We start from the raw sequence: 264128 nt of genomic DNA, 5'->3' as shown, positions 1-264128 counted from the left end.
TAGATTTCCTACTTTACTGTTTTGATCAGGGTCAGCAAACTTTTACTAGGTCAGATGGAAAGTACTTTAGGCTTTGCAGGCCAGATGGTCTCTGTCACAAAGACTCAACTCTGCCATTATAGAGTGAAAGCAGCCACAGACCACATGTACACAAATGGGTGTGGCTATGTTTCAATAAAACTTTATGTGCAGGCACAGGAGGAAGTTCAGATTTGGCTTGAAGTCTGTAGTTTGCCAACGCTTGTCGAGATTTTTGCCAGACTTTGTGTTAATTCTCAGCCCAGTCATGGTCGAGAAGCAGTCACACAGAGCTGCATTCTCATCTTTTCTTCTGCAATGAATGAATGAGGTCAGTGAATGAAGATGGTGTGGCTGATGGTGTGGGGGTGGGGGCAGGCACAGGGAATGGGCCTGCCCCATCATAGGGGTTACCACACAGAGCAATTCCAGTCCTTGGGGTCACTGCGCAATGTCCAGACACGTTTTTGGTTGGGGGAATGCTACTGGCATCTGGTGAATGAAGGTCAGGGATGATGCTCAACATCCGTCAATGTGCAGGATGGGGACTTCCCTGGTGGCGCAGGGGTTAAGACTCCGCACTCCCAATGCAGGGGGCCCAGGTTCGATCCCTGGTTAGGGAACTAGATCCCACATGCATGCTGCAACTAAGAGTTGGCATGCGGCAACTAAGGAGCCCACGTGCCACAACTAAGACCTGGCGCAACCAAATAAATAAAAAATAAAATAAAATAAAATGTGCAGGATGGCTTCCGCTGCCAAAAAATGATCTGGCTCCAAACATCAACAGTGCTGACGTTGAGACACCATAACTTGAACGTAAGCATGGCACTTTAGAAAGCCTGTTTGCTTGAATTCCATGTATGAATTTCTTGCGGAAATGTGATACATGCAGATGAGAAAATACTTGACCAAAGGAACACAAAATGCAACAAGAATCACAAGCAAGCATCCCTCTAACCTCAGGGTCCCCAGTGCCCCCACCCTGGACACAGCTTCTCTCAACACATTTTTGTTTATCTTTCCAGATTTTTAGAAATGTTAACACAAATTGTTCCACACCCTACACGTTATTTTGACCAGTTTTCACTTAAAAAATCATGGCAATCTTTCCATGTGATTCATCTTCACAATGAATAGTTTTTTCTTAAATAGTTTTAAGTTTAGTTCCTAACATGACAGAGTGTATTTTACAAACCATCTGTTCATTCTGCAGCCCTCTGGAGCCCTTGCTTAATTGAAGCATGTGGTATACCACTGCCCATTTTAGACGGTGGGTGGCATAATTTCACAATTGTTAATAGAGGCCAAAAGATGAAGGGAACTACAGGGAAGATGAATAGTCTAAAAGCTGCTGGAGAAAGAAGAAAAAAGAGCAGAGGGAAAAACAAGCATATGGCAGATTATCAGACACTTATATCCTGAATATAGGGCAACAGGAGGGTTTGGCCTAAGTGCTAGAAGTTTGGACTGTCATTGGTGATGAGGAAGGCTGCAGAAGCAGGGTTGTGTATGTGTACATGTGTGTGCTTATCATATTAAAGTGTACCATTCAGTGGTGTATATTTTCCTGGGTCTGTCATAACAAATTAACACAAACTGGGAGGCTTAGAACTATGGAAATTTATTCTAACCATTCTGGTGGCCAGAAAACTAAGATCAAGGTGTGGGCAGGGATAGTTCCTTCTGGAGGCTCTAAGGCAGAATCCTTCCCATGCCTCTCTCCTAGCTTCTGGTGGCTGCTGGCAATCCTTGGCCTTCCTCAGCTTGTAGCTACATGGCTCCAATCTCTGCCTCTGTCATCACATGGCCTTCTTTTCTCTGTGTCTTATGTCTGTTTTCCCTGATCTTTTCTTAGAAGGTTACCTGTTATTGGACTTAGGGCCCACTGCCAATCCAAGATGATCTCACCTTGAGATCCTTGTGTTAATTACATCTGCAAAAATCCTTATTCCAAATTCGATCTCCTTCTGAGGTTCCAGATGGATGTATATCCTGGGGGCCACAGTTTGACCCACTACAAGTTGTTTTTAATATATTCAGAGTTGTGCAACCAATACCTCTATCTAGTTCCAGAATATTTCATCACCCTACAGGAAACCCCACACCAGTTAGCAGTCACTCCCATTCCTCTCTTCCGCCAGCTGCTGGCAACCACTGATCTGCTTTCTGTCTCTATGGATTTACCTATTCTGGACATTTCATGTAAATGAAATCATAAAACACTTGGCCTTTTATGTCTGGCTTCTTCATTCAGCATGTTTTCCAGGTTTATCCATGTTGTAGCATGAATCAGAGTTTCACTTTTTTATGACTGTGTAATATTCCATTGCATAGATGCACTACATTCTGTTCTTCCATTCACCCATTGATGGACATTTGGGTTGTTTCCACCTTTTGGCAATTGTGAATAGTGCTGCTATAAGCATTGGCACTCAAGTATCTATTTGAATCTCTGGGTTCAATTTTTTTAAGGTCCATACCTAGGAGTGAAATGGCTGAATCACATGGTAATTCTATGTTTAACTTTTTGAGGAACCGTCACATTTTCACAGAGGCAGGACCACTGCCCATGCTTCTGACACCGATTAATTAACCAATAGTTAATGATTGGTTAGTTAATCAACAGTTAATAATTCACTAGAAGGACTCACAGAACTCATTGGAAGCTGTTATACTCACGGTTACAGTTTATTACAGTGGTAAGATACAATTAAAACCAACCCAAGGGGGCTTCCCTGGTGACGCAGTGGTTGAGAGCCCGCCTGCCGATGCAGGGGACGCGGGTTCATGCCCTGGTCCGGGAAGATCCCACACGCTGCGGAGCGGCTGGGCCCGTGAGCCATGGCTGCTGAGCCTGCGTGTCCGGAGCCTGTGCTCCGCAACGGGAGAGGCCACAACAGTGAGAGGCCTGCGTACCGCAAAAAAAAAAAAAAAAAAAAAAAAAAAAAACCAACCCAAGAAAGAGATGCATGCGGCAGGGTCCAGGAGGGGTCCAAACATGGGGCTTCCAGTTGCTCTCTCCCTGGAGACTCACAGACAGCAATTCCCCCTCCCAGCCACACTGTGTGACAACATACTCCAATGTTGTTAACTAGGGAATCTCACCCAAGCCTCAGCACTCAAGAGTTTTTGTTGGGGCATGGTCATGTACAGCTACATGGCTGACTTTCAGTCTCCAGTCTCTTCCAAAGGCAGTACTCAGCCCCCCATGGCCCAAAGTCCTCATGCACACAGATACTCCTATCCAGAACTCTCCAGGGGCCCAGAAGTCACCTCCTAAGAGCTGAGAGCAAAGGCCCAATTTCTCTTAGGCAAGGTTAGTTCTTCACCATACACATGTATTGAAGAGTTTCTTCTGCTATTGTTTTCTCTCCTGTCTTCCTGGATTGTGAATAATTACTCTCCCCCCATTGTTTATATTTTTTTTTATTGTGGTAAGAAATACAGAAAATTTACCGTAGTAACCATTTCTAAGCATACAGGTCACTGGTGTTAAGTATATTCACATGGGTGTGCAACCATCAGCACCATCTTGCAAAAGTGAGACTCTGTCCCCATTAAACACTAACTCAGAAACCACCGTACAACCGAGGTCAGAGAACGTGGGATTTGCTAGAATGGCCCTGGCTCATGGAAACGTGGGGGTTGGGAAGAGAAAGGATGAAAGTTGGGGGCGGTGAGGAACCTTGGGTTCTTGGGTGAACGTCAGCTTAGCTGCCATCAGTTAAAGATAAAATTTACCGTTGAAATGTAGAGCTGGATCCAACTCCACTGGTGCTTAGGGAAATGCAAATAAATAAGAAAAATGGTGAAGTCTAACCTCTGGCTATTGTTATGAGCAGTAGCTCTAATGAAAGTAAAGAGAATGTTGGGTCACACCTTCCTGCCAGAACAAGGTCAGATTTCTATAGATCTGAGCTTTGGCCACCAGCCCATGAAGGGAAAAGTTATGTGGGGACAACAGAGTACCTCTTAGGCCTCTGGTCATAATCCACATGACATGCGGGCGGGCGAACCAAGAAACTACTGATAGTGGGATGGGGTGTAGTGTCAAAAAGTTGCTTGTAGACAGGAACTGGTAAATGTCAACGGAGGCATGCTCCATGGGAACCAGGAAGACTGCCAGGGCCCACACGGTGTAGACAGAAGCCCAAGCGTGGGCTGGACCGATCCTCTGTGTCATAGTCCCGAGTGGAGTGTAGATCGCAGCTATGGCAAAACCGCGTAGGCGTCCCCCAAGGATGGCCGCTGGGACTTTGGACTGGATGGGGAATTTCCATTTGAGGGCCAACTCTGAACTTGCTGTGGGTTATTGAACAGAACTGCCCTGTGACTGAAGGACATGAAATCATCCTGAAAGTGAAATACAGTTTACCCTTGAAAAACACGGGGTTAGGGGCTGTGCAGTCAAAAATCTGCGTAGAACTTATAGTCTGTCCTCCGTATCCGCAGTTATAAATCGTGGATTCAACCAACCACGGATCGTGTCGTGCTACAGTATTTACTACTGAAAAAGATCCACGTGTTAAGTGGACCTGCAATTCAAACCCACGGTGTTCAAGGGTCAACTGGACTCATAATGTCTGTGAGGTTCTGAGGCTCAGGACCAGCTCTTTGGAATAAGTTGGGATGACACACGCCTTCCACTGCCCCTTACAGAGAAACCAAGGCTCAACTGCAAAACAGTTTTATTTGTTAAATTATCAAACAAGGTTATCATACAAAACACTAACTATATGGCTAGGCTAAGTGTATAAAGTGCTCAAGTTTCCAGAACATCATATGTGGGTCACTGCAGGTCCACCCCCTCTCCCCACCCCAAACAAGGGGCACAGGACGTGCTTCCTTGTCCATGGTGTGCAGGAAGGTCCCCACTCCAGTTGGGGACACAGCCTGCGTGTGGATTCACGGCTCGTTGTGGCCCGAAAGGAGCAGGCTCCTTAGCTCTCCCTGAGTTTCCCCACCAGTGGCCTCCTCAGGATTGAAATACCACTGGCTGGGGGCCTTGGGGCCCTGGGCCTTTTCCCAGGCCTCCTGGTTGATTAAGGCTGCCTCTTTACTCGCCTCGGCAGAGAGTTCCAGAACCTGGGTAAAGCTCCTGTGGAAACAAGACGATGATGACAGCTTTTCACCCTCTGTGCCCGAGCACCTTCGCAGCTGCCATGTCGTTGGGGGGCAGGTTCAGGGTGACCCTCCTCGGGCTCGTGGGAAAGAAGTGGTGAATAAGTTTTGTCTGAACAGAACTCAAACAGGGAAGCCCTGAGAGCAGGACCGGGCAGGTGTGAAAGAAAAGAGTTGTTTACTTGACAAATATTTAGGGAGTATCAACACCTGACAGGAACCATCCTAAGAGCGGGAGGCAGAGCCATGAACAGGGAACTTCCCCAGCAACCACACAAAATAAACAGCAGTGGGGAAATCAGCACAAAACGAGCATGTTTCCCCATTCACTCCTGTGACCCTGGCCATCTAGAACACTTTGGTGTGTCTGATTTCGTCCCGGGGCACACAGTAGTGAAGGAGATGCCATAGCAGGTGGTGTTTATCATGAGTACCTTTCAAACCTCTCAGGCACCTCGGGAAGTACATTTGGCATCGTAAAGGAGAAGAAAACTAGATTCTTTTTTGGAAGAGGTGGAAGAAAGCCTCATGGTTAGAAATGTCCTGGAGGAGAGAGAGAAGGGGACCAGGTGGCTTTCGGGGGCTGGACATGGGCTGAATGGACCTGGGCACTGGTTACACAAGGGTGCCCGGTAGTGAAAGCTACTGAGCTGTACCGTTGCAATCTGTGGCTTTTCTATATGTACTTATACATCAAAAAGAAGTTCCTGGGAATTCCCTGGCGGTCCAGTGGTTAGGACTCTGTGCTTTCACTGCCGTGGCCTGGGTTTGATCCCTGGCTGGGGAACTAAGACCTCACGAGCCACACAGAGCGTCAAAAAACTATCTGAGGGCCCCTGAACTGCTGTGTTACCCCAAGGAAGTGATCACCCCTTTCTATTTTGGCTGCTCAAGAACGAGCACAGGGGTTTTGGTTGGGTTGAAGGCATCTTGCCCATTCCCCTCTCCCTGCCTCACTGGACCCTCATACCCTCGGCCCCTGCAAACACCAGAGCTGCCCACCCTCTGGAACGCAGCACACCTTCCACAGGGTAGCCGCCAACAGCCCATCTCTGCCTGGCGAGGAGATGAGTGGAGAGGGGCACTATCTTTTTTTAAAAATATTTTCTGTAATACCTTTGGAGCTCCAGATCCTTCTTTTGGGTCATTTCCTTGAGTTCCCTCAGCAGGTCCAAGGCCTTCGCATTTTCTTCTGAGCTGCTGATGCCAAGTTCTCCCAGCAGATGGCATGTGGTCGTCAATTCCCCCTGCAACTTGTCTGGAGGGGAAAAGGGGTTGTCAGCCATGGTTTCAAGGTGCCCCAAGCAATGGATGCACGAGCTGGCTGGCTGTGTTTTTCTCCTTTTGCTGGAATGCTCTCATGTTATGCAGGAATCGTGATGAGCTCGAAGGCCGAAAGGGTCGTGAAGGAAGATATTCGTGCACTGGTACTGCCTCTGTGCCCCTTTGCCTGAGATCACGGGGCTCTGAGATGGCGGGCCATGTGTGTCTGCCATCCAGACAGTCATCGGAACATACCTGGAATGGTGCACTGGTGTCCTCAATGGAAGCAAATCCAAAAGACAGAGAAGATCTGGTCTAGGAGCAACTTAAGAACAAACCCATGGTTCCCACTCCCGGTTCCCAGCACTTCTGCCCCCAACACCCCCCAAGCAGAGAGCCGCCTACAACAGCACTGGGTCCCCCCTGCTCTAACAAAACCAGCATCTCTCCGAGTCCCGCACATGTCTCAACTGTAAATTATAACACTTGGGGAACCTTATAAGTGTTCTTACAAACACATATCTTCTTTGCCAGGGGACTGAACTGTGTCCTCCCAAAAAGACATGTTCAGGTCCTAATCTCAAGTACCTGTGAACGTGACCTAACTGGAAATGAGGTTTTTGTAGATGTAACGGAGTTAGAATGAGGTCATTAGGGAGGGGCCTAATCCAATAACTGGTGTCCTTCTAAGAAAACGGCAGTTTAAACACAGAGGCGCTCAGAAACAAGGCCATGTGAAGACAGAGGCAGCAGCACAACACTGTAAATCAACTATACTGCAACAAAAATTTTAAAAAACAAAAAACAATACCAAAATAAAATAAAGCTTGGTGACTTCCCTGGTGGTCCAGTGGTTAAGAATGCTCCTTCCAATGAAGGGGACGCCAATTCGATCCCTGGATCCCACGTGCCACGGGGCAACTAAGCCCACACGCCGCAGCTACGGAACACACAAGCCACGACTAGAGAGCTACAACTACAGAGCCCACACACTCTGGAGCCTGCATGCCGCAATGAAGAGCCCACGCGCTGCTACGAAAAGATCCTGCGTGCCACAACTAAGACCCGATGCAGCCAAAAATAAACAAATAAATATTTTTTAAAAAGCTTAATTAAAAGAAAAAAAAAAGAGGCAGAGTTTGAAGGAATGCTCCATGAGCCAAGACTGCCAGAACACTAAAAGCCAGGAGAGAGGCATGGGATGCATTCTCCCCTAGAGCCTCCAGAAGAATCCAACCCCAATGACACCTTGATTTCGGACTTCTAGCCCCCTAAACTGGGAGGGAATGAATTTCTGTTGTTTTAAGCCACCTGGTTTGTGGTATTTTGTTACAGAAGCCCTAGGAAACTCAAACAGTCCCCAATCCCAACTCCTGGCAACTATCTAGGGCATTTATCAGAGATGGAGACCAAGAGATATAGACATGCAGTTGGTTGCCATAATTATAAAATTAGAAACCTGGACACAGATGGTGGTTCAACAAGGCTCATTTTTCAAGGTCCCGTTTCATACATATACTATTTCACTTTGGAAAAGGCTTGATTTTACATCAGTAAAATCAAGCTAAACATGTTCAGGTGGCTCATGAGAACTTTGCTTAGAAATAACCAAACTGTACGTCATATGATCCAGCAATCCCAATCCTGGGCATATATCTGGACAAAACTATAATTCAAAAAGATACATGCACCCCTATCTTCATAGCAGCACTATTTACAATAGCCAAGACATGGAAGCAACCTAAATGTCCCTGGACAGATGAATGGATAAAGAAGATGTGGTATGTATATACAATGGAATATTACTCAGCCATAAGAAAGAATGAAATAATGCCATTTGCAGCAACACAGATGGACCTAGAGATTATCATAGTAAGTGCTGGTAAGCCGGACAAAGACAAATATCATATGACATTACTTATATGTGGAATCTAAAATATGACATAAATGAACTTATCTACGAAACAGAAACAGACTCACAGACACAGAGAACAGACCTGTGGTTGCCAAGGGGCAGCAGGAGGGATGGAGTGGGGGGCTGGGGTTAGCAGATGCAAACTAGTATATATAGGATGGATAAACAACAAGGACCTACTATATAACACAGGGAACTATATTCAATATCTTGTGATAAACCATAATGGAAAAGAATACAAAAAGAAGAGAGTGTCTATATGTGTAAAACTAAGTCACTTTGCAGTACAGCAGAAACGACCACAACATTGTATTGATAAACCAACTATACTTCAGAGAAAGAAAGGGAGGAAGGGAGGGTGGGGTGCGGGAGACAGGGAAGGGGGGAGAGGGAGGGAGGGAGGGAGGGAGGGAGGACCAAACTGTAGGGCAGCTGAAAACTTGTTTGGGGAAGATACTTGTTCTAAAGAGAATTTTAGGATGGAGGATGGCACTCTTCACACTTGGCGCCTTCTTCAAGTGAAGTATTAGGTGGCAACGCTATACAGGAAAGGGACCCTCTCAGCTCTGCTTAGAAGGCAGGACAGGGTTGGGGTCGGTGGCCCTGTTGTTCCCCAGCCGCCAAAGCACCTTTGTAGACACTGCAGGCTCCCCAGGATGCCTTTCAGCAGGACGGGAAATCACTGCGGGGGTCCTACAGACCTAGGTTCAAATCCCAACACAGTCCTTACTCAGGGCACGATCCCACACAAACCGCAGGCTTGCTGGCCCCCTGCGTCCTCTGCCATTTGATGGCTACGCGCCATCTACCTGAGAGGAGGCCTATGACCTGACACAAATGGATAAAGGTGCCCAGGACACAGGAGATGCCAGCACACACTGGGAGGTTCATCCCACCCCTTGCCAGGCAGTTGCCCCGTTTCCTACCTAAGAAGCACTGCCTGTCTCCGTCCAGGTGGACCGATCTCACGGGCAGTTCATGCCTCGTGGTGTCCAGGGCCATCGCAAACGTCTTGTATCTCTCCTTAAAGCAGCCGACTATGGCCTCGCAGGGGCTCAGCATCTCGATCTGCAGGCAGAAGGGGAAGGAGCCTGTGGGATGAGGCCCTGCACTCACCTCCCCAGAAGTTTACCAGATGGCACCTGTGAGGTTAAGACACAGCACTGTTCTGCCAGGTCTCCCAGAGAAACTTCCAAGGGTGCAGTGGGCTCTCCCCTCCCTCCCAGGTGCCCCAAAGATGGCCCGGCCAGTAGCAAGGTGGCCTGGGTCTCCTCACCAGGAACGTGTGTCCGCCTTCCAGCTTGTTCCAGGGCTGGACCCTCAACTGGGATCACAGTGAGGAGGGCCCAGAAGGCTGGACCCTCCTGCTTCAGAGCACTGAGCTGACATGCCTGTCCCCCACCAAGGCCATGCCAGGCAACCCCCTTTTCCCTTGTACACACTGTTTGGGGGTTGTAAGGATTCATTTGTTTAACTGTCTTTCCTTTCCCATCTATTGTGAGTTCCACGAGGACAGGGACCCTGTTCTCAGCTCAGGGCCGGGCCGCTGGGCACACTCATGTGTACATGTTGGGTGTTACGGGCTGAATTGTGTCCCCACAAATTCCTCTGTTGACATCCCAACCCCCAGCACCTCAGAATGTGACCTGATTTGGGGACTTTACAGAGGTAATTCAGTTAAGGCGGGGTCATTCAGCTGGGCCTTGATCAGTATGACAGGTGTCCTTACAAAAGGGGGAAATGTGGAGACAGACGCTCAGAGGGAGAGAGCCAGGTGATGAGACACAGGGAGAAGATGCCATCGACAAGCCAAGGAGAGAAGCTGGGACACATCCTTCTCTCGTGGCCCTCGGAAGGAACCAACCCTGCAGACACCTTGATCTCAGACTTACAGCCTCCAGAACTGAGAGAGAATACATGTGAATTGTTTAAGCCGCTGCGCACTCTGTGGTCCTTCGTTATGGCAGCCCCAGGATACGTACTTACTGGGTGAGGAGCCCCATTCCCTGATTGGCCCTTTCTAGGTTCCCACGATTCACTGTGACCTTCCCTGGCGTGGACACTCCCGTCCCAGCACTGACCACACAGCACCCAGCCCAAGTCTGCCACCAGCACCCTGGCCCAACTGGGCAGGTCTGGAGTACGTCTGTGTCACTGGGCACAAGTCTCAGGATACAAGTCACAAGAATACATGCCCATGCGTGTTGAAGGGACAGCGCCCTCTTGCTGGTTGGTTCTGACATTACCGCCTTGTCCTCTGATAAACCATCACGTAGCAACACCCAGTGGTGTCAGAAGCCGGGCACAGAGTCGGAGCCAGGCAAGGAGCGACACTCACAATAAAGGCTCCCTCCAACCACCCCCACCCGCACCCCCGTGGGACAATGCTGCCGGGATGCACCTCTTGGAGGCTGCGGTCACCCCTGACCTGCGCGTCCAGGACATCTGCCAGCTCCCGCTTCCTCTGACAGAGGAGAAATTGGCGCTTCAGCTCGTGGGCTTTTTTCTGGAGCTTCTCCTTCTCTTTGCACATTATTATTAAATTCTTTTCTGCCTTTTCTTCGAATGCAGCAAGACCACTTTCCATCTGGGAAATGCAAAACAAAAGCTCAGGCCAGAGGCGACCTCACCTCCGCGGCTGACGGTGGCCGCCCTTCCACCCACGACACGCGTGCAGGAGGCTCCGTCCTCACCTTCAAGGTCAGCAGAGTCAGAAGTAGTGTTTGGGATTCCATCATTTCCATCGCTTCGGAGAGATCCTTCAGAAGAAAAAGATACTGCTGGTTCCCCGTGAACTGGTATAAAGCCAGCTCTCTTCCCCGGGGAGGGGCAGAATCCTAACCCGTCTGTACTTTTTTTCAATCAGTAATTCAACAGCTCTAGACTGTGTATCGACTCGTTTCTATTTACTCATTTAGTCTTTCGAGTCCTCTGTGAAAAGGAAGGTGGTTTGGTCCCTTCCTGCAAGCTGGGCCGTCAAGCGCGAGCTGAAGGGCACCCACCAACTTGCTGCCTTGCCAGAACCAGGACTTGGGGTTCCCACCTGGGTGAGACCACAGCCTGGCCGCCCTCCCTGCCATGAACAGGGCCTGGCCTAGTGCCTTCCCTAGCGTGGCAGTGGCAAACAAGGCCTCAATCTCATTTTTCACATGATCCTGCATTTGTATCCCCTCCTGTACATGTAGCTGGGGAAACTGAAACTCTGCAAATCCTCTAAGGATGGGTGAGGTTTTTGTTCTAAAAGGCACAGCTGGCTTGTTCATTCTTGGAGCCCCCGGGTTTCGAGGGGCACGTGGCACAGGGCAGGTTTAGCCAACCTGCTATAGTGGCTTCCCTCTCATTTCAGAGACTTACTGGGCTCTTTTTCCTCGAGGCAGAAAATGATGATGACTCAGCTTTCTTTGACATTGTTTTTTCTAACTGTGGAGTCTTTCGGACCACACTTTTGTCTAAGATCAAGAAAAGCGCTTTATCCATAATTTGAAAAGATACATGCACCCCAGTGTTCATAGCAGCACTATTTACAATACCCAAGACATGGAAGCAACCTAAATGTCCATCAACAGATGAACGGATAAAGATGATGTGGTATATATACACAACAGAATATTACTCAGCCATATAAAAGAATGAAATAATGCCATTTGCAGCAACATGGATGGACCTAGAGATTATCATACTAAGTGAAATAAGCGAGACAGAGGAAGACAAATATCATATGATATCACTTATATGTGGAATCTTAAAAAAAATGATACAAATGAACTTATACAAAACAGAAACAGACCTACAGGCATAGAAAACAAACTTATGGTTACCAAAGGGGAGGGGGGGATAAATTAGGAGGTTGGGATTAACATACACACACCACTGTATATAAAATAGATAACCAACAAGGACCTACTATATAGCACAGGGAACTATACTCAATATTTTGTAATAACCTATAAGGGAAAAGAATCTGAAAAAGCATAGATATATATATGTATAACTGAATCAATTTGTTGTACACCTGAAACTAATACAACATTGTAAATCAACTATGCTTCAATAAAAAAAAAAGAAAAGCGTTTTTAAGGTGAGAAGAGCATATTTTGGGAGCCCTCAGACATGCACTGCAACCCTCAGCTGGGGAAAGGACAGGTACAGCCAATGACTTACCATTAATGGCCGAGAGATCCAGGTCAGGAGGCGCAGTGCCGTGCCCTTCCAGCAAGGTAGACTGCAGGTCGCCTTTGCCAATTCCACTGCTGTCTGTGGGCCCAACGAGAATCCCCAGAAGTCAGCACAGTCAGCAAGATACTCTATACTTAAGCCCGGGAGCAGGTAACTTTTCTGTACAATATCACCTGCTTCCAAAAACTCAGTTTCTTATGAGGGAGCAGTAGAGAAGGCTGAAAAACCTTTGGAAATTCCCACCGATCAACCTGAATATATTTTAAAGCAGAACTAGAAAAGAGATGCAGTCTTTATAACTGAAAGATACAAATAAGCCTTTCTACTTAGTTTAAGTACAAGATACTGTGTACAAATGAACTTATTTACAAAACAGAAATAGACCCAGAGACATAGAAAACAAATTTATGGTTACCAAAGGGGAAGGGGGGGATAAATTAGGAATTTGGGGATTAATATATACACAACACTATGTATAAAACAGATAAACAAGGACCTACTGTATAGCATAGGGAACTCTACTCAATGTTTTGTAATAACCCATAAGGGAAAAGAATCTGAAAAATATATATGTGTGTGTGTGTGTGTGTGTATAAAATATATATATATGTATGTATAACTGAACCACTCTGCTGTATAACTGAAACTAACACAACACTGTAAATCAACTATACTTCAATTAAACATAAAAAAATAAAAGATGCTGTGTTCAGGGTATAAGAATCTAATAACACATGATATACTTGTTCTGCCCTCTGCCCTTTATTCTTTTTTTTTTTTTTTTTGCAGTACACGGGCCTCTCACTGCTGTGGCCTCTCCCGCCGCGGAGCACAGGCTCCGGACGCGCAGGCTCAGCGGCCATGGCTCACGGGCCCAGCCACTCCTCGGCATGTGGGATCTTCCCGGACCGGGGCACGAACCCGTGTCCCCTGCATCGGCAGGTGGACTCCCAACCACTGCGCCACCAGGGAAGCCCTCTGCTCTTTTTTCCTTCTCCTGTAGCTTCTGGACTATTTGTCTTCCCTGGGAGTTCCCTTCATCTTTTAGCTTCTATTTAGAAATGTGAAATTATTCCTTATATCATCTAAAATGGGCACTTAGTGTACTGCACGCTTCAATTAAACAAGGTTCTAGAAGGCTGCAGAAAGAGCAAATGGTATGTAAAACACACTGTTCTGTTAGCAAGTAAACAGAAAACTATTTAATGAACAACTATGCAGTTGAGGAAACGAATATGTGGAAATGAAACGAGTGAAGTCACAATACATATAAGTTATGGTACCATTTGTGTTAGAATTTTTTAAAAATTTATGTAGATAAATAAAAATCTATCAAGAGTGGTTGCCTCCTAGGTGAGAAATGGGAACTAGAGGTGGGAGATGATGACTTTTTATTGCGTTTCCACTGGTTTGAATGTTCTGTCATCTCCACGTATAACACTTTCATTAAGAAAAGTAATTGCCTATCAAACCATACAATGGAACTCAAACAAGCAGTCCCTCTAAATTATCATGACTATGTTTAAATTATGGTTTCTCAGCTTTCGAACTACTGACATCAGGGACCAGATCATTCTTTGCTGTGGGGCAGTCCTGTGCACTGTTGGGTGTCAAGCAGCATCCCATACCTCCCCCCTCAATAACCCACAGCTGAGAACCCTGATTTTTATTTTATTATTTTTTATTTATTTTATTTATTTATTTTTGTCTGTGTTGGGTCTTTGTTGCTGCACGTGGGCTTTCTCTAGTTGCGGCAAGTGGGGGCTACTCCTTTGTGGTGCGTGGGCTTCTCACTGCGGTGGCTTCTCTTGCTGCAGAGCATGGGCTCTAGGCACGCGGGGCTCAGTAGTTGCAGCACGCAGGCTCAGTACTTGTGGCTTGCGGGCTCTAGAGAACAGGCTCAGTAGTTGGGGCACACGGGCTTAGTTGCTCTGCGGCATGTGGGCTCTTCTCAGACCAGGGATCGAACCCGTGTCCCCTGCATTGGCAGGCAGATTCTCAACCACTGCGCCACCAGGGAAGTCCTGAGAACCCTGATTTTTAAATGTGGCAGGCCCAGTTTTTGACCCCTCTGGCAATGCCAGCTTTCCCAGCTTCACACATGGCCTTCAACCCAACTGCATGAGAAAAGACTAGAAGCCTGGCTCCAGCTCCATGTGCTTGCTTCTCAATCATGCCTGGGTCAAGGAACAGCACAATTTCTGACAAACATCCAAGCCAATATCAGCAAGCTCTAGCATGCAGGCCAGATCCGGCCCACTTCCTGTGTTTGTAAATAACTGGGACACAGACACGCCCATTTGTGTACACACTGTGGCTGCTTTCACGCTGCGATAAGGCAGAGTTAAGTTTCTATGACAGAGACCGCCTGGCCTGCGGAGCCTAAAATATTAACCACTGGCTCAGAAAAGTTTTGCTGACCCTTGATCCGAACAATAAAGCAGGAAATCTAAGCTGTAAAAGAACATACTTAGTATTCTACTATGGGACTCAAAGTTGTCACCATTTTGAATGAGGGTTTGCAGGCCGAGAAACAATTTTACTTTTTGTGACTTGCTCTTATGCAAAAGAAGAGCTGCCCACCACTGCTGGTGAAGCAGGCACCGGAGGAGTTGGATGAGGTACTACTCTGGAGAGGAGCCTTCCCAGACTTCTAGAATGAGCACACCGACTAGGACTGAAGAGCAAATATACCAACAGCGATGGTCTGAGTGGTAGATCATAAGTGAGTTTCCACCCTTCTGGGCTACATTCTCCAATTTTGTTTAATAACAAACACATATCATGTCTACAACCAGAAAAACTGAAAGTTTTTCATATCACTTTGGTGAAAGCTTCTAGTAGAAGGGGTATGGGGAGACCATTACGAGGAAGACCCAACCCAAGGTAGTGAGAGGCAGGAAAATGAGGTCTCATACCCTCTCTGAAAGTCCTGCTCTCAGAGCTCTGGTGGGGAAACAGTCACATGATCAAGGAACTGGTGCCTCAAGGGAGCACCATGATGGCAATGTGGCTCTCCTCTGGGGTCATATAGAAAGGAAATGACTCCCCCCATTCCCCTGCCATCCCCCTTCAGACCTTCATATGCCCCAAATCTGTCTTTACGCTGAAACTCTCTGCCAAGCTCCTTTTCCTCATACTTTCCAGAAAGGAAAGGGAGTTTTAAACTTGCATACTTAAAAACAAAATTCACCACCACGTTCATCACTTCCTAAGCCTCAGTGCTGTTTCACACCCTCCTTCTACCTTTACGTACCTTTGCTCTTCTGGAGTAGGCTGAGTTTTCTTCCACCTTCAGGCATCTTCCCACTGGCCTTTAATGCATCTGCTGCAGGAGTCTGTTAGGGGAATACATGACATTCAGGGCACAAGACACCTTCCTTCCATGAGAAGGGGCCCCTCTGCAGTTTGCAAGGTCTGCATCTGATCTTACCTTGAGGCAAGGGATAGATTCAAGGAGTTCTGACATTTAATTGCATACATACAGGATGAACTAATTTTGTCAAAAGAATACCCTCAAATGCATAGAACATAGGAAACCACCAAAATGTTTGCTGGTGATGATCTCTGACATGGCAGATTACAGATGACTGATTTTCTGCATAATTTTTAGTACTGGCCAGTTTAGGAAAGAGAACATATTACTTCGGTTGTCAGAAAAAACAAAGCTTTTGGACAGGTATTAATCTTCAAAACTTATTAAAAAAGCAAGCAATGCATGGAGCTGGCAAGCCATTATAACAATATAAAAGCAAAAAGAGGGAATTCCCTGGTGGTCCAGTAGTTAGGACTCGGCACTTTCACTGCCAAGGCCCAGGTTCAATCCCCGGTCAGGGAACTATGATCCCACTACAAGCCACGTGGTGCGGCCAAAAAATAAAGTTAAGAAAAGCAAAAAAAAGACCTTATAAAGAGTGAGAATATTTTGATGTACAGACACCACTCCTATTCAACCTCCCATTGGAAGTCTAGGAATAAGAAATAAAAGGCAAACAGGTTACAAAAGAAGAAATAAAACTCTCTTCTTGCAGACATGACTCTTCACATAGAAAATCTCAAAACATACTACAAAACACTACTAAAACTAACAAGTTTAGCAAGGTTGCAGGATACAGGGTCAATATAAAAAGATATTTCTAGCAATGAACAACTTTGGAAATTGAAATTAAAAGACAGCACCATGGGACTTCCCTGGTGGTCCAGTGGGTAAGACTCTGAGCTCCCAATGCAGGGGACCCAGGTTCGATCCCTGGTCAGGGAACTAGACCTCACACGCGTGCCGCAACTAAGAGTTCGCGTGCCGCACCTAAGAAGTCTGAATGCTACAAGTAAGAAATCTGCACGCCGCAACTAGGAGAGTTGCGGATGAGTCCGCACGCCACAACTAAAGATCCCACGTGCCACACGAAGATCCTGCATGCCGCAACTAGGACCTGGAGCAGCCTAAATAAATAAATATTAAAAAAAAAAAAAGACAGTACCATGTAAAAGTTCTGAGCAAAGAAAAAAAAATTTGTAACTCTGTGTGGTGATGGATGTTAACTAGACTTACTGTGATGATCATTTTGCAATATTTTCAAAGATTGAATCATTAGGTTGTACCTCTAAAACTAATATCGGGACTTCCTTGGAGGTATAGTGGTTAAGAATCTACCTGACAATGCAGGGGACATGGGTTTGATCCCTGGTCTGGGAAGATCCCACATGCCGCAGAGCAACTAAGCCCGTGTGTCACAACTACTGAGCCTGTGCTCTAGAGCCCATGAGCCACAACTACTGAAGCCCGAGTGCCTAGAGCCAGTGCTCGGTAACAAGAGAAGCCACCGCAATAAGAAGCTCAAGCACCACATCGGAGTGTAGCCCACACTCCCCACAACTAGAGACAGCCTGCACACAGCAACGAAGACCCAATGCGGCCAAAAATAAAAAATAAATAAATAAAATTAAAACTAATATAATGTTATTTGTGAATTATTTCTAAACAAACAAATAAAATTTCTTCAAGAAAGAGAGAAAGAAAAGACAAGATAGTACCTTGCATAATAGCACTAAAAAAACACCAAATACTTAGGTGTAAACCTAAGCAAACATGGGGAAGGTCTGTATGCTGGAAATTACAAAAACACTGATGAAAAAAATCTAAGACCAAATAAAGGGAGAGGTATACCATGTTCATGGATTGAAAGACTTGGGTGTTTTGGGGATGTTATTCTCCCTGAACTAATGCATAGATTCAGTACAATTAAAATCCCCGAAGTTTTGGTAGGAAATGGCAAGCTAAGGCTAAAATTCATATGGAAAGGCAAAGGAACTAGAAGACTCAGTTTTGGAAAAGAACAGAGTGGGAAAATTCACACAACCCAATTTTAAGACTTACTATAATACAAAGCTACAGTAACCTGGGCAGTACGGAAATGGACTAAAGATAGACATGTAGAACAACGGAAAAGAATAGAGTCCAGAAATGATGCATACATATATAGTCAATTGCTTTCCAACAGAGGTGATGAGACAATACAACAGGGAAAGGAAAGTCATTTCAACAAATGGTGTTGGAACAAGAGGACATCCATACACTTAAAAATGAACTTTAATTCCATCACAACAGATACAAAAATTAATTCAAAATGGACCACAGACCTAAACTCATATAGAAGAGAACATGGGAGAAAATCGTTATGGTCTTGGGTAAGGCAAAGATTTCTTAGAGAAGACACCAAAAGCACATTTCATAAAAGCAGAAATTGATAAATTGGACCTCATCAAAATCGAGAACTTCTGCTCCTCACCAGACACTTAAGAGAATGGAAAGCCAAGCCACACACTGGGAGAAAATATTTGCAAATCACCATAAAGAGTTGGTATCTAAGATATAGAAAGAGCCCCCAAAACTCAATAATGAGAAAACAAACAACTCCATTTTTTTTAAATGCGCAAAAGATTTGGAAGGACACATCACCAAAGATATAGGACTGGCCAATAAGCACGTGAAAAGATGCTCAATATCATTACTTGTTATGGAAATGCAGTTTAAAACCACAATGAGATACCATTTCATACCCACTAGAATGGTTTCAGTCCTAAAGTACTGACTCTCCTCTGTGGCTCATAGGAATGTAAAAAGGGGCAGCCACTTTGGATAACAGCTGGGCAGTTACTTACAAAGTCAAACAGACATTTACCCTACAATTCCCCTCCTGGGAGAAATGAAAACACATCCATACAGAATTCTGCACAGGAATGTTTAAGGTGGCTTTATTCATAATTGCCAAAATCGGGAAACAAACCAAACGTCCTTTGCCAGGGAATGGCTGTGCACACTGTGGTCCATCCGTACAGTGGAATATTCTTCAGCCATCAGAAGGAACTAGCACTAACTGTAAAAGGCAACGACAGGGAGGGAACTTTATATGAAAGCAACCAGACTGCAAGAGTCTGCATCCTGGGTGGCACCTTTTAAATGAGCCTACTGCAAAGGCAAAGCTACAGGGACAGAAAACAGATCATGGTTGCCTGGGGTGGGGAGGGGCTGGTTCCATGGGAGCACAAGGGGACTTTGCGGGGGTGTGTGACAGAGTGTTCTCTATCTTGACTGTGGTGGGTCTGTGACTGGATGTGTTTGTCAAAACTCAGAGAACTGTACGCTGAAGAGTGACACTTCCTCTATGTAAATTACACCTTAATTTAAAAGATGAAAAAAAAAAAAGAAAACAGAGAAGCTCTTAAAGATCTAAAATACTAGAACATGCAAACACGTTTGCATGTGTTTGCATGGGGGTACTGTAACCAAGTTTGCATGGGGGTGCTGTAACCAAGTTTGCCAGGCAACGTTAAAATTATGAAGTGTGGACTAGTATCCTCTGTTGAAAATCATTTCAATACTATAAACCACGGACTCTGGGTAAGGATGTGTCAATGTAGGTTCATCGATTGTAAATATGCCCCACTCTGGTGCGGGATGTTGACAACAGGGAAGCTACGCATGTGAGTGGGCCGGCGGGGGTGTGTGTGAGAAATCTCTGTACTTTCCACTCAATTTTGCTTTGAACCTAAAACTGCTCTAAAAAAATTAAGTCCATTAAAAAAAAAAATCACTCCAAGAAGCACATCAGTTTGCGTAAAGGTATCCTTTTTCTTCAAGCCAAATCTTAAGCCACATTAACCTGCCATTCACCCTACCAGAGTAAAAGAAAGGCAGCAGAAATTAATATTTAACTAAACTTTATCATAAACAAAGATTTGGAAAATGGAATAACACAACCTTCACCACACTATCCGTACGTACACACTGAAACAAAATGTCATTGGGTAATCTAATGATTATTTTCATTAAACATCACACAAAGCAGGTTTCCAAGTTGTTAAGTGTTTCATGCCATCATTTTCAACGGTTTCATCATTTTTGTGGTGTGGCTAGTTCACTGAACTCTTCCTGTAACACTGGGTGATTCAGCCATGTCTTTTCTCCCTAAAACCCTTTCTCTAAAACCCTACAGGTATTTTTTACAATACGAGCCAAGGCCGGGAAACCACGTGCCAGGCATTAGACAGAATTGTTTCAGGACAGAATCCAGAAAGGAACTACCGGGTTGAGAGACAGGAATAATTTTATGATTCACTAGAGATCATGGCTTTGCAAAAGAGATTCTCAAAGTGATCAGCCACCCATGACAGAGATCCCTGCCTTGGCACGAAGGGCATGACAGCCCCAAAGGCAACTGGACCAAGTCCCCAAAATGCTTCTTTCAGGACCAGGCTGTGCCTGGCCAGCGTGACTTGTCTCAGAATTCCAAGTTCGTCAGAACTCTGTTCAGAACTGTTTCAAACGTACATTGTATGTTACCTTTTTGGTGGTTTTCTTCTCATACTGCAAGTACCGGGACTCAACCACTCTTCCACCTGTGGGGGACACACTGTTGGTTTATAATAAAATTATGACATGGACTGTGAGGACCCACCATGCACCTAGGATGCCCACCCCCCACCCCGAGAGCTGGATGCTATCAGCCCTCCCCGCTCAGCCTCAAGCATGTATGGGACACCTACTGTATGCAAGAACATATATGGAGGGAGTTCCCTGGTGGTGCAGCAGTTAAGAATCCGCCTGCCAATGCAGGGGACACGGGTTCAATCCCTCGTCCGGGAAGATCCCACATGCTGAGGAGCAACTAAGCCCGTGCGACACAATTACTGAGCCTGCGCTCTAGAGCCTACGAGCCACAACTACTGAAGCCCGCGCACCTAGAGCCCGTGCTCCCCAACAAGAGAAGCCACTGCAACGAGAAGCCCATGCACCACAACGAAGAGTAGCCCCCGCTCGCCACAACTAGAGAAAGCCCGCGCGCAGCAACAAAGACCCAGCACAGCCAAAAATAAATTAAAATAAGTAAATAACCCTAAATAACCTTTTTAAAAAGAACATATATGGAACACCTACTGTATACAAGAACATTTATAGGATACCTGCTGTATACAAGCACCAGGGCTAGAAGCGGAGACACAGAGACCCACAGGAGCTATGATCAAGGAAGATCAGGAATATGTGCCAAAGTTCAAAACAGAAAGTGGACTCAGGGGCAGAGCAGGGAAAAGAAGAAAGATCTTCCACAGATGGCCACCTGCTCTCCTCCTCTTCCCTCCCCAACTCACTCCCTGTGGTCATGACCCCAACTGCCCTTCTCCCACCCAAGCCCATCTATGACCCACTCATGGTACTGCCTTTCACATCCCCCACCCCCCTCACCTAGCTCAGGACCGCTCTCCTGAGACACACTAGGCACCGATGCTCTTCTGGGACACGGTTGTGTCCCTTGGTGACAGCCCAGCCCCAGGTGCCCTTCCATCCTGACCCTGGGGCACTGAAGGTGTGTTAAGGAAACACGTGTCCCCCCAACCCCCAGGGGCTCTCGCTGCAGCCCGTGATCATCCACAGTCCTCTGTTCTGATCCCCCACCCCGTCTCCCAGACCCTCCTGCCCACTTCCTACACGGGGCCATCCCTCTGGTCAGCTGGTAACCTGTTTCCTACTTCATTGGGAAGACAAAAGCAGCCCCAGGAGATCCTCCCACCTGGGCATCTAGCTGCCTCCCAACCTCAGGGCCATATCCTGGGCCCCCCATGTGGAGCGACCTCTGTGCTTTGGGGTAAAACCAACCCCCCAACTCTGGGTGCTAGAGCCCAGCCCTCACTCCGTTAGGAAACTGCCCTGGCAACCCCTCTCCCCCTGCCCCACCATGTATCACCCCACTTCCTCCCTCCAATGGTCACACTGCTCATCCCCCCTCCCCTCCCCTCCCCCACTTCTCTGCTCCCCTTTGCCATGCCGGATCCTCTTCTTCTCCTCTCTCCTTCCCTTGAATCCCCCCGCACACCCCTGCCTGGCTCTCACAGTCACCACGGCACCAAAGAAACTCCTTTCACCCAGACCACAGACACCTCCCTGCTCTGATGCCTACCCGCCCCTTCTCAGTCCTCGTTCTGAGCCAGCGGCAGCGCTGCAGACAGCGCTCACTTGCACCCTCCTTTTTTTTTTTTTTAATTTATTTTATTTATTTATTTTTGGCTGCTTTGGGTCTTCGTTGCTGCATGCGGGCTTTCTCTAGTTGCGGCGCGCGGGGGCCACTCCTCGCTGCGGTGCGCGATCTTCTCATTGCAGTGGCTTCTCCTGTTGTGGAGCACAGGATCTAGGTACACGGGCTCAGTAGTTGTGGCTCGTGGGCTCTAGAGCACAGGCTCAGTAGTTGTGGCGCACGGGCTTAGTTGCTCCGTGGCATGTGGGCTCTTCCCGGACCAGGGCTCGAATCCGTGTCGACTGCATTGGCAGGTGGATTCTCAACCACTGCGCCACCAGTGAAGCCCTGCACCCTCCCTCTTGAGACACTCTGTCCTCCAGGCTGACTGGCCCTCTGGCAGCTGCAGCAGGCTGTCTTCCGGGTCCATTAGCTGGTGAAGGGTGAGTGCCGGGCTTCCCTGGTGGCGCAGTGGTTCAGAGCCCCCCTGCTGATGCAGGGGACACGGGTTCGTGCCCCGGTCCGGGAAGGTCCCACATGCCACGGAGCGACTGGGCCCGTGAGCCATGGCCGCTGAGCCTGCGCGTCCGGAGCCTGTGCTCCGCAACGGGAGAGGCCACAACAGTCAAGAGGCCCGCATACCGCAAAAAAAAAAAAAAAAAAAAAAAGGGTGAGTGCCTCCACACACCTTGCAGGTCCCGTGTCACCTGTTACATGTGCCAGCAGGCACATGCCACCCCTGCCATCTTCACAACTCTGCTCGGCCCAGCCCCTCCCTTAGGCGGGAAGCTACCCCCATCCTGCTGTTTTATCCACAGCAACTGTCATTGTCCAATACACCCTGTGTCTCCTTATGTTTCCTGATTCACCGCCTGTGTCCAGGGTGGCAAGCCCCCTGAGGGTAGGGATTCTTGTCTGTTTTGCTTGCTGCCACGTTCCACCACCTCGCAGGGAGGAGGTGCTCAGCAATGTGTCAAATGCATGATGCTGCACTTTTCCTAGGTGCCCCCAGAGCTCAGGGGTCTCCCTTTTTACTAGGGAGAGTGATGTGGTCAGTGTCACCTTCCTTGACAGTTCAGTCCCAAGACTGGGATTTCAACTATATTACCTTCATGCCCGGATTTGCATCTTTCTTTAGATGGGGGTTGCAGGTACAACCACAGTTAACAGGCTGCCTGGAGCTGGACACAGAGGTGTTGGTTGCCCCGGGCGTGCCCCAGGCAGGGATGAGCCGTGCCTGCAGGGCAAGTGGCTCAGGCATTCAGGCAGGAGGCACCTAAGGGTTGAGGCCAGGACCAGGCAGGGTCCAGGGGAGAAAATCAAGCCACACCTAGGGTCTGCCACTGGATATCCAGTGAAGGATTGGGGCGAAGGACACCCCCAGTTCCAAGAGGGGGAGACCATCCTGCATTGGGTCTTTCTAATACCATCAGCAAAGGGTAGGAAGGAGGCTCTGGGTTCCTTGCACAGTTGAAAAGCAGTTTCAAGTTTCTGGAAAACTAGAATGCACCTGTTTGTTTTCAACAGTGGTGGATTTTCCACAGAAGCAATGTTACAATGAAGGATATAATTTGCGTCCAAGAACTAGACCCTGTGTAAATATAACAGATGTTATAGACCAGATCATCCAGAGATGCTGTGATGCTATAACATATAAACCTCCAGTCATCTGGAACTGGAATTCTGCTCCAAGTTCTCTGAGACCTGCACTAGTGCACAGGCATAAAAAAATACTTCATCATTACAGAGGCTTGAGATACAACATGGGAGATCCTTGGGTCTACAGCCCCAAACTGGGCACTGCCAAGAGTCAAGGGGGGCTGTTGACAGTGACCCCGGACCCACAGGTATACTTCGGATGTGTGGGCACCCCCAAGGGTCTGACGCGCTTACTGAGAAGAAACAGGCTTTGATGTTTCCTAACGAATTCAGCTCACACTCTCCCCACCCACACTTCCAAGTGATGAGTCCTGGGTACAACCCGTGATCCCCATGGCTGGAAGGGCCCACTGCCCTAGATGACCCCCACCAGGTCCTGCCACACCCCTGGCTGCAGGGCTGGGTAACCAGACTTGGGGTCCCCAAAGGTGTGACTAGAAGCGGGTAAAGCCCCAGCTCCCCTGCTCTGGCCTGTTTTTCTCTTCTCCAAAAGCACTTACGGGGGGTGGTGGGGGAGAAAAAATCAGTTTTTAATCCAGTGGATTCCATTTCAAAAGGTAGATTCCAATTTTACTCACCTTGTATTCTTCTTCCTCTCATCTTAGCACCGCTAGGAGTACTGGGACCCCCTGCAGAAGGCTTCCTAAAAGAGGGAAACGGGGGTCTTGTTAATGCAGTTGGATAGAAAGCTCAGGGAAGCCAGCCAGGAACCTGGGCTTCCTCGGGACAGCCCAGTCCCAGCACCCACCACCCATGCCCATCTCTGCGAGGTGGGGCCACCTCCATGGCAGGAGGAAAACGGAGCCCCAGCCCCGTCACCTGGGGACAACACCTACGTGAGAAGAGCGAGCATTTTTGCCGAACCTCAACGGTCTCGATCTCATTAATTCGTTGGGCGTTTGTATGTCAGCTGTATACCACTGAGGATACAAGGTGAACAGCAGACAAAGCTCCTTCCCTGAGAGGGATGACCAGCATTTTCCTATCAGGCAAGTGTGAAGAGGGAGCACTCCAGACAGGTAAAGGGGTGGGGATTGGGGGTGAGTGACAAAGAACCATTTGCTCAGGTACATGAGGAAGGATATTCCCAGACAGGGCTCACCAAGACCAAGGGCACAGGCACAGAGGAGAATGATGCGGAAATTGGAACTGATCAGTTCTATGGCTTAGCTGGAGAAGACTGAATTTGAGGAGGGGGTGAGGGATGATACAAACATTCAGTCCCTAACAGCCTGGCAGACAAGAGGCACTTGATAAATATTTGTCAGACAAATAACTCAGGGGTGCTCACTTGAGGGCAATTCTGACCCTTAGGAGACATTTGGTGATGTGTGAAGACACCTGTGATTGTCATCACAGAGGCGGCTGCTATTGGCTCAGTGGGTGGAGACCAGGGATGCTGCTCAACACCCTACAAGGCACAGGACGGCCCCCATTACAGAGATGATCGCACCCCAGATGTCAACACTGTCAAGGTTGGGGGACCCCTGGCATGGGGAAAGAGTGATCAGGAGCGTGGGACGGAAGTCTGCTGCAAAACTCCTGTCAAGAAATAATGAACCCTGGGGCTTCCCTGGTGGTGCAGTGGTTGGGAATCTGCCTGCCAGTGCAAGGGACATGGATGGGTTTGAGCCCTGGTCCGGGAAGATCCCACATGTCGCGGAGCAACAAAGCCCGTGTACCACAACTAACTAAGCCTGCACTCTAGAGCCCACGAGCCACAACTACTGAGCCCGCGCGCCTACAATCCGTGCTCCGCAACAAGAGAAGCCACTGCAATGAGAAGCCCACGCACCGCAACGAAGAGTAGCCCCTGCTCACCGCAACTAGAGAAAGCCCGCGCGCAGCAACGAAGACCCAATGCAGCCATAAATAAATAAATAAATGAATAAATAAATAAATAAATAAATAAATAAATAATAATGACCCTGAATATTATTAAGTCCTAAAAAGGAATGAAGAACTGATAATGCTGAAACGAATTAATCTCAAAAATGTTATCAATGCTGAAACGAATTAATCTCGAAAATGTTATCCTGAGTCAAACTAGCCAGGCACTAAGGCCACGTGGTGTATGATTCCATGGATATGAAATGTCCAGAACAGGCAAATCCACAGACACAGAAAGCAGACTAGTGGTTACCAGGAGCAGACTGAGGAGCATGAAGGATGGGGGGTGACTGCAAATGGACATAGGGTTTCCTTCTGGGCTGATGAAAATGTTCTAGAAGTAGGTAGAGGTGGTGATTGCACAACGCTGTGAATGTCTTAATGCCATCGAATTGCTCGCTTTACAATGGTTCATTTGACGTGATGTGCACTTTGCCTCAATTTAAAAAAAAGAATGAAGCCTGACATGATAGAGGAGAGGGTCCCATGAAGTAGGAATCACTGACTAGTCAGCTGGTGGGTGTGGGAGAGTCGGGGATGCCTCCCAGGTGTCCAGTCTGGGGAGCGGGATGCCAGGCAGGGGTCTGGGAGCTGTAAATCCTGCTGTCGTCACAAGATGGGCTCCACTGGTGACAGCAGTGGTGGTCCCCTTGTTCAGCTCACTGCAGCCACCTTCTGTGTGGTGGGCTCTGGGGACTCCAACGTGAGACCCAGGCCATGTTGGGGGGCACCTCCAAGCCACAGTGGGGAGAGGCGACTTAACAAATGCTGGCTGGGTGCCAGCTGCTGTACTCCTTCATGGAATCCTCCCCACCCTACAAATACCTAACTGTTCGCCTGCTTTATCTTTGTTTTGCAGATAAGGACCCAAGGCTTATACAGCTCACCCCTGGGGAGTCTCGGAGCTGGAAACAGACAGAGCAAAAGCAAGGATTCCCTCTGGGGTCTGAGCCAGGGCTCTGGAGCCAAACCAAATGGACTTAGGCCAAACCTGCAGGGACACGGGGTGGGGGAGGGGTGTCACTACATATATTCCAGCCTCAAGTACTTCCCCTGAACCTCGGAGAGGCTAACGTCAATCTCACAGTTAGGACAAGGGGCTGTGGAGTAAACAAGTGATTTCAGATGGCCCACTAAATTTTAATTCGCACAGGCACAATAAACAGCGGCAGAATGAACAAAGCCCAGGAATCACGCCCAGCACCAGGTCATTGTTCGACGTCTCCCTTGTTCTTGCTGTGTGAGCCTGGGCAAATGACCTTCCCTCCCTAAGCCTCCATCATCTCATTTGTAAATGGGGAGAATAGAAAAAAGCGTGTGGGAGAATGAAAGGAGATACTTCAGTGGTCCAGCAGTTATCCACTACAAAGCGGTAACCGTAATAGCGACGGATCACACTTAGTGGCCAGACACTATTCCAAACGCTCTTAAGCCTCACACTAGGCCTACAAAACTGAACGGCGGCGTCATCAGCCCGGTTTCGCGACGGAGGAAAGCGAGGCACAGAGAGGTTAAGCCACTCGCCTGACATCGCCCCGGATCGAAACGGGTGACCAGGGACCCGAACTCGCCCTGTCTTGAGCCCACGCTCCCGAGCATGCGCAAGGCCGCATCCCACCTCCCAGAACTTGCGCATCCTCGGTGGTTCTTGGAGGAGTCAGGTCCGGACTCACCCCAAGGACCCTCCCTCCCCAACTCTGCTGCCCCTCTGTCCCCAGCCCTCGACCAGGGCCCTCCAGCTGGCACCCATAAATCCAGACCCCCGGCGCCTCGACTCACCCAGCACCACGCCCCGAAGTATCCGCCATTTTCCCGCCTTCAACTCAAAGGCCGGCTCTGCAAGTCGAACCCCCCCCGCCCCCGCCCCGACCAGGCCACATTGCGAAGCTACAGGAGGGGTGGCTGCGGGCCGTGTAGAGCGTGGCTGTAGGCGGAGCGGGCGCCTCCTGCTCGCGCGTCTCTCTGTCCTCCCCTCACACTTGGTTTCGCCCAGCAGCGGCAGGGGGCGGTGACGGGGCCGGGTCGGAAGTGATGGGCGGGGATTCGTGTTTCTCCGCCCCCTTGGCGCTCTGGCGTCACGCCCCCGGACCCGCCCCTCCGGAACCCGGAAGCGGGAGAGCGCGGGGGAGCGGCGGGAGCGGCAGGCGCGGTGGGGCGGAGCGCCCGAAGAGCAGCGGGCTGGCTGCCGGGCGGGGACCCGGGCCGGGACCGGCGGCGCGCGGCGGCCAAGGCCCAGGTGAGTGCCGGGCGGCCGCGGGTCGAGTGTTTGATCTCGAAGCTCGCATCGGCGGGCTGCCTTGTAGAGGGACGGGGCTAAGGGTTAGTCGGGGGGGGCGCGAAAGCAGGGGTCGAGGAGGCGGGAACGAGCTTGGGGGTCGTGGAGAGTTTGCAGGAGACGGAGTGGGAACGGGACGATGAAGGAGAAAGTTGATGTGATGGGCCTGGTGAGGGAGTTTTTGGGCGGGTGTGGAGGCAGATCTTGTGGCTTTGAGCAGCTTCTCTGAAGAGGACGTGGCTTAAGTGGTAGTTGGGGGGTCGCAGGAAACGGGGCTGGGAGGGGGAGAAGCAAGGAGGCGGGGTTGAGAGGCCCAGGCTGGGGGTTGAGAGGAGCAAGGCCGGTGGGGGAACAGCCGGGGTGCGATTGGGGGGAAACGGTGCAGGACGGCCTGGGGGCGTCTGCCTACGGTGAAGAGGTAGAGGAATGGTGCCTGAGGGAGGGCAGCGCCTGGGACTCAGTGGGAGCTCAGTAAATGTGAGGGGCTCTGAACCCACTGGTGCGGTGGCCGGCCGAATTGGTAAGAGGGGAAATGGGGGATGGGAGGGGAGGCAGAAGGGGGATAGAAGCCATGGCAAGAAGTGAGGTCTGGTCCAGGGAGAGCCTGGGGAGGAGGGGAGGAAAGGAAAGGGCTAGAATGGCCCCGTTCAGACATTGGGGTGTAGACTATGGAGATTTGGGGGCCCGTCTTACCCTCTTGATTCATCTTATCCCTGACTTCACCCCCAACTGCTGGGTGACCCAGGCTAGTTTCAGCGCCTTCTGGGCGGTATTCAGGACTTGAAAACCCAACACTGTCCTCCTAAGCGCGGACTGGCTAGTGCCTGGGGGTTCTAGGGAGCAAGGAAGGAGCTCTTGGGCCCCCCCCACCCCAGCTATGGGGCCGGAACTGGGTTTCAGAGGGGGCGGGGGTGGGTGCGCACACAGCCGCATGTGCTAGGCTGTCACCACCTCCTCCGAGTTGCATCCTTGGACTTAAATGGGTAAAACGACATACAGGAAATCTGTCCCCCGGTGGCTGTGAGCTCAGCCTGGGAGAGGCACGGTAGCCGCAGGCAGGCGCCTTGTAGGCCAGGAGTCTTTCAGGGAAAACCTCTGCCACACCTCTTTGTCTGAGATGGGAGCTGGTGGGGACATTGTGCCTTACAGTTGGAGGGTCCCAGCTCCTACCTTCTGAGGTGTGTTCTGGTCTTGGAGTCTCCAAACACTTAAGGCATCCAGGAGCAGTGGGAGGTGACATGGGCAGCTGGAAAGTTGTCTGATGGGCCTGGCTCTGGGGAGGGCCTTGCTCTAAACCGTTTTGATCAGCATTAATTTCTCTTCTTTCCCGACCCTGGGGATCCTTGTCTGGGACCTGCTAGAAGGGCCAGGGAGCCTGGGTTTATAGTGCGTTCAGGACACGAGTCTGGATAGCTTGAATGTAAAGAGGGCCACAGAAAGATAACCACCCCGTTCACTTCCAGAATGTTCTGGCCCTTATGGAAGCTTCCGTAAGCGAGACTCTCAGCCACGCTTGCCCCAGAACACATGATTACAGCCCGCAGTCATGCCTCATGCAGGTTCTGAGTGTGGGCCTGCCCTGGCTGGGACACCCCCCCTCCCCCTTTCCCCCCCCCCCCCACCATGAACTGGACCAGAATCTTCTGGTTCCACAGCCCTGCTGTTGTCTCCTTCCTCCAGGAGCGTGGCCAGGCAGGCTCTCTTGGAGGGTCCTAACCTCCGTCAAGTCTCTTTGTCTGTTTCTTTACTTGCAAAATGAATGGATTGGCCTAATCAGTGTTCTGCAACTTTTGAAACCCAACCTTGGTGTCTCCAGCACACAGCCCTGTCTAGTTTTATGCAGCCCCCAACAGGTGAATCCCCACCGCGGTGATCCCACTTTTGTTGGGCTTTCTGTCCTACAGTTTATATCCGAATATGGTTATCTTACTGCTTCCTTACCTTTCACGTGGGAAATTGCAGTGCCAAATGTGCTTTTGTACATCATACCTGTTCCCAGGGTTTCAGCTGCATCCTTCTGGCTGGAAATCCCTGGGTGAGACCCTCCCTCAGGTCCAGGCCTGTGACTTGGTGAAGCAGGTGGGGACTTGGGAATCTCCCCATTCTGTTTCACTGTAGGATCCATCTTCTATCCCCAACAGAGGCTTGTTAACTTGCCGCTTCCCTTTCCTTGTCTCCCTGAAGTTGTGTGTCTTGGGTGGACCCAGAGTTCAGTGAAGCAAGGGCTGATCATGCAAGGTGCTGTGGGCTGGGTCCCAGGGGCAGAGATGAGCCCTTGTGCCCTGGGGGAGGGACATTCTAGTGGGCCACCCTCCCCAGCAGGAATAATGGAGTTCAGAGTAGTTGGTCAGTGCACCAACAGAGGTGGCACAAGAAGTTGTGGGGAGAGAATCAGGAACGACCAGCAGAAGCTTCAGGGCATGGGGGATTCCAGCAAGTTTCCTCAGGAGAGGTGGCTGGCCCTAAGCCAAGCCTTGAAGGATACAGAGGTGTTAAACCAAGTGGGGAAGAGGGAACCACATAAGCACGTCCATGTGCAGCTCTTTATTGAGCATCTTCTGTGATAGATGCTTTTATACCCAACTCTTTTATTCTGCCAACCAGCAGCAAGGGGATTGCAGTTCCTATTTTCTCGGTATAGAAACTAGGCTCAGGCAGGTGACGACTTCAGAGATGGCTCCCTGTGCTTTCTAGAAGTACGAAGGATCATTAGTAACCTCACTTTGGCGAAGACCAAATTGCTAGAGCAGTTTCTCAACTGCAGCACCATTGACATCTGGGGCCGGGTCATTCTTGCTGTGGGGCCACCCCGTGCATTATAGGATGTCGAGCAGCATCCCTGGCCTTCACACACGAGATGCCAATAGTACACACCCACCCCAAGTTGTGACAACCAAAAATGTCCCCAGACATGGCCGTGTGTCCCCTGGGGGACAGGAGCACTGCTCTTTAGTAAAATCTGGTTCCCGCTCCAGGCCCACCATTGCCTCAGTGGGTCTTTGGTGTTTGTTGGGCTCCCAGCAAATTGCTGCCAAGGGCAGGCGTGGGGAAAAGAGGCCAGCAATTGAATTCTGCCATCCACTCGGTTCTTAATCTGGAGTCCTGATAAAAAGGAGACACCACTGGGAATGGACTGAGGGGGAGTTAGAGAACGTGCCCCGAGAATGTTCAGCAGAGGAGGAAGAGGAGGTGAGCTGGGGCCGTCATCACTCGCTGGCACAGCAGATGCCATTGTCTGTCTCTTCTTTGTCTTCCCACTGACCTGGATTTCTGCAGGAACCGTCCTTGTCTCGGAACAAATTGTTGCTTTTCTTCCGAGATTAGAGGTATCAGATTCTCTTCTCAAAGAGCTACTTTGGAGGTAGCCCCAGATCACTGTGGCTCTTGTAGCCATGTTATCTTCTCCCATTTGCCCTCTTGGCTCCAGACGCCAGTCCGTCCTCAAGCACAGACTAAGTTTTGCTGTTCATGTGTCCTCCTCTGCTTGTTCCCCGGCCATGACATTGCTGCTTTAACTTCAGGGGAGGAAACCGCACATTCTGGGGCCGTCTGACCCCTTCTGGATGCTGCCCTCCCCCCAGTCCCCATCCGCCAGCCCTTTGTGCACCCAGCATCCCCAACCAACTGTGCCAGGCAGCCCCTGCTCGGCCTCCCCGCCGAGCAAGACAGGCCCTTCTCTCTGCCCTCGTCCCGGAGACGGAGGGACAGAACAAAGGGCTCTGTCTGAGCACCGCCGGGTCCCCGACAAGCCAGCGCACTGCCGGCCGAGGTGCAGAGCCCATCACTTCACCTCTTTGCTTTTTTTCATGTTGGCCCAGAAAGGGCCGTGGAGATTAGGCATGTCTCAAAAACTCAGCCGATGAGTTTGGGTTCTAGTCATTTCCTCGTTGAGACTCTGAGCCCGAGTCCCGATGATAAATAAAGTAGTGATTCAAGGGTTCAGCCTGTGGCTTAGTCGGAGCAATGAATAAGCTGTCCTGGTCTGACTCATTCGTTTACATCCCAGCTCTGTCCCGTTTCTTAGGGTTGTGTGTGCGAGAGGGAAGCCAGCTCCGAGCATTTCATGACGGTCACTGCCGCATGTGCAAGTTTCCTGGGACTGCTGTAGCAAAGTACCACAGGCTAGGTGGCTTAAGCAACAGAAATGTATTGTCTCATGGATCTGGGGGCCAGAAGTCCAAATCAGGGTGTGGGCAGGGTTGGTTCCTTCCAAAGGCCACGGGGGAAGGATGCATTCAGGCCTCCCTCCTTGGCTTCTGAACGGCTGTCTTCTCCCTGAGTCTTCACCTCTGTGTGAGTCTACACCTTACTTCTGTGTGAGTCCGTGTCTGATTGTCCCTTTGGATCAGGGCCCACCCTAATGACCTCCTTTTGAATGAATCACCTCTTTAAAGGCCCTGTCTCCAAATACAGTCACATTCTCAGGTCCTGGGAAGTAGGACTTCAACATAATGAATTGGGGGGGGGTAGGGGGCGGGCAGACAATTCAGGCTGTAACACTGGGTAAGAGACAGATTTCGTTTTTATTTAGTGAGGGAATTTTCAATAAATAATGGTACTTATAGAGAATAAGTTCGTTTAGTTTTGTCTCATTCATTTAAATTAACATTTTAGGGTAGATAGGCAGGTTGGCCATGTCACCTTTGGAAGTGCCCTGTTAGGGAATTTTCCAGACCTTGCACAGATCCTTATACTTGGGGTGACAATAGAGAGGCAAGAACAGGACTTGGGAGGAGCAGACCTCATGGGACTTTACAAGGGGTGTGTTTAGAGCCAGGCCTGGGAGGCAGTGTGTGCCCGCCCAGGGGCTGGCCAAGGTTTATAATTGGGGTGTACGGGGGTCCGTGTCCTCAGTATTGCCAGGGTCAAGAGGGGAGTCCAAAAACAACCCATTCATGGAACAAAGTGACTTTGGGACCGGCTGCTGCCACAGGTGATGAGACAAAAGAAGTTTCTGGAAAATCTGAAAGTCATTCCGCAAAAAGCGTCAACAAGCCAGGTGCAGATTTGGCTCTCAGGGATACTGAGGGAGCGGGAATAGCCCTCATCTCTCTGCTCAGAGCACAGATGTCCGGCCAGCAGTCATGTCCACGGAAGTCAGTTTATCAGCCCTGTGAGGGCCGTGAAGTACCCGGCACCAGCGAGCTTGGAACAGGAGCCTGGGCCTGGCTTGAGCTGGCTAACGGAGGAAGAGGAAGGCCCAAGAGCCCTGGCGTGGTCATGTGCCTCCAAGGCCGCTGCTCCTGCTGCTGCTGCTTCCTCTCAAACGAAAGCAGGACCGTGTCAGCATCAGGACCGCCCGGGGCTTTGCCACGATCTTCCTACTCATCTCTCAGAGCCTCTCCATCCCATTCGAGGGTGGACGGAACCTGGTGAGCCCAGAGGAGACTTTGAGATTTTGCTTCTCAGATCCTGGGGGCGCACCTGGGGCTTTCATTTCCTGGCAAGCATGCCAGGGTCCAAGGCCACTGCTTGGGAAGATCACCAAGAGTCCTTGGCTGTCACGCGGAGATGCTGTTTTTCAGAACGCATGACACAAAGAAAGTGTAAGAGTGTAGGCTGACCCTTAGACCCTCAGGGGCTGGTCCCTTTCCTCCTGGTGGTCTCAAGGGAATCTGCCCCCTGGTTTAGCCGGGAGAGGAGAGGATGAAGGTGGGGAAGCTAAGGAACAGGGTATCTGGAGTGGAGAAAGTTACCTGAACGGGGGCAGGTGGCCCTAGGCCCCAACAGCTGGGGCAGTCACCCCACAAGGCCAGCTCCCTCTCTTTTTTTTTTTTTTTGTGCGGTACGTGGGCCTCTCGCTGTTGTGGCCTCTCCCGCTGCGGAGCACAGGCTCCGGACGTGCAGGCTCAGCAGCCATGGCTCACGGGCCCAGCCGCTCCGCGGCATGTGGGATCCTCCCGGACAGGGGCACGAACCCGTGTCCCCTGCATCGGCAGGTGGACTCTCAACCACTGCGCCACCAGGGAAGCCCCCAGCTCCCTCTCTTGACCCCTCCTTCTAAATATTGTGTAGTCAGGTGAACATGGGCTTGGAATCATGCTAACATCTTGTGTGCCTGTGAGGCCCTGGGGAGACCCTGAAGTGTGCAAACATTTTTCTTATTCATTTAAAGCATGCTTTCTCAGCCTTGGCGTTGGTGACGTCTGGGGCTGGATCATGCTCTGTGGTGGGGACCGTCCTGTGCATTGTAGGGTGTTGAGTAGCGTCCCTGGCCTCCACCCACCAGATGCCAGTAGCACCCGCCCCCCAAGTTGTCACAACCAAAACTATCTCCAGGCATTGCCAGGTGTCCCCTAGGAGAAGAGTCACACCCAGCCCCCGGTGACCGGGCTGGCACAGCAGCCTCCAGAGCCCTACCCGGGGATCTGAACTGCCTTTAAAAGCCAAGCGGCGTTCCCTTGTTCTCCAGGAGCTGCTCAGTCTGGTCTCAGGCAGGGCTTTTGTGTGTTGTCACCGCAGCTCTGCCTGTATGAGGTTCTCAAGGTGGCTTTCCACCAGGGCATGATGACAGGTGGACCGTGTCATTGGAGAGAAGGGTCCCAAAGGGTTCTCCTCTGCCCGCCCAGACCCACTTCCCAGGCTACTTTCTATGTCTTTAGGAGCCTACCGGTCAACAGGGAAGGACACGGAGCCCAGCCCCCCACAGGGCCTTGCGGCTCTGCCTTCCCCTTGTAACTGGAACCTACCTGTGTCCCATGGGCCTGACCCAAACCACCATCAGTCCCCCCAACCCACACCTGCAGGAGCCGCCGAATACCTGCCCCCCACCCCGGTCTGCTTGCCACACTAGGCTTGGCTGATCCCTTCCTGATGTCACTCATGTCTCGGTCCTCCCTGTCTCCAACTAGCCAGGGTTCCCCATCAGACTTGCATGAAAATCCGGACTCCTTCCCATGTTCACAAGGCCCTGTGGGATCTGACCTTCCTGACCTCGGCCCTTCCCCCTCCTGCCGGCCACACTGGTCCCCTTGTTCTGAGGCCAGCCCCAGCTGCCCCTGCCCATGGCGCTCACCGCCCTCGCCTGGGCCGCCATCGCCAAGCTCAGCCCATCCATCCCGTCTCACTGCGCAGGCCTCGGCAGCTATCTCCTCTGAGCGCCTCCCTGCCTCCTGGTTAATCCAAAGTGACCACCCTGCTCTGGTCAGTTTCTGTCCCCATGACGGCACTGCTGACGTCCAGGGCCAGATCATTCTCTGCTGTGGGGGCCTGGCCTGCACATTGTAGGGCGTTGAGCAGCATCCCTGGCCTCCACCCACCAGATGCCAGAAGTACCTCCCCTCCCCCCCCCAGTGGTGACAACCAAATATGTCTCCAGCCATTGCCAACTGTCCCATGGGGTAGGGCAGAATTGCCCGCCCCAATTCCCACCCCGTTGAGAGCTGCTGCATGAACACACTGCATTTTTCCTGTCCAAAGCACTATTGCTGTTGGAAATGCCTCTTCTCTGGTGGGTTGATTTGTCAAGTTCCCTGAAGGCCAGACACTGCCACATTCTTACTCTATTTTGCTGCCAGCCTGGCCTGGCCTGGGGTGGGGTGTGGGCAGTGGAGAAACATTTGTTGACTGGACAGACTTTGAAAGAAGACAGCCTCGTTGGGGACATAGCCGCAGACCCGAAGGAGAGGGATCAGCCTCAGGGACAGGCGAATGGACCAGGCTGCCCCAGCACTTGCCTGGAGGAATAGCTTTCTCTAGGATTCAGACCGGTTGGGCCAGACTGGAAGGCCTAGGGGGACGAATTAGGGAAGTAAGGGACAGTCATGAGAGGGTGTTTGGGATGGGCTTCTCCAGGGATATTTAAGTAAGGCAAAAGAGAGGTGGTGGCCATTCCTGACCATAGCCTCAATCAGAGCATCCAGTATCTTCTGCACCAGACCCCTGGATTCGTGTCCTGGGGCTGCCGTAAATTGGTACCACAAACTGAGTAGCTTAAACAATAGAAATTGATTCCGTTGCAGCTCTGGAGGCCAGAAGTCCAAAACCAAGGCATCAGCAGGGCCGTGACTCTCCAGAGACTCCGGGGGGAGACGCTTCCTTGCCCCTTCCAGCTTCTGGGGGCTCCGGACGTCCTGTGGCCTGTGGCCACATCCCCCCCTCACCCAGCCTAAACCCTAAACTGTTCTCCAGCTCTGAGCTGCCAAGACTGAGAAACATACTTCTTTTGTAGCTATTTCTCAGCATGTCCATCTTTCCAATAACTTAATGTGATCATTTCCTTAAAAAATCCCAACAGGCTCAAGGAAACACGTATGGAAAAGTGAAAACACGCTGACTTCTAAATGGTGTTTCCTAACTGATTCTGCTATAACGCCGGCCTTCTCCTTTTAACTTGAGGATGATTTCATCCAATAAACATGTGGCTTCAAATTATGGCCTTATATAAACGAAGCGGCTATGCTACACTTTTTGGAGCCCCCCGTCCTCCTTATTTTCCAGTCAATTCCAAATCATTCGCCAAGCTGATCGACAGACCTCACTTTTTCACGCACGAGACCTTGGCCGGGCCTTGCGCGCGGCTCATTCACATTTGTCCACTCACCCCGAGGGCCGAAATTTGGTTGCCTCCCCTTCTTCCCTGTGCCTCCTTTCTCTGAGAGCATGAGAGAAAGGCCCTGAACTGAGGCTCACATCCCCTCCAAGCGCTGAAAGGACACCAGTATGGCGTTTGCAAAAGCCTTTTTAATTTTTCAACGTTCAGGTTTTTCAGCGGGAATTCATTTTATCGTGCACAAAAGATTGGCCATTAGGGGCTTCCCTGGTGGTGCAGTGGTTGGGAGTCCGCCTGCCGATGCAGGGGCCATGGGTTCGTGCCCCGCTCCGGGAGGATCCCACATGCCGCGGAACGGCTGGGCCCGTGAGACGTGGCCGCTGAGCCTGCGCGTCCGGAGCCTGTGCTCTGCGACGGGAGAGGCCACAGCAGTGAGAGGCATGCATACCGCAAAAAAAAAAAAAAAAAAAAAAAAAGATTGGCCATTAGTAACATTGAGATTCACAGTGATGTGCAGCCACCACCTCTATCTAGTTCCAGAACATTTCCATCACCCCAAAAGGAAACCCTGTCCCCATCAACAGTCTCTCCCATTCCCCCTCCCCCAGCCCCTGGCAACCACTAATCTGCCTTCTGTCTCTGTGGATTTGCTTATTCTGGACGTTTCATGTCAATGGGATCATACTTGGTATCTGGCTTTTTTCACTCAGCATGATGTTTTGGAGGTTCATCCACGTTGTAGGGTGTGTCAGCACTTCATTCCTTTTTATGGCTGAGTAATATACCACTGGGTGGGTGGGCCATATTTTGTTTATCCACTCATCCTTTTTTTTTTGGGCTGCTCCGGGTCTTAGTGGCGGCACTCAGGATCTTTGTTGCCACGTGCAGGATCTTCTTTGCGGCATGTGGGATCTCTTAGTTGCGGCATGGGAACTCTTAGTTGCAGCATGCATGTGGGATCTAGCTCCCTGACCAGGGGTCGAACCCGGGCTCCCTGCATTGGGAGCTTGGAGTCTTAACCACTGGAACAGCAGGGAAGTCCCATATCCACTCATCCTTTGATGGGCATTTCCCTTCCACCTTTTTGGCTCTTTCATACAGGAATTTTATAGTCTGCCAGATTGGTTTCCATTTTGTGATGAGGGCATAGTTCTCCAATGAGTTCCAGGTAGATGGATCCTATCAGTTTAGGGACGGGTATTGCTTCCTGTTCACATTGCATGTGCTTCCGTGAGCATTAGTCAGAAGGCAGAACAGGCATTTTAACTTCGGGGCATTTGAAGAGGCGGTTTGGCTCAAAGACAGACACACGGGTTTTCCGGACCTGCTGCCCCCAACACACGGCCGCAGCACACAATTGCCACTTCGCCGAGCTATCCCCGCTGGGGACCCAGGGCCCCCAGTTCCTCAGTCCCAGACCTGCTTCCTTTCATTCCACATACAGTCTGGGGATTCTTGGGGTGCAGGTTTCACATCCACTTGTGGAAAGGACCTTAAGCCACAACATGACTGGCTTCCAGGTCTCAGGCTCTGTTAAGACTCTGTGAGGAAGGCGTGCTTAGAAGCCAGAGAAAACATCTGCGCTCCTCCAAGAGAGATGTCACTGTTTAAGGACATCTCCTGAAGCTGTGGTAATCACAGTGTGGCACCACGCAGGTATCAACAGCCCAGAGGCAGACCCGCGTGTGTAACATAACTTAATGTATGATTTTTAACGAAGGAGCCTCCCTGGTCTGGGGAGAGACAGATTCTTTAATAAAAAGCATTAATACAATTGCTTCACTCTTTGGAAACCATCTGGATTCTCCTTGCACTTCCCACACTGTACCAGGTTGACTGGTGTCCCCCAAAATTCATGCCACCCGGAACCTCAGAATGTGACCTTGATTAGAAATAAGGTGTCTGCGGATGTAAAGATCTCAAGGTGGCTTCATCCTGAATCCAATAACTGGTGTCTTTATAAGAAGAGGGGAGGACACAGAGACAGAGAAGGCCTCCATGTGATGTTGGGCCAGGAAATCGGAGTGATGCACCTACAAGCCAAGGGTCACCGGAAGCCAGGAGAGTCATGGGGCGGTTTCATCCTCAGAGCCTCCAGAAGGAGCCATCCCTGCCCACACCTTGATTTTGGACTCATCCAGAAATGCAAGACAGTACATTTCTCTTGTTTTAAGCCACCTGGTTTATAGTACTCTGTCACAGCAGCCCTAGGAAACTCTCACACCCTCCAGTATAATTTCCAGATGGATAAAGACTGAAATGTAAAGAGTAAGTCCAGGGAGGGAGAGGAATACAGAGTGTGGTTCCATGTTCATCAGCTCTAGGAGGGGAATGTGCGATAGACATCATGAAAGAAATGACCCACAGATCTGACTGCCTGGGAAATGCAGTATTTGTATCAAAAAACACCATACGCAAAAGTAAATCTGTATGAATTAGATTCATCAGACGTCGCAAAGAGTTAATACCGTTCCTATACAAAGAGCGCCTCCAAATCAATGAGCATGGTAGGCATGGTTCAGTGGGGAAAAAAGGGCAACTGACATGAACAGCTTCCAGAAACAGAAAAATCGTTACTGAATACAGTGAATTCTCAAAAAACCCAGCCTGACAGAGGATTATAAGTGACAAAATGCTCTTTTGTGCCCACTGATGGCCATGGGTTGAGAAAAATATTGATCCTCGGTGCCAGTGAGGATGCTTTGAGGCAGCACTTCTCAGGCTGCTCCAGGCAGACCTCTCACTTGGGTGGGCCTCTCCGGAAGTCACTTTGGCAGAAGGGGTCAGGGGCCTTCACAGTGAGGATGTAGAGCGGATCAGATCAACCCATTGTTTAGGTTCAAGTGGTGCCACCTGTAGAATGAGGAGTCTCTGGGTCTAAGAGGGTACATCTGCATTGGGAACAGAGCTGCCTGGGATCTGGTGGAGGGGCCCGAGGGGCATTCCAACCTGAGGACGAGGACAGGGGACATGGATGGCACTGGAAGGAGGCAGCAGTGTGGGGCCGGCCCCCGTCTGAGATGCAGGGGAGGGAAGGGGAGGGCAGGGTGCCAGGCCCGTGGTGATGGCCTGGTCAGTGTCTCATGGGGCTGCAGCCCAGGCTGGGGGAAGCAGACTTCCCCCTGTGGGTTGAGGGCTTTGGGCAGCTTCTCCGTGACTGGAGGGGGCCTGCAAGCCTGGGCCTGGCTGGGTGGGGAACAGCCAGAGTATGTCCAAGAACTGCTTCCTGCAACAGCCAGTCTACCAGCGGGGGGCTGTGCTATATGGGCCTTGATGGCCAGGGGCTGAGGGCTGGCCAGAGGGGGTCCCCGAGGGGCTCTGTGTTGGGACACCCACACCTAGACCAATGCTTCCAGGCGCTGCCCTGCAGTGGCCCAGAGGATGGAGACAGGGGCCCTCCTGACCTCCTGGTGAGAAGAGAAGGCTGTTCTGGGGATAGCAGACAGGATGTGGTCGGTGGGAGGAGCAGGGAGCAAACCCCCTGGGTGTTTGGGGCTGGAGGTGGGGTGGGTGTCCCTGGGCGCGAGCTTAGCCCCTGATGGGGGAGTGCAACAGAGTGGATGGGCTCCAGGGGCAGGTCCAGGTGACAGCTGGTCCCCACGGCTGCAGAGCAAGTGAGCAGGACCAGGAAAGGCATGATTGGCAGGAGCTTGGTGGCATCTCTGGAGAGGGGAGCAGTGGTTTCTACTGCATGGGGGCAGAGCGGACCGAGGGACGGGTGCGAGCAGGAAGGACCGGCTCCAGGCTGCGTGGAAGCCAGGAGGGAGCTCAACCCTGGGCTGGAGAAGGATTTACTAGTGTCACCGGTTTTCAGGCCCATGAGCTATTTCAGTGGGAGGGTCCTCCCCCGGGAAGGGGGAAAAGGGAGCCGCTCTGAGAGGAGAGTGCAGGCTCCCTGGGGAGCAGGACCAGGTGAGGCTGGCTGGGCGTGGGGAGGGCCCCACAGGCAGGTGCAGGGGTGGAGTTTCCCAGGATGCAGATGTTGGGCCTGGGTGGGCTATGATGGCTGGAGGGGCAGCTGCTGCAGGGTGGGTCAGGTGGGCCCTGAGGGGACTCCTGTGAGGGCCCCCAGCTGGTGTCCACCCTGCCCCACCCCTCCTCTTTGGCCGGCCCATTCCGTGCAGCTCCAGCAGTCAGCAGGCCCCTTGAGTAAGGCTTATCTGTTAGTACTTCCTCCTGGCCTGGGGGTGGGGTGTGCATTGGCTGAACCTGTGACTGCCCCCATGGCCCCCAGTCTCAAGAGTATGGAGTCCCCTGCTCCTCCCACCAAGGGGCCCAGAGCTGTAAAAGTCCCCCGTGGGCTCCAAGGGTGCCTCATGATCAGCAAGCCCTGGAGGATGTGGGGCAGCACACAGCTCAGTGGGCCACACAGCCTGTCCAAGCGTCAACCAGACCCTTGTCAGGGCAGGTGACAGAGGCCCCGCGAGCAAGATCACGTGGTTGGGCCCTGATGGCTTCTCACTCAGCCCAGCTCGGTGTCCCCTGGGAGGAGAAAGCAGGCGCATCCCTGTGACCTTTCTGCCGCCTGCATCCAGGCAGCTTGGGCGTGAGACCATCCAAAGCCCCTGATCCTTGAGCTGGAACGTGCCCCCAGAAGTTGTAGCGCTCGTGAGCCGTGTCTCCACGAGTGCGTGTCACAGAGGTTCAGGCTCTGCCTGAAGCCCTGGGTCTGTGCGTGCGTGTGTGTGTGCATGCACGTGAGTGTGGGTGTGTTCAAAGGAAATTCTGTTCGTGCTTGTGTGTCCACGTTTGTGTGCATGCGTGTGTGAGCACGGTCGTATGAGAGTGTGTATTCAGTCACACGTGTCCGTGTCTGCACGTGTGCTCACATTCGTACATGTATGTTCACAAGCACACACGTGCGTTCATGTGGCCGTGATTAAGGTGCAGATCTACAGTTTGGGCTCCTGCCTCTCTCACCAGGCTTGGAAGCGCATAAACTACCCACCCTCCACAGCCTTGTGGGGCTGCCCAGGAACATCCCGCAGTTAGCTCTCATAGTTTCTGGGGGGACGGTCAGGTGAGCGGCACCACCTGGCACCTCTGAACACAGACAAGTTCATAGATTCCCAGCCGTTTCCTTGCAGTGGCATCCGAGGAACTCGGTGGCTGGGCTCGAGGACTGGGCATTTTGAAAAGAAAGCAAGAGGTTTTTTAAAGTTGTACTCCTGGGGAATTGGGTCCTTTCATAATCCACATGCTTTGTTTTAAACAGCTTTATTGGGTGTAATCAATACACTATAAATAGCACTTATTTGAAGTGTGTGATTGGATGAGTTGTGACACATGCAAGCACCCAGGAGCCCACGACCACCATCAAGATAGTGAGCACATCCATCACCCAAAAAATCTCCCTGACCCCTTTGTCCTCCCGCCCTGTCCCCCTCCTCCAAGCAGCCAGCATCAGTTTTCTGTCTCTAATTAGTTTACACGTTTTAGAAATTTACGTACAGTTGACCCTTGAACAACACAGGGGTTGAGGACGCTGACCTTCATATACACACGCAGTCAAAAATCCATGTATAAGGACTTCCCTGGTGGTCCAGCGGTTAAGACTCCATGCTCCCATTGCAGGGGGCCCAGGATCAATCCCTGGTCAGGGAGCTAGATCCTGCGTGCCAACTAAGAGCCTGCATGCAGCAACTAAAAAAGATCCCACATGCCGCAATTGGGGAAAAAAAAAAAAAAAAAAAGATCGTGTGTGCTGCAGCTAAGACCAGTCGCAGCCAAATAAATAAATATTTAAAAAAAAATTTTTTTTTAAATCCGTGTATAACTTTACAGTTGGCTTTCCATATCTGTGGCTCTCCATCCTGGGGTTCAACCAACCACAGATTATGTAGTACTAAAGTACATATTTAGTGAAAAAAATCTGCATATAAGTCAACCCACGGAGTTCAAACCTATGTTGTTCAAGGGTCACCTGTATGTGGAATCATATAATATGTACTCTTGAAAATTTTATTGAGATGAAATTTGTATAACATTAAATTAACAACTTAAAGTGAACAATTCAATGGTATTTAGCATATTTGTAATGTTTTGCAACCATCACCTCTATCTAGCTCCAGAACTTTTCCATCACCCCAAAAGGAAACCCTGTGTCCATCAGGAGTCTCTCTCCATTCCCCCGCCTCTTCACTTCCCAGACCCTGGGAACCACTGGTCTACTTTCTATTTCTGTGGATTTGCCTGTTCTGGACATTTCATATAAATGGGCTCATACAACATGTGGCCTTTGGTCTCTGTCTTCTTTCATTCAGCATAATGTTTTCAGAGTCCATCCACATTGTAGCATGAATCAGTAACATTCCATTGTGTAGATGGACCACATTCTGTTCATCCATTCATCAGCTGATGGAAATTTGGGTTGTTTCCACCTTTTGGCTATTGTGAATAGGGTTGCTGTGAACGTGTGTGTCCAAGTATCTGTTTGAATCCCTGTCTTTAAGTCTTTTGGGTCCATACCTAGGAGTGGAATTGCTGGGTCTATAGGTACTCTTTTTCATCTTCTGTCTTTCACTCAGCACACAGATTCTGAGATTGTTCCATGTTGTTCCATGCTGTTGTGAGGTTTGGGTTGTGTCCCTTCTCACAGCTGAGTCATGTTCCATCGTATGGCTGGTTTATTCATCCATTCACCGGTTTGTGTACGTTCAGGTTGTTTCTAGTCTGGGACTTTTAAAAACAATGCCATTAAGAACATTCATGTAGGGACTTCCCTGGTGGTGCAGTGGTTAAGAATCCGCCTGCCAATGCAGGGGACGCAGGTTCAAGCCCTGGTCCAGGAAGATCCCAGGTGCCGCAGAGCAACTAAGCCTGTGCACCATAACTGCTGAGCCTGCGCTCTAGAGCCCGTGAGCCACAACTACTGAAGCCCACGCGCCTAGAGCCCATGCTCCACAACAAGAGAAGCCACCACAGTGAGAAGCCCGCGCACCGCAACTAGAGAAAGCCCGCGTGCAGCAACAAAGACCCAACGCAGCCATAAATTAATTAATTTTAGAAAAAAAGAACATTCATGTACAATCTCTGTATGAACATCTGCTTCATTTCTCTTAAGTCCTAGGAGTGGGTCACATGCTAGGCATATAATTATCTTTTAAAGAAACTGCCAGAGTGTTTCCAGAGTAGATGAGCCCCACCGTTTCATAGAATTTTTCTGCAGGATACTGTGGCTTTTTGAATAAAGACACTTACCAGTGTTCACATCCATTTATCTGCTAATTCTACATGAGTGAACTGATCCCAAGGAAATGCTCAGACATGGACACGAAGATGTGCGTCCAAGGACTCAGAAATCATGTTTCAAAGCGTATTTCATGGCACGGAGAAATGTTCATCTGTACCAACATACCACAGTAAGAGCAATTCAGGTTTTATTAAAACATGTAACATCTATTAAACTGGAAGGAAATATACCAAAGTTACTTAATAATTTGGAGGAAAGTTTAGAAAATTAAATACTCCCATCTCCCCCAACCTTCCTACCTGTTGCCACTACCTACCTACCTGTTTGTAGCAGCTTCATAATGTCTGGTTTTGTTCAGCCTCACCCGCCCCCCACCCTCCTAACACTGCTGTGGGACTCAGTTTCCCAGAACCCAGATCATCTCAGCCTCTGAGTCATGCTTCTGTCCAGGGCAGAGATCTGCATACTGTTTCTATAAAAGACTGGAAAATAAGTATGTTCAACTTTCCAGGTCTTAAGGTTACTAATCTGTGTCGTCCCTATTCACTTATGCTGATATAACGAAGGCAGCTGTGGACAATATGTACATGAATGGGCAGAGCTTCGTTGTGAACTCCTCTTCATCCTTCAGAGCCCCTCTTAGATGTTACCATTCCCCTAAAGCCTTCTCTGGCTCTTGGGAACAGTAACTTCTCACACTCATGGTTGATATTCTCTCATATTTGTTTGCATATTAGCTTCTCCCACTGGGCTTTGAGCCAAGGTCTGGTTCATCTTTGTATCTTCAGCCACGCTTGGGTGGCACACAGTGGGCCCCCTCGTGACCCACACTGCCTTTCTGCCTTTTGCTCCAAGACACAAAATGAGCTGTTGCCAGCATTGGCTGCCTTTTCTCTCTTTCCCGAAATGTCTTTAGGAGCAAATGCATTTTGTCCAGGGAACCCTATTACATTAAGTCATCATGTCTCCCCAGTTTCCTCTGCCTGGAATGACTCCTTGGTCTTTCCTTGTTGCTCATGACCTTCACAGTCTTGGGGAGGACTGCCAGGCGTCCCACAGGATGCCCCCAATTTGGGGCTGATGTTCTTGTCATGATTGGAATGGGGTTGTGGGTTCTGGAAGCAAATGCACTCTGAGCAGTTCTCTCGAGCGAGTTTTTGGGGGCCCTCCCTGACTTCATCCTCCTCAGTGGGGTTTCAGGTACCCGGGGGTTTCAAGGTCCCTGAGTTTTGGGGCAGGTTCAGTCTTGCTCATCCCAACCTTCCTCTCGCAACCTTCCTCATGTGTTTTGGGGACATAACCAAGGCCCATGGGGCCGCGTCTTCATCCACTTAGGGATCTGCCAGGGGAGGTTTTGTCAGAGAGGAGAGTCCAGGAAGGGCTGAGCTCTGAGATGGTTGTGGCCATTGGACTTGAGGGTTGAGAGGCTGGTGGGGAGGGACGGGGCCTGGGTTGGAGCAAACTCCAGGGGAAGGGTTTGATCTTGGCAGGAGGGGCCTGGTGATGTCTCTCTGCAGGAGCCACAAACCTTAGGTGAGTGTCACGTTTAAGGACACATAAGGCTCTTCGGCCCTTCTGGCTTTTCAGGAGAGCCCACGAATTCAGGCCATGGGTCTGAGGCTGTCTGTCCAGAGGTGAATGTCAGTGTCCCCCCACCCCGACCTTCGCCCTTCTGATTTTGCCACCCCCCTCCCTTCCAGCTCCAGGAGGCGCGCCCCGAGCCCGGGAGGCATGCTGAGGCCAGGCCGCCGGCAGGATGAGTGTGAAAGAGGCGGGCAGCTCCGGCCACCGGGGGCAGGCGGCCTACCACCTGCACATCTACCCGCAGCTGGCCACCAGCGAGAGCCAGACCCCGTGCCAGGCCTCGTGCCGCGTGACAGCCACCAAGGACAGCACCACGTCCGACGTCATCCAGGACGCCATCACCAGCCTGCAGCTGGACGGCAGCAAGCGCTACGTGCTGGTGGAGGTCAAGGAGACGGGCGGGGAGGAGTGGGTGCTGGATGCCAACGACTCGCCTGTGCACCGTGTGCTGCTGTGGCCACGGCGGGCGCAGGACGAGCACCCCCAGGAGGACGGCTACTACTTCCTGCTGCAGGAGCGCAACGCAGACGGGACCATCAAGTACGTGCACATGCAGCTCGTGTCCCAGGCCACGGCCACCCGGCGCCTGGTGGAGCGTGGCCTCCTGCCCCGGCCACAGGCGGACTTTGATGACCTGTGCAACCTCCCTGAACTGACCGAGGAGAACCTCCTGAAGAACCTCAAACACCGCTTCCTGCAGCAGAAGATCTACACGTACGCCGGGAGCATCCTCGTGGCCGTCAACCCCTTCAAGTTCCTCCCCATCTACAACCCCAAGTACGTGAAGATGTACGAGAACCAGCAGCTGGGCAAGCTGGAGCCGCACGTGTTCGCACTGGCCGACGTCGCCTACTACGCCATGCTCCGGAAGCACGTCAACCAGTGCATCGTCATCTCAGGCGAGAGCGGCTCCGGCAAGACACAGAGCACCAACTTCCTGATCCACTGCCTCACCGCCCTGAGCCAGAAGGGCTACGCCAGCGGCGTCGAGAGGACCATCCTCGGTGCTGGTCCGGTGCTGGAGGTGAGCGGGACCGCTCGGCGGAGGGGCGTTAACACGTGGGTTTGGTTATCGTTCAGATAACGGCCATGGAGGAAACAGTTATACTCACGTTTTCCATAAACAGGAGGCTTGGCATTCCCTGCAGGGCCACACAGGGAGGCAGCAGGAGCCAGGGGAGGGTGTAGGCAGGAGTCTGTTGTGGTTTTCACGGGAAGGGTTCGGTGAGGCAGGGTAAGCAGGCTTAGGGTGGCTAGTTTGAATAGTTTCAGAGTTTGGGAGCATAAAGGCTGCCCTGGTTGTCTGGTACTTGGCCCTGGGGTAATCAGGGCAGGGAGAGAGTAGCCCTGAGTGTGAGAACGTGATAATGGTGGGGGGCGGGTGTAGGCTCTGAAATGGTTGGTTTGTATTTGGAAGACGTGTTTGTAGGAGAGTCCTTTGCTCTCTCTAGGACTTGGCCAGCCCTGGCGGGGGCAGTCCCTCCGGGGTCAGCCAAGCCCCAGGCGTCAAAGCATCAGAATAGAGAAAATAACAAGGCCTGATCAATGCCTTGATGTCTTCTAAATGTACTCCCAATGTCTGGAAGGGCGGCAGTCTGCACTCCGGGTCCCAGAAAGAAAAGGATGGCGTGTCCAAACTGAATAGTTCATGGCGGGGTGTTTCTGGCAGGGAGTGGGACCATGGGGTAGAAGGAAGCCAGCAAGGTGAGTTCAGACCTGGGGGCTGGGGACGGGCTAGAGGAGGGGCTGCTTGGCAGTGCCAAAGAGTCAGTGGGGGAGGAGATGCCCCAGCTTCCTGCACCCTCTCCAGTGTTCCCAATGGCCAGACCCCACAGGAGTCACGGATGTGTCACTGTGGGTGAGCCTTCTGGATATGGGGGCAGTGGAAGTGATCACAGTGATCACTCACTCTCAGGGTCTTAGGACAAGATGCATCCACGTCTCAGAACGTAACTTAACCGTCGTCACCTGGTGAGGGCCAGGGCCGCGTATGGGCCTGGGGTGTGTGCCTCTGGGTTTGGGGTCTAGGGGTCTAAGACTGCTTGCTTTCTTTCTGCTTTTAATAAGATTTTGCAGTGATTAAATGATTTTAAGTATGTAACTTAAATAGTTAAATTTTATTAAATATAATGACATAAATCACTCTATTTCTTTGAGCAGTTTTAGGTTTATAGCAATACTGAACAGACAGTACAGAGAGTTTCTGTATTCTCCTGCCACTTCTGTTCTTCCCCCTGTCATTATTAACATGTTGTATTTGTTAACAATTGGTGAGGGCTTCCCTGGTGGCGCAGTGGTTGAGAGTCCGCCTGCCAATCTCTGAGATCATGAGCAAGAAATTAGCTGGGGCTGTACAGCCTGGCCCCGTGCCAGCACGCACGGCCTATATCTGTCTTCTCCTATACATGTAATGTAAAGATTCATTGTCATTTTTTGTGCAAGCATTTCAAAGACTACCTAGTGATCTGGCCACAGAACGGACGCTTTTCTCTTCAGTGCTGTGTACCCTGCATGCGTTCCGTCCTCTAATCGTCCATTCATTCTGCAACTATTCCGCGTGCAGGCAGCGTTCTTGGCACTGGGCTATGCAGTGGCCAAAATCGACACAGAGGCCTGCCCACAGGGAGCTGCCGCCTGGTGACAAGGAGGCAGGCAGCGAGAGAAACAGCAGCCTCGCGCGTGAGCTAAGAGCCGATAAGAACAGTGGGCGGGCTCGTGGAAGAAGGGGTAAGGGGGCAGGAGGCGAGAAGGTAATGCCGAGCCGGGCCCGGAAGCGAGTGGGGTGAGCGATGCGGTGTCTGGGAAGGGGACACGGCTGGTGCAAAAAGCCGGGAGGCTGGACCGTGCCTGGCGTGTTGAAGAAAGCCAGGGGCCCTGGAGGGCACGGGAAGGAGCCGGAGTGGGGTGAGCAAGGGGCAGAGCAGGAGGCGATGGGGACAGGGAGGTGACAGCAGATCATTCAGGGCCTTGCAGGATCACGGGGTGGGCACTGTGTGATATGGGAGCTACGGAGGGTGTCCCAGGTTCAATCTGGCTCCATCCCAGCTCTGGAACTCAGCTGCCATGAAACCACCAATGGCCCCACTGTCCTCCCAGCAATGGCCGGGGCCCATAACAGGTGCTCTAGGACGGAATAAAACAATGCAGGCACTGAGTGACTTTAGAACTCGGGGACAGGAACAAGAGGACAGACCCAACATTTACCGAGTGGGGCATTTTGCCAAGTGGGCCCTTCACCCCTCACAGAACCAGGCAGGCGGGTGGGTGTGACAAGGTTTGATGCAGATGCCGAGCCCCAAGGTTTCAGTGCGACACAGCGAGGAGGCAGGTTTGGCCCCGCGATGCAGCTTCCTTTTCTAGCTGAGGACCATCCGGGGCACCGGGATGAGGTTCCTGGCGCTGCCCTAACAAAGTACCACAGACTGGGTGGCGTCAAAGAGAGGAATTTACTCTCTCTCACAGTTCTGGAGGCCTGAAGTCTGAAGTCTAGGTGTGGGCAGGGCCACACTCCCTCCGAAGGCTCTAGGGGCAGATGCTTTCTTGCCTCTTCCCACTTCTGGGGGCTCCAGGCAGGCGCTCCTTGGCTTGTGTTGCTCCAATCCCAGCCTCTGTCATCACATTGCCTTCTCTTCCTATAAAGACACCAGTCATCATTGGTTTCAGCGGCCGTCCCAATCCAGGATGACCTCATCCTAACTAATTACGTCAGCAAAGACCCATTTCCATATCAGGCCACGTTCACAGGTTCCAGCGTCAGGACAATATAGATGAGCCTTTTGCCAGGAGGACACAAGTCAGCCGCAGCAGTCCCCCGCCGAGTGACAGCTGGACGTGTCTTGTGCCTTCTTCCCCAAGGGCCGCCACTGGCGATCCTGGGGACCCATCCGTCCTCCTGCTGGCCTCCATGCTCCTCCCCTGCCGTTGCCCCGAAGGATTCTGGCACATTCTACGAGGGCCGTTAGTCATCTCCGTGGTGGGTGTCTGCACCCCGTGAGTCAGATGCCTCTGACCTTGCCCAGCTGCCTCCCTCGAGCCTCAGCAGTGTGAGCCGGCAAGGCCAAATTTCCCCAGGGGTTAGGAGCTGCTGGAGGGCGGTGCCCATGCCAGCTTCCAAAACAGGCTTGAGCCAGATCCACGTCACAGCCATAAATGTTCTTCCTGAGGCGACCATTTGGAAAAGGGAGAAGGTTGTTTTAGTTTAGAGCCAGGCTTTGCAGCCAGAGCACCACTGACGTCTGGGGCCAGGTCAGTCTCTGGGCTGGGGGCCATCATGTATGCTGTGGGATGTTGAGCAGCACCCCTGGCCTCCACCCACCCGATGCCAGTAGCATCCCCTTGCCCCAGTGGCAACAACCGAAAAATGTCCCCAGACATCACCAAGTGTCCCCTGGGAGCAGAATCTCCGCTGGGTGAGAACAGCTGCCTTAGTCACAGCTTGTAATCCCACAAGACCCAGTCACCGTTTCTTTCAAGTGTTGATGGTTTAGAGATTGTCCATAAGTAAGTCCCAACCATTTCGAGCTAACTTGAGAGTTACTTTCTAATAACAGCAATAATTAGCTACCATGCCTTCGGGCCCACTGTGTGTCAGGCTTTGGGTGCCACAGTCTTCATCCATCATCTCTCTGAGGACTCACAACAGCTCTGCTCATTTTAAAGATGAGAAAACAGAGCCCCAGAGAGATGTACGGGTGTGCACATGTCCTGAGGCTGCCATCACAGAGTACTATAAATGGGAGAGGATGGAGGTGGAGGGCTTAAAACAACAGGAATTTATTCTCTCACAGTTCTGGGGGCCAGAGTCTGAAATCAAGCTGTAGGCAGGGCTGGCTCCTTCTGGAGGCTCCGATGGAGAATCCATCCCATGTCTCTCTCCTGGTTTCTGGTGGCTGCCAGCAACCCTTTGGCATTCCTTGGCTTGTGGCCTCATCACTCCAGGCTCTTTCTCTGTGTCCATATGGCCTTTTCCCCATCTGCCTCTGTATCTCGAATCTCCTTTCTCTTACAAGAACACTGTCATTGGATTTAGGGCCTACCCTAAATCCAAGATGATCTCACCTCAAGATCCTTACTTTAATTCCATCTGCAAAGACCCTATTTCCAAAGAAGTTCCCACTCACAGGTTCCAGAGATCAGGACTTGGACATATCTTTTTGAGGGACACAAGCCGACCCAGTACAGTCTGGGTACCCCAGGCCACACTGCAGGCAGCCACAGCCAGACCACCGTCAGAACCCAGCCTGAGCCTGAGCCTAAGTTCACGGTACCCCTCTGCACCTTTGTGAAAGGTTTCCTCTCTCAGCTCGGCTGGGGCCGCAGGAAGCCTATCGGGACTTTTTCTCAGCTCCCTGAAAGGAGAAGTTGAGTTGTTTTGAGGTTTGGGTGTCGCCGGGCGCCCCCCCAGGCAGGGGTTGCAAACTTGCTGTGCAATTCTGACCAGAAAACAGGAAGACGGCACTGTGGAAAGCCGGTTCCAATCAGCTGATCTGGCCGCCCGCTGCAGTTAACTGTTACTGTCACTGTTTCACACGATGTCACTCGGCCAACCTGAACCGCCCCCAGAAACGCGACGTTTGTGCAGGAGTGTTGCCTTAGGTCAGAAATACTGAAGGTCCAGGGCAGTGCAGTCTGGGGTCCGTCACCCAGGCCGGGCGCCCTCGGAGAACCTGGCGACATTGTGATGCAGCTGCCCCGGCATCAGCCACCGGGCTGGCCACAAAGCCCACGCAGGACGTGTCCCCCCTGCCTCAGCATCAGGGCTGAGGGTGGAGGATGCTCAGGCCAGGGTTCTCTTTGTCCTTCCTCAACTGTAACACACGCCACTGACATTTGCCAATGCGCACAGGGTTTTAATTTCGAAAGCAGAAATGAAACGAGGATCCTTGCTGGCTGGGCCATTTTCCCAAGCGGCCAGAGGCCGAGGTTTCGGGACCTCCATGTAGCTACTGTGGCCTGACCCACGCAGAGAGAGAAGGCTGGGAGATGGTGGCACCCCAAGCTGCCTGGCATACCCACAGGAGGCTGGTGACCAGGACAGCAAGGCGTGGGACCGAGGGTGTCCTGGAGCTCTCTGCTGCCCCTGACCCACCTCGGGGGCCCTGAAGGAGCCTGTCCTGGGACTGGGATGTGTGCCGGCCTTGGTCCTGAGCACCAGTCCCCACTGAGGGCCCCACAGACCCAGTGTTACATGACCACAGACTCCCCCAGTCTCCGCCCACCCCTCAGGCCACTGGGTCTGTTCCCACTACCCTCTGTCAGCACTGGCCGGCCTACCTGAGCAGGTCACCCTGAACCAACATGCCATCGTTCACCTTGACCTTTACCCGCAGGGACACCTGCCCAGAACATGTCTTTCCCTCCCACAGGGTGAGGATGGGCCAGTCTCTGCCCATCACTGGGGACACACGGGCAAAGCCACTCAACCGGTGTGACACAAGGTTCCAGAACCAGGGGTGTGCCTGTGCGGTTAGGTTTTCTGTTTAAGAGCTTTGTTGAGGTATAAGTCACCCATTTCGAATGAACAATTCAGTATTTTTTAGCAGATTCACAATGTTGTGCAACCTTCACCTCTATCTAGTACTAGAACATTTCCATCACCCTCAGAAGGAGACCCCATTAGCAGTCACTCCCTGTCGCCCCTCCCCCAGCCCCTGACAACCACTGATCTGCTTTCTGCCTCTGTGGGTTTGCCTGTTCTGGACATTTCATGGGATCACACAAGATGTGGGCTTTTGTGTCTGGCTCCTGGCGCTCAGCTTGGTTTTTTTCCAGGTTTATGCACACTGTAGCGTGTGTCAATGCTTCATTCCTTCTTCTGGCTAATAGTCCACTGTATGGATAAGACCACATTTTTTTTTTTACCTCTCACCAGTTTTCTCAGGATTTCAATCCTTTGTATGGCTGACTCTGCAGTTGAGTTTTCTCCTCAGTCCTGACCCCCTCCCTGCCCCAGCAAGGCCAGCGTCCCCCAATCAGTGTCCCCCTCCATCAACAACGGGAGGGGTGGAGGGTGTGGGGCGGAAGTGGAGGTGATCCCACTGGAGACTTGGGCTGAACTGAGCCGAGCCGGGGAGGAGAGCGGAGCCCTGGCCAGCAGGCTGCTCCGGGTGTGCGGGCTTCCCGGGCGTGCCAAGGGCTGGCTGGGGGCGGGCAGACACACCTGGGTCCGTCCATCTGTGTCCTCCATCTACATGAGGCTGCCACACCTGCGAAGAGGCTGGTGGCCAGAAGGGGGCTGGCGTTCGGGAGCAGTGAGAAGTGAATGTGTGGCACAAGCCACCCGAAGCCTCCGAAAGCAGAGCGGGCTCCCCGAGTCGAGGTATCAGATCAGAGCAGACAGAGTCCAGGGGGGAGGAGGAGGCGGGCTCAGAGCTGCCTGCACAGCGCTGTCGGGATCTGCCCCCCGGACGCTTGCAGGGACTGTGGTCTGGGGTGCTTCATCCCAGGGATGCGCTGACAGCACAAAGACCCCCTTGACCCCAGCCTTGTCAGGCCTTAGAGGTTGTCCAGTCACGCAGGAGCAAGCGGCGAGCTGGGGCACCTCCCGGCCTTGCTCATTAGATATGGGAGGAGGTAAGTTTGCCAGGAGGAGTGAATGTTGAGAAAAGGGCACGGGGCCACGGACAAGCCTCTGGGGACCATTTTGGGGGGCATGGGCCCCGGCAGGGAGGAGGCTCAGGATCAGGTCAGAAGGAGGGAAGTTACTGATGTCGCACCCCTACCCCCACTCCCAACCCACAAAGGGGGCCGGGGCATTCACAGCAAGAGGGTATCTGGGCTGAGAGCCTTTATCTGGGTCTTGTCTGTCTGTCTGTCTCCAGGGTCCTAGGGCCTCAGAGGCCCAGATCGTATCTGCTTTGCGTTTTGGGGTGTTTCTCTGGTCTGTTGATGGGAAAGTCGGGCGTCAGCAGGCAGCTGGGTGGGGAGGCAGCGGGATTTGGCTCGGGAGAGTCTGGGGCAGCAGCATGGGGCGCTCCAGGGAGAGATGTGCCAGCCAGACATCCCCCGACCCCCAGCCAGTGGTCAAGGCTCAGCTGGACCTGGGCTGTCCTCGAGGCTGGGTGGCTGGAAGGTCGGCACTGTGAACATCAGAGTCAACAATCTATGCAGGGGAAGGAGGGGAGTGAGAGCCAGGCCACGGTGGGCTCCCGGGGGAATGAGCATTAGAGGGAGACAGGCAAGGATGGAGGAGAGGATGCCCCGGGGCCTGGAGGCTGATCACTGAGAGCCTTGGAGGGTTGTCCCACCAGGGCAGCTGCAGGGAGGGAGGAATCGAATTTCTGGCTGCTTCTGTGCCCTGAGTGGCTTCCCCAGGATGTTTGGGGAAGTCGTTGGGGGGCCCTGGGTTGGCAGAGCAGCCCGAGGGAGGGCAAGAGCTGAGGCTGGAATCCAGGGTAGGAGGGGGACAGCAGGAGGGCCGATCCCACAGAGGATGACAGGGTGAATGAGGCCTCGCGTGGGGTCAGCTTCAGGCCTTGCAGACAGAAACACAGAGGGGCTAAGGCTGTGCTTCCGCGCTGCTGACACCTGGGCCCAGATCCTTCTCTGGGGTGGGGGCCGTCCCGTGCACTGTGGGGTGTTAAGCAGCATCCCTGGCCTCCACCCACCAGATGCCAGTAGCACCCCCTCTCTCAGTCAGGACAATTATAAATGTCCCCAGACTTCACCAAGTGTCCCCTGAGGGGCAGAATCACCCCAGTTGAAAAGAATTTTTAGGCCGACTGCAGGTGAAGAATGATTTCAGTGTTACAGATGTCCTGTACCCAAATAGGTTCAAATTTGGGGGTTAAAATCGTGCTATTGTACTTACACATCAACCAGCTGTGCTCAGTTCTGTCTCACCAGCTTAACAAGGGGTGGCTGGCGGGTGGGGATGCAGTTTCTGGCTGGCGATCTGCTTCGTTTCCGGGAACGGGTGGCTGGTGCTTTTTCCTGCCCTGTGACCAGCCACAGCCAGGAGAACGGCCACTGCCCACCCACCACCAGAAACCTCACGTCTTTCTCACCAAAAACAAAGCATGTTCGGATGCAAGGGTCAGGTTTTCCATCCAAGTTTGGTCTTCCAAGCGCACTTGGGGCGAAGTCTTCAAGTGTTATTCGAAAAGCTGCTCATCAATACAAAAAAAAAAACAAAAAAAAAACGCAGTCACTCACGTGGTGACCCCCAGAGCTGAGAAGTCACACACTACCTGTGGGTTTTCTTGCAGGCGAACGTCATGAAAGGCGAATGTCATGTGGATTTTGGGTGCAGTCCGTGCTGGTTCCTATGCACTGCAATTTTGTCATCCCCTCCACCCCTGTCCTCCTGCAGGGTGACTTTCTGAACCTCACGCCAGGTGCTGACTGTGGTTCAGCTCTTCTTTAAGTGTCTCCCCGACAGGAAACAAACCAGGGCTGCCATGGTGGTTTTTGCTGCGGGGGAGCAAAGTGCCGCCGCACTTTTGTAAAACTGTGCCATTATTTTGTTATAGCTTTTGGTTGCACCTTGGTGCTTTGCTTTGCTTTGTTCAGATAACGGTTCATATTTTTAGTATCTTTTCTCCTATTTGAAGTATAATTTCTTTTTGCGTGTACCAGGGATTGGCCCACTACAGCCCACAGGTTAAATCTGCTTGTTTCTACACATAAGGTTTTATTAGTACTCAGCCACGCCTGCTCATTTACATATTGTCTGTGGTGGCTCTCAAGGCAGAGTGGGGCAGTTGTGACAGAGACACTGTATGGTCCCCAGAGCCAAAAATATTGAACCCCTGGCACATTACAGGGAAGGTTTGCCGACCCCTTGTACTTTGTGCACATGGAACATGCTAGAACATTCCAGTTACTTTCTCTGTGCACCCTTCTGTCTTCTGCTCTGCTCTCCCTTCCCAAACATAAGGAAACCAGGTTCCCACCCTCGTTGCAGATGACTCCTGTCACCAGCTCAAATTTTCTGCGTTGGTCTGTGCCACATGTGTATTCATATATTCATAAATATACATCTATCTACAGGGGAGTCTGAAAGCGGTCTTGAGGGGTCAGAAAAGAAGGACTTGGATGTAGATGTCCCAGAAGTTCATCTCATAAGTTCACCTTTCAGCTCTCCCTCACCTGCTCGAGCGCTCTGTGTTCCACAGGCAGCTGGGAGCGCTTGTGCAGCCAGGGTGTTTGAGCTCTGGCTGGGGGTAGTGGGAGCTGTGTGTGGGCCCCTCCCGATCTCACATATCCAGGAGGGGCCCTCTGAGGGTTTCCAGCCGCACCCTGGGCCCTAAGACCACCTGCATCCTGCCTGCAGGGCAACACGGTCTGCCGGGGCACAGCAGGACGAGGACACCAAGCAAGACCCCAATGCCTCCCGGACCCACCCTCCCCCCCGCAACCCCTGGACCCTCCCTCCACAAGCTGCCAGGAGAGGCAGCATGAACTCTCTGGGGCTGATGGGGCCAGGCCAGAGGTGCACATTCAGGGCCGCTGCACCCCTGGAGGAAGCCACCATCTGGGGTGCCAGATGTGTGCCCAGGAGGATGCGCTGGAGCTCACGGCAGAGGGATAATTCAGCCAGAGAGATGAGCATTAGGACAAGCTTCTCGTAGCCTGGGGTTGGGGTGGCTATGTTGCCAGCCCTGGTGCTTAGTACGTATTAGCAGGCATGGGTGTTCCCAGCTCACCACAAGGATGTTACAAGATGTGGAAAATGGTGGGAGCCGCTACAAGGAGCCACGTGGATCGGAAGGAGGGAATGGGGGCAGAGTGACAGACAGCCCAGAGACTGCCCAGCTGAGAAGTAGGGCCACACCAGAGCAGGATGGGGGTACAGAAGGGTAAGAGGTTGTCTTTGGGGGTGTGGAGAGGATCAGGGTGCCCTACAGCCATGAGTGCCTAGGCCTTTGATCAAGGGGACCCTGGAAGCGTTAGGGAGGGGACGGCCACCTGGAAGCCGTGGCCCACCGGCATTCTCTGCCCCTCCCGTGCCCTGCAGACCCGCGAGACTGCCTTTCTGGCCTGCTGCCTAAAAGGGCAGAGCCCTAACGCATTGCAGTAATCTAAGGCTATTTTAGACCAAAGTGGAAGTTATATTTTTGGGAACATTGCATCTAAGAGAAGAGTGGAATTGCGGGTGTATTTTAAGCAACCAGAAAGGCTTCCTTGGAATTTGCAAAAAGAGTTGATTAAAAGGCAAAGCATAGCTCCGGGCCCAGGACACCCCTGCCATGGCCACCGCCCTTTCAGAATATTCTGGGCACTTTGCTGCACCAGGGCTGGGTGGTGGGTGGGGATGTCCGTCCATCATCTATCAGGTACATCTGCCTCGCTGTTTGGGGCAGGGATGCAGCCGGGCATCGAGTGACCACAGGGCCTGGCAGCCTGTTTGTTTCCTAGCGATTATCTAGGATGGAGTGGCTTCAGGGCCCTGTCCCCAGCATCACTGGGGAGTTTCCCTCTGGAAGTTTCCTTCTGTGTCATTCAGCCGCTGCTGGCCGCAGCCAGTTCCCGAGGCCAGGCCCAGCAAGACCTCAGTTACCTGAGGCCCAGAAGTGATCTGTCTTTTGGAAAGGCCGGGGGGTCAAGCCCAAGGCTCTCGGTCAACCGCCCAGCCACTGACCAGCCCTGCGACCCCAGCTCATGGCTGTAGACCGGCTCCTCCTGGGTGGAGGGGAAAATGGCCACCTGCTGGCAGTGGTCAGGCGCCCGGACCCAAAGCCTTCCATGATGTGAGCTATCAGGACACGCTAGATGGTATCCTCACCCCTCTAATAGAGAGTAAGTCACAGCAACCTGTGAGTATTTACACACTTCCACTTAGCCCTTCCTGAGGGGCCAGGGATCTCCAGGGCAGCCAATTAAAAAAAAATTTTTTTTTTAATTGAAGTGTAGTTGATTTACAATGCTGTGCCAATCTCTGCTGTACAGCAGCAAAGTGACTCAGTTATACACATACAGACGTTCTTTTTTTTCATATTCTTTTCCATTATGGTTTATCACAGGATACTGAATATAGTTCCCTGTGCTCTACAGTAGGACCTTGTTGTTTATCCATCCTGTATATAATAGTTTACATCTGCTAATCCCAAACTCCCAGCCTTTCCCTCCCCCACCCCCCTCCCCCTTGGCAACCACAAGTCTGTTCTTTATGTCTGTGAGTCTGTTTCTGTTTTGTAGACAGGTTCATTTGTGCTATATTTTAGATTCCACATATAAGTGATATCATATGGTATTTCTCTTTCTGTTTCTGACTTACTTCACTTAGTATGATAATCTCTAGTTGCATCCATGTTGCTGCAAATGGCATTATTTTTTCCTCTTTATGGCTGAGTAGTATTCCATTGTGTATATGTACCACATCTTCTTTATCCATTCATCTGTCAATGGACATTTAGGTTGTTTCCAGGTTTTGGCTATTGTGAATAGTGCTTCTATGGACGTAGGGGTGCGTGTATCTTTTTGAATTACGCTCGGTTCTTAGCCAGTGGTGATTCTGCCATCAGGGGACATTTGGAAACGTCTGGAGATGTTTTTTTGGTTGGCCAAGGATGCTGCTCAACATCCTACGGTGCACAGAACAGCCCCTCTGCAAAGGATGGTACGTCCCCAAATGCCAGTAGTGCTAAGGCCAAGAAACCCGCTCTAGTTTAGGGGCCTTCAGGATGTACAGTTGAAAATCAGGCCTGGGACTCTGGACAGAGTCTGCAGGGAGCTGTGTGGATCCAGGTGCCACTGCAGGGACAGAGCTGCTTATTGGAGGTGTGAATATTGGTGAGATTGTGGGGAGGGGGAGAAAGAAGATTACAAGGACCTGCAGCCCCAGAGGGAACTTCTCCAGTTCTGCCAAAGTGCCTGGACCAGTTCTTTCCCCTCAGCATGTGACTGTGTCCCTCGCCTTGGAATTTACCACCTCCAGATCCTCTGGGCCAAGAGCCACCTCTGCCGGGAAGCCCGACTCAGCAGTACATGTGCTATGTGACCTACAGCAAGTTGACCTCTCTGCTCTGCCTGCTGATCTCTCCTGCCCCAGGGCCTTTACACATGCTGCACCCGCCTGTGTCATCATCTAAAGGCCACCCCGAAGCCTCCTGGGAGAGGCAGAGGAGAGCTCCAGAAGGTCACGAGGCCATCAGAGTCCTAGCACAGAACCAGCACAGTGTGGCTCCCTGCACCACACCCTGAGGCTCTGAGGGGCTCTTTGGTGTTCAGGGCCCATTTGTTTCCTGCAGGAGCTAGTCTAGCTTAGCAGCCCCAGATTTCAGCTATGACAGAGCAGGGAGTAAGTGCGCCCTGGGATGAGGTCCTGGCAATGCTGAGGTTGCGGGGGACACCTCATGGGGATCCAGCCCTCCTGTGCATGGGCAGCCTTCTGCACCCGTTCCAGAGCTGCCCCATAAAGCAGGGAGATGCCAAGGAGAGGCCCCCCGACAAGAGAAGCGAAGGCTGGGGCAGGCCTGTGATGGAAGGTCGGAGGGAAGATCGCATCCACCTGAAAGAGGTGACTGGAAGCATTTTACGCCAGAGCACTGGGGACATCAAAGGGCCTTTGGACCCAGTGACCCTCCTGGACTCAGGTCGGCACCAGCCGTGACTTCCCCAGACCCAAGGAAGATGGAGTAACCCACCAAGGCAGGCCTGGCCATTTCCCCTACTGCCCCTTTTCAAAGAGTGGATACAATGGAGATCACTCAGCCATAAAGAGGAATGAAACACTGACACACGCTACAACGTGGATGAACCTCGAAAATGTTACATGGAGTGAAAGAAGCCAGACACAAAAGCCCACATATTTATGATCCCATCTACATGAAGTGTCCGGAACAGGCAAATCCAAGGAGACAGAAAGCAGATTAGTGGTTGCCAGGGGCTGGAGGAGGGGGGATGGGGAGTGGCTGCTCTGGGGGACAGCGTTTCCTTTTGGGGTGATGAAATGTTCTGGAACTTGATAGAGGTGACAGTTGCACAACATAGCGAACATGTCAAATGCCACTGAATCGTACGTTAAAATGGTGAATTTTATGTTATATGAATTTTAGCACAATTAAAACAGAAATGCAGAGCGGGCTGTACACATCTGGAACGCTCCCCGTCAAGTGCCATGACATCCACCCCTCGGATTCCTTCCCATCTATCTTGCAATGGGCAGACAGGAGCCCAGCCATGCTAGAGCTGGTCCTATCAGCTCTGGCCTCTGGGGTGGCCCCAGGGGTACCTGAGCTCCATCTCCCAGGGCCTCACCCCAGCCCCTGATCCAGCAGCAAGATGTGGGACTGGCTTGAAGTCAGACCTGAGCCCCGTCCCTACGGAACAGGCCCCCTTAGGTGGAATTTCTCAAGCAAGTGTGGGAAGTGCCTCCAGAATGTTCCATCCAGCCACTTGTCTTGAACATCACCAGTTCCACCCATGAATGTTGAAGTGGAACATTCATTATGCTAATTGGCAAAACCCTTCCCCAAGGTTGAGTGACAATAAAATTGGCCAGAGCGGGTTTGCAGTGGCTGCTCCCGTGGAGTGTATCCTGGATCAAGCAGTTTAAGCTTAAGCCCTGACATAGTAGTTTATACCAGGGATCTGCAAACTGTTTCTGTAAAAGGCCACATTAATTAGCATTTCCAGATTTTAGTGCCACGCAGTCTCTGTCACTACTTCGCTCGCAGCTACTCACTCTGCATCGTAGAGCAAAAGCAATACATAAACGGGTGGGGTCGTTTGCCAGTAAAACTTTATTTGCAAAAACAGGCAGTGGGAGAGAAGCATCAAAGATACCCAGATTGAAGGACATTTTACAGTATACTCAACCTGTCCTCCTTAAAACTGTCAAGGTCTCAAAAAACGAGTCCAAGAAACCTGGCGTGAAGCCAGGTTTGTCAAGGAGATGTGAGGACTGAATGTAACGTGGGATCCTGGGACAGAAAAGGGACATTAGGCGGGGAAATGAGGACATCCGAATGAAATGCTAACTTAGTTTAATAATAATATATCAGTCAATATTGGTTCATTTGTTCGTTGTGACAAATGTGCCACCATAATATTAACAGTAGGGGAAACTGAGTGTGGGGTACTTGGGAGTTCTCTGTAATATTCTTAGAAGTTTCCTGTAAATCTAAAACTGTGCTAAAATTAAAAAGTTATTAAAGAAAAGAAAGGTATCAAGCCAGATTTGGCCTGTGGGGCATAGTCTGTGGACCCCCCTGCCAACACAGACACACACACACATACACACACACTTAGACAAAATCCCACCACATCCATGAGATGCAAATCTCAGGTAAGGTCCTGGCAAACTGAACTTTGACCCCACACACCTCTGCCCTCTCCTACTTTTCCATTTCGGTCGGCTGAGCCATCACCACTGGTCTTTGGTGCTTTCCTCTATCGCCTGCATACTCGCTATCACCATATCCTGTTGTCTCTTCCTCTGAAATATTTCCTGCCACTGCCCGGGCTCCAGCTGGTGGCCCCGCTGGTGTGTACAGGTGACAGTGTCCAGCAGCCGGGGTGGTGTCCACGGTACTGGCTTCCCAGCCGGGCCTGCATCAGAACAAAGCACAACCTCTTGTCGGGACTGGGGCCAAGCCACTGAGCCCAGTTTCCCAGATAATCCCTTGGTTCTTGGGGCTATGAGGAATCACAGCTGAGAGGTGGCTCTGGACAATGATTTTTCTTCCTGCGCCTGTTCCTTCATCATCACAGGGGCCTGATTTCTTCTCCCTCTCCCCTCCACCTTACAGTGCCTGGCTGGACAAGGCTACCAAGTGGCAGTCAGGATGTGAATTGGACCCATCTGGGGTTGGGGTACTGGTGGGGAGTGGCTGATCTCGATGAAATCCTGGAATATGAAAGTTTCCTGTCTCTTGGGGCTAAGCGTGAGGAAAGCTGTCTAATTAAACTAAGTATACTGAGCACGAAGCTCTTTGCTCCGTCCCACTCTTGACTATCAAGACCCCTACTCCAGGTGTTCAAGAAGAAGGGAGGGGTGTAAGTAGACATCCTCTTGCTTTATTTCTCCCTAGAGATACTTCATTCTCATAATAAACCCTAGGGCAGTAGTTCTCACCCTTCCAGGAATCAGAATAGCCTCAGGCTCTGGTTTAGGAATTTTGACTCCTTAGCCTTTCCAGAAATTCTGCAAGTCTGGGTTGAGGCCCAAGTCTGTATCTTTAACAAGTCCCCAAAGCTCATACTTGGATTCTCAACCTTTTCTCTCTCTCACCGTAACCTACCAGAGCAGCAAGGTAGTGGTGACTCATGGTGGGGGGTGGGGGAATCTTGACAATTCTGACTCTCCTTCCCCACTGTTGTAAGCAGGGGAGCCCCAGGATGACAGGTTTGCTCACCCCAGGTATGGAGGGTGGGCCCAAGGGGAACCTGGGGCCCCAAGGGGCATCCCTCTCCCCAAGAGTTTGGAGAGAGGCTACAGCACCTGTAGGGAGGGTGGAGACAGCTCTGGAGACCACAGACTGTCCCTCCAGCCCACCCCTGGAAGCTCCACTCTCCTCACATATGCCAATGCTTAGTTTTGCTGCATGGAAAGTATCAGAAGTCCTTGCTGTTCTCATCATCAGCACCATACAGTTTGGGATTTGTGTAGGGAAACAAACATCATCCTAAAGTGAAACCTTCCACAATGAGCCGCCACTTATGGAACAAGCCCTCCAATCACACTCCCCACTTGGCTCAGCCTAAGTATGGCTCCTTCCAGTCCGCCGGGCCTAGTGGGTCCTCTCTCCCAGATGCATCCCACCACACAAATGCAAACCAAATCAGTTGCAAAGTGAGGTTGAAAAACCTTGCAAAATGTGCATGATTTCAGGAAGTCATCAAAAGTGACCTGGAGAATTGCTCTGACTTATAGTTACTCAGCCACACTCACAAGCAGCAGATGGGGAAGAGAGCTAGTGATGGAAGCCTGAATTTCAGAAGGGAACGAGTCCATCGTGTTGCTAAATCTAAACAGGTTCATTCTGCCTAAACAGAGAGAATTTTCAGCTTGGCTCACAAAGCAAAGTTCACCTCCATGCTTTATGAACAAGACACAACTAAACCAAAGTAGTTTAGGAAGCTAAAAGTAAAGAGACAGGCACAGATGTATCAGGCAGATAGAAACAGGATAGAACACAGCTGCAATTGTGACGTGTAAAAAGGAGAGCTCAGGCCTCTGAACATCGCATGATGAAGAAGATTCATCATAATGCCAAAATCCTCAATTTACTCTCAAGGTATAATAGTTGTCAACATCTATGCATCATACAACACAGCAGCTGCTTTTACAAAGCAGAAATTATAAAAGATACTGGGAGAAATAGTTACAAACACATAACATAAGGCTCGTTGAGTGGACAGCAAATAAGCAGGGATGTAAGATGCCCAAACCACACATTTAGGCAGATCTTGTGGCCGTGTTGCAAACCCTTCACTCCAGTACGAGAATAAGTCTTAAGTATTCATGGAATGTTCACAAAACTCATCCCTATATCAGGTCACAGAGAAAGCATCTAGAATTTCCAAAATGGGAAATATTACAGTCAGTGCTCTTAACAATGCAATAAAACTAGAAATGAGGGCTTCCCTGGTGGCGCAGTGATTGAGAGTCCGCCTGCCGATGCAGGGGACACGGGTTTGTGCCCCGGTCCGGGAAGATCCCACATGCCACGGAGCGGCTGGGCCCGTGAGCCATGGCCGCTGAGCCTGCGCATCCAGAGCCTGTACTCCGCAACGGGAGAGGCCCCAACAGTGAGAGGCCGGCGTACCGTAAAAAAAAAACAAAACTAGAAATTAATTTTTTTAAAGCCCTTCCATATGGAAAAAAAAATGTTTTTAAGAAAAACTAGCCTTCTGTTAAGTCTTGGATGAAGGGGAAGTTAAAAACCAAAATTATGGATTTTCTGAAAATCAGTGACCAAAACTGTGTATTATCAGAATCCATGAGATGTGTTTAAAACAGTAATGAGAGGACAATTTGTAGCCGTAAACACTTTATATCCATAAATATGAACAAATGAAAGTAAACAAATTAATTTCCCAACTCTAAAACCTGAGAAAAAGAACCAAGTAAACCCCAAAGAGAATGACTTGGGTATCAAATGGATAAGATGAGCCCTCAGGGATCTTGATGAATCCCTCAAATATTTTTGGTACAGTAAGAACCAAGCAAGACCCTCCCCCATCCAAGCTTAATTTGTTCTTTATTCTTTCTGTGATCTACACGTGGTTTCATTTATAACCTAAACCAAAATTCAGTGAAGTATGAGATACAATAACTTGTTTCATACTTGATTTCTTTTTTCTTTTTTTTCTAAGATTCGATCACCCCACCTCCCTGCCACTCACTCCACGGCACAGTTTACCATGAAACTTCAGCCCCTGGTAGGAATCTGTCCATTTCAAAGGGCCTTGTTCTGGCCCCAGGAGCCCTTGTTTTCAGCGTTTCTGTCCATCTGTGGCCGACAGTCAGTGCCCTTCCAGATAAGAGTAACAGAGCCTGTTACAAACTGGGGGCACGGAGATGGGGTGAGTCTTATGTCCTGTCAACACTCAGCTCTCTACGTGCCTCTATCCACCCGTCTGTCTGTCCATCCAACCTGCCAGGTGTCCCAAGCCCCATGGGCAACAGGAAGAGAACAGAACCCGGGCTAAGGCTGGATGTCAGCCAGGCCCTGGAAAGTTTCCACTTCCTCATCTGTGATTTGGGGAGCCATGAGGTTGGGGGTGATTCCTCCACTTCCTGCCCGGCATCCACAGGCCCACTGAGCCTGCAGCTATCACCTACATGGGCTGGCAGGGGGTCGGGGGTCCCATCTTCCTCCCCACAACCACCGCCTCTCACCACCATCATCGCCACCCGCTTCCCACCGTCATCCTTGTCCTCACCCTCCCTGGATCCATCTCCCTCCATCTGTTCTCTGCACAGCAGCTCTGTGGAAATCACATCAGCCATGCTTCTCCCATCCCCACCTCCCACCCGCTCCACTCCCAGCTCCCAGGGAGCTCTTCTGTCTCTCCACACAGCCCCTCTGAGCCTGTGACTCCACTGGCCCATTCTGCCTTCCATGCTTCCTGGTCCTGCTTCTCTGTGTCCCTACTGTGCTTTGGGGGTAGACCAGTCAGCCCAGGCAACACTCACACCCTGTCCTGCTCACCTTGCATGTCTGAGTGTTGGAGTCTTCTCCCGGCCCCAGCACTGCCCTGGCCCCCTTTGGGAGAAGGGGACGTTTAACCGAGAGCCTCTAGAACTGTCGCTGGCACACCTACCCTGTAAAGGGCCCAAGGGTCAGTATTGTCAGCTCTGCTGGACCAGTCTTCACCACCACAACTCAACTCTGCCATAGTCCAAAAGCAGACACAGACCATCCATAAACAGACATGGCTGTGCACCAACAGAACTTTATTCATGGTGGCTGCAAGTTGAATTTCATATCACTTTCATGTGTTGTGACATATTCTTTTGATTTTTTTTTCAAGCGTATAAAAATGTGACAACCATTCTTAGCTCACAGACCACACAGAAACAGGTGGCTGGCCGTAATTTGCTGACCCCGGTAGAGGTCAATGTCTAAGCCTGCCACCCACCCCGCATTCCCCCCATCCTGGGCATCATGTAGGTGTCCTCCCCATGGCCACGTCCATTCATGTACGGGTTGTCTGTGGCTGCTTCGCGCAGTTGAGTTGTTGCAGCAGAGCCCCAAATATTTATTAGCTGGCCCTTCATGGAACAAGTTGGCCCGCCCCTGGTTCACACAGATGGTCCCGTTTCGTCCTCAACCTGAGAAGACGGGTTTACCCCTTCATTTTACAGGAGAGGAACTTGAAACTCAAGAGCAGTGAACTAATTTGTCCGAATCCCCTGCCGATGCAGAGCTGTTCTCCTGGGATTCTCACCAGAAGTAGCCCTCCACCCCGCACACACCTGGGGGTTATTTTCCTGGCATTTCCACACAGGAAAGCCCCAGCCTGACTGGATGCCCCAGGGATGTTTGCTCAGCAGACACAGCAGAGCAGATCTCCAGGGCGCCTCGGTCCACGGGCCATGGGACGCCTCCCAGCTCTCCTCCTGCAGGTCCGACAGTCACCTGTGTCCCCAAATGGACACGATCTGGGCATGGGCTGAGTGCTGTTTCACGTAGAAAGGTACGCCTGGAACTTGGAGAGCACTTGGGAAAATAAAATAACCCGAGTTCCAGCGGTGGGGCTGCCGTGCCAGGGCTGGTTCCCAGTCACCCTCGGGTGTTGCCTTTCTGCACCCACACCCAGGGCTGGAACAAGAGGGCTCCTGCAGGCCAATGAGCGGGAGACAGTCTCCCTTTCAGCCCCATTTTTAGGCTTCACAGTGGCCTAATATTTGCTAGTGTTCTCTTACCATTCGCAGCCTTTCCTGGCAACAGTGGTCACTCCTCTCTGGCCTTGCCTGGACACAAGAGATTCGGAAGTCCTGTATGGCATGGCTTGTGGTCCCGGGGTGGGGAACAGAGGCTCTGCCCAGATGTGGCATCGCAGGGGGAGGGGTAGTGTCAAGGTCATGAGAGGCAGTGGGCAGCCTCCAGGGTGTCGGGAGGTGGTGACATCTGAGCCATGGCCAAGGTGGACGTGGAGGGGGCGTCCCTGTCGGAGCACCACCAGGGAGGGGGCTCTCTGAGTCTAGAACGGTGTCAGACACAACGGCAGCCAACCAATACATTGTTGTCAAGTGAATGAATGAAACCACATGTACAAAAGCACCACACACTTGGGAAGGGAGGTCCCTGCAGCTAGATCAGGAAAACAGAAGGCCAACCCCACAACCAAGACGAAACCACCGCAGCAAGTGAGGACAGCTGCGGGTGTATCTGAGGGCAAAGGAGTTATCCCAGTTCAGGCCACCTCCGCCTGGCTGGAAGGACCACCACCCTGCAAGGTGAGGCTGAGGGACTTCTCTCCAGGGAAACCCCTACTCTGGGGTCAACTGTCAACACAGGAGATAGCAAGCACGTTTGCCTTGGTGAGCTCATTCAATGGGGCTTTTCAGTTTTGAAACCTGAAAGCAAAACACCGTTTGCCTAATGCAGTCCGTCTCAAGGCTTGTCCGGTTTTCATGTGGGATGCACAAGAGACCAGGTGTGAACTCAAGGCTCGGGAATCCGCCTGCTGGGCTGCCGGGGCAGGCAGACACCCCGAAAAGTCTCAGGCCTGCTCACCTGGCTCCCAGCTCTGAGAACCAGCCTGGACCAGGGACTGAGCGGCTACAGGCATGGTGTGGGTTGGGAGTCGGGGCAGACTTCGGGGAGGTCCGTTGACCTCTGTCCCTCAGTTTCCTCATCGGAAATGGGGAAGGCAGGTCTGTCCCTTAGAGGAATTCGAGCAAAGAAAAGAGTCACAAGCCCGCAGCACTCCTGGCGTGGGACTGGTATACACCACAGGTCATTCTTTGATGTTATATCGCCGTTCTTCCTAAAATATTTATTGCGCATTCCAACAGAGGGAAGAGCCATCCTGTTTAGATAGAAAATGCACTGTCTAGAAATTTCTGGCTATGTAGGCTGCTCAACCCTGGATGTCTTTTTTTTTTTTTTTTTTTTTTTTTTTGCTCTGTTGGTTCTTAGTTGCGGTGCACGGAATCTTTCGTTGTGGTGCACAAGCTCTTCGCTTCATTGAGGTGCATGGACTTCTCTCTAGTTCTGGCGCGCAGGCTTAGTTGCCCCACTGCACATGGGATCTTAGTTCCCCGACCAGGGATTGAACCGGTGTCGCCTGCATTGGAAGATGGATTCTTAACCACTGGACCACCAGGGAAGTCCCCAACCCTGGATGTCTTTGATTTAAAAAAGCTTTTTCAGTCTCCCCAAAGAAGAACCTCAAAGACAGAGGCGGTTAGAAGACAGCCAGACATCCCCTGGCTCTTGGCATCCGGGGGTGGGGGGCACCTGGAGGGGGCACACGATCTGAGGAAGTCGGGGTACAGCTGCTTCGTTCATTTTACCTAGAAACCGTGCTTGGGGGTGGGGTTGAATTAATGGGTCATCTCTTTATGGTTTTTTCCTTTCGTTAGGTAAACTTTTAGCATGGTTCTATCTTTTCTTCCAAGTGTACAGCTTATATTAGAAACATGTCTTTTATATTATAAAAGGGGAAAAAAAGCATTTCAAAGAAAGTAGAGGCCTTTCTCGAATAGCGTTTTGCCAGAGCCGTGGATCGTCTGACGTGATGGGAAGACAGCATGAGCATGTGGCCACGCCTGCCCCAGTGCCAGATCATATCACATCACTGCTGGCCCCCAGGTCCTGCTTCATCTCTTCCGTCCATCCCCAACCCCACATGATCCACCGGGCACACCAGCCACCCTTATGCTTGGAGGCAGTGCACGGCCCCGGGAACAGCTACACAATAGCTCCCCTGGCTTCGGGTGCCAGGCCAGCATTTCCTCCTCCTCTAAGGGACGTATAATAGCACCAACCGGATATTTTTAGATCAGCTTTGAAAAGTCGCAGTGTGTTGAGACCGCATACCAGACGCATGAGGTCACTAGGCCCCGTGCTGGTAATCGCAGAACCAGAGAGATGGTGGGCCCTCACATCCCGAGGACATTCCCTCTTATCCCCAGGACGCCAGGCCTGGTTGTTTCCTTAGAAATCGCCACAGAGACTTGTCCCGAGTTCAGAAGGGACCACTGTGGCTCTTCTGGATGCAAATGTGCATTTCTGGGCTGTCTCTGCGGAGGCCCTGAACACAGGCACTGCAGGGACTTAGGACTTGCCCCTGGAGGGAGCCCACTCGGTGTCGGGCACCCCTCTGCCATCTGTTTGAAGTTAGGACAGGCAGGACTTGGCATGCTCGCTCGTGGGAGCTCATTTTACCACAAAGCAGGTCTGTCCTCAGCTCAGACACCACCCTGCAGGGTCTGGAAGGAAAGGAGGAGACAGATCTGCTGTCTGCTTTTCTCAGAGCTGTGGCTTTACCCGATGGGCTTTACCCCTTTAAAAGCTGAACTTAGAGGGAACAGGAGGTTAAACCTGGAAAGACAGTTTTCTTCGCCAGGGAGCCCATCAACGCCTGCAGTGCACATGGGGACCCTCATGACAGGAGGGAGCCCCAGACAACCCAACCCTGCAAACCCCTTTTACCTCCATCTGTACACAGCAGTGCTTCTCAACTCGGGCAATTCAGCTCTCTCTGGGGATGTTCTGCGTTGTCCCAGATGCTACCGGCATCTGGTGGGTGGAGACCAGGGATGCTGCTCAACACCCTACAGTGCACAGAACAACGGCCCCACCCCAGAAAAGGATCCCACCCCAAGTGTCAGCAGTGCTGAGGTCAGGAGAACAGGGCAGACCGTGGCCTGGCCCCCAGCAACTGGCCTATAGCTCGGTCACACACATCGGGATGCTGTGAAGAAGAGGAGGGGGTGTGGTCTCTGTGGCTGCTGTCTGACTCCAGAAAGCACCTTCTCAAGCTCGGTTCTGCTCTGCCAGGCCAGGTGGAGACCCCCCCCTCAAAGGGCTCCCCCAACCCCACCCTGAAGGTACCCCCTTTGCAATCGGGGCCGGGTTGCCTCTCTGGGGCCGCCGCCTCCTCTGTCACTCCCCTGCTTGGCAACTTGGCGGTTGGTTCAGGTTTTACAGCGAGGCCCGTTTCGGGGGTCTGGAGCCCCAGGGGCAGCCGAGCAGGAAGTCACTCATCCTGTGACCTGATCAGCCAAGAGCGTGACAGGCGCGTGGGCCCAACTGGGGGGCCTCAGCCCTGATCGCAAGCTCTGCTGAATGGAACCATTTTCCGAGGAAGTACCCCAGGCCTTCCAGCAGATGCTTTTTTTATGGGGCTTCTGCCTTCAGGCGGTCGCACCAGAAGCTCTGATCAGTGAGGGACCTGCATCCATCCCCCCTGCAGAATGAGGGTTTCAAGAAAATCCCGGCTCCTCTCGGTGTCTCCCTGTTCCTGGCTCCCCTGAGAGCCTGGCCACCTCTCTTGTACCCTGCCCTTGTCCCCCACCCCACACACACATATCCCATAGCAGACCTTGGCAGTAGCCTTCCCACCTTTTTCCAGCTGCAGCCTTCCTCCCTCCAACCTCCTCTGCCCGGCTCAGCCTCCTCAAACGGGGACAGTGTGAGCCTGACACCTTTTTCGTTTCTGCCAAGCTTCCCTTTTCGCGTGTGACTTCAGGGTGTCACCCCCCTATGCCATCTCTGCCTCTTCCCTTCCTCTGCCTGGCCTCACCACCACCTCTTATACTGGCCTCTCACTCCCCCAAAACAGGGAACCCCACTCCCCAGATACCTTTCCTGCCCTGAGTGCCCCCCAAGGCTCCACTACACCCTCTCCCTGGCTGTTCTCCCTGTCTGGGTACCATGTGGAAAGGAGGTACCCCAGGAACCTTCGTGGTGGACAGAGGGTGTTCTCTGTTGTAATCTGGATGGTGGTCACATGGGAGACCCCATGGGGACTTCACCAAGCCACAGGCTCTGAGCACTATGCAGTGCTCTGAGCACTATACTTTCCTCTACAAACTGGGAATGAAGCCCTGATTCTCACCACAGTGTGGTTGAACCCCGAAAACATCAGGCTGAGGGAAAGAAGCTGGACGCAAAAGGCCACCTAGTGTATGCCCTCACTTATGTGAAATGTCCAGAACAGGCAAATCCAGAGACAGAAAGCAGATTCGTGGTTACCAGGGGCTGGGGGAGGGAAGTGGGGGAGTGACTGCTCATGGGGACAGGTCTCCTTTTGGGGTGATGGAAATATTCTGGAACTAGATAGAGGTGATGGTTGCACAACATTGTGAATGTACTAAATGTCACTGAAGTGTTCACTTTTAAAAACTTAGTTTTATGTTATGCCAGTTTTACCCCAATTTTTTAAAAAAAAAATTTGCAGTGAACCAGCTTGTCATCCCATGGAATTGCAGGACCCCTCCAGCCTGGGACCTGTCCCCACGTCTGCTCCCTCACACTGCAGGTGTCCAGACTGGAGCCCGTATCAACCCGGGGCCTAGCAAACTCCTTCTGGAAGTAAATATTCTGGATAATAAATATTTTCGACTTTGCAGGCCAGATGGTCTCTGTCACAGCTACCCTGCCATCACAGCACAAAAGCAGTTGTGGACAATCAGTAAATGAACGGTCCTGACTGTGTGCCAACACACTTCATTTATGGATGCTGACATGGGAATAGGATTTTTACATGGCAGGGAATATTACTCATCTTGGGGTTTTTTGGTTTTTTTGGGTTTTCGGGGGGGTTTTTTGGAAACCATTTACAAATGTAAAAAGCACTCTTGGCTGACAGGCAATACAAAAACATGCAGTGGACTGGATTTGGCCCACAGGCCGGAGTTTGCTACATGAACAGTTATTACTGAAAAAGAATTCTGACGATTGGCATTTCTAATGTCCAGGACTTAAAACTTGAACACCTCCCACACCCTCAAACACAGAGATAAAGAGTAAGCCCGTGGGATGCGCTGGGGCTACCTACCTTTCTGTTCTCCAGGTCTCACCTGGAGTCTCTGCGTGACTTCCAGGGAGCCCCCAGGCTCCAGGCTGAGGCCTGTAGAAACTTCATCCTCACAACCTGAAAACCTGCTTTTGTTTTCCTCCCAGGCTTTCGGGAATGCTAAAACGGCTCACAACAACAATTCCAGCCGATTTGGGAAATTCATCCAGGTCAACTACCTGGAGAGCGGCATCGTGAGAGGGTGAGTCTGTAGCCACCCGGGCTGTGCACTCAGCCCTCGGTCTGAGGTCCTGAGCTTCCCTGCGGCGGGGTGCCAGGACTGAGCCAGCAGAGAGCTGGGTGCTGAAATCGTGGGCTGGCAGGCATTTGTGAATCGTACAGGGAAGCAAGTGTGATTTTCAGTCGTTGATGTGAAAGTCTGAGCGGTGGGTCGAGGTGGGAGTGTGGGTGGGGGAGGGGCGGCACCTTCGTAACCAACCCTACCTTCCCCAGGACAGCCCCGTGGGCCCAGGCTCCCACGGAGTAAGTATAATGAGCTAGAGGTCCTAGCATGATAGAGTTTGCCAAGAACAGGCAAGGGCACGCCACAGGTGCCCTGGTCTTGATGTTTCTAATTCAGTGGGTCTAAGGATGCCACAGGGAGAGTTGATGTGGACTCTGGCATTTGCCAAATGTGCCCCTTTAGCTAGAAGGAGATGTGATGCTGGGTAGCAAAATGAGGCAGTTGTCCAGGGAAGTACTCAAAGGAGGTGGGTGGGTGAGAGGGAGGGTATGTAGATTGATGGATGGATTCATGGGTGGGTGGGTGGATGGATGGATGGGTGGAAAAATGGATAGATTGATGGATGGATGGGTGGGTAGATTCATGAATGGATGGATGGATGGGTAGATTCATGGGTGGGTGGACGGATGAATAGTTGCATGGATGGATGGATGGACTCATTGGTAGATGGGTAGATTCATGAGAGGATGGTGGGTAGATTGATGGATTTGGATGGACAGATGGATGAGTAGGTGGATGAGTCCATAGGTGGTAACCGGATTGTGAAGTTGACTGCCTGGTGGAAGTTAAAACAGGTCTACATTTTGTGCCAGAAATGTGAGTTCCTTAGGTAAGGGCACAGTTAAATTCAACTAAATGTGTAATGTTGAAATTGTGTTCCAAAAAAAGAAAGAAAGAAAGAAATTGTGTCCATTTGCACTCTGTGCAATGGTTATACTAATGAAAATATCTGGCAGCTTTATGCAATGAGTTAATGTTACAAGGAATTATCTATTTTGTCATAATGTCATTTCAGAATTTAATACTATAGGATTTTTTTTTCTTAAAAAAAATTATATTCTGGGTAGTTTCAAGTAGTTAAAAAAATGTAATTGTGATTTAATACTGCATAGGGTTTTGGATATTTTTCTAACATGCAAAGGTCTTATGAGCCAATAAAACTATTTCACAGTGGGAAAAAAAAAGGCTTTTCGGCACAGTCCATTGCCTGGTGACTCGAAGGAACCCACCCCCTCCGCATTCTGATGTGAGGGTCTGCAGTGGCAGTGGGATTTGCGAAGGCTCCAGGTGATGTTCTGAGCAGCAGGATAAGAAGCCTTAAATGTTAGACGTGGGGAGACCCAAGCAACAGGCCCCTGGAGGCTGTGAGAAGGCACCGGTGTTTCAGGAAGGGAGAGGTCCTCCGGGACTTCAAAGTGTCCAGGTTCTTCTGTACATCTAAACCTGACGATCATTTCAGTTGATGGTGCCTGTTCAAGACGAGGACAGAAATGTTATTTTCCCAAATCCTTCAGCCTCTGGCTTCTTTCCTTTTTCCTACTGCCCAGGCTCTGATGGGCAGTAGTGCAAGAGAGATACTCTCAATAAACGCAGCATCTGCTCTGGCCCCTTATCCCTCAAGGACACTTGGAAGTGGGCCTCAGCCCCCCATGGGCTGTCCAGTGGTCCCTTCCCGACTACTGCTGGGCCCAGCTTGGCATCTGCATGGGCGGAGCCACCCACCTGTTCCCACCTGCCCCGCAGGTTTCAGCCCTTTCTCCACAAAGACCCTCACTCATTTTATTTTATTTTATTCTATTCTAGTCTACTCTAATGTACTCTATGCTGTGCTGCGTGGCTTTCAGGATCTTAGTTCCCCGACCAGGGTTGAACCCGGGCCCTGGCAGTGAAAGCGCTGAGTCCTGACCACTGGACCACCAGGGAGTTCCCCCTCACGCCTTATTTTAAATCTGCTTTTCTCCCATGGGTCCATATTTTGCACAGTTGTATCTGCCACATTGCAGAGCCTCTGACCAGCAGGAAAAGCCCAGCGTATCTTACTGGGTAGAGGACACAGAAACAAACTGTTTCTTTAGTTCCAGTGGCTCCTTGGGAGCAGAGACATCAAAAGGCTGCACATGTTTTCCTAGGTCCCAGGCTGGCTCTGCAGGCCAGAAGCCAGAGCCTTTGCTGCCAGTGGGCAGCGCTCCCCGCCTTCTCCGCCCTGATCGCTCCTTCCTGCGTTCTCCATTTCATGTCCTGTGGCTGCTGGAACAAAGTACCACAGACCGATTCGCTCAAAACAATAGTTTATTCTCTTACAGTTCTGGAGGTCAGAAGTCCAAGATCAAGGTGTGGGCAGGGCCACGCTCCCTCCAGAGGCTCTAGGGGTGGATCCCTCCTGGTCTCTTCCAGCTTCTGGGGGCTCCAGGCATCCTTGGCTTGTGGCCGCATCACCCCAATCTCTGCCTCTGTCTTCACGTGGTCTTCTCCCCTGAGTCTCTCTGTGATCTCCTATTCTGTCTTTTGGGGCACTTGTCCTTGGATTTAGGGCCCATCTGGACCATGAAGGAAGATCTGATCTCCAGATCCTTCACTGAATTATACCTGCAAAGACCTTTTATCACAGTCACAGTCACATGTTCCAGGTAGACATGTCTTCTGGGGGCCACCATTCGATCCAGCACACCAGCAGGGCTGGCCCTCAGCTAAGTGGCCACCCTGTCCCACCTCAGCTCCTGTCAGGCTCAGGGCCACTGTGGCCCTTGGTGGCTGGATCTCATAGACCAGCTTCAGAGTCCTATCTATGACCTCAGATTCAGGAAAGGAAGTCCTGCCTCGGCCCTTGACTGTAGCCTGCCCACACTCCGAGGAGGGAGGTACACTTCCTGTCCAGGGAGCAGCTGCCGCCAGCTCACGAGGAGCAGGCCCAGACCCGGTTCTGCTTTTGGGCAGGTGACACTTCTCGATGCCACTTCCCGCTGAGGCCAAGGGTCAGGGGCAGTCCAAGTCTTCCCCCAGTTCCCCAATTTGCAAGGCCTCGTCTTCCTGTGGTCTCAAGGGCTCAGTGCCAGCGGGATCCCTGGCTCCCTCAAGACCCCCTTAGGGGCCTAGGCTCCCAGAATGATCAGCAAAGGGGAGGGGCTAGGGCCAGTCAAATGACAGCTCGGTGCCCCTGAGAGGTCGCTGTCCTCCCCCATATGCCGACACAGTAGAGGGAATCGGCTACAGACTGAGATGAAAACGCGAGTCTAGGAGCAGACGCAGCCTCCTCCCCCAGGAAAACAAACTGCTGAGAACTACAAGTTACTGGCCAGTGGAAGGAATGGAAGAAAATACGGGTTTGAAAGAAGAGACAGCACAGGCTAAGCCCTTGGAAACCCACCCATGCAGGTTGTGTGTGTGCATGTGTCTGTGCAAGGCTGCAGACAGAAGACTGCCATCCTGTGAGAGAGGCTGGCAGCATCCAGCAGGCCCTGGACCAGGGGCCCGACCCTGCCACCCCTCGGGCACCAGCTTCCTCTTCTGTGTAACAAGATGGTTTCAGATGAGGGTGACCTGCAGACCTGTACAGCTCACACACGTGGTGATAGTAGATCCCATGAGAGACAGGGCCACTGCCAGGCTCAGGTCCCTGCCAGGCCACCTCCCTCCTGTGGGGTCCCAAGCAACATGTGGCCTCTCCCAATTTTTAGCACCTCATCCAATCCATTGGTGGGAGCCACAGTGCCCATCCCTGGGGACATTTAAGTCCAGGTCATTGAATCCCTGCAAAACAGTGCCTAGAACCTCATAGTAGATCTCCAACATGACATCCGATGTCCAACAGACATCTCCAGATGTCTCTGTTAGCATTGAGGATGTGGCCGCAGACATGCCTTATTCCTGCCCCAGAGCCCACATAGCCTCATGGACCCAGGTCCTTCAGATGTCCATCAACTGATAAACAGATAAGCAAAATGTGTTGTGTCTGTACGTGCAGACTATTATTCAGCCATAAAAAAGAATGAAGTTCTGGGCTTCCCTGGTGGCGCAGTGGTTGGGAGTCTCCCTGCCGATGCAGGGGACACAGGTTCGTGCCCCAGTCTGGGAAGATCCCACATGCCGCGGAGCGGCTGGGCCCGTGAGGCATGGCCGCTGAGCCTGCGCGTCCGGAGCCTGTGCTCCACAACGGGAGAGGCCACAACAGTGAGAGGCCTGCGTACCGCAAAAAAAAAAAAAAAAAAAAGAATGAAGTTCTGATACACGCTACAATGTGGCTGAATCTCAGAATCACTGGGTTGAGTAAAAGTAAGCAGATACAATATTCGGTTAACCCTTGAACAATGCAGGGGTTAGTCGAAAATCCAAAGATTACTTAGAGTGGGTCCTCTGTATCTGAGGTTCCTCCAAATCCATGGTTCCTACGTATCTGGTTCCACATCCATGGATTGAACCAACTTCAGATCACGTAGGACTGTAGCATTTACTATTGAAAAAATCCACGTATAAGCAGACCCACAGTTCAAACCTGTATTAGTCAAGGGTCAGCTGTACTGTACATACTAAATGAGTCTTTTTTTTTTTTTTTTTTTTTTGGCTGTGCTTGTTCTTTGTTGCGCACGCAGGCTTCTCTAGTTGTGGTGCACGGGCTCAGTAGTTGTGGTGCGAGGGCTTAGTTGTGGTATGTGGGATCTTAGTTCCCTGACCAGGGATCGAACCTGGGCCCCCTGCATTAGGAGCACGGAGTCCTAATCACTGGACCACCAGGGAAATCCCCTATTTTTTTTTAATTCTAGAAAATCCAAACTAATCTTTAGGGGTTGGTCAGTGGCTGCTTGGGGGTGGGTGGCAGAGAGAAATGACAAAGGGCCCACAGAGACTTCTTAGGGTGATGGATGTGTTCACTATCTTGGTCATGGTGGGGGACTCACAGGGATTTGCATGTGTCACAACTCATCCAGTCACACACTGTAACTCTACTGTGCATCAATTATGCCTAATAAAGCTATTTTTGAAAATTACGTAAAAGGACCCAGTCAAAACTCATCCCGTTGCGTGCTTTGAGTATGTACAGTTTATCGTGTATCAATCATCAATAAAGTTGTTTCAAAAAGAATAGAAAAGTGAATCCATTATCTTGTATTTCAATTTTCAATTAGAGAAACATTTCATGGCTGGGGAGATGGTGGGAGCAGGGTTCGACCTTCCAGTGTTATTAGTGGGCACATGTGTCCAATTGTTTCAATTCCTGCCACCTGTGGGGCATCCTGCATGATGCCAGGTTGGGCTTCCATACAGCTGTCATCCCAAATCTGGTCTGGAGGGCAGAAGTGGCCAGCCCAGGTTCCTTATTTTTATAGATGGTAGTCGTAGGGCGAGGCACATTTATGATGATCGTATTTACCTTTAGAGTAAGATTTTCAACATTTAGGTTGCTTGTTTACCACACTCAAGGTGATTACCTTTAGGTCCATGTGTTTACCATGGGTCCAGGGATGTTAATCTGCAGCTGGCTTTTCCATGGTAACAAATCACTCTTGTTCTTCAAGGAAACAGTATTAACGTGTAACACTTGTCCTTCTTTTTCCTCTTGATGACAGAGCTGTTGTCGAAAAGTACCTGCTTGAAAAGTCTCGCCTGGTCTCTCAAGAGAAGGATGAGAGGTAGGGGGATATTCCCTTGGTGATCCATCACATCTGCCTTCTTCCCTATGAAGGAGAGAAGCAGATGTCCTGAGATGGGGGAAATCTACAGGAGGCCATGGCGGATCTCCTGGGAGCGTGAGCTTTGCCACCTTCTTGTGCCTCCCCGGGGCTTTTACTGGAGTAGGTGCTCAGATGTCTGCCAGAATGTGGTTAGATTAGAAGCATCTCTGATCCACTAGTGAGCAAGACATATGCCCACCGCCTGAGGAATCTACTCGCTGGAGAAGCTCCTGGTTTGATTTTGGGGTTTTTTTTTTTTTTTTTTCTTAAGATATTATAAGAATCGACTTGTTGTCTCAAATTTGTACATAGTTGAGCTGCTGTTTCCTCCCTGGCCTGGTCTCCAAAGCAATATTAGTAGTGGTTTGAAGAGTAGCTGTCACTCGGCCTCCAAAAACAACTTTTTTCTCCTAATTTTGACCTACAGGAACTACCATGTGTTTTATTATTTGTTACTTGGCGTCAGCGAGGAAGAGCGTCAGGAATTTCAGCTCAAGCAACCTGAAGATTATTTCTACCTCAACCAGGTAAACAGCCCCAAGACCCAACCACAAATGCAGCCTCTGTTCCCCACGGGCTCTTTACGCACTGCTGGGAGGTCAGAGGCCTTCCGCCTTGGCCCTCTCTAGCCCCCAAACCGACTCCAAGGAGGCCCAGAGGGGGGGCGGCATAAAGGACCCCATTCATTCCCCACGTCCTGGGCCAGACCCCATCAGTTCCAGCCAAAATCATCCTCGCACACCACCCTCACCAGCCCAGAAGTACCCAGAGCACTGCCGACTTTGTTTTTCAGCATAACTTGAAGATTGAAGATGGGGAGGACCTCAAGCATGACTTTGAAAGACTCAAGCAGGCCATGGAGATGGTGGGCTTCCTCCCTGCCACCAAGAAGCAGTAAGTGGGTGGGCCCAGCCGCCCTGCCATCTCCCACACAGGCACCCCTGGGGCTTACCAGTCACTCTGAGATGTGACCCACCCCCTCGTAGGGGCCTCACTAAGGAGAGTAGCGCAGTGACAGGGGATGCTCGTCATTAGCCATTGAGAGATGCCAATTAAAACCACAGGGCTTTTCAAAGATCATTCATCATTTTAAAATCTTTTTTTTTTTTTTTTTGGCTGCATCACTTGGCTTGTGGGATCTTAGTTCCCCGACCAGAGATCAAATCCGGGCCCTCGGCAGTGAAAGCATGGAGTCCTAACCACTGGACCGCCAGGGAATTCCTCCATCATTTAAAAATCTTAAGCCCCACATTAACAGACTAATTAACAGATTCTGTTAATTAGCAGAAAATACATTATCTCAGTAGATGAAGAAAGAAATCTAGTAAAATAAAATTTGCTCAGGTATATTTACCCAAAAAACAAAAAACCACAGGGCTTTTGCCCAACAGTGTGGGTATACTTCACAGTACGGAGCCGTACACTCAAAAACGGTCAAGAAAGCAAATTTTATATGATGTGTATTTGACCACAATTAAAAATTGTTTTAATTCTTCAAAACCACACAGGGTGTTCTCCACACCTGCCCGGGCGACCAGGATACCCAGAGGGAACATCTCTGCCGAGCATGGTGCTAGGGGGGCACGAATGGGGCCAACTGCTGTGGACAACCATTTGGCAGTTTCTACTACGGATGCGTGTACACAACCAAATGCACACATTTGCTCACCCAGAGACATGCACATGAAGGCACACAGCAGCCTTGTTTATAACAGCCCCCAAACCTGGAAACCCTCCCAAATGCCCACCAACCAGAGATTAAATAAATAAACACATTGTGATATATCCCTGCAGGGGTCAGCAAACTTTCTGGAGAGGGACAGATAGTAAATATTCTCAGCTTCGTGGGCCATGTGGTCTCTGTGGCATGTTCTTCGCATTCTGTTTTCTTTCTTAACGACCCTTTAAAAATTGAAGAACCGTTCCTCCCCACAACCCCACCCAGTGGGATCTTAGTTCCCTGACCAGGGGTTGAACCTGCGCCCTCGGCAGTGAAGGTGCAGACCACCAGGAATTCCCTTAAGAACCGTTCTTAGCTAAGGAGCTGTACAAAAATGGGACCCCAGTTTGCTGACTACCTGGACAACCCCACACACAGCAGTGGTTCTCACTGGGGCCCCAGTTCCGCCCCCAGGGGACACTTGGCCTTGCCTGGAGACATTTTGGAGTGTCCCACTGCAGGGGTGGGAGGGGGGCCGGGTAGGTAGAAGCCAGGTGCCAGCAGTGCGGAGGCTGAGAAGTGCTGGTCGGCAGCATTAAGAAGGGGCAGTGCTATATACACGGTAACACGCCTGGCTCCCCCATCTCACACCTTTTCAGTAAGAGGCCAGATGCAAGTACACATGATTTCACCGAAGTCAGGTTCACAGATGGTGTTAGATGTCAGGACAGTGGTTCCTCTGTGGGGCTGGTTCCAGGGCCTGAAATGTTCTATTCCTTGGTCTGAGTGTCAGTTACAGGTATCTGTACATTTTGTGACTCTTCATCAAAACTCTATACTTGGGGAATTGTGTGCTTGTTTTTTTTTTTTTTTTTTTTTGGTATGCATGTTATGCCTCCATAAAAGGAAAAATTTTAAGCTCCCCCCCAGCACCACTACCACCAAAAAAAAAAAAAAAATAGAGATATGTGCCTCCCAAGTCCTAGTCCACAAAGAGAGTCCCCAGTGGAGGACTGGACATCTTTCGGATTTCATGTGTTCTGACTGGAATTGCTGGTTTTACGAATTCAGCCTCGTTCCCTGGAAACTTGGGCCCAGTTCACTGGAAACTGTTGCTGTCTCATGACTAGGGAAGGTGCCCCGACCTAGGTTCCTTTTCTCCCCCAGGATCTTTTCCATCCTCTCGGCCATCCTGTACCTGGGCAACGTCACTTACAAGAAGAAAGCCACGGGCCGAGACGAAGGCTTGGAGGTTGGGCCCCCTGCGGCGCTGGACACACTGTCACAGCTCCTGAAGGTACTGGCCCCTGTCCTCAGCCACAGCGGCCACTGAGGCCCAGAACTTCCTTCACTGACTGCGCTTCTGTAAACTGGGGCCTGTCTGCCTGCTTCCTCCCACCACCATCTCTGCTGTGTCCCTTCCTCATTTCCTTTTTTTTTTTTTTTTTTAATTGAGGTATAATTAACATACGACATTAGGCTTCCCTGGTGGCGCAGTGGTTGAGAGTCCGCCTGCTGATGCAGGGGATGCGGGTTCGTGCCCCGGTCCGGGAGGATCCCACATGCCGCGGAGCGGCTGGGCCCATGAGCCCTGGCCGCTGAGCCTGCGCATCTGGAGCCTGTGCTCCGCAACGGGAGAGGCCACAACAGTGAGAGGCCCGTGTACCACACACACACACAAAAAAACATGACATTATTTTAGTTTCAGGTATACAACATAATGATTCGGTATCTGTATATGTTGCGAAATGATCACCACAGTAAGTCTAGTTACATTTGTCACCCTAAGTGGCTACAGGGTTTTCTTTTCTCTTGTGATGAGAACTTCTAAGGTCTACTCTCTTAGCAACTTTCAATTATGCAATACGGTAATGTTAGTCACAGTCGCCACGCTCTGCAACTACACTACATCCCCATGACTTATTTTATAACCGGAAGTTTGTGCCTTTGGACCACCTTCACACATTTTGCCCATCCTCCATCTCTGGCGGCCACCATTCTGTTCTCTGTATCTGTGAGCTTGGGGGGGAGTTGGGGGTTGCTTTTCGTTTTTTAAAATTCCATATATAAGTGAGAGATATTTTTCCATTATAGGTTATTAAAAGATATTGAGTATAGTTCCCCTTGCTATACGCTATACAGTTGGTTGTCCATTTTATATATAGTAGTGTGTATACTTTATTTTTTTATATAAATTTATTTTTTTATTATTATTATTTTTTTTTTTTTTTTGGCTGCGTTGGGTCTTCGTTGCTGCCATGGGCTTTTCTCTGGTTGCGGCGAGCGGGGGCTACTCTTCGTTGCGGTGCACGGGCTTCTCATTGCATTGGCTTCTCTTGTTGCGGAGCATGGGCTCTAGGCACGTGGGCTTTAGTAGTGGCTCGTGGGCTCTAGAGTGCAGGCTCAGTAGTTGTGGTGCACGGGCTTAGTTGCTCTGCAGCATGTGGGCTTTTCCCAGACCACGGCTCGAACCTGTGTCCCCTGCATTGGCAGGCGAATTCTTAACCACTGCACCACCAGGGAAGCCCCATAGTGTGTATACTTCAATCCCAAACACCTAATTTATCCCTCGCCCCACCCTTTCCCCTTTGGTAACCATAAGTTTGTTTTCTATGTCTGTGATTCTGTTTCTTTCTTGTAAGTAAGTTTGTATCATTTTTTAAATTATTTAAAAAAATTTTTTTTTTGGTTGCATCGGTTTTTAGTTGTGGCACGTGGGATCTTCATTGCGGCATGCAGGTTCTTCCTTGTGGCGCATGGGCTTCTCTCTAGTTGTGGCATGTGGGTTTTCTCTCTCTAGTTGTGGCGTGCGGGCTCAGTAGTTGTGGCTCATGGGCTTAGTTGCCCCATGGCATGTGGGATCTTAGTTCCCTGACCAGGGATCAAACCTGTGTCTCCTGCATTGGAAGGCAGATTCTTTACCACTGGACCACCAGGGAAGTCCCTGTATCCTTTTTTTTTTAGATTCCACATATAAGCGATATCATATGATATTTATCTTTCTCTGTCTGACTTACTTCACTTAGAATGATAGTCTCTAAGTCCATCCATGTCGCTGCAAATGGCATTATTTCGTTCTTTTTTATGGCTGAGTAATATTCAATTGTATATATGTGCCACGTCTTCTTTATCCATTCATCTGTTGACGGACACTTGGATTGCTTCCATGTCTCGGCTATTGTAAATAGTGCTGCTGTGAACATTGGCGTACAGGTATCTTTTTGACCCTTCCTCATTTCAGAAGGACTCCCTCTGGGGCTATCCCACCTCAACCCCTCACTTGAAAGGCTCTTCAAAATTATCGTTTATATATGTATATAAAACTGAATCACTTTGTTGTACACCTGAAACTAACATAATATTGTAAATCAACTATACTTCAATATTTTTAAGAAATCATCTTTTGATCAGTGAGGTCATCTTGTGATTGGACCATCCCCTCTTCCACTTGTCCTCAACCCCAGGAGCACTGGGCAGTGTCTGGTGTCATTTGGGGGGTACTACTGTCATCTGGTGAATAGAGGCCAGGGGTGCTGTTTAACATAATGGAACGCACAAGACAGTCCCCCTACAGCAAAGAATGACCCAGCCCCAAATACCTGTGGTGCTGAGGCTGTTTTCTAAGCATGCATTCCATCGGTGGCTCTTAAAGTGCACCTGCGTCAGGGAGCCCCAGCTCCTGTTGTGCTCATGAGGATGAATGAGCACGTCTGCTGGGAGACCGGGGCTGCTCTGCTACCCCAAAACTTGACTTCTCATGGATGGGACTCGGCAGTCGGGGAGAGCCAGGCCCCTTGCCCAGCCCCTGCACCCAGGCCAGGAACCCGCTCCAACAGCGAGAGCTTTAACACAGGTCGCCAGGCAGCACCTGGGCCCAAGGCCCTCAGTGACACCCAGGCCTGTGTGACCAAACTGTCAGGGCCATCGAGCAAGCCTGTGGGTGGGGTGATCATTTTGAGACACACCAGGCGTAGCACACACTGTGGATTGGCAGCCCTGAGGGTGGGTTTTGGGCCCACTTCCCGGCCCAGCTGCTGGGTGTCCTTCTCCCTCCCTCCCCACGCCTTGCCTCAGTGACACAAGGATCCAGTCCATGAGCTCTCCAACTTTCCTCCCCTTCTCTCTCTCTCTCTTTTTTTTGTTTTTTTAATTAATTAATTAATTATTTTAATTGAAGCATAGTTGGTTTACAATGCTGTGTTAGTTTCTGGTGTATAGCAAAGTGATTCATATATATATGTGTTTGTGTGTGCATATGAATATATATTTAGATTCTTTCCCATTATAGGTTATTACAAGATACTGAATACAGTTCACTGTGCTATACAGTAGGACCTTGTGGTTTATCCATTTTATATAAAAATAGTAGTGTGTATCTGTTAATCCCAAGCTTCTAATTTATCCCTCCCCCCCACCCCTTGACCCTGAAACAGGTGAAGCGAGAAATCTTAGTGGAAGTTCTGACCAAAAGAAAAACAGTGACCTCCAATGACAAACTCATCCTTCCCTATAGTCTCAGCGAGGTGAGTGCCGCCCTGGGCTTCTGTGAGGTGCCAGGCCCGAAAATATGAGTGCTCAGGGCAGAGGGGGAGTCTTTGAGAGCAGCTGGCATGGGTAGTCTTTTTCCTGCCCCTAAAGTGACAGCGGAGAACCCTGGTGACACTCTGGTTTTCATGTGAGCTCAGGTGTGGCACAAAGCAGCCTATACATCTCGCAGGCCAGAGCCGGGGCCACGTGTGTGGTGTCTATGTCCAGCTGCTCAGCAGGCATGCTGGTTCTCACCAGCAGAGGATAGCCACCTGCGGCCCACAGGCCAAACTCGGCCCACTGCCTGCTTCTGTCAATAAAGCTTTATTTTCATACAGCCACGCCCGTTCATTCACATGCTGCCCTCCTGCTGCAGCAGCAGAGCTGGCCTGCAAAGCTGATCCTATTGACTCACCGGGCCCTTGCCCGAAAAAGCTTGCCGACCCCAGGGCTTGAGCATGACCTTTACAACCGTGTTGTGTGGGTCCCTAAATCTTGATAAGGCACCTCTCCCTGGCCTTTGCCCCAGCCTCGATGTTTTCTCTGTGATGTGTTTTTCTTGTGTTTTTACACCTCTAGACGTATAGCTTGGGAAGCAGCAGGAAAGTACCTAGCCGCGGTGGGGGGTGGATTTTTAGCTGGTGGTGGAAGCTGCTCAGGCATCTGAAGTGGGTACTGCAGACAGCTGGAGCCCCCATGGGCAAAGGCACCCAGCCGTGGTACGTGAAAGGTGCCGCAGGTCACTTGAGCCTGCAGCACGGCTGCTCCCCAGAGGCGCCACGCTGAGCAGAAAAAGAGCAGGTACAGGGCTGCGTCCTACACGGCTCCATTTCCACAAAACCAGAGGGACTCGTTCTAGATCTTGATAGCAGGCCAAGTGAGTCTTGTCACAACTTAGATCTGAGAACATACAAAGAAGGAATTCCTTGTATGTGAATTAGACCCCAACAAGCCTTTTTAAAAAGTGATAAAGACCATAGCTGCTTTTAGGCACCCAGTGGTGGGGCCCATGGTGCTCCCAGAACTGCAAGGGACCTGGCTTTGAACCCAGCCCAGCCTCCTGGTTCGTTCTCCCATGGTGCCCTCCCTGAGCCTGCGTTCCCACCCCAGCAGTCCCCAGGGTGCTCTGAGGCCAGCCGGCCCATGAGAAAGACTTGGCCAAACCGCAGGCTGCCGGGTCAGGGCTTCACGCTTCATGCTTGGGTGGGCCAGGGCATCCAAGCTGACGGGACAGCGTGCAAAGTGAGAAGAGGGCTTGTCAGATGAGTTGGGTGTTTCAAGTCACCACTTCAATCTCCCTGTGCATACAGACCTCAGGGCCTGCCCCGCCAAGGTGTGACACCCCCTCTGTGCCCACAGGCCATCACCGCCCGCGACTCCATGGCTAAGTCACTATACAGCGCCCTGTTCGATTGGATCGTGCTGCGGATCAACCACGCCCTCCTCAACAAGAAGGACATGGAAGAGTCCGTCTCGGTGAGGACCACACACCCTCGGCAGGCAACCCATGACATCAGCTGCAGTCGGTCGGGCACAGGACAGTTCTTCCCAGGGCAGGGCCAGGGAACCAACGGGATGCAATTCTCAGGGCCCAGCACAGAATGAAAACCCAGGACTCCGGGCTTGCACTGCAGGGGGTACCGGTTCAGTCCCTGGTCGAGGAACTAATATCCTGCATGCCATGCAGCGTGGCCCAAAACAAAACAAAAACCAAAAATCAGAAAACCATAGTGCTCCTTGTTTAATATTACAGGCCCTCACCACCAGACAGGTTGCCCCTGAGGGAGGGCCCACCAGTAATAACCATTCTCTCTGTCTCCCCCAGTGCTTGTCCATCGGAGTCCTCGACATCTTTGGGTTTGAAGACTTTGAGAGGAACAGTTTTGAACAGTTCTGCATCAACTACGCCAACGAGCAGCTCCAGTATTACTTCAACCAGCACATTTTCAAACTGGAGCAGGTAAGGAAATACCATCTTATTCACCCATCCCACCCAAGGAGGAACAGAACCGGGATCTCCCTTGGGAACTGGTTTGTCATCAAACCCACCCCAGAATTTTTCTCTGCAAAAAAAGGGAGAGTCTGGGAACATTCCCACCCAGCCCAGGATGAGACAAATGGCAGGGATATTTGGGGCCACAGCTCAATTTTGTACCTTCTCTCTGCTCAGACATGAAAGTCCTTTTGGTGGGAAAGAAACTGAGTTGCCTTGTAAGGATTTGCTTCAGTCAACAATAAAGATATCCTGTCTTACGCGTATTCTCACTGAGAAATAACCAGCCGTCTTTACCCAAGTATCATCCTTCCCATGATTGATTCTGATGGGGAAAGAAAACTGATGGGTTTATAGAGATGTTTAGCTAATTTTACTATTACGTTTTTTGGCTGAAACTCACATTTCTCACTTGAAATATGGCTGGTCCGAATTGAGTTGTGCAGGAAATGCAAAATACATAGCGAATTGCAAAGACATAGCTTGGGGGCAAAAAGGGAATGTAAAATGTCTTGTTGATAATTTTTTATGTCAATTACATGTTGACATACATCATACACCTTGGGTATGTTGGGTTAAATTAAGTATATTGTTAAAGTTAACTTCACCTGTTTCTTTTCACATTTTTAAACATGGCTGTTAGAAATTCGAAATCACATGGGTCTCTCACATTATATGACTATCGGACATTGCAGTTCCAGAGCAGGGGCCGCCCAAAGTTATTGGCACGTGGCCACGCTGATTTGTTGACATAGCATCTGTGGCTGCTTTCACGCTACAACAGCAAAGCTGAGTCATCGTGTAGACACCATCTAACTTATAAAGCCTAACATGTTTACCATCTGGCCCTTTACAAAGAAAGCTTGCTGACCCCTGGGGGGTTTTACGTGTGATTTTCAGCACTTTGCTGTGATACAGTAAATCCTGTACATTACGAATGAGTTCCATTCCGAGGGCGTGTTTGTAAGTACAATTTGTTCGTAAGTCCAACAAAGTTAGCCTAGGTATGCAACTAACACCGTTGGCTATATAGTACTGTACTGTAATAGGTTTATAATACTTTTCACACAAATAATACATAAAAAACAAACAGGGACTTCCCTGGTGGCGCGGCGGTTAAGAATCCACGTGCCACATATATACAATGGAATATTACTCAGCCATAAAAAGAAACGAAACTGAGCTATTTGTAATGAGGTGGATAGACCTAGAGTCTGTCATACAGAGTGAAGTAAGTCAGAAAGAGAAAGACAAATACCGTATGCTAACACATATATATGGAATTAAAAAAAAAAAATGTCATGAAGAACCTAGGGGTAAAACGGGAATAAAGACACAGACCTACTTGAGAATGGACTTGAGGATATGGGGAGGGGGAAGGGTAAGCTGTGACAAAGCGAAAGAGAGGCATGGACATATATACACTACCAAATGTAAGGTAGATAGATAGTGGGAAGCAGCCGCAGAGCACAGGGAGATCAGCTCGGTGCTTTGTGACCGCCTGGAGGGGTGGGATGGGGAGGGTGGGAGGGAGGGAGATGCATGAGGGAAGGGATGTGGGAACAGATGTATATGTATGACTGATTCACTTTGTTATAAAGCAGAAACTAATAAAAAATAAATAAATAAATAAATAAAGATCTATAACCACAAAAAAAAAAAAAAAAGAATCCACGTGCCAATGCAGGGGACACGGGTTCGAGCCCTGGTCTGGGAAGATCCCACATGCCGTGGAGCAACTAAGCCTGTGCGCCACAACTACCAAGCCTGTGCCCTGGAGCCCACGAGCCACAACTACTGAGCCCACGTGCCACAACTACTGAAGCCCGCGCACCTAGAGCCCGTGCTCTGCAATAAGAGAAGCCACCGCAATGAGAAGCCTGCGCACCGCACCGAAGAGTAGCCCCCGCTTATTGCAACTAGAGAAAGCCCATGCACAGCAACGAAGACCCAATGCAGCCAAAAATAAATAAATAAATTTAAAAAAAAAACCACACAAAAAATAAAGAAAACATTTTTAATCTTACAGTACAGTCCCTTGAAAAGTACAGTAGTACAGTACCACAGCTGGCATACAGGCGCTGGCATCGAGTGAACAGGAAAGAAGGGTTACTGACTGGAGGAGGGAGAGGAGGTGGGAGATGGTAGAGCTGAAGGATCGTCAGCAGTAGGAGACGGAGGGCAAGCTGCACAACGACTTGTAGAGGATGCACGCATGTGACAATGTACGCCAAACACGTGAACTAACTTAAGTGATTGGATATGCAAATGCACGTTTGCATCTTTGCAGGTTCGCAACTTGAAGGTTCGTATGTAGGGGACTTACTGTAGATGTTTGAGAATGTGTGTTCCTGTGGCTAACTGTTCATTTATTGAATAATTTTATATTTTTATTGTTATATTCCTATTGGTACATTAATGTGCATTCTATGTTATTTGCACATTTATATTTAAATGTGTACAAGCATGCATAAATAAAATATGTTTTTTATATGACGTGTGCTACGTAAATATTAACATGTCCATGAAATGATGAACTTACCGGATACCCCTCAAACCCTGCAGGAGGAGTACCAGAGCGAAGGGATCTCGTGGCACAACATCGACTACACAGACAATGTTGGCTGCATCCATCTGATCAGCAAGAAGCCCACCGGCCTCTTCTATCTCCTGGATGAAGAGAGCAAGTGAGTGTCCACGGCCCAGTGCGCCTGCAGACCCGGGCACCATTCCAGCTCTGCAGCCCCAGAGCCTTACCCCAAATCCATACCATCCCAAGAACTTCCAAGTTGCTCAGACTCACGCGGCCACAAATCCTGACCTCACGTTTGCAAAATACAGTACCATCCACCACAGAAATATTAACACTCGAGATAGCTATGAACTTGGAAACACACCCTCCTGGGAGTCCTCAGGAAAGTATTGTGGGACCTGAATCTAGAAACTGGGCATGGGCTTGGTGCGTCCTTGCAAAGGGCAGGGCGTGGAATTGGGCCCAGGTGCGAGACTCTCCACCAAGCCTGCTGCCCCTCGTCCACAGGACACGATGAAGGCTGGAGGAGGTATTTTTAAGGTGCTTCATGCTTGGTCACCCAGCCAGAGTTCCTGAAATTGCAGACAGCCTAAACCAACAGAAATGTATTCTCTCACAATTCTGGAGACTAGAAGTCCAAAATCAGTATTGGTGGGCTGAAATCAAAGTGTGGGAAGGGCCATCCTCCCTCCAAAGGCTCTAGGGGAGGATGCTTCTTTGCATCTTCCAGCTTCTGGGATCCAGGTGTTCTTGGCTTGTGGCTGTATCACTCCAATCAATCTCTGCCTCTGTAGTCACATCATCTTCTCTCTTTCTGTCTCATCCCCTCTTAGAAGGACTCCAGTCCTATTAGATTAGTGCCAGCCCTAATGACCTCCCTTTTATTTTTTTTGGCCATACCACCACGCAGCTTGTGGGATCTTAGTTCCCCGACCAGGGGTTGAACCCCGGGCCCTCGGTAGTGAAAGCTCCGAGACCTAACCACTGGACTGCCAGGGAATTTCCCCCTGATGACCTCATCTTAACTTGATTACATCTAAGGTCACATTCACAGGTTCTGGGGGTCCGAATATGGACAGTCTTTTTATCAACCACTTTATCAGGCCCCTTGTTTGCTGCTGAAGTCCCCTCAGGGCTGGTGTGAATCAGGCGTACCTCCTGTCTCAGACCAAGTCCCTTCCAGGACAGGACACATCCATCCTAGGCCGGGATCTGGGGAGAGAATGTTCAGACAAGGGAAGAGGCAGGGTGCTAGGAAGGGCTAAATCATCACTCCCAGGAAACTCCCAGAGCCGAATCTGGGGGAAGCGTGCAAGACAGGGCGGGGCTGAGCAGGGTCGGATTTGTCTTTGTTGAAAATCTTGCTATAAAAAAAAAAAAAAAAGAAAAGAAACTCTTGCTATTTTAGTTCATCATGGAGTTGGGGGAATGGGGGCAAGGCCGGAGAAGGCATTGAATTGAATTTTCTAAAATAGTGTGTTAAAATGTTATTTATTTCCACAACTGAGTGAATGGATTTCTCACGCTCCACACCCTGGCCCTGGCAATGATGTGCCTTGTAGCTACAGAATCTCCTCCTCTGCCCCCTGTTAAGCCATGGAGCCAGGCATTGGGGATTTGGAGGCACGTCTTTCTGCCCGTGTTTTGCGGTGAGGCTGGGCAGAGGCTGGGAATGCCAAAGCTGGCTGTGGCATTTCCTTCCTGGGAGGCCAAAATAGCCAGGTACAACGGCTCCCTTATTCTGCCCCCAGCCCCCCTCCCTGCTTCATCCCGTTCTCCCAGCCCCTCCCTCTAACAGAGGAACACGGGCAAGACCCACTCCCAAGACACAGCACCCAGGTGCAGATGGACCTGAGACCAGAAGTCACCCTGTCCTGGGATTATTCCAGGAGCTGCCCATGGTAGGCCCAGGTCCCAGTCTTGCCTGGACCGCACATTCGCGTGAGCACTGGGCTGCTCTGCCTGTTCCAAGTTTGCTCCGCAGCCCCAAGTGCATCACTTTGCTCGCGGCCTCTTCAAGCCCCGTGGCAGGTTCCCGGCCCTCGGCCCCGTGCTCAGCCTCCAGGAGCCCAAGCACCCGCCCACCTCGTCCACGGAGGGCCCGCGACCTGCAACACAGAGTGGGTGACCGGCCGCAGTTCCTGCAGTTAAAGGTCTTACATCCTCTTCCCAGCTTTCCCCACGCCACGAGCCAGACCCTGCTGGCGAAGTTCAAACAGCAGCATGAGGACAACAGATACTTCCTCGGCACCCCCGTCATGGAGCCGGCCTTCATCATTCAGCACTTTGCAGGGAAAGTGAAATATCAGATCAAGGTACGCAGCCATCCGCTCCCATCATCAGTCAAGTCACGCTCTGCCTGGGTGGCGGGAAGGGGACCGTGTCGGTACCCTGGAGGCCCCTTCCCTCTGGCACTTGCTCTGTCCCTCCTCTTTTTTTTTTCTTTTTAAACTTTTTTTTAAATACATTTATTTATTTATTTTATTTTTGGCTGCATTGGGTCTTCATTGCTGCACACAGGCTCTCTCTAGTTGAGGTGAGCGAGGGCTACTGTTCGTTGCGGTGTGCGGGCTTCTTATTGCGGTGGCTTCTCTTGTTGCGGAGCACGGGCTCTAGGCGCACAGGCTTCAGTAGTTGTGGCTCGCAGGCTCTAGAGCACAGGCTCAGTAGTTGTGGCTCACGGGCTTAGTTGCTCCACGGCATGTGGAGTTTTCCTGGGCCAGGGCTCGAACCCGCGTCCCCTGCATTGGCAGGCGGATTCTTAACCACTGCAGCACCCGGGAAGCTCTGTCCCTCCTCTTTATTGCTTTTGCTGGGCGAGGTTCCAGGGCTTTCGGACCCAGTGTCAAACCCCTGGCTCTACTGTCGAGGGCTCCACGGCAGGAGCCACCTCTCTGTTGTTGAGATGCACTGCCCACTAGCCCTTCCTGTGCTGGCCCCCAGGGCCTCAACCGGCACTGGCAAGGGACCACCCGCCTCCATCATCCCTCCTGCTACCCCCCACCAGGACTTCCGGGAGAAGAACATGGACTACATGCGGCCAGACATAGTGGCCCTCCTGCGGGGCAGCGACAGCTCCTACGTTCGGGAGCTCATCGGCATGGACCCCGTGGCCGTGTTCCGCTGGGCAGTGCTCCGGGCTGCCATCCAGGCCATGGCCGTGCTCCGGGAGGCTGGGCGCCTGCGGGCCGAGAGGGCTGAAAAGGCTGCAGGTAGGAGGGTCCCCATGTCGCTGTTGAGAAGAGGGCGCTCATAGTCCATTGCAAAGTGTAAAATTTCATTTCATTTAGCACATTTCCAAGGTTGTACAACCAGCACTTCTATCTGGCTCCCCAAACTCTTTTTTTTTTTTCTTTTCCATTATAGTTTATTGTAAGATATTGAATATAGTTCCCAGTGCTATACAGTAGGACTTTGTTGTTTATTTTATATATAATAGTTTGTATCTGCTAATCCCAAACTCCTAATTTATCCCTCCCGCCACCCTTTTCCTTTGGTAACCATAGGTTTGTTTTCTATGTCTATGAGTCTGTTTAGTAAATAAGTTCATTTGTACTATTTTTCAGATGAGACATATAAGTGATAGCATATAAAATTTGTCTTTCTCTGTCTGACTCACTTCATTTAGTATGATAATTTCTAGGTCCATCCATGTTCTGCAGATGGCATTGTTTCATTCTTTTTTAGGGCTGAGTAATATTCCATTGTGTAAATATACCACATCTTCTTTATCCATTTATCTGTTGATGGACATTTAGGTTGCTTTCATGCCTTGGCTATTGTAAATTAGCTCCCAAGGTCTTTTATTGTCCCAAATGGAAAGTCTGTAGCGGGGTGTGTAATTTAACCTTATCCGCACAAGGCAGGAAGGTGTGTCACCACTTTTCTGTGAGGATAACCTGAGGCCCAGAAGAGCTAAGTGGCTCCCCCAGCGTCACTCAGCTCCAGATAGCAACCACGGCATGCCGTTTTAGGAAGGGTGTCGATCAAAGGAGGACCAAAAGGTTAAAGCCTTTATGAGAAGTAGGAAATAGATGGTGCTGTTTTGTGGAGAATGGAACATTTCACTGTTCCCCGTTCTGCCCAAATTTGAGTGTCAGGCCCTTTTTTTTTTTTTTTAAACGAGCTCAAGTCAGGATCACCGCCTGCATGGAAAAGTTACAAAGCCCTTCGGCTGCAGGCGACCCCCACCCCGCAAACTTCATCTGCTCTCTGTCCCCAGCAGGTCTGGGCTGCTCCGGTGCCCGAGGTCACCTGGGAGAGCTGCAGAGAGGAGCCAGCACCCCGTCGGAAAAACTGTACCGGTGAGCGAGACCTTGATTTATCCCAAGTGAAGCCAGTAGTCAGCGGCATTGTTTAAAATGGCGCCAGAAACCCGACACTCTGAACGCAGGTCGGGGTTGACCAGAATAAGGAACACAGCAGCCGCTTGAACCAGAAAGACCCAGAAGTAACGGCATCTGGTGGCCGCATTTCTGCGAGGCAGGCCTCGTGCATCATCTGCGTTAAGGGGATGTGGGCGGCTCAGTTTACAAAGGATCTTTTCATGGCCGGTCATGACCGTTGGTGGGTGGGGCCAAAGGGCTGCTGGTCTCACAGAGCAACAAGCTTGATTTAAGAGCACTTCCGCCCTTAGCCTGCCTGGGGTGTCCCGAAAGCCGATCAGCTAAGTTCCTTCACTCTCAGTCAGAAACACAGATACACCGTTGCCTATAAGGTGACACAGGGTGTCTTGTGGCCACCTAGCAATGGCCAAGGGTCCTCCACGTACCCCAGTTGCTACTGAGTGTAAAAGTGAGCAGGCTTGTGCTTCCAGGATTAAAAAAGGCTACACTGGACAGACATCTGAGGCCATGACAAAGCCAGGGGAGGGACCCTTCTGGCAGCCTGAGAGAGGCAGGCTGCATTGAGAAGGGACCACTTGGGCCAGACAAGGCAGGCAGGGTGTGCTAGCCATGGGGGCAGCATGTGCAAACGCCCTGGGGCAGCTGAGTCCCCAACCTCTTTCTCAAGACTCAACACATTCCCCAGGAGCCAATCACTAAATTTCGAAACATGAAAAAGTCATTTTATTTTTGAACACTTTATAATAAAAACCCCTTCAGGAGATTCACAAACGCATATGTGTGGAGGTAGAGCTAGCACCTAGGTAAGTGACCACATGTCGTTTGTCTGAAAGCAGCGTGTCATTTTCCTGCTTTTAAAAAGGTGCATTTTTAAATCAGCTTTTTCACCCAAAAGGAGGCAAGAGAGAAAAAAAAAAAAAAAAAAACACGTCCCAGTAAAGTGGCCCCTGACCCACTTGGTCTCCCCAGGGCCTGGCCCCCGGGCTGTGAATCCTGCCCCAAGAGCGCATTTAGTTTATACAGATTCTCCCTTTCAGCTGCTCAATGCTAGATTTCTCATTTGACGGCTCTGAGGAGTTCGATATTAACGCTTTTGAGGACATCATTGCTTTCTATGAAAGCAAGAAGTAAGTAGAAGCAAGGGCCTTCGAACCCAAGACCAGGGAGGCACACCCAGAGGAGCCGTCATCCGAGGTGCTCAGCGCAGCATCCAGAGCAAGAGAGGGGATCGGCGAGCCGAGGGACACTCTCGCCAGCTTTGGCCATGTCAGGGAGGTGTGGGGCTGAAGCCAAGGGCCTCGTTGTCATCAGGAGCTCTGGCCGCTGCACTGACCGCTCAGGGTGTGGAGGTGAAACGTGACCCCTCTGTTGTCTTTGCTCTGTGCCTCCCTGGAGGGTGAGGGAGCAGAGGTAAGTGTGGCCATTCCGGCCCTGGGCATGGTGCATGGATCACAGACAAGGGGCTGCCGATCGGGGTCTTCCCAGGCCAACTGCTCAGAGCTTAAACATGTATTTAAAATAACTGGAACGAGGAATTTTTACAAAAGAGAGAAAGTCCCAGCTCATCCTGCAGCCATCACTACCTCATTTCTAGAAGTTCTATCCAAAACATTTATCATCTAGACATTTTTCACAAATGTCCATTTTCAGAGCATTCAATTTTTGTCTCTAAGCCATTCTCATTCTCACACCTAAAATGTATGCTCAGCCCTGAACCCACGGCAACTGAACAAAAGAAAGCTAATAAGGTTGAATTTTGGGGGGGTAAGGATCTTCAACTAGGGCTTCTCACCCTTGGCACTCTGCTGGGTCACCCTGTAGTAGGGCCGTCCTGTGCACTGCAAGGAATTGAGAGGCATCCCTGGCCTCCACCCTCCAGATGCCAGTAGCGCCCCCTCCCCGAGTCAGGACAGCCAAGCATGGGGGATGGGGGGCAGGGGGCGGCATCGCCCCAGGTTGATAATCCGTGTGTGAATTCCAGTTTGTTCTTCCCAAGGCATTTCTTGAAGCCCACAAGGAGGCAGCCCACAGAACCATCAAGAGAAACTAATCTGCTGCTTCCCACAGAGACCTCCCCGGTCTTCTCTTTTCAGTAGCCCCTTGATACTTTTTACAGACTCCGAAAGGCTCTTAAATGTGAGGCCTTTTCCAGCGATCCGAGGTGCCATGTTGCAAACTCTGTTCAGCCGGAAGTGGCCCCAGCCCCCTGCCTCCCAGGAGGGCGGAGCCTCCTTGGGGTGGGCTGCTGCTCCCGGCTGAACCCCTCTTCTTGGTGCAGGAGGGAGTGGCAGCAGTGTTCAGGCTTCCCCCAGCTGCATGTTTTGGCTCCAGTGGCCTGCGGACGGTCCCGACCGTGCCAGGGACCCTGAGGTGGCGGGCCCGCTGCTCTAACTTGGTCTTCTCTCTATCACTGCACCCCTCCCCCCCACCCAGCGATTTGCATGACCAAATCATCAAGACCATCAAAGGATTGCCCTGGCAGGGTGACGACCCCCGTAGGCTTCTCCAGTCCCTCAGTCGGCTCCAGAAACCCCGCACCTTCATCCTGTGAGTCCCCCCTGAGGCTGTGGGCACCCCCCGCTCCCCCACAAGTGCAACGACCGCCTCCCCACTCCGGACCCCCGGCCCGGCCCACGTGGGCTTCCTGTAACTCTGAATCAGCCGCTCTAAACGCTGCGCTGTCTTGTGGTTCTGTTCTCACACCAGCCGTCGCTAAGTGGTCCTCGTAATACTCCCTCCCCGGTGTCTGCGCTGTGACCCAAATCCTTGCCAGCTCCCCAGTGCCCAGCACAGCTTCACAGGATGCTCCTCTACGAAGCATCTGATTTTCTGCCCCCAAATGTGCAGAGCAAGGCTTGCTTCCCCTTGCCCCACCGCCACCTTTGCCACCGTGAGCTTATAAAGAAGTCGTCAGAAGCGGGGTGTGCGATTTTGCAGGCCTCCACACATCCCGTGACCCTGCTTTGTGGGCGTGCCACGCATCCCGTGACCCTGCTTTGTGGGCGTGATGTGATAAAAAGGGCTAGAAACCACACAGACTAGGTTTGGACCTCCCACTAACTCACTGCATGACCTGAGTGCTCTGAGCATTTGGCCTCTGTCTGTAAAGCAGGGGTGATGATTTTCATACCCACATACCAGGTGGGCAGCAGCCTCAACCAGTGGGCACAAGCAACCGCTCGGGGCTCAGACCAGCAGAGAGCAAAGCTTGTGCCTGCCGTGGAGCCTGTTTGCAAAGTCATTTTTATTATGCCTTATTCCACCCCACCGGGATTAACATGAAACCTGACACACACAGAACCTCACAGCCGATCATCTTGCAAATCTGTGGGGAACCATTTCCTCAGTGGGTCTTAAAAACAGGCCAAGCTGTAAGTTTTTTAAAAAAATCTTTCTCTCCTCTGCAAGATTCCATAAAGTGTCTAAGAGTGTAGGGGTCATCCCCCCTCCCTTGGCCAAAAGATCAGCTTTCATTTTTAACCTTCTGCCAGTTCGAGTCCAAAGGCTCCCCTACCCAGGCCCCAGCTCAGTTCTTTGCGAGATAGACCCCTGCCCTGCTGCCGGGGCGGGGGCGGAAGGGTCTCTGTGGACCGGCTTGATGTTTGCCAACGTGTAGCAAATAGAGCTGGGACACCTGGTAGGCATCAGAGCCTCGCGGGATCCCCCGAAGCCCCATTTGGGGCATCCCACCATCGTCCTGTGAGATCCCAGCTCCCCCATAGCCGGCCCTGTGCTCTGCCCTGTAGATGACCAGCCGCCCCTTCTGCTCCCAGACGTCCAAGTGGCCCCCAGGCCAGGTGCTCCTGCCACCCCAGGGGCAGCCGCTGGCCCAGTGAGGCCGGTGTGCACAGTCACAGGAGCGACAGGCCCCCACACATGTGCAGGGGAGCCCACCAGGTCCCCGGTGAGGCGGCGGCCTCGTTGCACTTGTGCCTCTGGACTCTCTTCCTCTCTCTGTTCTTACTCCATCTAACCCGCAAGGTGTGGCTTGCTGAACTAACCCAGATCCAGACATCATGTTCCTTCTGTTCACAAAATCATTTTTAATATTTTGACAGGAAAAGTAAAGGTATCAAACAAAAGCAGATCATTCCAAAGGTAAACACGTGCGACACCGTCTGACACTGCCTTGCAAGGGCCTGGCTCAAGTTTTTCTGTAAAACTGGGGCGGGGGGGCGGGAGGTGACTTTTAACTTCTCAAGCTTCTTTGATTCCTTCCCTTTCCTATCACCTCCCCCTTCCCCTCTAGAAAACAGTGTCTCCTGTTGAAATGATACAGAGGTGTCTTTGTTTGGGTTTCCTAGAGGCAGGGCCTGTGATGGGGATCTCTGCACAAGTGGTGTTTAAGGGGGAGCTCCCAGGAGAAACCCGAAGCGGGGGAGGGAGGGGGAAGCAGTCTGGGCAGGGTCAGGACCGAGCCAGGAGGTGGGCTCAGCCTGATCCCCCGGGGAGCCCAGGAGTGTTTACCACAGAGCTTACCTCGCCAAGAGGCAATGGGACCCTTCTGTCATATCCCCACATCAGGGGTCTTTAGCTGCGAGCCACCTCCAGAGGGCAGGATGGCTGCAGCACCTCGTGGGCGTCCAGGGAGAGGAGGCCCTTCAGCCAGGGTGGTCCTGTCAGGAAGGGGGCAGCTGTGCACCGCTGGCAGCCAAGACCCCAGCAGCCGGCCTTGGGTCAAGTGCACCCAGATGCTCTGTCTAGTCTCTACGTACAGCGTGCAGATGGAGAGTATAAAGCAACCCCTCAGTCTGGCCAACAGGTAGGACAGCGCTAGTCCCCCTCGTCAGCGACAGTAAGGGTTGGCCCATGAGGGAGGGCTGGCCGGATGAGCGCACATGGAAACACGGGGTGCTTGGCATTCCTTGAGCTGCGAGGAAGGAAGCCAGCACTCCGTAGCTCTTGGCTTCTGGGCACTCGGGCCACAAGAGGCTGTAATCAGCCCTCCCGGAGGCAGCGCCATCCACAGGACACAGCCCATGTTCAGTCCCCCTGTCACAGCCACCAGGCCCACCTGCCCTCACCCTGTCTCTGACAGCACAGCCCCAAGACTGAGCCTCAGAGCTGCCACCCGGGAGGGGCATTGTTGTGGCTCTGGGGACGTCCGAGAGGCCTCCCAGTGCCCGCTGGGGCTTTGGGAGGGCAGGCCGGACCCTGTGTTTCTATCCTAGAACCTGCTGGACTCCAAATCCCTGAAGCTCATCATCAGTATGACCCTGCACGACCGCACCACCAAGTCCCTGCTGCACCTGCACAAGAAGAAGAAGCCGCCCAGCATCAGTGCCCAGTTCCAGGTAGGTGGCCCAAGGGGGCAGGAGGCGGTGCTGAACTCAGCCTGACACTCACATGGCTGGGTCAAAACAAACCCAACACGGGCAGCCTGCTGTTATCCCGGGGATTCCTGACCTCGTCACAGCTTGACATTTGGGGTTGGGTCATTCTCCGTGGTGGGGGCCGTCCTATGAGTTGTGGGGTGCTGAGCAGCGTCACTAGCCTCCGCCCACCAGATACCAGTAGCGTTGTCCAGTCATGACAACCAAAAAGTCTCCAGATCTTGCCAAATTCCCCTGGGGTAACAGAATCACCCTTGGTTGAGAACCACCAAGTTAAAAGAGTCATGAATCAGCATGTGAGTTGATGTGACCACCAAACTGTGTCCTTAGGTCATGTTTCCCTTTTTTTACCTGGTTGCCAGGAAGCTCAGGGACACTTTCCTTTTTTCAGGGGGGGGTCCAATGGCCACTGGCCCTTTTTTTTTTTTTTTTTGTAATTACCTCATGTAGGAACTCCCACAAATCCTTTTTGGAAGCAGCAGGCTAGAGACTAATACCACTGCATCCATGGTCCCTTCTGAGGCTGACCCGTGTTTTAAAACCCTAGAAAGAGTCTGTCTGGTTCCACCACCTTCCCCCCACTTTTCACCTGAGACAGAAGCAGGATGGCCCTGGGAAGATGGTGGCTCTCAGCCATGGGGACCCCTCAGCTCCCTTGGGGGCTCCCCGGGGTAGCACAGCCTCTGGTCAGAATGTCCCGCTGCAACCTCCCATGTCCCACATCAGCACAGATGCCCCGCCGCCGATACAGGCAGGTGACCTGGCTCCCCTCCCACCAAGGAGTGTGTCCTTGGGGGTCCCAGCTCAGCACCTTCCCCCTCTCTCCCCAGACGTCCCTTAATAAGCTCCTGGAGGCGCTGGGGAAGGCAGAGCCCTTCTTCATCCGCTGCATCCGCTCCAACGCCGAGAAGGTGAGGGGCTCCCATGTCTCGGGGGAGGTCAAAGCCAAGCCGAGGTCTGGTGGCTCGGCAGGGGGTGTTCCTGTTGTGGGGGGGCGGTGCTGGGAGCGGGGAGGGCTGGTCAGGAGAGTCCTCAAGGAAGCAAGTGTCCACACAGGTTTCGGGAACTGTAAAACGTGGGCTGTAGCCGGCTGGGGGTAGAGGGGGTCAGCAGGAGGCAGCAAGGGCAACCTGGTGACCAGCCAAGAATAGAGACGTCCTCTGGAACATGGCGGGGCCCCAGAGAAAGTCTCTTCGAAGAGGGACAGGTCGGGGGTGCTCTTCAGATATATCCCAAAGGCAATCAGTGCAGAGAATGTGCTGGAAGGGAGAGGCTGAAGTCAGGCAACAGGTAGCACAGAGCCTGCCGCTCATCCTGAACTTTCTGGAAAGACAGAGCACCAGTGGGGGCCAACAGTGGCGGGCTCAGCCCTTGCAGCCAGGCTTCCTTCTCCCCAGGGGTCCACCGGCCACTCCATCCCCTCAGGGACTTTGCTGGAGGCCATTGGGGACCTGGGCTCCCTCCCAGGCACAAACCGATCTCTGAGCAAGTGCCTCCTGGCAACTCCGTTCATGCACGCTCTCTGTCTCCACTCTTCCTGTTTCCCTGCCTCTCCCCTGCTCCTGGGACGCTCTGCTAACGTCCAGAGCCCAGCTTGGCCCTGCCAGGTGCCACGGCTTTCCGTCCCCAGGCGAGGACCTGGACTCACCCTGTCTCCCCTCCCTTCCCATTCCTGGTCCCCCAGTGGAATCTCAGAGATTTCTGTCCCCCTTCCCCACCTTCCACCAGCAACAGAATCAGGCCCGTCTTCTCCACCCATTCGGATTTTGCCTCAGCTTTGGGCAACTCGGCAAACACTCCGTCAGCACCTGCTTTGGACATGGGCCATGCCTGCAGATCAGTCTTTGCTGTAGGGGGCGCTATGCTATGCTTTTTAGTGTATTGAGTAGAATCCCTTGTCTCCAAGACTCCGCCACATACCAGAAGCCCCCCCCCAACCCAATCATGACATACCTCCCCTCATGCCCTTCCCTCCCCTCCATCCACTTAAAATAACCCCCACCAGCATGGAGTCCAGGCCCCTGAGCTCTGGGCTGGAAGCTCACTGATCCAGCCTCATTTCAGCCCCTCCTCCCCCTCACCCCCACCCCCAGCAGCAAGCGTCTCCCTGCATCCCTGTCCACCCCTCGGCTTCCCCTTCCTCCTTCGGGCCTTCACCCAGCTGCTCCCTGCCCACCCCCCCTGCCTGTCCTCTACTCGGCCCTCAGGACTCAGCCCAGGGTCCCCTCTCCTGTGACACCTCCCACGGGGGCCCCAGCAGTGTGTTCTGTCTGCCAAATCCCCACTACTCACCCTGATACGTGGCACAGGGTATGAGTTTAACAGATTTGGAAAGGGGCCTTTAGGAAATAACTCTTTGCAGCAAATTATCTTGAGTGAGGCAGTGAGAAGTGGCATCTGTCTCCCGGACAACAGGGAATAGAGCAGATCAGATGGCCAAGTTTTCTAGAAGAGATGAATGGCTTAGGCATCACTGCTGAGTGGCCCCATGTCTTTATTCCAAAAAAAAACATCTGGAGCAAGGAAAAAAAAAAAAACATCCTCCAGGTGCCCGCGCCTGCCAGGTTGGGGACATTCCCAGATCAGCCCCAGCCCACGGGTGTGCCCTGACTGCATCTGTATCTGGAGTCTCGAGGGATGGCAGTCACGTGGGAATAGATAACTCTTCCCAGGGACCCCGTCCCCAGCCACCTGTAGGCATCTGCCCTGATGGCTCAATCCTGTTTCAGAAAGAGCTGTGTTTCGATGATGAGCTGGTGCTGCAGCAGCTGCGCTACACAGGCATGCTGGAGACCGTGCGGATCCGGAGGTCGGGCTACAGCGCCAAGTACACGTTCCAGGTAGGATGCTCTCGTGCACATGCATGGCTGCCTGGGACACTAGCCACCTCCAGAAAGAGCGCTTCTATGGAGCATCAGCCTGGCAGGTTACTTTCCATTAGGGTTTCTCCACGCTGGCTGGCACTGTTGGCATTTGTACCAGATCATTCTTTTCTCATGGTGAGGGACATAGTTCCTTGCAAGAGGTGTGTTAAACCAAGTGGGGAAGAGGGAACTGCACAAGCAGATCCCTGTGCAGCTCGGCCCTTTATTGAGCATCTTCTGTAATACACACTTTTATACCCAGCTGTTTTATTCTGTCAACCAGCAGCAAGGGGGCCCTGGTTCCTATTTTCCCAGTATGGAAACTGAGGCCCAAGGAGGTGATGACTTCAGAGATGACTCCCTGGGCTTTCTAGAAACACAGAAGATCACCAGTAACCTCAAATTGGTGAAGACCAAATTAGAGCAGTTTCTCAACCATGTCACCATTGACACTTGGGGCTGGGTCATTCTCTGTGGTGAGGGCCGCCCTGTGCACCACTGGGTGTTGAGCAGCATCCCTGGCCTCCACCCGCAAGATGCCAGGAACACTATTCCCCTGAGTTCTGACAACCCAAGATGTCTCCATGTATCACTGAATGTCCCCAGGGGTCAACATGGCCCAGGTTGAGAACCCCTGGCTCATGCTGGGAGCTGGCAGCAGCTGTGTGGTGCTCGAGTAAGCACTGGGCCTGAAACCAGAGGTGGCAGCACCTGGTCCCTGTTCAGGCCTTACCCGTATGGCCTCAGGGACATGGCTTCATTGTGGCCTGCCTCCCTTTTTCATCCGCAGAATAGGAATATCGTCTTGCTGATCCTGCATAAATAGGAAAGGCAAATTGAAAAGGGAGAAAATACTGGTGTGTCTCATTAATGGCTTGGCTCTTAAAAATTTGGCGTAATTGTTTACTTAAAAAGGGCATACCTTGGGACTTCCCTGGTGGTGCAGTGGTTAGGATGCCATGCTTCCACTGCAGGGGGCACGGGTTCTATCCCTGGTTGGGGAACTAAGATCCCGCATGCCGTGCAATGAGGCCAGAAAAGCGAGGGCAGTGTGGGGACATGCCTCCAGCTACGGTTCAGCCTTCTAATGAGCCAGACTGTGGGCCCCCCAAGAGCAGCTCCATCTCCTGGCTGCCCCCCAACAATGCCAGCACCCAGCAGGTCCTCAGTGGTCACTCACTGACTGACTGAAAGGTCGGTGCTCTATGTCTACGACAGTCTTTCTTAAGCTTTAGACTGTTTGAGAAAGTCCAAGATTTTAGCTTTGTCAGTACTGTTAACATCAAACCAAGTTTTGCCTTCGGAAACTCAGCTTGACCAGGGAATTGCTGGAGCCCCGTCTTCTTGTCGGGTGGCAGAAACACTCACGCAGATTTTCCTTTCTCGGCCAAAATCACCCAGGATTTCACGGAGCAGTTCCAGGTGCTGTTGCCCAAGAATGCCCAGCCCTGCAGAGAGGTTATCTCTGCCCTGCTGGAGAAGATGGACATAGACAAGAGGAGCTACCAAATCGGCAAGACCAAGGTCAGTGTTTGCACCCCTCAGGGTGGCTGCAAACTGTACCCCACCTTCTGCTACACACAGGGTCCTCCCATGGCCCAAGCCACTCACTGAAAAATAAGGGACTCTGCTGAGGAAGTGCGTTTCTTGGGGCCCAGCACGTTATTTCTTCCTGGAAAGCAGAGGGGCAGACCTAAGGTGTGGGGCTCAGGCATCAGACCATCACACCATAGCACAGGATGTTCAAGAACCAGTCAGTAACCTTTGTAATGTCTGGCAGCTCCCCAACAGGGCTCTACCAGATGTGACAAGTCTCCTCACAGTGCCCCAATGAGTTAATCATATAGAGTTACCATGTGGCCCAGCAATTCCGCCCCTAGGTATCAACCCAAAAGAACTGAAAATAGATGTGCAAACAAATCCTTGTACATGTATGTTCATAGTGGCACTCGTCACTTGCCAAAAGGTAGAAATAATTCACGTATCCATCAACAGATGATAGATAAACAAAACGTGGGCCATTCACTTAGTGGAGTATTATTCAGCCCTGATACATGCTTACGTGGATGAACCTTGAAAACATCATGCTGAGTGAAAGAAGTCAGACGCAAAAGGCCACGGATTGTGTGATCTCATTAATATGAAATGTCCAGAACATGTAAATCCATAGAGACAGAAAGCAGATTAGTGGTTGCCAGGGGCTGGGGGAGGGGGATTAGGAAATGACTGCTAATGGGCATGGAGTTTCCCTTTGGGGTGATGGAAATGTTTCAGAGCTAGATACAGGTGATGGCTGCACAATATTGTGAATGTACTAAATGCCACTGAATTGTTCACTTTAAATGGTTAATTTTATGTTCTGGGAATTCTATCTCAATATTTAAAAAAAAAAAAAAAAAACTCCCCTTGGTCAGGTCAGTCAGCACACCAGCTTGGTCTCACGCACTCCTGGGGTGGGCTGAGCAGACCTGCCGAGTACAGGGGTTCTGGAGGCCATGTTGACCCCTCCTGTGCTCACTCCCTGCTAGGTTTTCCTGAAGGAGACGGAGCGTCAGGCCCTGCAGCAGACACTGCACCGGGAGGTCGTGAGGAAGATCCTGCTCCTGCAGAGCTGGTTCCGGATGGTGCTGGAACGCAGGCACTTCCTACAGATGAGGCGGGCGGCCGTCACCATCCAGGTTCTGAGGGGGCCCATGGGGCCGGGGCCGGAGGTGGCCAGGGTCTCGCCCTCCCAGCCCCTGAATGCCCCCTCCACTCTCAGGCCTGCTGGCGGTCCTACCGCGTCCGCCGGGCACTGGAGAGGACGCAGGCAGCAGTGTACCTCCAGGCCACGTGGAGGGGCTACCGGCAGCGGGCAGCCTACCAACTCCAGAGACAGAGCATCATCCGCCTGCAGAGCCTCTGCCGGGGGCACCTGCAGCGCAGGAGGTGAGCAGAATGGGACCAAGCCCCCCGCCCCCCGCCCAGAACATTCCACTCACCCAAGGGCTGCCTGAGACACCGTCTGGCCAGTGGAGCTGTCTGGACACAGGGAAACTGAGGAGGGGCTGGCAGGCATCTAGCCATCTGGGCACACAGGACCCTAGAGGGACGCTCCAGGGCTGGTAGGTGGCACCTACTGGCAAAACCCCAGGTCACCATTGGCGGTACTCAGTCTCTGCCAGGGACCCCCACACCACCACTGCACCTGCCCACCCCAGGCAGGTTGGCAGAGCACCTGGATTCAGAGCTGGAGGGTTCGGGTCACCAGGACCAGCCATCAGGGGGCTGCCCTCACCCCTGCTCACACACGAAGCCTGGGAATCCACCAGGCCAGGGATCCCAAAGGAATTCAGAGGGTTCTGAACAGATCCCTCCCACAACAGACCTAATAAAGGTTCCCCTGAACCAGCCAGGCAGAGGTGGCCATGACAACAAGAGGCCGCTCCGTGTCTCCCTCTTCCCTGGTTGAGGAGGTTCTGCCTTTCCAGAAACATCTCTGAGGGCCAGGGTCTCACCACATGCCACCTGGCTCCCCACCCCTGCACCTGCAGGTAGAAAAGGGGTCCCCAGTGCCCTGGGTGAATTTGTTCCTGAAAGCACACCCTTCACTTTCCCCCCACCAGCTTCAGCCGGATGGTGGCAGAGAAGCAGAAGGCTGCAGAGAAGGAGAGGGAAGCCCAGCGAGCCGCCAAACAGGAAACTGCAGAGACCGAGCTGGGCTGGGCAGCTGGGCAGGAACCCTCGCAGGGCCCAGAACCATCCAAGGACGGAGAGCAGTTGGAGCTGGAACCCGAGGTGTGGCCCAGTGACGGGTCCCCTGTGGAGAGCTCCCAACCGGAGAAGGCGCCCCCAGCCCAGAAAAATGCAGCGGAAAGTCACGAGAAAGTGCCCAGCAGCCGGGAGAAGCGCGAGTCACGCCGGCAGAGGGGGCTGGAGCACGTGAAGCTCCAGAACAAGCACATCCAGTCCTGTAAGGAAGAGCACGCCCTCAGAGAACCTTCCGGAAGGGCCGTCCCAGAGCCACAAGAGAGCCTCCCAGAAGACAGAAAGGAGAACAGAGAAGATGAAAGCCCTCGGGACGCAAGGATGGACACAGGGATGGCTCCTCCTGAAAAGCAGCCCGAGGAGCCCCCGCAGCCCGCACCGGGCAGCCCGGTCCCAGCTGAAGCCCAGGGCGGAAGCCCCAGGCCCGGCCACGTGGAACGACCCACCAGCCTGGCCCTGGACAGCAGGGTCGGCATGCCGGCCCCCGGTGCCACCCCAGAGACTCCCAAGGACAAGAGCAAGCCAGGGGTTGGCCCGAGGGCCCAGGACAGGCCCGAGAGCCCAGGAGGCTCCACCCAGATTCAGCGGTACAGGGACCCAGATGCCGAGCGGCTGGCCAGCGCCGTGGAGCTGTGGCGGGGCAAGAAGCTGATGACCGCTGGCCCCAGCACCGTGCTGAGCCAGTCCCTGGACCTCAGCGAGCGGCACCGGGCCGAGGGGGTCGCCCTCACACCCACAAAGTAAGCCCTGTACCCTCCTTTCTCCAAGGGCTGGGGTGGGCAGGCAGGGTCGGGGGATACATAGCCAAAGCCTGGAGCAGGACCGGGGCAGCACCATGCATCCCGGAAACGCATGAGGCTCTGTGCCTGAGAGCTGACACCAGGTGGGTGGGAGCCCCAAGGAAGAAGGGCCCAGGGGGCGGGGAAAGGCTCGGGGAAGACGAGGCACCTTCCGGGGACCCTGAAGCCCCTGTCCAAATGAGCCCAGTTCACACAGAAAGCCTCCAGCCTTGTGGAAGGTGGCCCCTTGGGTTGAGGTCCCCCCCCTCCCCAGCCTGCCTGGACCTCAGTTTCCTCATCAACAATGGGAGTGATTACATGCACCCAGAGGCTGAAAGAGCAGCTCTCGACACACTTGGACCCCAGTTGGCTAAATATCGGTGACTCCGAATCACCAGCCCCTCGTCCCAGAGGGCTGCCTGTCCAAAGGAATAAAGAGATGGAGGAAGATGCAGCCCTTTTGCTAGGACAGGCTTTCTCGGCCTTGGCACAGTGGACCCCTGGGGCCATCTCGATCTCTGTGGTGGGGGCCATCCTGGGCACCGTGGGGGGCAGAGCAGCATCCCCGGTTTCCGCCCACCACATGCCAGTAGCACTACCCTCTCCCTCTCAGTCATGGCAACCCCAAATGTCTCCTACTCACCCTTGTCAGTAAATCCATATTTCTGTGATCTTGCAGGGAGAGGCGCATTTCCTTATCCACAAGCGATGTCTCCAGGCTCCTCTCGTCCCCGTCCCAGACCAAGACTCAGGTAAAGCTTTAGGCGGCAGCTCTCACCCCTGAGGGTCCAAGCGCCACCAGAAGGGAACGGTGGATAGAATGCATGGCAGCACCGGGACCCACACCTTCCCTCCGGAGAGGGCGCCTGCCTTTGCTTACCCAGCCCCCCTCCCCTACAGCCTTCTGCAGAAGCCATGGACGGGGAGCCCAGCACGAAGAAGCTGGCCATCCAGAAGAAGAAGTCGGGTGACGCATCCCTGGGGACAGATGCTGGGCTGTCCCCAGGCTCCGTCGATTCTAAGTAAGTGTGGGGTTTGGGGGGTGGGCTCAGGCCACCAGAGGACACCCAGGGTGTCCAGGTCCTCCAGTCCCAGAGCAGTCTGATCTCCTAAGCTGATCACACTTTTCTCACTTTTTTTTTTGGCCGCACGGCTTGAAGGATCTTAGTTCCCTGACCAGGATTGAACCTGGGCCCTGGCAGTGAAAGCACAGAGTCCTAACCACTGAACCACCAGGAAATTCCCAAAAGCCGATTGCACTTATATGAAGCTCTTTTGGGAAGACATTCACTTAGCAGTTCCGTGAGGAGAAACCCATGCGGAGCTCGGGTTGTGGCCACATTGGGGTGAAATGATTCCCATTGAAACCTAGAGCCAGTGTGGGTCACCTCCTCTGAGGCCACAGACAGACAGTGTCCAATCGGCTGTTTATGGAATGAGAACCATCTCCCAGCTTCTCCATCCCCACATCTGGGAACCCCTCCTTGGTCCTTAGATAGCAAAAACTCTGTCCCCAGAAAGCCTCTGTCCCCAGAAAGCCTCTGCCACAGTGCTCTAGGTGGTTCACAGAGCAGAGAAGTTGGGCCCTGGGACAGGGGAGCTTTGACCCAAACTCAGGACGGGAGCCTGAGGATGGTGAGGAATGGGCTGCAGTGGGAGGAGAGAGCCCCCTACTTTCAGGAGACCCCACCACCAAAACAAAGTACCACAAACAGGGTGTCTTCAAACAATAGGAGTTTACTCTCTCATGGTTCTGGAGGCCAGAGTGTGAAATCAAGGCGTGGGCAGGGCCGTGTCTCCCTCCAAAGGATCTCGGGGAGGATCCTTCCTTGCCTCTTCCAGCTTCTGGGGGCTCCAGGCATTCCTTGGCTTATGGCTGCAATACCCACCCTCCAATCTCAGCCTCTGTCTTCACATGACATGCGTCTCTCCCCTGTGTCTTCTCTTTTTCTCTCTCTTATAAAGACACTTGTCATCGGCTTTAGAGCGCATCTGGGTAATCCAGGATGACTCAGAATCTTGAGATCCTTCATTTAGTGTCTTAGTCTATTCGGGCTGCTGTAACAAAACACCACAGACTGACCTGGAGGCTGGAAGTCCAAGATCAAGGTGCCAGCAGATTTGGTATCTGATTCATAGACACCTTCTTCTTGCTGTGTCCTCACATGGCGGAAGTGGTGAGGGAGCTCTCTGGGGTCTCTTATAAGGGCACTAATCCCATTCATGATCGCTCCATCCTCGTGACCTAATCAGCTCCCAAAGGCCCCACCTCCCGATACCATCACACTGAGAGTTAGGCTTCAGCATACAGATATGGGGGGACACATATTCAGTCCATAGCATTTAGTCACATCTGCAAAGACCATTTTCCCAGATAAGATCATGCTTATAGGCCCCGAGGGTTAGCACATGGACATACCTTTTGGCTGGAGCCACCATTCACCCCATCACATGCCCAGTATCCATAGTACATGATTTGCTATTTATTCTTTGAGGTTTTTTTCCCCTAACCTTGTGCCTGTAAAAAAATCTTGGGGGAGGGGACAGGGGGTAATTTTTTTTTAATATGAAAATGGGGTCACGCTGTGACATCTGCTCAGCATCTCGCTCTTTTGCCCGACTCCCCTGTCAGTTCACACAGATCAACCGTATTTTTAGTGGCATCCCCTTCCAATGATAACCAAGAAAAGGGCTATTTCTCATTACAGTAAGTGGACCCTTGCTTTGGCCTCACATCTGCCTTTATTTCCTAAGGCTTAAGTGGAATCCCTTACTTTGTCCTCCAGATCCACGTTTAAGAGACTTTTCCTGCATAAGAACAAGGATAAGAAATACAACCTGGAGGGCACAGAGGAGACAGAGAACACAGTACCCGGGCAAGTCGTACTGGAAGCCACCGCCATGAAGAAGAATCTAGAAGGTTGGTCTCCCGCAGCCTCAGGGACAGACAGCAGAGCCACTGGGGCCCCTGAGGACCGTCCCCAGATGGGGCCTTGAGTCAGCTGTGGGCCAAGCTCCGGTTGAGGGGCTTTGGGACTGGTCCCCATCCCCGGAGGCGCTCTCTGGCCGCGGACCTCAGTGTGTGACAGCACAGGGCCCTGGTTCTCTGTACTTGTGACCATGCCCCAGAGGCCAACCTGAGTCCTCCCCAGGAACCCACTGCCCTTACCAGCCTCTCCTGCCTCCCGCCCCCCTCCCCAGCCCCCTCCAGCCACCAGCACCACCACGCCAGCGGCGAGAAGCATGCCAAGGAGCCAGGAGGCAAAGGGAAGAAGAACCGGAACCTCAAGATTGGCAAAATCACGGTGTCGGAGAAGTGGCGAGAGTCGGTGTTCCGTAAGATTACCAACGCCAACGAGCTCAAGTACCTGGATGAGTTCCTGCTCAACAAGGTGGGCCAGCCGGGGCCCCGGGCCTCCCCAGAGAGCCGTCTCCACCTGGCAGTTTTGCAAACCGTCACACCAAAGCCTTTATCAGGCGGGAATGGAGAGTCCAGGTCCATGGTTCCAACACACAGAAAGTTCTGGAACCCACAGGCTTGTTCCTAAGTTTGGCATCAGCTGCTTTTCTGTAAAACCTGTCAGGGGTTCCCCAGAGATCGCTTGTAGCCTACATTCATCCTGCTTGGTGGGGATGCTTACATTTTGCTACAAAATGTGTGTCTTACTATGGGGGCCGCACAGAATGTGTGGAAGCGAGTCACACCTGAATCACCTGATTCTGGGACCCCCGCCCCTGCCGGAATCATCTAGAGCACACGTGCATGTGCACACATGGGTTGGGCACCCAGCAGAGGCATTCTGTCCTGCAGTTCCTGCCCAGGAAGTTTGAGATCCGCTGTTTAAAGGCACATGGTTTGCTGTCTCAGAGCGCCCCTTGGGGGCGGTGGCCCACTTTCTCACACACGTGAGAAAAAGGAAGCACTAGCATCCAGAATAATCTTCCAGGCAAGGCACCTGGCACACCCGAGTCCTGCCAGGCTGCTCCTAGGTCCTGCAAGCTTTCCTTGTCCTGCCGCTCAGCTGCAGCTGACCGCGAACAAATTATTTTATTTAGAACACACTTTTACAAAATGCATTCAGTTCCAGGCAATGATTGAGCACTTAGCGTGTGAGACAAAGGTGAAGAAATCACAGCCTACACTCAGGGTATTCATGGCCCCAGCTGCAGGCAATCCCACAGCAAACAGTGTGGTGTTTGAGAGCTTCAGAGGGAGACAGCGGGCTGACAGGGACAGTTGAGAGGTGGAGGCATGGTGAAATGACCAGGCCATTTGAGGCAGCCTCCATCCTAGAGCACAGCCGGGCATTGAGCGCCGGGGTGGGGCGGCAGGAAGGGCCCCAGTTAAACCAATGTTTCTCAACCAGGGGTGAGTCTGCCCCCAGGGGACACATGGCAACATCAGCAGATGTTTTTGGTCCTCACAAGCTACCAGCATCTGGTGGGGGAGGCCAGGGGTGCTGCTCAACACCCACAGTGAGTGATCCCCGAGACATCAGGGTTGACGAGAGGGCCGAGATGTTTCCCTGCAAGCCCAGGGGAGCCAGGGAAGGACTTGGGACAGGGCAGAGCTATGGCTGCCCAGATGCCCGGCCTGAGGTAACGTGGGGTCAGCACATCTCTCCCTTCCTCTCCAGATAAATGACCTGCGTTCCCAGAAGACTCCCATCGAGAGCTTATTCATCGAAGCCACCGAGAAGTTCCGCAGCAACCTCAAGACCATGTATTCCGTCCCTGTACGTGGGGCCCCAGCCCCAAGGGGGGCCCCCGCGGCAAACCCCACGCCCTCCCCCGGGCACCCCCGTCTGTCTGTCTCACAGAGGGTCACACCCTGCATTGCCACAGAACGGGAAGATCCATGTCGGCTACAAGGACCTGATGGAGAACTACCAGATCGTCGTGAGCAACCTGGCGGCCGAGCGCGGCGAGAAGGACACCAACCTGGTCCTCAATCTCTTCCAGTCGCTGCTGGACGAGTTCACCCGCGGGCACACCAAGAACGACTTCGAGCCTCCCAAGGTGGGTGCTACCGCTCCAGGCAAGGGAGGGTCCCGGCGCCAGAACGTCGCTGGGGTGGGGGTGTCCCCAGGGGACCCCACACAGAGCTGGCCTTTGTGCTCCCTCACAGCAGAGCAAAGCTCAGAAGAAGAAGCGGAAGCAGGAACGTGCTGTGAGTATGGGTGTTCTCGTGTGCACGCGCACGGGTGTGCGCATGTCTGTGTGTGCGCATGTGCACGTGGGCGGGCGTGTGTTTTCCTACCCGGCCTTGAGGGCCCCCGGTCCTGAGATGCCGCAGGCAGCATCCCCACTGTGCGGCCCCGTGGCGGCCCCGTTGGGGGTCCACCTTCCCACTCGGCCCCACTCCCCCACTGCTCAGGTCCAGCAGCACAACGGGCACGTGTTTGCCAGCTACCAGGTGAGCATCCCCCAGTCCTGTGAACAGTGCCTCTCCTACATCTGGCTCATGGACAAGGCCCTGCTCTGCAGCGGTGAGTGCCCCTCACCCACCGATCGCCCACTGCGCCCCTGGCCGCCCCCCCAGGCCCTCCGACTCCCCACTGTCACGCTGGGGCAGAGGCTGGTCCTCAACTGACCCCCAGGCCCCCCCTCCCAACTCCGCAGCCCCACCTCTGCACGCCTACCTGGGCAGGTCACCCTGGGCCCTATCTCCAGGTCTTTGTTCATGCTGTTCTCGCTGCCTGAAGTGCTGGCCCCGCCCCCATGTGCCAGGCGAGGCCAGTCAGTCCCCACAGGGACCCTGAGAGACAGGTGCAGCCCAGGGTGACCCAGCTGGCCCACAGTCAGGCAGCCAGGAGGTGGCCAAGGCCGGGTGGGAAGCCAGTGAGCCCCCAGGGGCCCAGGCTGGGTCAGGCAGGCCTCTAGCACTGCTGTTTTCCTGCCAGGACCAGTCAGGGTTGGCTTTCTTTTCGGGCCAGGGTAACCTCTCCCCTTGGCCCCTGTGTGAGGAGCAGTCCGCCACTCCGTGTCCATCGTAAATACCCAGGCAATTGTCACTGTCCTGAGACACAGGGACAGGCGGCCACGGGACCCATGGGTCCCCGATGCGCCGTCAGTGACCGCCATCTCCCTCTCCCCCACCATGACCTCCTAGTGTGCAAGATGACCTGCCACAAGAAGTGTGTGCACAAGATTCAGACCTACTGCTCTTACACAAGTGGGAAAAAGGTGAGCCCGCTGGGGCCGGGAACTTTCCAGAACACCTGGGGGAGGCTGTTCTGAGAGATGTGGAGGAGAGGGTGTGCTAGGTGCAAGGCCAAGGCTGGGTGTCAGGTGGGAGCACGGAGCTGGTGGGAGGGGCTGGTCCCGAAGCACAGCGCACCCCGGTCCTGTCAGAGCCCCCAGAGGGCCCCCCAAAGCTGGGGCCAGGCTTGTATGTGCACCCCAGGCCATGGCCCTGCTCTTCCCTCCTCCAGGTGGAAGGAAACCCCTACCCTGCATGAGGGAGGCAGGGTCCTACAGGCTGGCACAAGCCAGGATCAGCTGGGCGGAGGGGACTGTGGCACTTCACACAGGGACACCCTGCCAGCAGCCATCCGGGGACCTCCACAGCCCGGCACCTCTGGCAGCCGTGCAAGAGAGGAGGAGGAGCAGGGGTCGACGGCGGCCACAGAGGAAGCCGGGCTGGCGGGGGGGTGACAAGTAGGACAACCAGCCCAGGCCTGACCCTCACCCCCATCCCCATCATCACAGATCGAGCCAGGCACTGAGCCGGGCCACTTTGGCGTGTGCGTGGACAGCCTGACCAGCGACAAGGTCTCAGTGCCCATCGTGCTGGAGAAGCTTCTGGAACACGTGGAGATGCACGGCTTGTACACCGAGGGCCTCTACCGCAAGTCAGGTGCCGCCAACCGCACTAGGGAGCTCCGGCAGGCGCTGCAGACAGGTGGGTGCTGCGGACAGGTAGGTGTCAAGGGCAGGAGGGCACCGCGTGGGGCTCCAGGCTCAGCCCTCCTGCCTTCTCCGAGCTCACTGGCCACTGCGCCCTCCCCACAGACCCCACGGCAGTCAAGCTGGAGAACTTTCCCATCCACGCCATCACCGGGGTGCTCAAGCAGTGGCTGCGGGAGCTGCCCGAGCCCCTCATGACCTTTGCCCAGTACGGCGACTTCCTCCGCGCCGTCGGTGAGTCCCACCGTGGCGAGAGCCGGCAGGTGGTCGAGGTCGGGGGTCAGAGCCTCGAGCATGTGCTGTGGCCGGTCAGGGAGGATGGACCCCTGTGCCCCCAGCTGAGAAACCGGGCCCCAGACAGTGGGAGGCTCCCCGGTGCTCTGGGGCCTGTCGGGTGAGGGCCGCAGGGAGCTGACCCCCAGGACCCTCCTAGAGCTGCCAGAGAAGCAGGAGCAGCTGGCCGCCATCTATGCCGTCCTGGAGCACCTGCCAGAAGCCAACCACAACTCCTTGGAGAGGCTCATCTTCCACCTGGTCAAGCAAGTGCCTGCCCTCCTGTTGCCCCACTCTCTGGGGGGTGGGGTCCCAGCAAGAGCCCCACCACGGCGTTCCCTGGGCTGGCATTCTCTGGTGGCTCCACACCAGGATGTGAGTCCATACTGGGGGATCCAGAAGGGGGCCCCCGGCTTCTTCGTGGCGCCTCTCCACCCTGCAGGAGCAAGTGTTTCTCACATCCCGGCTGCGGTAGCACTTTCCCGGGATCTGGACTCTGGTCTTGGGGCTCCCTGTGGCCACCCCCTAACTGCCGCTTGCTGCACAGGGTGGCCCTGCTTGAGGATGTGAACCGAATGTCACCCAGCGCACTGGCCATCATCTTTGCGCCCTGCCTCCTGCGCTGCCCCGACAACTCGGACCCGCTGACCAGCATGAAGGATGTCCTCAAAATCACCACGTGAGTACCAGGATAGGCTGGCTGCCACCCCCTAACATGCGCTCAGGGCAGCCGAGCCAGGGATCCCAAAACGAAAGAGGAGAGCCCTCTCCAGAATCCTGGGACTGGCCTGGACTCGGTAGTGTGTAAATGTGCCTGCAGAGGAAAGTCTAGAAGAACATAGCCCGATCACAACGGCCCCGGGAGGTGTCCTGAGCACTGGGGTCCTGGGTAAACTTCGTTTGGTCTCTCCACCCTTCTTTTCTAATGAACACATGTGACTTTTGTACTAAAACCGAACTTCTAACAAAGTCTGCATATGCACTGGCTGCTGTGAGCGGCGAGCAGGGCTCTCCTGACAGACGAGGGACGAGAAGCAGCCTGGCCTCATGGTGACATCGTAGGGCTCACACATGCCCAGACCCAGGTGGAGACCTGGCAGCATCTCCTCAAGCAGCAAGAGCATCACTTCTGAGTTCTCTTGAGGGTGAAAAACCAAAAAAGGGGAGAAATCCCTCGTCCTCTGTCCAGGGTGAGGGGCAGATGGTGAAGCCCCACATTCCCAGCCTCTGGGAGCAGTGAGAGCCTGCAGCAAACAGAAGCGGTTGTCTCAAGTTTCCTTCCTCCCTGCAAACGATCTTCGAAAGTTCTCAGAAAGTGCTTCCAAAAAAAAAAAAAAGTTCTCAGAAAGTGCCTGAAGGGAATTCCCTGGTGGTCCAGCGGTTAGGACTCCGTGCTCCCAATGCAGGGGGCCCAGGTTCAATCCCTGGTCAGGGAACTAGATCCCACATGCATGCCACAACTAAGATCCCACGCGCCGCAACTGAGACCCAATGCAGCCAAGAAAATAAATAAATATTTTTTTAAAAAACACACGAGAAAAAGGAAGCGCCTCAAAAGAACTCAGAAAGGGACTTCCCTGGTGATCCAGTGGTTAAGACTCCACGCATCCACTGCAGGGGGCACGGGTTCGATTCCTGGTTGGGAAATTAAGGTCCCGCATGCCTTGCAGCACAGCCAAAATATAAAAATTAATTAAGAGGGAAAAAAAAAAACTCAGAAGGAGGTCAGCAGACATCCATCACTAAAAGGACATTGTTTAGACTTCGAGTTGTAAAAATAAGAACCTGTCACCCAAGGCGGTTTCAGGAGGCAAAACATAGGAAGGCCTGAGGGCTACTCCTGACAGTGCACACCCCACACCCCGGGCCACACTCAAGAGATCAGTGAACAGCTGCTGGTTGGCAGAGTGGAGGAGAGTCCAGTGTGGCCCTGACACTACCTGGGCAGCGGTATGCTGTTGACGGATTTGCTTCCAGCATGTTCCTTGGGGTTTTTTTTCCTTATGTTGTCATGACAATGGGAAATCTGAGTCATGACTGCCTCTCCATCTAGGCTGAGTCCGTCAGGTCCCACCACACCCTCCCTGCCTCGGTACTGACCACTGAGGCTGGCCCTGACCACTGAGCACATGTGCCTTGGGTCACAGCGCAGTTTTAGAGCCCTTGGGGCCAGCTGCCTGCAGCCCCTGGGACAAATCACCCAACCTCCATGGTACTGTACTTCCTCCTTCAAATGAGGAGGCTTATTAAGACAAGGATTCAGGCTCAGAGAGGTGGGGTGAGCTACACAAGGTCACACAGTGAGTGAACTGGGGCCACGATGGGAGCCACAGCCATGTCCATGGCCCTGCCTGGTCTCTGGGTCTCTGTCTCAGCCACCATGCCCCAGTCTCGGGCCAGCATCTCCCTAGATGCAGGCCCCCATGTTGACCATACCCCCCGAGGCGGTAGCTGAGTCACCTTCTCCACAGGTGCGTGGAGATGCTGATAAAAGAACAGATGAGGAAATACAAAGTGAAGATGGAGGAGATCACCCAGCTGGAGGCTGCCGAGAGCATCGCCTTCCGGAGGCTCTCTCTTCTGCGACAAAACGCTGTGAGCAACGCAGGGTGGGACTTTGGTGGGGGCGGGGCCTTGTGGGAGTGGGGACCGGTGGGCGGGGTTTGGACACTGGGCGGGGTCTCACTTATCCATCCAGCACACTCTCCCAGCATACCCTGGGCCACCGACAGCCTGACCTGGGGCCTCGTGGCAGCATGTTTAGGGGCTGATTCCTCACCTCGGCCAAAAGACCACCATCCTAGCTCAGCCTCAAGGCCAGCTGCCGCTCTCAGCAGTGGGGGTCCTGTCACCTACTTGATGGTGGTCCTGATCATCCTCCAGCCATGTCCCGGGCTGACCTGGGCCCTGCCCACAGGGGAACATTGCCACAGCAGAAGTGGCCTCACAGTGGGGGGTAGAGGGATAAGGGGCCGGTCCCAGGCTCCTGTGGGAGGATCCTGTCCTTGTCCCGACGGTCAGACGTGGCCTTATGCCCATGACTAGCGCCTGTGCCCTGGTCATGGCCCTGTGTGGTCACCCACTCTTCATCTCTCCCCCAGCCCTGGCCTCTCAAACTGGGGTTTTCGTCTCCTTATGAGGGGGTCCTGGTATGTACACGTACGGTGGGTCCTCCTCACATGTCTCCCAGTGCGGTGCATGCTGGGGTTCCTCTCAACCCCTAGGGTCCTCGTAGGATAGACCGAGCGTGTCCTAACCTTCTGGAAGTGCATGCTGGGGGAAACCCATTGCCTGCTGATTGCCTGTGCTGAAGATGACTAATGAGCCACGTGCTGGTCACTCGGTCCCTGCATGATCCCCGGAGAAGCCTCTCTAAGCCTAGCCATCCATGTCAGAACTAACCTCCCCCGGAGCTGCTTGCACCACCCTCTCTTCATCCACAAGCACTGACCCCCACCCACCCAGAGGGGCTGGCCAGACCTGCCGCTTCTCTTTGCAGATCAAGAACCCCAAGACCCGGATGAGCAGCAGCGGTGGCCTGGAGGAGCTGGGGGTGCTGCCAGAGGAGGAAGTGGCCGGCGGTGAAGAGGATCGCGAGAAAGAGATCCTAATTGAGCGGATCCAGTCCATCAAGGAGGAGAAGCAAGTGTCTCTCTGAACCCTTGGCACACTCGGCCGCCCTGTCCAGCCCCCATCCACTGGCCCCCCCACTATAGGGGATCTGGCTGTTAGGAAGCTAATGGGCTAGGCTCAGTCCCGCGGTCCAGTGCCCACCTCACGGGGTGCTGCTGTCCTGAAACACAGCCTAAGCTCGTTAAACCCCTGGCTTGACCACAGGGAATCACGATGGCCCATAGGGAGAGAAGGGAAACAGAGGGGTGATGCCTGAACTTTGTCTTAAAGTTGGCCTTAGCTAGGGCGATCCACCAGTTTGTTGTCCGGTCAAGATGGAAGTATGAACGGAGATGCCGTTTAAAAATTATGCCAGGAGAACAGGTGTAATCCAGGCCCCCTGGGCATCCTAGTCTTAGGAATAGGGTAGGGCACTCCAGGCAGAGGGAACAACATGTGCAAAGGTCCTGAGGCAGGAGCCCCTCACTAGCCGAGTACTAGGCCAGATGCCTGGCTTCCCTCAGCAGCCTGACACCTTCCTCACATGACCTTCACTGAGTCAGGGGCATTTTGGGCCGGGTGTGCTTTTGGGGTTGGGTTTGGGGTGCTGGGAGCAGGGAGTCCCCTCCAGGACCAGGATGACCTACTCTGTCCCCTACTGGCCTGGCACTTTTCCGTGGGGGGGGGGTCTTCCACCATGGAACAGCCTTGGACACTGTGACCCTCTCATCCCCAGGGAGGACATCACGTACCGGCTGCCAGAGCTGGACCCTCGGGGCTCCGATGAAGAGAACCTGGACTCAGAGACATCAGCTAGCACCGAGAGCCTGTTGGAAGAGCGGGCTGGGCGGGGGGCCTCGGAAGGTCAGTATTAAGGTAGCGTCTGCTTTTTTCCTTCCCACGTCCACACCCAGCAGGCCCCCGGGCGAGGGTCCATCTTCCGGCACCGAAGCTGCAGTAACCCTGCCATCTGTCTCTCAAAAGGGCCCCTCGCGCCTGCTCTCCCCTGCCCCAGCGCACCCACCCCGAGCCCCCTCCCCGAGGCGGCCGCCCCTCCTCGACGAAGGCCGTCGTCCTTCATGACGGTTAGAGTGAAGACCCCCCGGCGGACCCCCATCATGCCCACGGCCAACATCAAGCTCCCGCCCGGCCTGCCCTCCTATCTCCCTGGCCGGGCACCAGGTGCCCAGGAAGCTGCCATCCCGGTGAGGCGCCGAGAGCCACCTGCTCGCCGCCCAGACCAGGTACGCTCTGTGTATATCACACCTGGCACTCACCTGCCCACTCAGGGCCCTCAGGAGCCCCTGGACAAGGACGACCGGCCACCCGGGACCAAGCGGAGGTACTCGGACCCCCCAACCTACTGCCTGCCCCCTGCCTCGGGCCAGGCCAATGGCTGAGGGCCCACAGCTGTCAGAGTCTGCATATCCAAGGACGGCCCCATGCCAGAGCTGGGTGCCAGAGCTCCAGAGCCAGCATTCAGCGGTCTGAGAAGGATCCGGAATGAAAAGCTCCAAGAGCGATGTGAGGTGGGCACCGACTCCAAGTGAGTGCAGGCAGGGAGAGGCTGGCTGAGGCCCGGCTGCCCTTGCTGAGCCCCTACATCGCACAGAGTTGCCCGCCCAGAGCACCGAATCATGGTGGGCAGCCTGGCATCTCCCAGCTCCCCTTTTGTACGTTTTTCTGGTCACTGTTTCTTTGGGCGTGGTTTACATAACTTTAAACTGTAACAGCCTTAACAGAAGACCAAATTGTTTTTTTACATGTGTATGTACAAACTTTTATATTAACGCCCTGCATCTCCCTTATAACCTGGACATGAGTCTTCAGAGTAAAGGCCACACCGCCGCAAAGCTTTGGAGGCTCAGACCCACGCTGAGAGACAGCTCAGGGGACAGTCTGAGGGCTAGGACCCTGCACGAGGGGTTTGAACACTTGTGGCCCCTGACTGCCCCAAGTCTGTCTTGGACTCGTATTCTGGCCCGGCAGTGGCCACCTGGCCGACGTGCACTTGAGGGAACAGTGAGCCTTCCGTAGTGATCAAGACTGTTGGCTGGAGCCAGGACACGAGGTGGTAGGCAGCCTCCACTCCAGGCACCACAGACCTCACATCCCAGGGAGACTCGAAGGTGGCCATCACTCCTTGGTCCACTGTGCCCTGGACACAGGAGGCTGGAGGAGGCCACCCTTGGCACTGCCCGCCCCATGTGGCACAACAGGAGCCCGCAACTCAGGACCACTCATGGGTGGGGAGGGCAAGGCCTGGGGTTGTATGTCCCTACAAGTCTACAGTGACAGCCTGGACATCTGGCATCTCCGGAGCGGGGCTCCCCTTTTAGGCTCAGCCCACTCTGCAGACACCCGGACACATGGCCCCAGGTCTGGAACAAGAGGCACCCACAGGCCATGTGAAATTAAAAAAAAAAAGTGCCTGAGAGGTGTCTGCATGCAGTTCCTATTCAGGCCAGCTCCAGGCTGAAAAAGCAGGGTTTGGCGGATGGGGGTCAGCCCTGCGGCCTCAGCCAAGAAGGGTACAGGGCAGGGATTGGGCCCCTTGCCTGGAAGGAGCTGCCTTGCTCCTCCAACCGACTTTGCTGTTTGTTTGCTGGAATTTCACACATACTTTTCACACAAGGGACGTGGGCTTTGCTGGAAGTTCTTTTTATTGATCCAGAAAGCTGGGAAAGCAGGCAGCTCCTGGCAGAGCCACATTCAGTGAGGAGAGCCTGCTGTCCTGGGCGCTGCCTCCTGTCACGCCTAGCCTCTCCCCAGCTGGGGCTTAAATGTCAACTGATGGGGCCATCCGCCGTGGGTGGGGCGTGGGGAGTCAGTCCTGGTGGACCCACTACAACCAGAAGCAACACTACCACCACCACCACCACCACCACCACCAACCACCACAGAAGAGCTCCCAGGTTGCAACCAGATGGGCAGTTGTGGGAACTGGCTGGCAGGTGGGCCCTTTGGGGCAGGGGAGTTGGAGACCATGACAAACCGGAGTTTCAATGGCACATGCAAGGAAGAGTTGGCGGGCTAGTCCAAGGCCACACAGCTGGAGTGGGGCGAGGCTGGGATTCAGACCCTGCCCTGTCTGCCTCTAGAGCCCCCCTTTATCAATACCCTGAGTTTGGTCTCATCCATGGTAATTTACAGGGCACCAGGCCCACCGGTGTGACATGGACAGAGGTGACCTGAAGGATGGGGAGATGGTTAAGGGCTGCATGCCAGGCTTCAGTCCCTGTGAAGCCCCCATCCTCACCCTGTCCAGTCCAGGAGGGGGGGACTCGAACAAGGGGCCTTTGCTTCCTGGGACACAGGACGGGGTTCCGTCCATGGGGGTCTGGGCATTGGGGGTGACCTCTCACTCCCAGGTTTAGCCCATGTCACTGCCACACTGCCAGTTTCCCAAGGGAGGAGACAGGTCCAGAAGAACTTAAGAAACTCGCAGAAGGCCATGGTGGGAGGTGGAGTCAGAGTCAGGGCTGGGACGGGATATCATAGCTGCAAAAGTTTGGAAATCATAGCCCGTAAGTCTCGGATTCCGAAGTCCCAGGTCAGAGCTTCTCCCCTAGGAGAATCTCCCCCAGGCTGCCTGGATGCGGAAGAGCTCAGTGTGGGAAGAACCCAGGAAGGCGTGGGGAGCGGGGGAGGAATTTTGAGCAGGGGGAAAGTAATGAGCATGTCACGCGTTGCACGTGGGCCTGAAACGAAGGACTCGACCCTTTCAGCCCTTCCGGAAGGGTTAAGATGCTCGCGAGGATAAGCAAGCGATTGAGTCCTGAGTAAATACGGACTGGATGGCGCCTCTAATTGAAACAAGACAAGAGTGAGAGCAAACGCCCAAACAAGAACGAGAGAGCCCCAAATAAGAATGAGAGAGCCAACAAGGCACTTCCGCCCGGAAGGAGGCCAACGAAAGGCACTTCCGCCATCTCTTAAGATGGCGCCGGCGGAAGGGGCGGGGAGCTGCTGGGTGGTGATGGCAGCGTCGAGGCTGGAGCTGAACCTGGTGCGGCTGCTGTGCCGCTGCGAGGCGATGGCAGCGGAGAAGCGGGACCCGGACGACTGGCGTCTAGAAAAGGTGAGGGAAGCCCGTGTGTCCGGGTAGAGCCCGAATCCCGGAGGGTGGTCCCCGCAGCCGGAGGCCACCGGGCCCGACTCCCCCACCCCGCCAGCCAATGAGGTCACGCCCCTGCCGATTGGCTCCGCCACGTTCGTTTGCGCTGCTCCCCCGCCTCCTCCCTGGGGCTCAGCTGGTCCCGCCTCCTTGATACTTGGCTCCTCCCGTTCCAGCCCCGCCCCCTACCTGGCCCCGCCCCTTGGTGGCTCTAATCCCTTTGAGCCGGACGGTGGTGGGGGGCACCGGGCTGAAACCCCACTTTTCGTCCCCAGTACGTGGGAGCCCTCGAGGACATGCTGCAGGCCCTGAAGGCACAAGCGAGGTGAGTGCAGGCGGCCACAAGTGTTCAAATCTGGGGCAGGGAGTAGAGTCCGGGATCCCTGGTCTCCAGTCCCTCCCTGCTAAGACCCTTCCCTGAACTGAGGACAGTGGGCAGGTTTCCTTTTTCCTCTTCTCCCCTTCCAGCAAACCGGTCTCCGAGGTGATCAATGAATATTCTCGCAAGGTAGATTTTCTGAAGGGGATGCTGCAGGCAGAGAAGCTGGTGAGTAAGGGGCACCTCTGTCTCCTCAGCCTTCATCATGCTCATCTGGTACCTGCCCCTCTGGTGACCCCTCTGCCCTCTTCTGCAGACCTCCTCCTCAGAGAAGGCACTAGCCAACCAGTTCCTGGCCCCTGGCCGAGTACCAACGACAGCCAGGGAACGGGTACCTGTCACGAAGACAGTACACCTACAGTCACGGGCACGGTACACCAGTGAGATGCGGAGTGAGCTGCTAGGAACGGTAGGGCTCCCTCCGTGGTCCCTGGGAAGCTTTGGTTGGGGACAGGAGTTCAGTGCCTGGGGGTGGCCAGAACAACAAATACTGTCAGGTGCAGGGATCCTAGGGGGCCCACAGACTCTGCCCTGGACCATCAGAGAAAGCTTCCCAACAGAGAGGCACTGCAGCCAGGGCTTTGCTAGATGAATAAGAGTTTTGGTACAAGGCAAAAATGGCACATCTCTGCTTAAGCCCCAGAGTTGGTTAGAGTAAGGTTTGGCCCCTGCCTCACCACACATAGATGAGTTTTTTCATCTGTAAAATAGGATGACAAATGTCTCTATGAGCACTTTATGTGGATCAGCTAAACCCTGCAAAATATGAGCTATTGTTTTCAGTTTAAAGATGAGAAAACTGGGCTCCCCTGGTGGCACAGTGTTTGAGAGTCCGCCTGCCAATGCGGGGGACACGGGTTCGTTCCCCGGTCCGGGAAGATCCCACATGCCGCAGAGCGGCTGGGCCCGTGAGCCATGGCCGCTGAGCCTGCGCGTCCGGAGCCTGTGCTCCGCAACGGGAGAGGCCACAACAGTGAGAGGCCCACGTACCGCAAAAAAAAAAAAAAAAGATGAGAAAACTGAGGCTCAGAGGGTACAGGACTTGTCCAGGGTCCTGACTGAGGGTGGGGAGTTTCTGGGAGCAGAGAGAACAGGTCTGGGGGCATGGCAAGGTGGGTGACTTTGTGCCTCTCCTTTTTTCCCACAGGACGCTAGTGAAGGTGAGTCATCCTGAGCAGAACAGGACTCAAGGCCTGGGACAGACATGTGTCCTTGCTGCCCCACACCTCACGCCTAACCTGGCTCCCACAGGGTCTTCCACAGCCCAGGGAGAGTGTGTCCAGGGGCATTACCGAGTTATGCTTGGAAGCGGTGCCAGGACAGAGGAGGGGCCCCCAGAGGAAACAAAGTCGGACACTCCCAGCCCAAGGGGCCAAGGCTGGCTAGAGGGAAGGACTTGGGACCTGGGGGAGCCCAAATGAGGAAAACTTCCTAGAAGGGAGTACTCTGAAGCCTGATCAGGAGCCCGCCCACTGGGGAGCAGACAAGATGAGAAACGGCATTATGCGTAGCAGACACATCCCGGGCAATGGTCAGGAAGCTGGAAAACAACAAACCAATTCTCTCCTTCTTCCTGCTTGGCCTGTTTTGCTTCCAGAGCCTGAACTGGATGTGAGGAAGAGAATGTGAGTATCTTCAGCCCTTGGGCAGCATTGGGGTCAGGGGGATTGGACAGACCTTGGGCCACTAAAGCGTCACCACGAAGCATCTAAACCACCAATCAGGGAATTTCCTGGTGGTCCAGTGGTTAGGACTCCATGCTCTCACTGCCAAGGGCCCAGGTTCAATCCCTGGTCAGGGAACTAAGATCCCACAAGATGTGCAGCATGGCCAAAAATTAAAATATAAATTTAAAAAATAAACCACCAATCAAAGGCCACTTCTGAGGATGCTCTTCCCAGAAACCAAAGCAAAAAAGGGGAAACAGCCCCAAGCAGGGCAGTGGCTGGAACCACAACCTCTGGGTTCCTTGAGAACATGTTAGTTTCTTCCCTCCTACCCCCACCCCCCCTCCTACCCACCTGTCTACCCATCTCTGGGGTCAGTGGGGTGGCAGGGCCCAGGCCAGGCGATGAGAAGCAGTCAGCAGCCGAGCTAGACCTTGTCCTGCAGCGACACCAGAACCTCCAGGAGAAGCTGGCGGAGGAGATGCTAGGCCTGGCACGGAGCCTCAAGACCCACACACTGGCTGCCCAGAGTGTCATCAAGAAGGACAACCAGGTATGAGGACTCTGGGAACTCTAAAGCCTCTGCCCTGGGGCATCAGAGAAGTCTTCCCAGCAGAAGGTCTCTATGGCTGGGGCTTGACTAGATGAATAGGAGTTTGGCAGAAGGCAAAAAAGGCATTCCCAGCAGAGGAAACAGCACTGGCAAGGGCCAAGAGGTGTAGATTTGCTCCAGCGCAGTAGGAAGAGGCCACACTTGGACCAAGTCCTGTTGACATTCTCCCTACCTCACCCTCAGACCCTGTCACACTCACTCAAGATGGCCGACCAGAACCTGGAGAAGCTGAAGACAGAATCTGAGCGGCTGGAGCAGCACACACAGAAGTCGGTCAACTGGCTGCTCTGGGCCATGCTTATTATCGTCTGCTTCATCTTCATCAGCATGATCCTCTTCATCCGTATCATGCCCAAACTCAAATAAAGACCTGGCCTGGCCCACCTCACCTGTCCTCTCTCTGCCCTCCACCCCTGTCCAGGGGAACCTTTGGGGTGGGTAACGTGATGGGAAGGCCCTTGGTGCCCCTGAGAGCCACAGAGAGCACATGAGCAGGGGAGGAAGGAGGTCAGGCTTGGTGGGGGCGGTGAGGACAGTGACTCAGCAAACCTGCCTCCCGTTCCCCCCTGGTACCTACCTCACACTGGACAAGGCAGGGCCCCTAGAGGCCCCAGGAGCTCCCAATCTGATAGAGTCAGAGTCAAACACATACCTGTGGGGTCAGAGTAAGGTCTGGAGGGTGGGGGAGGAGTGGGGCCATGCGTGGAGGCCAGCTTGGAGGAGGGGTGTCAGTGCTGGGCCTTCCTTGGGATTGAAGGTGATAATTCAGAGACAAGACTTAGCCCACCCACTGCCACAGCCTAAGATCTTAGGACATTGCAGATGCTTCACATAGTCATTCAGCAAACACATGAGAATCAGTGGAGACCCTGCCCTGCCCAGGTCATAGTCTGATCACTTCAGACAAGAACTGGGTGGGCATTAGAGTTGGGACCCTGGAAGGGATTACTGAGCACGAGTCCAGGGGAATTGTGGGTCCTGGGCTCTGCTTACCCCCACTCCAGATGTCAGGGGCAAAGTCTGTCAGGGGGGTGACTGAGGGAGCTTGATAAGGAAGAGTGGACAGGAGGTGTCTGTCCCAAACCATGGGAGCATGAGCACTGTGGGACATGCATGGAGTTGCCCACGTGGACCCCACCCCCACCCCACCCCCAAAACCACCAGGAAGAGCTTTTAAAAACTCTAGTGGCAGTTTTTAAAGCTTTTTTGAAAGCTCTAGTGGCAACTTTTAAAAAATAGATCATAAGAAGGAGGCTCATGCTTGTGACTCAGGGATGGTTCATTATTAGGAAGCATTAGTGGCCACATTAATGCACCAGGAAACAAAAATCATAGGGTGAAATGGTACTTTGTACTGTTCACAGCATCCATTACTCAAAGTCTCTTAATTAAAAATAAGGAATAGATGGATGTTTTTCCTCATTGAACTGAAAAACCTCAAGCCAAAGGCAGTGTTGAGTTTAACGGGCAAATACTCAAAGTTTTGCCATCAAAGTGGAGAAAGTGAGGTGGGGATGGGGGGATGCCCACAGTCCACCCACCCCCTCCCTTGATTTAATATTGTCTGGAGATGCTAGTCAATGAAACTAGACAAGAAAAATGAAATTTTTAAATGAGAAAAGAGGTAAAATTATTTGTAGATGATGCAACTGTCTATATAAAACATCCAAGCAAACTAACAAAAAGCTATTTCAATAAGAGAATTTAGTAAACCAACAAGGGACTTAATGAATATTTAAATTAGTTTACTATATGCAAAAAAAATAGCTGCAAAATATATTGGAAGATCCCATTTATAATAGTAAAAGACACTATGGTTAAATTAACATCCTTGATATACAGAAAGCTCCTAAAAATCAACAAGAAAGAAAAAAAAAGACTTGCAGGAAATAGGAAAAGAAATACAAATGGTTTCTGGATTTTTTCACACACCATATTAGATTTAAAACTTTGAAAGTACACTTACAGGAAACTGTGATACCACTGAGGTTGCAAAGGTTGTGGGAAAACCAGCTGATTAGAGCATCAGTGGCACAAGCTCACTGAGGAAAAACTTGACAGTATTTTTCCAAATTAAAATACACAGGTCCCTTTTGCCCGGGCAATTCTGGGCAATTCCACTTCTAGGAGTTCCACATAATCCTCCACAATCGGCCAAAGAAATGTGCACTTGAATCTTTTTTCTACAGTATTGTCTGTAGTGAGGAAAATGTGTCATTGAATTAGAATCTCTCTGGAAGGAGACACAATTAACTGCTGCCTCTGGGGACAAGGGTGGGTGAGAAATTCACTTTGCCCTACACCTCTTTTCTATCTGAATTTTCTAAACATGCCTCCAATAATTATTTAAAGAAATATTTTCAAAATATAACCGCTGGAAAAAATACATATAACCGTTGAGTAAATAGATAAATACAGGTTCTCCAAAACCACCAGTTTTTCAGACAAATAAACTGAGGGTCGGAAAGGGTGAGTCACCAGCCCCAAACACACAACAGGTAGCGGTCTCTGTTGGACTCGGGTCAAGGGTGCGGTTCCACTTTCAGGTTCGCCAAACCCCGCCCCCTCGCCGCCAGCCCCGCCCTATACCTCCAGGCCCCGCCCCCGACCTGCGGAGCGACCCAGCCAGTTGAGTCCCTCCTGTAGTTAATGCACTACACGGACTCGAGCGCCTCTCTTCGGGAGCGGACCCAGACTCGGAGCCCCATACGCTGGGACAGGTGACCCCGGGAGGGAGTGGTTCGTGCGGCCTGCTGCCGGGCCGGAGATCCTGGGGGTATTCTCGGGGGCGGTGTCCACGGGCTCCACATAACCCTGCGGCAGAGGTTGCGGCCGCGCAGGGGTTAACGCGAGCCAATCCTCGGCTGCGTGGTGACGTAACGGTTCATAGCGCTCTTTCGGGTTACGCACTGGGCGGCGGGGTCTGGGGATCTCTGAAGGCCAATGGCGTGCGTCTATGCAAATGAGGGCGGAGCTGGAGAACGCGCCGCTGGTGGAGAATTGGCCGCTCCGTGAGCAGCTTCCCCGTGAGTCCTCCCACCTTACCCTCCTCCAATCGCATCCTCCTCCTGTGTCCACAGTCCGCCCGCCGACCACCCCCGCCACGCGCGGGCCACGACTCCCCCCGCAGGGCCCGCCCGCCGGTGCGGGGACGCCCGAGCGGCACCACACCGAAGCCGATGCCCACCCGGGAGGCCCCGCAGACCCGCGGCTCCCGGGGGAGCTTGCAAACCCGCCCTCCTGGCCCTGGTCCCCCGGTGAGTCTGAACGGGAGGAATGTCCCCAGGCTGAGCCTAGGCAAAGGATTCATTCCCCCCTGTATAATGGATCCCGGCTGACCCTCGTTAACTCCAAACCATGATTCCTGCGGCATCTGCAGCGACTAGTGCCTGGAGGCCTCGAACCCAGCGCGCCCCGCCCTCTGTGCCAGCCTCAGCCCGGAGCACACGGGACAAGGCCCAAGAAGATTGTATTTGAGGATGAGCTGCCCTCGCGGACCCTCCTGGGCTCCAAGAAATCTGTTAGAGCCGTCGCTGGGGAACATGTGCCTAGGCCCCACCCCGTGCCTGACTATGAGCTGTGAGTGCCCGCCTGTGGTTCCTGACTTCTGGGAACGTGGAAGGAGCACTGAGGCTGGGGCTTTGACAAGTGAATAAGAGTTTACCAAATAGTAAACAGAGGAAAAGGGCATTGGGGGCTAGGAACCCAATATGGACAAAGAAAAATTACACTGATTGGGGAAAAGAGAGGAATTCTTTACACTCATACTCTGACCCCCTGTCAACCTGGTAGTAAGTATCCACCAGTGAGCAACGAGAAGGATCGGAGCCGCTATGCTGCAGTGTTCCAGGACCAGTACCCAGAGTTCTTGGAGCTCCAGCAGGAGGTGGGATCTGCACAGGCAAAGCTCCAGCAGCTGGAGGCCGTGCTGAACTCACTGCCCCCACCCCGAAGCCAGGTTAGCACCCAGGTGGAAACCCCCATCCTACAACCCTTACAGGTAGCCCAGGCCTCCGGAAACCCACTGGGTTCAGATCTCTGGGCCTCTTTCTCCTCCAGGCTGGGCAGGCACCACAGCACATGGGCCAAGATCAGCCCTTGACAAGGTCCGCTTTGTCTGTCTGAGCCTCAGTTTCCCCATCCCTCCTTGGGTCCTGCGCTCCCTGAGCACCCCCTTCCTTCTCCTTTGGCAGAAGGAGGCCCATGTTGCTGCCCGTGTCTGGAGGGAATTTGAGAAGAAGCAGTTGGTGAGTCATGCCTCTTGAATCCTACAGCCTGTCCTTTGTAGCCCCCTACACACACACACACACACACACACACACACACACACACACACACACACACACACACTCTTTCTCTCTCTCTCTCTCTCTCTCTCTCTCTCTCTCACACACACACACACACACACTCTCTCTCTCTCTCTCTCTCTCTCTCTCTCTCTCTCTCTCTCTCTCTTCCAGGAGGCTGGGACACTTGTGCAAGAAAACTGAGGCTCAGAGAGGAAAATGCAAAAGGTCAAGCAGCTTGAGAGCCATAGGCCAGATTGCCACAAGGACTTACCTGGATCTTGCCCTGCTCAGGACCCCAGCTTCCTGGACAAGCAGGCTCGCTGCCACTACCTGAAGGGCAAACTAAGGCACCTCAAGACGCAGATCCGGAAATTCGATGACCAGGGAGACAGCGAGGGCTCTGTGTACTTCTGAGTGTCCTGGCAAACAGGCAGAGGGAAACATTGGAGTCGGGGTGCCACCCTTCCCTTGCTTCTCTTCCTACCTCCTGGCCTTAGCTCTTGCTATTGCCCCGCCTGGGGTAGCCGTCCCTGATTTCAGATGCCTTCGCCCTTGAGGCTGAGATCTGATGGTCCCTCCTCCAGGAAGGCTTCTCAGGACCTCCTCCAGGACCCCCACGGAGATCCCAGATCTCAGCCCATCCCCTGGAAGAGGTCCTGCTCTTCATCCCAGTGGAATAAACACTTATTAAATACCGACTGTGTACAGCTGCTTGAAACTCCTGATTTCACTCGTTGTCACCAAAAAATTGTTCTTCCATTTTCCAGGGGAAAAAAATTAAGGTTCTGAAAAAGGGACTTGTCCAGGATCTCTGGGTGAGCTGTGAACCCTAGTCTGTCTGGGGGGGCACCCCTCTCCTCTAAGAGCCTTCAAGTGGGAAGCAGAGGGGCTGACATCTAGCATCACCTCCTCGGCCAGGAGGGTCCCCTGATGTCCACTGCATGCCAGGCCCTGGGTAGGGGGTATGGGACACAGGTAGCACCAGGCTCTGTGTGGGGCCCTGTGATGGTGGCCCAGCAACTACTTTGAGTCTTGGCCTCCCAGGGGAGCCACAGGGAAAAGGGACAGTCAGGAAGACTGTGGGCAGGGAAGGCAGTGCCAGTCACTGGGTCACAGAGAGGCCTCAGTCCCAGGACTGATCCTCAAGGAACCCATGTCCTCAGGGAAGAGAGCCCAGTGTGACAGAGCAATGACAGAGGGCTGGACCCGGACAGCAGAGTCCTAACAACCAGGGAGGCTCAAGATGTCTTCCTGCCGAAGAGGCCATATGGATAGGGTTTTGTAGGAGAAGTAGGAGTTCAGCAGACAGGCCTGGACAGGCATCCAAGTCTCTGGCCGACTGGAAGCAGGACAGATACCATGGTCTCGGTCAGTCCACAGATGTTCTGTGAATCTGAGAAATGGGGCATTGTGTCCAGCCCAACTGGAATGGACAGACATTCACTTATGCACAGTACAGCTCGGAAAACACCTACCCAGATTAGAAACCAGCCCAGCCACCAGTGGGAGAGCCCAGTAGCCTCTCCATCCCATTCCCACCTCAGTCCCCTCCCGGGGACAGGGCATACCCAAGAGACCCTCGTTCTTTCCTCCCCATCTTCCCAGACCTCCTCCAAGACAGACATGGGGGAGACTGGGGTGCCAGTGGAGAGCATTTTGGGGGACTGGGACTGCCTTAGGGCTGAGCACTCGCCCAGCCTGTAGGGTGAGACCTGAGTTCTTTGCTCACTGTTTTCAAAGGGGCATCTTTGATAAAGGGCTTGTCTTTGCCTGACAAGACCTGTCAGGATCAACAGGTGCCACCCACCACCACGATCTGGGCCCTTTCTAGCCATCCCCTAGAGCCACAATCCTGGCAATACATTCCACAGATGTCTTTCCCACCACAGAGCTGAGCCACAAACTTCCGAGGACAGGGTGGCAAGCTCCCTGGTGCTGCGTCACTCCACATCAACTCAAGTCCACATTTCAAAGTCTGTCCTTAGAGGTCCTCACCTTCCAAGTGTCAATTTCCAAAACAGGAGTTTTTTTAGTTACATGTGAGAAGAAACCAAATTCAAACTGGCTCAGGCACAAAAGGGGAAGTCTGGGCTCATGGAACTTAGAAACACCCGAGGGTTTCAGGTATGGCTTGATGCAGGGGCTCCAAAGGCATCCTGGGAAATTGGTCTTTCTCTTTTGGCTCTGCTTTGCTTTAATGATATCCTCCTAATTCCCAATCCTGCCATTGAATCTCATTGGCCAGCTTTGGGCCACGTGCCCTCCCTAAAGCAGTCGCTGTGGCCAGGGAAATGGAGGGTTCTGTCTGGGCTGAGATCATGTGACAGAACTAGCCCCAGATGTTTCTCCCGAGGATACTGGGGCCCAGATGATTAAGGGCCGACCAAAGAAAACAATAAAGGGAATTCCCTGGCAGTCCAGTGGATAGAACTCGGCACTTTCACTGCCGTGGGTCCGGGGTTCAATACCTGGTCAGGGAACTAAGATCCCGCAAGCCGTGTGGCATGGCCAAGAAAAGAAACAAGTGTTTGGTCTAAGGCTTATGTTAATCTATGAGGCTCACCCTCCTAGGCCAAAATCTGAATTCAAACCTGAGCCACCTGCTAAGCTCAACTCCTACAGACTCATTGGCTGACCTCGGGCCCCCCTTCCTGCACCCAGCTGCAGGTTCCCCACAAAACTGTCCAACAGAAACAGCAAGTAGGGCTGTTGTTAGGTGTTCCAGATGGCTGGGAGTGGGTATCCATGGTAGGATGCCCTCCGTGCCACCCTCCCCTCACAAAGACGACAGAGGCTGTGCAGGTAGGAAACTTATTTATTATTGGCCTTGATTCATCCATCATGTAGTGTCCAACGTGGATTACGTGTCCAGAGGATCCGCCTGCTACATGCTACCCCTGCCAGGGTGCAGCTGCCCCTCCAGTCCAGATGCCAGGACTTTGTCCATCACACCAGAGAAGCCACTGCACCATGAGTTCATGCTTGGGGCACCAAGGGACATGGCTATCCTGGGATTGGACCCTCAGTCTCGCCCCTCATCTTGACCAGGGCTTCTGGGGAAGACTTGGCTGGAGCCTAGACAGTCTCTTTTTGGTTTCATGATCACTTAGAAAACAAAAGACAAACATTTCACAGTCTTTAAAAAACAGGAGTCTGAGGAGGGAAGCCGGGGTCCTCTGCCTGGGGGCCCCCACTGGAGGCTTGAGCATACGTGTCCCTGGAGGTCTGCAGACCCGGCCCTGTCCAGTCACTGGCCCGAGCCGTAGGGCCAGTTGAAAGTACTTCCCGACAGCAGCATGTCTCGGATCAGCGTCTCGATGGGTGTCTTGCCCACCAGGCGCATGAAGAACAGCTGGGAGATGAGGGAGGCGGGGACGGCACGCAGGGCAGGGAGCCGCAGCAGCAGGCGCCCAAAGCGCTGGGGCTGTGATGGGTACTGGGCCCGCACATACTCGGTGAGGGCCACCTGGGCCTTCTCCTGCAGGCTCTCCACATGCGCTGGGTCTGAGAGGCCACAGGCATCTGGGGGACAAGGGAAAGGTCAGAAGAGGAGGTGGCGGGAGGACACAGGACCCCAGGGCTGATGGAGGAGGGGGGGCACCACTCAGGGCTGTTGATACAGAAGGAGGGCACTCAGGAGGTGGGAGATGGGGGTCTAGGGCACAAATGGCAGTGTTGGTCCTCAAGAAATATTAAGGTGGCTTCATCCAAGGACGATGACACAGGGGTGCAGGCAGTGATGTCTCAAGGGTGGAGGGGCCCTGACTAAAGCATTTAGCAGGGAGACAAGTTCTAATCCAGCTCAAGGGGAAGAAGAGGCTGGGGAGGGGACTTGGGGAGGAAAGCAAAGCCTAGAGGGGGTATTCAGACACCCCAGAGGGACCTGCGATGTGAGTGAAGATGACAGCCCATGAATGGGGGCAGAAAAAGTCTCCTGGGGAAATGAGGGGCAAAGCCCTATTTATTGGATGCAAGCCACCTCCCGGAGTAGCCTGTGTCTGGTTCCCGCATCCCTGGCCCCAAGGAGACACCTAGTGGGGCCTCCTTCCAGAGTGCAGAGCCAGCTGCGCCACCACTCCCTGGAATAAAACAGGGCTTTGGCTGCTGGACGGTTACCAAAGACACGTAAGGAAGCGCACAGCTCCGCTCGGAGCCCCGCCCCTCGGTGGGAGGGGCTCCAAGCCACACACCCTACCCTCTTCGGCTCAGCGAGGGGTGGCCCCTGGAGAAGGGTCAGGGGGCAGGTTGGGAGCCCTGGGTCAGAGGTCCAGGGGCCCAGGAATCTGGAAGTGGAGAGCCCAGGGGAACCCAGAACCAGGTGTCAGGGGACCCCTGCCTGGCAGCCCTCCGTAAGTGGTCAGTAACAAGAAGAGAACCCTGATTTGGCAGATGAGGGTCAGAGGGTTTGGGGAGGACAGAGATCAGGGAATGAGGGCCAGAACCAGGTGGGGGGACCTCTCCTCCCGTGTCCCCCCACCTGTCATTCTGCTGTCAGTGCCCACTGAGCACGATGAGTACCTTGATGAGGGGGTGAAGGATGGGGGGGTCTCAGGGAGCCTGGGAATCAGGGAGAGAGGCTGTGGGGCCGTGAGTCACGGGTCCGGACAGGGATCGAAGTTCTTAGGGAGCCCTGGGATCGGGGGTGGGGCCATCAGGGTGTCACACCGCCCGCATCACCTCCTCCACTGTCCCCCATTAACGCTCAAGGCGCTTTCAGGGACGCAAGTCTAGCTAGCTGTGGATCAGGGAGTGGAGGGCTAAGGGGGCCGGGGCCAGGGTCAGGATCTAGGTCGCACCCCTCCCCCCTACCCCTCCCACGGCCTCAGAGCCCCCCATTCCAGGTCATCTCACCAGGCGTGAAGAGCGCGATGGCCTTGAGGCAGCCGTACTCCGCCGAGTCGACCTGCAGGCGGCCCAGCTTGTCCACCTGCTCCTGGAAGGCGCGCACCTGGTCCATGAAGGCCACGGCGCGCTCGGCGGCCATGGGTGCGGCGTGCAGGCCGGCGGCGGCCAGCAGCGGCGCCGTGTGCAGGGGCAGCGCCGCCTGCGCCGCGTTCAGCACGAAGAGCTCGCTCCAGCTGAGGCGCAGCAGCGCCACCTGGTCAGCCACCGGCAGCTCGGGGAAGAAGGGCGCGTGGCGCGCCCACTCCACGGTGCTGAAGAGCAGCCGCGCAGCCAGCTCGCACACGTTGTCGATGCCCAGCACCGCGCCCGCCGCGCCGCCCCCTGCGCCGAACGCGCCCGCTGCGCCCGCGCCGAAGCGCCCAGCCGCCGCAGGGTAGGGCTCGGCGCGCAGCAGCTGCGCGATCAGCTCCGACACCGGCTGCCCCGGGAAGAGGTCTCCGCCGGCCGCCGCCAGCGCAGAGCCCGGGGGGCTGCCCGAGGAGGCTGCCACGGCGCCAGGCAGCGAGTGCGGAATGCGGCCGCGCTGCACCGCTGCGAGGGGGAGATGGAGATGGGGGGGGGCGGGGAGGAGGGGAGATAGCCAGCCCCGCAGGAAATGGGGGAGGGACAGGAGAGGGAGGAGGGGAGAAGGGAAGGGTGGAATCAGGAGATGGGAGAGAGGGAGTGACGAAAATGGGATAGGAAGGGGATTGAGGAACACGGGAAACCAGAGAGCGGTGAGTGGGGTGTGAGGAAAAGGGAGTGGAGAGGGAAGGAAGGAGGGGGAAGGTGGGTACCCGGAGAGAGTGGGCGGGGGCCAAGTAGGGAGGAATAAAGGGAGGAGATAAGGTTATCAAAGGGTCACTCAGCCCCCTCCCCTCCAAGCCCCCCAGCTCAGCCCTTCCCTGGACCCCCAATCCCCACCTCATGGGCACAAAGCTTGTTGGGACAACAGAGGCCAATGTCTTGCATGCCCCACCCTGCTCTGCCCTGTGTCCTCAGCCTGAGTCCATGTCCAGCCACCATCCAACTCCTACTTCCTTCAGAGAAGGGCCCTGACCCTGGGAGGGTGGGAACCTTCCCAGGTGGGAATGGGACCACTGGGTGAGGGCTAATTTAATTCGCACCTAGCCCCCTCTTACTGGACTGTGTGAGCTCTCCTCCGCAGCCAGGGAGACTAAACCTGTCAATCATGTCCTCATCTGTCAATCATAGGGGTCCAAGACCTGAGAACGGGTCCAGGGAGCGATCACCTTCCTTCCTAGGACTTGGGGCACATGGCCAGCCTACCCCTAAAACAAGTGATCAGTATGGGCTGAGCACTGATCTCTCCTATGGAGGTGGGATATTTCCCTACCTCCCAGCCCCACCCTCCAGGTCATGGCCCCCTAGAGCAGGTCTCATATCTCTGGGTCTCTGCAGTGACCTCAGTGCTAAGAGTGGAGTCCTGGCCAGTAGCAAGTGCTCAGTAAACATTTGATTCCATCAGTAGCCTTGCCTATGAGGGGGGAGGACCAATTGCTGGCCTTGGCCAGTGCCCCCAGTGATCGGGTTGGTGAGAAGAGGGAAGCTGAGGTGCAAAGAGGGGAGAGGTGGCTGCATGCCAGCCTGGCCTGTGCCACAGTGGGAGGGGCGGAGGGGTGGAGGGGCTGACTGGGCTGGGTGCCAAGCAGAGACTAATTAATGAGTTTTAATGAGGTGGAATGCCCTGTCTCACCACCTCCATGAACTTCTGGTCAACCCACCATGAAGCAGATGGGGAGGGGGATGCAAGTGGGAGCCAGGGGCTAGCAGAATTGATCAGGGAAATAGGGGCTTGGATTCAAGCCTTGCTCCATGTGATTTCGAAGTCTCAGAATCATCTGTCAAATGGGTGTAGCCAGATGAGGCCCGAGAGTGAATCCCAAGTCAATCCCGGGCCCACTTGGTTCTAAACCCCACCCCCACCATTCTTCCATCATCCAGCCACGTTTCCACCTTAGGGCCTTTTGCACCTGCTGTTCCCGCTTCCTGAGAACCCCTTCCCCAGCTCTTCCTCCTCATTCAGCCAGGACTGTGGGTTCAAATCCCAGCCACAGTTCTATTGCTCTCTGTACTGTCTTCCCATTTATAAAAAATGCAGTTGATAATAAAAATGGTGATGATGATGAGACCAATCACTGAATTTACATGAGAATGTATCTAACTTGCTTAGAATAGCATTTGGCACTTAGTAAGAGCTAAATGGATAGTAACTCAAGCCAAGAAACATTTATTAAGCAACTTATGTGTTTCTGGGCTGGTCTAGGCACTGGGGATATGTCAAAAACCAAGACAGACAAAAGTCTCTGACCTTGAGGGGCAGAACGTCCTGACAGAGGAGCAAGTAAATTATAAAGCAAGACAGATGGCGCGAAATAAAGAGGGGGTGGCGAAGGGTAATCAGGAGGGCTTCTCTGAGGAGGTGTTGTTTGAGCAACTCTTAAAGGAGGCAAGGGAGGAAGCCATGCAGGTGTCTGGGGCAAGCGTTCCAGGCAGAGGGAACAACCTGTGCAAAGGCCCTGAGATAGGGCTATGCTTGGGGCATGACCTGAGATTATTATTTCCACCCCGAGACTTTGGAGATCTGAAGCCCTGATATGATGTATATCAGGAGTTTAGGTCAGATCAACAAGTGGAAGTAAAATCCAGGTTGGCGGCGGGGCGGAGAGACAGTCACCCCCACACTTAAAATGACTAAAGGGAGTGACGAGACGGTCTTAAGAGAAAGAGTCTGAGCAGCTGTCCCAGCTTCTCCCAGAGGCCCAGCAGAGGAGAAACCATCTTTAGAGCAGGAGAGGCTCAGGTTAGATGCAGGGAAGAACTGCTGGCCTGGCTCATGAGAGTCCAGGCAGGGACATGAAGCCCAGCACAGGGGCCATCACTGAAATGGGCCAGATTCTGCTCCCAAGCCCAGACATCCATGTACAAGTCTCTGGGTTCCACTTGAATTCTAAGAGTGCTTGGTGGAGTTCTAGACCCAGCTACCCGGCATGTATCCACCCAAGTCCCCAGGGCAAGGACAAGAGGCTGGGCCTCCCTCTGGCTCCCAGTGCCCCGGGTCAGGCGGAAAGGTAAGCTGCCCTTTGCCTTAGTCAGGTGAGTTCCTGCCTTGGGCAAACACAAGGCAGGGGGTGGAGGGTGGAGGGTGGAGGGAAAGCAAATCAAATTAAAAAAATACATCCTTGTTCAGAAAGCGGTAGCCTGGCTAGAGGGCAGGGGGGTCACCAGGGTATCAGGGCCAGGGAACCTGCCTCTGAGGCCAGGGGGGGCCTGGGGAGGAACTGGGGAGGGTGGGGGGAGAACAATTCTAAAATGGGCCGGAGTCAGGGAGTCCCTTGCATCCCAGTTCTGCAGCAGCCACCAGACAGCCACGGATAATTGGATTCCTCCAGCCCAGGGCCAAACCCAGGCCCAGGGGATCTCAGGATCATTGGTGGTAACGAGGTTAGCAGGCACCAGACCCCGCCCTCCATAGCTCCCAGACCCCAAAAGGAGCAAAGGGCAGGCTGTTTGTTCATCCCCTGCCTGCACCACCCCAGCAGGTACTCACCCTCCTTCCTCATGCCCACCCGGAAACACTTCTTGAGGCGGCAGTACTGGCACTGGTTCCGGTGATGCTGGTCAATCTGGCAGTCACGGTTGGACCTGTGGGCATGCAGAGGTCACCAAGGGGGTTACCGTGACACCCACATCCTGCCCCTGGAGCCACCTTGTGAAACGCCTTTGAAGGCTGCCCCTGAGAACTACCAGCGCCCCCCCAACCTCGGCTGGGCAAGTGGCCCCAAAGTGGCACAGAGGCTAGGCCTGCAAAGAGGAAAGGACAATTCGGGTGAGTGCCACAGATGAAGAGCAGTCTGTGGCAAAGTAGATTAGCACACCAGGGTGGATATGTTGGAACTGGGTTTTTATTTTATTTTTTTTTTTGCGTTATGCGGGCCTCTCACTGTTGTAGCCTCTTCCGTTGCAGAGCACAGTCTCCAGATGCGCAGGCTCAGCGGCCGTGGCTCACAGGCCCAGCCACTCCGCGGCATGCGGGATCCTCCTGGACCAGGGCACGAACCCGTGTCCCCTGCATCGGCAGGCGGACTCTCAACCACTGCGCCACCAGGGAAGCCCTGGAACTGGGTTTTGAAGGATGAACAGAAGTTCCCCAGGGAAACAGAGGCAGTTCCAGGCAGAGTGGGCAACGAGGGCAAAAGGTTGGAAATGCCAAAATATGAAGGCCTAAACAGTTTCACTGTACTTGGTCACTGTCAGGCCAAGGGTCAGGTTCTTTGTCCCAAGGGCAATGTGAGAGCAGAGAAGGAACATGGTCAGGGAGCAAGGCTTTGTGAGTTGACTAAGAGACTAGGAGCCAGGCCAGTCCTCTACGGGGTCACAGGACTGTGGAGCCCCAGCATTACTGCCCTACACAAGGCCGCCACAAACAAACGATGAACGAACAAACGAACGAATGAGTGAATGAACAAATGAACTCCTGTACCCCTTTAAGGTCCCAAACCCCTTCTCTGGAAAGAACGTCCAATTCCTAACTGAGTCCAAGAAGCTTCCTCTGGGTGGCCCTCGGGGATTGTGGTTGCCTCTTCCAGGGATGGGACAGGTGGCCCCGCCCTGTGAGGCAATGAGGTCCCATCCAAGGTCAGTCCCTAGCAGTAAGGTTCAGGCCTTTGTTCTTCAAATGTCCCCAGCACCTTTTCCTCCTGGCCCTTGCCCCTGTGCTCCCTCCCTATCTCTCTCCACCCTGGGCTCAGGGCCTTTTGAGGCCCAGGCCTGGGGCAGACACCCTGGAGTCCCAGCTGGGCACCAAGAGGGTACTAGAGACAGTCACAAAGTAAAACAAACACTTAATGAAGTTAAAAGTCAAACACATCTCAACTGCAGACACCCAGCCCTGATCCTTGGGCTGTGACTTCTCCACTGAGCCTTGGTTTCCTCATCTGAAAATGGGAGGCCAGAGGCCAATTCTATATGAGATGCACTCATTCTGGAGAAACTGGGGGCGTGGGGAGAGGGCGGCAAGACCCAAGCCCCAGCTGCGAGTCCCAGTGGCAGATTTAGGAGAGCTGAGGCTCTGCAGGGCCTCTGTGTCCTGCAGCGCCAGCCTCTGAGCCCAGGCCTCTGTGTCCCACCAGCCTGAGCCCCCAGGAAGAGGCCTTACTAGGGCAAAGGGAGCTCAGGCAGAACCAGAACAAAGCCCAGCAGGCATGCAGTGGGAGGGTCCTGGGCAGCCGGGTGGAAACAGCCAGGCCTGGGGCAGGCAGGCAGGCAGGAGCCTGGCTCAGGGCCCTCAGACCTCAGGGGAGGCCCTGAGCCTTCTGCCTCAACTTCCCCAGTTGTAGAGTCAGGACAGATCTTCTGTCCCTCCAGATGAGGAAACAGTAAGTTCTACCTGTTATCCCACCTAAAGAGCACATGCTTTGCCGAACCCCACAGTCCAATTCAGCCTCCTCCCTGGGCTCTGGCTTCCAGTCCAATTTGATCATAGCCCTCTCTGGCTCACACACCCTTCATGGATCCCCACTGCCCTCAGTCCAGCATTTCAGACCCACTCACCTCTAACTTCTCCTATGCCTGGGTGGTCTCATCTTACATCACTGCTCCCCAAACCTGCCACTGAGCGTTTGCTGTAGCTACACTCTCTACAGGAGTGCCCTTTGCTTCTATCTGCTAAGCCCCTCATGTTTCAAGGCCCACCTCCGGTGGCCTTCCTCTCTGACCCTTAGGCAGAGCCCCTTGTTCCCTCCTGGGACCCCAGACCATCCTTCCCTCTGGCCCAACCCACACCCCACAGGCTGGGGACACCTGTGTCTCCCCCAAACTGGGAGAGGGCTGGGCTTGGAGCTAGGGTCTTTTCTAGGGGGCCGGCATCAAATCACCCAGGCCAGGCCCTGAGGGGACTTTGCTGAATCAATCTGAGGCTCAGAGAGAAGCAGTGACTTCACCAGGTCACACAGCAGAGAACTTCTGAAGAACCTGCTAGCCCCAAACCATGCCCCCTCTCCCCGACCTTGGTGCTCCCTTCTCCCACTCTCAGGGAGCCTCTGGGACCCCAAAACTACCTGAGCCCCTCCTCTGCCCTCCCTAAAGACCTGGCCAGAGAGCAGGCAGTTATTCCAGCAGCAAAAATGAGGCCAAAGTCTGGTGGCCCAGTTAGCACTGGAGGAGAGAGTTAAGCCAGCTCCCCCACACACACAGCCACCCCAGACAGGCTGGACCTGGGGCCAAATTCCTGCTCCAGGTGCCCGGGGCTCCGCCCAGTGGCCTTGCCAACAAGCCCTCCACCAGCAGCTCTCACTGGGGACACCCTGACCCAGACTCAGCTGCCCCTCTCTTCCCAACCCCACAGTTTCCCTTGCTAAGCCCCAAGTGGAGCAGGGTCTCTCCCTGGGTGACCCAGGGCAGGCACCAAGAGCGTTCTGGGCCTCGGTTTTGCCCATCTGGAAAATGGGACTCTCCAAACTGGCTCTACAGAGCCCCAGCATGTTCCTGGAGGATGAAGAGTAGGGGCTTGTCAATGGAGCAAAAGGAGGCTCACCAAAGAGTGGTAGGAAAGGGAGCCCTGGCCTGGACACTCAATGCCAGCGGCTTCTCCCCCCAGACCTAATGCCCCAGAACTAAGGAGAGAAGCTAGCACGGCCACACCCTGTCAGTGGGGACTCCAACCTAGGTCAATCCAGGGCTTCTTGGAAACATTCACGCCCACCCTGTCTCAGAGCGGACCAAAGTTTCAGGGATTTTCCAGGAGCCCAGCTCTGCACCAACTCCTGGCTGGGGGGTGGGGGGGTGGGGCGAGCAGCCAAGATACGGTCAAATCCCACCACCCACCCGGACCTCGAGCAAGAGTGTCCGGTGACCCAAAGCCCAGGGTGAGCCAGGGGTGGGGTGAGGGGTGGGGGGGCGGGGGTTCCCCCGGTGAGCAGCCTCAACCCCACAGCAGGGGCCCCCACGCGAAGAAGGCTGCCCTGTGCCACCCCAGTTTCACTCCCGCCGCAGCCTCGGTGGTCAGGGCGACTTTGGAAGTGATATTTGACCCCAAGGGCGCGCCGTATCGATCCGCGCGGCCGCAGACAATGGCCCCTGGACACTGTGAGCCCCACAGTCCAAGTTCCACGTTTGATTCCCGCGGGGTACCCCACGCGCCGAGATTCCCAAGAGAAGGGATGCCCTGGGGTCAGGGACCCACCCCTGACAGCACCACAACCCCTCCCCGCGCGGAGCTGACCCCTGTCCGGAGAAAAGGAAGGGAGGAAGGGGGAGCAAGTAACTAGGGCGGATGCCGCAAGGGACCACCTGAAAGGGGGAACTGCATCGATACAGCGCCGACAGTATACACAATCCCAGGAATGTAATGGAGAGGGGGAAAAGGATCTGTGCCCCTATCTCAGACGGGAAGTGGAGACCCAGGGAAGGTCAGCGCCAGGCCCAAGGTGACCGAGCAGGTCAGAGGCCCGGCCCACAGCGGGGCCGGGTGCCCGGCGGCGGTGCGCTGATAGGGGGCTCACCGGCAGGTGTAGCTTAGGTTGCGGCGGATGCTCCGCTTGAAGAAGCTCTTGCAGCCCTCGCAGGTGAAGACGCCGTAGTGCTTGCCGCTCGACTTGTCCCCGCACACCACGCAGTCCACCTGCAGCCCCGGCCGCTCCTCGTCGCCTGGCTCAGCGTCGCTGGCGGCGCCGGGGGGTGAGGCCGAGTCTTCCTCCGCCGCGCGCGGGTAGCCGCCCGCCTTATCCACGCCGTTCGTGTCGCCGCCGCCGCCGCCGGGGCCGCCCCAGCCGCCGGTCACCATGGCCATAGCCCCAGGGCAGCGGGGCCGGGGCGCCCCCTCCGCGCTCTTCCCTCGGGGCACCCCTCTCGACCCAGGGGACCCTACCCGGCGTGCATCCGGCCCCGGCGCGCGGGGGGCACCCGGCTGCACCCCCCAAAAAAGTTTTGCAGCAACTTCCTGCGGCCGGTCCGCGCGCCCGGGAGGAACTGGTCGGGCCGGTTCCAGGCCAACTTTCCCACGCGAGCGCGGGGCCAGGCCCGGGGCCGGGGGGGCGCGCTAGAGGTGCTGGCCGGGGGCCCCGGGGACTCGCGCCCCGCCGCCCTGGGGCCCCGGCGGGGGAGCTCGGGCCATGGCCCGGCCCAGGCTGCGCAGGGGGAGCCCTCTGGCCTGGCCGCCGCTCGGCCGAGGGCTGCGGCCAACTTAGCGGGCTGCCATCCGAGTGCGGGAGGCCGGGGGGAAAGTTTGGCCGCAAGTTGCTCGGCCGCCCGCGGCGGGGGGGAGGGGCGGCGGGCGCGCGCCGGGGCCGGTCACCGCGCCCCCTGAGTCCCCCAGGCACCCCGGTGGCCGCTCAGGGCCTGCAGGGCCGCGGGCAGGCGCTTCCCGAGCTGCCGCCCCCGCTGCGGCCGCGCCCGCCCGGCCTGGGCCTGTGCCTGGGCCCGAGCCTCGCTCTCGCCGCCGCCGACCCCGCGCGCCGGCCTCGCGCTGCGGCCGGTTTGACACACAACGTTCCATTCGCGGGGCGGGCGGGGGGTGGGGGCGGGGGCAGGGGCGCGCGCCGCGGGCTGGGGGCGGGCGCTCGTTGCCCCGGCGACGGCCGCCCTTATAAGGACATGGGTGGCCGTGCGCGGCGCCCGGCGCCCAGGCCGGCGGGAGGGGCGAGGGCGGAGCGCGGGGCCGCACGGCCAAAACCTCCTCCCTCTCCTTCCCTCTCCCACTCCACTCCCACCCCCGCCCTCGCCCAGCTCCAGCCTTAACCCCCGCCGGGCCGCGGCGGGAGCCTGGGCCAGTGCTGCCCTCTGCCCTTCCGCAGCCTCGCCAAGATGTCTCTCTAAGGCCCTCCCCTCCACCTCCGGCCTTGGACGTTGTGTAGCTCAGCCGCCCTCGAGGCGCCCCTCGGCACCACCCCCCTGCATTCCCGGCAGAAGCAATAATGGGGGGCAGGTTGCACCCGGGGGGCACGCCCCTGCGCAATACACACACACACACACACACACACACACACACACACACCCTGGGACATTTCTTTGCACAGTTGCATGATGGATTGTGTTTGCTTCCTCTTCCAGAAAGTCTCCGCGTCCGACCCCCACCCCACCCTTTCTCTGCTTGGGCTAACACCTGGTGCTCGGAATCTCCGGGGGGAAGGGATGTTGTGGTCTGCGGCCGGCGGGGGCGCGAGGTCGGGGGCGAGGGTGGGGTGGGGGGTGGCCTTCGCCAGAATTTCAGGCCTCTGTGGGCAGGGCGCCCACCCGCCCAGCGAGGCTGGAGGCGACAGGAATTCCCACCATCCCTGCGGGGCCTGCCCCTTTCCCCTTTAATTTCCTTTTCTTTCTGTGCTTCACAGAAAGGGCTTGGCCGGGGGCCGGCTGGACTACAGATGTCTCTTCCAGGCTCCCCAGAGCCTCCCAGTTGCCGTTCTGCCTCCACGTCACACACACACACACACACACACACACACACACACACACACACACCCAAGACCCCGGGCTGGGGCAGCCAGCATATATTGCATATATTAAGCACTCTTTGTATGCCACCCCAGCCGCCCTGGGCAAAGAAGCCTGGGTCTCTGTTTCTGGGCCTGTTAACATTTAACCAGCTGGAAAAGCCCTTCCTGCAGTGACCTTTCACCTTGGAGTCCTGCAGGTCCAGGCACCCGGCCTTATCTCCTACCCTGTCCTAGGCTGAGCTGGACACCCGGGCACGTGGCAGGGCCTCTGAGGCTGTGGGCAGGAGAGCAGTGCCCTCTGCCCCCACCAGCTCCTACACCCTCGCCTCTCAGGAAGCGTCCTTGGGAAAAGCCATTCCCCTCTCCAGATGACGTCTGAGGGGGCACCCTCCGTGACTAGGGCAGGAGATGCTTGGAGATCATGCAGCACCTAAGACGATACCAAGGTTCTGGACAAGCCAGGAAACAGATGCCCAGCCCTGGGCCTCTGGGCCTTCTGGGGAGGGTCTGGCTGGGTGTGAGGTGAGGGAGGTTTTAACAAGTACAGAAAGCAAGAAGGACTAGGGTTAGACACGAGCAAGGACTTTCCATGGGTCTGACTAGAGTGGAGTTCTCTGCCCTGTAAGCCGCTCTAGGGGAGGGGGGCCTGGATGGTTAGAGAGGACCCTTTGGTTCTGGGGGTGCCGGGGAACGTGGGGGTGCTGGCTGGGTTTTGAGGTGAGGACGGGAGTCCTAGGTCCCTGGTCTGGACTTTCTAGGATCCTTGATGGGGTGGAGGGAGACATGGAGGTGGGTGTCTCAGAGAAGAGATGAGAGAGGGAGACTTGTAAGGGAAAGAAGGCTCAAGGAAAGGAGTCAGAGGCGGGCTGGAGAAGGGAGGAGGCAAGGAACTGGGGTTTGAGGGCCACAAGTCTGGAGGAAGGGGGCTCCGAAGTGGCGGTCTGGGGACCGGTTGGAGACTGCGAGAAGGTCTGCAGCAGATCCCGGGACCTCGGATTGGTCCAACCCTTCGGCGGCCGCCCCGCCCCCACACCCCGGGCCCTCCGGGGGAGGGTCGAAGTCCTGCCCCGCCCCCCTGACCCCTGCCCGCGGCCCCGCGGTGACATTTGACCTTGCAGCGGCCGCGGACCGGGGACAAAGAGGCCTGGGCCCATCTGCCGCGGGGGCATCCGTGGGAACCGCAAGACCCGGCTCCGGGCGGCCTGGGAACCTGCCCCCGCCCCCCAATGGCGACCTCAGCTCCTGCCTCCACCTCCAGCGCGAACTCCTTCCCCACCCTCCAACAGGTGACCTTGTCTCCTCTCGGGTCCCCCCCCTCCATGGGCAACCTGGTGGGACTCGGGGCTAAGGTCACTTAGACTCTTAGGGAGGGAGAGGAACAAGAGGCGGGTAAAGTCGGCTCCTCTCTTCGGCCACTGGAGACCTTGCCTGCCTGAGTTTGCCTGCTTTCTTCAAAGCCCGCCTCGGTCCAGAGAGAGTGCGCGGGGTTCGAAGGTCACCAGCCCCAGCGCTCGCCCGAGGAGTCTGTGGATCCGGAGGACCAGGTTGAGTCCTGGCGGCTTACTAGCGCCGACCTCAGGCCAGCCTTGCCCTCCCAGGGAGAGCCGGTAACGCCGCGCACACACCTGCACAGGTGCTGCCTGGAACCTCGCGCCCCGCCGCCCCCCCCCCCCCCCACCGGGCTAAGAATGAAAATCTTTCTAATCCCCGTCTTGAGTTTCAGCTACCGCCCAGGACGGGCCAGCTGGCGACTAATCCGGAGCGGCAGGGTCGAGCCCAGCCCCCCTTTCCCAACCCTGCCAGACCCGGGTGGAAGGGCAAGGGGTGTGGCCTACGCAAATAACATGCTAATCAGTTACCTGCTATTAATCTGACACTAACACCTCCCACAGTTCCCACCTCTGGCAGGTGAAAGACTCAACTTCTCAGCCTGGCCAAGGGCCATCCAGGCCCTGGAGGGCAGTGTGCCTCTTTGCCCACCATTAGCACCTCTCTGAGTTCCTCATCAACAACTGTACAAACCCCCTGAATGACTGCTTGCAGCTTTTCTTCCCTTTGCTTTGCTCACCACCCAGAGGCCCTTTACCTTAGCTCCACATTCTTTGAATGCAAATTCCAAAGCCACCTCTGATTCCTCCTCCCTCCACTTTCACTCAGGGAGCAATGCTCTTCCAGCTAATGTTCCACACCCTGAACTGTTCAGGCTTCAGTCTTCCTTCTGGGTTATGGGTATCTTCCTCTTGGGAACATCTGCCAGGCCAAACCCAGCATTTCCTTGGGAAGGAGGTGCGCAGGGGAAGGTGTGCCCTGCCCCAGTGGACTCCTCCCTGGGCTTCTGGAGACAGATAAGGGTTGGAATTTCAGCTCTGGCTATGTAACCTCACTGAACCCTGAATCCCCCCAGCCAGCCCTGGGGATCCTGTCCCCACAGCCCAAGCTGCTTCTGGCATGACCCTGCTGACATGTCTCTTCACATGCCACATGGTGTCAGGCCAAAGATACCAAGTTTATCTCAAATGCCTGGCCACTATCAAGCCCCAGACACCCAGGTATCAGCCCCCATCACACCAAACACGCCTCAACATGCAAAGTCATGCCACATGACATAACATCACTCCAGAACAGTTTATGACATGACCTGCCATAACTATCTGGCACGTCCAGACACAACCAGAGCAGGGCTTATAGAAAGGTCCCCCCTGGCCGGGGAGGCAGGCAGGGCGGTCTGGGCCTCCCCAGGGCCCTTGCGGTAGCTTCCAGCACTGCCAGCTCCTCTGCCTGTCGGGCTTCCATTAGTGCCACCTGCTGCTCCAGCTTCCGCCGTTGCTCTTCCTGCTTCCGGTGGGCACCACGGAAGGCCATGACCAGGGCACTGGAGGGAGTAGGAGGATGAGCCAGGAAACAGCCCCCCATTCCACCCAAGACAGGGGCTGTGTACTCCCAGCTCCAGACGGGAGCTCTTTTTTTTTTTTTTTTTTTTTTTTTGCGGTATGTGGGCCTCTCACTGTTGTGGCCTCTCCCGTTGCGGAGCACAGGCTCCGGACGCACAGGCTCAGCGGCCATGGCTCACGGGCCCAGCCACTCCGCGGCACGTGGGATCTTCCTGGACCGGGGCACGAACCCGTGTCCCCTGCATCGGCAGGCGGACTCTCAACCACTGTGCCACCAGGGAAGCCCCAGACGGGAGCTCTTTGAGATTGGGTCTTCCTGGGGTCCCAGAATCACTCAGCAGGGGCTGACACACATCAGGCACCAGAGGAGGTGTGGAATGGATTGAAGCTGCCACCCACCTTACAGGGGGGAAGCTGAGACCCAGGGAGAGCCAGGGATGCTTCTGAGGTCACACAGGGGGACCCACCTGTGAGCTTTGCATAAATCACTGTTCAGCTCAGTACTCTGAGCACGTCTGGCTCGCCCCTTCTGAGCCACCTCTTCCAGCTCTTCCCGCAAGGACTGCAGCTGCTCCCGCAGGCCCAGAGCCCTGATACAGGGGTGGAGAGAGAGGGGCTCACAGCCATAGCCAATCTTGTCTTCCTTCCCTCCTCCCACCCACCTGCCCAAGGTGTTTCCATGTGAACACAACTGTGTGCAGGTGTATACCCAGCCCTGCACGGTATGCAACACCCCCACGGGCTCTCACATATTTCCCCTACCCAGGCCACATATCCCCCAGCACAGGACCCAGGCACACACCGGGTGAGTGATGCTGACAGTTCCTGGGCTACCTCTTCTGGGTTCTGCACTTTGCTCACTTGGCCTCCATCAACAGCCCTGCTGCCACCAGGGAGAGCCGGAGGGCCCTGTGGGACGCAGCAGGGAGGGTAGTGACACTGGCCTAGGCTGAGTGTGTGCTCAGCCCAAGTTGGACATCGAAGTTGCCCAGATTGTGGTGGCTACAGCCCCTGCTCTCACAGAGCCCCCACTCTGGTGAGATACCCCAATAAGGGTACAGTACCCAATAAGGGTACCCCAATAAGGTACAGGGAAATAAATACTATCTCATTTTCAGGCAGTCCACGAGGACTTCCTGGAGGAGGTGGTGTCTGAGCTCAGACCTGTAGGAGTTTGAGGACTTAATTAGAAAAAGAGGGAAGTGACTGGTGTTCCTGGCAGGGGCACAGCACTTACAAAGCCTTGGAGGTAGGAGAGATGATTCAAAGGAGGGTTCCAGAAGCTGCTAAGGCTTTAAGCAGAGGACAGACATGATTAGACAGTAAGGGGCAAAAAGGAAAGCCTCAGGAAGGAAGCTGGAGGGGGAAAATGAATCAGCCTGGGGGGGGGGTGGGAAGGAGGAGGCACAGGTGTGACTGGAAGGCATTAAATCCCTTGGGGCTTATTGGGCTAAATACCCTCAAAGAAAGAAACGTGCAGCTTAAACATTCAACTCCTTTTTTGTGTGTGTAGAAATGGAAACTGAGGCTCAAAGGGGGCTATGATTAACCAGGACCACATAGCCAGTAATATACTGCTATCCCTACCAGGTCCAGGCAGGGCCACTCACCTGGGACCACTCCTCTTCATCTCCACTGCTCCCGCCTCCACTGCTGTCTCCACCACTGCTGTTGGCCCCACCAGTCCAGAGCTTTGCACGCTCCCAGCGCAGCTGCTCCAGCAGGAGCACGTGGGCTGGGCCCTGGGCTCGGAGGGCAGCCTCCCGCAGCTCCAGAGCCCGCTTCTCCCGCCGCACCAGCTGTAGCCGAAGCATCAGGTCTGCTAGGGTCTCCTAAGAGACCAAGGAGAGGGTAGAGGGTTTGCACCTCTAGGGTCAGTTGTTGGGAAAACTGAGGCTCTAGGAGGCGCCCACTGAGAGCAGGTCAGGCAAGAACCCCAACCCTCGCCATGATCTTGCAAGATGGGAAATATCATCCATAAAAACTACAGCTGTAGAAATGGCAGTTCAGAGAGAGCAAGTATATTAGACAAGGTCAAGTAGCAGTTCAGTGGAAGTGTCTGAGTTTCTCCAAATTCAGAACCTCAGCTTTCATGCCAGGTTATAAACCCCAGGTTATGCCCCCTGCCCCTATCTCTTTTCCATAGGAGGGACATCTTGGAAAGCCAGATGGGGAGTCTTGTGAGAAACTGAATTCCAGAGGACGAATTCCTAATCATCCCTCAAAATCCCAGCTCCAACTCTCCTCCCTCCAGGAAGCTTGTCCCCAGCCCAGCAAAACTCTCCCTTGTTACTTGGTCCCTGAATCACATCTCTCTCAGACTCAGCAAAGGGTTTGGTCCCACCAGGAAAGACTGACACAGTGGCCACAGCCCATGTGTACCCGTGTGGCCACCAGGTCCTCCTGGATCTGCATCTTCTCCAGCCGGGGCAGGGCTGGGCCAGGCTGGGTCCCCAGAATGGCCTGCACCATGGCTTCTGCACGGGGCACAGCAGACAGGGGTGCCAAGGTGGGACCAGGCTCTGGGGGAATCTTCACCAGAGCACGGCATTCCTGAAGACGCTTGACGTAGCCCTGGAGCTGTATAGCCACCTCCTGTGGTGTCGGCCTATCCACACTGCTGCCCTCAGGGCTACAGGAAACAGAAAAGGGGCCTATGTCAACACTGCTGGGCATGGTTGTGCTAACTTTGTGCCAACCCTGGTGGGCTTCATCAGCTTCCATCTTACTGACCATGATGGGTCCTTCCTATGCCATCTATGCTGGGCATGGTCAAACCAACATGGTGGGTACCATAATGCAAACCCCAATGGGCAACATCAGCCATCAGTGATGAATGATGGATGAACACCATCATGCCGATGGGCACAGTCACTTTATGTTATCATGGTGGATGCCATCACACCAACCCAATGGGGACCATCACTCAACTTGCCAACCCTGTCAGGCAGCATCATGCCAATGCCAGTGGGTACCAACATCAAGCCAACCCCATTAAGCTCCATCATGCCATTTCTAACCAGTGGGCACCATCATCCATCTTCATGCCAACTCTGGTGGGTCCTATACCAACCCCAATGGCTGTCACTGCTGTGCCAACTTTGTTGTGTAGGAACCAGCCAACTCCAGCAGGCCTCATGCCAACCATAGGAGCCATACCAACCCCCAACATGTGGCCAGTTCTGGGAGCCCCATTTTCTCCAATCAGAACCCCACTCATTGGCCCACCCAGTTCCCAGGCGTACCTTGGACGTGGATCCTGCAGTATCCCTCCATCCATGGCAGCCTCCTCTTGCACCAGAAGCCTCTGAGCTTCCTTCTCAGCCGCCTCCAAGTCATCCATGAAGGCTCCTTCTCCTGCTCCTGAGTCTGCCTTCCGAAGAGTGAGCAAGGCCCCATATGCCTCCTCACAGTGTTCACTGTGGGACACCAGTTCTGAGCGCTCCAGGACACCCATCTTGCTGTGTAGGTGACATCCTCACTTGCTCCTGGACCCCTCACTCCTCCTCCCACCCCCACCCCTGGGAGTTTGTAAACTCCTTCAGCACTCTTGGACTAAAATTGCCTTAAGTTAACTTCCGTGGTGAGGGAAAGTACTTTCCTGCAAGGGCTCTGTCTCTCTCTGGAGATTGGGGCTATCCTCTGAGGACACCCATTTCCCTCCCAGTCAGTGATATCATGGGCAGGGTGCACTGACCTATACTGCAAGGCTAGACGCAATGCAGTGGCCTCAGCCTCCCGCTGGCCCAGCCGCATGCTGAGGCCCTCACACCGGCCCTTGTACTCCTGGAGCACAGCTGACAGCAGACGGTTGAAGCATTTGAGCTTCTCAATGTTCCTGCCTCCAGAGGTGGGGAAGAGGCAAAGTGAGAGGCCTTGAAGGGCAGTTAGAACCCAGTTGATTTCCACCCTTCCCCACCCCACCCCAAATCCAGCTCCAGACTCCTGGCTTTATAACCCAGCTGGGAGGCACCAGTGCCCTTATGAGCCCAGCATTTGTGTCTCTTACCCCTGCAGATGCTCCATCTGGGCTTCCATGATGTGCATCTCGGGGGCAAGGAACTGGGTGGGGAGAGACCCAAGCATCTGGGTGCTGGAATCACTCTGGAGGCGCCGGAGCAGGGGGTGAGCCAGGGAGAAGGGATCCTGCCAGAAGGAGGTGACTTGATTCACCCAGATTGTCACTGAGAGCCCAGCATCACGGGTTTAGGTCTTTTCCAACCCCAGAAGTTACTGGATCACATGACCAGGATTTGAGTCTCATGGCCCTGAATCCTAAGGATCTTAAGAGCATGCATGATTTTCAGCTTCCCACACTCACCTGAGTGCACCAGGTCTCCCCATCAGCCCCAGAGCTGCTGGAACCACTACCCGAGCCGCCTGCTTGGTCACAGGAGGGAGGTGGGAAGGGCTTCAGCCTCAGCAGGGAATCCTGCAGCTCCTGGACCTGTGGGGGAATGGGGGATGTCAGGCCTGGGTGCTCAAACCACCCACCATCCTTCCCTAAAACCTGTTCCTGGAGCAGTGGCAAGAGCCCCAGGTGGAAGGTAGGACCCCCAGACACTCATCCTGCCAAACCCCTCCCTGTATAACCTTGCACAAGTCACTCAGCCACTCAAGACTTCTCTTTCCTTAGACATACAGATGGCCGACAGGTACATGAAAAGACACTCAACATCACTGATCCTTAGGGAAATGCAAATCAAAACCACAATGAGATACCACCTTACATCAGTTAAAATGGCAAGCATCAAAAAGACAAGAGATAATAAGTGTTGGCGAGGATGTGGAGAAAAGGGAACCCTCATGCACCATTGGTGAGAATGTAAATAGGTGCAGCCGCTATGGAAAAAAAAGCATGGCATTTCCTCAAAAGAGTAAAAATAGAATGACCACATGATCCAGCAATTCCACTTCTGGGTATTTATCCAAAAGAAACCAAAACACTAATTCGAAAAGACATCTGTACCCTCATGTTCATTGCAGCATTATTTACAAGAGCCAAGACATGGAAGCAACCTAAGTGTCCGCTGATGGATGAGATGGATAAGATGTGGTATATACATTTATACAATGAAATATTATTCATCTGTAAAAAAAGAAACCTTGCCATTTGTGACAACATAGAAGGACCTTGAAGGCACTATGCTAAGTGAAATAAATCAGCCAGATAAAGACAAATACTGTATGACCTCATTTACATGTGGAGTCTAAAGTAAAACAAGGGAATTCCCTGGCAGTCCAGTGGTTAGGACTCAGTGCTTTTACTGCGGTCACCCGGGGTTCAATCTCTGATCGGGGAACTGAGATCCTGCAAGCCGTGCGGCCCGGCATATATCAATCAATTGACCAATCAATCAATCAAAATTTTTAAAAATTGAACTCACAGATACAGAGAACAGGTTGGTGGTTGCCAGAGGCGGGGGTTAAAGGGTGGGTAAATTAAAAAAAAAAAAAGACTTCTCTTTCCCAGCTGGTAAATGTGCTCCACTCTGTAGGGAAATGAGCCCCACTCCTCGTGCTGGGCTCCCGCAGCCCCAAGTCTCACCTCCTGTGTCCCTCCTACCCTGACATCCCCTGGGCTCTGGACTTGGATACAGAACTGTCCCTTTAATGGCCCCGTGTGGGTGGCTCATGGCATTTTGAGCTGATCAAGGCCCAAACAGCTCTGGTCTCCCTCTCACCAAACCTGCCCCTCCCGCAGGCTCCCTATGTCTCACTGCCAGTCTCCTAGGCTCCCAACCCAGGGCTCATCCTCAACCCCTCTCCAGCTTTCACACCCCACCTGCCAGCTCCACCTTCAGCATCACCCAGGATCTGCCCACTTCTCACCACCTCCACAGCTTCCATCCCTTACATGTCTGGACCAGTGCCTCCTTCTGGATCTCCAAGATTCCAGCCTCTCCCTCCACTAGCTGTTCCTCCCACAGTGGTGAGAGGGCGCCTATGAATGCCTGCATCAGGTCTCCACCCTTGCTGCCTTGGAACCCTCTGTGGCTCCCACCTCACTCAGAGCAAAAGCTCAAATCCTCCCTGCAGCCCGCAAGGCACTCCAGGATCTGCTCCCACCACCTCCGTAACCTTGTCTCCTCCTGCTCAGCCCCACACTGGCCTCCTCACTGTTCGTTGAACACAGTAATCACACTCCAACCTCAGGGCCTTTGCATATGCCGTTCCCTTTGCCTGGAATGCTCTTCCCCAGCTCCTTGAATGGTTCCTCCCTTGCCCCCCTGTGGTCTTTATTCAAGTGTCGCTGCCTCCTCACTGGGCCTCTCTGATCACCTTAACTAAGGTTGCAAGGGACCTTTGTCTCTTTGGGGTTCAGCAGCCAAGCCTCCACAAAAGCTTTACAAATGAACAAATGATTGAATGTGTCCTACAACAGGCCTGCTGCCTCCCTCCCACCAGGGAGCCCTGGGAGGCAGGCCTGCCCCACTCACCTCTCTCTGCAGCATCTCCTTCTCAGCCTGGAAGGCCTTCAGGGAGTTCTGTGTGCGGATCAGCTCGTCCTCACGGCTGCCCAGGGCCAAACGCAGCCAGGCGTTCCTTTCAGTCAATCGGGCTGCATCCCGCTGGCAGCTCCCAGCCTGCTCCTGCTCCAAGCAGGGCTTTGGTCCCCCCTCGCTTCTGTCCTTTGCCTCCAACGGCCCAGGACATCTTGGGGGCTGGTGGCGCCAGGCAGCAGCAGTGGCTTCCAGAGAGCTCAGAGCTTGCTGGAGAGTCTGAAACACGTCAGGGGCTCTGGGTCCAAAGGGGACATTCTCCCTGTCCCATGGGGCTGCCTCTGGGGCCTGCTGGGCTTCCTGGGCAGGCTCATAGGGCCCCTCAGGGGCTGGAGCAGGTCCCCTGCTAGAGTCCCCATCAACTTCTTTGTCAGTCCTGTGAAGAGGTGAGACACGGAAAGTTCTGGAAATGGGGTCATCTGGGGTAGCTAACACAAAGAAGCTTTGTAACAAAGCTGGGACTGCATCACACAGGGCCTTGAAAGTCAGACTGAGGGCAATGGGAGCCATGGCATGTGTGTGAGTAGGGGAGGGACATAAACAGATCTATGGGTGGGAATGATGTGTTAGGCCTGTAGTGGGGGACACAGACCAAGTGGGCCTTACCTGCTCTCCAGGCCCTGACCTTTGGCCTCCGCCTCAGGGCCCAGCGGCTCTGGCTTGCAGCTATCCTGAGATGGCACAGGGCCCGGCTCGGAGCTCCCACTGGCTGCCTCAGCCTCTTCTGAACTCTCTGCCACAGGGTCCAGCTCACCCTGCAAATGATCCCCAGAGCTGAGCTCTGAGCCAGGCAGGTCTAGGTCCTGGGGTCTCACAGAGTTGGGTGTGGCAGGGAGGGGGGACACTTACGGGCAGAGCATGCCTCCCTCGCCGGCTTCGGGGCCGTGTGGCCCTGGCACTCATTGTTATCCAGAAATCAGGGTCCTCTGAATCCTCCTCCTTCCTCACCCCCTAAAACCACAACCTGATCTCAGCTCAAAGCAAATGATAGCCTCAATTTCCTGTCCTGTTATATAGGCATTGATTTCACTTCTCCAAAAGGATCTTGAGTTATCAATGTTGATTTGGCACATTTGAATGCCTCCCTTGATGGTCAGCTCACAACCTCTCAAATTTGCCCTCACCTCTTCTTTCTTTTCGGCCTCCTTTATTTTTCACTACCTCTTTGCTCCCCTCCCTCCCCTATCTGGGCTTGGGACGAGGACTTCAACAGTCCTCTCTCCTCCCCAGCGCTCTCCTGAACCAGAGATTCCAATCCTGGGGTTTGGTCCCCTCAGCCCGCTCTAATTCCCTGTTCTTCTGGGGGCACCTTGGTCAGAAAACCAAGTCCCTGGGCACTCTTGGGGTCACTCTGGCCACTGCCTACTCAGGCTTGGCCTGGCCAAGGCCAGCCTGGGAGGGGCCAGGAAACAGGAAGCCCACTCCCCGGCCATGTGACTTGTTATTGTGCAGTTTCCTCTTCAAGGACAGCGGCTTCCTCCAGCCCCAGCAGGAGGACATATGTCCAGCTCCCACGATGTTAGTCCCTCCTCGCCTCTGCTTCCAAGCCCATGGCTCCTCCATCTCTGACCCTTGGATTTTATTTCTCGGAAGCTAGAATGCTCCCCTGGGCTGATGCTCTCCATCTGGCTCCCCTGTGAATTTCTTTCCTCTGCCTATCCCTTCAGCGTCAGGGTCAGAGTTCTCATTCCACTTCAAGTCACAGACAGACCTGGGACTGGTACCCCTGAGCAAGTGATGGTCCCCTCTGAGCCTCAATTTCTATATCTTCCTACAGTGTCATGGGAGTTTGTTGTTTTTTTTCAAAACAAACAACTTGTACTGAAGTACAGTTGATTTACAATGTTGTATTAGTTTAAGGTGTAAAGCAAAGTGATTTTATTCTTTTCATTCTTTTTTATTCTTTTTCAGGTTCTTTCCATTATAGGTTATTGCAGGATATTGAATATAGTTCCCTGTGCCATACATACATCCTTGTTTTTTTTAATCTATTTTATATATAGTAGTATGTACCTATTAATCCCAAACTCCTAATTTATCCCTCTCTCCTCCCTTCCCCTTTGGTAACCATGTTTGTTTTCTTTTCTTTTTTTGTCCCCCCTCCTTTGTTTTTTGGCCATGCCACGCAGCTTGTGGGATCTTAGTTCCCCGACCAGGGATTGAACCCAGGCCCTCTCCTGGGCCCTCGGCGGTGAGGGTGCAGAGTCCTAACCACTGGACCGCCAGGGAATTCCCAGTAACCATAAGTTTGTTTTTTTATGTCTGTGAGTCTATTTCTGTTTTGTAAATAAGTTCATTTGTATCATTTTTTTTAGATTCTACATATAGGTGATATCATATGATATTTGTCTTTGTCTACTCACTTCACTTAGTATGATAATCTCTAGGTCCATCTATGTTGCTGCAAATGGCATTATTTCATTCTTTTTTATGGCTCAGTAATATTCCATATTGTGCGTGTGCATGTGTGTGTGTGTGTGTATACATAGATTCCAGTGTTATAGAAATTTTAACAAGCAATTTGCACATGGCCAGGCACCATCGGGAACTAAATCATAAGGCACCCTCCTTGTTCCCTACTACCTTTCTGACCATCCCGTCTCTGCTTCCTCTGCCAGCTACTGTTTCTTCTCCATAAGTGCTGGGTTCCTCAGAGCCCAGATGGTCCCTACATCCTGCTCATTTTTCCTGCATCCACCTCTAAAGGGCCTCCTCCTCATCTCCATCCATAGTCACAGTCCAAGCCTCTCCTCCCCAACCTGGATACCAGCCCAGCTCCCTCCCTGGGCTCCTCAGCCATCCCTCCACTCCCTTCCCCACCAAGGCCGCAGAGATCTCACTGTTCATCTACCTGGCTCATACACCCTCCATAGCTCCCCATTGCCCTTGGGAAACATTTCAAGCTCTTCAGCCTGGCATTCAAGGTCTTTAAAAAAATTATGCCTGTGGCTGGCACCAATGTGTACTCCACCCTCTAGCTGCTATAACCTCCTCTGTGAACAGCTGAAGTTTCTCAGTTCTCTCACACCCTGGTGCCTTTGGCCATGCCTTAACCTCTGTCTGAAACACACCTTCCTTCCTTCTGCACTTCTGTGTAAACTGTGCAGAGCCTGGGATAGCCTGAATCTTCCTGGTTCCACTGACAGAAGCTATGAGGCTGAATCTTCCTGTTTCTGTGTCTCCAAAGGTAGTAGCGAGAGAAGTTGCAATTCTCTGACTTGGGGGTACCCGGGGCATTGAAATTCTCACTCTTAGCTTCTGCTCTGGCCATATTAACCTGTGAGAGGTTCCACCACTCCAAGGCTCTTCAAAGCCTCCAGACTTTTGCCCAGGCGGTTCCTTCTGCCTGGAATGACCTTCCTCCTCTTGTTTTTCTAGCAAATTCTCCATCCTTCAAGGCTCATTTTCCACAGCCCCTCTGGGCTGTCACTGAACCAGAGCCTGGCTGATGTGGACAGGCTTAGCAGACTTTAACAAATAAAGAAACTGAGGCTCAGTTTTTAAATGGTTATGGAGCTGAAGGGATAAGTGTGCATGAAGAAGGAAGGGGGGATTGAAATAGTTCTGGCTTAGCATTTTTTATTTTTTGCAAATATTTGTGAAATAAGGAGAATTAAATAATTGGGAGGGCCCTTGGGCTCTGGACCCCGCCCACCTCTGCCGCAAAAACCCCTCACTGAGGTTCAGTCAACTCTATTAATCACCAATCAGCCCCACCTCTTCTAAATCCCACCCAACTCAGTCCCGCTACGTTTAATCACACTGCAAACTAGGACTTCTCCATCTTTCTGAGACTATCCCATCGAAAGCCCAACTCCATTCTGCCTCGTTATGGTAGAAACGCTGACCCGCGCAGTCCGAATCTGCCAGAAACATAAAAGCTCCGCCTTATCTGACTTTAGCCAATCACATTCCAGATCCCGCCCCCCTCAGCTCCGCTCCAGTCTATCACAATCCAAACCCCACCTCCTAGAACAGTATCAGCCTATCAGCTTCCAAGGCTCTCCAGCCTCGTCCCATACATCTCTCCTCTAGGCCTGCGGCCTGCCGAACTACATTTCCCAGGAGGCGTGGCGGCCGCGCCGTCCCATTTCCGGCTGGTAAAGATGGCGGTTTCCCAGCGAGCTGGCAGCTGAGTCGGAGGGAGGGTCACGCTACGGTGAGCAGGAGTTGGGTGGTGAAAGCGTGCGGGATCCGTCCCTAGAGGCCCAGCTTCCCTAGCCCCAGAAATTCAGCCCCTCACTTGCCCTGAGGCTTCCGCCTTCAGCTCTGATTTCTCCTGCAGTCTAGCCTCCATCCCTCTTGCTGCAGCTAAGCTTTGTTTTCCTTAGAGGTTGTGGGGACTGCAAGGCTCAGAAACCATCCCCGGCAGCCCGCACCCATTGCCCAGATGGGCAAACTGTTCCACTAGCGTCCTGTTTTTCCTCAAAGGAATTGTAATACCAGATCTGCTCCCCTTCCGTGTGCAGACACCCCGTAGGCAGCCAGCGCTCCGCTGCGGAGGAGGGAACCCTAGAAGTTATTATTCTTTTATTCACCAAGACGTCTTCAGTTTCAGGTAACAAAAAACCCAACTCAATCTGGTTTAAGCAAGAAAGGGAATTTAGGCATAGCTGGATTCAGGTGCTCAGAAGTGTATCTGTCGTTTTTTGGGTGAGCATCACTACAGGCAAGCTCTGTTTTCCTTCTTGGAGGCAAAATGGCTCCCAGCAGCTCTGGACTTGTGACTTTCCAGCTTTGCAACTCTGACGAGTTCCTTTTCTCTAACAGTACTATTGGAAGTCTCAGAGCTGCCCCTCACTGGCGTGTGTTGGGTCATGTCCCTATCTCTGAGCCATTCACAGTGGCTCACTAGCCAAAAGAGGGAGGGGAGGGGTTAGCCCTACAGAAAAAAAAAGGGAGACTGTTATCTTGAGTCAGGGTGGATGCTGGGCTGATAAGTGTTAAAGGCACCCATCCTACAGATGAGGAAACTGAGGCCCTGAGAGGCGTTACTCTTAGTAAGCGACTCATGCCCTGTTCTCCTGCCCAATAACCAAATGCTTTTAAAACCCCTAAGGGAAGGATCCTGGCTTCCCCCGTACCTGCTCCATCCAGCCACTCAGGAGCCATGGAGGTGGCGGAGCCCAGCAGTCCCGCTGAAGAGGAGGAGGAGGAGGAGGAAGAGGAGCAGTCAGCTGAGCCCAGACCCCGCACTCGCTCCAACCCTGAGGGGGCGGAGGACCGGGCGCTGGGGGCCCAGGCCAGTGTGGGCAGCCGCAGCGAGGGCGAGGGTGAGGCGGCCAGTGCTGACGATGGGACCGCCAACTCTCCTGGAGCCGGTCCCAAGCCGTGGCAGGTGCCTCCACCAGCCCCAGAGGTCCAGGTGCGGACGCCAAGGGTCAACTGTCCAGAGAAAGTGGTAAGTGAGGGGCTTGACCAGTGGCTTCGAGGTGTTAGGGAACCTTGGGTTACACATCGTCTTTTAGGATCCACTCTGGAAAACAGTCCCTTTGTTCTAGTCTCCTAGGGCTGCCACAAGAAGTTATCACAAACCCGGTGGCTTAAAACAACAGAAATTCATTTTCTCACAGTTCCAGATGCCAGAAGTCTGAAATGAACGTGTCATGTTCCCTCTGCAGGCTCTAGGGGAAGAGACTTCCTTGACTCTTCCAGCCTGTGGTGGCTCCAGTCGTTCCTTGGCTTGTGGCTGCATCTCTGCAATCTCTGTCTCCGTCTTCACATAGCCTTCCCCTCTGTGTCTCCCAGTCTTCTCTTTTCTTTCTTTCTTTTTTTGTTTGTTTTTCTTTGGCCGAGCGGCATGCAGGATCTTAGTTCCCTGACCAAGGATCGAACCCGTGCCCCCTGCAGTGGAAGCGCAGAGTCTTAACCACTGGACCGCCAGGGAAGTCCCCAGTCTTTTCCTTTATAAGGACACTTGTTCTTAGATCAGAATGATCTTATCTCAAGATCTTTACCTTAATTGCATCAGCAAAGACCCTAATTCCAAATAAATTCACATTCTGAGGTTCCAGGTGGATATATCTTTTAAATTTATTTATTTATCTTTGGCTGCATTGGGTCTGTTGCTGTGTGCGAACTTTCTCTAGTTGTGGCAAGTGGGGGCTTCTCTTTGTTGCGGCACGCAGACTTCTCATTGCGGAGGCTTCTCTTCTTGTGGAGCACAGGCTCTAGGCGTGCGGGCTTCAGTAGTTGTGGCACGTGGGCTCAGTAGTTGTGGCGCACAGGCTTAGTTGCTCCGCGGCATGTGGGATCTTCCCGGGCCAGGGCTCAAACCCGTGTCCCCTGCCTTGGCAGGCAGATTCCTAACCACCACGCCACCAGGGAAGTCCCAGGTGGATATATCTTTTAGAGAGCCACAATTCATCCCACTCTTCCCTTGTTTTCTTGTTTCTGTGTTAAATGTTCTCTGGTGTGTTTGTTCACTCATCAACCTGGACTCCTAGTCCAGTGCTCTTTTCCCTCAGCTGCCTCCTTCTAAAGTGGACGGCTTGGCTGGGAATTGGGAGTCATCATATGGCCTTTTCCAATGGGGCTGCTTGGAGAGGGCCAGCAGAGTGGTGCGGGGGCCTGCATTAATGTTCAGTCACCAGGTGCTGCTACTCACAGCTCTCACCACCCTTCAACTTCATTACAGATCATCTGCCTGGACCTGTCGGAGGAAATGTCGCTGCCAAAGCTAGAGTCATTAAATAGGTGAGAGGGATATGTGGGGGCTTGAGTTTGCAGCTATGGCTGGGAAGGGCCCAGCCCAAAAAACGCAGGGCTGTCTCTCTCAGACTCACCCCCGGGGCCTGGCGGTATTGGAGAGTAGCAATGATATCTGGTAATGATATAGCTGCAGCCCGTCGGGGCTCTGTTCTAAGCACTTGAGAGCTATCACACGCCACCCAGGTCACAGCCATGACTCGGAAACTCCAAGAAGCAAAATGACTTGCCCGAGGCCTCCCAGCAAATGGGCAGAGCCAGATTCAGACCAAGGCCTGGCTGACTCCAAAACCCTTGCCCCTGAGCAGCTAAGTCTCACTGGGGTCAGGCAGCAGGGCCTGGATGGGGCCTGAGGACGAGCCCGCCTTCCCCCCCCGGCACTCGTGATGACCTGCGCTGAGCAAAGGTGGGGTGCCTCCCACAGATCAGATGTGAGACCCAGGCTGGCCGGAGGGACCCTTTGGAGAGGGCAAGAGCTGGAGAGGGGTCAGCTAGGTTCGCGGCTGGGCTCTGCCGCCCCCTCTGCCGCATGACCTGGGCCTTAACTACCTGGTCACTCTCTGGCCCTCCCCAGCTCCAAAACCAATGCCCTCAACGTCTCCCAGAAAATGATCGAGATGTTCGTGCGGACAAAACACAAGATTGACAAGAGCCACGAGTTCGCGCTGGTGGTGGTGAACGATGACACTGCCTGGGTGAGGCTGGGGCAGGGCTGGGTGCCCTGGGGTCCCCTGGGGCTGAGGGAGCCCCTCGCTGAGTCCCATGCTTCCCTGCAGCTGTCCGGCCTGACCTCTGATCCCCGAGAACTCTGTAGCTGCCTCTACGACCTGGAGACGGCCTCCTGCTCCACCTTCAGTATCCTTTCCACACAGGGAGCCCCAGGGAGCGGCCTGGCTCAGCCTGGCTCAGGTCTAGATCCCAGTTCTGCCACATCAGGCTTGGGCCAGCCACGCCTCTGAGCCTCAGTTTCTTCATCTGTAAAATGAGAGCCATAAAACCTCCTACCCCACAGGGTCGCTGTGAAGATAAAGTCAGAATACAGAAGCAAAAACAGCTGATTTGGACTCTGAATGTCAAAAATGCATCCACTTGGAGAACACTTCATGAAGGGCTAAGTACACAGTTGGTGCTCAGCAAGTGGCCGTATGTGACTGAAAAGTCACAATCATTGCTACAGCCCCTTCAACTAGGGCACAGCACATTTTATATTAACTTGAACATTAAAGGCTCACTGCAGCCCAGAACTTAAATATAATATGATCCCTGTGAGTTACAAAGAAAACAGTAATGAGGGGAGGGGGACAGGGACACCCATGGCTTTTTCTTTGTGAGGAGAATGGCCCTAGCCCTGAGGGAAAGGGGGCTTTGAATCACTACGGGCCTTCAGGGCATCTGATGCCAGCCCCCTAGTTCATGATCTGTGCTGAGGGAAAACAGGCTCAGAGGGCAAGCGACTGGGACAGGGTCACACAGCGTGTGTCCTGGCAACCGGCTCAGAGGCACCTGCGCTCTTCCGGCATCAGGAGGGAAGCCACCCACCCCTGCCCACCCGTGCGCTGCTCTGCTCTCCTTAGCATTCCCACCAGATCTGGAAGGTCTCTTCAGCCTCATGTAAGTCCCCCATGGGGAAATTATTGTTCGCCTTTGAAGAGACGAACCCCTTCTGGGTAAAAGCTCCAAACAGCCCAGAAATAGTCCTTTAGGGAGGCCTAAAGGCTTCCTTTCTCACCCTTTCTCCCTGGAACAATTGCTCACTTACCTGTCTGGAAGCATTTTTGCAAAAGAGGTTCCTTCTCACATCTCACCCTCTGTGTTATTCTCTGACAGCCCAGTGGTTCTCCACTACTTTCGTATTGATTGATTGATTGATTGACTGCTGCATTGGGTCTTCGTTGCTGCACATGGGCTTTCTCTAGTTGCGGCGAGCGGGGGCTACTCTTCGTTGCAGTGCACAGGCTTCTCATTGCGGTGGCCTCTCTTGCTGCAGAGCATGAGCTCTAGGCGCATGGGCTTCAGTAGTTGCAGCATGCGGGCCCTAGAGCACATGGGCTTCAGTAGTTGCAATGCATGGGCTCAGTAGTTGTGGTGCACGGGCTTAGTTGCTCCGCGGCATGTGGGATCTTCCCAGACCAGGGATCAAACCCGTGTCCCCTGCATTGGTAGGCAGACTCTTAACCACTGGACCACCAGCGAAGTCCCTCCACTACTTTAACCTGGAGGCAGCCAACTTTTTCTTTAAAGGACCAGATAGTAAATATTTTTGACTTTGTTGGCCACATCATCTCTGTCTTGGCAACCAGACTCTGCCCATTTTATTTTTTTATTTTTTTGCGGTACGCGGACCTCTCACTGTTATGGCCTCTTCCATTGCGGAGCACAGGCTCCGGACGCGCAGGCTCAGCGGCCATGGCTCACGGGCCCAGCCGCTCCGCGGCATGTGGGATCTTCCCGGACCGGGGCACGAACCCGTGTCCCCTGCATCGGCAGGCGGACTCTCAACCACTGCGCCACCAGGGAAGCCCCTGCCCATTTTAATTAGAAAGCAGCCACAAACCATAGGTACGCAAGTGGGCATGGCCATGTACCAATAAAACTTTATTTGCAGGCACAAATTTGAATTTCACATTTCTGATTGTCACAAAATATTCTCCTTTTGGTTTTCTTTCTTCCCAACTGTTTAAAAATGAAAAAGGTTCTTAGCTTGTGGGCCCAAGTATTCTAAGCCCTGTTTTTGCCAGCCCCTTGATGGTGGCCAAGGAGCTTGTTTTGCCCATCTCAGCAGATTTTGGAAGTGAATCTATGGGGTAAATTCCTAATGGAGAAGAGGCTGGAACAAGGTGGTCTGTGTTTTTAATTTTGCTAGACTTTGCCAAAGCGCTTTCCCAGGAAATGAACCCTGTTCATCTCCCCCCACCAGCACCGGGGTTGCTCACACGGCTGAAAGTCCTGCCCATCTGATAGGTGGGAAGAGACCACATCTTATTTTGCTGTGCTTTTCTTTTCATTCATTTTTAAGCCATTCAGTATTCTTTCAGTAATTTGTCTGTTTGTTCCCTTTACCTATTTTTCTAGGGGGATGTTGGCTTTTTTCTTGTCGGTGATCAGATTTGCTTTTTACATATTAAGAACATTAGCCCTCTGTCTGCCTAGTGCCCTGTACTCAATGTGAGAACCATCTGTGGCTGAGTGGGGAACTGGGCACTGACTTTGCATATAAGATCTGGTCCCTGCCTCAGAGTCTCCTGGCCTGGTAGGGCAGGTCCAGCTCAACACAGTGATGGGGAACGCTCAGGGTGCTGAGGTTGGCCTGAGCAGGCCCTAGCTTTGGGGTCAGCAAAACCTCTGTTGGAGCAGGAGAGGTCAGGCAGAAAGGAGAAGCTGAGGAGGTGCTGGGGCAGAGGGAACAGCATGTGGGAAGGCTCAGAGGAAACAATGAACTTGGGAGGGGTCAGGTGGGGCCTCACATACCTGGTGAAGAGCTGGGCTCTCTGATGGTGACAGTAGGGGTGTGCTACCAGGGTGTGCTCTGACCTGTCCCCCATCCCTGCTGCGCAGCCAGCAGAAGACTGAGCTGCCAGTCACAGAGAATGTGCAGACGATTCCACCGCCGTATGTGGTCCGAACCATCCTGGTCTATAGTCGTCCACCCTGCCAGCCTCAGTTCTCCCTGACGGAGCCCATGAAGGTGAGGGAGGCCTGGGAGAGGGAGGGATGCCTACAGCCAGCAGGATGGTGGTTAAACACTAGGAGGGACTTCCTGACCACAGGAGCTGGGGTGCCTAGAGTCAGGTTCCCAGAGTCTTGGCCAGTACATGGGGAATTGTGATCATGGGGGCATGGGGTGACCAAAGTCCCAAAGGCCGGCTTTCTTCCCCTGCAGAAAATGTTCCAGTGCCCGTATTTCTTCTTTGATGTTGTTTACATCCACAATGGCGCCGACGAGAAGGAGGAGGAGATGAGTTGGAAGGTGAGAGGCCGCTGTGGGTGTGGGTGGCAGGCAGATGTAGGTGCAGATGGGATGGCTCTGAACCCACCTGCCCCGGCCTTGAGGGAAAGGGGGACTTTGAATCACTAAGGGACTTCAGGGCATCTAATACCAGCCCCCTAGTTCATGATCTGTACTGAGGGAAAACAGGCTCAGAGAGGGCCAGCAACTAGGCCAGGGTCACACAGTGTGTCTCTGGCACGGTGGCACCTGGCAACAGGCTCAGAGGCACCTGTGCTCTCCTGGCATCAGGAGGAGGGAAGTCACCCGTCCCTGCCCACCCACGCACGGCTCTGCCATTAGTCTTCTCCTTAGCGTTCCTGGTCCTGCTGGATCATGGTCATTCAACTTCCATTTCCCACATGTCTTCAGTGAACTAATGGGGCTGTTGGGACAGTGGCCCATGAGTATGTAGGGTCCTGTCCACCTCATCCCCAGCGTCCCCTGCTTCTCTCTCTTCCTGCCTTCGCTTTCTCTGTGTCCTCTGCCTGGAGCACGCTTCCCTCCCTGCCTTGCCAGGCTCTGCTGGTCCTTTACATCCCAGCCCTGAACTATTTGTGGCATCTAGAGTCGGCCACTTATCTCTCTGAGCCTCACTTTACCCAACTGTGAGCAGAGGGGGTTGAGCCCAGCTCCTACTTATACTTCAGTACCCAAATGGGAAGTCCCTACTTGGAGAAAACTTCCCTGCTCCTCAAGGTAGATCAGCATGGGGGCTGGGGTCATTGTATCCGACTGTGCCTCTCCAGACTAGGGGCTCCAGCACTGAGACCTCTTGGGGTCCCTAGCACTGAGTGGGTGGCAGGAAATGTTTGCTGAATGTGGGAATGTTTTCTGCCTCGTAGACTCCTCTTTACCCTTCAGAACTCATTCCTGAGGCCCCCTCCTGGGAGGCCCTCCAGGACAGGGGGGGGCCTGTCAGGGGAACCTCTGCCTGAACAGCCCTTCCTTGGCCCCATAGGACATGTTTGCCTTCATGGGAAGCCTGGATACCAAGGGTACCAGCTATAAGTACGAGGTGGCGCTGGCTGGGCCCGCCCTTGAGCTGCACAACTGTATGGCCAAGCTTCTGGCTCACCCACTGCAGCGGCCCTGCCAAAGCCATGCCTCCTACAGCCTGCTGGAGGAGGAGGATGAAGCCGCCGAGGTTGAGGCCACTGTCTGAACCATCCCTGTACATCCAACCTTCTAGTACGATGAAACGCTTGGCCGAGAATGCTGGTTCTCACACTGGGCTCTGTGGGACCCCCAGAGGGAGGTCTAGGAGGTATCCAAGGCACCTGGGGAGCCCTGAAGGAAACCTAGGATTCCAGGAAGCATCACAGGGACTCTGGACACCCATTCCCTATGTTTCCCAGCCCATATCCCACTCCGAGTTTTTCAGTTGTGATTCTTGTTATCAAAATAAAAATCTGAGAATCCCTAACTCAGGTCCACAACAATCAACTTGTGTTAATTGGAATCTTTTTCGTTGCAAGTGACAGAAAACCCGCCCACTGAGCAGAAAGGAGAATGGCTTGGTTCTTGTGGATAAGAAGCCATGGTGTAGCTTCAGGCTTTGCTGTATCCAGGTGCTCTGACATTGCCATTGGGGAGGGCTGAAATACCTTGCATGGTTGGTGTTCAGTGTGCCCTGCTTTCCTCCCAACCCGTGGAAAGGGGTGAGATGGCTGTGACTGCTCCCCAAATCCCAACCCAGGTGAAGTGAGGGCTCTCCCAGCACCCCTTATAACTGTCCTTGCCTAGGTCATGTAACTTTGCATTGGGCCAGTCATGGGCCAGAGCTGTGGCACACTCTGATTGGCCAGGACTCCATCAAGCTTCTCTGGGAAGGGAGGTTTATAGTTCCATCAGGAAATAGTGTGGGTGCTCCCCAGAGGAAGGGAGACAGATATAACAGGTGCATCACTCAACTATCTTACTGGATGATGAGCAATTGTGAAAAAAAGCTTACCAGCTAGGTTTTCTCAGTTCCTTATCAAACGAAAATAGCTTTATCGAGAAACAGCTTTTCCTTCCCATGAGGATTTATTAGGCACCTGTGTGCCAGGCCCCTCGTTCAACTTCACACCAACCTGGAAAGGATTATTCTCCCATTTTGCATGTGGGGAAACTAGAGCCCTAAGAGGCCCAGGGCTCCAAAGTAATGGAGTCCCGACTCCGCGGAACTGAAAATAGGCAACACAGAGCCACTGCAGGAGGGAGATATTAATTGAAGCCTAACATACTATCAGGGCTGCGTGCGCTAATGGAGGCTGCCTCGGCAGATGGTTCTGGAAGACCTATTGCCTTGTGGGCACCATCGGGTCCCGGGAGCGTAGCTCCACCCCCTCCAGCAGGCTGTGTTAGTGTTTACGCGGTCTGAAGAGATAACGGCACACACGACGACCTCCACCCTATCGGGCCCTTATCGGCTGCCCCTAGCCCTGCCTGGGCACTACTTGGTGTCGCAGGCTCGGGCCAGCATTAGAGCTCCTGAACCTAGATGTGGACGACAATGCGGCGCGGGTCGGCCTGGCTGGGGACACTGCACTGCGCCGAGGAGCGGGGACCGAGGCTGAGGGGCGGAGCGGCGCGTGCGCACAAGGGCGCCGCGGGAAGTTGGAAATCGGCAGGCTGGGCAGCTGGTCTGGGGGACCGCCGGGGCATGGGCTCGGCGTTAGACCTGGCGCGGCGGCTGCGGGCGGCGCTGCGGAAGGAGGAGTTGCGGTGAGGGCAGGGCACGGGGTGGGTGGGCCAGGGGTAGGGGGCGAGTGTCGCGATCCACTCTGACCCTCTGTCCTTAGGGCACTGGAGGAGCTGCTGCGCCGTGGTGCTGACCCCAACCTGGTGCTCAAGGATGGCGCGGCGGCCATGCACCTGGCGGCCAGAGCCCAGCACCCGCGGAGTCTGTGTTGCCTCGAGGCCCTGCTGCGCCGAGGCGGGGACCCCAACACTCGGTGAGGCAGGGTCTGGGCTCCGGGCAGCTTTTCCGCGAAGGAGAGGGGTCTCCCGAGTCCGAGGGAAAGACCTGGGAATCCTGGAGAGGGCGTCCCACGGTTCAAGGATGCGCACTCAATGCCCGGGGGCGGAGCTTGGGGAATCTGGGGAAGGATCTTTAGGGTCCAAGGGCAGAGGCAGCGTACCAGACCGAGGGTGGGGTATGAGGTTGCGCTGAGGCCAAATGGGGATCAAAGGTTCGGATCTGGTGGTAGGCGTTCTAGAGTCTGAGAGCAGAGGTTTGGGTCCTGGCCCGAGGGCGCAGGATCTAGGTTCCAAGTGTAGTGTCTCAGGCTGGAGGGCGGAGATGGGGGTGCTGAGAGCCAAGGCCCCGGGCGGGGGGTGGGAGGATGGGGGAGGAGATCGAGTTCCCTCCTCCACTGACCCCTCCTCCTGTCCTGCCCCAGATCGGCCGAGGCGCTGACGCCGCTGCACGTGGCCGCTGCCTGGGGCTGTCGCCGCGGCCTGGAGCTGCTGCTGAGCCAGGGAGCGGACCCCGCGCTGCGCGACCAGGTGGGGGTCCCAGCGCTGTTTGTAGCAGGGCGAACCCGGAGGGAGGGAAAGAGGAAGGAAGGGAGGAAGAGAGGGAGGGAAGAGGGCGCCCCCTGCTGACCGCGTCCATGTAGGACGGACTCCGGCCTGTGGACCTGGCCGAGCAGCAGGGGCACCAGAACTGTGTGCGTGTCCTGCGGGAGCTGGAGGCTCGGACCAGGACCCCGACACGGACCCGGGCAGACCCCCAGGAGCCAAAGCCCAAGCCAAAGCCTGGCAGTGAGTGGTGCCTGTGCGGCTGGGGGTGCTTAGCCTCTGATCTAGCTTTGCGGGTCTCTGTGTGTGACATCCACGCTCTCCCACTGTTTCTGTTTCACGACTAAGGTCTCTGGTCCGTCTCTCTGCCTCCGACTCTGTCCTTCCTCTTTGCGATTGCAGCCGCCTCTTTCTGTCTGATCTGACTTCCATCTTTGTCTCTCACTTCCTCTTCCCCTCCTCTCTGACTCCCACTCTTATCCCCTGCTCCAGGCCCAGGCCCTTGGAGAAAGGGGCTGAATATCAGCCCCTCTGGACCTCCCAGTGTGACACTGGACTCCACAACACTGGGCAGAGGTGATGGCAAAGACATGAGCCTGGAGGCTGGCCCTGGACCCCCCAGCCTCCTTGCCCACCCTGAGATTGCTGACACAGGTGGCAGCTCGGAGTCCCCCCTAGGGCGCTGGGACTGCAGCTCAGTTGCCTCCTTTGTCACCGCGGTTGAGGCCTCTGGAGCTGAGGACCCAACCGCCCACATGTCCCCCTGGGCTGGTGTCCGACCCTCCCAGAGGGTGCCAAGATCTTCGGGTACCCCACAGCAGGAACATCGAGCCCTCATGGAGGACAGGGAGGCAGAACTAAATGCCCGTCTGCAGGCCCTGACTCTGACCTTGCCAGATGCCTCCCCCTCCCCCAAGTTCTTCCCAGACAAGAGTCCAGCCCGTAGTGCCCCTTGGGAACCACTGCCTGGACCCTCTGACTTCCACATCCCAAAAGATGACCAGTTGTCCCTCGACAGTGATGTAGCTGCCCTCTGGCTGACAGAGGATGAGGCAAGCGCCACAGGTGGCAGGGACCCCATCCCCTCTTGCCAGTGCCCACCGGACCCCACCATGTCTGACCTGGAGCTGCTGCAAGGGCTCCTGGCACTTGGCAAGAGCCGTGGTCCCATCACGTCCTTCACCCGGCCATACTACCTCCAACCACTAGAAGAAGCCCAGGCTGCTCCTGGTTAGTATCCAGAGTCCAAGGAGCCTCCAGGAGTCCTCAGAGACCCGTGGCTCTCAGTGCAACCTACTTCTCCCTTCATCTCTGGGAACCACCCTTTCCTTTGTCTCCTTTGACTCAGTTTCCCCTCCCAGGCCTAGAATTCTCAGGGCACAGCCCAGAGCTGGCCAAAGCCCTGCGGACTGGCCATATCCCAGATGCCCAGGCAGATGAAGATGCACTTGCCAAGCAGTTTGAGCGGCCAGAATCCACCAGCCGGTGGCGGGAGGGTGTCATGAAGTCCAGCTTCACATATCTGCTGCTGGACCCCAGGTACTTGGAACAGGAATGACCCAGAAGTGGGAACTGGAAAATTCTGAGATTGATTCTTATCTGCTGTGTGTCCTTAGGAAGGGAACTGGCCCTCTCTGGTCATCAGCTTCTTTATCTATAAAAGGCAATTGGATCCAATTCAAGCTGCTGAGTGTCCTTGGCGAACAGCCACCCACCCTGCCTTTTATAAAACAGGGGTCACTGGACGTGGGTTGCTCTGTCTTTAAAGACTGTCTCTGGGGCGACTCTTGTCACTTTTCCTTCTCTGAGCCACCTACTTCATCTAGGAAGACTCAGAACCTTCCAGCCCGAGCCTTCTCACTGACCCTGGCTGAATGCCTTCGGATTTTTGTCAATGCCATCTTCTACGTGGGCAAGGGAACACGGGCCCGGCCGAATGTCCACCTCTGGAAGGCCCTTAGCCACCGAGGGTGGCCAGGAAAACAGGTGTGAGGATAAGGACCAGGTTCATGGCAGGGGCGGCACAGCTGCGGGCAGGTAGAGGAAAGAGGGAATTGGGGGACAGAACTCTGACCCTGCCCTGGCTCCCCCTAGGCCTGCCCCAAGGTGCGCCAGATCTTAGACATTTGGGCCAGTGGTCGAGGTGTTGTCTCCCTGCATTGCTTCCAGCATGTGGTTGCTGTGGAGGCTTACACTCGAGAAGCATGTCTTGTGGATGCTCTAGGTAGGTGCCTGGCTTGTGGGGTCGGGGGGTCACATGAAGGGCACTTGATCTACTGATTCCCTCACCCCTTGCCCCTCAGGGCTGTTCATTCATTCAATGAGCAATTATTGAGCATCAATTATGTACCTGCATATGCACAGATTTTGCTCCATTGGTTTATCCCTGCTTGAGGGCGATACCCAGTGGGTTTACTGGCACATACTTCTGCCTGGGGTTCCTGGAGGCTGCTTTTGTGACCTTACCCCTAATCTCCCCAGGGATCCAGACGCTGACCAACCAGAAGCAAGGACACTGCTATGGAGTGGTGGCTGGCTGGCCACCCACCCGGCGCCGCCGCTTGGGGGTGCATCTGCTGCACCGTGCCCTCCTTGTCTTCCTGGCTGAGGGTGAGCGAGAGCTATGGCCCCAGGACATCCAGGCCCGTGGCTGAGCACTGGGGAATTGGCCATCCAGCCTAGGTCGAGATCAGGGTGTTTGAATGTTCCAGCTGCCCCGTGCTGAGAGCAGCCCCCCATCTCCAGCTCCAGAAGGCTGGTGGGGGAGCAGCAGGACAATCTCTCCCTCGGGCTGAGGGAGGACTTTATTACAGATGGAACTGCTGGAGAGGTAGTGAGCTCCCTGCCATGGGTGGAGAATAAGGGGATGTGAGAGGAGAACAAGTAGACCAGAAGGTTCTTTGGAACACTCTGGTGCTTTGAAACATGCCAGTGCTTTGGCAGTTTGGTCCTGTTTGGGCAAACAGAGTCCATTTTTATCTCCCTGACACAGGGGACCCACAATGTAGGCTGGGCTGGGGGCTTCCTCAGCCACTTGAAGGGAATCTGCCCAGCTCAAGAGTTAGGTTTCACTGCTTCCCAGCTGTGGGACCTTGGACCAGCAATTTCTCTGTCTGAGCCTCACTGTCCTCAGTTGTACACAATGGGGAAAGTGCGAGGTTCTACCTCAGGGGGTCACTGAGGAAATCAGATTAAACCGTCATGGGGTAAAGTGTTTGGCTCAGAGCCCTACTGAGCCAGAGGTGGCCCTGCAGGCGGAAAGTCTCTGGGGGAAGGTGGGGGGTGTTGGGATGTTCTCGAGGTACCGACTTGTGTATTGAGGGGTGGGCAGAGCTGGGGAGGTCATTGCGGTGTGGGTGTGAGACACCAGCTCTCCTTGGCATCACCGTGTGACTGGAGCCTCCTGGTGTTGCTTCTCTGAACCTGTTTCTTCCACTATAAAATGGGATCACTAACCCCATCACTAACCTCTTTGCTCTTTATGCAAAGAGCTTCAGTAAGTGCCAAGCCGCTATCCTGGTGAGGTGGTGGTAGGATCATTTAAATTTTCCAGAACTTGCTTCTTCAAAGCAGTCCAGTGGGTTTAGGGACTTGGTGAGATCCGCTGCCTCATTGGGTTTGTCACCTGCCTGTCATCGTGGCTCAGAGAACCAGGTCCTGCAGGGAGTGGGCTAAGGTTCCATCTGCCTCCTGGCCTCCACTGCTGAGCCCCTGGCTACTCTGGCTGCTGTGGTAATTAGGGTTCCTGCCTCTGGAGTGGGCCTGGGCTCTACCATTTTAACTGAGCTGAAGAAACCTCACTCCGAGCTTCCCTTTCCTCATGTGTAAGACAAGTAATTCTCCCAGACACCAAGTAGGTGCTTGATAAAGTGATAGCAATTCAAACAGCATGCTGGGACTTCCCTGGTGGCACGGTGGTTAAGAATCCGCCTGCCAATGCAGGGGCCACGGGTTCAAGCCCTGGTCCGGGAAGATCCCACACGCCGCAGAGCAACTAAGCCTGCCACAACTACTGAGCCTGCGCTCTAGAGCCCGTGAGCCACAACTACTGAGCCTGCGCTCTAGAGCCCGTGAGCCACAACTACTGAGCCTGCGCTCTAGAGTCCGTGAGCCACAACTACTGAAGCCCGCATGCCCAAGAGCCCGTGATCCACAACAAGAGAAGCCACCGCAATGAGGAACCTGCACACCGCAACGAAGAGCAGCCCCCGCTTGCCGCAACTAGAGAAAGCTCGCGTGCAGCAACGAAGACCCAACACAGCCAAAAATAAATAAATTTATTAAAAAAAAAACAAACCAAGCAGCATGCCATCTCCCAAGAATACACAAACAGAATCCAGAGACATCCCTCCCCCCGCCAAAGAAAGAGGCCCAGAAGAGGTGGGATTTGTCTAAAACACAGGGTATCCCAACCTTGGCCCTACTGACTTTTGAGACCAAGTTACTCCTTGCAGTGGGGGCCGGGGGCTGTCCTGTGCACTGTAGGGTGTCAGGCAGCATTCCTGCGCTCCACCCACGAGATTCCAGGAGCACCTCCCCCTCCAGTTGTGGTAATCAAACATATCTCCAGAATTTGTCAACCAACAGCAGTGCCCCTGTAAGAACCCCTGGTTTAAATTAAAGGTGGGCTCACAAACCAGTGGGGAAAGGACCAAAGGTGCAGCAACTGAGGGGACAAATCTCCCACCGGCCACACAAACCACGGGTAAACCTAGATATACATACATTAGAATAAAATGTAGAGGACCAAGAGCACAGCCATGGAGCAGGGAAATTCAGAGAAATCTGGATTCAAAAAAAAAGATTCAAAATAAAAATCATCTTTGTGACAAAAACAACTCAAAACCAAGTTATAAGATGAAATGGGACAGTAAGAGGTACTAACTTGCTGTGTGGTGCGGAGTAAAGGGGATTCAATGAACCTATGGGTGTCAGGCACTCAGCATAGGGCTTTGCATACAGCTGACACAATTGTGGCTACTGTAATCAGATGCAACCATCCTCGGATCCTCACCTCAACTTCAGCATCGACCTCAGTTGGTTCTCCTCCTCCCCTCCAGGGACGGGGAGCTCACCCCCTATCTGCCTTCTTCTCTGGAAATACTGCCCAAGTAGCTCCTGCATTTTGAGGAGGGAGGGGAACTCGGGAAGCAAGCCTGGACGGCCGACATCCTCAAATCTCTGTGGGCCAGCCCTGAGGAGGAGGCACTCGACTCAGTTCAGTCTGCACTTGGGGAAACTGAGGCTCCGGGCGGCCCCGCGCTGCGGTCACCCAACACAGGCCTGGAGGCTCAGATTGTCACTTCTTTTTATTGAGTTACAAGTTGAGATGTGCGGTTTCGGTGGTGCCAGCCCCCTCCCAAACCCTCCCTCCTTGGGCCACAATAGCCCCCAGCGCCGAGGAATGGGGGGTGGTAAGGGATCTCGGGCATTGGGGCGGGGTCTCGAAGGTCCCTGCGGGGCTCGTGGGTCCCAGGATCAAGCACGGCGAACACGGAAGACAGAGAGCGGGGTGGTGGCCTGCCTCGGCCCTGGCGTTTTGGGGTAGGGGACTTCTGTACAAGGTCATCCTCCGCGGGGGTCCCGGCTATGGCCCCGAAAAACCGATGGGTCTCGCAGGACTAGCAGAGAGCGGTGTGTCCACCTGGCTCCCACAAACGCCACGTCCTGCCCAGCCGGCCTGGGGGGCGTCTCCCTGACCTGACCCCGCCCACTGGAGCGAATGGCCCGCCCAGGTGGTCCGCGCGGGCGGCAGACCCAACTCCGGCTCCGGGCCTCTCCTCAGGCTCTTCGGCTCACTAAGCGCTACCCTGCCCCCTCAGCGGCTACTTCTTTTCCTCTGGGGGCGTGGGCAGGGGCTCGGGCAGGGCCTTGGGCGAGGGCTCGGGCTCCCAGAGCAGGAATTCGTGGAGCAGCGTGTTGACCGTTTCCGGACACTCCAGCATCACCATGTGGCTGCCTTCATCGATGAGCTTCAGGAAGGCCAGGAGCAGGATCTGCGGAGGACGCGGCTCAGGGCAGGCAGAGACAGGTCGACAGAGCTCGGGGCCAGGCAGCCCTGGGACTCCCCCCGCCCCCCCATCTATGCATGGCCTCCAACATCAGGAAGTTCTTGCAATCTACCCTGTATTCCTCCACTTCCACCCAAGGGGGATCTGGAAGATGGCCTGTCACCCAGCTGGAACCCAACTGGATATTCATTCATTCCCCGTTTATTAAGTGCCTACAATATGTCCAGAGCAGGATTTCTCAACCTGGGCACTAATGCCATTTGGGGTGGGATCATTCTCTGGGATGGGGACTGTTCCATGCACTGTAGGATGTTGAGCAGCATCCCTGGCTTCGATCCACTAGATGCCAGTGATAGCATCCCACTCCCCCACCACAGTGTGACAATTTAAAATCTCTCCAGGGACCTCCCTGGTGGCTCAGTGGTTAAGAATCTGCGTGCCAAAGCAGGGGATACAGGCTCGAGCCCTGATCCGGGAAGATCCCAAATGCCGCAGAGCAACTAAGCCCGTGCGCCACAACTACTGAGCCTGTGCTCTAGAGCCCGCGAGCCACAACTACTGAAGCCCACCTGCCTAGAGCCCACACTCCGGAACAAGAGAAGCCACCACAATGAGAAGCCTGCTCACCGCAACAAAGACCCAACGCAGCCAAAAATAAAAAATATAAATAAAAAAAAAAACTCTCCAGACATTGCCAAATGTCTCTTGGGGGCAAAGTCACCTCGGTGAGAAATCACTGACAGATGGAGAGTCTCTCATGCTAAGGTAGGGTTTCTCAACCTCCACATGACGGACACTTGGCGCTGGATCATTTTCTGCGGTGGGGCCGTCCTGCTCATTGTAGGTTACTGGGCAACATCCCTGGCCTCCACCCTCCAGATGCCAGTAGCACCTCCCTCCCCTACAGTCATGACAACCAAAAAAGTCTGCAGACATTTCCAAGTGTCCCCTGTGGGGCAGAATCATCCCTGGTTAAGAACCGCTGGCCCAGAGCTATTCTTAGCCCTAAGGATCTCAAGACCCTTTCTGGGGAATCTGATCTAAAGATCCCCAGCTCGCCCTTGAAGAATTATGTAGCCCATCACAAATTCCAACTGTGAAGAGTGCCTTTTTATTTTTATTTTTATTTTTTGCCATGCTGCATGGCATGTGGGATCCTAGTTCCCTCACCATGGATCAAACCTGTGCCCCCTGCAGTGGAAGCACGGAGTCCTAACCACTGGGCCACCAGGGAAGTCCCATGAAGAGTGCATTTTAATGTGCAGTGGGGACAGCACATAAACCTACCACCTGTTCAAGGCAGCCCCACTTTCTGGATTCCACCTTTGACTCTCCATCTAAGCTCTGACGTCCCTGGGGCTGGAGCACAAGGCAGAGTCCCCCTGGACTGTGCAAGGGGGATCTGAAGGGTGTGGTGGCCAAAGTACCATACCTCAGCCATACGCTGGTCTTCCTCCACTGGCACAAACTTGTCGTGCATGCCATGGACGAGCAGGACGGGCACGGTGAGCTCGGCATGGTAGACCTCGTCGCCCTCAGGCCAGTACTGGCCACTCATCATGGCCCGAAGCACAAAGGAAGACACATTGAACGCATTGCCCTCCTTCAGCAGCTGCTTCTCTTTGGCCCCTTGGCGTGCGAAGCCAGCCCTGGGGGTGGGGAGGCACTGTTGGAGCCCTCATGCCAGCTCAGCCACCAGAAGTGCCCCCATGCCAGCCCCAGCCATATAGCTTCCCCTCCCGTCCACCTTAGGGAGATGCCAGGGAAGGGCCAGGTCACTCACTTGAGGAAGCTCCAAGCCAGACAGGGTGACAGGCAGTGCAGGACGCACGTGGGCATGTTGAAGATGGAGCAGAAGCTGGGCTCCAGTGCTGTGGGGCCCCCGCCGTTGATCATGATCATCTTGTGCACCAGATCTGGGTACTCATGAGCCAGGAACGTGCAGAAGGAGACACTGCCCCATGGGTGGATGGTGGGGAGGGTTGAAGGGCAGTGGTCAGCAGGATACAAGCAGTGAAGGGGTTAATGCCCTCCCCTCACCCAGAGGCATATCCTTGAAGGCCAAGATTCTTCCCCTGGGGTCCATGGGCACCAAATGGGGGTGAGGGATGGATGGGGCATCTCGAATGCCCTGAAATTGAGAGACTGTGTGTGTGTGTGTGTGTGTGTGTGTGTGTGTGTGTGTTTTGAGGGTGGATTTTTTTTCTTTTGGAGAAAGGATCCAAATACAGAACTTTTATCAGACCCTCAAAGTCATCATAACCCCCAAAGGACTAAGAATTACTTATTGCCAAGTGTTAGGAAAGCTATTTGATTAAACAAACCCTTTGGCTTCTCAGAGAAGGTCCCTGTTTCCAGCGTATCCCTTCCCTTTAAGGATCTTCTCTCATTGGCCCCTGGGTGTGGCACATCTGCCTGCCTTATGCAAGGTGGAAGGGTGCAGGTACCTCTCCTCATTCCCCCTAAAGCAGAGTTTGTTTTGCAAACTATGGCCTGTGGGCTAGCTGCTTGTTTTTGTAAACTTAAGTTTACAATCTTGTAAATGTGTAAAATATTTTATAAATAAAGATTTATTAGAATAAAACCATGCCCATTTGTTTACAATTATGTCTGCTTTCTTTCTACAACAGTAGACATGTGAAGTTTCAACAGAGATCAAACATTATGGCCTGCAAACCTAAAATATTTACTATTTGGCTCTTTAAGAAAAAGCTTGCCAACCTTGCTGAAAAGAGGGACACGATACAAGCAGGAGTCAGGTGGACTTGACTGTCCCAGTGACTCACTGTGTGCCCTTGGGCAAATTGCTTAACCTCTCTGAGCTACCATTTCCACATTTGTGACATAGTAACTGTGCTGACCTCATAGCATTGTTATGGGGTCACAGGAATTTCCACAGGTGGGTGCTCATTTAATTGGAGGAATCATTTAGCATAAGCATCCACTTTGAGGTATGTTTTCATATAAGCAAATAGGAGCTATGCTACTTCCCAGTCTGGCTTCCTTTCTTTTGGAAACTTACGTAACATTTCCTTTTCTTGTCTAGTTGCATGGGCTACAACTGCTAAAACAGTGGTTCTCAACCTGGCTGGCTGATCAGATCCTGCCTTTTCTCCTGGGTAAAGGACAGAATGGTACCACTTGGCAGTGATCAGGCACCCAGGCCCAGAGCCTTCCATGGCGTGGGCTCTCATCTAAATGCTAGGTGGTATTATCTGTCACCCCTTTAAGGAAGAGTGAATTATAGCAACCTGTGCCCTTGTAAACAAAAATTATGGGATTCCAATTAGTCTTTCCTTGGAGCCCTTGGGGTCTCCAGAGCAACCAATTTTTGAACTTAGTTGAAGACAATGGTTCTCAGGGGTGATTCTGCCTACCAGAGGACCTTTGGCACTATCTGAAGGCATTTTTTTTTTTTTTTTTTTTTTTTTTTGTGGTATGCGGGCCTCTCACTGTTGTGGCCTCTCCCGTTGCGGAGCACAGGCTCCGGATGCGCAGGCTCAGCAGCCATGGCTCACGGGCCCAGCCGCTCCGCGGCATATGGGATCCTCCCAGACCGGGGCACGAACCCGTATCCCCTGCATCGGCAGGCGGACTCTCAACCACTGCGCCACCAGGGAGGCCCTGAAGGCATTTTTGATTGTCATGATCATCACTAGACCATTGTGCTAGCGGCGTCTAATCGGTAGAGGTCAGAGACGCTGCTAAACATCCTACAGTGCACAAGAAAGCCCCTCACAGAAAAGAATTACCTGACCCAAAATGTCAATAGTTCAGGGATTGAGATACTGCTTTAAAACAATGTGAAACAATAGCATTGGTGGCAGGAATCCCTGTTTTGTTACAGATGTTAGTGGGATTTTTCAAGAAGGGAAATCAGTATTTTGTGAGTGGGTGTCCAGTTCCTGCCAGTCTCCATCCCTCACTCTCATCCCCACCCCAGTGTTGGCTCACCCGTAAGAATGCCCAATGAGCACGTTTCGCTTCTTGGCATAGCGCTTGAAGATGGCACGCATGTCCTCTGCCAGTGCATAGAAGGTGTAGGCAGCGGCCACCTGGGGTGCTGAGCTGGCCCCGTGGCCAGCCAGGTCGGGCGCCACCACCTCGTAGCCCAGGCGCACAAAGAAGTCCAGCTGTTCCTTCCAGATGGCCAGGGAACCGCCGACACCGTGGATGAAAAAGAGCACCACATCGGCCTGGGTGCCCTTGCAGCTGGTGATGCGCTTCTCACAGTCAATGTGGATGGTCCGCTTGGGGCGTCGGGCTCGCCGCCGTCGTCCGCCACTGCCACTCCCAGCACTGCCTGGGCCCGAGCGGCTATCGCTGCCCGCTGGGTCAGCCAGCTCTACCTCGAGGGCGGCTGGTGGCTCCCCAGAGCCATTCTGCCCGTGCAGGAGGTCAGCTCGTGGTGCCCGGCCCAGGTTCTCCACCAGTAACCGCCCATTGCGGTACACGGTGATTCTGCGCTGGCAGTGGACCAAGCCAGATTGGTCCCCCTGGGCGGTGTCTGACAGTGGTGGAGGTGGGGTGGGGAGCGGAGCGGGTCCAGCATGCTTCACCCGCAGCACGCGGCCAGGCTTGACCTCCACAAAGGTGTAGCCATCACTGGACTCCACACTCTCCAGGGGCCCCACAGCATTGGGTGGCGCGCCCAGCAGGCAGCAAAAGATCCCATCGGTCACCCCGGTCAGCATGGTGTGTCCTGTGAGTGGGGTCATGACAGCCAGGTCAGAGGCCATCTAAACAGGGAGACTTCCACTCCCATAGCACCCACTCCCCACACCTGGGTCAGGTGAGTTGCACTGCGAGGCCCCATCTAGGCTCCAGTTTGGGGGTGGCCAGAACCAGCCACGCACTGAGATGTTTTGTCTGGTCAGTGCCTGTGTGGCGTTCGGCCACCCTTCTGGGCCAGCCTAGTCTATCCTAGAGAGAAGGTCGTGGCTGACACCAAGAGGCATTCATTGGGGGTGGCTTCCCGGAGGAGGGGACATTGTGGCAAATGTGGCCCATCCTTGAGGACCCTCCAGCTCAGGTTTATAGCAGTAATGCCTTCCTAAACCCATTCATTCATTCGTCCATTCATTCATTCATGCACTGTTTCCTTAATTCACTTTCACTAAACCGGCATATCCTGAGGGCTCCAAAGGCATCTAAAAATGTGCAGATCCCAGGCCTCTAAAGCTGGCTTCTGAAAGGTGAGACCCTGGGAGAGGGGTTTCAGGACTGAGCCCCAGAAGCCCTTGCCCAACTCCCCAAGACCATGAGTGCAATGGGTCTGTTTCACAGACCTACAAGCTGAGCCTCAGACACCCTGGGAAGAAGGTGCTCTGTCCCCACTGCTCAGTACCTTCGGTTCTGGGGAATCTGGCACACAGCAGCCAGTGGTGGAGATGAGGATGGAGAAGGTAAAGCCCTGGCTGGGGGCCTCCAAGCCTCCATCCCGCTCCCTGGACCACGGCCCCCACTCCGTGTCCATGGCAACTGCAGGCAGTTACATAACTCGAGGGGGATACCCGCGCAGCGCACCCCCATTGTTTAGGCCCTGGTGATGGGACCAACCCCTCCCCGTCCCCATCCTGGGCTCCGCGGGGATAATGAACGCCGAACACCGGGCCTGCAGTGGCCCGTACTTGCTGAGGGAGGGGGAGCAGGCCGCGCCCCCCACCTCCGGCGGGGTTCAAACCCGGGATTGCCAAAGGGGGCGCAGATGCGCCACGCCAGACCCCCCTCCACAGAGCCAGGCCCCCGCCTCCTGGGTGCCCGTCAACCCTGCGGCGGGGTCGAGACCACTGGGGCTCCGCGGCTTCCTAAGGGCTTTGTGGATACCCCCCGCAAAGTGAAAGACCCAGGGGCCTCAGTGTACCCTTCCCACGGCCCGGTCCCTGCTCACCTCATCGAGGGCCCTGGGGCCCGGGGCAGGGCAAAGGGGTCCCGGGCGGAGAAGCCGGCGTCCGCCTGCGGGCGCCGTTTACATGGTGGCGCGGGATCGGGCCGGGCGCGTTTACGCGGGCGGGCGCGGGCCCAGGGCGGTCAGTGCGGGGACATCCCGCTACCGCCTAGCGAGACGGCCCTTTAAGTGTCTCCCCGGGGGGGCGGGACCGCGCGCCGACTGACTGGAGCCTCGGCCAATCGCAGCTGCATAATGACCTGGCCTAGTTAGACTGCCAATCAGAGGCGGCAACTCCGGGATCAGGGCGGGCTCTTGGGGCAACGGCCCCGCCTCCCTCAAGGCTTACGGAGGTGGAGGGAGGGATTGGGCCCGGTTAACCGCCGAGAAGGGGTCGCAACCTGAGGTCTTCCGGGCCCCTCCTCGCTGCAAAGAGGATCTCCTCGGCTAGCCTCTGCCTCCGAACTGCCCTGTCCCCTCCAGACGGAGCCCCCATGCCCCTCTCTCTCTGCTGACCTTTCCGTTCTACAGTCTCCCAGATCTTTGCAATTTCAGGTGGGGAAACTGAGGCTCATAAATGGCACAAGGTCACAAAGCAAGCTGGGGGGCAGAGATGGGACTTGGAACCACGGCTGTGTGATTCCAAGTTCTGCAAATTGTTATTCGTTAAACCATTAAACAGATATCTTGGAGCTATGGGCAATTAAGGAATTGGAGTTTCACAGATAGGCCAATTTAACTGGTGACCCTGGTCCCAGCCGGAGCCAGAAAGCCCACAGTTCAAATCCAGCCTCTGCCCTTTGCTGATATGTGACCTTGGGCAAGTCCCTTCCCTGAGACTCCATTTATTTCTCTATGGAATTAATTCCCTCATGAGTTTGCTCAGCAGGGAAAGTGCTCCATACATTATTGGCATTATTATTGTACTGCTGTAGTATTGTAGTGGTTTGCTAAATGATGGTGCAGGTAGGATGGGCTTCAGAGGACAAGGGGTTAATCATCCCTTCCCCACTCCTATCCCCTGGAATTTGCTGCCAGAGCTGGATTAGGTCCAGCCACCCACTCTTGCCCACTCAGGGTGCTCCTGGGAGACTACAGTTTATTAACGCAGAAAAAACTCCCCTCCCCCTCCCCAGGCTGGGAGATGCTGGGGTGCCTGCAGGGACTCAGCTGTAAGCCTGGCCCTTGAGGGCGCCCTAGGCTTCAGGGAGAGTCTGGGGAACAGTGTTGGGCCAGAGGGAGGGACAGGACTGGGGGAAAGGAGAGCATCTGAGGAGGATTTTAAAAAGATGACTAGGGGGGCACCAGGCAGAGGAGGTTGTAGCTGAAATTTAGGGTGTGTGTGTATGGCGAGAGCGGGCTTCAAATGCCTGCCAGATATTTTCCCTGGGGCAGTGGGGAGCCGTAGAGGGTGTGTAAGAAGGGAAAGGGCTCAGATATGAGTATTAGAAAAATAGGGCCTGAACGGGGGCACCGCCAAGGGCAAGCCTGCAACCGTTGAGTTCTGCAGATTGAGAAACTGAATGACCACCCCAAGGACATCCAGCCAACACCAACTCAGACTTCCTGGGCTCCCCGCCAAGGGGCGGAGACTTGGCTGGGGCTAAAGGAAAGCTGCCAGCCGTGTGCCGTCTGCCTGGCTCCCGCTGGGGGTGGGAAATTCAACCAGCCGTTTCCTGAGGCTGCCACCAGCTGCGCCACCGTCACCCCAGGGTACCCTCTGTAGATCTACAGGAGAAGGAACTACAACTCCCAGCAGACCCAGGGACATAATGTCTTGTACGCACGCGCATGCGGAGGATGCGCCGTTCGCCTGTCACCTGCTGGTCCACAAGAACTACACTCTCCAGTGGGCACTGACGCTCACGCCTAAGATGCGGTGCGCCTACGTAGACCTACGACTCCCGCGGCAATGAGGGCTCCGCCTAGAAGAAACTACATTTCCCAGAAGTCCACGTCCCGCAGCTGCGGAACCTGTGGGCTTTGGAATAGCTGCCACCGGACGGCGTGCCGGCGGCGGACATGGCTTTCTCGATCAGATCGGTGGGTCGCCTGTTGGGGCCAGTCAGTAGGTCAGCGGCGCTTTTGGGTGGCAGGTGAGTCCTCAGGGGGGCCCCTTCCCAAATCTGGGAGTAAGGGCGGTGTCGGGGGCTGGCCCCAGCTGTTTACCAACCACATGACCTTCCAATGCCTTGAGAACTCCTCGAGCGCCTTTTGCTGCCAGGCTCCCTCCAGCATTGATCGGGAAGCCCAAGCTCGGAGAGGTTGGGCGCCACGCAGAAGTCACACAGCGCCCCCTCTAACCTTCCCCGGCAGGTGGCTCCAGCCCCGGGCCTGGCTGGGGCTCCCCGACGCCTGGGGACTCCCCGCCGTGCAGCAGACCCGGGGCAAGGCGCGCGGGAACGAGTATCAGCCGAGCAACATCAAGCGCAAGAACAAGCATGGTTGGATCCGGCGCTTGAGCAAGCCAAACGGCGTCCAGGTCATTCTTCGCCGCATGCACAAGGGTCGAAAATCGTTGAGCCATTGAGCAGCGCGACGCTGCCGGCTGGACCCCACCCCCCCATTAAAGCATTTTTCCTCGCTGACGACTGGGACTCGGACGGACATGAATTCTCAGATTTCGGGGTTGGCCTAGGGGAAGAATTGTGGGATTGGACTGGAAGAGAGAGTGGGAAGTCAAACCTTGCCAAATGCCTTTTTACGCTTTTGAATTAGGAAGAATTTCGAACATGTGCATCAGTCCACAGAATGGTACAGTGAACGCCCTTGTAACCCAGTACACAGCTCTACCCACAACCTATCCTGCCCTCTCCTGAGGTGCAAATCTCGGGCATCAGGTTATTTCTTCTGTAAATATTTCAGAACTCACTTCTCTAAGATAAGGGCCCTTTAATACATATTCACAAAGCTTTTCAAAGCTAAAAAAAAAAAGGTCAACAATTCCTTCATGTCATTAAAAATCTAATAAATGTTCAATTTTTCACTTGTCTTATAAAATATCGATTCTCACAGTTCTAGGAAGGCTTGTGGAGAGGTGGGAGGGGTTTGAATCCTCCACCTGCCCCTTGGGGATGGGCTCTGTGACCTTGAGCAAGATCTTAGCCCTCTGAGGTTCATTTGGTTCCAATAAAATGGGACTTCCCTGGCGGTCCAGTGATTATGACTCCAGGTTTCCACTGCAGGGGGCGCGGGTTCCATGTCTGGTTGGGGAATTAGGATCCTGCATGTTGCGCGGCCAAAAAAATAGAGGATCTATCCTTAAAATGAGATGCTCATTTCTCCTTTGCTGTGATGTTGGTGTAATAATACTTAGTAGCTTCCACTTAGTAACTTATTGAGTACTTCCTCAATAAGTTCTTGTTCTCTCCAGGCTGTCAGGCTGGTGGTGGGGGGTGGGTGGGGGCGGTGGCTTGATTCGTACCCAGGCAGCTTGGACACAGTGGAGTCAGGGCTGGGAGGATGATTGTGAGGACTGTGGAGCCCAGAGGAGGCACTGGACTTTGCCTTGGGAAGAACGCAGTCGGGGAAGGCTTCTTAGAGAAGGTGGCAGGGTCTGGGAGGGCCCAAAGGGAGGAGGGATTGGACGGGTCAGGATAAAAGGTGGACGAAGGAGGCCGGAGGGGCCCAGAATTTGGGACCGAGGAGGCGGGACTGGATCCTTGGGATACTGGGGAGCCAAGGGAAGTGTTTCAAAGATGCTCGGTCAGCTTAAAGATATCAAGCGGCTAGCGTGGGAGCAGTTTAGATATGCCGAAACCTAAGATTGGGACCCCAGGGAGGAGGCTGGGAGTGTAACGGTGGGCCCCTATCCTTCCGGGGCTGCTGTGAGAACCCCATGAACCACCATATGAAAAAGCGTAGCAAACGCTAGAGAGACCCGTGGGACCTCCGGGTGTTGCAGACTACAAATCCCAAGGGGCTTTGGGGGCGCGGCCTCCGCCCACTTCCGGATTTCGCCGCTCTTCGCTTGCAAGTCCCGGGCGGGGTTTTGCTCTCTCAACTGAACTTGACCACGAAGGGAGGTGGCGTGGCGACCAATGGGAGCGTGACTCAGCCGGATCAGGCCAATGGGAGTGCGCAAAGACCGCATAACTTGGAGGTAGGGCCAGAAGGCGGACCAACGACTGAAGGGCGGCCGCACCAGCAGTGTGGGCTGTGCCGTGGTTAGAAGTTACTGTGCGGCGGCTGCTAAGGAGGCGGCTGTGGTGGCGGCGGCGGCGGCTGAGGCGGTGGCTGAGGCGGCGACGGAGGAAACAGAAGATGGTGAGGGTGGCCGCCGGGGCCGTACTCCCCCTCCGCTCGACAAAATGGCGCCGCGGGCCCACCCACCTCCAGTAACCCCCGAGGCCCCTCACCGCCCTGGCCGGCCCCCTCGGGCCCGGCCCCGCCCCCTCTCTGACCTGTCACCTTCGACCCCCCCGGACCCTGCTGTGAGCGTCTTGCTGACCCCGTCCTGGCTCCATCTCCGACCCCTGACCCTATCTAGGTTTCCAGGCCCTGACAACTCATTCATTTCCGGGTTGCGGCTCCCCCGGAAATCGCCTGGGGGGGGTGGGGATGGGGTCCCCCGAGACCCCCAACTGAGGCCTCGTCCTCCGGGCGCCAGACCTGGGTCTTTCCTGTTCGGGAAGGTTTGGGAGGCCGGCTTGAGCGTCGGGGCGGGGAGGGGGCTTGACATCGTGACATGCGGGGCTTTATCGCCAAAGGAAGTGCGACATCGCGAACTGCCTTGGTCCCCCAGAGCCCTGACCCCACCTGCAACATTCCGGTCCCGACCAGCTCTAAGAGGGAACGACTTAATCGCTCCAGCCACCAGGCCCTGTCCCTGTTAAATGAGGGTAGCAATAGTCCAGATTTCATAGGGTTGTGATTATTTGGGGAACTGACGTCTTAAAGGGCTTGGGACAGTGAACGCTCAACAGATGAGCTGGGTGACTCGGGGATGGTGACATTCCCTCCCAGCTGTCTCCTCATCTTGAAGTGGGGATAATGCCAACTTTTTGGGAGGTTAAAATCCCCCTTGGGCCGCTCACTCATCCTGGGGTTTGGGTCTGGTGGTTCTTTGGGGTTTGGGCTCTCCACCTGTGAAGTGGGACACAGCCTCACAGTTGGGCTGAAGCCCCCTTCATTCCCTCCACTCTTTGGCATCCCTAGGGCTGACAGAGGTGATGGAAGGTTTTGTCAGGGCAAGTCAAACCCCATTGTTCCTGGACTCAGGGTCCCAGCCCACAAGCCATAGTCCTTGGGATATGGTGGGGAATAGGTAAAAGACTTCTTGTCAGGAAGGATAGGGGAAAGTGGTAAGTGGGTTCCTAGCACGTGGGTCCCCAAGCCTGGGTGTTGTCCTTGACTCCTCGCTGTGACCTCATTGCCAACTCCCAGTTCCTAAGAGGGTTCTGTTGGCTCTGCCTCCAAAATGAATTCTGAATCTGTCCACAGCTCCCTGCCCTGGTCCCGGCACTGCCACCTCCCGCCTGAACACCTGCTCCAGCCTCCTCCCTGGTCTTCTTGCCTCCATCATGCCCCACTGGCAGTCTGTAATTCACCCAGAACCAGAGGGAGCTTTTAAAGATGTCAATCAGATAATACCACTATCTAGCTTACAAAACAGTCGGGGGGCTTCCTGTTGTAACCCCAATGAAACCCACCTCCCCCCTCAGCCTCCAAGGTCCCTGCCCAGCTCTGTGACCTCATCTGCACCCTCTTCACCCCTCCCCGCTGTGAGCTCCAGCCACAGTGGCCTTGTTTTCACATCTTCACATTCAGTCCCTGCCACCCCAGGGTCTTTGCACCTGTTACTCCTGCCTGGATTGCTCTTCCTCCTGTGAATAACATCTGCTCAGAGAGTCCCTTCCTGATTGCAGGAGGCCCCCATGCCTCCTCTCTCTGCACACCTTTCTTTTCCTCATCTTGCTTTGGTTGGGTCACTGGCAGGCTGCCCACACAGGGACTGGCACACAGATATTCAGTGAGTGTTTGCTGAGGCAATGGACAGCTTCTGGGCCCAGCTGTAGCTAGGATTTGTCTGGCTGAGGTGAGGATTTCTCCCTGTGTCTGAGGCTTGGTTTTCCTGCTTAGCTGACAGGAAGTACTGGCCATGTCCTGTCTGCATTCATTTATTCAGTATACATGCATTGATACTAACAGCTGCCCTCAGGGGTGCTCTGGGCAAAGCTCTCTCCCTGTGTTGTCTTACTGAAACCCAGAATAACCCTGGGAGGGGTCCCTCTTGTAAACCCGGTTCACAACTGGGGCGGCCAGACTGGGAGGTCACCTGCCCCAGGTCACACAGCCAGGGAGGGGCCCATCCAGGATCAGTGCAGGCCCGGGGCTTCGGGACGTCTCACCACGCTGCTACCCGGCCCCATGTTAGCCCTGTCAGGGACCCAGGGTTGAGCCAGCCCTGCCGTGCCCTCTGCCTCAGGGAGGTGGCAGTCCAGTGAGGGAACTGGCTGTGTAAACAGATGACCTCGTTGGGGTATGAGCGTGGCTCTGGCAGAGGCTCCCTGGTAGAGGTTCCCGAGGTGTGGGGAGAGGGAAGGGGGAGGGGGCGTTTTGAGCTGGCTGGAGAGTTTGGCGGGTGTTTCCCACATGGAGAGCGGAGGGGCATTCCTGGAGGGTGGCACGGGCTGAGGAGGTGTGTGGCAGGAGGCTGGCATGGGCCAAGCCGAGCCAGGGCTGTGGAGGGGTTTGAGTTGGGGCAGGGAGCCCTCCTCTCCTGTAGGTCTCAGGCCTGCATCACTGCATCTGGGCAGTCCTCCCCATCCCCCAGACCAGCCAGCCTTCCCTCCCCCCTCCCCCTGCTGTCATGGGCCTCACATGGCACCTCGTGGTGCCCTGTCCTTATGGCCACTCTGCATTCACTGCATGGCTCTTTGATCCACACCCGTGTCCCCAAGCACTGGCTGTTCCCTGGGGCCAGAAGTAGGTCTGCTGTGGCTCTCCGCAGTGCCCTGGTGCCTGGTGTAGGGCCCGCCACACAGTTGGGTCCTGAGAACACCGTGCCGGATGGATGAAGCTGGCCCTCAGTCTGGGGCTGAGCTGAGGCAGGGGTCCTGGGACAGGGGAGGCAGGTTTGAGGCACTCTGAGCTGGCTGTGGGGCCTTAGGTCACCCAGATGTGAGGGCCACCTTCTGGGTGGGAACAGGAGGCCCATCCACATTCCAGCTCCCCTGGCTCACCCATCCCGCTAGGTTCTTGCCAGGGCCCAGCAGAGGAGGGGTTGGGCCCCACACGGGTGAGGACGCCTGTTTCCACCGGCACCAGAGGGTGTTGGGGGATCCCCTGAACAGCGGCTTCCCCGAGAGCGCAGCTCCTGGGTCAGGCATGGCGATGGAGCACCCGAGGGAGGGTTCACGTAGCCTGTAGGCTCTGAGCCCTCAGCTCTCAGGCAGGAAGCAGAGGCACTGGCATCACAGAACAGGAGCTTGGCCTCTGAGGTTAGGCAAACCTGGGTTCAGTCAGCTTCCTTGTTTTCTCGTTGGGGCTGGTGGACCTCAGATGAGTGTTACATGACCTTTTTGCCTCAGTTTCCTCATCTGTATGATGGGGTGACTCCAGCTTGGGAAACCCGTGGTCCTCCCCAGCTCTCCCCCTCCAGGCCTGACGACAGCGTTGCCCTCCTGCTCTGCTGGGAAGTCACTCCCTGCCCCAAGTTCTCAGCCTTCATCCCTCCCCGGGGCTCTTGTGCCTCAGTTTCCTGAGGCGGACACAGCTCCCCTTGGCCTTTATTCACCCCCATCTTGTGGCAGAGACCTGCCCTCCACCCAGAGTCAGGGTCTTCCCCTTCCAGAGCTTTCTCCCTTCCTTGCCCAGTTGGTGCCAGAGCGTCAGAGAAAAAGGACTTTCCAAGAGTCAGAGCTGTGAATGAATCTGTCACTGGCTCCCTGGCACCTTGCGGGCCTGAAACCTCTGGTGCCTGAACTCCTGCCCCAGGCACCGGGGGCAGGGAGGAGCCAGCCTGCTTTCTTTAGGCTTCTGGCCCGCCCCACAGTGGGAGGCATTCTCCCCTTACAGGGCAGCCTTTGGATGTGGGGACCCCAGGAGCAGCCCTCGAGCCAACCCTGGTCCACACAGTGTTTGCTGCAAAGCTCAGCCAGTTTTAAAAAGCTGGCACTGGAACTTCCCTGGCGGGCCAGTGGTTAAGACTCTGCACTCCAATGCAGGGGACACAGGTTCGATCCGTGGTTGGGGAACTAAGATCCTACATGCCACGTGGTGCAGCCAAAAAAAAAAAAAAGAAAAAAGCTGGCACTGACACACTGAAAGTTGGGTTTCTGAGTTTTCTCAGGATTCGGAAGCTCGGTTGACCCCAGGCTTTGGGTCCTGTGTCCCAGCAGCCCCTGTGTCCCAGCTGCCGTTTCCCCTTCACCCAGCCTCCTGCTCCCCCACCCCCGTGTACTGTCACATGGACTCTCAGGGTTTCTTAGGGTGGACAAGTCTCCATCCCAGGCTCTATCAAAGGTGCATAAATGGAGGTGAGACCACGAGTTCAGTATTCAGCTAGCACAGAGGACAGGCCTGCAGTCGGATGGGCCCGGGTCCGGCTCCCCACCCTGCTGCTTGCTCCTAACTTGATGCAAGTGTCCTGTCCTGTTTGAGCCTCAGTTTCCCCGCTCCTTGGCCTGGTGACGGGTTTATTGTGAGGACCCTGTGGGAGATCATACCCTTACTCTGGGGTTGGTTACTTTGTTCTGGTCATAAGAGTGGACACATCAGGTGGCCAGCTCAAGGGTGAGTTCTAGAAAACTTGAATGACAGAACAGAAAGAAGGAAACCGGAAGTCGCCCGGTAGGTAGCCCACCCGGTCACAGGTGCTCCGGGGGTGGCCCAGCCTGCTGCCTGATTTCTCACTTACCATCTTCCCTGTCTTCTAGGCAGATTTTTTGAAAGGACTGCCTGTCTACAACAAAAGCAATTTTAGTCGATTTCATGCCGACTCTGTGTGCAAAGCCTCGGTGAGTACGTGGGCCGTGAGCTGCCCTCGGGGAAAGGGCCAGGGGTGGTGTGCAGCTCCCAGGTCGGGGTCTTGCCAGAAAGAGGGGCTGAGCTTCAAACCCAGCCCCACTTGAAATCCTCGCACGTCTTTTGATCTGCGTTGGAGGGCGGGTGCTGAGCTGAGGGGTGAGGGGACCCCAGACCTGTCTACTCTCCTAACCCACGCCTTCCCAACCCTCCCACAGAACCGACGTCCCTCAGTCTACCTGCCCACTCGGGAGTACCCGTCCGAACAGAGTAAGTGGGCTCTGTTGTTCTGTCCCATCCCGGCTGCCGAGGGGAAGGGCCAGAGGGTGGTGCAGGAGGTGGCCTGTGGGAAGCTGGGCAGCTCCCAGCCCTTGGGAGCAGCGGGAAGCCTGGCTTTCCCTGGGACCCTCCTGATGTCCACGCCGGCATCCACGTCCAGCCCTGCAGGGTCCCAAGCTGGCCCTCATCTGCCGCTCGCTGGCCCTCACTCCCACCCCCGCATCAAGTCAGGCCTCCCCTGCTGGCTCCCTGTCACAGGTCTCAAGACTCGTACCATGGGGTGGGGGACCCAGCCCAGGCTGGGGTGGGCAGCTTGGGGAGGGGGCGGCTAGGCAGAGGGACCTGCAGGGAAAGACCTGGAGCCTGCAGAGCAGGGGGATCTCAAGGTTATTTATTGTAGTCACGGTGTTTTCTTTCAACCGTGAAAAAATCCTGGACTCTGCTGGGTGCGTTCTGTGGTCACTGGGGCACAGCATGTGGATCTGTGCTCCTGGTCTGTCTGGGAAAACACCCACGTGACCTGGCATGCCGGGGCTCATTCCCCCGCCCGAGGGTGGAATCTGAGCTCAGCTTAGGACTCGGCCTCTCTCTGGGAAGCAGGGACCCTGTCAGGGCAGCCAGCTTGGGCTCATGGTAGTGGCCTGTGCTCAGGAGGGAGAATGCTTGGCTTCCTGAATTCTCCTCCAGGGTTGGGGGTGGTGACTTGAGTCACACAAAGGCCACCCAGGGCAGGGACAGCCCAGAGGCCAGGAAGGGGTAAGCTCGTCTGGGAGGGCAGTGCAGGCTGGGATGGGGGCTGGGCTGCCTGCAGCCGGCTCCCCACAGCTTCTTCCGGCAACTTTATCTGTCTTTCCTTCTCAGTTATTGTGACAGAAAAAACAAACATTCTTTTGCGCTACTTACATCAGCAATGGGACAAAAAGGTAAGGCATGTGCGGTTCGAGTGCTGGGACTCGGGGAAGGAACACAGTGCCCAGCAGGGGGCTCTGAGTAGCGGAAGGACACCGGTGGCTGGGAGACTGGGTGTTCGAGTGGGGCCTCGAGGGCTGAATAGGAGTTTGCTAGGTGATTCAGGAGAAGGAAGAATGCTCTAGAGGAATGGCTGTGCAGAGGCCACAGGGCTCTAGTGCTCAGGGACAGGCAGGTAAGCTGTACTGAGGCCCAGCTCCCCACAATTTGTGGGGAGCACGGCCCTGGTGGCAGATGGACTTCAGTGTTGTTACTTGGAGTCTTTGTTCAATGATGAAAAGTACACACGATTAAAAATCCAGGCCCTACTAGGATGCGTCGCTGCTGTGAAAAGTCGTCGCCCCCGTCCTTCCCATAAGAGGCCACCTTTCTGACAGGATATATTTTCTTTTTCTTTCTTGAAAATCTGCACGTGTAGTTTTGCCGTGTGGTCAGATTGTTTTTTCCCCATAATGGTGAACATTGGACAGTGACCTGCTCTGGGCCGGGTTGGAGGGGGACCCCATGATGAAGTGACTGCTCAGAAAACCCCAGGTCCTGGCCGCCCCCGCCCCACAAGCCTTGATTCCCACCAGTGAGGAAAGGAGGTTTTCCCAAATCAGCACGCTTTCCTCTTCTGTGGCAATTTGGGGGCTTCCCCGGGTGGCTCATGAGTGCCCTTTGCCCTCCGGCAGGGTGGATGGCTGCTCTGAGTGTCTGAGAAGTGCTGTGTGGGGGTCACTGAGAGTTGCGGTGACTCCTTGAAGTGCTTGTCACAGGCTGGTGTCCCCAGGGGACTGTGGCTTGGTGGGGCAGGTCCAGGGGGCAGAAGGGGCTGCCCAGCCACGGGCCCTAGGTCGACTGCCTGGCTCTGTGATGTGCTGGGGCCCCAGGGCCAGCCTCAGATTTCAGGAGCTCCCCCAGCATGAAGACTCACAACCCCTCCGCTTCCCCTGCCCCCCAGAATGCTGCCAAGAAGAGAGACCAGGAGCAAGTGGACCTCGAGGGTGAGAGCTCGGCGCCCCCCCGCAAGGTCGCACGGACCGACAGCCCGGACATGCACGAGGACACTTAAGACTCACACTCCCCCACAGACGCCTCCTGTCTTGTCTGCTCCTCGCCCGCCCGCCTTGTGTAAGCGCCCCGCCCCCCAACCCCTCCGCCGGCCCACCCACGCCCCACCGTCCACACCACTTCCAACCTCATAGGAGCCGATGTATTTATTTTCCTTGAGTTTTTATTTATGCTGTAAAATGTACCAAGCGATGGTTAAAGGGGACGTCAGACCCAGTAGTGTGATGTTGGTAGATGCTTTTAAAAACAACAATTGTTACTCACCTCCCCGCCTCCAGTTCCCCCTCCTCTTGCCCCCCAGTTCTCCTCTGGAAAACTGGAGCGTGTCTGCGAGGGTCTAGAGCCAGGCCCCTGCTGCAGCCGGCCAGCAGGGGTGGGGGCCCTTCTCCCGGCTCCCACCGGCTGGTTCGGGCCTTAAAGACTTGCCTTGTCTCGAGTTCCACCGGGACCTATTCTGTGCCCAGACCTTGCTCTGAGCATGCGTAAGGGGGAGAAGTCAGCCCTTCCGGATCTTTCTCTTAAGTCATTTTATCATGGACTAGTGCGTGCTCCATGTCCACCCCAATAAAAGGATCTTTCCTACCCGACCTCGCGTGTTTGCTCGGCGTACCTCAGCCCCAGAGGATGGAGCCATCATCCAAGTCGTCCCATCATCACCAAGAGGAGCCGAGAGGGGCCCCCAGACGCTGGGGCCCCAGGACCAGCTGGATTCCCTCGTGGGCCTGCTGCGGCCATCTCGCTCAGAGCCAAGACCTGCCCAGACCCGCCCCTCTGCCCCAGCTGTCAAGGTGTCCTCGAGGACCGGGACATCCCAGAGAGACGGTCCGTGCTGCCAAGGATGGAGCTGTGGTGGGCCCCACGCCCATGACACTGGCGAGCAGGGCGGCACGCCCACCAGCCTCTGTGGAGACAGCCCAGGTGGCCCGGCCTCACGCCCTCAGACAGGAGGCACGTGGAGCGCCGCGGGACGCCCAGCCCCGGTGCCCTCAGTCGGCAGGTTCCACGGCTACTCCCGGGAGCCAGCTGGACTGGGCTTGGGGCTGAGCCCGGGGACGTAGGGGGGCATTTGGGCTCCAGGCAGAAGGTTTGAGTTCCTGACCACTGGGCACAGGGCCAGGGGAATGCCGCTGCTTCCCCCGCCAGCCCTGAGTGGGGAGCCAGAGTGCTGGAGCTAATGGCTGGGGTGTTGGGGGCGGTGAAGGGTTGGGCTGCGGCGTGAGGGACACAGAGGCTGCAGGGGGCGCCTGCACCAGGTTGTCACCGTGGAGGGCCCAGCCTGAGGCAGACTGCTCCGGCCTGAGCTGCCCCGTACCTGCTGGGTGGAAGGCTCCTGGATTAGCTGCCCAGCTGCGGGGCCCAGCTCTGGGCGCATGTGCAGCGGTGTTCAGTTCCTGCAGTCACAAGGCAGGTGCTTAGGAAATGCAAGCTTGACTGTGGTCGTGCCGGGGAGGGCTAAGTCCCTGGGGGTTCTCGGACAAGCTTGGAATCCCCAGTCCCAGGGGTTGGCCTGACCCTGGGCAGGCGCGTGGTGTCGCCGTTTGTTGGTGGCAGAGTAGATGGCCGGACTTCAGCTTCAAAGGCCGTGGGGCAGGGCAGGCGCAGGCTTCAGCCCCAGGTTCCCCTTTGAGGGGCTGGGTTCTGTCTCCTGCCAGTGCTGTCCACGGTGTGGGCAGGGGTCCCATGGACTCCCTGCGGTCTCCCCAGCACAGGCCCCTCAGCCGGCCTCCACCCACCCCTCTTGCCTTTACTCTTACTCACTGTTCCCCCAAACACCAAACCCTGCCTTCCCACACCTCTGTGCCTTTGCACAGGCTGCTCTCCTGCCTCCAGTGAACCCTGACTTCTCTTTCATGGACCCCCCCAAGTGCCCCTTCCTCATACTGGCTCCCCCAGCCCTGCCTGGGGTGGGGCCCGTCGGGCCCTGAGCCTTTGTATGTGGACACACCTGAGGGTGGGAGAGGCCACGTCCACCCTTGATCACAGTGAAGAGTCCCAGCGAATAGGGTCTGACAGCCGTCCCGCAGTGGGGCATCCCGGCCCTTCCCGGAAGCCACACCCCAACATGCCATCCCCTCAACATCGAGACTCGGGCACCAGGTGCTTTCCAACTTCCACAAGTTCTCCCCGCAGCCCTTGACTCCTCAGATGGCAGCCTGGGAGGCGGGTGTGCCAGGAAGGGTGCCCCTGCACGACTGAGGCCGACTCAGGACCCAGGCCCAGGGCCCAAACTGCTGAGTCCTATCAGCACTTTGAGATTTCTTCCTTAGTCTAGGAGGCCGAAGATGGGGCCTGAGGCTCTGCAGCTCCTCCCAGGGGCCCCTGGGCCTGGATTTTTGGAGTTTTCCAGCCATGGCCTGGAGACCCAGTTCTTTGGAGGAGTTCCCCAAGGGTCATAGACAGGGGGGGAACCCACCCTAGGCCTGCCAGGCCCCCAAAGAGCTGGCCCCAACCTCGTCATTGGGCGCCTTACGTCCCTTTTCCACAGCTCTGCCCTTGGGCACTGTTGAAATATACTTTTTATTGCATTTCTGCCGTTTTACAAAAATATGACAAAATAAATTAAAAACAAATAAATAATCGCCTATTCTGTGTGTGTTTTCTGTTGTTTTGGGGGGGTTTCCTTTCCTTTCCCCCCATCCTGGTCGAAAGGAAAACGGCAGATAGAGGGGCCCCAGGCCCCCGGCCCTGACCCAGGAGGGGGCAGCCAATACTGGGATACACCGACAGCAGCGTTTTCTGGGTGGCGGCTGCCGACCCGTCCGTGATTGATATTGCATATGAAAACAGGAAGGCAGGGCGGGCGGAGCTAATGCCAGCCGCTGGGCCAGCACACGGCCTGGGGACTGGGACTGGGACTGGAGCTGGGGCTGGGCGACGGTGCCGGGGGCTCCGGGGGCTCGGAGGTGGGAGGCAGCGGCGGCGGCGGGAGGCTGTAGAAGCTGGCGTCCACCGGCAGGACGCCAGCTGCCGGGGCGGGCAGGGGCCCGGCGAGGGCGCAGGGCGGACACTCGGCGGCGGCGGCGGCGGCGCCAGGGGCCTGGCGGGGGGTGGCGCCCTCGCCCCCGCAACCCCACGGCCCGTCCCACTGCCAGCAGCCGGCGGGTGGCGTCGGGGGCCGGGGTAGCGGTGTTGGCGGCGGCGGCGGCGGCGGCGGCGCAGGGCTCCGGCTGTGGCGGGTGCGGAGGGCCGGGGCGCCCACAGGGGCCGGCGCTGTCCCTGCGGAGGCGAGAGGGGCCGTTCCGGGGAGATGCCGGCCCCGCCGCTGGACCCCGCTGGGGACCCTACCCGCGCTCCCTCCGGGTTTTCAGGCACATGGAGGGCCTTATTGCTTCTGATCAGTGACAAGGGGTGGGCTTCTTCGTGTGCATCCCCCGCCTCTGGGCATTGGGCCCCTCCCCCTCACGGAGAGGGCACGGTCTGAGGAAGTCCCTCTGACTTCTGACCTATATCCCTGGTGCTACAGCTGCCACCTCTTGGGCTCCCTGGGATGGGCTGCTGGACTCCGGGCTGGGACAGGGTGGCGGGGGCGGCAGTGAGGGCTGTGGCTCTGCTCAGCACACGTGTGGCTGCAGCCCTGAACTCCCTGGGTGGGCAGCCTGAGCTCCACCTTCCAGGAAGGCCACCTCGAACAGCTGAGCTGCAGGGTGGGGACTTGCATAGAGGCCTGGGGGTCCAGTGCCCCCAGAGTGAGCTGGGTGTAGGGTCTCATGGGGGGCAGGAGAGGCTGGGCCAGGTGGTGAAGGGGCCTCCCTCATCTCTCCTGGCACTGGAGCATGGCAGGCCGTGCGAGAGGCACTGGGACGAGGGGCTTTGGCATCCCTCCCCAGGGGTGAGGAGGGTCAGGCACAGGGCTCCAGGCTCTCCGGGGTCCCGGAAAGATTGGGTAGGCTTTGACCAAGAGGCTCCATATACCACATACCCAGGTCCCCAACCGGTACCGGGAGACTGGGCCTCCTCTGTCCCCTTCAGCCCCTCTCCCCAGGCCTGGACACCCCACCCCTATCCCCAAAGCCCGGCCCGGAGTCCCCACCCCCGAGTTAAAGCTTGTGACCTGAGCCTTCCTCTTCGGGCCGGGGTGTGTCCGGCTCCTCAGCTGCGGCCTCGTCTGCCGGCCCACTCCGCTGGGCTCGGCTACCACCACTGCCACCGCTGGGGGTCCCGTCCTGCCGGGCCTGCCCGCCCGCCCCGTTGGACCCGGCCTCAGCCCGGGCCCCGCCGAAGGGAAAGAGCTTGCTGGCGTGGAAGGCCTTGGGCGGCGAGTGGCTACGCTCTGGGTCCCGCCGGGTCTCGGGCGACTTGAGGAATTTGAAGCTGAGGAAGGCCGGCAGGCGGGTGTCACTGCCTGTGGGAGACGGGGCAGGGGGCGGCCGGGCAGTGAGGTTGGCCCCCGCGCCGGCCAGCGAGGATGCAGCCCCGGACGACAGGAACTTGCCCTGCAGTGGGATGATCTGCTTCAGCTTCATGACGTTGTTAGGTGCCAGCAGGGACCCCGGGCGCTTGGGCCGCTCCGGCCCATGGCCTCCTGCCGCCCCACTGCCCTTGGCCTTGGCCGAGGCCTTCTCTGGGGCAGCAGGGTCCAACCCGGAGCCCTCAGGCCGAGCTTCCTCCCGGCCACTGGCGTCACGCTCCCTGCGGGCATGATGTTCCGCGTGGCGCTGGCGCTCCTCCTCTTCCCGCCTCCGCCGCTGCTGCTGCTGGTAGCGGTGCTGGGCCTGGCGCTCATGTCTCTGCGGGCAGAACGGAGCCATTATGGGGACACTGGGAAGAGCAGGCGGGCGAGCAGGTACCAACCCAGGCCCGGGCCCATGCCGGCGCTCTCCTGCGGAAGTGGGGAGAGATCCGAACGCTTCTTGGGTACCAGCTGCATCCCTGGACCCACCCTGGGGCTCTCTGCAGAAGTGGGGAGAGATCTAAACACTTTTGGGGCACCAACTGCATCCCTGGACCCATGCCGGTGCTTTCTGAGGCCTGAGAAGAGAACGAACATTTGCTGGCCACCACCTCTGTCCCTGATCCCCTGCCAGACACCATCTTAGGAATTGGGAGAGTGTAAAGAAATATTGGGCCTCAGTGGTTCCCTGCTTTCTGGAGAACTGGTGAGAGACAGAGCTGTGACTGCCCCATCCAGTGGCCGGTAGCCACACACGGCTTTGTCAATTCAAATAACTGAAAAAAAGTCTGTTTCTCAGTGGCACCAGCCCCGTTTCAAGTGCTCATTGGTCATCTGTAGTGAGGGGCTACATGGGCAGCACGGATATAGAATGTTTCCATCATGGTGGAGAGCTCCATTGGTTGGCGCCAGTGAGCTCCCTGGCCTTCTCTGCAGCTTTCTGAGGAATGCGGCAGAGGCTTGGGCTTCTAGGAAGCATCAGCTGTGTCTCTGGCCCCAAACAGGGCAACGCTGGGCAAGCTGGTGGATGACAGTTCGTGAGTGCCAACCTGGTGCTGGATGCCACCAGGATCCCAGAGGGGACCGGGCCCCTTTGGAATGCTAATTATTACACCAGGCTCTGAACACCCACCCTCCTGCTAAGGACTGGACGGCCAGCCAGGCTAGGTGGAGAAGCCCCAAGGAGCAGAGACGTAAAGCGCACTGACCCCGGCCCACATACCTTGAAGGCCTCCCGGCGCTGGTACTCCAGCTTGGCCATCTCCTCAGCCACCCAGCCTGGGATGTCGGGGATGGCCACGTGGATGAGGTACTTGAGAAGCAGAGCGAAGTGCTGAGGTGACAGAGGAGGAGGCTGCAGGCACGAGGACACCCACCCGCCGCCTGGCTCCCCCAACCCGGCCGCCAGCCCCACCTCAAGCACCACCACGGACACGATGGCCGCCTCGGGGCTGAGCCAGGGGAAGAGGCGCTGCAGCTGCCCACACTGGCCAATTAGATAGCAGTTGACTACGATTGCCAGGACGCCCATGACCTCCATCACCTTCTGCAGGGGGACAGGCGGGCTCAGGGGGGGCCCGGCCACCCTCCCCAGCACCCGCTCCTCCTTGGTGCACCCCGGCTCGGGGCCCTCAGCCCTCCCCCCACCTGCCACTGGCCAATGCTCTCCACCCGCTGCCCAAAGGGCCGCTGCAGCCCCGTGCACAGCTTGAGGGCGTCACTGCGGATCTCGATGAGGTTGTTGATGAGGGCGCAGAGGGCAGCCAGGGGGAAGGCAGACGAGAAGAGCACGACGTAGCCAAACTGCACGAACATCTCCTGGTAGTCCTGGAACGTGTCCTGTGGGCGGGCACCTGGGTGGGGCCTAGGGCTCTCCTTCAGCCCAGGACACCTCCTCCCTCAGACCACCTTCCTCTCCTCAAGCCCACTCCCCAGATTATTCTGCATGGACCCAGAACTCCCCATCGGGCAAGTTCCTGACCACACGAAGGGTCCCGTTATTCCTTCCCATCACCCCCAGGCCCTCCACCTCACTGTGTGCTGCGCCCCTCGGAGGGCCCGGCCCCTGCCCTCAGGCGTCCTCCTCACCTCATATTTCTTCATACAGCTCTCGAGCTCGGCCTGGGTGAGCTGGGCCGAGTGTTCCTCCTCGGGTGGGTCGATCCAAGATGACCGGTTCTGCCGCCGCTGCTTCCGGGCTGAGTCACCCAAGCCCGGCTCTGGGTCTGGGCCCCCATCAGGGCCCTGGTCGCGGCCCTCGCCTCTGGCCCGGCGGAGCAGGACAGCCGGGGGCTCCCGTTCAGGGCTGCTGGGAGCCCCCTCGGCCTCATCGTCCTCCTCGGCCAGCGTGAACACACCAGCTTCCAGCCCCTTCTCCACCATGGTGGGGCTCCCCTCCTCCAGGAGGGCCTCCGGGCTTGGGCCCAGCCGCCGCCGCCCAGCCCCCCGCTCAGCAAAGCTGACCTTCTTCAGCCGAAGCCCGCAGTCTAGGAGGCCACCCTCCTCGCCTTCCTCCTCCTCCTCCTCCTCCTCCTCTTCGTCCTCCTCCTCCTCCTCGTCCTCCTCCTCCTCCCTGCCCCCCCGAGGCCCGTCCCCCACCTCCCCACCTTCCCCTGCTGGCCGACGCTCTATTGTGGCTTCCTCCTCCTCCTCAGGTGCCCCGCAGGCCCCACTGAGACACCTGCGGCCCCCCCCACCACTGCTGCCATCGACACCCTCTTCAGCCTGGGGTTCGAGGTGGCGTGCAGGGCGCCGGAGGCTCAGTAGGCCAAGCAGGGCACGGGCCAGCTCCCAGGCAGCCCGCAGGCCAAGCTCGCCACGGCCCAGCCGCCGGTACAGGTGCGGCTGCAAGACCTCTCGAACATTCTGGAGGAACTGGCGGGTGATCAGCAGAGTGGCCAGCATCTGGGGGCAGGAAGGGGGTGGAGAGAGGCCACGTGGGGGGTGGGCGGGGCTCTGGGCACCGGGACAGGCTGCGGGGACTGGGCACCCGCCCTCCCGAAACACGCTTCCAGACACACTCTGAACCCAATTTGGATGTCCCTGGACACAGAGGCAACCCCAAACCGCAGCTGGGCAGGTCACAGCGCTCCTAGCCAATCTCCTGGGCAGGCAATGGCTTCCCTGCTTGCAGCACCGCCCAGGAGCTCGCTCAGCTGGTGCCCAGGGCCTCTGGGGGCTCCTGCCACCTGAACCCCGTCAGCGGAAGCCCATCCCCTCAGAGCATGCACCCTCGGCTTGGTGTGAGGCCCCCAGCACAGCCACACTGCCCACCCCGGCGAGGCCCCGAGGGCTCGCCACCTGCCAGTACTTTGGCCCGGGCCACGAGCAGGAGGCCCCGGAGGGAGAGGAGGAGCAGGCGGAACCGCAGGGCCACGAGCGGGACCAGCACCGCCCAAAGCTGCCGCTCGAGGCTCTGGGACAGGGACAGGACGATCAGGAGCTGTGGAGGGACCGACGGACAGGTGGACAGACAGATGGCGGGGCGACAGGTAGAGAGAGGACACACAGACGGACAGAGAGGAGAGAAGGATGGAGGGGGGGGAGGGGCTGGAGAGCCCATGGACCCGTTGGGCCAGGTCTGGCCCCCCCCAGTGGCTGCCATGGGGGCCACTGCTTCAGGCCGGGGTCTTACCTCTTTCAGGCGCTCCATGTCCTTGAGGTAGAAGCCAATGTAGAAGAGGCTCAGGTATGAGTTGACGAATTGGAACTGTGGGAAGCAGGCAGGTGGGCGGTCACCCTGTCACCTCTGTCCCAGGAGCTCCCGTGTGTCCCCTGCAGAACCCCTGCCTGCCTGCTGGCCACCACTCACCAGGACAACCTTGATGATGAGGTGCTTCTCGTAGGCGCTCTCCAGCCGGTAGTTCTCTGGGGGCCGAGGAGGCGAGTGAGGGGGGCGCCCAGACCGTCATGGGCGGCAGGCACACCCCGCAGGGCAGTGGGGCCCTTCCTCCTGGGGGGTGGGCAGTGGGACCTCCCCTCGCAGGGCATACCCATGTCGTTGAGCCAGACGGCCAGCTTCTTGTAGCCCTCGGCGCTTGCACTGACCAGCAGGGCCAGCATGACTTTGGGCAGGAAGCGGGCGAGACGGGGCAGCCCCTTCACACTCAGCACCAGCTCCTGCAGGGGCAGGGCGTTCACAGGTCACCCCGGCAGCTGGGCTCAGCTCACAGCACACCTGGACAGGTGGCCGCCAGGTCTGGGCCAAGGCCAGGGCTAGGGGCTGGAGGTCACCTGCAGCTGGAAGCAGCCGAGCATGAGCAGGAACACACAGGCCAGGCAGGTGAGGCACAAGGGGAGACTCACAAGCAGCTGGAAAAGCAGCCGCTTCCAGGGCGGGTAGTAGAACTCCTCGGCCCGAGTCACGGGGCTGATGCGCCGCACGCCCTGGCAGAGAGTGGGGGCCCGGCCCAACATGAGATCAGAGGGGCTGCCTCTGCCCTGCACCCTTCCCGACCCTTCGACCTCAGTGTCTCTTTGTCATGCTTTGCTACTGCGGTGCCCCCGCCTAATGCACCCTTTCCAGCCCCTCAAAGCCAATTTCCCACCCCTCTCCCTTCGGGCATGGAGAGTCCCCTACTTGGCATACCATCTCGGATGCTGCAGCCCTACTTCACCCCTCCCTGTGTTCTTGCAATGCTCCTCGCCCAGTGTTTTCTCTTTTTTTTTTTACCCCATTCTCGAGGTCCCTGGACTCAGATCCCCCCTGACTGACCCTGAACTGGGGCCGTGGCTCCTCCACAGCTTCCCCGGGTGAGTCCAGCGTCCCCCACTTGTAGGCCAGCTCTGCTCCCCTCCGTTTCCACTCCTCCAAGAAGAGCGTTGACCAGACCACGTTGAAGAGGGCAAAGACCACGCAGGATACATCCCGGCTTGTCTGGGGGTGGCAGAGGAGGGCTGAAATGTTGGCTGGCCCAGTCCAGGGAGGAAGGTGTCTTGGGTGTCCCAGCCCCTGTGCAGTCCACACCCGGCACCTGATCAGCCTCTGTGAATGTGTACAGGACAGAGCCGAAGACTGCCGGGTACACCATTGCCGATGTGTAGAAACCCAGCCAGGCGAAGTACATGGCAATCTTCACGCCAAAGTAGTCGCAGATCTCATCTGCCAGGGACAGGGGTGTCCCAGTCAGCCCTGACTGCCTCCTGGGACCCCCACCCCCACCCCCCCGGCCGGGACCACACCTAGAGGCTGGTTTTCACACACAGCCTGCACCCATGACTTCATGAGGCGGTTCAGGATGCGCTGCTCGTGGACTGGGAACACCTGCTGGATGATCCCGCGGGCCGCCAGTTCAGGGACTGTTGGGGGACAAGAACCCTTCTGCCTGTGCTGGGCCTGGCCAGCCCCCCTCGGCTGAAACCCAAGTCATAGCTTTTTGCCTGCTCTTTGCTCTTAAACTCGCAGAGGCTCTTCCCAGGAGAGGAGTTCTTGGTGGAAGGATCCGGTTCTCCCTCAAAATTTGGGAGGTGCAGGGGCAGGTGGGGAAGGGTGCAGGGAACCTGAGAGGGTGGGATCCCTGTGGGGAATCACTTTTTTTTCTTTTTTTTTTTCTGTCCACACCGCACAGCTTGCGGGATCTTAGTTCCCCGACCAGGGATCGAACCCGGGCTCCCTGCAGTGGAAGTGTGGAGTCCTAACCACTGGACCACCAGGGAATTTCTCTGAACCACTTTTTTTTTTTTTTTTTTTTGCGGTACGCGGGCCTTTCACTGTTGAGGCCTCTCCCGTTGCAGAGCACAGGCTCCGGACGCGCAGGCTCAGCGGCCATGGCTCACGGGCCCAGCCGCTCCGCGGCATGTGGGATCTTCCCGGACCGGGGCACGAACCTGTGTCCCCTGCATCGGCAGGCGGACTCTCAACCACTGCGCCACCAGGGAAGCCCTGAACCACTTTTTAAAATAGAGCTATTTGGCCTCAGCTCATTGCTCCAAATGTCTGAGGAATGGTGCAAAGCTGGCATTAGAAGGTGAACTTGCAGCGGCTGGTTTCCTGGAGGGGAAACTGAGGCCCAGGGCTGCACCACACGGTACGTGGAGTGCTGTCCATGGTCCTGCCCCTACCTTATCCCAGACCCAGAGAAGGATTTCTCCCGGATCTGCCTCCGAGGGGACAAGCCCCACCCCTTTGCTGAGGCCACACCCCTTCAGCTCATTGATTGATCTCCAGGCCCCGCCCAACTCTTCAGTAGCCCCTGATTGGTTGCATCTAGGCCTCCCTTTCCTAACGCTCCTACTTTGATAGCTGTCCTCTAAGAGCCCCAGCCAACTCCCCACATATGATTGGACGGTTGGGACCGCCTCACTCACTGATTGGCTGGTCCTCCAGAAAGCGCACATTGTGCAGTGCCTCTCCCTGCTTGGCACGGAGGTTCTGCAGCCAGAAGCGGATGATGCTCTGGCGCTCCTGCAGGGGACAGGGCGTGAGCACAGGGAGCAGCCGCCCACGGGCTAGGAATGTGCGCTGGGGGCCAGAGCCGGCCGCACCTGGGAGGTGAAGAAGCGCAGCTCACTCTCCACATTCTCGTAGATGAAGTCCTCCTCGCAGGAGAAGCCGCGGGTGCCCCCGCCAAACTCAGTCTTCACTGCTTTGCGCAGACCCAGCTCGTCGGCCCCTCTGAGTAGGCTGCGGGAAGGGCAGGGGAGGTGGGATCACGGGGAGACCCTGGCTCACCATCCTGGAACTAGGGATGGTGTACCTGGTGGCCGTCAGGGACAAATGCAGGGTGGCTGGACCTCGCAGTTGGTGCTTGGAAGGGCGGGGAGCTGAGTAGCGGGGTCAGCGAGAGGCCAGGGACAGGGACTCGCCTCTCATACGTGGCGGTGACAAAGAAGGCGTAGGCACGCGTGTGGCGATGGTGGCGGACTTGCACGATGAGCTCGGGGATGCCCACGCGGATGTGGTTCAGCAGCCATAGCAGCGTGTGGTCATCGGTTGTGTCTGCCAAGGGGCACAGGGACCGATAGCTCTTGCCACGGGTGGTCCAAGGCCTCCTGCAGACTCCTACTCAGGGGAGCCCAGCTCAAGGGAGCTCACTCTGGACCCTGGGGGAATGGACACAGGTACCTGGGAAGGTCATTAACACGTCGCAGTTCTCTGTGGGCACCGTCTTCATCCATGCCTTGTGGGACACCAGGTACCGACCCACCTGCAGGAGCCGCTTCCCAAAAAGCTTATCTGGGGAGCAGGCAGGGCAGGCTGGGGTCAGGCCATTCCTGGATCAGAACCCTGGCCTCCAGTCTTGGTCCCTCCAGCCCTTGCCCCCGATCACACACTTGCCAGGGCTCCTCGGCTCTCAGCTTGGCATTCAAGGTGCTGCGAGCTCTGGCCTTGGGTTGTTTCCTTCCCTCCACGTCCTTGCACCAGCCAGGCCCTTCTCCAGGAATGCCCTTCCCCCAGGTCCTCCGTTACAAATCTTACTCATTCTCTCATTCTCGAGGCCCAGCTCCGCCTCCAAAACCACAATCGATGGGGCGCTCACTAGCAGATCTGAGCGCCTCACCACATTATGTCAGTGCGTCCTCATAGCTGGGCGCGGTTCTTACCCCCATTTCACAGGCGAGGAAACTGAGGCCCAGAGCATTTAAGTCACGCGCCCAAGGTCACACAGTCGAGCAGGGATTCGAACCCAGGACTGTACGATTCTGTAGCCTCTGTGGAGAGGCTCTCTCAAGCGCATCACTGCTCGGCAGCGATCCGGTAGCCCAAGGGGTGACTGCGCTCAGCCCCGGGCTGGGGTTCTAGGAGGGGCGTGTCGTTGTCTCTGCGCTGGGAGCCCCCACCCGCTGCACCGTCCCAGCCGCGCCCGCCCGGCCGCAGCCGCAGTGCCGGAGGAGCGGGCCCCTCGACTGGACTCCAGACCGGGACCGCTGACTCCAATCCCCTCCCCGTACAGCCGCCGCGAACACCCCAGGCACCTGCCACCCTGTCAGATCCAGGCACTGCACACATACCCAGAACTCCGGACGCCGGGGCTGCAGGCTCGCCGTCCGGCGGGGGCCTCTTGCCACGCTCACCCTCCAGGGACGTGCCCCCGGCGCCGGAGGCAGCTTCGGCCATTGCGAGGGCAGGTCAGGTCAGGGGCTGCGGGCGGCTCAGGCGCTGGGGGACCGCGGGCTCATGGGGCGGGTGCAGCCACGGAGCGCGCCAGAGGAGGAGACAAAGGCCGCGCCCGCCCGCGCCGGCCGCCGTCCCCGCGTGCCCGAGCGCTGCTTCTCGTCCCCGCCCGCGCCGAACCTCGATTCTCCTTCCCGGCCCCGGGCGCGTCTTTCTCTGGTTCTCGACTCCGCCCGTGTTGTTTTCTGGGTTTCGTTCTCGCCCGCCCACTTCGCTCTCTGGTGCTCGTCCCCGCCCGCACCGAACGTGCGTTCTCTTCCCGGTCCCCTCCCGCCCCGGGCCTGGATTCTCCGCTTCGGAGCCTTAGTTTCGCCACCGGTTTGGAATCTGAGATGGGTGTGGGAGATTCCTGGTAGCAATAACTTTAACCACCACAGAAAGGATGAGAATAAATATATCAGGTTGAGAATAAATATATCGTGCCTTATGGCCTTAGCACATGCTGTTTAGCTACCTAGGTCACTCTTCACGCCCTCTTTGTCCAGTTAAGCCCTGCACCCTTCAGGATGTAACGTCCTCGGGGAGGACCCAATAGAGTTATCAAGTTTAGCAAATAAAAATACAGTCCTCCTAGTTAAATGTGAATTTCAGATAAATGAATAAAATTTTAGTATATCCCAAATATTGTATGGGACATAGTTATACTAAAACGTTACTCCTTGTTTATCTGAAATCTACATTTAACTGGGTGCCCTGTATTTTGCCTGTCACCCGGACCCCCTGACCATCCTGTGTAGCCTCCTCCGTTAGACTGACAGGCCAGCGAGGGCAGGGACCCAGACTGATTCTTAGTGGTCACACGGTAGGAGTTTGATGTATACTTTTGACAGATGGAACAACTCGGAGACTGCGAATGTCATCATTCGCCCGTCTTTTACAAATGAAAAAATTGAGCAGGGCGAGGTGTGAGGTCATTAGAACTGTGTCCTGTTCCCGTCTACCCGAAGTACAGGCGGGCTGCCCGCTCTCTCCGTCCAAGAACCAGAAAATTAGCCGCGAGAAAACACCCCCGGAGACCCCGCCCATCTGGTGCCTGGAATTCCACCATCTGCGCTTTATTTCGCGAGCCGGCGCTGTCCTGGGTTAACCTGAAAGTAATCTTTGAGACTCCCCTTTCTGGCTTTCGGGGAGCCAGAGACAGAGCGGACACTCAACTCTGCAGGAACAGACCTGGGCCAGAGTAGCCCAGAAGGGAAAGAAGACTGTGCTGGGGGTCCTTGGGAGGTTTCCTGGCGGAGGGGGACCTTGGAGCTAGGCACTGAGGCAGAGTTTGTCAAATGAAGAAGGGCATCCGAGGCCGAGGGTACGGCGGGAGGGAAAGATGGGGAGGGGCGAGAAACTGTAGAGTTACGAGAAAACAAGTAGAAGTCTTCCCAGAAATTTTGACAAGATTTTCCCAGGGCCAATGCGTAGGTTCCCCGGAACTCATCACTCCCGCCACTGAGATGCTCTTGCTTCGACTCAAACACTCGCCTCTCTATAATTCCCACTGCTCTATGCCAAGCCCTGTCCTTACTTCCACCTCTCACTTCCGGTATCTAGGATCCCGGCCGCTCTAGGATCCTAAAAATTCTGTCTAATGTTGCCGGTGGAACACCCTTTCGCTGCACCCCTGCGTGCGAGCCCCTTGCCTCTTTCCTTGTCATCAGCCAGTAGAAGCGAAGATCTTCAGTGGGTGGGCGGTACGTCTTCTAAGGGGCCCAATGGTAATCGAGAATCGTTGAGCGCTTTACCAGTCACGCCGCGGAGTGGGCGGGGCTTCCTGCCTGGACTTGCAGACTCCCCGGGCTGGGCGAGCAGGCGTGTCGCTGGTTGAGAATCCATGTGGCGGGAGCTGTGGACCCTGGTAGCCCGGGCGGCACGTGGGCCTCGCAGGTGGGGCGACCTGGGGAAGGGGTGTGACAGCGTAGGGCGCTACTTGGGCCCCAAACCCTCCCTCTGGGATCTGGGGGCGCAGTTCCCTGCGGCAGAACTACCTTTCCCCTTCTTCCAAGCCCCAATCTGTCCATCCCCCTGCCGCAGAGCCCACATCTGGGTCAACTTTTGCTCTCAGAGATCTCAATCCAGTCATCTTCCGGCCTCAGACCTTCCAGTCTGTCCATCCCCCAGCCGCAGAACTTCCACTTGGGTCAGCTCCCGACCATCGAGCCCACTATCCACCTGCCACTCTGACGGCAGAACTTCTCAGATGCACTGACTGATTCTCCTCCTCTCCAGTCCCAGACCGTGCACGCGCCAGGGCAGTGGCGCCCCGGCCCCCGGTTCCGGAGCCACTATCTTCGCGCTGAGCTCCGGCCAAGGCCGCTGCGGCATCTCGGTGATCCGAACCAGCGGCCCCGCCAGCGGCCAGGCCCTCCGGAGCCTCACAGCCCCCCGGGACTTACCCCCGTCCCGCAAAGCCTGCCTGCGCCTGCTTAGCGACCCCCGCTCTGGGGAGCCTTTGGACCGCGCGCTGGTGCTTTGGTTCCCGGGTGAGGGGCTCCAGATCCAGAACCGCGTGTAGCTCCGATGACCCAGCTTCCTCCTTCCAGGCGTTGCCCAGGCTGTATCCTCCTGACACCTATCTCCTCAACATACTAGGTCCCCAGAGTTTCACGGGTGAGGATTGCGCGGAGTTCCACGTGCATGGAGGCCAGGCTGTGGTGAGTGGTGTCCTGCAGGCCCTGGGTGAGTCTGCAGCCTTGGGTTTGAGGTATGGCTATGTCGGTGGGCCTAGGTAGGGACCAGGGGGGCTCAGGACCCTGGACCTTCCCGTAGGCAGTGTGCCAGGGCTGCGGCCTGCGGAGGCAGGCGAGTTCACCAGGAGGGCGTTCGCCCACGGGAAGCTGAGCCTGACCGAGGTGGAGGGGCTGGCGGATCTGATCCATGCAGAAACCGAGGCACAGCGGCGACAGGCCCTGAGGCAGCTAGATGGGGAGCTGAGCCATCTCTGCCGCGGCTGGGCCGAGACCCTCACTAAGGCAAGTACACCATTCGCTCATACCTTGCCTCAGAGACCCTACCTAACCATCTCCTATATTAGCGCTTCCTGTCTATGAGCCTCCAATCTGACCCTTTATGTCGGGCTGGACCTGGGCACATTGAGGGGTAGGTTTCTGTGTGATCACACTATCCACCCCTCCCTCCCTCAGGCTCTGGCCCACGTGGAGGCCTATATCGATTTTGGTGAGGATGACAACCTGGAGGAGGGCGTCCTGGATCGAGGTGGGTCTGCCTGTTTGGGGGGTGGGAGGTGGGGACATCTGGCATCTCAGCCCCCAGAGGCCTCCGTACTCCCTCTCCTTTCCTCCATCCACAGCTGACAGTGAAGTGCGGGAGCTGGAGGTGGCACTGGGCGCACATCTTCGAGATGCCAGGCGCGGACAGAGGCTCCGCTCAGGGGTTCATGTAGTGGTTGCGGGACCTCCCAACGCCGGCAAGAGCAGCCTAGTGAACCTGCTCAGTGCGTGGTCAGGGGGCGGGGCCCAGGGCAGGGGGCTAGGAGCGGGCGGGGTGGGGGTGGGTGGCTACCGAGCTTTCAGGGATGGGGAAGGGGCCAGGAAGGTCGAAGAAAAGGTCCAGCCCGGGGGTGGGGGTGGGGTGGGGGTGGAGCCTTGGGGGAGGGGCTCCCTCATCTCCACTCCGCCTCCTTCCTCTGACCCCACCCCCAGGCCGGAAACCTGTGTCCATCGTGTCCCCGGAGCCGGGGACCACCCGAGATGTGCTGGAGACCCCCGTGGACCTGGCCGGGTTCCCGGCGCTGCTGAGCGACACGGCGGGGTTGCGGGAGGGCGTGGGGCCTGTGGAGCAGGAGGGCGTGCGGCGCGCCCAAAAAAGGTGGGCAGGCAGGGCGGTGGGAGGGGGAAACGGGGCCCTTCCGCTGCTGTTTCAACCGGTTGCATTTATTTTTCATTCTTCGTTAATGAGGAAAGGCTACTAAGCCCCATTAAGCGGGGACCCAGCTATTTGGGGAGGGCAGCTTTTTAAGTTCGGCTTCTGCCCCTGCCCCTGCCCAGTGCTCCTAATTGCTCAACTCTGAGGTCCACGCTCCGTTTTCCCGCTTCCCCAGGCTGGAGCAGGCTGACCTCATCCTGGCCGTGCTGGATGCTTCTGACCTGGCCTCTCCGTCCAGCTGCAACTTCCTGGACACCGTTGTCATCCCTGCAGGAGCCGGGAGCCCAAATGGGTGCAGCCAGCGCCTCCTGCTGGTGCTGAATAAGTCAGACCTGCTGCCAGGGGGCCCAGATCCCAGTCCTGACCTGCCCCCTCACCTGTTGCTGTCCTGCCTGACTGGCGAGGGGCTGGATGGCCTCCTGGAAGCGCTGAGGAAGGAGCTGGCTGCATTGTGAGCCCCCCTTGCCTACTGGGCAACCTCCCTCTGTCCAAGTTCAGGGGCTGAGCCACTGGCTTTGGGCACGAACCTACCCTGCCAACTCAGTTTTTGTATCTAAAAAATGGGTATGATTATCCCCTCCCCTTTGAATGTTGAGAGAGACCCCATCCTTTGTCCCTTCCAGGTGTGGGGAGCCATCCACAGGCCCACCACTTCTGACACGGGCGAGGCACCAGCATCACCTCCAGGGCTGCCTGGATGCCCTTGGCCACTACAAGCAGGCGAAAGACTTAGCCCTGGCGGCCGAAGCACTTCGGGTCGCCCGAGGGCACCTGACCCGCATCACCGGTGGAGGGGGCACCGAGGAGATCCTGGATATCATCTTCCGAGACTTCTGCGTGGGCAAGTGAGGGGGCGGCCAAAGCTCAGACCCAGGCTGGGCGGACACCCAGAAGCCTTGAGGCATCTGGGAACAGCTTAGTCCAAGTGGGAGTCTCAGCCCCTAGGGGAAGAACTTGACCCCAAACGGTGAAGCCTCTATTGCTGGTTGTGACCAAGCTACAGCTGTCCAGATTCCCTAGCAGGGACTTTCTGGGGGTTCAGGCCCAGGAGTGGGGCTGAATGGAGGTCTCTTTTGGCACCTGATGCTGGGGGACTAGGAGTGGAGGGTTGGGATGGAGGTCAGAGGGTCTCAGGGGTCTTTGTTTCATAGTTTTTAATTTATTTTGCAAATACCAAAGGAATGTAAAAAATTCAGGTGATCCGGAAACGTTTAAACACCCCCTCCCTGGGGTCACGGCTTAACGTGTATACTTCCAGAACTTTCTCTGCATGTTTGCATACTTGTGACTGCACCTATAAAGTATGTTGTATCTTGTATTTTGTACACAAATCAGTGTTTATTGCTCTGCAAGCTGTCATTCCTTTTTGTAGTATTAATCTTGAAACTTTGCTCCTTTTTTTTTAATTTTAATTTTTAAATTTTATTTTATTTAATTCTTTTATAAGTTTATTTATTTATATTTTTGGCTACATTGGGTCTTCGTTGCTGCATGCAGTCTTTCTCTAGTTGTGGCAAGCAGGGGCTACTCTTCGTTGTGGTGCACGGCTTCTCACTGTGGTGGCTTCTCTTTTTTTTTTTTTTTTTTTGCGGTACGCAGGCCTCTCACTGTTGCGGCCTCTCCCGTTGCGGAGCACAGGCTCCGGACACGCAGGCTCAGCGGCCATGGCTCACAGGCCTAGCCACTCCGCGACATGTGGGATCTTCCCAGACCGGGGCACGAACCCGTGTCCCCTGCATCGGCAGGCGGACTCTCAACCACTGCGCCACCAGGGAAGCCCTGTGGTGGCTTCTCTTGTTGCGGAGCACAGGCTCGAGGCGCGCGGGCTTCAGTAGTTGTGGCGCGCAGGCTCTAGAGCACAGACTCAGTAGTTGTGGCGTGTGGGCTTAGTTGCTCCGCGGCATGTGGGATCTTCCCAGAGTAGGGCTTGAACCCGTGTCCCCTGCATTGACAGGCGGATTCTTAACCACTGCGCCGCCAGGGAAGCCCTTAATTTTTATTTATTTATTTATTTATGTATGTATTTATTTATTTTCTTTTTGGCTGTGCTGCATGGCATGTGGGGTCTTAGTTCCCCGACCAGGGATTGAACCCGCGCCCCCTGCACTGGAAGCACGGAGTCTTAACCACTGGACTGCCAGGGAAGTCCTGAAACTTTGCTTCTTTTATCTTCAAAGTGACTTGCAAAATCCCTACTTCCTTTTCATGCTTAGTCATTCATTCAGTGATTCATTCACTCATTCAGTGAATATTTACCAAGCACCTACTATGTGTTAGAATTGTACACATCATTTGATGGGATCTTCATAACAGCACAATGCAGTGGATATTTTGTTACAGTTTTATAGGTGAGGAAACTGAGGTTCAGAGAAGTAGTTAGTTGCTGGAGGTCCCCAGCTTGGGATTTGCACGTAGGTCTGTTCAAGTTCAATTTGAGTTCACTGCAGGCCTTCTGGGCGACAGGCCGTGTGTAGAGGGCTGGGATCATTGAGGGGAATAAACAGACATAACTCCTGCCCTTGTTAAAGAAGAGACACAGTTCCTTTTGGTGAGGTCTGATGGCTGCTGGGCAAACTTGCAATGAGGAGACCTGACCTGGTCAGGGGTGGACGTAAAGGCAGGCTGCCCTGCAGAGGTGGCATCTGCACCGACATCTGAAAGGTGAGAAGAAGGAAACCAGATGGGAGAGGCTAGCGAGAGCATCCCAGGCGGAGGGCACGGCACGTGCAAAGGCCCTGAGGTGGGAGCATCACGGTGTGTTCGAGGGACAGCAAGGTGGCTAGTGTGGCTGGAAGTAGAGTGATGAGGGCTAGAGAGGAGGGAGAAGAGGTCCAGGAGGAGAGGAAGATCCTGATAGCGAAGCCTTTGATTCCAAGACTTAATGGGTGACCTGATGTGGCGGTGAGGAACCAGCAGAGGGCGCTTTGCTCTAACAAAGAAGGTGCCTGGCAGTCCAGTGAAGCTCCAGGCCCCTAAGGTCCCAGAAATCCAGACTTCCACACCCACCTGGTGGCATATGAATGGTTAACTCCCCTTTTGCCAGAGGTGGACATGGAGTCTCAAATAGGGTCAGGATCTTTTCCAGAATCAGAAAAAAATCACCTCTAGTAGTTGAAGATACAAACTCCGGTTTCAGGGGACACATGAGCAGAGTCTGGGAGGTGTCCAGGGCCCACCACCCAACTAAAGGGACCTCCGACCCCGTTTCTTCATGACTTCATTGCAGTATGTCACAGTCTGTTGATTTGTTTGCTTGTTCGACAGCTGCTGCCCCCCCAACCCCCACCATGAAAGGCTTCTGGAGGGAAAGGGTCACTCCATGAGTTTAGTGCATGGATCTTACTATTATGTCCATTTTGCAGAAAGACAAGAAGAAGCAACAATGTGGGTCTAGAAGACATGGGTGCCCAGATGTCCTCTGTGTGGGCAAGGCCTGGAGGGCTCCCAGGAGGGGTGAGTGGGGTCTGGGTTGGGGAGATGCTTTTGGGGAAGGATGCCTGGGCCCTGGCACACAGCTGGACTGCGGTCCTTGGCTATGGTCCCTTTTTCCAAGAAGGGAGAGGCAGTTTGTGGGAAGCAGCCAGGGGGGGTTATTTATAGAGGTCACAGGAAATCGCCAAAGAGTCAGAACCTCACCCAGCGGCTGGACCACAGAGTCTCCCAGTTACTCCCTGACTGGTACTCAACCCCTACCTAGCTCCCCGGGGTGGGTGGAGATGGGGAGGACACCAGCCTGGAGAAGTCAGAGCTACTGGGTCAGGGCTGGGAAGAGGGAAGGATGGGGCCCAAGAGGTACCCAGAGGGAGCAAGAACTATACCTGGGGCATCTAGGGGGGCTGCCTGGAGGAGAAATCTCTAGGGCTGGGCCTTGGGGGAAGAAGAATTTGCAGGCAAGAAAAAGGCATTCTAGTCTGAGGGCACAACACAAAAGTCACTGAGTAGTCAAAGAGTCAAAGGTCCAGGACAGCTGGAGGCAAAGGCGGCATTGTGTGTGAGGAGGGAGGGCACAGGAGAGCTGAGGAACTGGGCTTTGTTCCCAGGGTAATGAGGAGCCATGGAGGATATGTGAGCGGGAGAGGCACATGGTCAGATCCCATGATGAATAGATCGGGTGTGGGGGCTGATTAGAAGGATGATATTGGGATGCTGTGAATGGGAGAGACCAACCAAGAATCAGAGACCTGCGCCCATGGGTCCAGAGAGTTAAGGATGATGATGATTATTATTTTGGCCGCACTGCACTGCTTGCGGGATCTTAGTTCCCCGATGAGAGATCGAACCCTTTCCCGCTGCAGTGGAAGCACGTAATCTTAACCACTGGATGGCCAGGGAAGTCCCTAGGATGATTATTATTACACTTATTTCTAGGTGAGTAAATGGAGGCTGAGATTGACTGAGCCAAGATTTGAATGCAGGAATGTCAGAGTCTGGAAGCCAAACTCAGGTGTCCGACGGTTGCTTGGGACTGGCTGCTGTCAGCATCCTCCCCAGGACTCCAGGCTGCTCAGGCAGTAGGCTCAGGGTCAGGGACGTCCCTGCTTCCTTGGGGCCTCCAGACTGGCCCGTCTGGGCGGCCAGGCCTGGCTGACCCTCCTGCCCTTGCTTGGCGGGGCCCCAGCCGAGTGTTTCCTGCAGCGGCCCGTCTCTCGTCCGGGTTCCTGTATCCAGGAAATATCGCTCCTTTGTCCCTCCTGACTAGCCTGCCCTAAGCGTGGCGTTGCCAGCCTCGGCTCCTCGTGATTCATCCCCTCCCTGTCCAAGGTCCCAGGGGATGGGCTGGGAGGGAATCAAATCAAAGTGGAGAGACAGACAAGCTGAGATTCTAGACCACAATTTTTTTTGTGTGTGTGTGGTATGCGGGCCTCTCACTGTTGTGGCCTCTCCCGTTGCGGAGCACAGGCTCCGGACACGCAGGTTCAGTGGCCATGCTCATGGGCCCAGCCGCTCCGCGGCATGTGGGTTCTTCCCGGACCAGGGCACGAACCCGTGTCCCCTGCATCAGCAGGCGGACTCTCAACCGCTGTGCCACCAGGGAAGCCCTAGACCACAATTTTTGGGCCATTTACCACCAAAGGCCATTTGCTTTGTTTCCTGGAGTTTTCACTTCTCAGGGATAAAGTCCCAGGAAGGGGGTTGCTGAGACAAAGGATTTGTATGTCTTCACTTTTCTTTTTTTGGCCACGACACACAGCTTGCGGGATCTTAGTTGCCCGACCAGGGATTGAACACGGGCCCTGGTCAGTGAAAGGGCAGAGTCCTACCCACTGGACTACCAGGGAATTCCTGTCTTCATTTTTATTAAATATCATCAAACTAATTTCCAGAAGGGCCAGGATGAGATGTGCATTTCTACCAGTCCCACAGGAAAATGCCCTTTTCTCTACATCTTCACCAGCAGTCGGTATTACAGCTTTTTAACATTTTTTTCCCCCAGCCTGTTGGGTACGTTGTGATTTCCCTGTGTTCCTCTAATGTGCAAAATTTCCCCAGCTTCCTGCTAATTTAGTGATTGGTGAGTTGAAGTGCTCCCTAACTGGACACTGGTGCCCTTTCTAACATCCCATCTTCCCACCAAAAAACCTCAAACAAAACAAATGCCTGGGACTTTTGTGATATTGTTCTGGAATCATTTTGGCAAGGAGGAGGTCCTGCAAAACAGGCTGTGGTACCTCAGTAATTGTTGTCTGTACCTGGGGGAATCTCTGTAAACCTAGCAAAAACAAAAGCTACAAATAGATAATCTGCTTTTTCAAAAACCGCTTTTTATTTGTATTTATTTAAGAAACTGCTTTTTAAATATCTGCTATTTTTTTTGAAAATAGGAGAAAAATCTACTTTAAAAAAACACTAAATTGACAAAAATGTTGTCACAATGTGGGGTTTTGTAGGCATTTCATGAAACCCTTATTGACTATGATTTTGCCATTTCTCTTCACATATGGAGATGCCTACAGCTTGGGGGAAGCTGGTGTCTACTCACGTTTGCTCCAGGTTGAAGGGTCTTCTGACCTGGGGACGCTGGGGACGGGATTCTTCAGCTTTCATCTTATTTCTAGTTTTTTTTCTCACTCAGAGCCTGGTGGTGCCTTTTCAAAGCAGAAATCATGACTCTGGAGTCTTTGAAGGGATTTGATAACATTTATTTAGTGCCACTAATATTTATATGGGCACAGACAGGGCTGGATATGGAGGGGAGAGAGAGTGAGGGCAGCACCCTCGTGGGCTCTGAGGGGTCCCCTGGACCAGATGCTCCCTCTCTCGGGGGCCTGGAAACTCTCAGGGGAGGACGAAGGTGAATTCCTGTTCTCACTCCCCCAGACCTGGAGCGCTAAGATGCTCCAGATGAGTGGGATGCTGTGGGTGCCTTGACCCGTGTGCACGAAGGGATGTGATTTTGGGCAAGGGCTGGGCAGAAAGTGCGTGTGTGATGTCGCCGTGTATCTCTGTGATGTCATTGCCTTGTCTCGGTGTGACGTCACCACCATGTCTGTGTGATTGATGTCACTGCATCTGTCACGTCGTCCCGGCATCTAGGGGGTGAGGGATTGTGTGGTGCGGAGAGAGTGTTAGGGGGTGTGGGTGGGGTGTGGCGGAGGATGAGCAGAGGACGCAGGCCAAGGGCGCCCACTTTGTCGTGCGTGCGTCATCTGACTCCACCCTGGCTGTGTCCCTCGCCGTGGGCGTCTCGCTGCACCTAGTCTCCAGACCGGTGAGTCGGGGCCACCCCTCGGTCCTCGGGGCCTAGAGCCTCCTCAGCCACTGGGGCAGGAAAGAGATGGGAATACAATAGTCAGTCAGACAGACAGATGGCAGGACAAACCTCGCCGGGGCCTGCCTCTTACCCTGGGCCCCTTCTTGTTCCCAAGAACCCTAGGGCTCCTGCTGGTTTCAACCTCCCCTTAGATTTCGCCTTGTTGAACCTCTGTGGGACAGGTGGGACTGAGATGTGTGCCCATTATATAGACTGAGGTACAGAGGGGCCGCTGCCTGCACTCCAGGCCTCTGTGGCAGTCTGTCTGACACTCTCCCCTTTGCTCCCTAAGGCCCTGGGGATCCTGGGTGTTTGCCCAAAGTCTCCGGCCCCCCCGTCCCCCAGGCAGGGCCTCAGTTTCCCTCTTTGGTCTACACAGAACTGACCTAGACCTGGCCCCTCACTCATTCCCAGGAGGGTTTTTCTAATGAGCTGCCCCTACCCACATGCTCCCATGGCTCCCCAGCGCCCTCGGGACAAAGCCAGATCGTCTGTATCTGGCATTCAAGGCTCCACCCACTGTGCCCCCACCAGGCCTCCCCACTGGGGAATCAAAACCTGACAAAGTAGCCCCCAACTTCTCAGAGCCATCACTTCACTTCCGCCCCTCCCCCTTGCCTTTGCAGGAGCCATCCCGCTGTCTGGAATGCCCCTCCCCCTCCTGGGCCTGCCAGAGGTTCTCACGAGGGGTCAGAGGTTGGCTCAGAGGCTGTTTCCTGATGGGGGAGGTGGGGGCCTCTGCCAAGTCCTGCTTCCGCTGGCCCCCTCCCTTCCTTCCCTGGCTCTTCCCTGGGGCCCCCGCAGCCTCACGTTCCTTGGCTGGCTCTGGTCCCCCCCTTCCCAGCTCCAGGCTCTGTCCTCTACCAGGATTCACAGGCTCCAAGGCAGCCCTGACAGACATCCTTTAACTACTCCTGCTCACCAGCCTGCAAGGGAGGGTCATCCCTGGCCATTTTCAGAGACTGGGGCTCCTAAGCCCCGTCGCTCATCTGGACCAGCACAGTCGCCTTCACCCCTGTCCCACGTTCCCACCTTCACCTTCCACAACAGCGACCAGAATGAACCAGCGACCCAGTCGGGTCACATCCTCGGCTGTTCACAGCCTTCCCAGGGCTCCCAAAGTCCTCACTGCAGCCCCAAGGCCCTGCCTGATTTATCCTGACCTCACCTCCTCCCACTCTCCCCTCGATCACTCAGCTCCAGCCACACCAGCTGCCTCACTCAAATTCACCGGGCATGGATGGTCCTGCCCCAGGGCCTTTGCACGGGCTGTGCTCACTGCCTGGTGCACCCTTCTGAGAATCCCTTCATGGCTCCTCCCTCATCTTCTTTAGTTCTCTGCTCAAATGTCACCTCCTCAGTGAAGACTGCCCTGGCCCCGCCCCTCCCACCCCCGTGGAAAATTCCAACCTCCTGAAGCTCCCTCATCCCTTTTCTGTCTCACGCATCACCAAGGGTCCCTATCACGGCTCACTCATCTGGTTTGTCATCCATCTCCCCCACTAGACTGTCAGCCACACGAGGGTGGGGATTTGGATTTCTGTGCCTTATTCCTCCCTGTGTCCTCAGCACCCAGCAGCTGCTCAAGAAATATGGGTTGAATGAAAAAACAAATGGTCATAGTGATGGCAGAGAACTTGAATCGACACTCGCTGTGTGCTCCGCTCAGAGCCAGGGCTGAGCTCCCATCTTCAGCCTTCCACATTGTGACTTGTGCCATCTCTAGCCACGTAGTCGCTAAACCAATATTCACTTATTATTTGTCTTCACCTCCATTGTGTTGTGTTTTTTTAATTTAAATAAAGTGATCTCCAAAGGATGCTCAGTCTTACCAAGTAAAGGAAAGCTGGTGCATTTGCCATTAATAGAAAGCCACTTAAAAATGTTCAATGAAAAAGCAAGACCATGTTCTCAAGTGCAGCTGACGCCGGAGCCTGGGTCTGCCCTCCCTCTGTGAATACAGGAGAACTGCAAGGGTCTGGGAGGCCTTAGGGTGAGTTAGCAGCAGCGCAGACTTTCTCGAAGCCCAGAGGAATGAGTGGAAAAGGAATCAACAGTCCCCATCATGGGGTGGGTGATTTGATGCGGGGCCTCGGATCTGGCCCCCTGTTGGGTGCATATAAAATTTGGACGTTACGATTCAGTCACTCACTGGCTGTCCACTGAGTGCCTGGCCGAGCTGGGGCTCAAAACCAGAGCCGAAGGAAGACCCCAGCCTGCTCATGCCTGGCCCCTCTCTCAGAGGAAGGCAAATCAAGGCGGGAGCCCATGGGCCAGAAGCCCTTCCTGTGATACTGCAGAGAGAAGCAGGAGGGGCCCAGGCTTAAGTACACATTGTTTCCTCCATGGCAGGGGGCGGGGGGGTACGTCATTTGGGGTAAACAATGTCAAGAGCTTCCCCATCCTCAGCTGGGACCGGGACAGGCTTGGACAGGGAGCCTGGCTCCAACCCTGACTTGCTGACGCACGACCCCGGGCTGATCACTTCCCTGGGGCCTCAGTTCCCTCCTCTGAGAAATGGGGATAATAATAGAACCTCCTTCCTTGCCATGATGGCTTCAGGCCAAGATGGAGAGAGGAAAACTGTTTGCTCAGAGCAGGGTCTTCTCCTTACCCACTTGCCTCCCTCTCTGTAGGCTGCCTGAGGCTGAGGGATTTCTCCCAGGCAGAGCTACCCAGAGCAAGGGGACCCAGTTCCGTAAGGGGGTGAGCTCCCTGTCAGAGGGAGCATGTAAGAAGAGGCATAGTGAAGATGGAGCTGGGTGCGGAGGACCGTAGGGAGTTAATGACAGACATTTTGGAAATCTTTTTGGCCCCAAGGGCTTTGTTTAGCACCCTGGGGCTGAAATAGACCTAGCTTGACAATAGCCTGGTGGCAAAAGTGTTGATGGCACAGGCTTTGGGATCAGAGGGGTCTGACAAAAATCCCACACACCTCCTCGAACCTCAGGTCCTAAACTGCAAATGGGATGCCAATCCTAGGTCAGCAGCGTGGTCCTGAACAGGGTAGGGGGTGGGGGGGTGGGGGGTGTAGGAGCGACCCTGGAGGGAGCACAGGGTGTTCTTGGAGCTGTGGTCTGAGTCACCTTCCCCGTGACGCACAGGGTGCCGTCCAACAGATGACCAGGCCCTGGGAGGCAGTGAGGGGGTCAAAGGCATGGAGCCATCACCTGAACGTGTGCCAGGCACCCTTGATGCTCCCCTCTGAGGCCCTGGGTTCCTTGCTCCAGCCATGTGTGGACAACACTTGACAGCTGGCAAAGCATTTGCACGCCTTTGATTTCAGAGACCCCCATTTTTATAGAAGTAGAAAGTGCGGCTCAGAAGGGTGGAGTGAGAGGCCCAGGGTCACTCTCGGACACTGCTCTCCCTCTTCCCCTTTCTCGGCTCCATTCACTTCTGCCACCCTAGTCTGGCCACAGGGCCTTTGCCCTGGCTGTTCTTGTTGCCTGGAGCACTGTTCCCCTTGCCTTCCCCCAGGACAGCTCTTGTCTAGCCTCCAGCTCAAAGGTCCCTTCCTCATCCAGGCCTTCACTTTCCTGTCTGGAGTCTGATCTCCTAGGTTCATGTCCCAGCTCTGGCTGTGTTACCTGGGGCATGATGCACACCCTCTCTGTGCCTCATTTGCTTCATCCAGAAAGTGGGGATAACAGTAGCTCACCCATGGATTAGGATTCTGAGGATTAAATGAGTTAATTGGGCAGAGTGCTGAGGACTGTGCCAAGATCACAGTAAGCATCCAATCGTGGTAGATTCTTGGTCACTCTTCTTACCCTGCCTCCTTCATTGTCTCTTTGGCCCACTACTCGGGAGTTTCATGAATGGAACTGTGTGTGTCTTGGTCACTGCTGTGTCCCCTGGGTCCAGCATAGGGCCTGGTATACAGCAAGCGCTCGATTAAGGAAGCAACAAGTGTGATACAAGCCTCCCTCCACCCCTATTCCTGTACCCAGCCTCATCCAAACCCTGAGAATGAACTGTCTCAGCCTGTCCAGAGCCTCACCTGGCTGATGCTAAAACACTGCTGGCAGGGGGTCGCTGGGACTCCAGGATCCTCCTCTTGAATTCCTCCAGCCCAGCTGGGTCTGCCGAGAGAGGGAGGGGTCAGCCCCGACCTAATGTCTTAGTAACCCCCGCTCCAGCGTCAGGGAATGGGCTGGCAACCCAGGATACAAGGTGGAATCCGCCACCCTTTCCTGGCTCTGCCCTCTGTCACTCACCAATGGGCGGGGGATTGGGGGCAGGGCCTGCAGGTCTTGGCACTGGTATTGGCTGCGACTGTGGGAAGAAGGGTGAAAGGAGGTTGGTGGAGGCCAGGGCTACCAAACACAAGTCCCAGGGAGTTTCCTGCCTCTCCACACCCTTGGAGACCTGAGTTCCTTCCAGGGCAGAAAAAACAGACAGATACCCATGGAGAAGGACACATGTGATGATGCATATATAATCACCTGTAGACACCTGCCTTCAAATGACTGGGGACTGCAGGGACCGGCTTCCCTTGGCAGCCCCCGGAGACCCCACTCTGCATGGGTCCTGCCACGGTCTCCATTACAGCCTTGGTGCCAGCCTGACTCCAATCCAAGACCCCATTTGAGTCCATCCACCCACCCCAGCCACGCTCCAAACTGAAGCTGACCCACTCTGTAAACCAACTGGACCTCGATCCTCAATGCCATCCCTTGAAGGGCCCCGAGAGGATCTTTCCAAACCTGAAATCCAAAACCAGTTCTGAACTCAGTCACCTAAAATCAGATCCCAACCTGAAAACAGAACCTCCCTTAGAATCAAAGCCTGACCTTAACCCAGTCCCAATGACAAACCTGATCTGATCATAACTTTACATCTAACTCTGACCATAACCCATCCCCTAGACCCAGCCGCTATGAAAAATCTACCCCCCACCCCCACTCCCTCAGCCCCAGCCCTGCACTCCACTACGACCACCTATAAATACCTTTCCAATACCACACTCAACCCCAGCTCAACCTCAGACCTCAGCCTCTACCTGAGTTAGAACACCAGCCCAGCCTCAGCCTAAGATCAACATCCACCCGGCTTCTACTCTAGACCCAGTCTTGACCCGCACTCGAAGCCCAGGCTCACCTAATCCTTCACGTCAAATATATCCTAACAAACAGAAGCCACCCTAAATGCAACCCAATCTCAACTCCTAGCCCATGGTCAATGCCAATTCCAGTCTTAATGCCCATGAAGTTCTGAATCCGCCCTTGGCCCCAAACTTCTAATCATCTCTAGGCCCACCAACCACCTACACCCGCCTGAGCTTCAACTCCAGCCTCAACTCAATGCAGTCCCAAACCCACTGAAACCCTAGATTCACTCTTCACCAAATCCTTGATCCAAGAGCCACCCTGCATGTGACCCCTGACCCAACTTTTAACCTTTCCTCACAATCCAAACTCCAAACTCAACCTAATTCTAAGACTAATGAAATCTTACATGGAACCCTAACCTTAACCCAAATCAACTCTAGACAGAGGAGTCACCAAGAACTCACCTTGACCCAACTCTAACCACAAATTTAGAGTCCACATCAAGCCTTTCTCTAGACCTGCCTTAACCCTCACCCTAAGCCCAGTATCACTTCCAATCCTTAACCTGGTGTCCCCTGATCCTTCAACTCAACTCAAACCCATCCCAACCCTGACACCAACACTGGATGAGTCGCTAATCCTAACCTTAAGCCAATTTTGAGGCCCACCTTCCTTCCTAAACTCAACCCCGATCCTTAACCCTTTCTCAATGTCATTCCCAATCCAAACTCCACCCCAATCCTAACGCCAATAAAATCCTTATGTTAATACATAACCATAATCTTAAAGCCAATTGTAGACTCACAGTCACCCATGTCTGATCTCAGCCTCAAGCCTAAATCCACCCTCAGTGCCTCAGCTCACCCCAATCCCAAAGCAACCACAATTCTAGGTTTGTCCCTCCCTCAACCCTGGACCTGACAGCCACCCGACCACCAACTCCAGTCTTAACCGGACACCTTTTCTCAATGCTGATCCCCATTCCAAGCCTGCCTCAATCCTAACATCAGTGAAACCAGTGAAATTCTCAAGTGAGTCTAAGTAACCCAACCTAGACTGGGAAGCCAACCTCAACACCAAGATTAAAAAAAAAAAAAGAAAAAGTTCAAAAGTTCAAACCCAACTTCAACATCACCATCAGCTTGGCCTCCAGACCCACCCCCAATGCAACCTGAAGCCAGGGACCTCTGGCCCACCTTCGCCTTGATGCAGGTGTCCAGGGCCGAGTTGCTGACAGCCAGCTGCATCTTGAGCTGCTCAGCCTCCCTCTTCTTCTCCTCCAACTCCTTGGCCAGGTTGTCACGCTCCTTCCGCAGCACTGCCTTCTCCTCCAGGGCCAGCTGGGTCTGCCGGGCACATTCAGCCTGGAGCTTGGCCTCCCGGGCCTGGGCCTCCTTCTCCACCTTCTCCTTGGCCTCCTGACTGGCGCGCAGACCCTGTTCGGCCTCCAGCTTCTGGCGCTGGAGGTCCGAGTTCTCACGGGTCACACGCTCGATGCCAGCCCGCAAGCTCCGGGCCAGCTCCTCCACCTTGGAGCTCATGAGGATGGGCATGTGGTCGCAGGTTCTCCGGATGGAGGCTAGTTCTGAGCTCATGGGATGGTACACATTGTAACCCAGGCTGTCAAGGGAGCGCGAGATGATGGAGTCCCTCCAGAGGTTGCGCAGCTCCACCTCAAACTTGTCCTTGTCCAGCGGGAGGCAGAGGGCCTGCACCTTCTTCAGACGGTCCTCCGCCAGCTGTCGCTCCTGCCGCTGCTGTTCCCGGGCTTTGCTGCACTCGGCCAGCTGTTCGTCCATCACTCGCTTGCCCAGCACTAGACCTTCCTTGTCTTTGGTACATACCACCTTCTCCTTTGCCAGCTCCATCTCCAGTGTCTTGGCTTTCTGGTTCAGTGTGAGGGCCAAAGCTAAGGGTATAGGACAATAAGAGTCAGGAAGGTTGGGGGTTGCCAAGAGACTGGGTGGGGAGTCAGCTACCCTGCTATCCACTGTCCATAATTGTAACCCTAACCCTAACCCACTCACCATCGCAGCTCTTGTTACTTTCCTTGAGTTGTTCTTGGCATTGTTTCTCATTCAAGATGATGGCAGCCATGTATCGCTGGTTGTTCACGTAGATCACCTGTCCGGATGAGACACAGGACAGAGCTCAGTGTCCGGCTCCTGTGGGACCCCCTGCCCCCGGCGCTGCCCAGATTCTCAGGGCTGGGGCCTCAGATCCAGCACCCAGGTGGTCTGTGTTGGCATAGTTCACAAGGACATGGCTTCTCTACAGGGGATGCTGCTCTGATCTTCAAAAGTTGTTATGATTATAGACAATGGAATGCTACTCAGCCATAAAAAAGAATGAAATTTTGCCATTTGCAGCCACATGGATAGACTTGGAGGGCATTATGCTAAGTGAAATAAGTTAGACAGAGAAAGATAAATATTGTATGATATCATTTATATGTGGAATCTAAAAAATACAACAAACTAGTGAATATAACAAAACAGAAGCAGACTCACAGATAAAGAACAAACTAGTGGTTACCAGTGGGGAGAGGGAAGAGGGGAGGGGGAATATAGGGGTAGGGAATTTAAAAAGGGGTATTATGGGATTGTATGAAATCATGTGTGTGAAACTTTTGAAAACTGTAAAGCACTATAGAATTTAAAGGATCTTTCATTCATTCAATTAGAAAAAAAGTTAAAAGAAACCCCACCTGGACTTCCCTGGTGGTGCAATGGTTAAGAATCTGCCTGCCAATGCAGGGGACATGGGTTCGATTCCTGGTCTGGGAAGATCCCACATGCCGTGGAGCAACTAAGCCTGTGCGCCACAACTACTGAGCCTGTGCTCTAGAGCCCGAGAGCCACAACTACTGAGCCCACGTGCCACAACTACTGAAGCCTGTACGCCTAGAGCCCGTGCTCCGCAACAAGAGAAGCCACTGCAATGAGAAGTCCGCACACTGCAACGAAGAGTAGCCCCCACTGGCCGCAACTAGAGAAAAGCCTGCGCGCAGCAATGAAGACCCAACGCAGCCAAAATAAATAAATTAATTAATTTTAAAAAACCCCACCTCTTTCCCTAGGCACTTTAGTCAACCAAGATAAAAAAAAAAAGTTTATGATTAATACTATTTGGCAATAAAAAGGAACAAAGCACTGATATATTCTACAACTTGAATGAATCTTGAAAACATTTACAGCCAATTAAAAACGGATTTTGGCTGCGCTGTGTGGCTTGGGGGAATCTTAATTCTCCAACCAGGGATTGAACCTGTGCCCTCAGCAGTGAAAGTGCTGAGTCCCAACCACTGGACCGCCAGGGAATTCCCCTAAAAACAGTTGTTTTTTTTTTTTTTTTTTGGACAAGGATGCTGTTATGGGCTGGATTGTGTCCCCCACCCCAAATTCCCATGTTGAAGCCCTGATTCTCAGGACCTCAGAACGTAAACGTATTTGGAGAGAGGGTCTTTAAAGAGGCAGTTAAGTTAAGATGAGGTCATTAGGGTGGGTCCTTATAAGAGGAAATCTGGACACCCAGACATGCACAGAGGGAAGATGATGTGAAGACACAGGGAGAAGACAGCCATCAACAGGCCAAGGAGAGAGACATGGAACAGATCCTGATGGGCCTGGGAAGGAAACAATTCCACCAACATCTTGATCTTGTGCTTGTGAGAAAATAAGTTTCTGTTATTTAAGCCACCTGATTTGTTGTACTGTAAGACAGGCCTAGCAAACTAATACAGCTGCCAAGATCATTTCATGGGAAAGAAGATTCTCTTCAACAAATGGTTCTAGCACAACTGGACAGCCACATACTAAGGAATGAATTTGGACCCCTACCTCACACCATATACAAAAATTAGCTCAAGATGGGTCCAAGACCTAAATGTAAGGGCTTAAGCTATAAAACTCCTTAGAAGAAAACAGGTGTTAACTCTGCATGACTTTGGATTTGGCAATGGTTTCTTAGATATGATACCAAAAGCACAAGCAACAAAAGAAAAAGCAGATAAAGGGACTTAAAATTAAAAGCTTTTGTTCATGAAAGGACAACATTAAGAAAGGGAAAAAAACAACCCATAGATGGGAAAATATTTGCAAATCGTGTGTCTGATGATGTGTCAGAATATATAAAAGTAAACTCTTAGAAATTAATAATAAAATATAACACAATTGAAAAATAGGCAAAGCATCTGAATAGACATTTCTCCAGAGAAGATATATAAAAGGTCAACCAGCACATCAAAAGATGTTCATCATCTTCAGTCATCAGGAAATGCAAATGAAAACCATGATGAGATATCACCTCACAACCATTAGGATGGCTATAAATAAAACAAAAAACAAGAATGGACAAGTGTTGGTAAGGATGTGGAGAAACAGAATTCTCAGGCAGTACTGATGGGAATGTAAAAATGGCGGAGCCACAGTGGAAAGCAGTCTGGCAGTTTTTCAAAAAGTTAAACATAGAATTACACTATGACCCAGCAATTCCACTCCTAGGTATATATAACCAAGAGCAATGGAAGCATATGTTCACACTAAAACTTGCACACAAATATTCACAGCAGCACTAATCACAGTAGCTAAAAGGTAGAAACAGCCCAAGTGTTTCATCAACAGATGAATGGATAAAACGTGATCCATCCACACAGTGGAATATTGTTTGACTATCAAAAGGAATGAAGCACTGACACATGCTACAATGTGGATGAACCTTGGAAACATCTTGCTGAGAGTGAGAACCCAGACACAAAAGGTCATATAGTGCATGATTCCATTTAAATGAAATATCTAGAGTAAGTAAATCCATAGAAACATAAAGCAGATTTGTGTTTGTCAGAGGCTGGGTGAGGGGGAATGGGAAGTGACTGCTGATGGGGTTTCTCTTGGGGGTGATGAAAATGTTCTAAACTGAATTGTCCTGATGGTTGCCCAACTCTGTGAATGTACTAAAAATCATTGTTAGGTACACTTTTTTCTTTTTTCTTTCATCTACACTTTTTTTTTTATTATATACACTTAATTATTACTATTCTTTTTGGCTGCACCGCACGGCATGCAGGATCTTAGTTCCCGGACCAGGGATCGAACCTGTGCCCCCTGCAGTGTCCCCTGCAGTGGAAGTGTGAGTCATAACCACTGGACCGCCAGGTAAGTTCCTGTTATGTACACTTGAAATGGGCCAATTGTATGGCATGTGAATTAAATTTTAACTTTATAACGTTTTTTATGTCTTTAAAACTTTGGAACAGAACGCTCTGCAGAAATATAACAAGTAAAGGTATGAAGGGTGAAGAGGGTGTGCCTTTCTGTCACTTTTTGTCCTTACTCCTTTGGAAGCTGGCCCTGTCCTAATGACCTGGGCATGGGGGAGGACAGAAATAGCTCTGGAAGCTCCAGTGACTTCTGTTTTCAAAAGCCTTAACTACAGAAAGGGAAGATCTCAGGGTATGAGTTGGCTCCAAAGATGAAGTGGGAAAGAGGTTTTCTTCCAGTTGGAGGAAATGGCTCCCCAAAATACAGAAGTATTTTTCTGCACAGGTTCTCAGATGTCAAGATGATGAGAAGAATATTTACTTAGAACTAGTGCAATCTGACAATACAAAAAAAAGTATCTTCTCTTGTTAAGGAGTGTTCAGGTACATCTTTATGAAGTAATTCAGGAGTCTCTCCCTCACTTTCCAGTAGCCATGGTTGCCCTGGACTCAGAGGAAGAGAACTAGTTGATTAGTGAACAAGTTTAAACAATCTGAAGGGTTTTCTGGAATATTTGTTAGGACATAAAGCAAGGAAGCTCTCAAAGACTAGTGGAGTTCCATCAAAAGACACAGGAGCCAGATTGCGGGTGTTCCTACAGCCTATTTCAGGATAATTTGACCATCAAGAAGATTATTACGAATGCTGAATAAAGAAAAATCCATGGCAAAAAAAATCTCTCCTGCATGCATCCTGGGTGGAGGTGCTTCCTTGACCCAGGCAGAGTGGGGTATAACCCTAAAAAAACCACACTGAGTTAATTTCCCCTTTCTCTCCCAGGGTTTCAGAGCCAGAAATGCAACTGCATTTGCAGAGAATTTAAGAAAAAAATCCGTCTCATAGCACCACCAGGATCAGGGAAAGATCAAAATTCGTACTTGGTACCATCAGACATGTGGGGCTGCCGTGGCAGGGGTGGGGCTACTCCCCAGCATCAGTGCCCGTTTCCTGGGGGTCCTTGGAGAAAACCCTGAGGGGTTCCAGGACAGAGGAATTTGTCAACTTGTGTGTGGGGGGAAGCTACGATTTTCAAAATTTAAAGTTGTAAAGAGGCAGATTCTTAGATTTCTAATATTTTATGATGGGGCCATCCGGGATTTGGAGATGCGTGTGAGGGTCTAAAACTTTATGATACAAACAAAAAAAACCCAAAACCAAAAACAACAACAAAAAAGGGATTTCCCTGGCGGTCCAGTGGTTAAGACCCTGCGCTTCCACTGCATGGGGCATGGGTTCCATCCCTGGTGGGGGAACTAAGATCCTGGCTCAGCATGGCCAAAAATGAAAAACAAAAACCAAAAAACAAAAGAATAAAACTTTATGATCCTGGGATTCCTAATGGCTCCTGGACCGGAAGGACATGCGTGTCCTGAAAGATTCAAAAGGGCCAAATCCCGGGAACTGAGAAGTCTGAGGGGGCTGCCCTTGTCAGGGGTGGGGAGCATTTGAGGGGGTACATGGTCCAGCCCTGTGGTCTGAGGGGGGACTTGCCTCATTTGGGGGTCTGAGGGGGACTCACCTTTTTCTGAGGATCTAAGGGGGACCTGCCCTGTCCTGGGGGAATGAGATGGGGAGACCTCACCCTTGCCTGGGCAGTTCTGAGGGGAGCTGTGCACATCCTTCCTGCCCAGTGGCAGGGGCTGGGTGGTCTGAAGCCCCAGTAAAGGCCTTTTCTTTCCATGGTCCCCTGCCCCGAACAGCCCAGACACCTCCTGTGGGAGAAGGAGAGCCTACCCCTCTCCCCAACCCTTCCCTTCCCCTGCCCACCCCTTCTCTCACCCCATTCCAGCCAAAGCCTGAGGAGGCAACATCTCAGTGTTCCCAGGAACGGGACCTCCTCAAAGGCATCGTGTATATGTGAGAACATGGGGGATCTTGCTGAGTGCGTTTGACAGGAGTTGGGGGTACGAGGGGGGCTGACAGTCTCCACGAGACCCAGGGTTGCCTGTTTCTGCTCCCTGCTGCCCCCCGCCCCCCAACAAGCCACCTCTTCTCTTAGGCCTCCATTTCCCCTCTGCAAAAGGGTTTTAAATCTTCTCCCTACCTCCTGGGATTCAATGAAGAGATAATATTTCCTAAGCGGACATCCAGCCTTTAGGCAAACCTGAGCCATTCATACTAATTACTAAGAATCCAACACTCTGAGCGTTTATTAAGCCAGCTCTTATTTGCAGCTAGTGTGTGCTGGTACATTCTGGGCGCTTTATACACATGAAGCCATGGGCCTAGGTCTGATAACTGACCGGATGCCCAGTTCAACTTGAATTCCAGATAGACCACAAATCACATTTTAGTCTAAGTGTGTCCCAAATATTGCATGAGATATACAGACAAAATACGCATTGCTTCTCTACATGGGCTCGGCACGCAAAATGTAGGGTCCGTGACTGTCCCTGTCTCATGAACGAGGAAAGTGAAACTCAGAGAGGTGAGGTGACCAGCCCGGGGTTCCCCGGGACGAGTGTCCGGCCTGTGGACTTACCCGGTCGGCCTGACACTGGCGGAAGCTGGCGTTGATTCGGTCCAGGTCGCGGCGGGTGTTTATCAGCATCTGCATGATGGCATCCTTGGCACGGGAGGTGAGGTTGAGCTCCTTGGACAGGTTGGCCTGGGAGGCTGTGAGCCCCACCACCTGGCCGAAGAGGCCGTCAGCCCGGCGCTCGGTGGCCTGCAGGTTGGATTCGGTACTCACGTGCGCGTTGCCGTAGACCATAAAGAGGACAAGGCCCAGGATGATGAGGAATTGGATGAGCGAGACAAAGAGGAAAAAATAGCGCAGATAGTACCAGCAGCCCCTCGGGCTGGCCCCTGCCCGTGAATAGGATCCCCCGTGCTCCATTGCCAAGCCCATCTCCTCCCAGCTTCTGCCCGGTGCACTGGCACTGCTCTGCTGGCTGGTCTGCTCTGGGTGGTGGCTCCTGCCCCTTCTAGACCTTGCCACGGCAGGGGGGAGGGGGGAAGTGTTTATATTACTCCTCTTAATACTTCCTTTGCCTGGCTCCTTCCTGGCCAGGAGGAAACGGGGGCTGTGGGTTATCACAACACTCCCACCCGGGCTGTGAAGGGAAGGGGGGAGGGCACCAAAATACGTCTGGGCCTCTCTGATTAACACTGGGTGGGGCACCGCCTAGGTGACCAGGCGTCCTTGGCCTTGCTGAGCTTCAGTTTCCCCACCTGCCCTTGCTTTGTGCCCAGAGCTGGTCTCACCTGCCTATGACCTCATGTCAACATCCCCATCGTGGGGAGGAGGATACCGAGACGAAGGGAGGAGAAAGGACCGCCTGGGTGTCTCACTCTGGTCGTTCACAGAGCTGGACTCACCTCCCCTCAGGAAGGGCTGGCTACAGATGTGTGCTCATCTTACATGGCAGGGATGATTACAGGAGCTAAATTGTGCGGAGCGCTTAGCTGAGGGCCAGGCACACAGTAGGTGCTCAGTAATTGGCACAGGAAGGCCTCACAGAGGGCTGATGGGTGGATGGCGTTGGCGCAGGTTCCCCGAGCTGCATCCCACCCAATGCCCGGCTCATGTAGGCGCTTAGTAAGCACAGGCAGCAGTGAACCTGGGGCCAGGGTGAGCTTGAGTGAGGGGCTTCTCCTGTCTGTGTCTCAGTTTTCCCCTCTGTGAGATGAGGTGGTCACAGTACCAGGTCCCAGGGCCGGGGAGGGGGCTGGGAGAAATGATTTGCCATTGGTATTATTACTACCATTTCCTGCTGGAAACCTCATCTTGGGGCTCTGTGAGCTGGTGAAGGGGAAGCACCAGATAGAGAGGGTCAAGCTTCACTGTGGGTCACTCCCAGGTAGGCAAGGAAGGGATTTCGGGACCAAGGAGCAAAGAAGGATTCTGGGTATACCCTCCTACCCGTCCCCCCAGATCCAGGAGCTCCAGGGAAAACCCCTATGCTGGGTGATGCCAGAGGCCCCACCAAGAGCCCCAGACTTGGCAGTGAGGGGTCCTCAGTCTTGGGGAGACAGAGTGGGACACAGCCCCTAGCCCCATGGGGTCAAGGCTGACAGGAGGGAGGGATAGGATCCGAGGGGAACGGGGCAAGGGGATGGAAAAGAGGCTGGACCAGGGGTGGGTGACGATAACACAGTTGCTGTCCATTGCCTGTGGGGGGCACAGCAGGCTGAAGGCGGTGGCATGGGGACCCATACCCCTATTAGCCAGGGTAGTGGAGTGGGGGGTAGTTGAGCGGGGAGGGGTCCTCCAGGGTGGTGTTCATCAAGGAGGTGGGAGTTGGGTCGGGAAGGAGGAAGTTCCCAGGGATGGGCAGGAAACCCCTGTCTGACCTTTGGCCTTTGCAGCTACCCATTGATTCCTGATTCCGGACCCTTCCCAGCCACTACTGGGAGGGAGGAGGGTTGGGGGCTGCCAGTGGTGCCCAACCAGCTATTTCTCTGGGTTGGTCAGGCCCACCCAGAGTCCCCTGGAGTAGGGTGGGAGGAGGACATCTCCCATCTGCATTAATGGGGAGTCATGTAGGCAGAGTGAATACATGGTTTCAATGCAGGCCTCTGGAGTTCAGTTCTGGCTGGGCCACCTACCGCTGTGAGACCTGGAACAAGTGACTTCTCCTCCTTGAGTCTCAGTTTTCTCCTGTCTAAAGTGGAGGCAACAAAGCCAGTTGTGAAACACTTGTCACAGTGCCTGGCACACAGTCAACCTTAATAAATGGTGGTATTTTTTTAAGGTGGGGCTGGATCATGCGCAGCCTCTGATGTGAGGCTGGGGAACTGAGACACAGGCGAGGGACGCTGTCCCAGCTGCTGTTGCCCTGGGCCTGTGGGATCACCAGGGGAAAGGGGGCATGACAGGGGTAGAGCCTGGGTGACAAGGGTCCAGTTGAGAGCTCAGGCATGGGGCAGTGCTTAAGCCAATGCCAGGAGGTGTGACAGTCTTGGTATGAACTTAAGATCTTGGCTATTTTTCACTGTATATTGAAGATGTTGCATATATGTATGTATGAACATGGTATCTGTTGTCAAGGGAAAAGAAAGGCAACCATAAACTCTTAGAAAACAGAAAAGCCACCCTAGACCTGATGTACTACAATTTTGAGCAACTGTCACAGTGTAAGAACAAGAGTTTTCAATATACACACTGATGTCTTTTGTATCAAGCTCAAAAATAACATTCTTTTTGGCAATTTGATCTCACAACTTTGATTTGTAATGTTTCTTTCTCCAATAATGTGTTTTAAAAGCTAGATTTTTTTTTCATGGAAAAGGTAATGATGAAACTTCCTCTTTTTGCTCAACATTATGACTTTGAGATTGTTGATTCCTTTGGACCACTGTTTAGGTTTTCAGCACATACATTACCATAATAATTACCAATGGGCACTTAGACTGTTTCTAAATTTTTTGTTTCAATGAACAAAATAAGACTTGATATCAAATCTCCACAACTGAAATTGCTGGGTCCTAAAGCAATAACATTTTACATTTTGACAGCTGTCATCAATTTGTCCTCCAAAGAGGTTGTTTCCATTGACACTCCTGCCAGCAGAGTCTAAAATTTCTAAAAACAGACTCTCTGAACACGTTCTGCCTCAATTCCTGGCCAGAAAATTCCAGAGGGAGGAGGTGAGCAGCTGGTCTTCGAATTCACATGAGGTCAAATGCATCGAATGATGTGAGCATTTGGTTTTTCCCTGAAAACCATTTGTCATAGTCACAGGAAATTTTGTGCATGAATCTCTCTGAATTCCCTTGGAGGGTCATCATAAAACCTGACTTCGATTTTAATTATTTTTTTCTAAATTAAAAACAATCCATTTGGTTTCATTTGATTGTTTGGGCAGAGACGGGAAGACTGTCATGAGGAAGTCAGCTCTGTGTCACTCTGAAGACCGACATTGAAGTTCTCAAGGAGACACAAGGTTTTTAAAAACTCTCACAGAACTTCAGGAAGGTTCTGGAGGAAGCGATATTTCTGGCGAAGAAAAATTTCAGCAGAGTTCTGAAAACCCTCCACTTTTATGCCAACGTGTTTGGGTTTTGGTTAAATGCAAAGGAAATTAAGTTTTGGGCTTTTGGAGTTGACAGAGGAGGCAAGGAGAGCCCTTTGTGGGGGGGAAGAGCCTGTCCTCTCTGGGCATCCGTGTTCCTTGCTGAAAAAAGGTGACCCACTTTCTTACCTGGGACTGGGCTCCAACAAGGTCAGGCTGCTGCTGTCCCCAGTGCCCTCCACCCAGCTTGTGCCAGGCTTCCCCTTTCCACCCCCCCCCCCACACACACTCCTGTTTCTGTAGCCACGGAGGGACCCCAGGGTGACCATGAATAGGGGAGGCCAGGGCAGGGACCTGGGAGAGTGTGCTGGGGACAAGGTGGAGACACAGAGGTAAAGACTCGGAGACAGGGACTTCCCTGGTGGCGCAGTGGTTAAGAATCCTCCTGCCAATGCAGGGGACCTGGGTTCAAGCCCTGGTCTGGGAAGATCCCACATGCTGCAGAGCAACTAAGCCCGTGAGCCACAACTACTGAAGCCCACGTACCTAGAGCTCATGCTCCACAGCAAGAGAAGCCACCGCAATGAGAAGCCCGCACACTGCAACGAAGACCCCACGCAGCCATAAATAAATAAATAAAGTTAAAAAAAAAAAAAAAAGACTCGGAGACAGAGGGACAGACAGAGACTTTGAGTGGTAACTGGACAGGTGGAGACAGGGAGGCACAACAGAGCAAGGGCAGGCTGGGGGCTGGCCCTGTGGGGAGGGAGGAAGGTGGGGTCTGGAAGGCAAGGCAGCTGGGGGATTCTCCGTTCTGGCCGGGGAACCAGATCTGATAGTACCCTTCCTGCTCACACACCTCTCATGGCTCCCCATTTCCCTGGAGCTGATTTTCAGGGATCTGGCAGGTATGGCCAAGGTGAAGCTAGCAGAATAAGTGAATAGTAATGATAATATTTTAGGTCCCCTTTACAGCCCTGAGCCCAGCCCTTTGCGTGCATCAGCCCTGGACCCCACAGTGAGGGGTCTGAAGTCCCTGGGGCCCCAGACAAGGCAAGGCCAGTCTCAAGTCCTAGCTGACTCCAGAAGGAGAAGCTGTTTCCTGCTCACTTCTGGATTTATGCCAGAGTTGCAGGGGGAGGGGGTGTCTCAGACCCATCTTCCCAGCCTCTCAAGTTCTGGGCCCTCAGCCAGCAGCAACCAGGTCTGCAGACTGGGGTGACCCCTGGTGGCCAGCAACGGAACAAAGCGGTTAGACTCTCATCCCTCCCCTCAGCCTCACCTCCTCCTTTGCAGAGGGGGAGGGCCCTCCAATACCCCCCCAACCCCAAGTTGGTCGTCTCCCAGTAAAGGCCTTGATCAGGCACCACCAAGCCACCTCCAAGGTGGGTGGGGGGATAATAAGCAGGACTGGCTGAGGGGGGGATCACAGTTTCAAGTGCTGCTGTTCCCCTCCTTACAGCAGCCTCTTCAGAAATGTTTCAAAACAAATTTTAATTATTTTAAGGGTAATACATGCACATGATTTTTAAAATGCAAACTTTACAAAAAGGTATACAGAGGAACTTGAGACTGCTTCCCCCACCGATCCCCAGATCCCTGATTCCTTTTCCAGAGGCCACAGCTGTGACCAGTGTTTCCTTCAAGGATATTTGGATAAGTTTCCCCCAGTCCCGAATTTTAAAAGACGTACACAAATTATTGCTCTCCTGCTTTTTACATTAATGCGTCTCAGAGAAGATCAGCTTTGGCCTTTTTAACAGTTTTATAGTGGGAATTCCCTGGTTGTCCAGTGGTTAGGACTCTGTACTTTCACTGCTGAGGGCTCAGGTTCAATCCCTGGTCAGGCAACTAAGATATGCAAGCCGGGCAGCTTGGCCAAAAACGAAAAATAAAAAACCCCACACAAACCAGTTGTATAGCATTCCATGGTGTGGATGGACGGACGCTCATTTAAACAGTCCCCAACTGATGGACACTGAGGTTGTTTCCAATTTTTTGCCCTCCCAAGTGGTTGTACTAATGAGCAGTGCCACCAGCAGTGTGTGGGACTGCTTGCTTCCCAACAGCAGTGCCAACACAACGTGTTCACAAACTTTTAATTTGTTTTTATTTTTGTTTTTGACAAACTAAAGGGTAGAAAACGGTATCACATTTTTTTCAGTTTGCATTTCTTCTCTAGCAGTGAGATTGGGCCCCTTTTTCGTATATTCCTATGAACAGGCTGCCCGTGTTCTTTGCCCATTTTCTACTGAGTTATTTTTTGAAAAATTAATGTAGAATAGATCCTTACATAATAAGGAATGTAGTTTATTCCTGGATATAAAAAATTATCTGAAATGGATCTTTCTTTTCTTCGAAAGGATTTTCTACCTAGTTGTTTAGATATAGGAAAGTTTCCATTAATTCTCTTGGGTTTTCTATATATAGTCATACCAACAGCAGATAATATTATTAGGTTGACTGTTTCTGAGGCATTCCTGCCAAAAATGCCAATTAATCATGAGGAAACATCACAAAAACCCAAACTCAGACACCACAAAATGACTCGCTTGGGCTTTTTAAAAAATGCCAGTGTCATGAAAGGCAAAGACAGATTGAGGAATGTTCCAGATTAATACAATGTGTAAGCCAGGATACTCTTTTGTTACAAAGGACATTATCAGAACAGTTGGCAAAATCTGATTACAGTCTGGAAATTAGAATCTAAGTGTCCATCGATAGATGAATGGATAAAGATGTTATATATATATATATATATACACACACACACAATGGAATATTACTCATAATATTCTCATAAAAAAGAAATCTTGCCATTTCAACAACATGGATGGATCTAGAGGGTATTATGTTAACTGAAATTCGTCAGGCTGAGAAAGACAAATACCATATAATCTCACTTACATGCAATTGTTGCTATTTTGATGACCTTTTCAGAATTTTTCTCATTTGATCCATTTAGTATGGCGAATTTTATTACCAGACTTCCAAATATTGTACCATCTCTGCACCTCAGGCATAAGTCACTTTGTTATGGTGTATCTTAAAAATGTGTTACTTGGTTCTCTGCTAAAATTCCATTTGGGAGTTTTGTACCCTCTTCATAGGGAGAGGGGTCTGTAGTTTTCCTATTGTGCCATTTTTGTCAGCTTTTGGTGTCAAGGATATGCTGGCTCTCACCATTCCAATCACTCATTTTACAGGCAAGGTAAACTGAGGACCAGAGAGGAGAAGTAACCCCTTCAGGTCACTCCCAGGTCAGGGCTGGACCCTAAGTCCTCACGTCTGTGGGATGAGGGCCACACTGTCCTTGTCCTTAGAGGGGACTTAAGTCCCAGCTCTGCACTATCTCACCTTGTGACCAAGTGGGCCTTAATTTCCCCATCCGCAAAATAAGCACTAGATGGTCAAGGAGAGGGTCGGGTCTTCTTTCTGCACAGTTTCCGTTCAGGGCGGCTGTCGGTCGAAAGCTGAGCGTTGATGGGTGTCGACTGAGCATCTCATCCAGCGTGGGTATCTCTGTAAGTGTCCCAGCAGAGCCCCCAGTGTCTGTCCTCCTGGCCTCGAGCCCTGATCCAGCTGGGGTCTGACTCACCCTCTTGCGCGCCGCGCTGGTCGCCTGCAACCCCCGGAGGTTCCCGGGCGAGAGCGCGAGCGGGGGTTGGGCCGAGGTCGGGACCCGGAGCGGGTCCGGGGGAGTGGCACTCTGCGCTGGGGGCCCGTCTGGGCTTCCAGGGCGTAACTGCCGGGAAGGAGGGAGGGTCCCGTCAGCACCTGGACCCCCCTTCCCCAGAGACCCTCCAGCATTCCTCCGCCTTTCCTGGGAACGCCCCCTCCCCGGAGATCCCATGATCCAGGATCCCTCATCCCTTTTCCACCCCTGGCCATTTCCAGGACCCCTCCCCATGGACTCCCAGCCTTTTCCTCAGAAGCTCCGCCTCCAGGCCCCCGGCCCCGCACTCGATACTCGATTTTTCTTGCATCCTCCACTTGCACTCCCCGCCCTCCCCGGAGCCCCCAGTATGCGCCCGACCCCAGGGACCCATGCCTCCAGAGTGCCAGCGCTAACGTGGGGGATTCCTGTCCCCAAAGAGCGCCTCCCCCGCCCCCCAGGTTCTAACTCCTGACCTTCAGGAGGACCTTGACTCTCCACAAGGCCCCGCCCACATGGGCAGGGGCATGGGCTCGCCCTCCCCAGGACCCTTCCCGCCCACCCCTCACTTACACTTGCTCGCGCAGCGCCGCCTCCCGGGCTGCGCAGGCTTCACCCTCTGCCTCCGCCGCGCTCGCGCGCCGCTGCACCGCGTCCAGCCGCTGCGCAGACTCCGTGGCCACCGCCTCCCAGCGCGCCAGGGCTTCTGCGGGCGCAGGGGGCAGGATCAGACTGGAGACCAGGCTCCTGCCCCTCGCACACCGGCTACGAATTCATAGTCTGCCAACTATTTGCGTGGTTTGTTTTATTTGAATTAAGTTTGTGTGCTGTTTGCCTGACCTTTACGTGTCATTTGCATAGCTTTTCATAGGTTTACATTACTTTTGGGAGTCTCTGCACGGCGTGCGCATATTTTGTTGTATTTGCATTGTTTTCTGACATTCGCATGACCTTGCGCATTTCTTTCACAAGTTTTCGCGTTCTTCTGCTTTACGTTTGCACCTGTACGTGTCATTTGCGTAGGTGGGAACCTTCTAGGCTCCTCCCACCTCTAGCCCTGCCCACCACTTTGCACCCCAACACACCTGTCAGCGCCCCGTTCTCAGCCCCCATCTGGGTCCCCTGAGCCTTGGCCTCGTCCATCTCAGTCTTCAGTGTCATCAGCTGGGTCTGAAGCCGACTCTGCGGAGTGGAGGGGAAGTGAGGGGGGGAGGGGGAGGGGAGAAGGAGTGAATTGGCCCCGCCCTTTCTAGGGGAGACTGAGACTACACTGGTGTTCCTTGAGCTTTATTTGGACCTTTGGGGTTCTGTAGTTGTAAAACACAGAAGTGGCCTCTGAAGTCTGGGGTACCGAGTGGTGACAGGTGCCTGCCTGGAAGAAGACCTCTGTCCAGGTCAACCGGCCCCTACTCCAGGCCAGCTAGATGTAGAAAAGGTTTAGCTCTGCCGACAGGATCTGGTTCCAATCCTAGCTATATCGAGACTCGCGGACTGGGGTTTCAGACCAGCACAAGCCAGTTTGATGGTTGACAATTGGGTTTCTAGGGTATACTTAGTCACCTCTGTGAGACCGTTGCAGTAGAAGTGGAAAATGGGGTTTTTCTTTCCTACGAACAAGCCGGGAAAACAAAGGAATGAGTGAATGGCTATAGAAACAGCAAAAGCAGGACTATAAAAGTTAAGCAATCCTAGTTTCACTTTAACTGTTACTAATCTGTAGTGCATGCAACTAGAATTGTCCTACACAAAGCTAATTCCTTAATCACTCTCTGACTCTATATGAATTATATCCTGCACCTGGCATTCTTTTCTCCCACACTCCCTTGTAACACTCCCTTGTAGCTTTCTTCATTTCAGAGAGAAGGTCACCAGCGATAATCTTGGAGATGACCAGACCCAGTTATGGAGCTGCCTGATGTCAGCTGTGGCCGTTTTGAAATTTCCCAGAAGAAAGATGAATGCAAGTCCATCACTGCCTTGATCCTTATCACCTACCCCAGACTACAAGCCCTGACTATAAGACTTCTCCCTATTCCCCCAGAGAGGGGGGCACAGTTTTTTTGAGGTGCTAACCTGCTGTGTTCCCTCTTTGCCTGGCAAAGAAATAAAGCTACTCTCTATTTCCTCCAAAACTCTGTCTCTGTATTTCTATTTGGTACCAGTGTACAGAGGCCGAGATTTTGGCAACAAGACATTCTGCAAAACCACTGGCCTGGCTTCCTCGGAGAATCCTCCATCGAGAGGCAGAGACAGAATTTGAACCCAGTGCAGGCTGCTCTTAACCTCGGCTACCCCAGGCCTTTCCCTTAGGCAGTCAGGAAAGGTGTAGGGATGAATTTTCAAAAGGCATGAATTTTCAAAATTCATACACTGCCCAACCTCTGCTGCGCCTGGGACACAGCAGTTACTCAATAAACGTGAATGGTTGGGACTTTGAGGATGATTCTTCTGCGAGGTCCAGGGCTGGGAAGGGTTAAGGAAGAGTTTGAAGGGGGTGGCAGGAGGAAAAGGGAGGACCTGGCTGGTACCTCCCCCAAGAGGCCAACTTTAGCCTCCTAATTACAGGTGACATGAATGTCCCTCTCCTGAAATAGGGCTGCTGTACACTGGCTGGGAGGTGGGATGTTGAGTGGGTACCTAGGGGGAGGGTTAGCACAGGGCCTCCCCAGGTGGGCTTAGGGGTCTGAGGCTTCCCTAGCCTCCACCAGTGATCTGGCAAATAGCAGAGGACAGTGACACCTTCTTGGTCAGAAGGTAGACTCAAGGCTGAACTGGCATTGTAGGAGTTGGAAGGAATTACGTGTGTATTCTTATTTTGCCTCCCTCAATTGAAGAATGGCGGAAACCAAGGAACAGGGCTGGGGGGAGCCCCAGGGATGTGTGTGCAACCTCTCCCCCCCTATATTCTGGATTCCCCAGCCCCCCACCCTGCCCACCTACCTGGCGGCCCTCACAGGCCCTTAGGGCCTCCTCCAGCTCCTGTCGGACACCCTCGGCCTGGCTCAGCTGCCTGGTCAGGGCCTCCTCGCGCTGGGCAGCCTCTGCCAGCCGGCGCCGAAGTTCCTCGACCTCGGGCTCCAGGTCTCCAGGCGGCGCCGTGGTGTTGGCCCCTGGCTCTGGGCAGCGAGGCCTCCGGGAGGCCGAGGCGGCCAGATTCCAGGCCAGCAGGGCTGCTCCAGCCGCCACCGCTGCGAGAAACACCGCGGCCCCGCACAGGGCGAACACTCTCCAGGCGCGCCCCGGCTCCGGCCCCGGCTCGGCCATGCCGCCGTCCACAGCTCTGGCCCCAGACGGCCACGAGCATTTAATTGGCACCTTGGGACGCCAGGGACACCCACGGTTCCGCCCTGCCTGGCGGTGGCTTCGAGTTTTTTGGGAGGGGCTGGACCCACGCCAGCGGCCAGCCCAGGCTAGTGGAGCCCAGGACAGGACTGGGGGGTCCTGGATTCCAGTCTGGCATCTGCATCCCACGTGACCCTCTGAGCCTCAGTTTCCCCCTCTGTGAAGCGGAGATGACAGTAGCTCCCGTCTCGTAGGGCTTTGTGGGAATCACTTGAGCACATCTGCGCAAAGCACCCATTTGCACAGGGGGCGCTTGGCGAGGGTCTGGGGGTATATTGTCCCCATTCTGTTCATTGAATGACCAAGCCTAGAAGACGGGAGGCTACTCGAGCAATTGAGGCCGGCCTGGCTCAGGCTGCCACACTTTTTGTGACTGGCTGTGAGGACCAGAGGGTAGACGCAAGGGTGGATCCGTCCCATCTCCCTGCCCGTTCTTCACTAGGCCACCAGGGGGCGAGCTTACAACGTGAATCAGATCCAGGCGCTTTCACACCGTTCCCCAGACTTCCCTCTGAGTCAAATCCTCCTCCTCCCCCTCCGCCCTCTTTCCCCTTATCTCCTCTTGGCCCTCCTCCATTTCCACCTCCTCTTCCTCCACCCCACTCCCCCGCTTTTTCTCTTCCCCCTCTATCTCCCCGTCTTACCCTTCCCCCCTTCCTAATCCTTCCCCCTCCTCTTCCTCCCCAGCAAGGCCCCTAGCAGGTCTTTGATGTCACTGCCTGCTCTTAGCTCCCTCCTGCCCTCCTCAGCGCTCTTCAGGCCGGCGCATTCCTGCCCCAGGGCTGCCTGAGAGCCCTCTCCTCCCTCTTTGCCCCGTTAAGAGTTGCTACCAGCTCTCCCCCTGTCCACCAGTGTGTCTCCTCCTCCAGAACCCTCCCCCTTCCCCACTAACTCAGGCCCCTTTTGATCAGCTCTCTCAGCTCTGCTGTCCTTTTACCTGTGTTTGATTCCTGGCTGCCTCCCCCATCAGACTGGGTGAGCCCCTAAAAAGCAAAGCCTGCACCTGCCCTGTTCACACTGCCACCGCGTGGGCCTGGCACACAGTAGTTGTGCAGAAATGTGAGCTGAGTGAACACTATGAACTAGAATCTGTGTCCCTCCCTGACGTGCCCTGCCCCCCGCCCCCCCAATTCCACATTAAGAAACCAGAGCCCAGAGAGGCTAAGTCTCAGGTCAGTGACACACAGCAGCCACAGGTCACTGCCAGATTCCTGCTGAAGCTGGAATCCCCCCAACAGCCAGCCAGGGAAGAGGGCCATTGGGTGCGAATTTAGGGGAAGAAATTGAGTAGGTCAAACCCATAATATTGGGGCAAACCTGCCCCCTCCATCAGCGAAACACAGCCCAAGTATGGTGGGGGTGGGAGGCAGAGCTGTTTGGGGACTTTCCAGTAGCCCAAGCTGGGAGTTGTGGGGGAAGATGTTGAGTGGGGATGGGAAAGGACTGAGGTCATGTGAGAAAGGTTTGCTTCCCGGCAATCAAGAGAACCTGCTGGAAGCAGAGGGTTCCATTGCCTGAGCAGCTGAGAAACCCTGAGCGAGTCCAGTCACTCCTCTGGACCTCAGTTTCCTCATCTGTTAGATGGGGCTGCCGATGGGGGTGGTGGTGAAATGACTCAGTCATTGTAAAGGGACTCCATGGGTGCGCCTGCTGAGCCCCCCTGTGAGCTGGGGACGCTCACAGAACTGACGGGGACCCAAGCCTCACCTTCTAGAGCAGAGGTTCTCACCGGAATTGATTCTGCCCCTCAGGGGAAACCTGGTAATGTCTAGGGGCATTTTTTGTTGTTGTCACAACCTCGGGGTAAGGTGCTATGGGCCTCTAGTGGGTGGAAGCCAGGGATGCTGCTCAACTTGCTACAGTGCACAGGGCAAGCCCCACAGCAGAGAATGGTCCAGTCCAAATGTCAAGAGTTTGGAGGCCGAGAAACCTTGCTCTAGAACTTCAGAGTGGGGAGCTGGTGCTCCGAGCAGCAGGTAGAGACTAGCTGAGGCCATGAGGCAGGAAGGAACTTGACAAATCAAAATGCAGAGAAATGGTCACAGGGGCTGGAGCAAGAGGAAGTTAGGGGCCGGGGGTGGGGTCGGAGGGGCGTCAGGGGGGCCTGTGGCAGGGATGGGGTTTGGGGGGCCCTGGGAGGGCAGTGGGAGCCATGGAGGGGGGGCCCGACCATCTGGGCTTGGGACCATGGCGAGGGCAGTGCAGAATTCTGGGAATTCTGGGCAGATGCAAGGGACCTGCCCCCACCCCCAGCCACGCACAAGAAGTTGCCCGGACAATAGTCAGGATTCCAGGGGAACTTGGAGGAAGGAAGATAACAGAGGAGGAAGGAAGATAACAGAGGAGGAAGGAATTATGGGCCATGGGAAGATCCAAGAAAGTGGGTTGAAGGGTTTATCAGATGGTAGGCTTCAATTTTGAACACCTTCCAATTTTTGGGGGGAAGGTCCATGCCACGCAGCTTGTGGGATCTCAGTTCCCCAACCAAGGATTGAACCCGGGCCACGGCAGTGAAAGCTCAAAATCCTAACCACTAGGCCACCAGGGAACTCCCAGTGGCCTTCAGTTTTGAGAAGCAGAGAGGCTGTCCGGAGGAGGGGCCCCCAGAGCTGGGTACTGCAGGATGAATAAGAGTTTGGGGGATGGGGCTTCCCTGGTGGCACAGTGGTTGAGAGTCCGCCTGCCGATGCAGGGGACACGGGTTCGTGCCCCGGTCCGGGAGGATCCCACGTGCTGCGGAGCGGCTGGGCCCGTGAGCCATGGCCGCTGAGCCTGAGCGTCCGGAGCCTGTGCTCCGCAACGGGAGAGGCCACAACAGTGAGAGGCCCGCGTACCGCAAAAAAAAAAAAAGAGTTTGGGGGATGGAGGAGGAGGGGGCATTGTGACACAGGCCTGTGTGTGTCTGCAGATCCAGGTTTGATCCCAGCCCTGCACTTTCTGTGGAAAGGGATTGGGAACCAGGACAAAGTGTCCCTCATCACATCCTCGGTTTCCTCATGGGACCGCCGCCGTCAGAAGATCCCCGCGAGGAGATGAGAGCAGAACGCTGCAGGCAGGCTGACGAGGGTGCAGAGTTCTGTAAGACGATCCAAATGGACAAGAGGGCTGGGGAGGCAGTGGGGTGGTGACTACCAGAATCGCAGGGATTCCTGAGAACATTCTAGAGCAGGGAAAGCTGGATGTGGATGTCAATGGGTGTCCACCCTGGCCCGCAGGGCAGCCCCCAGATGCTTGGGGGTGACACAATAACACTCTAAAAACTTGAGAGTAAAGTTTTCCCCCCCTAGAGGGGTGTTTATTTTTTTGGAGCCCAAAGACCCCAGAAGAAAGTGACTTTCTAGAAACCGTGTCAGCAAGAAGCAGGTGCCCCACCTTCCACCCCCATGCCCTCCTCAGCTCTAGGGCAGCCTTGGGCCAACTCCGCTACTTCTCCATGCCCAAGGTATCCCTCCAGAGCTGCCCTAGAGCTGAGGAGGGACCTGGACCCCTTAGGCTACCCCATCCCCCCTCTCCTCCCCACAACCGTGTTGCCATGTGGTCCCCTCAGAACGGGCCAGGTCAGGAAGCCTCAAAGCGGGAAGCAGAGAGGGAACCGGACCAGTCCAGGTTGTGGCCTAAAAGACATCAAAACAGGGACTCAGAGGCAGATACAACACAGGTTCCGCACCCCCCCAAGCCCTGCAGCGCTCCAGGACCGCCCCCCCCATCTCCTCCCTGCTCACTGGGCTTTCCCTCCCTCTCCAAGATTCTTCTCCTCGGTGCCCAGCCCTCTGCCCGGCAGGTAGGCCACCTCCCCAGACCGTGACCCATCCCAGACTCCCGTCCTTTCGCAGCTTTCTTTTCCCCCCGAGCTGCCCCCTCCTTACCGGCCGGCCTTCTGGGACCTCAGATCAGCAAAGCCTCGAGGACCACGACAACGACCACAGCGAACAGGACGCTCGAGCAGCTAGAAGAGCTGTTCTCAGCTGAGGCCTCACTCCCTCTTCTGGAGTAGAGATCGGTACAACTCAGGCAGCTGCCAGGCCGGCTCCAGCAGCTGGAGGCTGCGTCCCTAAGAATCTCCATTCCTCCCCTACCAAGTCACTGGGGAGGAGAGCTGGCAGCGGTCACCCCATGGCTGTGTGACACAAGGGACGAGGCTGGGACTTAAACTTTGCCCCCTGAGCAACGGGGTTTTTCGAAGCCAAGGGGGTCACGAGTCTTCGGGGTGGGTGAAAGGGGAGTGGCCGGGGGGGGGGTGCGGGTCGTCTCGGACCTTAGTCGCTGCACCTCCGCCAAAGTGTCCTCCAGCTTCTGCTTCAAAATCTTGACCTCTCCTGGAGGGGGCGGGTACAGAATCAAGGGGCGCGTCAACACACTGACCACGCCCACTCACCTGGCTCCAACCCGGGACATGTCCCCGCCTCTAGCCCCGCCCTCATTCAACCCACGCTGGGAAACCTGGCGTGCTTCCCCGTCCCCTACTCCAAATGGAATCTGGCCCCATCCCTCCCTCCCGACCCCAACCCTGGGACCCTCCCTCCTTAGTCCTTTTCAATAACTGGCCCACCCCTCTGAGCCCCCTCCGTGGAACGCTGGCCTTGTGCTTTTCTCACCCTGAAGCTCTGCCACCCGTGCCTGCTCCATCTTCAGAGAATCCCTCAGGGTCACCTGCGACGCGGGGGTTGGGGTGGGGTTTGGGAAACTGGACTTCTGTCCTTGGGCCCTGGACCCTTCCTTAGGCCCTGGGATCAGAGGAGCTCGGGTCCAAACCCCCTTCAGTTTCCACTCCGACCGCCCCCTGCACCTCAGCCTCCCACCTTGAAGAGCGGCCACAACCTCCCACCCTCCCAGGGCCACCGATAAGGGTGTGATCCTCGAAATGGGAGTTTTGAGGCCCTCCCTGAGAGAATTTGGAAGCGCCCCATGCCCAAACTCTAGGAGAAGTTTCCAGATTCCCCGGGCTATTGCCCAAGAAGATTGAGAGGTCCTCCCAAAACCAGAACACAGGGGGGATTTCGGAATCCAAGTAGAGGACCAGTGGGAGTTTCAAGGTTCCCCCATATCAGAACACAGATGAAACTTCCAAAGTCTCTCAGGATGCAGTGGAAGTATCAAGAGCCTCTCCTTTCTTTGGGACCTGGTGAGGTCCCGATCCCAACCACTAGAGGGGACTTCTGCTCCCCCAAGACTGGGGCCCGAGGGGAGTTTCTAGCTCCCACACACCAGTGCCCTGGAGTCTGGAGATTCCCCCATATCCTAGCAGGGATACTGAGGCCCCTGATTTGGGTGCTCTGGGGAGTTTTAAGGCCCCACCCCACGCTAGCACCCTGGAGAGAGTTTAGAGTTCTCCAAACCCTGGTGGGGACATCCAGGGGGGAGTTTTAAGGTCTATCTTGATCTCCACGTAGACCCTGTAAGAACCCCCGCCAAGTACAGGGCCCTCTCTAGGGGGTGCAGTGGCTTACCACCGTCTGGTTGCAGGTGGCGGCCTGGACCTCCATCTTGTGTAAGACTTCCTGGGCCTGGGTCAGCTGGTGCTGCATGTATCGAGTGAGGTTCTGACACTCCCGCTCTGCTTGGAGGCCATCCGTGCAGTCCTTGCTGTTGGCCCTGACAGCGAAGATGAGCAGGGGTACAAGGAGAACCACCAGCATCCCCAGTAGCAGCAGGAAGCACAGGCACCGTGGCAGCTGGCAGCAATGCCGCACCGACTCATTCAAGTGGTCAACCATGGGCACAGGGTTGTAGTGATAAAAAGTAGGTGCCCTCCAGATCTGCCCGTACGAGTCTGGACGGGAGTTAGGGGAGGGCGCTGGAACCTCCTCTGGGCTGGGGCTACCCCCTTATTAGCATAGGAGCTGTGCTGACCAATGACAAGTTCGAGGAGGATCCTCTGACTTGGAGATACTTGAATGGGGCATCTAAAGGCAGAGCCGAGCCCAGGCTTTCTGTTTCGGTTTCCTTTTTCCCTTTCCCAGAAAAAGAGGTGGGCTGTTTCTGCCTAATTATGGCCTCGGGACTTTCTGGGTTGGTTGCTGGTCAGTGAGATCCTGTGGGAGGGGAGCTGGGGCTACCTGCGACACCCCCATCTCAAGTCCCTGCCCTTCTACTTTATGTTTCTAAGGGTGACAACTGCAGTTACTGAGTGCCTAGTGCATGCCAGCTTTGTGTTCATCTGTACCACGACCTGAAGAGGCCGAGGGCATTTCTGGTTCCCAAGTCCCCAGCTGGGGAAACTGAGGCTGAGAGGTGACTAGTGGACTGGGGACAGGGTCTGGGTCTGACTGAAGAGGCTGGGTTTTGAATTCAGGGGTCTCCCTGGTGACCTAGCAGGGGTTCACTTAGCATCCCTGCCCCTCCCACCCCGCCAAGGGGACCATAGGGTGCCATGGAGGGTGTCAGAGGAGGGACCATAGCCTGTGGGAGCGGGGAGACGGTCTGGATGGACCCACGAGACTAAGGCTGCAGTCCCCCGATTTGGCCACCAGAGGCTGCCCCAGCCAACAAACCAGGTCCCTGTTCTAGCTCCACCCGGAAACCGGCTCCTACTTCCACAATCTGCCCCTACTACGCCTGGACTCTAAATAAACCCTCTGAACTGTAAGCGAGCAGGACACTATGGGGCCTTCATTCCTGAGTTGTTTTTACAGATGTGAAACGCCTCCCTCACCAAATGGAAGATGTTAACTACTTGATGGCCATGAGCATGTAGCCTCCAGGCCTAGTGGTGCCTAAGGATTGATCATGTTAACCCCTGTGACACCACCCTTTTACCTCACCATCAGCCAATCAGAGAATTGTGCATGAGCTGATCACAGACCCTGTGACCAACACCTCCCACCCACCCCGCCACCCCCATACCTGGCCTTTAAAAATGTTTTGCTGAAACCCTCCGGGGAGTTCAGGGTTTTTCTGAACCCCGAGTTCACGAGCCACCCGCCTCCTTGCATGGCCCTGCGATAAACCTTTCTCTGCTCCGAACTCTGACGTTTTGGTTTGTTTGGCCTCACTGTGCGTAGGGCACACGGACTTGTGCTAACAGAACCTCAGTTTCCTCATCTGTAAAGTGCGGCCATAACAGGAGCAGCCTCAGTAGGAGGGGCCAGTGAGGAGTTTTGAGTAAAATGCTTTGGCATCCAGTAGGCACTCAATGGATGTGTGGACGGCTGTGTGGCTCAGGGCAGGAGAGGTGGGTAATGCAGAAACATGACCATGGAGTGAGGAGCACATTTTGAGGAAAGATAATCATGTCCATCTGGAACACGCTGAACCCAGAGGGCCCGGGGGTCGTCTGGGGAGAGGCCTCCAAAGGGAGTTGGACCCTGGAGTGAGGTTCAAGGAAACTCAGGCCACACTGATCTCCTCTCCATGTGGCCTGGGGAGCCAGAGCTTCCTGATGGAAATTGGCTTGATTACAGGCTTCCAGTTGCCGGCTGTGACCTCTGGAAGGCAGCTGCGTGCTTTTCCTGTGGCTTCTTCAGCCGCAGCCTGACCACAGCCCAGATTCTGTTGCGTCAGCCATTTGCCGTGTTTGCAGTCAGCTGGGTCAGATGGTGCATGGGGCCAAGGCCAGGGGCCCAGGTCCCCAGATGGACATCCCTCTGCCTAGAAGACCCCCATTAAAACCACTCAGCAGCCAAACTGACAAGGGATCAGTGATGATCTTGCTGAGGAGGCCCAGGAGGAGCTTGTGTGTCCCATGAGTAGGGTCCTCCCTTCCAGGCCAGGACTCCAAGTGCAAAGACACGACCCTTGGCAAAGCTGACTTATTGGAGCCTCACTGTGCTGGCCTTTAGACTTTAGGGTCAGCTTGGGACCACGATTTCAGGTAGAGGCCAAGATAGTGTGTGAGCAGCCCTGCCTCCCTATGGGACCCTAGGCAAGAGATTTCCTCATAGCCTCAGTTTCCATAGCTGTAAAATGGGGGTGATCATAATAGAACTTTTGGGTGCCCTCCCCCTTACATTCTGCAACCAAAGCAAGTGCCTTATTCACCTCACTCTAGTCCCAGTGCTGCAAACAGAAAGTCTGTGGGTTTTCCCTCTAAAATTCCCAATGGAAATAGTTATGCCACCGTTCTGCTGATTTTAGCTTTGCTATTTTTTAAAGAATCATTTTATTTTGGTTTGCAGAAATATAGCGAAGATAGTACAAAAACATTCCATAGACCCCACACCCCATTTTCCCTACTTTGACCCTCTTACATCTGTATGGTACATTTGTTACAATTAATGAACAAATTCTGATTGATAACATTATTATTAGCTGAAGTCCATGCATTATTCAGATCTCCTCAGTTTGTCCCTAATGTCCTTTTTCTGCCCCAGGATCCTCACGGGACATTTATGTCTCTGGGCTGAGACAGTTTTTCAGACTTTCTTGGTTTTGATGAACTTGACAGTTTGGAGTCAGGTGTTCTGTAGGAGGGCCCTCGGTTGGGATTTGTCTGGTGTTTTTCTCATGGTTGGACTGGGCTTTGGAGAGAAGAACCACAGAGGGGAAGTGCCTTTCTCATTACACATGTGTCCAGGGCACGCTCCCTCAGTGTGACTTATTCCTGTGATCTTGACCTTGATCACCTGGCGGAAGTGGTGTCCATCAGGTGTCTCGACCATAAAGTTACCTTCTTCCTCCCTCTCTGCGCTGTGCCCTTTGGAAGGAAGTCACTGTTTACAGCCCACACCTAAGGGATGGGGAGTCGTGCTCCACCTCCTTGAGGGCAGAACATTTGTGTAAATTGTTTGGGATTCTTCTGCCTGGGAGATTTGTCTCTTCTCCCTCATTTATTTATTTATTCAATCATTTATTTATATCTGTGTGGACTCGTGGATATTGATTTTACACTTGACATTATTTATTTTGTCACTCAAATTGTTCCAACTTTGGCTCTTTGTTACTTTCGACAAACTTAGTTCCACCAAAACATACTGGAACATTCCTTGTAGGCAAGTAGAAACCACATGCTCATAAGGGGTTCAGTTAAGAGAAGGCCACTATCATTCTCTGGGGCAGGCAGGGCAGAGACACTATTTTAGGAGAAGGGAGCACACACAAGGGAGATTTTTCTTTCCTTTTCTTTTTCATTTTTTGGCTGTGCCTCATGGCCTGTGGGATATTAGTTCCCAGACCAGGGATTGAACCCAGGCCCTCAGCAGTGAAAGTGCAGAGTCCTAACCACTGGACTGCCAGGGAATTCCCATAGATTTTTCTTTTTGTGGTTAATTATAAGAGAATAATGTAAGACATTAAAGAAACACATTTCGTAAAGGACAAAAAGCTCATCCATAATCCTTCCTTCACTTAACTGCTTTATTTCTGTTCATAAAACTACACATGTATTTCATTGCATTGACAGAACACCTTACTTTGGGACATTGAGGTGTTTTCAGTTATATATATATATGGCCATGTGTGGGCGACAGAGGACATCGCCATGCTTATAGGAAGGCGCTGGCCCAGGGACGATTCCGCCCGCAGGGGACATTTGGCAATGGCTGGAGACAGTTTCGGTTGTCACAACTGGGGGAGGAAATGCACTGGCATCTAGTGAGTGGGAACCAGGGCTGATGCTCAACATCCTATATAATACATAGGACGGTGACCCCACCACTACAGAGGATGCTGGGTCTCAACAGTGCCGAGGGTGAGATGCATTGCCCTGAAGGGTCTTAGGTGCAGCTTAGGAATCAGACTCGACCTCAAATTCCATCTTGGCTCTGGACCAGCTACTTCACCTTGCTGAGATTGTGCTTTCTTTTTTCTTTTCTTTTCTTTTTTAAAAAATATATGGTTATATAGAATTAGCTTTTTAAAAAAAATTATTTATTTATTTGGATGTGTTGGGGCTTCATTGTTGTGTGCAGACTTTCTCTAGTTGCGTCCAGTGGGGACTACTCTTCCTTATGGTGGGCGGGCTTCTAATTGCCGTGACTTCTGTTGCCAAGCACGGGCTCTAGGCACACAGGCTTCAGTAGTTGTGGCACTCGGGCTCAGTAGTTGTGGCACACGGGCTTAGTTGCTCCATGGCGTGTGGGATCTTCCAGGACCAGGGATCGAACCCGTGTCCCCTGCACTGGCAGGCAGATTCTTAACCACTGCACCACCGGAGAAGTCCCAGATTATGCTTTCTTATCGAATGGGTGTGAAATCGGCTCCTTCCCAAGTTGTTATGATGATGAAATAAATCAATATATCAAAAGTGTTTAGCTCAATACCTGGTGCCTTCTCATGCCCCTGTGAGAGTTCATCCCTGTCACCATTTGATAAGTTTGGATTCAATTGAATTTTTTCCTTAGATTGAGTTCCCATAAATGGGGTTACTGGGTCCCAGGGGAGGCATGTCTCCCTGGCTCTTGCTTTCCCTAAAGAGGAATCCAGAATTTAATCTATTGCCTGCACCTGAGTGGATTCTTGTCTCTCTGAGTATGTCACAGTCATTCTTGTTTTCCTTCCAGCTCCTTCCATGGTCCCTGTTCCATCAGCTCCTCCCTCTCCTGTAAGACACACAAGCTCCAGAGTGTCCTCCACCCACATTGGACATTTCCCTGGGTCCACAGTTCAATCAGCACCCCTTTCTCAGTCCCAGGGCTGAGTGTGGGCATTCAAACCATGTTCCTTGTTGCAAGAAGTCACCAAAAGGATGTGACCTCTGGTTGAACTGGGAGCTGGACAGGGGCAATTGGAGGCTCCATATCTCTTCCTTTATCCTTGGAATGTGTATTCTGCCCACTTTTCTCATTTCAAGTCACTTCAAGACACAACCTTGAGAAAGTAATGCACTTTTGAGACCATCTAGATGATATATCTGACTGTACTCCCATTAAGGCCTCTGTATAAACTTGTAAGATTCTGGTGGGTGGGTGCAGATATCTACTCATCGTGCAGCCACACAAGACAAGCCTCATAAGTAAGTTCCCTTGCTTATTAAACCTGCCACCTACCCGTCTGGAGTGGTCTGCCTCTTTCTTCCATCTCTCCTTACCCTCTGTCTATACGGGCCAGTTTCAGATTTCACTCAAGGAATTCCAGAGGTTGGGAACCAACAATTGGTGAGCCAGCCAGGAGACTGAAAAAATGGGCCTTGGGGAAGAGGCATTGCAGGGGAAATTACAGGTTGGTCATCAACCTCTTTGTGGGGAAGAGTGGCCTGTATGTAGATGCTCATGGAGCTCTGCATAAGTTCAGGGATGTCCTGAAAACACCAACTGGTCTGATGTTCTGTTTGAGGAACTGTGCAGAGTGCACTTCAGGAAAGAAGGGAGATTAATGGATGCCACAGGGGGCTGTCCACTGATGCCCAACTAGAGGCTGAAGTTTGAGTTAGAAGTTGAGGGAAGAGCTGAGGTTAGAGAAGGATGTGAGGTTGTTCACTACTCTCCTAACTTTGGGGCTGATGGACAACGTGAGAGAGCAGGATGTTAAGTTGGAGAACTGAGTGTGCTGTTTTGCAAAGCTAGGAGGGTGCAAGCTGTCTCAGATTAAGTTCGGGACACTTGTGACAAAGCCACTAAGAGGTAGGACCCCTGGGAAAGTGAGGAGAGTGAAGGGGAAGATGTTGTGGTGATTGACGGTGAAACAGACAAAGCACTCTGTGCTGTCGGACCCCTGAGACAAAGGAAAGCAGAAGCACAGCAATGACAAACTCAGCCAGTGGGGCAGCCCCCAGTTCAGGAAACATTCATGATGAGAGAGTATATGCCTGCTGAGCTTATTGATATAGCATCTGGGAAAATTAATAAACATTTAATTTAAAATGGAGTGGGAGGGCCTCCCTGGTGGCGCAGTGGTTGAGAGTCCGCCTGCCGATGCAGGGGATGCGGGTTCGTGCCCCGGTCTGGGAGGATCCCACGTGCCGCGGAGCGGCTGGGCCCGTGAGCCATGGCTGCTGGGCCTGCGCGTCCGGAGCCTGTGCTCCGCAACGGGAGAGGCCACGGCGGTGAGAGGCCCGCGTACCACAAAAAAAAAAAAAAAAAAAAAAAAAAAAAAAAGAAGGAATAAAATGGAGTGGGGAGGCCTGAAAGACGAGCTCTCATACCTCACCCCTCAGTGTCGATTCTGCAACAAAAAGAGATGGTACCTTTGCATCTCCAACAGGAAGAAGATTACTACTTTGCTACCCAGCAGGAAGGAAGGGAGGATTTCTCCTTGCCTGGCAACGGCCCAACCAATGAGAGACTGTCACAACTCAGCCAAAGAAAAGCCACTACACTTCAAACTCCCAGTTTCCTCCAATGGATTCTTTGCTTATAACAGCCCTTCCCAACTCCACCCCTTCTCGATAAAAAAACGTTTCTCTCCTATGTCTCCAGACTTGCCTGTGGTTTTCCATAGACTGCATGTCCCAAATTGCAATTCTTTGCTGTTCCCAAATAAACCCATTTTGTTGGTAAAATAACTCGCTGTTTTATTGTTTTAGGTCAATATTACTTGGTATCTGAGAAGTGGGGTTCAGAGAAGACCCCCAGTGACTCTGAGGCTGGTGAGCAAACAGGTGTTGGTACCCACAGAGCCCACTGAACTCCCTGCTTCCTTGCCAACTCTTGAGTTTGAGGGTAAACTTTTCTCCTGGATTCAAGCTCTGCTCTTTTTGCGTTTTGAAAGTCTCCAGGCTTTATTTGGGAATCTGCTTATTGTATTTATTTATTTATTTATTTTTGAAGCCTTCATCCTTTCTGTTAAATGCTTTGTCCTTTCTGTGAGTACTCGTTTGGCACTTTGGCCTGACTTTTGAAATCAGGCTGTTTCTCCTGGAACTGTGCTAGTCCTCAGTCTAATTCCTTTTGGAACCTGGCTGTTCCTATTGCAACTGTGCTGTTTACTCCCCACGCGGGGGTCAAGCTGGTTCTTTTTTTTTTTTTTTTTTTGCGGTACGCTGGCCTCTCACTGTTGTGGCCTCTCCCGTTGCGGAGCACAGGCTCCGGACGCGCAGGCTCAGCGGCCATGGCTCACGGGCCCAGCCTCTCCACGGCATGTGGGATCTTCCCGGACCAGGGCATGAACCCATGTCCCCTGCATCGGCAGGCAGACTCTCAATCACTGCGCCACCAGGGAAGCCCGCAAGCTGGTTCTTTAAATGGGGTGAAGGTGAGGGCGGATCGGTGGGTTGAGCAGAGGCATACTTAAGTGGTCTGCGTACCACCTTGGCGGTGCTGTGCGCGGGAATCATGTACAGTACCCTGCTTTCACTGGCACCACAGGAATGGCAGTTGGTTTGTGGCCTTTCTGTATCTTATTGTTCATAACTGCCCCTACTGAGCATGCGTGTAGTTATTTTCAGTCCCTTATATTATAGTTTCTTTGTATTCTGTTGCTAGAGGAGACATTTGTCCAGGTGCAAGCCCTCCAGTAAAGGGTCCCAGGTCCCAGCCTGTCTCAAAACTTACCAACCTGGTTTTCCAGATCTATATCAGTTAGTCCACATGCTTGTTGGTGAGGGTCAAGACAAATATCGGATGAAACTAGACAAATGGGAACATCCTCTGAAAGAGATTTAGAAAAATAAACCCCTACCTTTTGGCAAGAAGCTAGAACATTTGCTGGACACCTCCACTGATCAGTTACAGGAGCTTTTCCTACACCTATTGACTGGAACAAAATTTAGGCTTGCACACAAAAATCTGATGAACCTGTTCATGAGTATTATAATCAACTTCAGATTGTTTTCCAAGAAAATTCTGGTCTTCCTTCAGATGCTGAATCCACTTGGGTAGCTTTTAACTCTATGTTTATTAGTGTGCTGAACTGGGATCTTTCTCTTTTAGTTAAAAGGACCAGGGTCGGGGCTTCCCTGGTGGCGCAGTGGTTGGGAGTCTGCCTGCTGATGCAGGGGACACGGGTTCGTGCCCTGGTCCGGGAGGATCCCACATGCCGTGGAGCGGCTGGGCCCGTGAGCCATGGCCGCTGAGCCTGCGCATCCGGAGCCTGTGCTCCGCAACGGGAGAGGCCACAACAGTGAGAGGCCCGCGTATCACAAAAAAAAAAAAAAAAAAAAAGGACCAGGGTCGAGGGGGAAACTATGTCCACTCCAGATTTAGTTAATTTGGTACATCAGCTCACTCACACCCTAGATGAGTCACCTAAAAGAAAGACCTCCAAAATTCTTAGTTTTCAACTCTGAAAAATGAAGTTCTCTAAATGAAACCAAAACTCTCTAGTTTCTGCTGTTATTGCAAAAAGCCAGGACATTGGAAATGAGATTGTTACAAATTTAGGCTTTCAGACATCTTCAGTTTTCTAACCAGCCTTTCTAATTCCCAATGCTGAGGCTCCAAGGAATTGCATCGGCTCTTCCCAATACTCTGTCTTAATTTGCTCAGAGAAACAACTCTCCAGACTGGGAATGAACCTCTCTCTGTCCTCATTGACACTGGAGCCACACTCTGGGTGTCCAATCCCACTGCTTTAGAGCAGCCCCTGCCTTGGAGAACTGAAACAGTTCAAACATCAGGGATCTCTGATGAACCTCAAGAGGTTCCTTTCTCTGAGCCTATTCCCTTTTGTTTAGGTCCCTTGAGGGATACCCACCCTTTTCTCCCTAGTTCCTCTGCCCGTATTTATTAGGCTGAAACTTCTTAGAAATGTATCATGCCAGAATTTCTTTCTCCCAAAATGGGGAAATAATACTTGAATTTGACAGTAGCAATCAAAATAACCAATCAGGTGAATTAAATAACCCTTCAACGTCTTTTATTTGCCCCATCTCTGATGATACTGGAGTTGATTCTGGAAACCCTGATCATTTGTCCTTATTGATTCAGCCACCACCCCCCTTATGGGCAAAATCTCCAACTGGTGTTTGCAAAGTCCACAGTGCATCTCCCATTGATATTCAAGTAGATCTCTCAAAACCTCTCTCCAGAATTAATCAATACTTTATAAGTAAAGATGCGCTTCAAGTTATAAAGCTCATAACAGAAGATTACAAGGATCAGCACCTCATTCTTCCTTACACTAGTCCTTGTAACACTCTTATTTTACCTGTGAGAAAACTCAAGGGCTGAGGATGGAGGTTTGTCAAGGAGCTCCGAGCAATAGACAACATTGTTATCCCTTGTCACCCTGTTGTTTCTAACCTATCCACACTACTAACATTCGTTCCCACTGAAAGCAAAAGTTTCACCATAATTGATCTATGCAGTGCATTCTTCAATATTCCAGTTGATAAGGCTAGCCAATATCTTTTTGCCTTCACCTGGGAAGGACAACAATACACCTCAACAGTAGTGCCCCAGGGTTTCACAGAGAGTCCCTCTTAACTTCTCACAGATATTTATTTATTTATTTATTTATTTGCCACACTGCACGGCATGTGGGATCATAGTTCCCAGAACAGGGATTGAACCCTTGCCCCCTGCAGTGGAAGCATGGAGTCCTAACCACTGGACGACGAGGGAAGTCCCTTAACTTTTCACAAAATCTTGAAAGCTGATTTGGATAATGCAAAACTTTCTTCAGACTCTACTTTGTTGCAATATATAGATGATTTGCTCCTATGCTTCTTTTCTCAATCCTTTTCATGGGAAGATAGCATCCACCTGTTAAAACTTTTGGTCTTGGGAATTCCCTGGTGATCCAGTGTTTAGGACCCGGCAGTGGCCCAGGTTCAATCTCTGGCCAGGGAAATAAGATCCTGCGGCCAAAAAAACAAAACAAAACAAAACAAAAAAAACAAAAAACCAAGAAAGAAAGAAAGAGAAAAAAACCACAAAACAACAACTTTTGGTCTTATAAATTCTCCAAAGAAAAATTGCATTTCGCTCAAATTTAAGGTTTGATATTTAGGGCACCTGATCTTGGAACAAGGACTACATTTGGATCCAGGTAGGCTTCACAGCATCCTGAACTTCCCAAAACCGAAAACTAAGCAGCAATTATGAGGTTTTCTTGGGCTAGCTGGCTACTGTTGAAATTGGATTCCAAATTTCTTTCTTATGGTCCAGCCCTTATATGCTTTAAAAACATATAAACAGCAAACTTGACCCCGTTATTTGGGGAGGTCAGGATGACGTAGCTTTTGGAGCCTTAAAGAAAAGTTTAATGAGACCACCTGCCCTTGGACATCCTAATTATCAGCTTCCCTTTTTCCTTTTTGTATTTGAGAAGGAAGGGAATGCTCTTGGAGGACTCATCCAAAAACATGGGGACCGTCACTGACCCATAGGGTATTATAGCAAATATCTGGACCCTGTGTGCCACAGAATACTCACCGCCTTTGCCTTAGAACCATTCCTCCTACTGGCCTTCTGGTTAAGGCCACCAAAGAAATAATTATGGAATCTCCCTTAACCATCTTTGCACCCCATGCAGTAGACCCCCTCCTGAATTCCCAGCACACTCAACACTTTTCAATTGCTTACATCCTATGAAATCCTTTTGCTAACTGCTGTTCACGTAACTCACCTTGTTGTAACCTCAACCCTGCTATTTCTCTCCTCTCCTTCACTGACGCATCCCCTCATGACTATTTAACACTGACAGATCACCCTTTGACTTTCTGTAATAATTTACAGGAAACTCCTCTAACCAGTGTAGATAGTTCATGGTTTACTGATGGTTCCTAATTAAAGGATGACAATGGTAAACATCGTGCTGGGTACGTTATTACACCTCTTAAAATTGTTGAGGCAGCACCTTTATCTTTGGCTACTTTGACCTGACAAGCTGAATTATACACTCTCACTCAGACTTGTACTTAGGCAAAAGCAAAACTGTAAACATTTACACCAATATCCAGTATGCCTTTGGGGTAGCCCATGACTTTGGGATATTATAGAAACAGCAAGGTTTCCTTACCTCTAATGGGGAAAATATTAAAAATGGCTCTTATACCCAAAATCTATTAGATGCCATGCTCTTGCCAGCTGCTTTAACTACTATTAAGATCCCTGGGCATTCCAAGCTTGACTCCCTAGAGGCTAAAGGAAATCAACTCACTGATATTTCTGCCAAAAACTGCTCTCAAAGGAACCAATGGCCAGGGGCTTCCCTGGTGGCACAGTGGTTGAGAGTACACTTGCTGATGCAGGGGACACGGGTTCGTGCCCCGGTCCGGGAAGATCCCACGTGCCGCGGAGCGGCTGGGCCCGTGAGCCATGGCCACTGAGCCTGTGCGTCCGGAGCCTGTGCTCCGCAACGGGAGAGGCCACAACAGTGAGAGGCCCGCGTACCGCAAAAAAAAAAAAAAAAAAAGGAACCAATGGCCAAACTTCTGTCATGTTCCAAAGGGATGCTCCCTAAGATGATGGTCTAGAAAAATTGACAAGAAATGCCCAACCATTGGCCCCAGAAAAGGAAAAGCAATATTGAAAATCTAGTAACCGTTCATTTGATAAAAAGAGAGAACTCTCGTTTGGGTTAAATAACAAATCCTGACTGGACTTGTACATCATCTGGTGACCTGAAGGTAAAGATATCCCAGAATTGAGGCAGAGACATCTGGTGAGAAAGCTTTCCCAAGATATTCAGACTCAAAGGTTTAGAATTCACAGAAGCCTCTCTCTTTCATCTGGACTATTAACTGACTCTGGATTCTTATCCAAATCCTTGGTCTCTGAATTTGCAACCTACAGGCTGTATTATTGATAAGACATTTAATTCCAAATAGTTCTTTTGAGATAACAATATTGTTTTGTTTGTTTGTTTGTTTGCTGTATGCGGGCCTCTCACTGTTATGGCCTCTCCTGTTGCGGAGCACAGGCTCCGGACGCGCAGGCTCAGCGGCCATGGCTCACGGGCCCAGCCGTTCCGCGGCATGTGGGTTCTTCCCGGACCGGGACACGAACCCGCGCCCCCTGCATCAGCAGGCGGACTCTCAACCACTGCGCCACCAGGGAAGCCCCAACAATATTGTTTTTTAAAAACAAGTCTTTGAAGTTTTGCTATTTTTGTGAAAAGTCCATCAGTTATTGCTTCATGTTTAATCCTGCACTGTCTTCCCAAACCAGGTGTTTAATTTTCAGTTTTGAGCGTCCTCTTGCTGTTCTCACTACTCTAAGATACAGACTTTAGGTGGGAAATGCCTGAGAGGTCTCCCTGCTACTACCACTTGTTACTCGAATGTGACCTCAATAGGTTTCCAATCTGTGCACTTTTCCCTCCAGCTTGGGTCATGACACCCAGGAAAGTTTTCCTGGCATCAAGGGACAAAAGGTCACTGAATCTGGAAAAAATAAAAGCCTGACTCTTGATCAACAATGTTTTCAGAGAAAGATTTTGATCAGAGGGGAAAATGTGAAAATTAATAAACAAAAACCTCACTTAAAGTGGAGTCAAGAGGCCAGAATGGGGAGCTTTCCCGAGCTACCACTCCTTGCCAGTTGCAGATCCAACAGGAAGAGATGGTATCTTTGCATTTCCGACAGGAAGAAGGTTACTACTTTGCTACCCAGCAGGAGGAAGAAAGAATTTCTCCTCACCCGGCAATTGTCCAGCCGATGAGAGACTGTCAAAACTCAGCCAATGAAAAGCCACTACACTTCAGACTCCCAGTTTCCTCCGACAACGGACTCTTTTGTTTATAGCAGCCCTTCCCAACTCCGTCTTCTATAAAAGAACATTCTTCTCTGTTTGCCAGACTTACCCGTGGTTCACCATAGATTGCATGTCTCAAACTGCAATTCTTTGCTGTTGTCAAATAAACACATTTTGTTGGTAAAATAATTGGCTGTTTTATTGTTTTAGGTCAACACAGCCAAGTTCCAGCAAAAGGCCAAGGAAAGTATCCAGACGTGGTTAGTGTGGCTTTGGGATACATGGGGTCGTGGCATTTTTCTGACTGGCCAGGAGGCAGAGAAAATGTGCAATATTACCACACACCCTGCCCTCTAGCAGCACCTGCATGTACTTGGGGGTTCAAATTACTCACTCCCTTATAGATTGGGTTATTCCAGCCTGCAGGGCCCAGTGAGGGAGATGTCCCTGGGCATGTGGGACCCTGAAAATCTATAGAGAAGGTAGAACAAGTTCTTAGGGAGCTGGGAATAAGGGAGGCCATCTATGCTCTTGTCTTTGAGGGTCCTAATTGGGCCACATTCACTGCAGAAATGAAAGCCAAGATACTCCAGTCCGTCCCCAGCACCTGGTAGGGACTGGTATGGGATGCTGATATCCATTCTGAGCTAAGTCATGGGAATGGGTACGAGTCCCCGAGACAGAGGGGGAACTAGAGAAGACAAAAAGCTAGCCCAGTTGGCTGTAAAGGGTTCAGTAAAAGTAACCCAGGAGCAAATGTGGTTTAACCTAATTGCTGCCAGGACCTCACCTGAAAAGGAAGACCAGCAACCCAATGCTGTGTTAGTCAACCTGTGGAAAGCCTTAAGACTGGAATAGTGAATTCAGACCTGCCCTGACTATCCCTAGTGCCCTGCTAGCTCTCACAGAAGCCTCAGGGATACAGTCCTATTCGGGATGGGTGCCTCCCATGCCCCAGGTTTAGGATGCAGGGCAAAATCACCTCCAGGTGAAGCCTATTGGGAGCAATTGGAGGCTCCACGTTGAACAGACTATTCCCTAGTCCCCTTGAAATAAATAAAAGGTGATGGCTCTGGTTGACACTGGAGCCAAATGTACTCCACTCCATAGCCACACTCAGAAGTTTTCAGGCCCCCATGGTGCCACTGATGATTATGGAGGGCAATGTCTTTGGTTAGGAAGGTCCCTTTGACATTGTAAATTGGGTGTTCTCCCCACCGAGAATACGAGGTTTTTCTCTCTCCAATACCAGAGAACATATTGGGTATTGATATCCTACAAGTTCAGTCTACAGACATCTACCTGTGAATTCCACATTGAGGTTAGAGTAATCAAACCAATGCTGAGGGGAAATGCCAGCTGGGAACCAGTAAGTCTACCGGCCCCCTTCAAATAGTGGTTACTGTCAAATGATGTAAATGGCCTGGGAGGCATAATGAAATAGGAGAAACTATCCCCAAACTGCACCGAGTGGGTATTGTACACCCTGCCCATAGTGCTTCCAACAGACAGGTATGGCTTGTAAAAAAGCCAGATGGCTCGTGGTGGGTGACCGTGGGCTATCGAGAATTGAACACAGGGGTGTCCCCCATCCATGCTGTTGTGCCCCAAATTGCCACCATCTTAGATGCCTTGGCCATAGTCCTAGGAGTGTACCATGTTGTGCTGGACTTAGCAAATGCTTTTTTTCAATCTACCCCTGGCCACTGAGTCACAAGATCAATTTGCCTCCAAGTGGGAGGGGCAACAATGGACTTTTCAAGCACTTCCCCAAGGCTACCTGCACAGCCCCACCATATGTCATGGGATGGGAGCCCCAGACCTGTCCCTGTTCTCCTTCCCCACATCACTAAAATGATCCCATTACATTGATAATATAATGTTGACATGTAAAGACTTGCCTCTGCTGCAGGACACTCTGCAGATTTTGCTGGAACATCTGTGAGGGAGACGATGATGTGGATGAACCCACAGGAAATTCAAGTCCCAGGCTCCACCATAAACCTTCTGGGAGTCATTTGGTTGGGTGAGAGGTACATTGTCCCAGAAGCCGTGATTGATAAGGGGCAACCCCTAAGAACCTGAAAGAGGTGCAAGCTTTCATAGGGGTTTGGGGGTTTTGGAGGACTTTCATTCCCAACTTGATGCAACGCCTCCATCCTCTTTAGAAAAATTTTATTGAAGTATAGTTGATTTACAAGGTTGTGTTAATTTCTGCTGTATAGCAAAGTGACTCAGTTATACATATATCTATATATTCTTTTTCCTGTTCTTTTCCATTATGGTTCATCACTGGATATTGAATATAGTGCCCTGTACTATACAGTAGGACCTTGTTGTTTCTCCTTCCTATATATAATAGTGTCTCCATCCTTTATACCAGCTTTAAAGTTATGAAAGGGCATGTGGGGATTAGAGCAACCAGCTGCCTTTGAGAAGGCAAAAAATACTAGTGAAGCAGATGAAAGCTCTGGGCATCTCCCAAGCAGGGCTACCATTTGAGTTTGAATTAGATGTATCTGTGACTCCAGAAAGTATGGGTTGAGCACTGTGGCAGAGACAGCAGGAGAGAGGACCCCTAGGACTTTGGTCCCGCTCTGGAAGGGGGCAGAAACCCGATATACCCCCATAAAGCAATAGATTCTAGCAGTCTACATCACCCTCCTGCAAGTAGGACCTCTCGCGAAAACCAGCATATCATGGTAATATCATCCCTTCTTATCAAGGGGTGTACTGACAATATGTTCCATTGACCCACCTCTGCCATGGCTCAGACTCCCACGTTGACTGAGTGACAGCGTTTTGTACAGCAGAAGGGCACCCGGTCGGCCAGCCCACTCTCTCTAGAAATGCGAGTGCTCCCAGGCTTTGTAGAGTATGTAGATCCTCCAAACACCCGCTGCTCCCACCGCCTCTATTCCTGTGTAGCCCCTGCAACCTGTAGAGAGGAAGTCGGGGAAATTCCTGCTGATGCCTGCTTCACCTAAGGGTCTAGTCGGGCAACCGGAGACAGGAATTGTAGTGGCTATTCAGCCCAACACTGACACCATCTGGATAGCAAACGAACTGCAGCAGCCAGTGGGCTGAATTCAGAGCGATTTGGCTGGGGATCACTCAGGAGCCCAGGCTGTTTGCTAACCTTTGCACTGATAGTTGGACTGTTCTGAAGAGGTTAACCCTATGGCTTGGACAATGGGAAGCCAAGGGGTAGATGATCGTGACTAAGCCCTTCTGGGGTGAGGATATGTGGAGACACATTTGGGTTCGCTTCCAACAGCCTGAGGCAGCCCTCACTGTTTTCCATGTCCCTGGTTCTTAGGGTGCTGACGCCCCCTGGCAAATGGGGAGCTGATGCCCTAGCCCAGTATGAGGCCTAGTGGACCCCTCAATAGATACAGCAGATTGGGCGCATAGGAACTGCAGCCACTGCAGTCCCTGACTGGGATGGCATATTGCCAAGGATGCTGGATTGCCCTTGAAATAAAGTGACTTGGTTAATGCCATAACCGCATGTGTGTTCTAAACAACACCCCAGGCAACTGCCAAAGGACTCTGGCGCCATCCACTGGAGTTCCCAACCAGTGAGGGATTGGCAAATTGATTATATTGGCCCCCTCCCTCCAAGTGAGTGTTCTAAATGTCTTGGTTTATGTGGACATGGCATCTAACCTAACCCAAGCTTTCTCCTGTGGCTGCCCAAACCAGGTTGCCACCATTAGGGGATTAGAGAAACAGAGTACAGATACCCTCTTCGAATAGACAGTGACCGGGGGTTACATTTTAAGGGTCATGTTGTGCAATATTAGGCAAAAGCACATGATGTGGAACGGAAGTTCCATTTCCCCTAAAAGCCACAGGCAGCAGGGTTGGTAGGAAAGAAGGATGGAATTTTAAAGCAGCAGAGATTAAATGACTAACAGGTAAAACCACCTTGGCCGATTCGACTCAAGCACTATCCCAGGCTTTAAGACATTTAAATGATTGACCAATAGGGCCTGTTGCCTCATATGCCAGACTGGGGAGCCCTGCCAAGACACCCAACACTGTAAAGTTACGGAAGTGACGGGAGACAGCCAGTGGCCCGACTCTCATCATGATGAATCACTGTGTTGTGCGGCTGAGATCACCAAGCCCCATCACACCTGAGACAGGCGTTATCTACCGGACTTTGCAGTGGGGCTTCCCATAGGGATGGGTGAGTTAGTTCACATCCCCAGGTGAGGAGGAATCCCATTGTCCTGCTACAAGCTGCACCCATGGAAATGCACTGTCCCTGGAATGGAACACGTACCACTGAGAAGGAAGAAAAGTTGGTGGTCCTGGTCTGACATATCCCACCCCCAGTCCACCTCACACCTGACAGCACTGCCTCTGCTGGACAACATATATGCTATGTACAACCAGGTCAAGTTCCTAAAGCTGCAGCCACGTTAACATCTAAGGATCAGGCCACAAGTGTAATTCTTCTAGAAGGGAAGACCTCCCAGTACCAGTTCCTACTAAATAATCTGTTTTTTTTTTTTTTTTTTTTTCGGTACGCGGGCCTCTCACTGCTGTGGCCTCTCCTGTTGTGGAGCACAGGCTCCGGACGCGCAGGCTCAGCGGCCATGGCTCACACGCCCAGCCTCTCTGCGGCATGTGAGATCTTCCCGGACCGGGGCATGAACTCGTGTCCCCTGCATCAGCAGGCGGACTCTCAACCACTGCACCACCAGGGAAGCCCCTAATCTGTCTTTTTGACCTTAGACTTCTGCTGTTCCTATGGTGTTCGATCACAGGATGGGGACATAATGGAAATACCTTCCTACAGTGGGCCCACAAATATGCCCAGCTATCAATCCAGCTGTTGAGTATGTGGGCAGCTGCTCCTCTCTAGTTCATTGGGATCATCATGTTGGGTACCAACACTCCAGTAACGAAATAAGAAGGCACTGAAGTAGTATGTGACATTACAGAAAAAAACAAATTAGGATGAATGCTCTTAATTCATCTGATATTACCAATATTGCCTGGGGCACAAACCATCAGTAACACTGGACATGGGTATTCTTTTTCTGTCAATCAATCAACACAGGCAGCCCACCCAACTGCTGACCAGAAAGGTCCTAAAAGCACCACCATCAGAAGCATGGGTGGCTTCGCTCAGATTTGGAATGGATTCATGTGGCTTACCCCAGGTTAGGGATATTTGAGCACCTAGGCACCCCTATATTGGGAACAGAAAAAACACCTTCAACAGAACCAACCCAGCTGTACCAGGAATATGGGGAGGATACCATTGGAACTGTGCAGGTATTCTGTCATATTAAAGACCAGCAACTGGGGCCTCCCTGGTGGCGCAGTGGTTGAGAGTCCGCCTGCCGATGCAGGGGATACGGGTTCGTGCCCCGGTCTGGGAGGATCCCATATACCGCGGAGCGGCTGGGCCCGTGAGCCATGGCTGCTGAGCCTGTGCATCCGGAGCCTGTGCTCCGCAACGGGAGAGGCCACAACAGTGAGAGGCCCGCGTACCACAAAAAAAAAAAAAAAAAAAAAAAAAAAAAAAAAAAAAGACCAGCAACTGGTCTGGCACTGACTGGTCATGTCATCCACATATTTATTGGGTAATCCTAAACAGGACCCAGTGATGTGTGGGAAAACTCTTTGGCCGTGGCTTCCATCTGGATGGTTGGGCTGCTACACCCTGGGTATGGGGAGAATCCACCCTACAGTAACAAAAGTTGCCAACTTCCCTCCCCTCATCTCCTATCTCTCAGGTGGGCAAGTTCTGTTTTCCACTGGTATGATCATTTGGCCACAGTCTTTATTCCCTCTATTGGCCTGGAGGACGTTATAGCACACATAGAAGCCCTTAGTATACCCAGCAAGCCTTAAATGAGAAGAGCTGTCCTCCAAAACAAGATGGCCTTGGACATCACGACTGCCTTGCAAGGAGGCACCTGGGCCATTATCCAAGCAGAATGTTGTGTGTTCATACCCAATGAGTCTGCTAATGTAGCACCTTTATTAAAGCACATGAGGACACAGTGAATGCCCTGAGTGATCCCCAGCCTCAGGGACTCAATAAATCAGTGGTTCAGATCATGGTGATTTCGAACACACACAACAGTGAGTGGTAGCTGGCAGTGAGTAACAGCTTGAAGTGAGATCTTAGTTCCCTGACCAAGGATTGACCCCTGGTCGTGGTGGTGAGAGTGCCAAGTCCTAACCACTAGACCACGAAGGACTGTGGCTAGAGTCTGGGCCCCAGTCTTTGTCTGCCTTTAAAAGAGAACATTCTGACAAGGAGATGGAAGGTAGAAAGGAAAGTAAAGCATCTATTAGAAAAGCAGAGTACAGACGGACGGGTGAACTCAGCAAGAGAGTCGTGCCTTTGGGAAGTTTCAATCCTTTATAAGGGGGCAGTCTTCTGGGTCTTTGCTTCCCCTCTGGCCAATCATCTTGCTTTGGGCCCATGGCTGATTTGCCTCAGGACCCTCCGTAGGTGCGCACAGCCCTCAGACAAGATGGATTCTAACACAAGGGCCTCTGAGGGGGGCGGGGAATTGACCTGACTTATTACGGTCTGGTGTCCCCTGGCCGTCCGTCTTTAAAAAAATTTAGTTTCTTTATTATTTATTTATTTTGGCCACACTGGGTCTTAGATGCGGCAGGGGGGATATTTGTTTAGGCACACGGGATCTTTAGTTGCGGCATGCGGACTTCTTTGTTGCAGAATGTGGGCTTCTTAGTTGCGGCATGTGAACTCTTAGTTGTAGCATGCATGCGGGATCTAGTTCCCTGACCAGTGATTGAACCCCAGCCCCCTGCATTGGGAGTGTGGAATTTTACCCACTGGACCACCAGGGAGGTCCCTGTCCCCTGCCTTTTGATGTCCCAAGGAGCCTTTTAACACATGTGCAGTGTCTTTCTTGCCCCAAGGATGGGAAATATGTGACCTCTTCATCTACTTTTCTTTAAGATTTATTATTTTTAAATTTATTTCTGGCTGTGTTGGGTCTTAGTTGCAGCATGCAGGATTTATTTATTTATTTATTTATTTATATTTTGGGGGGTTGTGTTGGGTCTTCGTTGCCGCGCACAGGCTTTTGTCTAGTTGCAGCGAGCGGGGGCTACTCTTTGTTGTGGTGCGCAGGCTTCTCATTGTGGTGGCTTGTTGCAGAGCACGGGCTCTAGGCGCGTGGGCTTCAGTAGTTGCGGCATGCGGGCTCAGTAGCTGTGGCTCACGAGCTCTAGAGCGCAGGCTCGGTAGCTGTGGCACACGGGCTTAGTTGCTTCACAGGATGTGGGATTTTTCCCAGACCAGGGCTCGAACCCGAGTCCCCTGCATTGGTAGGCGGATTCTTAACCACTGCGCCACCAGGGAAGCCCCTTAGCAAAGAAAATCCAGGCTGCACACTGCCCTGGGGTCCTAAGACTTTTTAGCTTCACTGTGCTGAACATGAGAAAGAATCCTAAAAATCCACTGGCACAGCAGCTGCCATGGAATCTATAGAAATACAGGAACAGAAAGTCCAGGATGCTGAGGAGATCACCTGTGGGGTGAGATGCAAATGCCAGGAGCACCACACTGAATAGATAGTTTAAGTACTGCTGGTCAATGTCACTTAACGTGTTGGGTTTCTGGGATTTCTGTAGTATCTTATAAGCCCCTGTGCAGAATAAGTGAATTACAGCCCAGAAATAACCATCTGGATCAAACTGGGAGTCGCTGAAGAGCAGGCACCCTGCGGCAGCCAGGAGGACGAGGGCACCACAGATCTTTGCAGGAGGTGTTTTCTCTTTCTGAAAACACTTCTGATGCCCACAGATGATAACTTCGGCTACACTATGCAAAATGAGAAACATAGGAATGGCCAGTCTGGACAGTGCTCTGGAACCAACATAGATGATACCCACAAACAGCACTGAAGCAGGAAGCCATGTCAAAACATCAGATCTTGAACTGCTGTTGATCTCTGCCCAGCCCAGTTTCCATGACACATGAAGCAAAAGTCCACCAATTAATGCCTGCCACCCTTGGAATAATGTAGGGTAGGTAAATTTCAAGACAGACAGGACATACTTGTTCATGAGGTAAGAAGCCAGGTAGCAGGTACAATACGTGAGGCCGACCAGGCACCTCCTCATGCACATCTGTCAATTTGCGCCGCTTCCCCGGGGAACCGGCGGGAGTCCCAGGGCCTCCGAGCAAGCCGGGCCACCCAGTGGCCAACCTCTTGATCTTTTATTTAAACAGGGTATAGCCCCTCTCTATCCCTGCCATAACTGTTATCTTAAAGTGTCCACAGGAGACAAAATCCAGCTATTTACCCTGTTTCTGTTGTTATTTCCATCTCAAAGTGCAAACGGGAGGCCAGTTGTAATTATCTGCCCTGGAGCCCACCTGCCTCTTGCCTCAGGAAATGTAAACAGAAGGCTAGCTGTAAATGTCCAGTCTGGAGCCCATCTATCTCCTGCCTCAGTGGGGCTCTTGGTGGGAAAAATTGTTACTTATTTTGGGCATCCTTATCTTTTTTTTTTGCGGTACGCGGGCCTCTCACTGTTGTGGCCTCTCCCGTTGCAGAGCACAGGCTCCGGACACGCAGGCCCAGCGGCCATGGCTCACGGGCCCAGCCGCTCCGCGGCATGTGGGATCTTCCCGGACCAGGGCACCAACCCGTGTCCCCTGCATCGGCAGGTGGACTCTCAACCACTGCACCACCAGGGAAGCTCTGGGCATCCTTATCTTAATCTGTGTTCCCTCTCGCACATACCTATGTTTTGGCTGTGCTATCTGCCTCCAGAGCATCCACATAGCCACCTAACGAGCCACCTCCAGTGCTAATGAAATCCCTGGCTGACTACTCAGTGCACATTGTGGAAGAGGGGGCCATGTGAAATTGTAAGAGCTGGTCATGAGGGGTGGAGTGTTGGAGTGTAACCAAGAGTGGGGTCTGGCTGCTCACTGCTCAAAAGCCAATAAAGAGACAAGGTTGGTGGAAAGGAAAGTTTGCTTTATTTTGGATGCCAGCAACCAGGGGGCGGGGAGGATGGACTCCTGTCCAAAGGCCAACTCCCTTTCAGGTCCCTGCATGTAGGGGCTACATGCAGAAACTGCACAGTCAGCTCTGACAGTCATCTTGAAATTGGTCATGCGGTGGTCTGACCAGCATCATCTTGATTGTTTTAAGTACAGTTAATCTTCAGTTCCAGGGTTTGTTCCCATTTCTTTGAGGCCAGTTCTTGGAATTGTGTAAATTGGAGCAGCTTAGGTCCTGGCTGCAGTCTGGTCATCATGTAGTTAACTTCTTCCACCTGGTGGGGGGTTTCGGTATCTACAAGACAGCTCACAGGAATATTTTCTATAGCCCTTGAGAAGGAACTAAAAGTCCTTGACTATGCTTAATGACTAAACTATTATTAGTTAGTCTTGCTAGACTGTTTTCCTTTGTTTCTACATTTTCTCATTTCTCTGATTAAATTTATTCTTCGACTAAAGTTTTTCCACAAACAAAAGGCAGGCTGAGGACATGGGGAAGGACTGACTACAGGGTCCTGCTCCGTTTCAGGAGGAGGTCATTGAGAGGACATGGCTACTAGTTGACCCTCGAGGTGGACCTAGGGAACCAGAGGCCCCTCACCCCCTCTCCACCCTTGGAATGTATGTTCTACCCACTGTTCTCACAAAGGGAGCCATTTTCAAGGATGCAGCCTTGAGAGAGTAAAGTGTTGTTGAGACAATCTGAACGGTATATGCGACTGAATCCTGTTGAGACCTTTATATAAACTTTTAAGATTCTGGTAAGCAGTGTTGCTGCAGGAGAGAAAGTGGGGTGGGAGAGGAAGGTCACATCCCAGGTCTTAGGTGAGTCCCTGGGACGGCCACCAAGTGTGGGTTCTTGGCTTTGCACAGGAAAGAATTCAAGAGCGAGCCACAGTAAAGTGAAAGAAGGTTTATTCAGGGAGATACACATGCCATAGACAGAGTGTGGGCCATCTCAGAAGGCAAGAGGCCCCAGGATATGGGGTTGTCAGTTTTTATAGGGGTGGGTAATTTCATAGGCTAATGAGTGCAAAGATTATTCCAACTATTTTGGGGAAGGGGAGGGGATTTCCAGGAATTGGGCCACCGTCAACTTTTTGGCCTTTTACGGTCGGCCTCAGAACTGTCAGGGCGCCTGTGGGTGTGACATTTAGCTTACTGATGTATTACAATTAGTGTATACTGAGGCTCAAGGTCTAGTGGAAGTTGACTCCTCCGCCATCTTGGACCTAGTTGGTTCTGAGGTAGGAGATAGATGGGCCCCTGGGCTGGCAGCTGGTGTTTGTCAAGTGGAGTAAAATTGAAGCTTTGTTCTCACCCAGACACTCCAAGGACAAAGCTGGTGGCAGAAGCTGAGCTCTGCTGAAGTAAAGAGATGAGATATGATGACAACTCCTGAGGTTAAGGAAAACTTCCCTGTCTGCACATGCTCAGGAAGGCTCCTTGGGGGTCAAAAAGGGAGGGGGCACCACCCCATAAGTGTGGACATGCACCCACAGGCCTTTGCGGTGGGATCCATCTTAACAAAAAGTTGTGCACGCATGTTGGGGAGTGACCTAGAACAGGTCAGATGTGGGAAAAGAAATGAGATAATTGGCCAAAGATAAACAAAGACCCAGAAGGATTGTTCTATATAAGGGATTTGTATCAGTTCTTTACTGCGCTCTTCCTCATTAGAGAGGCTTCCCATACCCTTTCTCTCTAGGTGTGTATTTCTGCCTAGCTTTCTGTGTATTCTGTATTTCTGTGTATTTCTGCCTGACTTAAATAAATAAACTTCTCTGTGTGCTCTCCCATACACCACGGTGCTGTGTCTCTAATAATAAACTTTGTACCTGTTTTTACAATTTTTGCCTCCTTGAAACGTTCTTGCTTTCAAACGGGGGAAACAGCCAGGGCCCCTTTGCTTCTAACCTCTAGCCCCTGGTGGTATAGTGGCTAGGATTCCTGGTTTTCATCCAGGCTACCCAGGTTCAATTCCTGGGCAGGGAACTGAGATCTCTCTTCAGGACCGCTCACTGCTGTCTCTCCGAGATCATAATCAGTTTATGTCCTGTCCTCAACGGCTATGTCATTCTTTTAAAGGTTGTGCCCTGCCCCTTTCCTATCTTAGTGTGGAGATCTACTCATCTTGTGGCTGCCTGAGACAAGCCTCATATATAAGTTCCCTCGTTTGTTAAATCTGCCACCTACCAATCCAGAGTAGTCTGCCTCTTTCTTTGGTTTCTCCTTGCCTTCTGTGTATGGGGGTCAGTTTCAAATTTCACCTGGGGAACTCCTGGGGTTGGGAACCAACATTCTCCTGAGCAGTGGGAATAATGGGGTACTTCAAGAGGACCCCATAGTCTTGAGATTGTAACGTGAAAGAAAGTCTTTCAGAAAGTTCTGAGGACTGTTCCACCGGTTAGAGGTCAAAGCATAGTTGTATAGTTTTTGAGTCAAGGTTTTGACAGTTTACGTAGTCCAGATCTGCACATACAAGGTGAGTAGTGGGTTATCATGACCCTTTACAGGATTGAGAAAGAAATGTTATTTCCTAAGGAGCTACCTTCCTGGCGCCAGAAGAAAATCGCTCTTTTCTTTCAAGCAGGCATTCCTGTGTTAAGGATATCTAGTTAACGTATAATGCAGATGCGCAATGCACGCTAAAGGGGAGCAGGTAGTGGCCCAAACGGCAGAGAGAATTTTACGTTAAAAAGTTTTTTGTCCTGCCTTAAAAACAATTTTATTTCATCACAAATATAAAAACCATTTTTTTTTTCTCACAGGTGGTACAAAAAACAGGCAGTGGGCTAACCCAGGATATTGTGAAAAATTGGAAAATATACAGGAGTAGATAATATTCTGTTCCCTAGTTTTCCATATTTCCCCCTGAGGCGTGTAAAAGCATGTAGCCATGCTAAATACTTTTATACCGTTTAAAAAAAACTAATTGTATCTGTGAATAATTCCTCAAGTTACACCAAGATTTCATGGCTCAAGTTGGTCCGTATTTTTCGTTAAATTAATTGCAGCATAACACATGAAAGTGTCCTTTCGGATGACCTCCTGGAGCTAGAATTGCGAGTTTTTCATATTTCTCCCCCAAATTTCCG

At 53.7% G+C, this 264128-nt stretch overlaps 16 protein-coding genes across 20 annotated transcripts; 7 read left to right on the top strand and 9 right to left on the bottom strand.

The window, feature by feature from the left end:
• Window positions 1–4768: 4768 nt before the first annotated feature.
• Window positions 4769–27362, bottom strand: HAUS8 (HAUS augmin like complex subunit 8; the record flags this gene model as incomplete). The annotated part of the gene is made up of 11 exons (XM_079703955.1): window positions 4769–5119; window positions 6259–6400; window positions 9247–9388; window positions 10749–10907; window positions 11014–11079; window positions 11675–11769; window positions 12482–12574; window positions 15753–15834; window positions 20340–20395; window positions 24243–24307; window positions 27334–27362. 11 exons carry the CDS (start codon window positions 27360–27362, stop codon window positions 4927–4929), a joined length of 1122 nt encoding a protein of 373 aa, XP_079560081.1. The 3' UTR covers window positions 4769–4926.
• A 17906-nt stretch (window positions 27363–45268) lies between these two features.
• Window positions 45269–116766, top strand: MYO9B (myosin IXB; the record flags this gene model as incomplete). The annotated part of the gene is made up of 40 exons (XM_079703080.1): window positions 45269–46120; window positions 70626–70720; window positions 76324–76386; window positions 76856–76955; window positions 77222–77322; window positions 79256–79385; window positions 82522–82611; window positions 83975–84091; window positions 84441–84575; window positions 87174–87295; window positions 89315–89456; window positions 90149–90353; window positions 91367–91445; window positions 93921–94034; window positions 95546–95585; window positions 96659–96781; window positions 97651–97731; window positions 99550–99660; window positions 101086–101208; window positions 102213–102362; window positions 102446–102612; window positions 103290–104171; window positions 104890–104962; window positions 105111–105232; window positions 106997–107130; window positions 107412–107602; window positions 108848–108946; window positions 109056–109229; window positions 109339–109380; window positions 109588–109699; window positions 110323–110396; window positions 110922–111114; window positions 111225–111353; window positions 111553–111676; window positions 111940–112071; window positions 113864–113987; window positions 114494–114541; window positions 114892–115038; window positions 115745–115868; window positions 115989–116766. 40 exons carry the CDS (start codon window positions 45269–45271, stop codon window positions 116402–116404), a joined length of 6480 nt encoding a protein of 2159 aa, XP_079559206.1. The 3' UTR covers window positions 116405–116766.
• A 2178-nt stretch (window positions 116767–118944) lies between these two features.
• On the top strand, window positions 118945–122155 carry USE1 (unconventional SNARE in the ER 1; the record flags this gene model as incomplete). The annotated part of the gene is made up of 8 exons (XM_079703499.1): window positions 118945–119085; window positions 119397–119446; window positions 119590–119668; window positions 119757–119909; window positions 120648–120660; window positions 121098–121125; window positions 121546–121720; window positions 121964–122155. 8 exons carry the CDS (start codon window positions 118945–118947, stop codon window positions 122144–122146), a joined length of 822 nt encoding a protein of 273 aa, XP_079559625.1. The 3' UTR covers window positions 122147–122155.
• A 2274-nt stretch (window positions 122156–124429) lies between these two features.
• OCEL1 (occludin/ELL domain containing 1) lies at window positions 124430–126733 on the top strand (the record flags this gene model as incomplete). Its single annotated transcript, XM_079701519.1, has 6 exons — window positions 124430–124500; window positions 124800–125037; window positions 125160–125359; window positions 125573–125738; window positions 125974–126027; window positions 126361–126733. The coding sequence occupies 6 exons, from the start codon at window positions 124430–124432 to the stop codon at window positions 126481–126483; spliced, it is 852 nt and encodes a 283-aa protein (XP_079557645.1). The 3' UTR covers window positions 126484–126733.
• Window positions 126734–128872: 2139 nt separating this feature from the next.
• NR2F6 (nuclear receptor subfamily 2 group F member 6) lies at window positions 128873–138763 on the bottom strand (the record flags this gene model as incomplete). The annotated part of the gene is made up of 4 exons (XM_079702025.1): window positions 128873–129591; window positions 130921–131505; window positions 134525–134619; window positions 138477–138763. 4 exons carry the CDS (start codon window positions 138761–138763, stop codon window positions 129317–129319), a joined length of 1242 nt encoding a protein of 413 aa, XP_079558151.1. The 3' UTR covers window positions 128873–129316.
• A 3995-nt stretch (window positions 138764–142758) lies between these two features.
• USHBP1 (USH1 protein network component harmonin binding protein 1) lies at window positions 142759–150702 on the bottom strand (the record flags this gene model as incomplete). Its single annotated transcript, XM_079702039.1, has 12 exons — window positions 142759–143277; window positions 143764–143886; window positions 144099–144205; window positions 144907–145128; window positions 145679–145928; window positions 146542–146715; window positions 146994–147134; window positions 147306–147442; window positions 147618–147743; window positions 149737–150175; window positions 150406–150554; window positions 150649–150702. The coding sequence occupies 12 exons, from the start codon at window positions 150700–150702 to the stop codon at window positions 143088–143090; spliced, it is 2112 nt and encodes a 703-aa protein (XP_079558165.1). The 3' UTR covers window positions 142759–143087.
• A 3630-nt stretch (window positions 150703–154332) lies between these two features.
• BABAM1 (BRISC and BRCA1 A complex member 1) lies at window positions 154333–161928 on the top strand. Its single transcript, XM_079702397.1, has 9 exons — window positions 154333–154357; window positions 154859–155200; window positions 156437–156495; window positions 157082–157202; window positions 157284–157362; window positions 158094–158118; window positions 160063–160192; window positions 160388–160474; window positions 161454–161928. Exons 2-9 carry the CDS (start codon window positions 154910–154912, stop codon window positions 161655–161657), a joined length of 996 nt encoding a protein of 331 aa, XP_079558523.1. The 5' UTR covers window positions 154333–154357; window positions 154859–154909; the 3' UTR covers window positions 161658–161928.
• Window positions 161929–162977: 1049 nt separating this feature from the next.
• On the top strand, window positions 162978–166653 carry ANKLE1 (ankyrin repeat and LEM domain containing 1; the record flags this gene model as incomplete). 2 transcript variants are annotated; one of them, XM_079702253.1, is made up of 9 exons in its annotated part: window positions 162978–163201; window positions 163279–163431; window positions 163879–163984; window positions 164098–164242; window positions 164492–165229; window positions 165361–165538; window positions 165826–165985; window positions 166094–166223; window positions 166481–166653. In XM_079702253.1, the coding sequence occupies 9 exons, from the start codon at window positions 162978–162980 to the stop codon at window positions 166651–166653; spliced, it is 2007 nt and encodes a 668-aa protein (XP_079558379.1). The 2 variants fall into 2 exon arrangements, with proteins under 2 accessions (XP_079558379.1, XP_079558380.1); XM_079702254.1 differs by having other exon boundaries at window positions 163140–163201; window positions 164498–165229.
• A 2718-nt stretch (window positions 166654–169371) lies between these two features.
• On the bottom strand, window positions 169372–174704 carry ABHD8 (abhydrolase domain containing 8; the record flags this gene model as incomplete). Its single annotated transcript, XM_079702827.1, has 4 exons — window positions 169372–169995; window positions 171443–171659; window positions 171794–171964; window positions 173965–174704. 4 exons carry the CDS (start codon window positions 174702–174704, stop codon window positions 169825–169827), a joined length of 1299 nt encoding a protein of 432 aa, XP_079558953.1. The 3' UTR covers window positions 169372–169824.
• Window positions 174705–177857: 3153 nt separating this feature from the next.
• On the top strand, window positions 177858–178471 carry MRPL34 (mitochondrial ribosomal protein L34). Its single transcript, XM_079702440.1, has 2 exons — window positions 177858–177993; window positions 178214–178471. The coding sequence occupies exons 1-2, from the start codon at window positions 177920–177922 to the stop codon at window positions 178425–178427; spliced, it is 288 nt and encodes a 95-aa protein (XP_079558566.1). The 5' UTR covers window positions 177858–177919; the 3' UTR covers window positions 178428–178471.
• Window positions 178472–189971: 11500 nt separating this feature from the next.
• ANO8 (anoctamin 8) lies at window positions 189972–199611 on the bottom strand (the record flags this gene model as incomplete). Its single annotated transcript, XM_079703455.1, has 18 exons — window positions 189972–190381; window positions 191217–191892; window positions 192778–192888; window positions 192970–193101; window positions 193203–193394; window positions 193644–194459; window positions 195190–195264; window positions 195367–195422; window positions 195548–195674; window positions 195789–195941; window positions 196270–196431; window positions 196529–196656; window positions 196737–196853; window positions 197862–197958; window positions 198039–198177; window positions 198360–198492; window positions 198619–198729; window positions 199506–199611. The coding sequence occupies 18 exons, from the start codon at window positions 199609–199611 to the stop codon at window positions 189972–189974; spliced, it is 3741 nt and encodes a 1246-aa protein (XP_079559581.1).
• Window positions 199612–201247: 1636 nt separating this feature from the next.
• Window positions 201248–204931, top strand: GTPBP3 (GTP binding protein 3, mitochondrial; the record flags this gene model as incomplete). 4 transcript variants are annotated; one of them, XM_079702806.1, is made up of 9 exons in its annotated part: window positions 201248–201468; window positions 201886–202139; window positions 202249–202335; window positions 202426–202628; window positions 202800–202872; window positions 202967–203110; window positions 203319–203484; window positions 203717–203992; window positions 204165–204931. In XM_079702806.1, 9 exons carry the CDS (start codon window positions 201248–201250, stop codon window positions 204388–204390), a joined length of 1650 nt encoding a protein of 549 aa, XP_079558932.1. In that variant the 3' UTR covers window positions 204391–204931. The 4 variants fall into 4 exon arrangements, with proteins under 4 accessions (XP_079558932.1, XP_079558933.1, XP_079558935.1 ...); XM_079702807.1 differs by lacking the exon at window positions 201248–201468 and adding an exon at window positions 201476–201543; XM_079702809.1 differs by lacking the exon at window positions 201248–201468 and adding an exon at window positions 201491–201543 and having other exon boundaries at window positions 201892–202139; window positions 203780–203992.
• A 4783-nt stretch (window positions 204932–209714) lies between these two features.
• PLVAP (plasmalemma vesicle associated protein) lies at window positions 209715–223455 on the bottom strand (the record flags this gene model as incomplete). Its single annotated transcript, XM_079702594.1, has 6 exons — window positions 209715–210300; window positions 214296–214377; window positions 214513–214570; window positions 216543–217255; window positions 217374–217470; window positions 223087–223455. The coding sequence occupies 6 exons, from the start codon at window positions 223453–223455 to the stop codon at window positions 210294–210296; spliced, it is 1326 nt and encodes a 441-aa protein (XP_079558720.1). The 3' UTR covers window positions 209715–210293.
• A 6700-nt stretch (window positions 223456–230155) lies between these two features.
• On the bottom strand, window positions 230156–233480 carry CCDC194 (coiled-coil domain containing 194; the record flags this gene model as incomplete). The annotated part of the gene is made up of 4 exons (XM_079702628.1): window positions 230156–230306; window positions 230790–230922; window positions 231302–231398; window positions 233157–233480. 4 exons carry the CDS (start codon window positions 233478–233480, stop codon window positions 230156–230158), a joined length of 705 nt encoding a protein of 234 aa, XP_079558754.1.
• A 3564-nt stretch (window positions 233481–237044) lies between these two features.
• BST2 (bone marrow stromal cell antigen 2) lies at window positions 237045–239272 on the bottom strand (the record flags this gene model as incomplete). Its single annotated transcript, XM_079701518.1, has 5 exons — window positions 237045–237172; window positions 237425–237543; window positions 237814–237874; window positions 238154–238208; window positions 239006–239272. The coding sequence occupies 4 exons, from the start codon at window positions 239270–239272 to the stop codon at window positions 237444–237446; spliced, it is 483 nt and encodes a 160-aa protein (XP_079557644.1). The 3' UTR covers window positions 237045–237172; window positions 237425–237443.
• A 20080-nt stretch (window positions 239273–259352) lies between these two features.
• Window positions 259353–260144, bottom strand: LOC307051174 (UDP-N-acetylglucosamine transporter TMEM241-like; the record flags this gene model as incomplete). Its single annotated transcript, XM_079701517.1, has 1 exon — window positions 259353–260144. One exon carries the CDS (start codon window positions 260142–260144, stop codon window positions 259353–259355), a length of 792 nt encoding a protein of 263 aa, XP_079557643.1.
• Window positions 260145–264128: the final 3984 nt, after the last annotated feature.

This window comes from Hyperoodon ampullatus (genome assembly GCF_949752795.1).
Source record: "Hyperoodon ampullatus genome assembly, chromosome: 4".
Taxonomy (NCBI): domain Eukaryota; kingdom Metazoa; phylum Chordata; class Mammalia; order Artiodactyla; family Ziphiidae; genus Hyperoodon; species Hyperoodon ampullatus.
Note: the sequence above shows the minus strand (reverse complement) of the source record. Positions and strands in the feature narration are given on the sequence as shown.

Excerpts from the sequence above, each read along its gene's own strand:
- MRPL34 (XM_079702440.1), top strand. The coding sequence starts at position 177,920 with ATGGCTTTCTCGATCAGATCGGTGGGTCGCCTGTTGGGGCCAGTCAGT. Across the intron at positions 177,994-178,213 it reads GCGGCGCTTTTGGGTGGCAG|GTGGCTCCAGCCCCGGGCCT; the intron begins GTGAGTCCTCAG and ends CTTCCCCGGCAG.
- BABAM1 (XM_079702397.1), top strand. The coding sequence starts at position 154,910 with ATGGAGGTGGCGGAGCCCAGCAGTCCCGCTGAAGAGGAGGAGGAGGAG. Across the intron at positions 157,363-158,093 it reads GGCCTCCTGCTCCACCTTCA|ATCTGGAAGGTCTCTTCAGC; the intron begins GTATCCTTTCCA and ends CATTCCCACCAG. Across the intron at positions 158,119-160,062 it reads GAAGGTCTCTTCAGCCTCAT|CCAGCAGAAGACTGAGCTGC; the intron begins GTAAGTCCCCCA and ends CCTGCTGCGCAG.